The 218,279-nt window shown below is 35.4% G+C and overlaps 10 protein-coding genes and 1 long non-coding RNA gene across 17 annotated transcripts; 8 read left to right on the top strand and 3 right to left on the bottom strand.

Annotated features, from left to right (window-relative positions):
- The first annotated feature begins 3,120 nt into the window (after window positions 1–3,120).
- On the top strand, window positions 3,121–27,327 carry las1l (LAS1 like ribosome biogenesis factor). The gene is made up of 13 exons (XM_006632818.3): window positions 3,121–3,532; window positions 3,960–4,085; window positions 5,663–5,732; window positions 6,344–6,425; window positions 7,922–8,083; window positions 8,538–8,584; window positions 13,815–13,924; window positions 17,102–17,187; window positions 17,274–17,483; window positions 18,673–18,820; window positions 19,773–20,107; window positions 20,618–20,768; window positions 26,729–27,327. Exons 1-13 carry the CDS (start codon window positions 3,387–3,389, stop codon window positions 26,817–26,819), a joined length of 1,764 nt encoding a protein of 587 aa, XP_006632881.1. The 5' UTR covers window positions 3,121–3,386; the 3' UTR covers window positions 26,820–27,327.
- A 1,164-nt stretch (window positions 27,328–28,491) lies between these two features.
- On the bottom strand, window positions 28,492–61,626 carry zc3h12b (zinc finger CCCH-type containing 12B). Of its 2 annotated transcripts, none has more exons than XM_006632817.3 (6): window positions 61,256–61,626; window positions 41,443–42,203; window positions 39,939–40,078; window positions 35,839–36,073; window positions 35,354–35,460; window positions 28,492–34,992 (listed from the first exon to the last, which is right to left on the bottom strand). In XM_006632817.3, the coding sequence occupies exons 1-6, from the start codon at window positions 61,448–61,450 to the stop codon at window positions 33,587–33,589; spliced, it is 2,844 nt and encodes a 947-aa protein (XP_006632880.2). In that variant the 5' UTR covers window positions 61,451–61,626; the 3' UTR covers window positions 28,492–33,586. The 2 variants fall into 2 exon arrangements, with proteins under 2 accessions (XP_006632880.2, XP_069049577.1); XM_069193476.1 differs by having other exon boundaries at window positions 61,370–61,626.
- Window positions 61,627–64,247: 2,621 nt separating this feature from the next.
- Window positions 64,248–73,450, top strand: zc4h2 (zinc finger, C4H2 domain containing). 2 transcript variants are annotated; one of them, XM_006632760.3, is made up of 5 exons: window positions 64,248–64,387; window positions 67,925–68,096; window positions 68,837–69,009; window positions 69,665–69,827; window positions 71,431–73,450. In XM_006632760.3, the coding sequence occupies exons 1-5, from the start codon at window positions 64,335–64,337 to the stop codon at window positions 71,542–71,544; spliced, it is 675 nt and encodes a 224-aa protein (XP_006632823.1). In that variant the 5' UTR covers window positions 64,248–64,334; the 3' UTR covers window positions 71,545–73,450. The 2 variants fall into 2 exon arrangements, with proteins under 2 accessions (XP_006632823.1, XP_015206914.1); XM_015351428.2 differs by lacking the exon at window positions 64,248–64,387 and adding an exon at window positions 65,008–65,090.
- A 128-nt stretch (window positions 73,451–73,578) lies between these two features.
- On the bottom strand, window positions 73,579–84,691 carry LOC102686141 (T-complex protein 1 subunit alpha-like). The gene is made up of 12 exons (XM_006632759.3): window positions 84,501–84,691; window positions 83,639–83,724; window positions 83,022–83,150; window positions 82,393–82,490; window positions 80,084–80,194; window positions 78,765–78,946; window positions 77,354–77,480; window positions 76,911–77,086; window positions 76,391–76,514; window positions 75,700–75,892; window positions 75,307–75,470; window positions 73,579–75,086 (listed from the first exon to the last, which is right to left on the bottom strand). Exons 1-12 carry the CDS (start codon window positions 84,574–84,576, stop codon window positions 74,870–74,872), a joined length of 1,683 nt encoding a protein of 560 aa, XP_006632822.2. The 5' UTR covers window positions 84,577–84,691; the 3' UTR covers window positions 73,579–74,869.
- A 400-nt stretch (window positions 84,692–85,091) lies between these two features.
- Window positions 85,092–156,354, top strand: LOC107077853 (uncharacterized). 3 transcript variants are annotated; one of them, XR_011190259.1, is made up of 4 exons: window positions 85,092–85,451; window positions 138,424–138,603; window positions 151,283–151,634; window positions 154,783–156,354. It is a non-coding gene; the product is annotated as an uncharacterized lncRNA (long non-coding RNA). The 3 variants fall into 3 exon arrangements; XR_011190260.1 differs by lacking the exon at window positions 85,092–85,451 and adding an exon at window positions 92,318–92,588; XR_001478835.2 differs by lacking the exons at window positions 85,092–85,451; window positions 138,424–138,603 and adding an exon at window positions 138,660–138,792.
- A 1,590-nt stretch (window positions 156,355–157,944) lies between these two features.
- Window positions 157,945–165,608, bottom strand: LOC107077852 (uncharacterized protein C8orf48). Of its 2 annotated transcripts, none has more exons than XM_015351276.2 (6): window positions 165,500–165,608; window positions 164,070–164,369; window positions 162,721–162,861; window positions 160,977–161,200; window positions 159,312–159,464; window positions 157,945–158,473 (listed from the first exon to the last, which is right to left on the bottom strand). In XM_015351276.2, exons 2-6 carry the CDS (start codon window positions 164,341–164,343, stop codon window positions 158,351–158,353), a joined length of 915 nt encoding a protein of 304 aa, XP_015206762.2. In that variant the 5' UTR covers window positions 164,344–164,369; window positions 165,500–165,608; the 3' UTR covers window positions 157,945–158,350. The 2 variants fall into 2 exon arrangements, with proteins under 2 accessions (XP_015206762.2, XP_015206764.1); XM_015351278.2 differs by having other exon boundaries at window positions 164,070–164,120; window positions 165,500–165,595.
- Window positions 165,609–174,185: 8,577 nt separating this feature from the next.
- Window positions 174,186–176,429, top strand: shisa2a (shisa family member 2a). The gene is made up of 2 exons (XM_006632816.3): window positions 174,186–174,969; window positions 175,269–176,429. The coding sequence occupies exons 1-2, from the start codon at window positions 174,672–174,674 to the stop codon at window positions 175,799–175,801; spliced, it is 831 nt and encodes a 276-aa protein (XP_006632879.3). The 5' UTR covers window positions 174,186–174,671; the 3' UTR covers window positions 175,802–176,429.
- Window positions 176,430–179,929: 3,500 nt separating this feature from the next.
- Window positions 179,930–195,035, top strand: mtmr8 (myotubularin related protein 8). Its single transcript, XM_006632815.3, has 14 exons — window positions 179,930–180,107; window positions 182,744–182,866; window positions 183,415–183,577; window positions 184,921–185,078; window positions 185,732–185,857; window positions 186,045–186,179; window positions 186,294–186,426; window positions 186,631–186,740; window positions 187,504–187,629; window positions 188,181–188,230; window positions 188,904–189,104; window positions 190,451–190,579; window positions 191,126–191,252; window positions 191,469–195,035. Exons 1-14 carry the CDS (start codon window positions 180,084–180,086, stop codon window positions 191,766–191,768), a joined length of 1,905 nt encoding a protein of 634 aa, XP_006632878.1. The 5' UTR covers window positions 179,930–180,083; the 3' UTR covers window positions 191,769–195,035.
- Window positions 195,036–196,190: 1,155 nt separating this feature from the next.
- On the top strand, window positions 196,191–199,596 carry LOC102696711 (ankyrin repeat and SOCS box protein 12-like). 2 transcript variants are annotated; one of them, XM_006632814.3, is made up of 3 exons: window positions 196,191–196,398; window positions 196,732–197,578; window positions 198,056–199,596. In XM_006632814.3, exons 2-3 carry the CDS (start codon window positions 196,768–196,770, stop codon window positions 198,187–198,189), a joined length of 945 nt encoding a protein of 314 aa, XP_006632877.1. In that variant the 5' UTR covers window positions 196,191–196,398; window positions 196,732–196,767; the 3' UTR covers window positions 198,190–199,596. The 2 variants fall into 2 exon arrangements, with proteins under 2 accessions (XP_006632877.1, XP_015206955.1); XM_015351469.2 differs by lacking the exon at window positions 196,191–196,398 and adding an exon at window positions 196,436–196,514.
- A 344-nt stretch (window positions 199,597–199,940) lies between these two features.
- asb12a (ankyrin repeat and SOCS box-containing 12a) lies at window positions 199,941–203,406 on the top strand. The gene is made up of 3 exons (XM_015351283.2): window positions 199,941–200,443; window positions 200,897–201,662; window positions 202,397–203,406. Exons 1-3 carry the CDS (start codon window positions 200,426–200,428, stop codon window positions 202,528–202,530), a joined length of 918 nt encoding a protein of 305 aa, XP_015206769.1. The 5' UTR covers window positions 199,941–200,425; the 3' UTR covers window positions 202,531–203,406.
- A 3,336-nt stretch (window positions 203,407–206,742) lies between these two features.
- amer1 (APC membrane recruitment protein 1) lies at window positions 206,743–217,899 on the top strand. The gene is made up of 2 exons (XM_006632812.3): window positions 206,743–206,899; window positions 211,241–217,899. Exon 2 carries the CDS (start codon window positions 211,341–211,343, stop codon window positions 214,773–214,775), a length of 3,435 nt encoding a protein of 1,144 aa, XP_006632875.2. The 5' UTR covers window positions 206,743–206,899; window positions 211,241–211,340; the 3' UTR covers window positions 214,776–217,899.
- The last annotated feature ends 380 nt before the right edge of the window (window positions 217,900–218,279 follow it).

The following is a 218,279-nucleotide window of genomic DNA, read 5'->3' as shown; positions in this document are numbered from 1 at the left end:
ATGATTTAGTTTGTGCCTCTCCCTTTCAAACAATAATTAAACAATATACTTTTGCTCACCATTTTTAATAAAGTTTCTGTCCATTTTGTTCATTTGCCATGTGCTTATTTTAATCAGGGGAAGCAGATATTGGCCAGGAAGTTAAAAATCACCCTGTGACAGAGTCAGCCAGAGTAAACTCTTAAACATTTCCTGTTATTGAAATTTTAAAAGTACCATGACATTGGTTAGTTCTGAGTCTACAACTAAAAAAATCAGATTTACATCACAGAAAGGAACAATCCCTTTTGCTCCTTGATCTTTCAGTAGGCTTTCCATGAATTCCATGAAAGTTCAGCATAGGATTCGAGTAACTGTCCCTCCTGGAGCTTGGTTTGACTTTATTATTGGCATTTAAGAATGTAATTGTAAATCATTTGCTTAATCATACACTACAGATGTATTCCATTGTGTAATAAAATATTTTATATTTGTTTAATATTTTTTATAAATACCATGCTTATTGTGGAAATCTTTCAGTATTGAATGTTGGGACCTTTGTGAAATGTCTTCAAATAATTTATTGTTCAGGATATTTACTGTACATAAAAAAAATATTTATATATTAATCATCAGGAAATTTGTTGTTAAATAAAAGATGACACAGATTACATTAATTTCATTTTCCTTAGATTGGTGTTGTTGAGGACAATGGGATTTTTTCATAGATGCAGTCTACAATGTAGTTGCAGCACAACTGTTTATTGCTAAGAGGGTGTTGAAAAATCTAAAGCCATCAGAAATACAAAAATAAGGTTGTGATATTTAGCTGTGGTAGCAAGAATGCATTTATGTTAAACATGTCAGTGTGTGAATACCATACATGACATGCTCACACTTCCTAAATTGTTTTAGTGGTATAAACTATATTGCAGCTCTATATTAAAACTATATAGAAAATATACTGAAGACTGAAATAATAATAATAATTGCTTACACTTATATAGTGCTTTTCTGGACACTCCACTCAAAGCATTTTACAGGTAATGGGGACTCCCCTCCACGACCACCAATGTGCAGCATCCACCTGGAAGATGCGACGGCAGCCATAGTGCGCCAGAACACTCACCACACATCAGCTACAGTGGTGCTAGACATTTAATGTTGGATCATTTTGATCAATAAATGTATGAAAAAGTATATCCTTTTGTGTGTTATTTGTTTTATTGGGTTCTCTAGTTTTTACTTAGATGAAGATCTGATCAAATTTTAGGTAAAATGTATGCAGAAATTCAAAACATTCCAAGCACCACAGTATAGATGGGGATTATTAGGAGACCATGATTGGTAAGGGCTAATGGGAAATTTGGCCAGGACACCAGGGTTACACCCCTACTCTTTTCGAGAAATGCCCTGGGATTTTTAATGACCACAGAGAGTCAGGGCCCCAGTTTTAAGTCTCATCCAAAGGATCATCCAAAGGACAGCCCCTTTTTACAGTATAGTGCCCCTGTCACTAAACTGGGGCATTAGGTCCCACATAGGCCTCAGGGTAAGCATCCCCTGCTGGCCCCACTAACACCTCTTCCAGCAGCAAACTTAGGTTTTCCTAGGAGGTCTCCCAGCCAGGTACTCACACCTGCTGAGCTTCAGTGGGTTACCAGTTGTGGGTTGCAGGGTGATATGGGTGCTGGCTAAAATAATAAATAATAATAATTTATCTACTGTATGTACTGAACATGAGGTGGCATAGCGATGCAGTAGTTAGCATTGCTGCCTCACAGCACTAGACCCCTGGGTTCAATTCTGGATTTGGGATGATGTCTGCATGGAGTTTGTATGTTCACACCAAGTGCACTTGGGTTTCCTGTGGGTGCTCCGGTGTTTTTCCCACAGCCCAAAAACATACTGCACTGGTGGGTTAAGTGGCTTCTGCGAAAAGTGGCCCTGGAGTGAGTGTGTCTGTATGTGCTGTATCCTGCCTTGCACCCATTGTTATCGCAGGACTGCATTGGATGAAGGTCGGAAAATGGATGGATGGATGTACTGAACATTAGGACTGAATCACAGCAGGACTTCAGAGTTGTAGATGTAAAACGTTTTTCACCACTTTAGATTTATCCCTTTTTTTTAACAGTTATGAAATGCGTGACCATACGTTAGACTGTTCGTGTAATAATAGCACTGATTTACGTCACGTTTTTGGAGGCAACAACAAATATCAATAGATGATACTGGATTGGTTCAGCCCTCTTTCCGCTATATAGAACCCGCAGGAGAAGGGGAAATCGCATATTGGTTAAGGAATCAATTAACTGAAAATAATCTTTGCTTTTTAAAAAAGTTCTGCGAGTCATGACCGGACTTGGAAACCTAATGTTTAATTCATAACTGGTAAGGCGTTCAAGAGACCCCTTCCCACACACGTTATTATTATTATTTCTTTACCAGTTGCAGTTACATTTACAGTACGATGACGTATGAAATGTTTTTATTTAGGTATACAGTATTGGGTGTATGTAGAATACCATGCAATAGATACCAGCTTTCTTCATTGAATTACGCCGTCACAAAATATCTAAATTAAAGCATAATAGGTTTATTTTCCAATATGTATATAGAGAGACTCACATCTATGAATTCATGTCTTGATTATCAATAATACGGAAAGGAAGACCCCTAGTGGATGAATGTATATTTCCTGAGACAGTTACAAAAAACGAAAATACAGAAACATTGGAAATACGTTTGCAATTGCAAATGCTTGAATCTTGCAAATGCGTGACTTCCGTCACCCGCCCCCTGACCTCAGATGTGTTAAAATTACCTGATACCAATTCAATGTTAGAAAAAGTAACTGCTCTTAGGCGTTGCTGATTTGAATATTAGCATTCCTAAAACACGACAGTGCTTGATTGCCACACCTTAACATAAAACCTCTTTGTAATTTATAAAAGAATCCAACACTATTATAGTTGGATTATCTGGAAATACGCCGAAAAGACACCATTGAAAAAAAAATATTTGACATCTAAAAAAAATATACATTTTATTAAAGACACGTGAATTTTAATTGCGGATACAATAACTTCTTCAACCCCCTTCGTTTTTACACGTACATCGTAATGCGGAACCATTTTTCACGAACTAAATACTTCCAGGGACCTTTTTAAAACAGACCTCTCAAACTGACACAATGAGAATGCAACCAACCTTGAGTGTGCTGTATTAGCATATTCATTTTGTGGCCGTATACGTTTTTTTTTACACACATCGGAACTACAGCACAGTTTTGTGTCCTTACGTTACTGAAGTGGGCGTAGCTTTAAGTTAGGCTGTGGCGGGTTTCATGCTGTAGTTTTCACGTTTTTGGATTTGTTTTGCGATCGGTCACTTACAGTAAAAGGATGAAAAGAAAATCAACACAAAAATCAAGTCATGTAGTTGCTTGGCTTAACAAAGCAGAATGGGATCAGGTTCTCGAATATCTGTACTCCAAAGACTGTGCATTACAGAAATACGCTTTACAAAGACTCTCTGCTTGGAAAGCCAGGTAAGAAGACGAACTGAGATGTAGCATTTTGATCTTCGTTTCAAATAAGCATTAGTTTCCTGTGGCAGACTTGAATTGTTAAAAGAAACGTTGCTATAAATTTGATACACTTTTAAGGACGGTCTTTGTAATCTAACAATTTACAACGTCAGATAATACATTGTTATGTTATTGTTATTATAACGATTGCCTTTATGTGTTTAGGAATTTGTGATAATTATTCCTTTTCATTATTTGAATGAATATACATTTATAATGCATATTGTGAAAATCAGGATTAACATTCTATTCTTTAAAAGCTCAACCAAAATGTATAATAATAATAATAATAATAATAATCCACAGGATCAAAGTATTTCCAAGACTGCTGCATGTCTGTCTTTCTTATAGCATACATATACACGGTTCTGTGTGATTGGTGTTCTAGGTTTGTTAATAGCACACCTGTGGCTGTGGAGAGCACAGCAGAATTGGTCCGATGTCAAGTATTGGATGCCTCTGGAAAACTGGATACAGATGAACTAATCTTGCTGTATGGAATGGCTCTTGTAAGGTGAGAGTTTGCTCTGTTCAAAGTGGATTTAAGTGCATTAAGGTGGAGGATAGGAATCGCTTTACACAAAATGATTTTGGAGTAGTACACGACCTATCCAGCTTCTGTACTGTATGTTGCTGTAGTGTTCTCCAATCCAGGCCCTGCAGTCCGCCTATAAGTTTTTTGTTCCAGTTGGGCTTTTCTTTACTAGGGGTTATTGGTGCCTGTAACTGCTCTTCTTGCTGATTTCGATGTTTTATCCATACTCAGTCCTTTGTTTCTGAAATACCCTGAAGTGCATTATTTCCAACAAGTCCAGCACACAGAGCCTTATGCATTGCCATCTGAACTTGCCAATTAAAGTACTGGATCTCTTATGTTTTATTTAACAGCTCTTAATAAGTGATAAGAGGTGATGAAATGATTAGGCCAAGACCAGGAGTAAGAGGTGCTGCTGTAATCAATTGAAGTCCAGCAATCCAACAAACTAGAAGGGCTGAATCAGCCTTCCCTGTGTCTTAGCTTTCCTACTATATGTTCTTAATGACTAAAGAGTTTAGTTAATTAGTTTGCCTTCAAGAATTCATTTGAGAAACTTTCACTAAGTGTTAATGCTTAGATTAGGGTTGCCCAAATGTGGCCCATAAAGTCCCCTGTCCTGTAACTTTGATAGGTCTTTTTAAATCTTCATTCTGTCCAATTAAATTATTTCATCTAGATAATTAAGGGCTCAGGTGGAAATAACCTTCTGATCCTCCACGAATAGAGTTGTGCCTCCCTGTCTTGGAGACCCAGAAATTCTAAAACCACTGCCCTGTAGGTTTTTATTCCAGCACAGTCCTGAATGATCTAAATGAACTAATTATTGGGAGCAGTTCAATATTTTCCCAGCATTTCAGGTTCTTGTGATGTAAAGAGAGTAGTAAGACCAGAAATGTGGCACTTGAGGACTAAAATTAGGAACCCCTACTTACAGTACTACCTTGAAGATAGTAAATCCTTTGTGATAATATTTGGGCCAGTCTGCGAAAAACGCTATATGCAGTATGGTGTGTCTGTAACAGAGATTTTGGAGTGAAAAGTTATTTTGGTATTTGCCATCCGTGTTAATGTTGAGGAGCAGTACAAAGGTCAAAATGATGTTATTTTATATAGTTAAAAGTGTAGAATACCCAGTAAATCAAGGGAAGTGTTGCTAAAAGTGTGGCATTGATTTACTATGACTTCAGAAACTGCTCTCAATATTCTAAATAATGCCACCCAAAACAACGTTGCTATTATTTGCCATGTAATACTAACTTACACTTTACAGTTTAGAGGAACATAATCTCTTTAGTCTTCAAAAGAGGAGAGTATACTTAAGTTAAATGCAAATATTATGAAAAGAACTATTTCAAGTTCTTTTTTTTATAAAACCATATTTTAAGTAGTAGAAACAAGACCAATGAAAAAAAACATAATTGACTCAGTCAGTTATATCTCATGTTTGTCTTCAGTCATTGTTTTTGTGTAGTATTGTCATTATCACTAATTTGTGTAGCGTACTTGTCAATAGCCCAATTAGTCTGAAATCATGCAATTTTTTTGTGCTTCAGGTTTGTGAATTTAATCACAGAACGTAGGCAGAAGATAGTGTCCATTCCCCTGAGGCGACTGGCCAGTCAGGTTAGTAGGACTACTGGGCATAGTCTAAATGTCTGTTTCTTACACTTTGCTCAAAGTACTTGCAGACCTCCATTTGTCAGGCACTCAAAGGTCAGGTGAGAGAGAATACAACCTGTGTGAAAAGTGAGAGCTATGGTAAAAATATAATATAAAAATATAATTGGAGACTTTTTTATTGTTTTATTACATATGTTTGCAGTACTAGCACTGACCTTTTTTCACAAACCTATTAAAATAAAACAATTCCATGTGAAGGCTGTCTCCCTGGTACACTCTCCCAAGTAGAGTTGGATATGTAAAACTGACATGCCCAGGGAGCCCATTTATCATTTGGAAAATAAATTAACACAAACGAAAGTATCTCTGCGTTTAAAAACTAATAGCATGAAATAAACCTTTAAAATTATATCCTCTTAATGGACTGCATCAGGTCTGTGTACAAAAAAATCTGTAATAATATACAGAATGTATATATACATGCTATAATAAATGTCCCTGAAGTTTCCTGTTGTGTGCTCTAAAAATGATTAATAATTTCTGCTTGGATTACCAGTTAAGGAATTTAAAATGTGGTTTAACTAGATAAAATAAACTTGTTTTGTACATTTTAGATGAACATCCCAGAATGGGTAGTGAATCTTCGACATGAGATAACTCATGGCAAGCTCCCTACTTTGTACTGGTGCCGAAAAGGTGAGTGAACTAGTGCTTAAATATTTGTCCCTAGAAATAGTGCAATTCTGTGAAAGAGTTGCTTGTTTCTGTAGGATATTGCTGTTAAATCCAGACAATGCACAAGATGTTAAACCTTCATGAACCTACTGCCTTATTGGACCACAAATTAGAGCCATGAGATCATTATACAGCACATAAACCCTCTGCCCTCTGGATATAGGTTTAGAGTCCTAATTACTATCCGATGCTTCCTCCTTAAACCTCAAAATTAGTGTACAAATATCCACACTTATTTAAAGTTTAGGTTTTGTGTCTAGCAGTAAGACTATGTGATTCTGTTTGTGTTGTTGCTGACCCAGCTGTTTCTGGCGGACAAGCACAAGTAAGGCAGGAGAATTCAGTGAAGGCTGGTGCTCTCCTTTTTCTTGAGTTAACAGATAATTTGACAAATGTCTTTTTAAATTCTCCCCATTTACAGCTTTCAGCTTTACACACCTCTCCTTCAATTCCCCCTTCTTGTGGATGGGCTGGGTTTTCTTGTTCAAGTTTGTGAGAGTGAGTGTAGGATCCTCACTTTGAGCAAATTGAACTCTATGGCCTACACATTACTTGTTTGAAACTTGATTATGTCCCTTGCCAACTGTAGCCAGGATCCCCCACATAGGTGGTGTATAATTCACCAAGTTCAGCCTGGAAAGGGTAGAGATTAGTCTGGGAGGATGCTTTCAGTGCAACAGGAAAACCTACAAATTGTGAGGAATCTTCAGGTATTCATTGATATCACTGAGAGATTTACCATTCTTCCAGTTGGAGTTGACCCTGCTGTTGATTTTACAGTATGTCAAAGATTAACAACTCTACAGACAACATTGAGATTGTCTTATTCTTTCCTGAATGTAAGAGCCAGAGAGCTAAGTAATTTGCAATATTAATTTTAAAAGAAAGTGTAGATGCTTCAAAAGCAATAGATACTCTTGGAGAGTTTTATGTACAGTCATGTAAAATGAAAGTACACCCTCTTTTAATTAAATGGTTTTACTTATCAGGGTATGAATAACAATCGTCTGGTCCTTACCAAATTCTATAATTAGACAAATCTAGCCTCAGATAACAGACAACACATAACAGATTTCACTATGTCATTATTTATTCAACAAAAAGTAAGGCAAAATGCAGAACCCATGTGGGAAAAATTAAGTATACCCTTACTGCTTCCATAGGAATTAAGTTATTGCTGCTAAAGGTGGTTCGACAAGCTACTGAATCATGAGGTGTATTTAGTTTTCACACATGGCTTCTAAATGTTGGCTTATTTTGACATAGTGGAATCTGTTATGTGTTTTTTGTCACCTGAGGTTAGATTTACATAATTTTAGGACTCATTTACCATAATTTTTTATGTCCTGATATTTAAAACCATAGAATTGTAAGAGGGTGTACTCTCTTTTTCACTTGACTGTATGTGTAAGAAACACAGTAGTAGTAGTACACCTTGCTTCTACCTTGTTTTTCAGGTTGTAAGTTTGTTTTGGATTGGCTACATCAGGAGTACTGGTCTCGCCAGCTGGGAAGCACGCTAGCAGAGCCCTGGGATTCTGACTCAGTAGGGGAGGAAGAAGAAGATCTGGAAGTGGAAGATGACTTCACTGACAGACATAGAAAACGAGAAATTTACCGTAAGGAGAAACTTGAGTTTCTGATTATCTTTTGGTTGTGTAGCATGCAACAACAGTCTTGAAGATAGCTTGCTTATTAATTTATAAAAATATTTCTAGTTTAAGGAAAATCTCCTATGTCCTATCTTGATGATTCCCATTTCACATAAATGTAGTTAGCTGCAGATTTGAAACTGCTGGTTGGATGTCTTGAGCGGCCCTAAAAACACATTTATTCTGGATGATCTTTGACATGACATCAGCAGTGTTGATTCATATAATCCTAATAAGTGCAATAGTTTTGATTAGAACTTACTTAGATTTTATTGGAAGAATTCTTTAGATTTCTTGTTTCTATTTCTATAAATTTCTTGTCTAGCTATTTTAGTTATTCTTATAGTTTGAGACGATGATTTATTAAGACGTCACAGAGCATTGTTAAAGCCATAACAGTCCTTTCTATTTTTCCTCTTAGGGAAAGCAAGAGACTTGTTGTTATCCTACAAAAAAGAACAATTTCAGGTAATTTATTTTTTTTAAGTGTGTTCTTATTGTAAGTAGAACAGCATATTTTGTCTGCCATTGTCTTTCCAATACAGTACATACAGTAACCTGTTTTTTATCCCTTATAATTCTGCATATAGGGACTGAATGCATTACAAAGTAATTAACCAGCAGCCATATCACCCTGCAACTCACAACTGGCAGCCCACTGAAGCTAAGCAGGTGTGAGCCTGGTCAGTACCTGGATGGGAGACCTCCTGGGAAAACCTAAGGTTGCTGCCGAAAGAGGTGTTAGTGGGGCCAGCAGGGGGTGCTCACCCTGCGGTCTACGTGGGTTCTAATGCCCCAGTATAGCGACGGGGACACTATACTGTAAACAGGCGCCGTCCTTCGGATGAGATGTAAAACCGAGGTCCTGACTCTCTGTGGTCATTAAACATCCCAGGGCGTTTCTCGAAAAGAGTAGGGGTGTAACACCGGCGTCCTGGCCAAATTTCCCATTGGCCCTTACCAATCATGGCCTCCTAATAATCCCTATCTATGAATTGGCTACATTACTCTGCTCTCCCCACTAATAGCTTATGTGTGGCGCACTATGGGTGCCGTTGCATCATACAGGTGGATGCTGCACATTGGTGGTGGTGGAGGGGAGTCCCCATTACCTGTAAAGCGCTTTAAGTGGAGTGTCCAGAAAAGCGCTATATATGTATAAGCAATTATAATAATTATTATAATTGCTTACACGTATATAGCAGAAGACATTTTCCAAGAAAAAATGCTAGTGGTAATGAGACTCTGTTTTTAATATAGAATAAATTAATGCAGCAGAATTAATTGATGAAGTAAAAAAGAAAACCCATTTAACACTTATTAAACCCATTTTACACTCAATAATTCATTCATTGAGTAAAGGCATACAGTCTTATGCAGTTATTACACAGTAAATTTCATTTTTTTCCTGGTGAACATGCTTACCTGAATCCAACAGCAGATGGCACTAAAGCATTACATAAGAAAAGGGTCTTAGATTACAGGGGCAGTTCTTTACAAGTTTTTTAAAGAACAGGCATAGTGTATTACTATTAAATATTGTTGTATTGCATATTATTTTTTATTTGAAGTAGATGTTTGTGAAGGCTATCTTTGTAGAGAAAGCTGTTATCCTCCGTAATAGAAGCATGGCTGTTCATTTAAATTCAGCTTTATGATGTGAGCTTTCATTCATATAGTAAAGACTAATTAATCAACTACCTTTCAAATAGTACATTCCTTAACCTCAATCAAGTGCTCTCAGTGAAAAAAAAAGATCAAACTGAAATAAGTCCAACATACATCTTGTGTTCTCTTTGCCTTTGAACAGAATATAGTTTCCGTTGTATATACTGTAAATACCTGTGACTCTGTATTGAATTAAGTGGTTAGAAAATAGATTGTTAGCATTTTGCATTTGAAGTTACATTTTAAAAACTGAACATCAAATGGAATTGATCACTTTTAACCGCAACAAATTCACAAATTAATTATTAGGAAAATTATCATTTTTTTACAGCTGATTCACTAAGAATTCAATCCACATGATGATGTTGATTCATAATGCTTTATTATTCATTCATTATGCTGATGTTAGCATTTGTTAGCATTAACACAGCTAATCAACAGGAGGTCTACTGTGAATGTTAGTCAATGTAATTAGCATGTTGGTGCCACTGTCTTGTGGAATTCTGTCCCATACATCTTGTATGTACCTTGCTACTGGTCTGTCAGGCTTGGATGTGACACAGTTGTTCTATGATGCTCAGATATGGTGATTAGTTCATTCTCATCTCTCAAGAAGGCACTTGTTACACAAATAGCATGAGGGTGTTATCCTGCTAGCAATCTGTCATGGCAAGCCTGCAAAAAGGACAATATTTAAGGTTCCAGGACATTGCTCAATGTACTGTAGTGCCACACAGTCAGGTTGCAATCAATCAGTACTTGCAAGTCAGTGTTTCTGGTGGAGTGAACTAGGAGTTTAAAAATTTACAAGATGATGTGTCGTATCTGGCCACCTGTCATGAGTCATGGTGTTCCAGATTGTGGTCTGTCATTGATGGACTGTGTTTGACTGTAACATTTTACTAGGTTATAAATTGCTGACTGTGAACACCCCAGACGGCAAGTGAGAGTGCACTGACGTCCTTAGATCTCCAACATACTTGGGTGGCATGAAAGTGGTGTTCTCTTAAAAATGGAGCATCCAGTTCCATTCTGTCTTTTTCTTTCTTGATTTTCACCAGGCTTGATTAGCACAAGTGTTACAAAATAGGTGGAGGAAGGAAAATAGAGTGATTAAATAAAATGTTTTAATGTCTAAATTGAACCCAAGCAATATGTAAAAATGTCCAGTACATGAGTGCTTTATGTTCTCTAGCACAGAGTGTAAAATCAGAGTCAGACATGTCAAACAAATGTTTATTAATAATGAACAATAACAAAATTTAACAATGCACAACACTTACATATATATATGTTTCAGAAGCTTACATCTTACAGCCATAGAAAACCAGGATTCCAATTTAAAGAGCTATGTAGCACCTTCACAGGCCAACTAGAGAAAAACTCTGCATCCTAAATAAAAGAATATAACCCAAGACTAAATCTGTCTTCCTACTACATGGATGCCTGTTTCCCTGTTTTAAAAACACATCACCAAAACAGGAAAGAAAGTTTTTAATCAAAGGATTCCTCAAAAAAACGAAATCAGTTTTCTGAAATAAATAGGATAGCAAACTGTATTACAAGGTTTAAATTACTTCGCTCATACCTGGTCTACAATACTGATCAGAACAAGGTCTGCTTACATGGCTCAGACTTAGAAGAAGAGAAGTTGAAGTTGATGTTCTCTGTTTCCTTCCTTCTGGTTCCTTCTCCCTCTCTCTTCTTTGTCTTATGCTATGTTCGGTAGCTCTTGAGGGCAAACATTTGAATTAAAAACCCATTGTTTTTAGGTTTTCTGAACTGTGAATTGGCAGACACTATGTATTTTATGACCCCCTTAGCTGTAACCATAGGTTAAATCACCTTGTCACCTGTGAACTATCATTTCTTTCACATAATGCTTTGAAACAGAGCTAGAGTGTTTAATGGTCAGAAATTATTAATCATAATGTTACCAAAAACAGTAATATTTAAAATCCAAGTATGTTTTCTATACATACATTTCTTTTGATGCTCAGTGAAAATGTGTATATTCTATTTAAGGGTTAATGTTCTCTTAATGAGAAGTACCATTAGATGTTCTTACGTAGCAGTTTAATAGTACTTTACTTCTGAAGGTGCACACAATGACGTCCGGGCTGTAAACAGTAATACTTATTTTTAGCTTCTAGCTTGCATTAGATCCAAAGTTATTATTAGCAAGCCAGAAAAACATATTTTTTCCTTAACATCTTATTGTGCATGTTTCTAAAACGCTTGTTTTCAAAGTTCCTACAGCCTAAACCTTTTATAGGTTTCTAAATTAAACAAAATGAGTGTGGTCGCAATCACAGAAATGAGGTCCACCAAATCACATTTTTTCCAGTTTAATGTTTATTACAGCACTGAAACCACAGCAAGGGCAGCAAAATATATCATAGTAATACACGTTTTACTGCAGTGTTTTAAAAAACATTATGACAGTGTCGGACCACACACTTTAATAAGTAGGTCAAAGCCATAAATGGGTGACATTGTGTACTGTGAAAGCTCTTTGTAAGCAGTGCCTCATGTTACTAGGGCTGGAGGCCACTTCTCCTTAAACCAAGTGTTAACTTTACCTTAATTGGAAATATGGAAATCATCATTCTGTGGACTTCTTATGTGGTCAGTTGCTTGTTGCATTCAAGCCAAAAATGGGACCTTTTTCTTCTACCTTTGCATTCAGCTTACAGGGCTGATACAAGAGCAGGGGTAACTGCGTGCATGGCAGATGGTTCATTGTCTTGTCTTCCTGGTCATTCTCTGACACTAGTTTACTCTGCTTGCTGTCTACAAATGCCGTCACACTTTGGTGTCCTAAATTGATTCACGCAACAGGTGCTCACTTTGGAGCAGATGTACTTCAGTATAAGTGGCAGCCTTTATTATTGTAGAGTCTAATGAGTAATATAAGCAAGGCAATTTCATCAATCAATCCAAACATTAATCCATTCGTTTATACATAAAAACTAGTCGAGTATAAGGGTCTGATCTGTGGCCAGTGCAGACAAGCCAGTTGTAAATCAATGTGTTTGGCATCAATTTCGATGCTGGCTGCTGTATTTTTACTAACTGGAGCCTGCTGACGCATTGTGTAGGGAGTCCAGAAAATGGATCCTCAGCTAATTGCACATGCCAGTACTCTTAATACCACTAAGGACTTTATTTAGCAGTTTACAGCCAAATTAGAAGCTTCCTGTTACTAGTAAGACCAAGTCATTGACTTTCACATTACAGCGTAATTAGAGTGAAGATCAAAGGCGTTTTTAAAAGAATTTAATTGAAGGCATCTACTTTGTTGCAATATTCTCAAAGAAGTGTTTTCTTGGTCCGACGGATTATTTATAACTCAGGCTCGTCTGGTTATCGCAGCCAACCACATGACGCCACAGAGGTGTGTGGGAGGGGGAGTGGGAGAGATCCGAAATGTGTGAGAAATGTCTCTTTGAAGGCAGTAGACCATGTTTTAGCAGTGATGCTAGCCAGAACTAGGGATGAAATATTCAGCAGCAATCTAGTGTAGTAGTCTAGTTAAATTTGACCATTTCTTGAACGGGTAGATGAATCATTTTATTCTTACAGCACTTGTTTTGTAAGTGTTAGAACTGAATTAAACATATTTATTTGTGAAGTATGCTTGTTTTTGACATCATCTGTGTAGTTCCTGTGAAAACCTCCACAACATATTTTTTTCTCTTTTGGTATCTGTGCCTTTTCTGTTTATGGTTTTTCACCTCGGAGTGTTTGGATTTCAGTTATCTTGCTGTACAGCTAAAATCATGATGTTTTATGTCTTCTCATAATAGTGAATTGTCACCTAAATGATCTGTAAACACTAATTGGACTTTCTATAATGTACAATGAGTTTGCCTACTGGCAGTAAGTATATAGTTGAATGTGTAAGTTTTATTTGTAAAGCTGCTTACTGACTATTTTATGATGCCTGAATCCAATAATGACCAAATACCAAATGTTTCAGTGACAGGTTGGCATCTTGATGATGTCAGTCTTTTTTTTCTTCATCCAGGTTCTTGATGAACTTCATAAAGAGGACAAAGTAAAGAAACTATGGCCCAGTCCTTCTTCTGACTTGGAGTGGATAGTGATGCAAATCAAAGACTTTGAAACAGAGTCTAGGTTAGCCATTATTGCAATTTATTCAGACCAAAATGTATATTCTAGTTTTCGAATTAAGATGCCGTAATCTGTGTCCTGCCTTGCTGCATGTTTACCTTCCACCTATAAAGAGATAGATTGTAGTCATGACACTAATTTTGTAGTTGTAGTAAGTGTGCAAATGTGTTCATACAATACAGTGGAAAAACAAAGACCTAATATTTAAGGTAAGGTTGCAAATGACCAAGACATTTCCTTATTATGTCCTGTACTGCGGCATGGTGGCACAGTGTTTAGCATTTCTGCCTCATTGAGTTCACTTCTGGATCTGGGGTGCTTTCTATGTGAAGTTTGTGTGTTCTCCCTGTGTTTACCTGAGTTTTCCTCTGGGTGCTCTGTTTTCCTCTCACAGTCCAAAGACATACTGGCAGGTTTATTGGCTTTTGGCACAATTGGCTCTGGTGTGAGTGTGCTTGTGTTTGCCCTGCGGAGGACTGGTTTCCTGTCCACCCATTAGGCTCCAGTTCCCCTGTGACCCTGAATTGGAAGAAGCGATTGTAAAACTAAGAAGATGTGTGTTTTGTAGAAAACATGATGATAAACCTGGGTTGAAATGTTAAAATGCTGCCGCGTTTCTGACAGCAGGAAAACTTTCTTTGGCTCCGATGAGGAATTCCTTGCTGCTGTGAAAGATGTGAACACTCGCATCAACACGTTTTCCAGTTAAATATTCATTATCTAAGCACACAACAGCCCGCTAAGTGCAGTCTTGTACTGTTATTATTTGACTAAACATGTTGTAGATTCAAATTTAAATCCTGCCAAAAATGGCCAGATGGGCTGAATGGTTTTCTCTCATTTGCCGCCTTTCTTATGTTCTTCTCTCACAATCGATCTAAACTTGCCTGATTCCATCACAATCTTGCCTCTCAATTCTTGATTATGGTGGAAAGTGCCTAGACCTAGAATAGAGCTTTTTTTTGGTTGGCTAGTATGATTTCACAGAATCTTGCCCAGCTAGCAAGACAGGCGCTATAAAGAAGGACAAGGATACTGCAGAAAGCCTGACTTCGTTAACCCAAAGCTAAACAGTAGCTGTTTTTGCTATTAAGCAGGTCTGTCCTGCAGTAGCTTAAAGGTAAAAGCATTTGATTTTCTAATTAAAAATCAATATTTTAATCCTTAGTGTTTCTATCATCTTGCATTTTTTGGAAGTGAGAAGAGTTAGGACTACCTCTTTACAATTGTACTCTGCAAATGAAAATGCATCGGAGAAAGCAGGAGCTTTTTAATAATTATCTTGGAAGAACACAGTACATTTACAAATGAAAGGCCGTTTAGTCCATGGTGCTCATTTTGTCGCTCCCATTTTACTAATCTACGGATCTAGCCAAGCTGATTTTTTTAAGGAGCCCCCTGAATCTGCTTCAGTAACGTGTGGTCAGTTTGTTCCATGCTCCCACAGCCCCAGGTGTAAAAGCGTACCCCCTATTTTTCTTTCACTCTCTTTTAATGCACTCACTTCTAGTTTCCATTTGTGTCTTTGGATCCTTGTTTCACTACTAGTCCTAAATTATGTCATTATTATCAGAACAGAAGTATGAGTGTTCAAGGTGTGAAGAAATTGAAGAACAGTAGAGGTAATTGGTAATTGCAACCAGCGTACTGCAGTCTTGGAGGTTTCTTCTCCCTCATTTCATTTTCTTTGTGTCGATGGCGTTTAAGCTGGGCTCTTTCCACAGCATGTCCACCCACACTGCACAACCTTGTATTGATTATTAACTTACTTTGGGGAATCCCAGCATGGCAACCTCCCACACATACCATGCTTCACACACACACACACACAGATTTTTTACAAAAACTAAGACTGAGATGGAAAAATCAGAAGTAATATGCCTATATTTGTTTATGCTTACTGGTGCTGTAGGAATCTATGAGGTCCAAAATGTACAATTGGAAATATTATACATTTACTATATGAACAATAAAAGCTGCTTTGGAACAATTAAGGGTTTTTTGTTCCATCTCGTTTACCCTGCATTTTTAGTAGTGTCAGTGGTTTATGCGGTACAGTGTGGGAAAAGGTGTTTTTTTTTAGCCGTGGTTATCACAGGCTATATATGACTTGACATTTGAGTGAAGAAACCAAAGCCATAACATTTGCGCTAAATAGCCTAATTATTCTTTTTAAAGATCACAATGCAAATTACTGTTAAGTCTTTTGATCTACTCTTCCCTCAACCTGTACATTCTTTTATGTTTAACTTTATCATAAAATATACAATAATTCACTAAAATGGTACAATAAATCATTTTCGGGTTATTTTGCATAAATATGCAGCCATTCCTTGATTTTTTTTAATAACTTGTACCTAATTATTATTTGTAGGCTCATTTGAACAAATTGTGTAGAAAACTGAATAGAGCTGTGATTGGGGTTCCAGTAACGGAAAATGGCTTCAAACGAAAAAGGAATGCATTGCTATAGAATCCTATGTATGTCAAGAAAACACAGGGAGTGTCTTGTGTGTAGGTGTTCCTTTAGACCATGGTGTTTGGAAAGGTAGCCACCCACTCCCTCTATCTTTACTGCCGTTGAGACTGACAGATTGAAATGTTTGATATGCAACTCTGCCTGATGCCAGAATTAATGAGAAGCTCCACTGAAACTGCTATTGTAGGAGCTTTAGCTAAACTTTATGATTCTGGTGCATATATTTCATCCCTTGATCATGGAGGGCTAGAACTGGTCACGCTGCTTAATTAAAACTTGATACACCTTTTAATACATCTCTGTGCTGCAATTACCCCTGAATTAAATCGTTTTGGGTGATTTTTGCTGAATGTTCTAGACTGTGCAGCCTGCCTATTGTCTTAAAAGTTATTTCTCTCCCTCAACAGACTGTCAGTGAGTACAAGAACGTATTCTTTATGTTTCTTTTCAATCTTCCGGGCGATTTTCCCTTGTGAGGTTTTTAGGTCACCCATAGAATAGTGTCACCATAACAGCCAAATTAAAACATTTCAAGAGGTAGAATTCAGTGAGTATATGTTTAGGTGACATGTCGAATAGACCCTACAGTACTGCACTTTAAAGAACAAAAGAGTTTTGTCCAATGCCTACTGCATGTCAGAACGGAACGGGGTTATTTGAGAGTTATTGATTACCTGAAAAGCTCCTGTTTTTTTTTATAGAGAGGCTTTGCTGGATGTTCTGCTTGGTGATGGCTTTCTTGTCCCAACATTGGAACAGCTTGAGATTTTAGATATCGAACCTTCAGGTAACAAAAATGTGAGACTGACAATTGTTCAAAATGTGAGATGAATTAAGTTTCATCGCCTAAAATTGTGCTGAATTTCGCTCCAGACAGCTCTGATACTTCAATACCCTGCATCCCTCGTCTGTTTCTTCAATTCTGGCTGCCACTTCTACGGGTCCTTAACTCCCATATGTTCATCCAGACGATGACTGAGAAGCTGTTTTTGCAGCTGCAGCTCTGCAGCGAGACCTCTGAACACAGGACTTTCTACATCTCTGGTTGGATTTCTGAAATCCTGTCCTGCAATAACAGAGCAGGTATGCTACCTCTTTTCATCAGGTGCATTGAGTGATAGTCATTAAGTGTGTTCTTAAAAATACACATACATTTGTCACACATGGCATGCAAGAAAAAAATCTTCAGTTTCTTTGTTTCTGGGCTGGGCTAGATTTGGTGATTTGTAATTTATAAGTAATACATGTATTGACACCACTTGTAGTTGTTAGTCAGGTTTTAATGTAACACATTTTTAACATTTAGCATTACATGTTTGGGATGTTTTGTGCCTTAACTGATATGTAGCATTGGAGACTTAATTGTTTTCTTTGTAAGCATTTATCCATGAATAGTGTTCAAAATGTGTCTCGGATACTATAGACAATCTCTAATGACATGATCATTTTTCTTTTAAAATGCCAAGCTGAAGAGATTTTTTTAGTAGATAATTTCTATTCGACTTAAAGTTCCTTAGAAAACCAAGGACTAACTTCCTTTCTGAGTTTCATTTTCAGTTTATTACCATTTTCACCAAACATGAAAGGTGAAATGTTTCTGGTTTCTATAATAATGGGAAATATTTTATTTTCTGATATGTGAGTCCACTATCTTTAGTCACTTCGGAACAGGCTGATTTCACTTCAAATACTGTTGATATTGGTACAATTACATTTCTTTTTTCCATTGCATCTCTAAATGGAGATGGGTATGACATTAGTCATAACTGAATCATTAAAAAATCAGAAGAGATAATTAAATGTGACCGATCTGCTTGGAGAACTCAAGTATCAGTATTTGAAATTAACTTTATGTTCCAAAGTATTGTCCACCTGTAACTACTTATTTTTATTATTTTTTTTCAGTGTCCTTTTAATTGGGTAATACCTTTTTAATGCAAACCTGTAATCAGGCCTGTTAAGTTATTTTGTTAATTCTGCGTTTGTGTTAATTAGTAGCAGGCATATATTGCTGAATACATAGGGTGTATTTTTTTTTATTAAAACACGTTTTGTTTTGTGTCGTTGTATTAGATTAGTCATGAATGTGATGAATTGAAAAAGGTTGCTCTTAATTTACTCATGGTCTAGAATTGACTTCTGGTTTTCTAATGAGGTTCATTGAAAGGGGAGTATAATAATATGTCCTGTCATGAAAGGAGGCCAATTGTCTGACTTTTCAATAACTTTGATAATCAAACATGGTGTTTTTCCTAATCTTGCCCTTTTTTAGGGAAAACAGTCAAAGGTCTCACTCCAAGTCAAAGGAAAATGAGAAACAAATTTCAGATGTTTGTGAACCCAGTTCGCCTACAGTGGAAAAAGCTGCTGTCGTTGTGCCTTGATGCTCCTTGTGTGGCAACACCACACTTGCTGCAACAGTAAGTTTTGACCTTCCCTGACTGGGACTCTGCAGTGTGCAACAGAGACTGAGAGAGGGTGCTTCAGCCCTCAACCCCATCTCCCTTTGTCCCTTTAAGGTTCCTGTTCTCCATCTCACATTCTTAAAAAGTACTCAAAAGTATGATATAAAATAGTTCAAAGAGTGGACAGAAAAAGCAGGTGCAATTTATGTGAAAGGGCAGCAGCTAAATTGATAGTATGGAGAAGGATTCAGTCTGTGATATTTTATTTGACACTACTGCTACCTAACCATTGGTGTATCCCTCTACTCCTCATACACAGCAAATAGAAGGCGTTGGATAAAAGTTCCTTTGTTACATCCCCCAGGTATTCAAGTTCACTTGATTATTGTTGCTGAGGTGACTTGTTTTTCTCTTCCATAGACTTATTTCGTGGATGAGTAGATTGTTCCTTCAGCCTCACCCAGGGGCAGCTCCTCCCACTTCTATATTAATTTGGTCTGCAATTTCCTATTTCATCAACAGTGAAATGTCTGGAGTAGTTCAAATAACATGAAAAGCAATACAATACCTCTGTTGGTAATGAGGCAGAAACCCGCAGACCTTTGGCATTCCTCTGTGTCCTGACAAGTGTATGAGTCACAGGGTAGATTCGTGTATTGCGGATTTGGACAATGACTTACCGATTTTGTGTTTCTTTTTTTTAAGGTCTCTGTAAGACGGAATTGGTTAGAGAGCATTGTACTTTTTCGTCGCATTGAGAAGCCCCCCTTGAAAAAACATTTTCTAAAAATCCTTTGTGTACCTTATAGCTTGGAAGGGTCAATTATGATGAATTGTAGAGATCATCACCAAAAGAATGTTTGTATTTATACCACTGAGACACCAGCCTACACAGCTGGATAGTGCATGTCCACCAGAATCATCCCTAGCAATGGCAGCCTTTGAAGGTCGATCTTTGCTCTTGCAGAATCCTGACAGATATGGACAAGCCCTTACCTCACGACACCCAGCAGAAGCTGCTTCATCTCTGCTGCATCTACACACAGAGAAGTGGTTCCTGCCCTTCCCCAGACACAGAGCAACAAGAACAGCCTGTTTACACATTGGAGACTCTTCACAAGAGGGCCGTGAAAGAGTCTCCACATGTTGTCACCCACAATTCCAACACAATGTCCCAGGCCATCCCAAAAGACCCAGTGACAGTACCTGAGATTAAGGAGGACCTACAGGAGCACCTGAGTCTAGAGGTCATAGCTGAGAGAGCAATGGCACTGAAGGGGTCACCGTGGCAGATATGCACAGGTAATACCATATTATATATATACTGTATATTCTCTAAAATCAATCACAGCTCTGTTTAGCCTATTGTTGCTTTGATTACTACAGATTGTCTTAGGAATTAAACTTCCCAGGAAAGAGATACAAGCAGTTATCTTCTCAGACTTATTTAAAATATTCTGAATTGTATTACTTTTACACCCCAACACACCCTTACTGTCTCGAGCAAGGCTAGTTCCTTGGTGCATATTAATATTGGCATTTTTCAGTTTGTTGCGCCCTTTAAGCTGCATCCTATACGATGGTTACTCATACGTGGGGTTTTTAACCAAGTAAAAGGTGTCCCACCCTTATTTCTTAAGTTGTATCTGTGACAGGCCTCACAATGATAGTATTCTACACTGTTCTCTTCAGAAACATGAACTGAGAATTTTTTTTTTTATCAGACACCCCTTTCAACTACATTCATAGAAAACTAGAAACAATTTTCCTTCAAGCTGTCTCACCCATAAGTTTTGAATTGGTGTTTTTCAGACAACGTGAAATGGAAGAATTACCCACTTGGTAAAGTGCCAGGTCAGTCTGATGACCCAGGTTGCCTGATGGTGGACAGTTTCTCCACAATATCAGTGTTGGATCAGCTTCTTGATATTGACAAGACAGCCCCCCACAGCACATACACCAGGTAAGCTCCCCAAATTTAATATGTCGATACAAACTTAATTAATATTAATTACCATTAATACGATGAAGCTTATACAGTGGAAATATATCCAGTATCTTTAAAGCACCAGTTATATTGACTGAAATATTTTTTATTCTTTAAATTATTGGGGAGGAAATGCTTGTGAGGATTTATTTTGGGGAAAACAACTTCGTCTATTCCACAGAAATACTATTCCACATTTTAAGAATAAAAGCACAAAACTCCATGTGTTGGTCTCCTTACGTATGCTAGACTGAGAAGTGTTTTGTAACTGCACACCAAGAATAGGAGAACAGAGTTAGAGAGTCTCAAAACTAGTCCTTAAAAATCCTTATTAGGAAATATTGTATTGAATTCCTGGTCATGTTAGCAATTCATAATTTTTACTGGAAATGTCCAGTTGTTGTCTGATGTCATTTTCTTAAACCTTTAAAGATAGATAGATAATACTTTATTAATCCCGTAGGGAAATTGATGTGTTACAGCAGTCCAGCCCAAGACAAGCAAAAACAGACAACAGAATAGTTATAAAACAAAAGACAACAAAATAAATAAATAAAAAATAAATACATAGGCATAGAATAAGTAAATAAACTGGCATAGAATGTTATTCAAGCCATAAGCCAAGTCTAATTGTTCTTTTTTAGTAGAAGACAAATTTTTCCTGTGTTCATGAAAGACGGATTGTTGCGAATTTTCTTTTTCACCACATTGTTTTAAAAAGATCTCACTGGTTGTCTTTTGTTGATTAATCAACCGAAATATCTATATATTGATGTATATCTGCTTGTAGTTGAGTTTCTATGGTCTAATTTCAGTCTTGCTTTTCAGTCTGTTTGGATTCTGTCCTAAATACCATTGTAAATTTAATGCTGTTTACATTTTAAAGATGGTACTTGGTCACCAGCTCTATTTTTGTGGATGGTGAAATGTCACCATGACAGGCCTTCAGTCAGTGTACGATTAGGAAGCTGCAGCTGTGGGCTGTCCTATTTATATGGCCTGTCTAACTTCCCTTGAGAGACTGCTCTATTCTCTCGGCCCGCAGAGTGACTGCACTGGCCCTCTCGGAGGGAGAGGGAAGAAATATCACTCCCCTTAAAGCAGCAGTGTGTGTCAGCAGAGAGCTCTCCCGAACCCGCAGTGTGTAATAATAAAATAAGGGTGTGTGTGCAGTCTGTGTTTGCCAGAGAAATGTTGGGGCCTGGGTGCTGGTCTGGACTTTTGCAGAGGTGTAGGGAAAGCCACTGGAGAAGGCAGCAAAGGTGTTGGCTGCTCTCTGGGAATTAAGTCGGCAAAGGGCCAGGGATCTGTTCGAGTAAGTGAGGGAAGTATTATTGAGGTCACCAGCTATCAGCTGGAATGGCCATGAAGGTATGTGAAATGCAGATAAAAAGGAGTTTATGCTGTCTGCCAGAGCTTTAAAAGAGAGCCTGTTGAAAATCAACCTTATGAGCTGCTTCTGAGGGGGACGTGGTGGTTGCCATTGATGCAGCAGGGCTAGACACCATTCTTGCTGTAGGCCCATAAATGATAAACGCGTGCTTGGAGGCACCTGAGAAGCCGCGAGGTCTGGATGGCCAAAGGCTGTCAGCTGCTGATGTCAGGGAGGTGTGGCCTGTTTCTTTGTGAGAGTGAACAATGTAGAGTAAGATAGTTAATGGAGAACATCAAAGAGGAAGAATGTGTGAGCGCTAGGAGCCCAGAATGGAAAAGGGCAAATGGCGGACCACGGTAAGGAGACACGCTGGTAGGGTCCAGTGTATGTCACACTGTGGAGCCAGCAGGGAATAGTGTATTCCCTGGTGGTGTGTCGGACTACTGCAGATCTTTTTTCCTGTCTAGAAAGAACACCTGAGAATGAGTGAAAAAAGTTTGTGAAACTTGTCTGCAAGTGTTTTGTACTGAGATTGTAGTTGTAATACAAGAGAGCAGGGGTGCTGTAATCCCCCAGCCCTGTTGGAAGAAGGGTGGGAGGACTGATTATTAAGCTCCTGGCTCTCCTGGTGGATGTGTAGTTGGGGAAACTGAAGAGCAGGAAACTGTATTTCCCCTCCTTGATGGAATAAGGGTAGGAGGGCTGATTGGTTGCTTCCTGGCTCTGCCGGTGACCTGGAGTTGAAGAGAGAGCAGGAAGTGCAGCCAGGAGGTGTCCAACTCTGTGTAATAAGAGTGGTGTGGGCAGACTGTCTAGACCCTGGCTGTCTGGCTCTGAGTGATGTCTAGTATGTGTCCACTTCAGGAACAGAGAAGGACCCTGGTACTGTGTGTTACTGAGTGGAAAAATAAACAGTGAGTAAGCAAGTAAGAAAATCATGTACAGATGGGCCTACAACAAGTTCACTTGTTATAGCCACATTAAACTTTTTTGTTTTTTAACAAAATGTTTGAACCTTTAGATTCAGTAACTGGCGGTACCTCCTTCGGCAACAATAACTTCAGATAGACATTTCCTGTGACGGTTTATCAATGTCTCGCATTGGCTTTTTGGATCGTTTTGTTAAATGAGCCAAATATATTGTATGTCTTTGTGTTATGTATTTAATCAGGTTATGTTTATCTTTCATTAAGACTTTCATATATGTAGAATCAAGTTTTATGTCTAAAATATACAATATTGACCAACCTAGGAAGGTCACCACCCTTTTCTCTGTACTGTATATGTGGATTAAAGCTTTCCTGGTTATAACTCTGGAGAAAGCACTTCTTTGGTGTCTTGAGTTCACACTCTGTGACATTCAACAAACATGAGAAGCACCCTTAAAGGAAGCTGAACCATGACGTTCAAGAAGCAGCTGCTTCCTGTAGAAATCACCAAGAAAAATCTTGGCCACCGCGAGTAATGAAGACAACTTATCCAAGTGGGGAAAAAATATGACTGCACAGTTGCTTTTCCAAGGACTTGAGGGCTGTGTCATAATAAGGAACGAAATTTGGTGTGTAGACACAAATCACTCTGTAACAATAGTCCCTTTCATGTGGCTGCTATAGAACTGAAAATCATACAGTGAAACACTATGTGAAAGTCTCATCGATCTGCTCCAGAGTCTCCTTGTTTTGCTTATTTGATAAAAAGGTTTGGAAGAAAGAAATTCCTTAATGTCAGTGTATATCGCTAACCATCTATACACACACAATAAGAAAATTAGTAAATCTGCATAAAACAGAAAGAGATACCCCAAATAATAACTGCAGATTTCAGAACGAATCATTAAAAGTAGCTTGTGTTAGTTGATACCTTCTTGTTGTTTTTTTTATTTTTAACATCTTAACATCTAACAGTTGTACAGAAACACAGCTAACCTGTTGAGTAAATGTAGCCCACAAGCTGAGATTCCAGCATCATTTATATGTTATATGGCAGTGTTCCTTTAAAAAGACAGACTTCTAGTCAAAGTATGGAGAGCAGCATATACAGCACTCTACATGCAACGTCAGACCAAGCGGTGGGAGCATACTCAGTACAGCCCTTTTTATAGAACTCATTAAAACATCCCTGGGAAACTCTGTAGGGGTGGCATGATGACAGCTGAATTATTGTTTTAATACATTTCTAAATCACAGTCCCAGATCCACTGAGAATATTAGAAAGTGCTCTTGAGCTTGAGTTTTTGACTAAGTATTTAATGTGAGGACCGGTTAGTTAAAGAACAGATTTATAAAGATATTTGACTTCACATAATTAATTTCTTAACTAAATGTTTAGAAAAAACTTCCCGTTCCTGAGTCCTTTATAATTGGTCTCAAAATGACTCTAGGCATTAATATTCATACTGTATGTTTGTTTCCTTAGCATTCTTTAACACATTGTTACACACCTCCAGAAAGATTTTTCTTTGCCTTAATGTGTGCTATAATGCCTCTTTGGAATTCCGTTTGAATGAAACACTGGACGCTGCTCACAAGAGTTTTAAGAAGGCTCCCTGTGTGTCATGTCGTGTCATTTGCCTACCCGGCAGGCAACGAGCACAAGGCAGGGTACACCCTAGACATGGCGCCAGTCCATCGCAGGGCAAATGCAAGCCAATCAACATGGGGACAATTTGGAGGCCACGGTAAAGGCTGAGGGGGGAAATTTGGCCTGGACATGGGGAAAACTCCCTACTCTTATCGAGAAATGCCAGGGGATCTTTAATGACCACTGAGAGTCAGGACCTCAGTTTAACGTCTCATCCAAAAGACAGGGCTCCCCTTTTTAAAGAAATAACGCTCAGTGCTATATAACACTTTAACGTGTGGTACTCTGGAATTTATAAAGAGCTTTTCATTGGCAAACTAATTTGTGCATGTAAAAAATAAACGATAATCTGTTTTTACTAGTAGTGTTTTTCTAATAATCATTGGTTATTGTGTGGAAAAGTAACACAAGTAACAACCTTTCTGTCATTATATAATAAAGGACTAATTCTCATTACAGAAACCCAGATTGGGATTTTTTAATATAATGGTTTTGTATGGCTTTTCTTTCGCTTCCACTGCTCTGAAAATCGAATCCGGTTAGTGGGAGTTAACTCAATTCTCTTATGTGAGATCCTGGAAACAGAATGCATCTTATTAGCCAACCTACAGGGAGTTTGGGCTTCCCCTGTAGTGACAGAAACGTCATTTCTTCTCCATATGCTGCTGCTAATCTGATTGTGAATTTATTTAAAAGTTGGTTCTCAGATTTTCCCATTTTTCTCTCATATTCTTTTCATTGGTTTCTGTGAGAAGAATTTTCTGCTTCAAGCATATTATTACGTCTGTGTACTTGTTCACTTGCATCATTTGGATATTTTACTAGGACCTGTGAAAGAGGCATACCAAAGGAGTTTATTAGGTGTTGATTGCAACTTTTGTATAACCTAAGGTTTGTGACAATCTACCTCTGTGCTTGAAAAAGGAGTTACTTGGCTATTTTGTACCTTTCTTTATGTAGTAAACTCATGAATTGTAAGTAAAGGTGACAAAGACAAACCCATAGCATCAGAAAATAATTGTTCTAATTTTACAGATTAGAATAATTTAAATACAAATTTTGTTGTAATTAATTTATAATCTGTTTAAATACAGATTGCTTATTTGTCCATTAACATATAAACCCCCAAACCTGCAAAAACACTCAACAGCTCTTTATTGCAGGGAGTTAATACTTCTGTAATTGGTTGAAAAATATCAATGCTTTTTATTTAAAAACTAAACTAAAAAACACAAAGTTGTGTTCTAAATGTTTGTCATCAGAGTAGTTAAATGGATGATTGCAAGCCAAAATTTTAGAATCCGAGAATCATATCATTAACATATTACTCATGTGTGAAAAACTGCTGGAGGAGTCAAGATAAAGGACAGAACCTATTTAATATTTCATGATCATTTACAAGAAAAACTCAAAGCAAACAGACCTTCCTTGTTTAGTGACCAGTGTTTTAAATATTATTGGATGTTGCTAGGTAACCTGGTAGAACACAGCAGAGTGTGGGCGGAAAGTAACTTTATTAAATCAGGTTTAGCCTGGTTGTTACGTCTGTACGGAGTGGAGCTGCGTCACACTAGCAGTGCTGGTGGTAAATACCCTAGAGTGAAGAGTGTTTGTGGAGACAGTGCTGGGCTTTTATGTTATGAGAAGGTCATGAATCTCAAAGTAAGAGTAAAAATAAAATGGGGAGAGGGATTTGGCGGACATGCACGGATACCTATGTTTGTCTTGTTTAGTCTAGTGCCATCAGTAGTGCTGTAAAATGAGGAGAGGTATCAATAGTTTGTGTTGCCAAATACTGAGATAAAATCAGGTTTAAATGGATGTAGTGACATGACAATGATATTGCGTCCAAGTCTGTTGTAGTTGAACAGACCTTGCAGTAGTATGGGGAATTCATTGGCTTTGAAAGTGTCTGGCACAGCTCTCTCAGTAAAACACTTGCTATCTTGCTGCTTTTAACAACTTTTTTTTTTTTTTACAGTGAATCTGGACTAAACCATGCTGTTACCGATGGACCATTGTGGACACACAGTGATCTTAGCAAACTGAAAGCAGGCCTACAGTTGTTTTAGAAAAATATATTTTACATAATGAAATAATGCATAGAAAAAAGAGGACATATTTTCAGTCTTTATTTTAATGTGGTCAAGAAAGATTGGATTACAGGGAACACACAAGACCTATATGTGGTCATTCATAGAACTATTGATGGGATTTAAAGATCTTTAGTGTCATGAAATGTAAACATCTTAATCCAAAGTATTTTTTTTTTATTTGTTGGTGACTGTCCAGACAATGCAGCTTTAGCGTACTGGAACTGCTATGTTTGTTGTATGGTGCTCCGTAATCTCTTGCAGACATGCTTTTTGCAGACGTATTTTTACTTGTGTTAGCCAACCTTTCAACTGTGGAACCAGTTACCTTTAAAACAAAAAAATGAAATGCCTGAAAAATTCTTCTCTGATGTATTGTGTTCAGAAGAACATCTGTTAACAGTGAAATCTGTGGACCAAAGCCTGTACAATCCAACTGTTATGTCATCTTATGATTAAATGTAATAAATAGGGTTTTTTCTATCAAGAGTGTACTGTTTTTGTGTTTCAGTTAATGAAGGGTAACTTAAGTTTTGTTTCCCAACGGCTCAAAGTGTCAATTACTAGTTGAATGAAAGAAGGCTGCTGTACATGATCATGTTAGTATATAGTTCAGGTGGGTAGCTGCGTCAGCATGCGTAGGCTGCAAAGGAACAAGTAATAGGTTTATTCCATGCTGAAAAAAAAGAAGAAAGAGAACACAACGTTTCGGCCGTGGAGCCTTCTTCAGGTGTGCTCACACCTGAAGAAGGCTCCACGGCCGAAACGTTGTGTTCTCTTTCTTTTTTTTTTCAGCATGGAATAAACCTATTACTTGTTCCTTTGCTTGCATGTTAGTATATATATTTATAAGTGGCTATACATGCACAGTGTGTGTATTCAGAATTGGCTACACACATACATATAGTATATATACTGTATATACAGTAGGACTCATCTTGGGTGATTTCTGAACTAATAAAAGGACCTCCTGCAGACTGATTAAAAAAAGGTACCCTGCTGTGTAACTGTGGATTACAATGTACAGCTACTGTAGATCTTGATTTACAAGGCAGATGTGTTTCTAAAGAATGCAGTGTAAATGAAAGTTCCTCATAAGAATACATGAAAATAGGTTGGTGTGTTCTGGGTCCAATCCAAACCAGAGAGTAGAACCAAAGAAAACACACACATGTCACACGTGTATTCACACAAGATGTTTATATACTGTAGTTGTACTAAAAGTTATTTTCATGTGTTTTTTATGATGATAAATTCCATGTATAATGTAAAGACTGTTAGTAATCTTGTTAATAGGTGCATCTCAACTGAACAACTATCTTTGGCCCTTTATCTCTCACTAATAAGCCCTTTAAAATGCCTCACAAGTTAAATTACAAACATTTTTCTGTATATATGTTATATAAATTGAGGAAGGTTGTAACATTGTGTCGTGTGTGAAATTTAAATAGCATGAAATGTGTGTCATGCTACTTAATACACATGATATCACATCTCTGGGAAATGTTTTGCCAGTTTTGTCTGTCAATTATTTGTCCTTTTGCCTCTACATCTTTTCAGAGTGTTTTTAAATATTGAATCACTTGAAAACATCTTTATATGTGTATCAAAGGCACGTTTTTTTGTGGACGTTCAGATATAAATGCAAAAATTAACCTTGTGGATTTTTCCTTTATTATTCCAAACACAAGACGTTCCGGCAAGAAAAAATAAACGAAACCACATTACACTTTACACCATGTCTTGTACATTCGATAACAGCAATTCTGGGCTATAAGTAATGAAGTAACTTTACACTCTTAATAAATTTAGATTTTTCAGTCATTTTTAACACCAAAAGCTATCCCTTTACAACATAACAACTGAACAAAAGTGCATTTCAGATTGACACTAAAATAAAGAAAACATGCATGTTCATAAATGAATCCAAAATGCAAAAGTGCTAAAAGAGCTTTAGCTTTCAGTAAGTGAACAATTTTGAAACCTATGGAAATTCAACGATTTCTTGTCTTCTGATGTGAAAAATACCCATTGGTTTATTAAGTTTCACTATAGGTACACAAAGTAACTTACAAACAATAAGCAGCCTAGGAGCGGTTATCTCCTTTGAAACTTGAGATAACCAAGGATATTATTACACAAAAGGCAGTGCAGTGGGGGTTAACAAACTGGTGATGCACAATAACTTATGGGGCTATTTAAAGAGGAAGATCTCTGCTTGCAAAGCGTTGCCTTAAGATAGGTGAAAACATTATTATTACTTCAGGAAAAAGGATATCTTGTTATAATACAAGTTATATACTCTATGGTATGCAAAATTGACCCATTTCATTGCTTTATAGTAAACCTTTGATGTAAGGCTGCCCAAACTTGGTATCTGGTATCTGGGTTGTCGTAGTTTCAAAAGTTTTTGTTCTGAAGGAATTCTATTACTATTTCTTGAAACCTCACACAATGAGAAGAAGGTCAGGTACATGTTTTTGATTCTTTTCAGCTCCTAATTGGTATCAGGTTCTTTTAGGTGACTTAGCGCTCCAATGCAAGAAAATGTCAGAAAACAACAGCACCCCAAAGGCAAGGTTTGTGAAGCTCTAAATAGTGTTTAATCAAATTCAAATCCTCTTTTGATGTAGGCATATAATGAGGTATACATTTTAGGATTTTCAGATGAATAATATATAAGGCTACTAAAATCTCATCTATAGATGAAAATTTCAAGTCAAAAGAGACATTTAAATTATTAAAAATGGGGGGCTGTACTTGACCGGACTGAGTGTAAACCTAGAATGCTGCTGCACTTGCAAACTCAGTGACACTGTAGTAATGAATACTTGTTTTATTTTAAAATGAATCTGAAATTTAACAAACAAATGTAATAACTGATCTGATTATCAGGAATCTTATTTGCTTCCTATACAATACATCTAAAAAGAATGAACTGTATTGTAGGCCTTCCTGTCACTATGAACTGGTAACTGCAAAATTAAAGACTGAGGTTCCAATCAATGATGAATCAAAAAGGTGTAAACATTAAAAGCTACTGGATTATTATGTCCACTGTCATAGCATTGACTTTTGTAGATGTTTGAAATGGTTTCCTTAGCAGATATTATAGGGGAAATCTACTAACAGCTGGTAAATTCTATTTTTACAAACTTAAAAAGCTGCAATCAGGACACCTCATTAAAAGAGAGGTCTGTGAAATCAAGTTTCATTTTGAGCCTTTCATGGTGTTATACCATTTTATTTGGTTCTGATGAAGAAAATTAGGATTAATTCCATTACTCAGGCACTAATAATGAAAATGGAGCATATCTCTGCATGTAATAAACTGTGTACACAGCAGCAACAAGTGTTTTTTAATAGTGCAGTGTCTCCAAAAACAGCCAGAGATCAGACTGACACAAAAAAGCCTTCACATTTTTGTTTCTAGGTTTACTTCCCTTATATCATATTGTGTGTTGGAAAACTCAGCAAGAATTATCTAAAGTGGGATTTTGCACCTCAAAACATGCCTATGTCCGCATGTTATTGGCACAGTTTACATAATATTATTCCTCACATATTACAATTTCTGTACAAACATCACATTTGGCTTTATTTAAAGAAACAGACACACTTCGTCATTGAGACTTACATTTTGTTTGAGTCAACAGACTCAAAGAGTTTTGAAAGTTTTTTGTGTACTTTTTGTTAAACAATTTAAAAGCAACATGTTTCATTCAACAAAGAATAAAACAAACTACTGCAGCTCATTACAACACAAGGACTAAAAATAGTCAACTCACTCTGAGTACCCTTGACATTGCATAATAACAACAATACTTGAAGACATCAAACAACTTTTACAACACACAAGATGTTCACTCAGTTTAATAAATCTGAGCATGTACATTAGAATAGCATAAGAATCAAGAATGCAGTTGGTGTAGCTTTAACTTCATCACAAATCTCATTAATTACCTGAGAATTGCTATACTAGACGTACATCTTGAAACAAGAGTACACAGAATTCTACATAATAATATCTATTAAGAGGACAAGTTGATTAAGTAGATTGATCAGTAAGTTAAACAGTGCAGATTATATAAAATGTTGTATATACTGTACAATTTTCAGATATCTCTTTCAATCCATTTACAAGGTAAAGTGAAAAAATAGGATAGGTTTATGACATGCCCCTATAATATTTAAAGAACCCTGCTTAAGTTTGAGTACTGACAATTAAAAGAGATACCATTTCATTAAATTCTTCAAAACAGCTGCATTCACTCAAAAGTTTTTTTGCAAAGATATCGTCCTGTCATTTACAAAAATGACAGACAGGCCTTCAGAATACAGCAGAAAAATAGAGCATTGTTTACATGGCACTCCTTAAGCCTGTTGCTGAATTTGTAATGCTTAAGGCAAAGCTACGTGCCCGAGAAGATTTATAATCTACAAAAAACTTTATATAGTGTGTGCGTATATATATATATTTTCCTCAAAACTGAGTGTGGTAACCTTAGTTTAGGTGACTTATGTAATTGAAACTTTGCATGACTTAAAAAATTAAAATGCATTTCAGTGAAAGCATGTATCTATTACAACACTACAAAATGTGTGATTCACTGTGTATCAGCAATATTGTAAGGAAGGATGGTTTTGTTTTTTGATCATATACCTTGCCAGGGTTACCACACTGAAATTATGAGGACACAGTTATACCATCAATACACTTCAGTTTTAATAGCATGATAACTATACAGCTGATTTTTTTCCTTTCTAATATACAGAAAACATCATAATGCTAACACCTGTACACAAGAGATCTGTGCACTTTCATGTAACAGATTAAAAAGATTTTCTGTCTATAAACTACAGTGCCCAGTAAGAAATAGTACATACCCATGGGCTACTCCCAGTGACACACAGTGTCACAAACATTGTGGCATTTTTTATTAAAGCTATTCTATATAGATGATACTGTACATTTCATAAATATTTTTTTACAATCAAGAAAGAGATACAATTTGTATCAACAAACAAAGGTCATTTCTGGACATTTGAGGCATTGCTGTTTGCTGCATTGAAAACGATAGCAATAGCGTGGAATAAAAGGGACTAAGCAATAGTGAAAAATCTTTCATAGTTTCTTTAAAACAAGTTACACATATGATAAGCCATCAAAATGACAAAGAGGTTCACAAATCTTGAATTTCTAAACAGAGATACTGATGTTGCTGATATAGAAAATATAGAAAATATATTATAAACTGATGAACATTTGAAATATAGTTTCAGATATTTATTATTTTTCACATTATTAACTATATCTACTTAAAAATTAGTGTCTTTCTAAAATACACCAGTGTGGCATTATACCTCACGGAAGCACCTTCAAGAATCTGGGCTCAAATAAACCCTCAGTTCAAACACTTACCAAATAACCTCATTTTAATTTTTTTTGTGTAATGGAGTTTGAAAAAAGTCACTTGAAAGATCTTCTTGGTCAGGGAAACAAATTAAATAGCAGCATGCAAGCCATTAGCAAAATGCCAGAAACAACCCTGACTGCAGCCTCACGTTCTGAGTGTTTCACAGTAAGAAACATTTAGGCAGTGTCACACCTTCTCATGAAGAAACAAAGGCCATACATGGCCTTCTCGACTTTCATGAAAAAAAACTTGAAGTCAACAAGTCCTTGCTCGAACGTGTCCGAGCTATTAACATTCAAAAGTATTTAAATAAGCTAATGTAAGAAGGGTGATGGCTGCTTACAGGGCAGCGTTAAAAAAGGAAAGGAACGCCTTTGAAGGCATCTTACTGCCAAGCAACACCATCCCCCCCCCCAGAAAATTAATTACAAACTGTGATCTCGTAAGGATTTAAAATCATTCAAAGTGCCATTCTGTTAAGGCTCTTTGTCATCTACCTTAGTAGGTACATGAGACAGAGTCTCAAGGAAAGCAATGCACACCTTCACATGGATTTTCAAATATTAAAACAAACAGATTTTGAAAACAAAATACTATTAAGGTAACTGCATGTAACATGACCTGTAATATATGAAAAATGATTTGCACACTATCGCGGCACTCAACCTACAAACAACACTGTTAACAAAAAATGTGCTGTATCTTGATCTAACACAGTTAAGTATATTTTTGGCATTATCACAGCAGCTTTGAGATATTATTAACCATGGCTAGTTTTATTTTTTTGTAAATAAAGGTAAACCCAAATAACAAACACGCAAGATACAGTGTCAACTGAAATGCAAATACGACCTGTTTTCTTGCCTTTACGTTTGGCTTAGTCTTCTTAAGTTTGGCAAATTCCTACCATGAAAAGGTAGTGTCTTAAGGAAATGAGCTTCTCTATAAAATACAATATAAATTAAATAAGATAATTTTAAGCTACTGATAACACTAGATATTTTCAAAAGCAAAAACAGACCTCTTTAACAATGTTTAAATATAAATTAATAGTGGTCAGCAACGATCGCACTGAGGTCACTTAAATATAAGGCAATTAAAATTGAAATTCCATGCACTGAGGTATGCACTTCCTTAGGCTTCCACCTTTTCCTTTTGTTTCAGATCTCACAAAAATCATGTGCCAATCACAACATATTTACAGCAGTGCTAGAGCAGGTACAAATATATACACAATATGTTCTACCTTGTGCATCACAATATATTTTAACTGGCTTCAGTCCATAAAATATATAATATTATACTTATTTTCCCTTCAAAATGAAACTTTTAACGCCCTGACTTTAACTTGGCAACTATTACCGTTGCAAGCTGCTGTGGATCTGTCATGTGGGGATTCTTCTCCATTACGGAGTGAACAATATAGGCTGGGAAAATGTTGCAGAGGTTGCGGTAGGTTTGGTATTGGTGCTCTGGGATGATGTGACGTTCCTGAGGCTCCGGAGACATGCTTTCCCAAGGCGACCTCCAGATCTGCTCCATCTTTTCCGGCATGCTCCGTACCATGACTCGCTCGCAACAGGGCTGCATGAGATTGTTGCTTAAGGGGTAAGAGTGGTATCCATAGGATTCAGTTCCACAGGGAAGTGGGTCCCAGCTGGCATGCTGCTCCCTGCAAAGTGGAGGCCTCCTTTGTCTCATCGGATTACTTTCATAGAGTCTGGAGTCCGAAATGCTGTCCATTCTGGTCATGCCCAGTGCCCGACCTGGCTGTGAAGTGGATGAAGGGTGAACATTTTGAGGTATAGGGTAATCCCCAGGGCAGCTTGACCTGGCACCTACCACTGGATGCTGTACATGTGGCGCAAGATGGGACACAGATTGCTTACGAGGTGCCTGCTTTGGCTCATCAGGCCCGTAACTCTGCACTCTTGTTAACGCTTCATGGAATCCATGGGCAAATGCCTGCAGTCTGTTCTGAGAGGACGACAGGTGACTCTTCACATTTTCTTCAGGACCGCTGTCTAAGGAGCTCATGTACAAATCAGTGTAGGAGGAATAGGATTCATTGCACGGATCAGAGCAAGGGCTGGGATTTCTCTGGTACATCCCATGTTCATGCTCCATGCTATAGAAGTTGTCTGTGTTGTGCATGCTGTTCAAGCTCATGTTTGAAAAGTCGCTCAACATAGAATAATACCCGTGATCACCCACAGAATCGTATTTGCCATACTGTTCAGTGTAGTTGACAGAGGTGCCATGGCTGTTGGTCACCAAAATAGGTGGGTACTGCACGCTGGACATGTGCTCCAGTGAACTGTGGGAGAACTGGGAAGAGCCTGGAACAGGACTGCTGGCCGATCGGGTGTTCAAGGCACCAGCCGCATGGCTTTTCACAGGCTGCATGGTTGGGACACTGAGAGCAGACACAAGAGAAGGCACAGAGTTTGCCTCAGACTTGCGGGCAGCTGACAGTCGCTCTTCAGGCTCACAGGCCACAGAGCGGATGCTGGGGTCAGACTGACGTTTGGGAGTGATGCGTTTTGCCTCAGTGCTGCTCTCTCCTTTTGCTGCTGCAGGCCCTGTGCCACATTTGGCTAAGGCCCCTTCGCTCATTGTTTTTACAGCTGAAAGCTTAGCGAAAGCACGCAGTTCGTCTGCTACTGATCTCTGTGGCTGGTTTGCACGTTCAGGGTGATAGTATTTGCATTTGTGTCCATAGGTACATTTCTTTCCTGTAAAAGAAACAGGAAAAGCAGTGAATAAATACTGATGAGCACTAAAGACAAATTACAAAAGCAGTCAGGCAAGGTGTACTGTAAATAAAGGATTAAAATAAATTTGTATATACAGTTATAGACGCAAATTCCAGAATATACCAGATCCTAAAGCGTTAAGTGTAATAATTATTACGAGTTAAATAATATGTATTTGACAATGATATATTTTTTATCTGAGGCAGGATCCTGAATCAGAGAGAGCAGTTAGACAATGAATGGATGGATAGTTTTTATCTCTTTTTAATGTTTGTATATAAATGTATTTTACATTCTTAATTAATCTACATGTGTGTAAGTTGCAGGGCAGTAAACTCACCATAAGGACAAGGTTGCTTTTTATGCTCTGGAATAACAGGCCGTTTTCTGAGGAAATTCTCCAAACTTGGACCATGTCTCCCCAAGGGATCATCAGGGGGCATGAATCTAAAGAATACAAATTGAATACTTTGTTTTTATATGAAGAAAACTCCACAGCCAAAACATTGTGTTTCCTTTCTTTTCTTTTTAGCATGGAATAAACTTTTACCTGTTCTTTTGCAGCCTATGCAGGCTGACACAGCTACCTATTTGAACTTCTTTGTTTTTATATACAGCATAACGTACTTTGATTAGTCCAATTACCATTAGCTTATCTTTTTTAATGTACTTCACTAAAACATTTGAAGACAATTATTTCAAATATTTAACTCTTAATATGGATTTATAAAATGGTGTCAATGAAAATACCTTTTCTGATTTCACAGTTCATGAAATTCCTGTTGTATGTTTTAAATTATGTCAGACTTGTTTGTAATTACTCACTTATCATTTACAAATGAATACATCAGCAGCCGTTCCTCTATGAATTTCTTCCATTCAGGTTTCTCATTCTGTAGATCCCTGTAGTTGTCATTTGATACAATAATGCCGTCAGAGTCATATGCAAGCTTCACTATAAAGCGATCATCGTAGCACACTACCCTTCTTCCTTGGACTCTCCGAGACGGAGTGAAGACAAGAATTTTCTCTTTTTCAAGCTTTCTCAGGATCTCCTGATCTGTAACATATGACACTGAATTAGAAACAGGTAAAAAACAAATATCTGACCTTGTCATTCTGGTATAAATAAATTAATAAGATTTATAACAATGACTAGCACCTGACTGCTCCCAAAGTAGAATTGAACACTTCTGAAAAGCAAGTTTCAAGTGCACCAGAACATTTTTTTCCTTCTTCACTGTCTACATTTTGATTCAGTAGATTCCTCCCCATTACTAGACACAGTAATTAATGCATCTGATGTAAATGAACTCAAGAACTCTCAATCATAATCTCAAACCACAGCAAAACAAGTATTATTAGGAATTAGCTTTTGAGTGTTTAGTAGTAATCACATCATTAGATGTTTTGCATTCCAGTTGTTCAAAACTAACAGAAAATGTGTGGTAAACAGAAATGTTATGCACTGTTAAACATTGTAAAACATTGTTAAACATTTCCTGTTTATAGAAAAAAGCTTACTGATTGTGGAATGCATTCAAAAATATTTCAGAAGCAAAACTGGAAATTCATCTACAATTTGTAGATAAGAATGCTTTAAATTATCTGATTGTTTTTATATAAGAAAGGTTACAAACAAGAGGAGGCCATTTGAACTATCTAGGTCATTTGGTTGCCAGTAGCCAGCTGGTCTGAGGATCTTATCCAGCTATTTCTTTAAACAAGCCAGGGCAGTGACTTTAACAGCATCTGTGGGTAATTGTGCTACAGCCTTTGTCTACAGAAATGTCATCTTATCTATTGTAAATTATTTGTTATTGCTCCTAGCATTGTTTAAAATATGTGTTAACACCTAAGTCATGTTTATAAGTACTTTCATCAAGATCAGTGTTTCCCAGTCTAGATCAAAGTAATACTCTGCTTATACTACATTATACTTCAGCTGCCAGACATTTGCCCAGGTCTGAATTCTATCTAAATGTTTTTAAAATTTCGTTTGCAAATTCTGCAGTACTTAATAATCCTTTTGATATCACCTACAAATGTCACTTACGTCTCTAGAATCCAGAAAACTTAATTAGAAAGAGTTCTAGTACAGATCCCTCTGGTAACCTACTAATTACATTACCCATTATTGAGCATCTACCCCTTATATGTACTCTGATTTCTATCCATTAACCAGTTCTCAATACCAACATGTGTTACCTTGACTGCCTTCTGTCTGTATTTGAAAATTAATATCTTCTAACACTTTAAAGTCTGATTTTTATGTAAAAAAGGAGTGCTCATATATTATAGGAATGCTACCACTTATAGAAAACTAAAAAAATGTAATTTGTGTACAATATTGATAGGCAGAGGAGCTTAGAAAACCCAACAAGTCCCTGCACCTATGTACCCATGTTAAATATTTTGGTTTTATTAGGTTGTCAAAAAATTGTTTTATCCAATGAGTGAATACTGTATAGTGTTCCATTAGATACAAAATTATCAGTATTATACACATTCATAGATTAATGATTCACTCACAATGATTCAAGAGTACAATGAAGAAAAACATTTGATTTTTGTGTAGTGAAAGTTAAAAAAGCAGTTCTTTCTTTCTTTCTCGAAAAGTGTGCACTTTGAATGTGGTCAAGATTTCTATTTTGTGTACCACACAAGGCACACTGTGTAGTGAGTGTAAGTGTCTACCAATGTTGCACACTGGCTTGTGCAATTTTTGCCCATTTTTCTTGGCAGATTTGCTCAGGTTCTCTCAAGGTGCATGTGGATCGCTCATGTCTTTCCACAAATTCTCAATTGGATTCAAGTCAGGATATAGATTGGGGCACTCAAGGACAAGGATATTCAATTTTGTATTCTTAAGCCATTCCAGTGTAGCAATGACCTCATGCTTTGGATCACTATCTTAATACTAGGTAAGGTTTTTGCCCAGTTCTAGGTCAGAAACAGGTTTTCTTCTAAGATTTGCCACTACTTTTGCTCAATTTATGTTCCTGTCAGTTTTGATAAGCTTCCCAGTCCCAGCTCATGAGTAGCAAAATAATAACATAATATTGCCACCATCATGCCTTACCGTTACAGTCAGTGATGACAGTTATGTCATGCTGGGTCTATGGCTATGATATTTATTCCAAATGTTCCAGTTTTGTCTTGTCTGACTCTTTGCCACATATCTGGTATATAATTTCGTTGGTGTGTTCTAAACTCCATGAGTGAGTTTTTTTCAGCTCCATACAAGCCTCCCTTGTGGAGTGACAGGGATATAGTTGACCCATAGACATTTTCTCCCATTTCAGCCACTGAACTCTGAAACTCTTTCACAGTCATTGTAAGCTTCATGGTGGCACCTACTGTATGGTGACTGTGTCTGGATGCCTTCCACTTCTTAATGATTGACTTTATAAAGAATCTTTAAATTTACCCCTTTCCAGATTTGTACCTTTATACAACTTTATCCTTTATCTTTGCTTGAAATTCACGAACTGACTAAGGGATCTTACAGAGAAAGTTATGTGTATACTGAAATCATGTGAACCACTATTGTTGCACACAGACATAAACTACTCAACTACTGTAATTGTATAATATGTTTAGGTAATTATGTGTACCTATATTTAGGTTTGCCACAGGAAAAAGAATGAATACTCATACATTCATGACTTGTACATTATAATATGAATTATCTACTTCTTTCTTTTTTGTTTTGAATGTGTGGAGTAGGTTGTGTATTTAATAAATATTAACCACAACTATTAGCTACTCCAAAGTGACATGACTGAAAGCTTTAAAGCAACATAAGAAAACTATGCAAAAGTCTGAATACTTTTGTAAGGGATTGTGCATACAATCTGCCAATAATATCTTGGATCCTTCATTACAAGAAATAGAATACCATTAGACCCCACAGATATGTTTCGAGTTCAACACAACTAGAATACAACATCTTTAGCTATAGGTTAATATTATTTAGTCTAGACCTTCATCTTTCCTGTGGTATGTTTTTTATTTCTTCCTTCGTAAATACCTGAAGGAAATATTCATTTAATACATACAGTATGCAATTTTCCATTTATTGTATAAAATCACTTCATCTTCTATTTTTTCTTTTGCTGCTGTAATACTGAAAAAAGCCTGAACTACAATATTTCTTTCCATATTGCTTGATTTTTCAATATTCTTTTTATTTGTGATTTCAATTCATTACTGTTATATTCTTTTTTTTATTTGGATCCTGTTCTTTTTTGTTCATTTTATAGAACACTTTTATTTTCTCTTTATAGTTTCTAATTGATTTATAAAAGCTATATGACTGCTGCTTTCAAGTCTTTAATTTACTCACTTTTGAGATAATTCTATTCTGTGCTTTGAGTAGAAAATCTTTTAAATTATTCCATATGCATGCTAATCCATTCTTCTCAAGTTCTCATTCTTTCATACTCTGTATTCCTGACATTGTACACTTCTATTACTATTACTAAGTAAATTGGCAAATTGTAAACATGTTTTGCACTCTGTCAGTGCAGTTTCAAAGTATACTTCAAATAATATCACATTTTGATCGCACTCTCTCTTGAAAGTTCAATTGAAAAACAACATCAATACATAATCTCTTGTACAGTAGGTGCTGTGACAAACTGAGTAAGGTAAAAGTCATTAGCCATATGTACCATTTCAGTTTCTGCTGCTTAATGACATATTATTTTTACATAAAAAATGTAAATGTATGTAGGGAAAATTTCAATCTCAAAAGCATTTCGTCTTTTAAAAGCATGTTCCTAAATTTCATTAAACAATGTTTAATTATTTTATACCTGAATATTTTATTTTGTAAGTTACTCCTATCACTATATCTTTTGAATGTATTTTATAAGCCTAAATCATACAGATTCTGAGGAGATTCTCCTAGTCTTGCATACCTGTGATGGGGGCATCAGGCCTGGACTGCTCTTTCCTCCAAGCAGGTACAAATACTGTAATGTCTTTGTGTCCTTTCTCAAGAAACCAGTCCACAGCCAACTGGATTCCACGGCAGGAGAAAACCTCTTTGTTTCCATGACTACAAAAAAGAAACAAAAGACAAACGTAACTAAAAACTACCTTTTATAAAAACACAGATTCTTTAAAAACTCTGATTTGGGCTTCCTATATTTTATATTAGCGATCATAATATTAACATTACTAACACCTATACATAAAACAGAACACTTCCCGATTAAACAGTGGTTTGAAAAATGTTTACACAAAGTTATTTCATGACCTCAGCTTCAAAAGGAGGAAATTCACAAAACCCTTTGCTCTGAAAAGTAATGTATCCTTTTTTTCCAAACCAAATCTAAAATATGTGATAAAGAAATCAAATATTATCATTAAATTCCTGTCAATTATGTTTTATGAATATAGCTGATATCATAATTGTTATATATAATAAATCAAAGATAATTAAGATTGCAGTGTGTATATGTATATGTATATGACACAAATGTGAAAGTAAAACTGTATTTCAATATACTGTATAGTCTACCCCTACTTAAGCATGCTGTATTTACTCTAGACCTATATCCTAATTAAATATATTCAATTTCATAATGAAAAACTATTACAAATAACAGTCTATTAATTGTAACATGTTAAAGTGTATGTTTCCACTGCTCTGCATAGAAGCGGTGCTTTTCTTGATATGTTACACTGGCAACATACAATATGTTCCAGCAGGTGCCTGTGTCAGGGCCATTAATACATTTAATATTCTCACTCCAACTGTAGGCTTAGATCAAAAGTGGATAAGCCCTTTGAATAAGGTAAATGGAATGTTTCATTAAAATACATTGATAAGAGAATGCGAAGTCAAAATTAACACAGCATTTTTTAAAACCTATGGTTAAAACATATGCTTTTTTCTCAAATTAATGTATTACAATGTGTCATTACTGGAAAAAACTGATTGAATTTTTACAAAATCTGTAAAGCACAGACAGATTTTAAGCAACAAGTAATTTCCATTAAATTCTTGATAGTTTAAAGTAACTACACCTTATGTCACCTAAATGCCTTAAAGATGAATAGCTTAATAATGCTTTTTAAGGTTTAATAATTCCATGAATTATTGTCTCTATGGTAAATCTGAAACTAATGATAAAGGACTGTGATTTGACCTATAAGCATTTTGTGTTTACAGGGGTGGTCCAAAAGTATTATATATAACTCGTGACCTGGGATTGCAAATCAAACACACAAAATGCTACAAAATGTAAAAATACCAAATTTGGTTATGCACTTAAGGGGTTATAACTTAAGTTATAGTGATGATAAACTTTACTTAGAACACTTAGAGCATTCATGCACAATATAATTGTTATAACTTTTACCACTTACAATACAACACAATTGAGATCTTCTGGTAAACTGGCATTCGATACCTACCTCATAGCCACATTGGAGCCATCTATAACTATAGGTCTCAGGTTATCTAAATTGTCCATTACTTCATCTTCTAATGAAACTTCAGGACTTGAGATTTCCTTAGTACAAGGGCCCCGAGGTACCAATGTGCTTGTGGATCCACTAGCTTGTGCATCCAAGTCACCTTTATTGCCTAGTCTTACAAGTTCTGCCAAAATGTCATTAATAAGAGCATTTGCTCCTAGCTTGTTGAGTACAGTTTCTATTTGTTCACGTGAGTATCCCAGCTTCAATGCAAAATCCATTTTGGACTGGTATTCAGAGCTGAACTTGCAGCCAGCAACCTTGCTGTCTTCTGGTCGGACCTCTTGCAAGATGCTGCTCTGGGAAAAGCTGGGCCGGTCCAGGCAAGGGGAGCGGCAGAGTTGTCTGTGGGGCTTGGTGGAGATCAGTGATTCCCTCTTTTTGCTGCAGACCTGCTCCGCTTCACTCTCTGAGCTAGTGCCATCCTCAGACTCCCCACTGCCATCTGTTGCCTCTCTGAGGACATTGGCATCTTCTCTGGAGGACCTTTTCTCCATTTTCAGCTTCTCCACCATGGACCAGGCCGTCATTACGTTGTGCCCCCCACCCGAAATCTCTACAGTGTTCTCTTTCACCTCCACAACAGCCTGTGAGTCATATTCAATGATCGATTTCACTGACAGCAGCCGTTTGCGCAGTGCCAAAGTTAAAGGCTCCTTCCTTCTGTGTTTCGGTGAAATCAGAGACACTATATAATCCTGAAAGAAAACAGATCATTAGAAGCAGTCTTTCTAAATTTGATTTTGTTACCTGTCTTACAGTTAAATAATTTAAGATCACCATTATATTTCACTGACGTCCACGTTAAAATGAAGATTTTAGCTTATTAGGTCTAAGATTACTAGTTAGCTATTAAAATATCACATGAAAATCTCCCATAAGCAGGGAGTATTTATTTATCAATCTAATCTAATGTGGTGCTTTTCTACTCCTGCCATTCTATTGGTTTAATATTATTACTTCTCAAGCTAATCAGTCACTTAACTTTATGCCCTATGTTTAACTGATTCACCTTCCAACTCTACCCTTTATGTCCTAAATGGCTAGCAAACAATCAGACCTCAGATTCTCTTAAGACTATATTTCCTCCTCCCCATCACTCCTCCTGTATGCTCCTTCACACCCTTCTCTCCCTTCTTAGACGCTTTTAATGACCTCGCCACGGTCTCAACTCCCTCTATTTCTATTCATGCGTTCTCTGTTAGCTCTTTTCTCCCACACTGATTAACAGAAATTTTTGGAACTCTCTGTGGACTTAGCTACCTCAGGTCTGCTTCTCTTGCTTCATCTCTTGACTCTCTTTTCTCATGTTTTGCTCTGTTCAGTCCACTCATTCACAGCCCTGGGTTTCCTACTGTAAGCTGAATATCTTTTGTTTATATCAGGGATCCTCAATCCTTCTCCTGGAGAGATAATCTGTCCACTGGTTTTTATCCCAACTCAGTTCTTAATGACATGAATCAGCTTACTGTGGGCTTAATTGAAGAAATGTAACATCTTTTCTCAGCTTTTCAGGTGTTGGTGCTTTAAAGAGAATTTAAAAAGTGCAGACACACCAGCCCATCAGGACCTGTATTGGTTTATTTAACTTCTACAACACGTTTATTTTGGCATTTTAGAGATTTTGTTAGAGATTATAAATTGAATTTAAAAGAAAAATAATAATACAGCTTCCTTATCAACAGTGGGAAACATTCAGCAGAAGAATTACATCACTACAGAGTTTCCAAAAAGGAACTAGACCATTTACCTTGATCTTACTTCCCTTTTTAAAATAATTTCAAGAATAATAACATGTGAAAACAGTGTCTGGTCTCTTTATGTCATATGTACTCATAATTTCCATTTAGATTATAGTTTCAAGTGTCAACTGTTACTACCATAAGTATGATTATGATTAGTTTCACTATTTCTATTTGTAAAAAAAGTTTTCATTACAAAAACTCAAATATACACTGTGAACTGTTTTGTTTTCTATTTCTATTATTTTAATTAAGCTGATAAAACAGTTGAAATTATATGAATCTTTAAAATTAGACAGAATATTTTAGCATATCTACAGTATATGATGGAGCAATATTGTAGTTAATCCAAATAAAGCCCTCAAAACAGTTCCCTTTGATCAAATTCAGCAATATCACTGATTTCAAATACAAAGATTTTATCAAACATCTGTTACAGGTAATAATCTGTTTTAATTGCAATATTGTAATTGTTCTTAAAACATTTTCATAATAACAAAAGATAGTAGATAACACAAAATCTTTCCTCACCATACATTAGCTTTGCAGAACATTAAATGCAAATTAACAGTAGATCAAAACCCACACGTATATAACAGAAATTCAGTGCAGGCTTGTACTATGAATTGAAATATACTAATTTGAACAATTATAGGCTTGAAAAAGCTGAGTGTGACGATAGTACAGGTTAACCAAATGTGCTACTGTTACAAAATAAAAAATTATTATATTACATATTTTAGTTGAATATTTTATTCATATAAATACTGATCTGATTTCACGTAATGGTTAAACTGCATTGTGAGACAAACTAACACTCTGTTGCACAAGAAATAAAACAGGAGATTATTTTGTATTATCTGGCTAAACTTAATCTGTTTGGCGTAATCAATAAAACATCTTGCTGATAATACTGAATAAAATTAAAAGAAACTGATGTGAATAATTATTAAACCAGACATATTTACTTACTATAGGTTATACAACATTTTAAATCACACATAAAAGCACTTGTGTCACACTTTATATCTACTGTATGTTTTACTACATTTGTGAACACATATATAAACAGATACATAAAGCAGATTAGACAGATATTTACACAATGGCTGTAAATATATGTGACATAAGTTCACGTCATAAAGCTACCTAAAGGAAAGTACAATTCTGAATAAGCAGGTCCTCTTTTAAAAAACAAAACAAAACCTGGGTACTCACATTAGATCTTTCTTAAGGTTAATAACTCCAAATCCATATCTGTTTAACAATACGGTGTGCAACAGCTCACATAGTTCATGCACTCCTTTTATTCTCCAGTCACTCCCCCTGCAGGATCACTGTGACGCTGAGTCACAAGCTCTACGCACGGACAGCACCGCCTTGGCACTGCTTCAGCGGCACAGTTAAGAGAAAATAATCCGTTTCAGACTGTTTCAAAACACCAGTATATGAGCTTACTCAATTTCATCATATGGGAAGAGGGGAAAACACATGATTTCATGTCTTTCATAGAGTTATACAGTATAACCCTAAGGTTTCAAGGTTATGAGAAAACAAAGCACAAAAAGGACTGAAGAACTGAAAACAACCACATTTTTAACACAAATGAACAACTACAATTTTTAATGGTCCAGAGTGAATGGCAGTAAATGCTTGGCCTTTTCTTGATAACAGCTATTTTATCTTCTTTCCTTTTTTTGTCTACACAACTCTGCAGCTTACATTTTTCTAGGAGTCTAAAAATGTATTGTCACACAGTTTTGTCCAAAAATACAATACATAATGAAGAATGAGACCACAAAAACCCAGAACTCATTACTATTTATCAGAATTGATAATCTACAGATTTTATGCTGCTGAGCGCAGTTTTAAAACTGAGGATTTAGCAGTAGTTCTGGATGGAAACCCAAAGCCTTTGTTCACAAACTAGAAATGAACATGGTCAGCCACATGGAACACTGTACCGCTACACAAGCACATGCCACTTGTATTTATTTAGAGTCGTCTTTCCAGGCATACACATTTATTTTGTGAAGGTGGAGCTGTCAAACAGGAATGAAAATAACACAACAAGCAAGCCCCTAAATAATGTGGGTGTAAATGATACCCTAACACCTCAGCAAAAGTTTAAAACAACTGTAGCTTTTTATTGCATGCTTCCTCCTACAATAGAGTTTCTGTGATGCTCCCAAATGATCACAATGACACATCAGATCAGTGAACAAGATCATTTTGTGCATGAGTTTAAGAGAACAAATAAGTCTGAGACTATTTAATACCCAATCTTAGGCAGTTCCGTATTTTTCATATATCAGTATCTACAAATATTTCTGTAAAACGTTTTTCAAAGGAGTTAAACTTTTAACAGGACAAACCAATATTTGACGACTATTAGCTACAGAACATGTTCAGCAAATGCATATGCTACACGTAGAATCGGCTTAGTCAAATGAATAAAAAATTTAAATGTATAAAAAGTTCACCATGTATAACCTCTCAAAAGAATGGTTTCTGATGGAGTTTTTTAGTTTTTTAATTGTTTGGAAAAATCAATCAAACTCAAACTCCCCTTAGTTTTCAAGTTAATGCAGATTAACTACACCTATTAGTAGTCTTTTCTCATTCAATTACTTTTATACACTTCTATACAACACTGAGAGGTTTGCACACTATAAGACCAATTCATGTTCTAGTTATTCTACTGATGTCACAGAAACATAATTGCACGTAGTTATATGTTTCCGTAGGCCAATATGAGAGCTTATTATCCTGTCATTACTACAACAAAAAAAACATTGTATGAAATCACAGCTGTTGATAATTCTCACTTCGTGCTGGCATGACTATAGCCTTATTGATCCATGAATTTTACTATCTGGACAGCTGGACAGTTTGTTCCAGAAATGTTTCCAAAATACACTTAGTCTAGCTTTCTATCGGTTTCCCCAATTTCGTTATTGTCTAGATGTCTGTTAGTTTGACTTGGCAATGCAGAAAAATAAGATCATAAAAATGGTACAAAACAAAAGGCATTCACTTGGCCAATTAAGCTCATTTAGATCCTGTCCAGGAGTGCAGGGTCGACACGTTTGTATATTTCACTCAGAAGTTGTTCTAGAAACAGGTATGTTCCTGTTTATCCATTTCTCTGTTCAGATTGAGCACTGTTGCGGAATGATGATTCTATCATTGTATCAGAAATGGACCTAGCTGTCAGGTCCTACTGCAGCTAAAAAATCAGTGGAACTGTGCTGGGTGCCCTCTCCTGGTATCACTGGCCTATCTTATCATTATTATTATCATTTAAATCAAACTTTCAATTGCTAGATCCATGGTGCCAGTAGGAGAAAAGGGAGGTGTTGGAATCAAGGTTGCCACTAATGGAGTAACAGCCTTTTTATATTGGGGTTCCATTGCAACTAAACATTGGTTTAGTTGCAGTTTAGGGGCTCTTACGCAGAAATTTGTAATTGAGTACCACTAAAGGGGATGGGTGATGGATAGGTTAATCAGGGGTGGAGAACGGTTATTCTTATCTGTTATTTTGTTTTGTTTTTGGGACTATACAGATGTGTTCACAAAGAGGGTAAGCAAATTATTTCTGTATTAATTACAGATTTTAAGGCTGATATATTATTTCCAATGACAAAACATCACAAGTATATTAATGTATATCTATAAAGTGTCTGAACATCATAAAACTGCTAAAATAATAAAATATGCCCACATGAGGTCACTATTCTCAGAAATTCACAACAGAATGGAAAAAAGCAAAGTATGCAAGTACCACACTGTTTACAACAGTCCTAAAATTATCCAAAGCTAAAGCCGTTTTTTACTTCTTCGTTAATTATGATATATCAATATCAATAATTGCCCAATACATCTATTGTTGTAAGCAGAATTATCTTGGTATACAATGGTATACAAAATTGCCAAATTTAAAATTACTTCAAAGTACAACATTCAGCAACATTTTCAGCATACACAGCAGTATGTGAGAGTATCAAATCTAGCTGCCTTGCAGACGCATTTTGGGAATACATCAGTTATCCACTTACAGGAAGTGTAAGTATAAGTTTTAGTGCATGACAGGCTGGACCCTGAAAAGTTGTAACATTTTATTTCCATTCTGTGCAGCAAAACTTTAATTCACACATTCAAAACAGCCAATACCTATCTTCAGTATTTATTCAAGCCTTGGTGGCATGACCATTAGCACTGCTAGGTTCAGTTCCTCCAACCTCCTAAACATGCTGGCTCAGTTTGATTTATTCTAAATTGGCCCTTTCCTCTGCGGTCTTATGATGGACTGGTACCCCATTCTGCAGGATAGAAGTGGTCCCACCTTCCACCGCCTTGCGGACAGGGTTAAACTTGCTACGGTCCTTACCAAGACGGTTTGAACTGTGGGGAGAATTTGGAGCACCTGGAAGAAACCCACAAAAACAAGAGGAGACATACTAACTCCATGCAGATAGCACCTCAGGAATTGATCCCAGGGCCCAAGTATGTTAATATATTTGTGTTCAAATATATTAATATAATATATAAATATTCAAATATATTAGTTAATATATTTACATTAGCAAAAGTCTGAATAATTCTATTCATGAATAATGAAAAATGCTCCTTGGTACAAATTAATCTGTATATTATAAAAATAAAAGGTAAAAATATTTAACTTATGGAAGTTGACAGAAGAGACCAGTTGCCAATTCCCACAGTAAAGATTTCATACAGGAAATTACACAAATACAGACTGAAGAGTAGTGGATGATTGCAATATTTGTAATGCACTCTGGAGGAGTTGCATTAAGCGCCACGTTGAGGGAAAATAATACAGAACTAATAAAAGAAAATGATCACAAAATATATTAAAACCAGTTTAATACTTAATCCTAAAGGCACATAGGGAAACCTTATAACTCTTAGAACAACGTACCTGTATGTGTTTTTACTTAAACTTTCAAGCAGCAGTGATTTCACATTTACAATTGCATAACATCTAACCACAGTTAACAATACTTATAATCTCAGTTTGACCAACATGTGGGTGGTTGTGATTGGGTTAAGCACTTACTGGGAGGCTTTAACATTGCCAAAGGAAACATCCTTTATAAGTAAACTAAAAACCCAGATAAAATACCAGTAAAACCCCACAATGCATATATCATCTTTGCCATTGTGTCAGATTCTTGGTTAATACAGAATTAATGCAATAGGGTTTCACATAGCTATAGTATATAAAAGCAAACAGTTCTTCAGATCACACATACAGTGGCTTGTAAAACTATTCAGACCATCGCAAAGCTTTAACATTTAGTGGCTTTAAAGCTTGCAGCCATGACACTTTGAAGTAGCAATTAATATTTTTTATATACACAACCTACGCCACACTTTCAAAGCAAAAAACAAAAAAAAAACTTTAACACCATAGATAGGGTCAGAATATTTTTGCAAGGCCCTGTAATAAAAAGTTCCTTGAATTTACACTGTGCTTTTCATTCCATAGAATCAGCAGTAACAAAAAGATGAAATTGTAGAAAATAAAGGCCTGAAGCTGTACCCATCAAAAATGCTTATGCCTGCTAGATTGGTATTATCAATTAATATTTCAGAGAATATTTTCATTTTCATGCAGAGAAAAATATAACTGTCACTTTCATTTGTTCTATATTAGTACGGACTGCAAGAGACACTAAAAGGGGTGTTATTATTTTCATAGGTTTGTTATGACTTGTTATGATTGATTCGATAATAAAGTACACAACAAAATGAGGCATGTTTGTGTTTATTACAAGTTATGTGAAGAATCCTGCCTGGCTCTGTCTGACCTACTATTGTTTTCCCTAGGGGACATCATCAGGAACCATCTTGTACAATTTATGCTTTTTACATGTTTTCTAATGAAACCCCATGACTCCTTGGCTATAAATAATATGTTTACCTTGTTAATATGAAAAGTTGGATAACTAGTATTTTCTTCATGTTAAATTAAGCTAAAATGGAGGTTTTACTATTAGGAAAGAAGAACTCTGAACTTTCTGAAATAAATACAGTATAGACAGCTATAAGCTCACCCTTAATGTTTTAATACATACATTGGGTGTATTATTTGCCCAAAAACTCATGTTTTTATTCATATGAAAATATATGACTAGATCTAAGAAATATTTTTAATTAAAAGCCATTTCTTTCAACACAGGACAAAGAAAAACTGCTACACATTTGTTACACCAAGACTGGACAACTGTAATGGGCTAATGTCTAACACACCAAACTGCATTATATCTAGATTTCAACTTTTACTGTTCAAAATGTTACTGTGCGTCTCTTAACTAAATATAACAGGAGCATATATATCCAATTTTAGCATCTTAACATTAGCTCCCAGTTCGTTATTAGGCAGACTTTAAGGTACTCCATTGGAGCTACAAAGCACTAACAGGTCTAGTTCCATCATATTTATTTCCCAACATAACTATGAGGTTTATTTTCACAAACTAGGAGTTTTGGTTTCTTCTCTTACGTACCCAAATGGTCCTACACTACTTACATCTTATTTCATGATAAACTGTTACTATACATTACAACCACATTCCGCACGCGTCCTCACTAATTATCTCATTTTCCAATCATATCTCAGCTCTCTGCTATTTGAACCCTCTTGTCTTGCATTTCCACACTCGGAATTAGAGTCTCTGACTTGTTAGCTTGCTGCCAGCTCAGTTTACTCCTTCCGCACAATTCTCTCCTTTGGATTCTCTGGATTCTCGACCTCAGCCTTGAATATTGGATTTAGCCTTCTGCTCTGCCTCAATCAGATAGTAAGCTCTCGGATCTGAATTAAACGCTCCGCATAAGGTCTAGCTGTTTACTACACCGGCGACCTAACACTATATTTTTATCGGCTACATAATTTGTAATTCTGTAACTCTGTAACTCTTTCGCAAAAGGTGCTACAGCAAATTAAAGACAGGATGATAGATATATTGAACTGAATGACAATTGGAGGGAATCGTGTTGGGAGGCGATATAATTAAATTATTTACAAATTTAATTTTCTATTCTGCATTATAAAATGTCTACAATGTGTGCTTAACTGTCAGATTTTCAAAAGTCTGTTAAATTGTAATCGTCCTACTTGTTTTGCTATCATTGTTTATTTGTTTTAATCCTCACACTTTTTAATCCTGGGGGGGCACTATATGGAATACCTAGATTAGTGTTTCGCCTTTCACACTGTAGATTGCATTTCATCTTATAATTGTGTACTTAATTACAACAGTGCATTTAATAGGAAGATTCATGAAATCACAGAAGGCAGAACATTCCTGTTTTAATACATTCTAAAATCATGAATTTCTTATACTGTAGGTAATTCCCAATCAAACTCCCTCCACTTTGGAGACATGAATTCTATGTGATATTTGTAATGGGGATGGTCTTCATTTATTCCAAGACTTTCAATCACAATATCAGTTTTTGTATACGTTCTGTATTATACTCCAATTGCTTCCCCTAGAGGGTAAGACTGTCTTAGATTTCATCAACAAATAAAGACTGGCTTTTATTTACATTTTTCTGTAAGAGGCCTTATTCAAACCTTTAGACGTTCTTACACTAACGCATAGATGAAGAAATTTCTGCGGGAGGGACAGAATGCTGTAATCGTTTTTGAAAACAAAGAGCAAATGGTTCACAAAAGGAATATATAGTTATCAATGTGATTAAAACTATAAAAATAAAGAGTAGGGTTCTGTCTAAAAAAAGATATTCTTTAGTTCTACAAAAACACTTCTATGTTCTAATCTATGTTCATCTGCTGTGAAAAGCAACTGTACACACTGTGAGCTTTCTGCACTTCCTTGATGTGTTCGATGCATATACTAAAATAAGACAAGCACAAGATGCTGCAGACGTGTCAAGGTCTTATTCTGTACACACAGCTATGAATTCTCTTTGCAATTCTAAAATGAAAATGCTCCCTTCTGAAGCCATTTACAAAATACCTAAGAGATAATATTATATAATATTGCTGCAGTGACCTCCACATTCAGTTGTGGATGGTCTTGTAATATACATATATTTTTAATCTGAACATTTGAAACATAATTTAAATATGTTCACACTTCATACATAAACTGTTATGTAAGGACAGTTGTTATATTTTGATCGAAAAGCTCTCATTTAATTGCTCACACAGTACAAATGTTGAATTATCACTATTAATAATAGTAATGGAACAAGTCTGTTTTTCATCTGACAAGAAACTATTTTGCATTCTGACATGAAAGCGCAGTTATTCATCTTTTCATACATAGCCAGCATTTCAGATTCCCCTCTTCATAGTCAATGTCTTGTTCTGAATCCTACTTAGTGTGTCAATGAGTTCAATATTTCATGTCTAGTTTTTAGATTTATGGCTGTAGTTCTGGTACATTAAAAACACTAATACATAAGTATGAACCCCTCATGCTAATCAATATTTCAAATATAGTACATGGTGCTCCATTTCCCAAAAGCCCATTTTTTCAGTACCAAAGATTTAAGAAAATTGAGATAAAAAAATCATCATTGATTTTAGAGTCAGTTGACTGAAAGGCACCAACTTAAGCATGGAAATACGAACTTTGTTACATAAGCATTGCATTAGTACAATACAAAAGTAAGAGATATAAAAAGTAAAAGATGCTGTGATGTTTTAGAAACAGCAATTCACCCCCTTGTCTTGCAGAGAGAGATACTACACCGGCGCTTCAAGAGGCTCAGCCCATGACATATGTTACCTAGCAACTGGGCCTTGTCATCAGCAAACAGCTTTTTAGCAGAGTCACGACTAACTGGCAAAATAGAGCCTATCTTTCTCAAAGCAGAACTGAAATAATCATTATCAACATGGGGGCAAGGCAGATCTTGGTTTCATAGGCTGTAATGTAATAACAAGGACATGATTGCAAAAACAATATCAGACCATACAGCATAATACATGAACTCATGTCTATAATGTATATAATTAGCTACATATAAAGGGCATACTGTTAAAAGAACATGCCCTCTTTACCATAATTTGTTGATATGCCAAACCATAAGCATCTATGATCTACAGTACACACTTTCAGTCTTTATAAAGACAACTGTACTGTACATGTGAGATTATATATATTTTTTAAATAAATTATATTTTTATCCTTGTACATGGATTAACTGTTTGACATTATTGCAGCAATCCTCATGGTCCTGAAAACCCATTTTAATGCCTAAAGACATGGAAAAAGCTGTAATTAAAACAAACTGGATTAGTAACAATAGAAACCAGAAGACAAGACCCTGTGGCTCTGCATGTTGAAGAGGGAAGATCTTTGTTTTACTGCTTTGTGCTCTGATAACCAAATCGGTGAAATGATTTATTTTTCTTACAAAGTGGATTGCACTTTGTCATATGCTGTATTTGCTTTGGATTTTTTTTAATGACTGCACCATTCCTAATACCAACATCCTGCAAATCCCAGCACTGCAGAATTATGTTTTTAATCAAAAAGGCACAAATATCATTAATAGATGTGAAAGTGTATACCCAATTACTGAATCATGTATTCACTTTCTTTACACAATTCAGTCTGCACTATCTGAGAAAAATTGTCCTTACACTTTTTAACAAAGGTAATTAAAAGTACTGCCATCCAATTATTTGGTCAAGAATGACAATGAAATGGGAAAAACTGTAAACAAAAAAAGTCACAAGTAATAGGTTTATTCCATGCTGAAAAAAAAGAAGAGAGAAAAAACACAACGTTTCGGCCGTGGAGCCTTCTTAGGGTGTCAACACCTGACACCTGAAGAAGGCTCCACGGCCGAAACGTTGTTTTTTCTCTCTTTTTTTTCTCTCTTCTTTTTTTTCAGCATGGAATAAACCTATTACTTGTTCCTTTGCAGCCTACGCATGCTGACGCAGCTACCCACCTGTACAAAAAAAGTCTGACATTAAAATAGTTCAGACGATAATATAGCCTACATGAGTTTAAATACAAAATTACAATGAATTTTTAATTCATGTACCTGTATATTTTATTGATATCTGGTATCATTTGGACGCATTTAAAGGTGTTTTGATTCTTTCCTGCATCTGTCAATAAAACAAATAATGTATTAGCACATATGGGATAATAAAGGCCAATAAAGCCTCTGTTTTAATGGGAAAAGCCTTCCTAGCCAAACTGTCTGCAGGAGGAACTACAGCTGCACCCAGTATATGAAGAACGATTAAGGCATCCACCTTACCCTCACATTGATTCTCATTGATTTGTGAGTGATAAAGGAAATGCATTTTTCACTTCACTGGATTTGGGCACATTTCTTCTACAATTCCTTTAAAATAAATAAGGAATTGAGGCTTTAAAGAACTGATGAGAAAACCAAGAAGACTTTTCAAAGATTAAAGCTCTAATCTATTAAAAAAACATGTCTGTGTTTACCATTGTGTGACAGACCACAAGGCACCACAATAGATACCAAAAATGCAAGCATAGACAAATACTTTCAGGAAATATCAGAGGTATTTTTTATAATAAAATTGGAAAAATGCTGAATGTTCTACTCCCCAAGGGCTACTGAAAGTTTAAATTTATCTGTAGGCTACCTTAAACAGACAGGATTGGATATTTCAAGAGAAATCACAGTAATCAGTAAGGATAGTCACACATCACTACTGCTCCTAATGCAAATTAACACAGTCCTGGATGACCATTTTTTGACGTTCAGTCCTGCATTTTTGATACCTCTCGATTAATTTAGTTTGTTTAAAAGAATTAAATTAGTATGAGTACAGTATGTACAAGCACAGTATGTAAATACTGTAAAACACAAGGTATTCAAAAGTCAGAAGCAATATTTGAAGCACTCTTGCAAAAGAACCCTCAGATTTAGTTAAAGCTGTAATAGACTAAATGTCTTGAAACAAAAACCTTTTAAATATGTTATTTCTGTAAGAAGCAAGAAGACACTCGATCACCATTTCTTGCTGCCATCTTGTGGTTCACAAGACACTGAACTTAAACCTTTAAAAACATTATTTTACACCTGGGATAGTGCCATAATAAATACTTGCTGGAAAACGTACAATTGTGACATAAGTAAGTGTGCCTAAAAGAAGTAATCAAGTTTACAAGCAAGCATTCCGGTTGTACCAGTGCATGAGAAAGCAGTATGTGACATCAAGTAATCAAAAATGATTCTCAGATCTGCCTTATGCCAAATCTGAAACAAATAACTAATTTGTCTGTTAACGTGCTGTCACAGATGTTAGTGACACTTAGTGAGCACAAAATATATCCAGTAAAAAATAAAGATTCCTCAGATTTCCAGGGCAGAACACCCCCTACCCTGAATTGCTCCTAGTTTCACGAAACTCCAAATGCTGGTTTTAAATGTCAAACTGGAGGCGTAATTGGAGTTTAAGGTAAAAGGTCACTAGCAATCTCAGCCTAATAATCTGAAAAGGTTTACACCTCCGCAAAAGGTGTTTTAGGTAAACAGCAGGAAAGAAATGAACTTTTCCTGACACTCCAGTAGATTTATGAGTTTATGGAAAGCAGACCGAGGCCCAGCAGTCTTTCTGCCCAGCAACAAGAAACCAACCACTACTCTCAGAATTAATGTGAACCTTTCCTTTGATTATGATGATATATTAGAAAAGGTTCTAAAAGACACTTATCAGTGTGTCAAAGAAATAAAAAAATATAAGCTCTCATATCTTCAGGCCCTAGCTGACTGTTTTGGATACAATGTCAATTACTAATTCCATTTTAGGTCTGGAATATAACCTAAGTCATTCAAACAGTAGAAAATGTAATACAATATATATTATAAAATAAAGCATCACAGGCTACTTAAAGACAGACAAATACTTTAAAAAATAGTACCTTCATTCAAATTTTGGAATGCTTCTAATTACGTCTTAAATTAGAGACAAGGACTATTGCAACACGCATTCTGCACTGATAAGCTAATACTAAAGGATTAAAAAAGTGATTTATTTTCTGTCAGTTTACCACACAGAAATAGCAATTTAGTTACTTACTGTAATTGTGCATCTTCTACAAAAATATTTTCGGTAGAGTGAACTGTTTCAAACACAGGGCCCAATTCACAAAAGGTTTTTTTACCTAATAAAACTTATCATATCATTGGATAAGATGCTCCTTATTGCATAAAAATGTTTTTTGGAATACACCCCAATGAATACTGTCAGAAAGATCTTCTTCCCTTTAAATGTTTTCTCACAACATGAAGAACATGCATTCATTTGAAACAGAAAAGTTAACTTGTAATGAAGCAAAAATGAACCTGATACTATACTGTGACCTGTATTAAAGCTTATAATATCTTTGTCATGAAAGCTATAAGCCAGTTTCATTTTGACTCTGCTGTCACATTCTTGTGTGATATACTCCATTTCCTTCAGTTCAACACTAGAACCATCATTAAATATACAACACAAGAAAAAGTCCCATTTGCAAATGATCAAGACTGAGTAAGAAGCCGGTTTATGAACTGGTCATAAATACAGCTTCCATTATTTGATTTATAATGAATCAGATGAGACATACAGAATAATGGATTCTGTGCAAAGGGACTTGGTAGCCCTAAAGGCACTCCAGTACAAAAGGACAGGGTGTTGCAAGGCCCTTAAACCACCAAGAAAACGTGCCCTTGTGGTTTACATGAACTCACCCTATGGAAGCTGCCATTTACATGTGGTAAGAAGATAAAAGGCCACATAGCGATTACATTGGTATAGTAGCCTACCTTGCTGTCCGGATAGTATTTGTTCAGTATACAACTTCATAATTGTTAGGAACACCTGTAGATAGGCATACTGCCAACCCCCCAATCATTCGTGCAGCCTTCTGTAATACCTTTTGTTATACATTGATTTGCAAAAGTATTCAGACTCCTGCACAGTTTTTCGCTTTTTGGTACTTTAAAGCTTACAGCCATGATCCTTTAAAGTACCAATTAGTGCCTGTTACATACACAGTTCACTCCACGTTTTTAAAGGAAAAATGAAAAGAAAGAAGTAAACGGATAATAAAAAATTAAAATCCAAAAGTCATGATTGCATAAATATATTCAATATATAAATCATTAGCTGTGGTAAACCTAAAATGAGAAACACCAAATTAATTAAATTGGACACAGATTAATTTAGGCACACAGACAGTGTGCCTAAATTAAGTAGGTACACTGTGTGCAATAATAGGGTTCTCGTGATTTCAAAAATAACAAAAAACAATCAGGAAAAGGGTATAAAATGTTTTAAATACTTTAAATATCTCTTTAAGCATTGTGAAGTATATCGTTGTGATATCACTGAGCATGGTGAAGTCGAAGGCACCCAGACACAGCCTGGATCAGTCTGTCCCTGATCAAACTGAGCAGCCAGCCAAAGATGAAACTGATCAGACATAACTCAGAAGTTGAGTGGCTCAGGCAGTAGAAAAAGAACATTGATCAACAACATCCTGGTCAGTCCGCAAAGAGGAATTGTATGGAAGTGAAAAAGAAAAACATCTAAAATCCTGTATGGGGTTTTCCACAAAGCACTAAACTGATCTTGCAAACATACTGTATGCAAACTGTTTTGTGCTCAAACAAGACAAAATTAGATTTTTTGGTCTAAATACAAAGCACTACATCTGATCCAAACCCAACACAGTACATCTCTCAGTCAACACCATCCCTGTGGTCAAGCATGGTAGAGGCAGTATTATATCACAGTTCTTCCTCTTGTGACCAAGGAACTGGGAAGCTTGTCAAGACTGATAGGAACATAAGTGAATCAAAGTACTGGCAAATCTTGGAGGAAACCCTGCTTCTGACCTAAAACTGGGGCACAAATTCACCTTCCAGCGAGCCAATGGAGTGTCTTTAATATAGGACAGTGAATGTCCTAGAATGCCCAGTCAATGTCCTTACTGTTGAGAATCTGAGAAAACATTTGAAAACAGCTGTTCATATGTGACCCCAAATAACCTGAGAGGGCAAAATCTGCACCAGACCAGTGTGTAAAATTGGTAAACAATAAAATAAGACTAATCTATTACACAGCACTCACATAGGAAAAGGCACTGAATATTCCTTGTGGGCTTTGCTGAACATAAAAAAATGCATTTCACCACATTAACTCCCACACACAAAACAGTTTCATGTCCCTGATCGAGCACAAGAGCAATAGATCAAAAGTCACCGTGAACCGGCATTACGTCATATGTATGAATGAAACAAAGGTCAGTTTTTGTTTCGGTAACACTCTGGGTGGTTTTATTGAGGTTGATAAGGAGATCTCTAACTGAAGACGTACACATGGAGTACTGAGGTGTGTTTAACAGACTTGTGTAGTGTCGGATTCCAATATCAACGTCCTATGTATGGTGGAAAAATCAAACCATTAAAACATAAGACGTAAGAGTATGTGAGGATTGTTAGAGTATATTTACTAAACACTAGGATAATCCCTCGCATCGTTCTCTTGAACAAAAAATGTCTGATTCAAGGAACCATGTGAAATAAATTAAACACAGTAATGTGTATTAGACCTTTCCCTTTCTAAGAGAAAATGCTAAAATATAAATGGATGCAGTTACAGTATTCATTTGCAGTCAGCTGATTATTTTGTGGTATAAAATAATGGTTATTTTATGGTATACAACACTAAGACGTAAACCAACAGCTAAAGTCATATGTAAAGAACAACTATTGAGAGTAAATAAGAGAGAAACAGAATATATCTGGATGAATAAACAAGCAAAGCATAAAGACAGACTCTAAATATTGAAAATAAAATTTTCAATAGCATTTTGTTTCTCACGTCAACTTAGTACACGGATATTAAACAAAACAGTAAGCAAGTGAGTAACTGCTGCAAACTCTGTATTTTCCCTCTGCCTCAAGCTGGAATTTCCTAACATTATGAAAAGGCACAACAACTGAAACTCCAGTGGGCCTCCTCCTCTCCTCCTCCACTACAGAGGCCGCAACCCAGCAAGGCCACTAAGTTAAGAGCACATGCGCAGGCTTGTGGGACTGGTCTCATAGCAACAAGTGGAGCCATGCATCTCTGTGGGGCTGATTGCAAGTACAGGAGCCCATTACCTACTATCAATCTACCCTGAATCAAGTACTGCTGATCCCAGTCTCTGAGATGTTACACCCAAATTCATTTCATCATCATGTCCAGAAAAAGAGACTGTACAAGTGAAACACCTCTGCAAACACCTCTGCATACAGCAAGTCTTACACCTCTCACACTTTTAACGATAAGTAAACTACTTTAAAACAATAATAGAAAATGTACTGCATACAGATTAATTTGTCTCTAAGACTTGCAGCTATATAAACAAACGAAAGCATACGACCAAAACTACTCGGCCTTACTTTACCGAATAAACCCCTTAAATTACAACATCGCTGAAACAAAAACAAATTGTGCAAATTAAAATGTGGTAAGTGTATACTTTTTCTTTCCCATCTTCATGATTCAGCCTTCAATCTGCATTTTAATTTAAAGGAAACTAGATCATAACCCATTTTTTTATCTCCCGTTTCACTTGATCATTCTAAATCACCTACCTACCGGAATTCTTGTGAAAACAACAATTTGGACACATATTCACTCATACATGTTTATATGTAAGGTTTCCGACATGCAATATTTTACAGCAAATACATATAATAACAAATGTTTACTATTTTCACTAAGAAACTACTGTAATTAATTCATATTCGCCTTGCCACTTAGTGCATACTGAATCTATTTTTTTAATCATCTCATAATCATCTCATAGTAAAAGTGCAAAATAGTATGAATCCAAGTGCTTTAACTTATTAAAGTGAATATTTTATAAATGCAAATGGTCACTCAAAACTTTAATATATTGGTTTGCCACGATAATTATACTACATAGTTTAAATTGCAGTTTATAATAATGTGTTTGGCCTAATCCAGACATCTTAACCACTTCAGGTACGTGGGCTAAATCACTTTAAACATAATCATGGTTGTTCCTTCAGATTTGAAAAACAAGAAAGACATAAAAATATATTTAATGATTCCTGCTTATCTTTCTTTACTAACATTCAGGTCATTTTATTTCAAACTTGAGCAGGTAACAAGCTTTGTCTCACTTCAAAGATTGAGGCTGTGTTTATAGTGTAAATATTAATATATCATAGAATTAGATGAGTACAGTATGGTTCAATAAACTCAAAGGTCTATATAATAGCACACAATATTCAAAAGCAGAAAGAAAAAAGACTAAGTAAAACCAACAAAAAGACTACATTACACATTAAATGCTTTGGTAAAAAGATAGTGGACACTGGACTGTACTAAAATTGAAAGGATCACAATAAATATCTTCCACACAAAAAAACAGCAATGAACTCCAAATTCTTTCTCCAAAACACTTTGTGCTGCTTCACTGTTCTGTTCTTTAGCCCTTCAAGAGCTACAATGGAATTTTCTCCAAGAGAAGAATCTGAATACTTCCAGGAGAATTACTTATTTAAAGGTTATTTAAGATTCCCTTTCCTATGTGACTTAAATAGAAATTTTCTGTTTTACCAGTTTCACAGAAACCTGGTCCTAAACATGCCGAAGAGAGATTTTTTTGTATGTCAATTTCCTTTCTAAAAAATCAAGAAAATTCTTAAACCCTGTCATTCTGTTAAACAAAAATGTGGCAGCACACATGGGAAATGTGGAATTCACCAAATCATTCAGTACCATTAAAGCCCTCTTGGTTTTCAATATAATAAGTATAGGGGCTGCTGCAAAGCATCCTGTATTATTGTATGAGGGCCTGTACAGAGGCTTGACTACAGGCATTTAAATAGCAAAGTCAAAATCCACTAAATTACAAAAACTCAAAAAGAGTATTTGATCTGTGTTGTAGTTAACAGCATCTAAACATAATACCTAACCACATACCACATATTAAAAGTCATTAGAAAGTGTAAGCATATACTGTATACAGTAATCAACATTATCAAATGCAACTGTAATAAAAAATGTTCAGAACCATGTTCACTTTAAACACTTGAATAAAAATTCCTTAAGCGAGAATATGAACAAATACTTATCCATCGGCTGTAGTCTTCATTTTGGTTTGAAACTTTAACTAGATCTTTTTTAGAACTAAAGTGCGAATTCCACACCAAATTCTATGTGACCGAGTAGTGTGAACATGTATTTTTTTTTCTAAAATTCAGATCCACTGAGGCAAATCAAACCGGCCTGTGATACTAACCCCGCATATTCGTCTTGTAATAATAAACGCTTCATTAATCTTCTGTTGTCCTGTACACAACCCGCTTCCACAAAATGGAATAATCCTAATATTATTTACAGAGTAATCACAGAAGCTAGCACTGTAACCTTTTAAATGGGCAGTAGAAGTTCTAGATGTAACTAACCAGAATACGAAAAGGTCCCATCTCCTGTTACATCTCCTGTTATCTGCTCTTTAGCATAAGAGGCATCGCAGATAACTTTCCGCTGGAAATATTCATTTACGCACATATCCAGTTGCACAATGTAGTTTTAGGTCAGGATAACGTTAAAATAATTTGTTCCACGTATCAAGCGGCAGACCTTGAATGACAAATACATCGTTATTCTGTAGTTTATACTGTACACACTTAACCTTTTAAAACGATCCTGCTGTTGCGCGATTCTCAGATCTTCAGCTTTCGTTTTATTTAAAATACTTCAACGTAAAATATTAACATCTAATGAACACTTTCAATTACTATCGAATTCACCCAACAATAGTAATAATAATGCGGATGATGATGATGATGATGATGATGATGATCAACCGTCACATGTTGAAGCACGACATTTTAAAAAGCTTTATCATCATGGCCATTCATCAATACGAAAAAAAAAAAGTGTATTTCAATCCAGAAACAAAACTACAGAAACGCGATTAGCTAGTGCTTACTTTTGCCTTCGTGCAGTCACCTTCCTCGCCCTCCCCGATACTCAGCCTGATGCTGCAGCTGCTTTCGCCGGCGCTGCCGCAGTTTGACTCAGCGGTGCTGTGCCTGACACTCACCCGGAAAACTCGCTCGATGTACGGGATAGAGCGCTGCAGCAATGGGCCTGCACTCGCGGGCGCTGCCACCTCCAGAACCATTTATTATTAGAAATTAGCGACCCACGCAAACAAAGGCAGTTCCTGAGTTTAATGGGCGATTGCAGTCGCTGCAAGGGTCAAACACTTTAAAAGGTGAGGACATTTAAGCTTCTTTTTTTCCCGAGCAGCGTTTCGGCAAAATTTTCTCCTGCATCCTTTTCCTCCATCATCCTGCCTCCCACAGACTGTCTCTTAGCAACAAGTCTGCCGCCCCCTGTCGCCAGTACTGAAGACAACAAACCTCGCAATCCGACAAAAGACTCCAAACCATTTAATGCTGTTTCATAGGGCCTCTACCAGGTTCCTTCTGTTCTTTGACGAGGAAGTAGTAACCTTCTTGGTATGCCATTTGAAAATTATTTAGTACTAAAAATTAAATGAAATGAGTACTGATATGAAAATTCTAGCTATACAGCTATTATGAAGAACCTAACATAGTCAACTGTGTTGCAAGGGTTATCACCTTCAGTCTTTGCGCCTACCAGCTGTTGGATAAAGGCCTACTCAAGAGTCTTCAACAATGTCCTTGGCCTAGTTGCATTAACAGACTTCTTAATTTCATCTTGTGATCTTCAAACCTGTTGTCTCCATGTTCAGTCAGTTCTTTGCCTTTTTGGATTCTATTTCAGAGTTTATTTTGTCCAACAATCATGTATGCTTCTTGCAATATATCTTGCGTATTGTCATTTTAATTCCTCACTCCTGTAAGAATTGAAAATAAAGTGTAAATGTTTTGGTACAGGCAGCACATGATTTTCAAAAACTTTTCTTTTGACAGATTAAGGCGATTTCTGCTTTCTCCCAAAAGCCCTCCAGTTCATTTTGACTCTGTTCTTTATTTCTACACATGGTTTTAATTGAATAATTGATCCAGACATACATAGCAACTGGTGTCTTAAGGACCGATGGTGTTACTTTCGTTCACCTTAGGAGAAATTAATTTCTTACTTATCATTTAAAGTTTATTTCGGCACTAATGACAGGTTAATCATATTTGCTTCATTGCAAATATAATCATGTTGTCATCAAGTCACAGATGATTTAAGTAGGTTTTATTAATCCTCAGTCCCCTGATTACACAAAACGGTGTCTAGAAACTCCTCTGACTGTAAAATGTTTGGAGTTTGTTTTGTAAGAGATTATAATAAAACAATGGAATTTTATGAGTGCTTTTCAAGTACTGCATAACACACACAGTAAACTGCCGAAGCAAAAATAAAGTGAAAGAAAAAGGTACAGCAAACTGACAGTTTCAATGAGTCTTGAAACTAAGAGTAAGAATAAATTACATATTAATATGAATGGGCTTCAAACAAAGTTTGAAAATGTTGTCAGCTGCTTATTCTCTTAAGGGGATTTAAGAAAGTAATTCCACAGATGCATTGATGCCTATGAGAAGGGTCTATTGCCCATTGTGTGAATCCAGATCTTCAGCAGACTAAGAAGGCCTAAGATTAAGATCAGATCTAAGATTAAGAGTTGAACTACATTCATGCAGAAAATCCTCCAGACAATCTGGAACAAGGCCCTTCAGTGCCTTATGTATGAATAGTAAAATTCACTCTAAATTGTACAGGATGCCAGTACAATTTACAAAGTTTTATGCTGATGAGTACTTTAAGTTTGCGCAATGGCCACTGAATTTGGGACATGGTGAATACTTTTGAGCACCATTGAAATATCCAGTAAGTCAGGTAGTGCTGTACTGTATGATTGATTATATGTAGGCATGTATTAATATTTTAGCATCAGACATCCAGACAGCAGAGCAACATTAGCAAATATTTTGGCAAAGTTTTCCTTTTACAAAAAGAATGAAGCAAATTAGTGAATAGCTGGATTAATACCATAGTGATACATTAGTGCAACAGACCTGAAAATCCTAGATGTTTAAACAAGCCATCTGTTATCTACAACGTTTACATCCATGTATCCAAGTATGATACGTTAATAAAAACTGATTCTGTCCAAGAGATAAAACAAAAAGGATTTTAGTGAGATACAACGGGCAAAAGTATTTGCAAACGTAAAAAAGATTCGCATAAAGGCTATGAGTTGCTTGTTTTTTTTTAATTAAATAAAGGGATACCGGTATTCGGAGGGAGATGTATACATTTAGTACAAATATAAAATACAATTCTTTGCAAAACCAGAGAGTGTTTAGGTTTGCTTCTATGACGGCTTTATTACTGTATGCACCTATGATATCTCAGTTTGTCTGCGTGATTCAAAACCCATAATACTGTACGTCGAAGAAGAGAGGTACCAACGGTCCTCTCGGGAAAATCATGAACTGGGAGCCTTGTCATAATGCTTTTTGCGCCCTCTTATGGTTTGTACTGGGCTTTATTCTTCAGACGTGTTCATTTAATTGTTCGTTGAAATTATTTAAGTGTAATGTTGTTGAAAAAACGACCGAGGTATGGAGACGTCTTTTATAGAAATGAAACGGGTCACCAAATTGACTACGGACAACTTACTAATAACTGAAATATAAATGTTAACTGTTATAAAATACATTTTTGCAACCCATCTCGACACACAAATGCCACTGATCTGTGTTTTTAATTAAATTGTAAAAACCTTAAGGTGTCTCCTTGGGTTGTCATATAACTGCAATAAAAACAATTGGTTTCATTTCATTTTCATGTTCAAAGTTTGTATTAAAAATATTCTCTCTTCCATGCATTTCACAAGATGGGAAGTGTAGTTTTCACCTGATTCTTCAGGCGTTCTGTAATGCTTTTTTACACTTGACTACAGTTACCATGATTCCCCGCGACTTGCACATGCCCATAGATTCCAGCTAGAGCTACCTTGTATCTATTGTTTTGCTGGCATTTTGGATATTCGGTCTGGTTCATTGGAATCTACTGAGAGCACCATGGCGGATGAGCAAGAGATTATGTGCAAATTAGAAAACATCAAAGAAATCAGGTAATAGATACACCCGCTAAGTAATTTCCTTTAAATGAGCGATTTTCGATTGTTCTAATTCATTGTATTTTTTTTATTTAGACACAAAAGTAGAAAGAGATTTTTTTCAAGACTGCATCTTGACGATTACACTTTTGACACAATTCTGTGTGCCAATGCAAATGATAAAAAAACATATTTAAGGACGGAATAGATGGTGTTGCATGTTTAATTATTCGAATCGTAGTTGCAATTTCTTTTATGGTCCGTTAATTATCATTGTCAGTGTGAGGCTTGAGCAGAGCAATTAAAAATAGAAATAACATCCGCTTTCAATTCTTTTATTTTTTCCCTGTGTTTAAGGAGATAAAAGTTACCATCATTGTAGCGTAACAATTTTTGTTAGCTACAACGACTGATGATGATTTTTAGAGGTTTTGAACTTCCCTGAGAAACGAATGCATATAAATCACAAAAGGATCACGACTTGATATTAATTTAAAAAATAAAGAAACGTGTTGTTTCGGTATCAAAATGACAGGCGCTCCGTAGAACGTTCTGCATGCGAAATTGTGAAAAACAATAGGACAGTTAACAGTTGCCATTGGCGACTTCCTGATGCAGTTATCTGCTCGTGAAAGAAACAATGGAGAGCGCACTTCAAGTGAAAGTAGCCCTTTCGGATGCAATCACCCGATTAGCAAAGGAATTAGCGTTTTGGAGGGTGAGAGGGGGGAATGTAATCATCAGTTATTATTATGCTCTTAGGAAATCTATATTAGTACTATATTAGTCTTCGTTTTTTAATGGAAAACATAGTGATTTTAAAGGCTTACACACATTCTAGCCTCTCCGTTTTACTTTAAATCCGTAAAATATTATATTTTTGTAATGTTTTATTCTGTCTCTAATATTCGTTCACTAAGCTTGAGGATGAGATCCTAATTCCAAGACCTGTACGTTACTAGAAATTCTAACGATGCTGTGCAAAGGTTAATAGTGACTATTTCCTTAACGTGTACTTTGCTTCGCATAACTTCGTTTATAATTTGATACAAGTAAAAATATGTTCTTTGGTAAAGGTTATGATCTTGTGCGAGTCTTTAAACACACGGAAATGAGTGCCCTTTTATATATGTTTCTCTCTGAAAATATATATTTTATTTCAGAAAGTTACTTTTACGATGCAATGCGTGATAATGGCAAGTTCTACAGTATATATTTATGTTCAGTGCAATGAGGATTTCACTCACTCCTGAACTATGATCCTCTAAATACAGACCAAGGTTTACTCACTTTTTGCAGTGAATGATGCATTTGTTGCATGAGTAACAAAGCCATAAATATTTATACGTAGTGCTGTATACTTTGCGTTTGTTTGGTATGGCAATAGTTATATGACTATGCAGAAATGAATTCCATTCCCACTTACTGTACAGTATGTTGACCCTCCTTCTGACTGGTCTCTATCCCAGCAGAGCTTCCTGTTACCTTATTGAGCCCTCAATTGAACTAATTATTTGATTAATTGGAGAACATTTTTGGTGATGTTCTTTGTTCTCACCAAAGTAAGTTTTCAAGTTACTTTGAGTTTTTTTGCAGGCACATTCAAAGTCTTACAGCTCCAGAAGTGGAGACAATTCAAAATAACTAATTAGTATGTTTTTCTTAAATTTGGGTTCGGAACTCTACTGGAGGAAAAACCTGTGGGTATCAGGATTCATAAGCACAAGTGGACTAAGAAGCCCTACTCTAAGTGAAATTGTGCTATACTATATAGAGGGCATTTCTTGTTGCGAGATTCCTTTGAAAAACTCAGTTTAGAGATATTGATTGCAAAGTAGGGTAGTACTGTACCTTACAGCTCTTGAGTCCTGAGTCTGACATCAAGATGAAGTTCCTTATGTGTTAAAATTTCTATATTTGTTAATTGCTCTCTGTGTGTTCCAGACTAGGCTTTAGTCCATTGTGACCTGCCAGATTTGTCCCACCAAGCCCTTTTATTCGGCCTGTGTGGTAGTTGTGGTGAGAGCACTTGCACAATTCAGGCCTATATGCAAGAACTTCATGCACTTGGTGATGTTCAGTACCACACACACACAGTGCTCCCTGTGGTGCCCTATATCTGTCCAGTCATGGTGCCCCTTTTTGATTATGTCATTAATCAAGTTTAACAGGGGGGTGACTTTGCACAAAAATAGTGGGAAAAACATTATAAGACCTTTACAGATACTTCCTCCAAACCCTCCGTGTTTTGGACCAATCTCAGCAACTGAACCACCATAGGACTCATTGAAAGTGTATTCATAGGGTTTTTAAAGATTTGAAAATTATAATAAGGCCCTTGTAATTATGTTGTCAACAAAAGATAACGCTTACAAAAGTCACAAGTTTCAAGAGATGCGGAGAAATGTATGTTTCTTAATAGACGTGACTGGACATATATGCTCAAGTACAATGAGGATTGTACTACATGAGTTGTACAACAGATTGTTGTTGCAAAAGAGCGAAAGCAATAATAGAAAAAGTGAAGTGTTTTGGTTTTTCTATGATTCTGCATTTTTTGTGTTTATTTCCGTGTTAATTCCCAGTACCTTAAATGCAAATGCTCATGACTTGTTTGAAATAAGAATACTATTATATGTTTATGATAATGTGCCCCTAATACAGAATGAAGACAAAATATATAATGATATTAAATTGTTAAACATATACAGTCTCTCAGCTGCTCATCTTTTTAAGTCCTTTCTATCATTTCATATTTTACAGTCAGAGCGAAATGATTTCCTTCTTTTTTTTGCTTTAGTAACACCTGAAGCATTAGATACATGTTTTGTTAAAATTATGTTAACAATAAGGAGGATCTTCAATAATACAAATCAACACATAAGCAAGACCTCAAAGCAAGTGGAGTACAAAGGGAACGGATTTTGTATAAATACAAAAATTGTATAGTACATGCATGTATATAGCTGCCATTTATGTTTGCCACTTATTAAATAATATGTCCTTACATATTTTTTGATAAACAATTGTTGTATACAGTATTGTTTTGTACAGTAGTGTTGCATACAGTACAATTGTGTTGTGTACAGTAATAACAATTATCTATAATACTGTTATTATTCAAAATATGCTAAAACACATCACATACTTAGTGGGAAATAGGTTTTGTACAATTGGCATCTAGTGAAGACACAATGATTGCTAATTGATTTTTAGAGGCATGTATTTTTATTTATAAAATAAGCACCCCAAACACAAAATACTACAAAAATATAACAATAGTGTGTATTAATTTGATGATTTATGGTATGGCCCCCTTGAAATACATTCAAATCAAATCTGAACTGTCATAGCAATTGAGTTTGACACTCCTAGAGGATAGATAACAGAAATAAGCAGATAGTGGGGGGGTCACAAATTAAATGGAATGTTTTTGTTTTTTTATTTTTGCTATTTTTATTTTAGCCATTTACTCGAGAAAATAAATTGGTTTATGGCAAAATGTGTATTGTTAGAGAACATAGTGATCTATTACATGATCTGCTCTTCCAGGAATAAAACCATCCAGATGGAAAAGATTAAGTCCCGTCTGAAGACAGAGTTCGAAGCCCTGGAGTCAGAGGAGAAGCACCTGAAGGAATACAAGCAAGAGATGGACTTGTTACTGCAAGAGAAGATGGCTCATGTGGAGGAGCTACGACTAATCCATGCCGACATCAATGTGGTGTGTAATAAAGGCAGACAAGCAATGGTGTATGTGCCCAAAGGACATGTATTCTGCAGCCTAGAGGGGTGAACATCCATTATTGAAATCAGAGCTGCAGAGATCAGAGAACAGCAGAATCTGAATTAGGCCTTTTAGCAAGTGCTTATGGTGATATTATCTTTCTTTCTTGGGCTCGTTGCTTTTGTGATAGACAAAGGGCCAGGAGAGCACTTATACCTGCTCAAGTCTTCGTCATCCTAACTAATGATGACATCACTCAAGGAAGTATTAAAATAGGATCTAGCATTCCCTGAAATTGAGGGTGACCTTGAAAGCAAACCAAGTTTGTTCAATGTGTTCTTACAATATTAGCACAGTTAACAGGCTATAGATAATGGCCTGTTGACTTTGATACTTCAAAAGGACAATCAGTAGTGGGCTTTAGGAGCTTTCTGAATGTTTAAACAGAGTGTCTGGATTTTCTCATATCACAATAAAATTGAATGTATTTCATGTCAAGTTAAAAACATTTTCTGAAGCTATTTTGATGTTAGTCATTGGTGACTCAGTTTCAGTAATACTGGATTTACAGTGAAGCTTGAAGCTTGAATCGTCAACCAAATCAAAGGGATTGTGTGGTATGGAAAGCTTTCCCAAATGGGACACTTTTTTATCTTAATACTTTTAAGTCTTTAAAAATCTCAGTCATTAAACTTGCTTTTCATATTTTTTTTAAAATCCCCTCTGTTCTAATCTAGATGGAAAACACAATCAAGCAGTCTGAAAATGACTTGAACAAGCTGCTGGAATCAACGAGGCGTCTCCACGAAGAGTACAAGCCTTTGAAAGAGCACGTAGACGCACTGAGGATGACACTAGGTCTGCAAAGGCTGCCAGACCTGTGTGAGGAGGAAGAGAAGCTCTCACTTGAGTGAGTCTGACACAGCATTCATTAGTCTGGCCTGCCAGCTCTAGTTGCACAAACCAGCCATTAATCTTCATTTCAGCACACGCATAGAAACATTTGTCAAAGCTGACAACGGACAATCGATTTTTGTGGGCAGCAGCAAGGATAAGTAGACTCAAATAAGATGTCTGAATCACAACCGGAATTTCAGTCAAATTATTAATCATAAAAAAGCTAGTGGGTGTTTTCCCCTACACTCCTACCACTTGCATTTTTTTGGACAAATAAAATCATAAAGATATCTAATATTACTAAATTAGAACTGCATCAAATATGATGTTATCACACAAAGTTGTCAATGTTCTTTAGTGGTGAACAAGAGAAAAAAGAAGGGGTTTGAGAATAGACATATTTGTTGGACAATTATTTTAAATTACCTTAAGCTGCTATTCATTCCTTCTGGTGTAAATTTATGGTGCTCATGCAACCAGACAATACACATGCGTGTTCCACCAGGTTTATGGGTTTTTTGGCGGTAGTGTTCAGGTCCCCCACTGTTTAGACAATAAAAGCCGGCCAGATGCATGTTAAGTTAAAACAGAAATGATTCTCCTTGGTTTGCTTAAGATACAATCCACATGTTCACCAGCCATGTTTCCCGGTTTCTTGGTTGATGCAGCTACTTCGAGAAACAGAAAGCTGAGTGGCAGACAGAACCACAGGAGCCCCCGATTCCTGAGTCACTGGCCGCAGCTGCTGCCGCTGCCCAGCAACTGCAGGTTGCCCGGAAACAAGATGCTCGACAGACTGCCACCTTCCGACAGCAGCCACCACCAATGAAGGTCTTTCCTGTTCCTGCCTAATAATCTGTTCAGAAGAGGTCCTTACTGCTGAAATTCTAGATATATTAAATCATTGACTTTCCAAAAAGAATAACATTCAACTTAGTGCAGTTAGGGAATTTGGCACATTAACTGATATAAAAGTATTATACGCTTATCTTGAACAAACAAAAAACATTACATGTATAGTGTAGGCCTGTAGTGTTTTTAAGACAGTTATTACCACTTCATGCAAATAATAATTATGGCTTCTGATTAAGGTATAGTCAGCTTATTCCTGTAAGATTTCCATTTTGGGGCTGAAATGCTGAATTGTGTTTTTACAGTTAAATAGGCATTTCTTGGCAAGTGCTCAGGTTTAATTAGACATCTAGCTGGCAAGACTTGATTAATTCCAGTCTTTCACTGGGAGCTTTATGAGTTGAAGCTGAACTACAACATAGGTTGTTCATTGGGGGCTGTAGCTACTAGGTGGTTTTTCTATAGAAAGATTAACTTAATATGTTGTCTTGTTATGGTTTATAACAACCTTGATTCAATTACTTAAAACATTACAAAGATACGGTAAAAATAAAAAAAGTGAGAGGATTTATAGCCTACTGGCTTCATTAAGAAATTCTGATGATGAAATTTTATTGTTAGTTTTAAAGCAAAATAGCAAAAAACTGCTGCCTAACACCTAAGTGTTTTTGCAGAAAATGCATCAATCATCAATAAAATGAGAGAAATGTGGAAGTATTCTTTTGATGCTGTCTGCTATGCAAAGTAAGAAAATATGAACTGGATGTTAAAGTACTGTACCTCTCAGATTGATAATCGTCATTAATGTGAAAAATGTAAATCAATCTAATCGCTTGGACACAAGCAAAGTAATGAGATCTCCTGATAAATATTATACGAAATTGATAAAAATAATATTCCACACTGTCTTTTGTTCAGGAACGTTTTGAGATTGGATAGGCATCGGACCCCCAAATAGTTAGTACCAAAACATTGGTTATTGACTTTCACATCTGATCAGGGCTTTGGTATTATAAAGGGGGATCTCAGTAAAGTTACAGGTACAGAGACTGTATAATAAAATAAACCTTTAGATCATACTCTCAATTAGAAAGTAATCATAATGTTGAAGTTATTACAAAGCCAGAGAGAATCCAGAATAATCTACCATTAAGGTAACAAGCTGAAAATGCATTCTACAATGGAATCAAGTATATTATAACCATAGTTTTAGTAAAATCTTGGCTACATATTTTTGTATGTATTGTTTTTCATTGGTTCTTGTTTTATTAATGAAATTAAAAGTACACATGGTCAGATGTTTCATCTCCAGAACTTAATTAGCATCCCTTTTTCTCCTATTTTGTATGATTTTTTTTGTGTTTGTTGCATTTTGTGTTGTTTAAAAAAGAATATACATTTGCTAAAATGTACGAGATATTATCATAATTCATAAATAAAAAAGGATGATAGATGATCATCATGCTATAAATGCATGGTAAGGTACAGCTCAATATTATAACTGACCATTTCCACAAGCTTTTAAGCTAAGGGTTCAATAGCACTACAATCTAAAAATATTTGATTTCTAATTTTTTTTTAGGCGTGCCTGTCTTGCCATCAGCAAATTCACCGGAATGCCCCGATCTGTCCTCTGTGCAAAGCCAAGAGCCGCTCGCGCAATCCCAAGAAGCCCAAGAGGAAGCAAGATGAATGAAGAAAGTTACACAGTTTCATACATTTCCTAACCTCAGCATCCACGTGGTAACCTGATGAGAAACCTCCCGTTTGTTTGTTTTTCTTTTGTATTTTTATATATATTTAAAAGTGGTGTAAGCACAACATTTGTTTTCAAATCAATTTTAGTGAAAAAGCTTTTTATGGTGCTAACATTGTGCATTAATAAATACATTCTGTAGCTTACACAGAGTCTCTAAGTAAACATTAATTTGCCTTCAGTATTAGTGGGAAAAAATCCAGGCTCATGTAAAAACTGTTGGGCCTAATATATATATAGTATATAACATGTAACAGAAACTTAAAAATTACAGATTGCTTCTATAAATTACTAATGTAATTGGCTGTATGCCAAAACATTTTTTGTAAGGATACCTAAATGTTAATTAGTCTGGTATATAGCACATACAGTAAGCAGTGTAAGTGTTTTATTGAAGTTAATGTTTAGTGTCAAGGATGAAGGATTCAAAATGTATCCAATAGGGAAATTAAGCCGTGTGTAAAAGAGATAATGCCTTCTGTATGAAATACTAAATATATTTTCCTGACTTAGATGCTTGAATCACTGACATCTGTCACATGTCACTGTGATCCTGGCTTATAATGTATACAGTGCAAATTCCTCTGTGGATATCCTAGGCAACCAAGGTTGCCATGCTTTGAGTCAAGGACATTTCATTTAATGGTGGTTAACTTCATTTATAATACGTGACCATGAAGCAGTCCCATGAAATACAGTTAAAGTAAAACTTTCCTTCATTTCCCTGTTTCCTTTGTGTTGTATATGAACTTTTATCTCTGTTATTTTCCTTTGTTTCAGCTAGACACGTTCATCTCTTTAAAGGAAAGGGAAGCATTTTAAAAATCCAAAGAAAGAAAATTAATGTTTAGGGTGCTCATTTTGAAGTTTGTTTTTACAGCTATATATTCTAGAGCAGGTACAGATTGCATTCATTTTTTTGAAGATGTTCTAATATTTTAGTTTGACCCACAATCAGCATTTGCAAACAGTATTCTTTTTATAGAAATTTATGGAAATGTCTGACATTTGTCCCCCCCATTACATGGAATTAGGACGTAATAGAAAGATAAGTGTACACAGTAGTACAAGTAGACAAAATATGATATCAGCTGTTTTCATTAAACTAGTGACAGAATATAATGCCTTCATTATAAATATATTGAATTCAAACACTTGGTTATGTTACATCCTTTTTTATGTGATCAATATAGCCCAAATGAATTCCTTATTAGTGCTGAGGTTTTAAACTTCCAAATGTATTAGTTCATATGAATTTTGCTTGTATCTCTTTTATGAGGTTATTTAGATGTGCTTTGTGATTAGACAGGCTTAGTTATTTTGCCTTACTTCTATCTTTAATGAAAATAGATTGGTCTGCTACTGGTAATTTTACAGCTCTAAGAACTTTTCAATAAAAAATGTAACTTCTTTTTTATGAATACAGGCACATGACAACTGATTTTGAAAGTTACATTTAACAAGAACTTCACACACCAGGACATATCATTAATGAAGCATCACTCTAACAAGTGCCAATTACTTTGGGAGGTTAAGGATCCAACAACTAATCGCCATATTTAAATATACAAATACTTATTACAATACAAGTATTACAAAGACATTATTCTTCTAATTGTTGTACAAATCATAAACCGCATAAATATTAGCTTGGTATTCGCCAGGTTTCTAAGCTGTTCCTGCACCATGTTTTTATTTTATATAACTGTACATAATGTTTCAATTTATATTCAAAAACTCATTTTGTAGTGATTTTTTTCTTTTTTTAAAGAATGTTACTCTTGTGAATTGATTTAATATGGTTTTGGCCAAACTTCCTTCAATAAATCCTTTTGTGCCAACAACATTCTAACCGTCATGTTTTATGTAAGTCCTATTATGGGCTTCTGACTTTATATTAGTTAAGCTCAACATAACATTTGGTTGATTTAATAAAAAGTGAGTGGTGTGGTATAAAAGACTCAAACTAGGAAAAGGATTTCTTGCACTTTATTGTTGTTTTTCACGTTACAAGTTTGGTTTATTTGAAACAAACCCATCAGTTACACAATTATTTCCAAACACTGTACTTAAACTGATAGATTTGATGGCTTTGATCTGATTTTTCCCTACATCAATAGCAACTACATTATTGTCTTTGCATTTAATCAATAACTACACTTCAGGGTTGAAAGGGGGGAATCAGGTTTATTTTTTAAAGAAGGTGACCTAACAAATGCAATGCAGAAAAGAATCACAATCTATTAAAATATCTTTATCAAACGATAAGGCCTGAAAGAATTTGATTCAAATATTAACTTGGCCCGACTAGTTTGAGATCAACAATGCAAATTTGGGGGGCAGCGTCTTGCTTACAAATTAAAACAATTCCTTTACACAACAACTTTTGAGTGTCTAATTTAAGACAGTTTAGCCAGCTTATTAAAGCTGACCTTCTGGGGAGTCATAAAGGTGACTGGGCTACATTTAACAATTGATCTACTAGCGATCCAAATAGATGGGCTGAATAGATTTCTCTCTATTCTCTTTTCTTCTTCATAACATTGAGATTAACCTGACATTCCAATTTAGAATCACATTTAAAGACATTTATGTTTATGTCAATGAAAAGTACACAATGGAAAAATTAAGATCTACAATGTTTTCAGCTGCAGCTGCACAAAATTAATCTTGCAGCTGCCCATAGCCATCTAATTTAACACCAAAATTAGATTTTTAATATCTGGAACACATGAAAAATCAGGCCTAGAAACTATTAATAATAAAACAACTGAAAACAAACGTGCGCTATTGAAAATACATTTTATTGAATTCACAGTGTGACATACTGCAGTTTGTTGTATGTATAATTTAATTTAAGTCAGAATCTCTGTTTTAGTTTGGGGAACTTTTTCATACAACAAACATTAAGTAATTACATTTAATACAATCTTTTTACAAAGCCAACTTTTACACCCTATATTCATTTTAAGTAACACAATGAATCCTTTAAATATAAGTAAATTCACAACAGCTAGTTTTGTGCAGCAGTCATACATTATTTGAACAGGATAAATTATTGTGTTTGAGATAACACTTGAAGAAGGTGACTGCTCAAAAAAAATGCAAAGATCTGTTGATTCCCCACCACGTTAGCAAATAATAAGCTTTAAACACAAGTCTGTTATAATATCCTTAGCATTACGGTAAAGTAGTACACTTAAAAAATATAAAGAATGCCAATGTTCAGCAATTAATTCAGGTAGCCATATGCTTTGTGCTTTGATTAACCTTCCAGTTCCCCAGACTCTATGGCATCTTGGTATGACTTACTAGCTCCTTCCTTCTCATCTGGAACGATCTTGATGAGGTCATCTATACGTAGTATGGTGATAGAAGCTTCAGTAGCGAATTTGATGCTTTTGGTTTTCACCACTGTGGGCTCAAAGACACCTGCTTGCTTGTTGTCTCTTGGTTTGCCATTAACAAGGTCTAGACCAATCCTGCAAAAAAAATACAAGATTCATTTCTGGTTTGGAGCCACCCATTTCAATAATTAAGTATTTAAAAAAATAATATGATAGGAAAAAAGTTAGTGAAGATAATACAATATAAATCACAAACACAAGAGTATAATACATCAATGCTGGATCTGTCATTTGTAAAGAGTAGAACTTTTATGATGTCTGGTATTGAAAAAACAAATTGTCAAGAAACACCTACCATTTGAAATGCTTGCGATCAGGATTGATCTGGGCCTGGTTGTGGAAGGCTCTGAGCTTGGCCACTAGGTCAATGGAGTCCTGGGCTGCATTCACCGCCAGGACCTTTGGAATGATGAGCATTGAGTGGGCAAACTCTGCTATAGCCAGCTGCTCCCTGGAGCCCTTCACGATAAAAAAAAGATATCTGCATTCAATTATCCATTTAAAAATAAAACTATGTTCCTGTAAAAGCTGGACATGACTACATCACAGAATAGGCAATACTGTTTACAGAAATGTCAACGGAACTTGGTGTCATTTTGTGATCTTGCCACTATTTTAACTTATGGAATTCATAATCAGTGTGTATTCTGTGTTAACAGTAACCAATCTCTATAAAACAAATAAAGACCATAGTGGTTGCGAAGTTTTCCAGGTAGATGCTGAGTGCCGTTTCCACGGCACCCCCTCCTGCCACCAATGATTTGGACTCTAGGACTCTCTTCACCACACACAGGGCATCGTGAACGGAGCGCTCCATCTCGTCACACATGAAGTCATTGGCTCCCCTTAGAATCAAGGAGGCAGCTGTCCGAGCTTTTGTACTGGAATTAGAAATGCAATTAACTTTCATCACAGAGGAATAGGGAAATTTCTAAACCTAAGTGTCCTTAATTGCTACTGGGATCCTTCATAATAAGTCAATCACAAAATGGCTGCTTTTGTTCTCCATGCATTATGGACCTGAATGGCCAACCATCCTTCTCATTCTTCCCATGATACCCACCATTTCCCCATCACTGGTAAATACAGAAGTGTGATATCGATAGTTTTATACCTTTTAAGCAGATTTGTCATACTAATTTAGAATTTGTATTAAAGTTACAAAAATAATGTTGTTTTATGACTTATGACCTCATTTCATTTTTACATGACAATTTAGACCCCAGTTTTCCTGAAGTTTCTGGAAGGACTAAGGTAAGTAAATTATTTCAAACGTCATTTGAGTTTTAAACATCATGTTACTTTGGATCAACCCAGTCACCAGTACCTGGCATACACAACTGTACAAATATTTTAGTGTCTGTGTTATCTAGACTTACTTCTTGATGAGAATGAGCTCATCATCACAGATCCACTCTTGTATCACTTCTTCTGCCTGACCCAGCAGGGAGGAATCAAAGGTTTCCTCTCCTTCCAGGTTCACCAGAGTAGGGCACACAGAGGCTGGAGGCAACCACGGAAAATACAAGCTAAAAACTCAGTACTTATGCTGAACAACAGTCAGACTGTGAGTGATGAGGTCTGGGCAGATTACTTTAGCAGATACCTTTTATTTTTAAACGAGAATGCTCTACTGCTGAATTTAAATACTGAAGCAAAAATAATCTGATTGTTCCTAACTTGGCACCAAGGCTGCTGTCTTACTTACCGATAATTAGGCACATCTTCAAGGAGTACAAAGAGCTTTGTAACTGCGGCCCAAAACTCAAAAAGGCGAAATCAACAGGTAATTGAATTCATATGGAATGACCCTATTTCTACATAAAGAGAAAAGCACACTTTTCAAATCAATAAGTTAAGATGTGAAAAAGGTTAAGAGGGAGAAATTGTTTAAAGTACCGCCAGTGGCCTTTGCAATTCTCCTCAGGTCTTGCTTCAGAACTCTTCTTACTGCCATGGCACCCACTTCCACAAAGTACTTGAGACAGATGTCATCAATCCCCCCTGTGGTGAGGATCACGTTAGCCCCCGCCGCCAGGATTTTCTGAATTCGTTCTTTTGTGATATCAATTTCCCTGTGCGACAAGAAACAGGAGTTACCACACAGTCTACTTTCTGCACAGATGTATACTGATGTTCTTCTAGCATCAAGACTCACATTGTTCTGAATGTGCTGAAAACAAGGAGAAGTGTATTTTAAGTTCTCAGAATGTGCTGTGCACAACATCGTAGACATCGCAGATCAAAGAGATTTGAGAAAAGGTTTCCTGAATTTTCGTGCACCTAACCATACGTTTTTTTCTTGCACACAATAAGCAACATTTTACCAATCACTGCTGTACCTTTGGCGAATTTGCTGAAGCTTCTCTGGGTCAGAAATGACAACATGTACTCCCAGTTTCATCTTGGTTTTCTGCAGACTGAAGTCCAGACATGCGATCTTTGCACCAGTAATTTTCTTCGGCATTGCTTTGGGAAAAAAAAATGATTTTACGTTTTTTTTGGTGACAATCTGCTGTGGATGTCTTCCAGATTACTGTACTTCATCAAATTTTAGTGACTCTACTTGAGTTTAGGGAATAGTAAATCCACAATTAAACTAAGGACAGTTATTACATCTTACTTAATAAAGTTATTCATTTGCTTAGAAGATATCTATATCTGGGAGAGTTGGATAGGGAATAATGTACAACAAAAAAATATATTAAGTATAAAACAATCATGCAGAGTAAGGTTAAAATTAATTAATACAATGACAATAAGTCTAGCTCAAACTGAAAGAGCTCCACACAAACAAAATGAAATAAGTAGAATTTGGATGCATTTAACAACACACTGCTTAATTGCTGGCACAGTGTGCTACCCCCGGCAATATTTCAAGGATTTTGTCACTTCAGATTGGGTAATCATCAAGAATGTCTGAGATACTCATTCTTTAAGAGGGCTGACCTTTTACAGGCCATGTGTAGCCTCAAGCTTTTCAATTTGATACATAAGGATAGATAAGAAAAGTGAACAGAATATACAAACACAACATATTTTCCAATATTTTATAACACAGTAATGTTAAGATAAATTTTGAAACTGAATTTGTATTTTCAAAAATACTCCTGCATTTTGAAGCAATATTATTGCGAGAAAAAAAAACAATCAAGAGCCTGACATAAATTAGCTAATATCCATTTAATACATAAAAAATAAACCTTAAAACTAAAGTACTTCAAAAGTACACATCAAACACCACACTTTATGAGTATAAGATGTGGAACATATCCAGAGTTTTTTTCAGCCTTCTTTAAGAAAACTTGTATGACCTCCCAGGCAAACTAATTCCCAATATAATCATGAAACACTAGATTCCATCTGCTACCCACCTGGCCCTTTAAAGCATATAATACTTTATCTGACTCCTGTACCACATACATGAAATAGACAAGTTTAGAAATAATATGTTTCACAAATGTGATATTTAACTTGCAGAGTTGTACATTAATACATTCTTAAAACTGCTTAAGTAGGAAAAAAACACGTAGCACCAGATGATAAAAAGTTGGCCTCTTCGTATATATTTAAAGGGTTACTGATATCAAAAGCTAAATTTCACAGGCCTTTTATGGCCCTTTTAGTGAATTAAATAAAACAGACCAACATTTTAATAAGAACATTAAAAACACATATTAAGCACAAACAAATGCTCAAGGTAAAACAAAAAAGTCCTTAGGAAACATTTTTAAAAATATTAAATTATAATACCTTGTGAAGCCACAGTGCAGTTAATGGCATAGCCATTGACCAGCATGCTCTCCCTCTGGCTTTGACCGTGGGCTTTAAGCACATTAACTGAATTAATGGGGTAGTGATATTGGCCTTTACCATCGGCAAATTTCACAGCCATGACTGCATCCACTACCATATTGGCAAAGAAATCGGCATCAGTGAAAACTGTAGTCAAGGAAAACGCTGGAATAAACAGTGTGCTTTTCAAAATGGCAAAATCCATAAAGAATAACAAAACTTTTAAAAAGTATTTTTTGTTGTGGATATAACATTGGAAAATTCTACTAGTTTTGTCTGCATGAAATCTACATCACTGTGTCCAAGTAAATGAAAGAACAGCCATTATCACCCATTTCTGAATTAGGGTGGTAACGTGCAGTATTAGTTAAGGCTTAGAAGGCACGCCACTGCTGTACCCTAGACCAAGGTATCCAGCAAACCCAGTTGTTGTACAAAAATCACTTCAATTTTAATAACTGTTTATCCAATTCAGGGTCATGGTGGCAGGTAGTCTATCCAAGGAAACTCATCTTTCACAGGACCAGCTGTAGTAAGATACAGTAAGATGCAAAATAAACAGAATATATAAAAGGTAATATCTATAAGTTACATAAAACACAAAGACGTTAAAAATAAATTGAGGGAGCTTCTTTGAAGAAAACATACTTCTGATGTACTTCAAGCAGAATGTTATTTCAGAGTTGAAGTTACTGATCTAAAAATTGCGAGAACAATTTTTTCCAATGTACAGTACTTTTCAAATCAGTGCTTTACTGCTATAAAATATAAAGAGACTTGGCTTTACATTGTAGATTTTGGGGAAGAAATATCTTGTTGGCATACAATTCTGACTGATTAACAGATACATATTTCAGTAGGACATGGATGGGGAAGTCTGGAATAAGCTTCCAAGCTTTACTGTAAAAAATGATACCCTGGCTTCATTCAAGAAATGGGTAGGTGAAATTATTGGATAGATCAGCAACAAGCAAACAAACAAACTAGACAGGCTGAATTGGTCCTGCTTGATTGCAATGTTTCCTACATTAATTTGTCTACATTTTCTCTTCAGTGTCTGGAAGTGGGCTATAGGTATTTCACTGAGCAATATGTAGTAAATTACACATGTGTTAAATCATTAAGCAAAAAACTGTGCCAGGGGAATGATTTTATCTTGTGAAACAACAAATTAATAATTGAATTTGACCTTATGTATTGAGATCGCAACTAAACCAAAAGAACTGTGCTTCACCGTTTTGTGTAACAAGTTTATGTATTACAGTTTCAAAGGATATTTTCCAATAATTTTTGAAGAAATTGATGACTTGGCTGCATTCACCAGACATTCTCGTCCCAGCTCATCTGTATTGATCGTCAGGTTTTCGTTGATAAATCTGACAGCTTCTCTAAAAAAGAAAAAAAGATCAGCGACTAATAGAACCCACAAGGATTAATGCTTTGATTCAGACCAGATATGTACCGTTGAGATTGTCCAAAGACACTGTTATAAAACAGCTAAACAATGAATTACTCATCGCAGGTCAGACAGAAAGCAAATCACCTTAATTGTATGTTATTATCACTGTGTACAGTCTTAAAGTCGCATTTAATGATTTGGCTAGGATACCAACTAGCTGGCTTTAGTGATTTATCTGTAATCCTCTCATCATCTCAGTGACTATATCTGCCTTATCAATAGGATCCACTTGTGCCCCAGCACAATAATGAAAAAGTATCTCATCTTACTTATCAAATGCTACAGAGTTCATAAACGAAAGAAAACCAACTACATTTCAGTCGGTTTTATTTTAAAATACAAAACACCTTGCAGATCTGTTGAATTTTGTTTTGTCCATAGCTCTGAAAGAAAATGACATAACAAAACACTTTCTTTTGGCCCATGCTGTAATTACATCACTTTCAAATTAAGCAAGAGTCCGTCAACTTTATTTCACACTATGCAACATTTAGGGCCACAACAATCCGAGTTGAACTCAAGTAGCAGGCACCTGTAATGCACTGGGTTCAGTCCGTTTCTTAATCAAACTTTTTTCTACCTTATTGTTCTGCACTGAGACAATAATGTGAAGTTGAAAAGTTTTTTTTTCAGTCAGTCAAGAAGTACTCTAGGAATAATGAGGTGCTGATCATGGTTGGGATGTTTTCAATTTACTCTCCTAGGACCGATAAAGAAATCTTATATTCTGACCAACATGCCTGGTGCTTTTCAGACAATGCTCTATTTTATACTGCAGTGCCACTTGATGAATGAATGTTCAATTGTGGTGATGATTCATAACACTACCTTAACTCTGACAGCCCCAGACATCTTACAGAATTCTAATTAGAAAGTCTTAATGCTTCAGACACAGTCCTGTTCATTCTGTTGATCAGGAGACCACAGAATCCTACTACATATAAATAACTGCAAGAGCTTTACACATCAATGATTTCTCTCTGTGAATACAAAATAAAGGGGTGAGACCAATCTGTCTTACCACCTGGGGCCTGAATAAAAACCAAAAGCTTTCGAGCTTCGCATCAAAAAACAATGAGAAAACAATTCCAAGGAGAGCAGAAGAAAAATGTCAATTGTATCTCATTCAATCTATGATGTAATACTGTTCTGGAATGTAATAATGTAATATTTTGTATTGGTTTCAGAGCTGTTGGTCTATCAAACTAGGGACCCTAGTAGGATAAGAATGCAGGCAGTTGTATGAAATGTTCAATAGTGATAGCTGTAACCACTTAAATATGAACATATACATGTTATCTATACTACACACTATGTGACACAACATCAGGAAAAGTTAAGAAAAGTGTCCGAGTGTCCAACAACAACAACAACGAAAATAATACTCCAGCCCTACTGAGTTAGGAACAAAAAAAGGAAAATAAAATCTGACATTCAGCTACTAAAAACCAAATACCAAATTTGATGAGAGTAAATAAATGCATTAAACCTTGAAAAATAAATGCACAGTACCTTCAGTTTTGTATTAAAAGATCAGCTTCTGTGCTGCATTCATCATAAGTCAACTTACATTAATGCTACCTGTTTCAAGACGTGCCTGACTCTTGCTATGAGCAAAATAACATAGTAAATGATACAAACAAAAAGAGGCCATAAACCCAACTTGTTCACTTTGTTTCTGTTAAGTAATTAATCCAAACGGTTTGTCCAAACCCTTCTTGACTGATTATAGCTGGGTAGTTTCTTCCAGATTTCCACAGCCTTTTATATAAATAAGTGTCAGTTATGCCAACTGCATGTCAATTTGTTGCACACCAAATTTGCACCTTCTTTAAAAAAGGAAGAAAAATTGTATGAAAGTAAGAAACTAAATTCTTTTTCAATACTTTATTATTTTTTGTATTGGGAAAAACAGGTATAAAAGGTTGCATGTTATTAAATATTTTATAAACTTGGTCCAATTTGTTTTGTACACAGTATTTTTGTATGATCATTTTAAACGCAATGCAGTTATTGGTTTTGAAAGAATTAAAAATAGACAAACATATGCCTAACCAGGTCCATAAATAAGCTAACCAATATTTTGTCAAGGCCTTTTTAGCATTTTGTTTAAATCTAGATTCTTACTTGCAAGCCAAGCGATAACCGCTGATGACACTGGTAGGGTGGATTTTCTGAGAAACTAGCTCTTCTGCGTTCTTCAGTAGCTCAGCTGCCAGTATTACCTGAAAAAAACAAAGTATAAGCTCTAAAAATACACTAATTTAGAATGATTTCTCTTAATGTTAGATAACTGCAGTGGAACCCAGTACAAAAATCTATATTGCAAGCATGAGTCACCATTTAAGCTAATAACACCTCCCATAGAGATCAATTTATTTATATATAGCAAAAGGTATATCTATTAATATGACGGTGGTAACGTTTACTAAACGTTTTCAGACAACAGGTCTTACCATAACAGTAACATATCGAATCTGATATAGGAGAAAAGGGCCAAACGTCTGAAACCAACCCTTTGCTGCCTGCTACACTTCACATAAGAAGCAAATGTTTGGTTAAGTGTCCACAAGATTTACTGGATGGCTGCTTAGGATTGTTAGGCAGTTGGTCAGCACCAGGAATACTTACAGATGCAGGAATCTCTGCTGGACAGCCATGTGTTAAAACAACTAGGAACTACAAACCAAATAGGTACAAGGTAAAAAAAAATTAACAAAATTACAAATCAGCGTATAAGATGAAAGACCACCTACAACTGAAGTTGTTCCATCCCCAACCTCCTTGTCTTGTAATTGGGCCAGTTCGCACAGAACCTTGGCAGCAGGATGTTCAACTTCAATCATCTTCAGGATTGTGGCCCCGTCATTTGTAATCGTTATATCCTTGAATTGGAACCAAAAATTTCACATTTCACAAAGTATAAATGCCCAATTCAAAAGCCTTGTTTAACATTAAAAAGCGTTACGAACAAAATTTCCATCTTATATATAATAATATATAGGTAAACAAAAGTGAAAAGAAAGTTTTAAAACAGGTAGCAAATATTATTATGTCAACACAAATGTTAATAAATCAAGTGATAAAATAGGCAAAAGCTAGTCCTGGAAAATTTAGTCACTTTGTGTTTTTTTGTTTTGTTTGCTGTGATCAAGGTTGGAAAAAAGAGTCGATAGTACAAGCTTTTAAATGTTCAGGGACTATAGCTAATAATTTGTTGGAGAATTCGTGTTGATTTCCTGAAAATTCCAATAGGCAAATTAACCGTTATTTATGTTAAAACATAAATAAAATAAAATTAGCTAACATTCTTGAAAATTACTTTAGTGACATTATGAATAGGCATGTGTAAAAGACTTTAATCCAGACTTACTCCAATGTCATCAACTAACATCTTGTCAAGACCAACTGGTCCCAAGGAACTCTTCACAATGTTGGCTATAGATGCTGCAGCCATAACTATGTTAAGAGAAAATACTTGTTAAAAAACTCGAATTATGCAACGTTTTATCCACTAAAAGGTTAAGCACGTTTCTTACAAAAAAGTAAAACATTCTCTGGTTGTATATGCAACAGATATCATAGCGCATGACTGTATAATATCAAAATATTGAACTCGGAGGAAAAATAAAGGGCAATAATTCAATGTTTGCGCAGATTCTACTAAGACTTCTGTATGACGCCACACAGACACCCCAGCAAACAGCTGTTCGTAAACATAACCAAGGGCGGCCTCTTTAGCTGCGGCTATAAACAATAACGTGACAGATCAACAGATGCCAATATTAAATTATTTCAACCGTATTATTTTTTGTTATACACTTCAGCCAGAAACCAGCCGACATAATTTCTACTCTCAGAGGGTACCAAAAAAGTTGCTGCGAAGAACCTTTTCTGGTCACATGACACTACAACCCATATACTGCGGATTTTCATGCTCCAGTTTCTGATCAATTAATAACTCAAAATTTATTTTGTGATATGTACAAAAGGCAATTTATATGCAATGATAATCTTCTGTTCTATTTTCACTCTTCACCTGCACATTTTAAATACCACAGACGTACGCACCTCAATTTGAGTAGTATCCTAAAATATGTATAAAATACATCACTAGATGCACCACGGAGCATATAACTCTAAATGTCACTTGAGAATTTCCAAAACCACGCAAAGGACATGGAACAGTATTTGCAATAACATGCATTCAGTATTTCGCATTAAAGTATATCTACCATTTTGTGTCCGCACCCATGCTCCAGTAGATCTCTGGCCTCTGACACTAAGCAGCCCTGAATCGAATTGTGACATTTTGGGAAAGAAATATTTTAAAACAATCCCATATAGCTCTCCCTACGCATATACTACTGAACTTCAGATGGACAACCAGCCAACAAATTACCGCATTTCCCTGCCCCCCAACAAATAAGAGTCGTGATTGACAGCGGTTCTGACCAATTATAGTTCAAAGGCAATCTTGGAAATTTACGCCATTGCGGCTCTTCTAACAAAGGCGGTCGCCTCAGTTATGAATACAGCTGGTGAGCCAAAATGGAAAACAATATGTTACAGTTTCCTCTGAATGATGCGCACGAAAATATTAACAGGTGACGTATAAGGTTTAAAGGCTAGTTTATTTTGAACATATATTTGGAGAGTATTCTACCATTCAAATCATAATGCATTGTATTTGTACGGTGTTTTTCCTCCACAGTAAAATTAATTTATATTTTAAATTCATACCCTTTTTGGCAGTCCTTTTTTGAAAATGCCTTGCAAACGTCGTGGTAAATTTTTATAACCTGAATAGTGTTTATTTTTACTATGATGTCTACGATCATGTGTTGCTTCCTAGTTATCGAAGTTCTGGAACTATGCAAAAGCGGCACTACCGAATATTCATATCATGGTGGTGCTGTTGTACAAACCACAGACACCCCGTCGGTTCTCTAAGGATGGGAATAATGTATACCAAGTAAAACGTAACACGGTTTCCCAATTAAGCGTCTTGAAGCCTTACTGCAAATTCAGATCACTTGTACAGTAGTTTGAAATAAACATACATCTTGGGTAATTAACCTTTGGTTTAAATAAAGGTGTTTTTCGGAACGTTGAATTTTGAAAACGGTCATGCCTCAAGAGAAGATTAAAACGACGTTTCTATGCCTCATGAGCACTGCGCGATTGTGAGTGAATACGTTTAATTTATTCTAATATCTAAAACTGTTTTTTGCAGTTTACTTTGGATAATATTAATCTCTACAATACTTTAGTGATTAGGTCTGTTTTATAAACCACACTATAGACTGAACACTAAGGGGCGCTTCACTCCACTACTTCTCAAAAAATCAGAATTAAAAGCAAAAACAACATACTGCCGAGATTTAACTCTTAATATTAAGAGTACAAAAGCAGCACGAAAAAGATGTATGATTCTGTCAGATGTTTACATTTTAATTATTGCTACAATATTATAGTGGTGAGATGGTTAGCATTGATCAGTTCTCTGAATCCAACACCATGACGTAATTTATATTTTGACAAAGCATCGAGGAATCCATGCTTTTTTGTTTAATTTGGAAAAGGTATTATTTGAGGAAGAAATTAATGTGTAATAAATGTGACAAAAATGTTTATGTAAAATCATATATCGAATGATATCTTATTTTAAATAAAATTGTGATTGTGCTGTAACCAGTTTCTAAACCTTTTAATATTTTGAACCCAACCATAAATTACCAGGAAAACTAATTATCTACTGCGGGGTGCCAATATACTGAAGTGTTTTGGTATTACCTCAGTGGGCCAAAGATAAATAACGTTTGCTGTAATGGAGATCAAGCTTGGCTCAATGCGGAGAACAGAGCCTGTAATATAACACTGAATGTAATTGAAGTGTTGAGCGTTGCTACTGCTGAAACTATGTGAACACATTTTAAATTGGTATCTGTGTGGAGAAGAGGTGGAGGTAATAAATAAATCCTAAAAATTGCCTGCTGTCTATTAGGTTTTTGGAGTTGTACAGAAGTCACTGGAAGGAAGATCCTCTAACTATCTGAGTGAACTGATTCTGATCTCAGCCTCTTAATGGCCTGCAGCTAGCAAGTGTATTGGGTTGTTTGGTACTATACAGAGTAGCTCCCTGTTATTTTCTCATATCTTCTATTACATTTCATTTAGGGATTTTTTAAAAGATTTATTTTTTCATTTGGAGGGGGTTTTGATTAGTTTGAAAATTCTGTCTATACCTCAAAGACTGATGCAGGCTTGTTTAAAGTTTTCATGTTTTCAGAGAAATGTTCTGAATGGGAGAAAAAAGACTGCTGCTAATAAAGATGAAGTCAAGCACACAAATATGACATGTAAAGTAATAATACTTAACATTAGTAATTTATGTTTCTTTGCTAACGGTCATGTGCAAGGTAACGTACTGCTTCCATTCTTTATAATAATATCACATAACATCTCTGATCTGAGACATGGATCACTATATAATATATAAATTAAATTTGTTTTATTTAATTGACTGCAGAATGAATCCACCACATTACTGCTAGAGGGTTTAAGGTAAGTAAGCATTTGCAGCATTGCAATGAATATCATTAAATGTCACCATTTTTTACAAGGTGCCTTTTGTTGTGTCAGTCTGTCAGTTTTTACTTCTCTGTAATTCAAGCTTTGAAAAGGAGAGAAGGAAGAATTTGACTTTATACAAATCTGTTAATCAAATCTTGACAGTCATTTCAAATCATCCAAAGGTATTACAAGGTTTTACCTTATAATATCTTGTATTAAATAATAAATTAAGTAATAAAAAGGTTTTACCAAAGGTAGAAAAATACATTTACCATACTCCTGTGGCTATAGTTTGTGTATTTTGTCTTCTAAATGCAAGAGACATTTAAATATAACTGACAGGAATATTGGATCCCAGGCATAAAATTATCAATTTCCCTGAGAAATGCACTTCAGCTCTGTAACCACAGATTGCATCATTTTTTATCATACTTTTCCCTGTCACTTAAACAGATTTTCTACCACCGTATCAAGTCTGTAGACTAAAACAAAGACAACTGCCTTAATTCAACTGAGGTTTTTTAGCAAAGCTATGTACATGAGCAATATCGGTCTACCATTTAAGGTAGGGTGTTTTCCAGTATTCTTAGAAGTTAAAGTTTCACTTTATCAAAAAAGAAATGTGATATTATGTTTCAAGCATCTGAAACACATTATCTTTATTACCCAAAAAAACCTTTGTGAGCTGCTATTAAAATCAATACAGTCTTGCAGCGAATAATAGGTTAATCCATCCACCCATTTTCTAACCACTTTATCCAATACAGGGTCACAGGGGAGCTGAAGCCTATCCTGGCAAGTAATGGGCATGAGACAGAATACACTCTGTACAGAATGCCAAGCTATCACATAGACACAAACAGGCACACATTCACACCAGGGCTAGTTTTTCCAGAAGTCAATTAACCTACCAATACTGTATGTCTTTGAACTGTGGGAGCAGCCAAATGGAAAACCAAGCCAACAGAAGGAGAACGTCCAAACCCCATGCAGATGCAACTCAAGGCATTCAACCCAGGGCCCCAGTGCTTCAAGGGAGCAGTGCTAACCTGTGGGCCACCATGACATCCTTAATAGGTTTTTTAATAATGTAATTATTTCATTAATGTTTCCTTTGAATTAAACTTGTATAATGCTTTCATAACATCTTCTTATAGGCTACATAAGATACTAGAACCATATTCATAATGCTTTATGACTTTTGTTTAGAAAAACATAATGGATACACAAGTGTTCAAACATTGGTCAAACTGTATGTTGTAGTATGTTTTAGGTATAGAGCTGTTGGTAGGGATAGGATTAGGGTTAGGACTTGAGTGATGGTTGGAGTTAGGTTTGCAGGTAGGTTAGGATTAGGTCGTTATTAAAATGCATGTGTCAGTTGTGTCTTTTGGAAGAATGGTTACAAAGAATTCTGAATGTTATTGTAATGTCTCATGTAGCTTCATAAGAAGGTATTTTGAAGGTTGCATAAAATCATATTCACCAAATGAACTCTTTACCATATTTTTTTTTAATTGACAATTTAATGAGCATTTTTAATTAGGCCTGAAAATGCGTGATACAACTGTAAAACAACTTTTAAGGTCTCCTTCTTGCTGTGTGTTTTGTTATACCATGTAATTATTATATTTCTCTGATGCTGTTTAAAAATAAAATGTGTATCATGATATTGATAGGAGTAGCGTAGTTTTTGGTAATGATATCTGAAAAGCTGCGTGCAAAAAGCAACCACACTGTGCCATGATAATGTGATGGCAAAGCAAACCATAGCTAACTCCCAGCACAGCAATTAGCAGTTTCATTTGAAAAGGCTGTAACTGATTAAATTACACACAGCATGCTTTTTATAATTTTCTCATACACTATACATATTCATACAGACAAACTGCATTAGGAGCCCCTAGGGCATGGGTTTACTTTCAGTCATGTTTTGCTTTGGATAAAAGAATTAACCAGATAAATTAATGACAATAACCATTAAAAAGTAGCAAATTAATGAAATCTGTAAGCTTATATCCCTTGGCTTTGAGTTTGGGGGATCTTAAGAGTTATGTAATTAAACCAAAAGATAAGGCTTGTCTCTCCTCACATTTTCCCTCAAGGTAATTTAAATGGTACACAGATATTGCTCCTGTAATGCTTATTTATTTGCTGAAAGCATTCAGAAATGTTTCGTTTTTGCTTCCAGTTCAAAACTGTGCTGTAAACAGACCTTTTTTGTGCTGTTAGGAACCATAAAATTGACTTACTTTGTTCTCAAATGGCTTTGAAAAAAAGGATGCAGATTAGAATAAATGTTCATTCAAAATCTATTGTAAAGTAGTTCGGTTTTAAAATAAATAACTATATAATTAGAAATATAGATACATTTTGAATATGTTTTGACAGAGCAAATGGCATCATTATTTTAGAATTGATGACGTAATATTTATAAATGTTACAGCAGAAGTCTGTTACTGTCATTTCAGAAATAAAGTGTCAATACTTTGATAAAGTTAGCATTTAATTTTTGTTAAAGTCAGTTTAACTTCCAGTCATTTATCAGACATACATTTAAAAAGCAGTGCTATCATTCCTGCTTGGTAAAACAGAGTATCAGATAATTCAAGGTTATGATCCTTTCTGTGATCTGAAGTCATATCACCATTTTCAGCCTAATTTTTATATCTGCATTTCAGCAGTGATTCATTAACTTTTGGTCATCTCAATTCTTGTCGAAATGCTAACACAAACTCTTGAATGAATTGGGGAATATCGCTTGGGTTATTCCACTGTTGTAGTAGATATATGAAGTCTGAAAACAGTGGCACATTTTTATTATAATGTATGCTTTGTCATGTACTGTTCTGAGGCAACACATAAAAGGAGACTTGATCAACTTGTTTTTTCAGCGATCTATATCAATGGTTCAGCTTTGCGAGTGGTGTTACAAGCCAATCCAGTGTCTTATCCTCCCAAGATGACATTTGAAATTTTCATATCTCAAGATAATTTCTCTTGTTTATCTATTTCTTTATATTTCTCCTCCATAATTGACAATGCAAAACTGGCCAAATGGTTTGGTAACATTGCCATAAATACACAAATACAACATGGAGTACATTTATGTATGTTAAACTAAAAATCTCAGTGCATGGTCAGTTGGGGGAGGGAAAGAAGGTAGATTATTGTAAGTTACTCTGCAAGGCATTTTTATCCGGTTTCTACAATATCCTAGCAGTATGAATTGGCCCAGAGCTCTGTTGTTGCATTGATTTTGATATTGTCTTCCAGTATTTTTTATTTCTTTCCTAAGCTGCAGAATTATGCAGTTCTAGCAGCTCTCTGTAATGCCAGAAGAATGCAATTCCAATTGGCCACTTGGTTTCAAAATTAAAGAAAGAAATGGAAGTCATCTGTTTTCACAAAGGAGTGGAGCCCAAAGATTCAATAACCACTCCACACTTATTCTCCAATGAGTTCCATATAGCCTCTTCCTCCTGATAATATCTGAATGTGGCTTTTTTTCAATTTATTTTCTTTTGGGATCTCCTTTCATTCTCAAAATTAATTAATATGGTGATTGAAGGTGGGCAGCATAGTGGTATAGTGGTTAGCTTTGGCTTTTTGCAGTGCTGGAGCCCTGGGTTTTATTGTGGACCTGGGATGCTATCTGCATGGAGTTTGTATGTTCTTCCTGTGTTTGCGTGGGTTTCCTTTGGGTACTCTGGTTTACTCCCATAGTCCAAACACACAGTGGTAGGTTAATTAGCTTCTGGGAAAATTGGCCCTGATGTGAGTGTGTTCCTTTATATTTTATGGAAGATATATTCAGTACTTACTGAACGCAGCTACTTGTTTATCATGGTATACATGACATTTGTACACAATTCAGACTGCCAAAAAGCAAATTAGTTTTAAAAAATGAATAAGAAAAGGATGCTCATAAGACTTTACAACACTGATAATTTTAACAGTGTGGCTTGTTTGTTTGTTAGCTTCTTGAGAGATTGGACTGTTAAGATACATCGGAAAAGCATACATTTTATTTAAGTTGTGTCAAAGTCAGTTCTGATTAACATCAGAACATAACAGATATTCAGCTTGTTTTGCTTGTTTGGTTGTTGGTGCTGCTCTGAATTGCTCTGTCACAACACTGTGTTATTTACAGTGTGCTCTTTTTTCCCCTTAACATCTTGTTTTAACTGGGTAGGTATTGACATTTTTTCATAGTCATTTTAATGAGAAAAAATTCCTAACTCAAAATTGCAGACTTGAGCAAGTATTCTATCATCTATAAGTTTCAGTCACTGTCATTTCTCTAGTGTCAGCAGAGTTGACAAAAAATGCTATACTTTTGGCAGTAGAAAGGCTTTCGGCAAGGCATTTGCTATTGTGTCAAGATGCCATTATTAAACAAGATGTATTTTCCTTAAGTAAAGAAAGGGAATAAGCCAATAATTTATCTTTTAAACATTATGAAATTACTTGAGAAAGTTTTCTGGAGTCTGAGTTATTATAAACTCATGATATAATGTGGCTGTGACAGAAAAGTAAAAAAAAGAAATTTAAGAAAGAATGCTACAATGTCGGCAGATTTTTAAGGTAATCTATGTAGAATTTACTGCATCACCTAGTGATCCAGGTACAGTAGGAAGAACCAAAAATTTTTTAAACTCCTGAAGTTTTGTTAACTGATTCTGTAATAGGCACAACAAATTAGAGTATGCCAAATATACATTTTTCTATTATTCTTTATTCTTTAAAGAATTCTTTATTTCTCAGAATTTGTTTTCACTTGTTTTTTTTTACTTTACTTTTCTCAAGGCATTAACTCTTTAATGTTTTTTTTTTAGTCAAGCTTACAGATTATTTTTGTCTAAAAATAGAGGAGTTTTAAACTTCTTATGGCAGTAATTCAGATTAGATTTATTTAACCATAGAAGATAGGCTGATACATTTTAATAAGTAAATGGAAAAATGTTTTTCTTCATTTTTTTACAGAAAATGACCTTCTGCAATAATGTTAATGCTTTATTAAGGTTATTACCAAGTTGTATTTCTATTTAGCACAGTAAAGATGTACAGTATATGATGATTCTTTCCTCTCACTAAATCAGACACTGAAGTTGCCAAGTGTCAAAGAGGCCTTCCTATCATATCCCAGCTAGATTATTATGTGATGTCTGGATATTCAGAGGTCAGATCATGGCACCTTAAAAAAATTAAGGTGAAATGAAATGAAACCTAAAGAACTACAGTGCCTTTAGAAATGTTTAAGCTGAGTGCAGAGGGTTCTTTCTTCCTAACAGATGCAGAGAATGTTTCAAATTGGCTTTGGTGCTGTAACCTTTGAAACTGTTTGTTTGGTGTCTATTGATTTAAGATGACAGTTAGTTTCATTGCTCTCAGCAGAACTTATAATACAGAAGCAGGAGTTGCAGCAATGTATATTTGTGCTGGAGTTTTCATGTACTGCTTTCTTAGTTTTATGAAGTATCAACTTGTATCAAATCTACAGCAGCGATTATTCTCTCTAAATTAAAAAAATATGAATGGGATAATCAATGTGTAAGGACTAATAAATACATAACATAACAATATTTTAAAACACTAACCAAATGTACAATGATAATATTGTATATATTTCAGGTGGGTAGCTGCGTCAGCATGCGTAGGCTGCAAAGGAACAAGTAATAGGTTTATTCCATGCTGAAAAAAAGAAGAAAGAGAACACAACGTATCGGCCGTGGAGCCTTCTTCAGGTGTGGATATATTGTATATGTTGTATATTATTGTATTTGTAGAATATTATAGTATGACAGTACATTTAAATTAATGTCTTCAATAAAATATAGATAAAATAGAAAAAGGTATTCTAGAGGTTTTCATCAATACTGTATTACAAAAATTACTTTACTGTATCATGCTTGTTTTGGTTCCTGCACTATATTTGTGTTGTTAAGGCAATTACATTTCATACAATAACTGGGATTTCTGGTGATTTGAACAAATATGCAGTATTCAAAATACTCAATACTAAAGTATGAGTATTTTAAGTACTGCTGTGCAAAAGTATGCCATTTTGCATTGTCCTGCTCTTGTGTTATTATTTATTTATACAGAATTATAGTATATATAATAGTCTAGTTAGTCATTTTGGTTTAATAATTAATCTGAATAGATGTGTATGTTTTTTACAAAAGTAGTCTTTTAGCTTTAGGGGTGTAGGGAAAAAAGAATTATGTTAATGACAAGAAACACCTGACAAGGAGTCAATTAGACTGGATTGGAAAATGTGATGGACTGATTCTGCAGCTTCATATGGGCTACTCTTGTTTAGTTCTCCTTGAGCTGTAATCAAATGTATGCAGTCTCTGAGCCATGTGAATTAAAGACTGCCAAAGACATGCTTTCTTTCTTCAGATCCAAACTGAATGTAATAATGACAGTCTAAGTAGTTTTAATAGTCAGAATCACTAGGAGGCTTTGTGACATAAATTATTGATGCTTGTATATGCAAAGTACATTTCTTTTTAGATTTGCCTTGCAAGGAAAGTACAGACTTGATATAAAATCATTGGTCATGTTAAAAATCTCAATTTAGTGCTTACAGTTGCATAAGAATAAAGAATAATAAGTACTATTTTGGACACTTGTAAGCCACTAGTTAGTTTGTTTGGGCTATTCCTCAGTTCACATCTGATCAGATCTGGACATCCATTGAAGTAATTAGAAGTGGTATATCACATTAGTTTATTATTTTAATTAAATATACATGGTCATAATAAGTATAGACGCTTTGGTTTGGCTCCCACACAATTTGAAATAATATGAGGAGCTATGTAGACAATTACAAGCATTTATATCTATATACTTCTCAAAACTCTGAGAATATATAGAATGTATATTCTATATATTCTCAGAGTTTTGAGAAGTATATAGATATAAATTTATATATAATAAAGAATATAAATATGCCACATTTGTGTGTGTACTTTTTAATTATGGTAACTGCTCATCCAACCATTTAAAGTGTAAAAAAACAGTTATTTTCAGAAACATTTTGATGGGGCTGGATAAATAAAATGAAACACCCCCACTACCAGTTTAACTGAAATGCAATCCTTTCATTTGTTTAATATAGAGACAATAAATACAAAAAGCTGCAAGAGTGTTGTACAACTTAGAAATCACAATTTCATTTTTTTTCCATGCTGCACTTTACTCATTGTAAAATAAAATACTCATAGAGTACACAAGCTCCATGCAAACCTAATATTTTTGTTTTTTATGAATTCTTTTAGTATGAAATGAAGTCCAAAGAGAAGCAATTAAAATAGATGATGTATTGTTTCCAACATTAATTAAAATAAATATGTTAACTTTATTGAACTAAGTTACTCATTGATTAATCACTTTTCATACCCATTCTAGAGTACACGTCTGGCCTTGATTCGTTATTAATTATGAAGAAGAAACTCAAAAATAAAACAGAAAAAAAAAGATCCACAGCAAAGGAACTTTTAATCTCCAAAGCTTTAATCCGTATTCACTTTACAGGCTGGCATTGACAGATGTTCATTGAGAGTACTGAGGTCTTCATCTCTACTCTAATATACTGTATAAGCAAAAAGAAATATAAAACAGGGTCCTTTATGGTCTTAACTTCTGTTAGATTTTCATTACTGCTGACAGAAGTATTTTGGCTTATGGTTGAACCCAGGTTTAAATTATGATGATCTTATTGAACGTACAACACAGGAGGTAACTTGTAACTGGTGCCCTATATAGATTTTGAAAAACAAGCTTAGTCCCACTGTACATGACATACCTCTAAAACAGGTTTCCTGAACTGCATACAGATAACAAACATTTCATTTGTTTCAGAGGAACAGGTCACTCCACCGATTGCAGTACATTCCAGATGATAAAGATACAACTATTACTGTAATTTTTTTTAGCAACTTTACATTGTCTTTAAGCTGTTTACTGCCCTGGGCTAAAGGGATTTGTCTTTAACTTTGTACTGATAATGTAGGAAGGACATCTTTTAAAAATAAGCTAGAGGAAATGTTAACAACTCACTAAACTAAGAACTTTTCTTGTCGGAGCACACAGGGAGTTTGAATAAAAAGAGCAACTGGTCTGCAGTAACCTGTTAAATGATGACTTTGGCTGAATTGTTATTAAATATTCTATTTTAAACAAATAGAGGTATAGGCACTACTGTACTGGAGGCCTTTCGTAATTTTTACACTTTCTTATTGGCAACTGCAAAATGACATTAAATGACAATGTGATTCCTGTGATAATATCGAAAACCAGATGCAACACTTCCAGAATTTGGTTATGGCTATTATTATTTTCTCAGTTTGTACTGGTGAAGAGGGATAGGAAGGTACTCTGTTTTTAGAGACAACACACATTTACATAGTGGAATTTATTTGTTTCAATCCATCAAATTTCTTAAATCTGTACTGGGCTGGGTATGTCTGCTGGTTTTAACCTTCCCCGTTGGCAAATTGGCACTGGTGAGTGCTGATTCAATCTGGAAGAAACTTCTATTTGACGGATTTGTCTTTGGAATGATTAATTTGTTCAATGGGACAGCACTGCTGAGTCCTGACCTTCAGCTCCTTCTAAAGCCCAATGCTGCATACAAGAACGAATCACAGAAGACTGGAGGCTGGGGGTGGTGGCAGAAAGCTGCTTATTTAGTCAATGTGAATGTATGCTCCACTGGAACTAAAAAGAACAACTTCCTTCATCCTGATGTTGGTCACATGTCACATACTGGACAGTTGTTTAGATACTGGACATTTCACACTGATAATTAGAGACAGGGACACCATCAAGGTTTGGTATTTATTACCATGAAACTCCCAAATTATGAGGGCTACAAAAGGTTTCGAATGAACTATTCCAGAGAGGAAACGACACATCAAATTTGCAAGGAGACAGTTTCAGAAAATATTGAAACAGGGTAAGAGAAATTACCTTAAGGTCCTATACATTTGTCTGATATTTCCAAATATCTATTTGTCAAAACTAATTTGCATAATAGCATATTCTCATATAATGTGTGGTATTTTCCAAGATGAAATATTACTGGAACAAAATCTTTTGAATATTCAATGTTTTGTAAAATAGATAAAGAGAATATTTTCCATGGCACTATGTTTTCTGTGAGATTTGCTAACAGTAACATTTACACTGTTTTTACTTATATGCTTACAGTATGTAAGAGGCAGACAGATGTTATTCACATAGGAAGTTTTATAAAAACAACTGTGGATTTCACTGAGTGGTTACTACAGTAATGCCACAGAAAAACACCCAGTCTGTGGCTGTATGCAGAAAAGCCTTTTCATCCAAAAGAAAAAAAACAACAGATGTATAAAGTAAATGATCTATATAAGATAAGATCACTTTATTGTCCACATACAATTTCTTGTATTAGAAATTTGTCTTTTCGTATACCCCAACTTTCTCACCATGAGACACACAGAGGGAGAGAAGCTTGGGGTCAGAGTGCAGGTTCAGCCATTCACACGGCACCCATGGAGTGGTTGGGGTTAAGGTCTTTGCTCAGGGATTCAAAGGCGTGGATCCTTAGCCATAGAGGCACCACACCGCCCCAAGGATATATCAAGGATCGTCTGTGACGCTGGTTATTCCTATGAAAAAATGTGAAATTATCGCCAACAGTTCAAAACTTTCAGTATAAAACAGGTCTGATAACTTCATGAAGTTCAGTGATGAACTCCTGTATCACATATATTTTTAATATAATGTGATGCATGGCTTTAATTCTTGGCATGGATGTGTTACAGCAGCTTTATAGCTTCTCAGTGCTATAATGGCTCTTAACAAAAATTGCACTTGTGTAGTTACCTTTACACAGTATGTTTATCTAAAATAGATAATGTTGTCCTGCCATGGACTGGCATCCTTCCCAGGGTGTGACCTGCTTTGCACCCAATGCTTCTTGTGATAGGCTCTGTCACCCTCGCAACCCTGTATTGGATAAAATGGTTAGGAAATGGATGGATGGATGGTGAGATACTGAGGATAACTCAATTCCTTTGAAACAAACTCTGTAGTATTAGTATAAACTCTCTCAAATACCCTTAGAATTCCTTACTAATATGTGTAAGATTCTGTTTTCTCCATTTATATGAACAATATTATAAAAATTATAATTAATAATTGCTTACACTTATATAGCGCTTTTCTGGACACTCCACTCAAAGCACTTTACAGGTAGTGGGGACTCCCCTCCACCACCACCAATGTGCAGCATCCACCTGGATGATGCAACAGCAGCCATAGTGCACCAGAATGCTCACCACACATCAGCTATTAGTGGGGAGGAGAGCAGAGTAATGTAGCCAATTCATAGAGGGGGATTATTAGGAGGCCATGATTAGTAAGGGCCAATGGGAAATTTGGCCAGGACGCCGGGTTTACACACTTACTCTTTTCGAGAAACGCCCTGGGATTTTTAATGACCACAGAGAGTCAGGACCTCAGTTTTACGTCTCATCCGAAGGACGGCACCTGTTTACAGTATAGTGTCACCGTCACTATACTGGGGTATTAGGACCCACATAGACCGCACGGTGACCACCCCCTGCTGGCCCCACTAACACCTCATCCAGCAGCAACCTTAGTTTTTCCCAGGAGGTCATCCCATCCAGGTACTGACCAGGCTCACACCTGCTTAGCTTCAGTGGGTTGCCAGTTGTGAGTTGCAGGGTGATATGGCATATTGTACAAATAATAGGCAGCTCTTATATTCAACATTATTCAACATTATCTAACACTCAGCGGAACCAGCATTATCATGAGTGATATTTTGCTGTTTGATTTTTACTGCACTTGAATAAAACTAAATGTATGCTATTGTATAAAAATAACTCCTATTGTTTCCTTAGTAACAATCTTACTTTAAGATAAATTCTGAGTCATGTGAAGTCAAGGTTTATAAAGTCTAGGTATTTTGTTGGATGGTGTTTTAGCTTTCAAGGAGTACAAATTATTCCTTAATTTATAAATTGTTAATGAATCAATAATTTGTTAATTTCAATTTAGCATACCATTTTTCAATATATTTTAAAACAATGTTATAAAATACATAATTAATAAAGTCAAGTCTAGACCTGGTCTTTCTATGTCACATCAAATCTTTTAGCTTTACAAAATGGAAATAAGAGCTTCAAATACTGACTGTGAATCCCAGCTTGCACTGAACTGAACTGAGTGCCTCTGGTTGAGGCGGGTTACAGCTGGCAGGGATTCTGTTCTTTTGCAATTCTGTGCAGATTAACATTATGTCAAACGAGCAGCCTCTGTGGTGACTAGAAAAATCCAACAATTAAATTAAAGCCTAAAACTTATTATAATCTATACACACTATGAACTACATACATTAAAATGGCACATATAATTGTATTCTACCTTGTAGACTAAATACAAGGAATGAAAGAAAATTTTGCAAATGTCAAATTGGATATAACTTGAACTGTTCAAACAATGCCAGCTGGACTGCAGATGATTTCAAAGCTGTAAGGGCACAGCTGTGTGTCCTTGTGCTGGGCAAAGCTCATCAGTCTCTCACTGACAAATATCCATCCTCACAAAGCACTGTCCCTCTGTGTTGCCTCCTTGTTATTGATGGCCAACAGAGGGGAGAGGTGTTTACAAGGAGACAGCCAGGAGGAAACATAATGCTACTTAGCAGATTAAAATACATAACTCAGGGCAGGCTGGCAGTTTTAGGTCTTCTACATCATCATCTTCCCTTCATTAGCATGGGAAGCATCAGGGCTGGTTGCCTCAGCACCCAGCAATCTGTTAGTCTGTAATTGTGCTGCTTTCAGAAATAATGGACCGACTTTTTTTGCTTTTTTGTAAAAAGGAGACTGTGCTAATAAACCGGCTCAAAGAAAGCCAAATCACACATAAAACATCATTTAAAACAGTGAAATTAGATCACTCCAGGGCCAAAATTGAAACAGCTATACTCCACAGTAATGCATTCTGTCACAAATGAGATGATGGTGTTATCACATACAATAAGAAAACCCAGATTCAAGGTCATATGATTATTTTGAGACCTTGAGGTTTAATATCCCTTTTATAAAGTGTACACAAGATGCTGTATTTATGTTTACCTGTATATATGGGTGAATCTATCATTTTCTTCAGTTTTTTTCAGTTTATTTTTTTCTGATGACCAGAGAAACATCATTCAGCGCAACAACAAGTAGTCCAACATAATTATACAAATTGCAATTACACGAAAAGCATTCCAAGCCCCACATTTTACAAGTAGTACAAACAATTCTTGTGATAGCTGTGGAACAGCTGTGAAAACATTTTGCACAGCCAAAAAAAGAATACACTCATGCATTTTAAATGGCACTTCTCTTATGTTTTTTTTTCTTTTTTTCTTCCCACAACACCAAAGAAATGTAGCCATTTTATGCCACATTTGGAAACAAATGTATCTGACCCGGTGCAAGAACAAATTTATCTCACAGTCACTGGGGCAGCAGATGATACAGAAATAATTTTCAGAAGGGCTGCAGTGGAAGCATATTTCAGCATGAGTACTGGGACATTCATTTGAACTCTCAATAACCCTCAAGCTTGACAGATCCTCAGTGTGTTGCCAGTTTTGATTACAGTTCAAGGCATTTAGTGTGTGGAAGTCTGTACCAGCTAGGGATACACAGTAATTACACTTTTATAAATGCAATAAAATATTACACTGCAGTGAAAATAATTCTGAAGCTAACTAGCGAGTTACCTTTTGTTGACTGCAATCAATGCCAAATAAAAAACAATGCTCAGAGACTGCGCCATCAGTACACTGGGATAGCACACTGAGGTTTGATCTCCAGCATTGTTTTTCTTATTACCAATTTTGTTTCCTGGTTTTGTAAGGGAGGTAGCCATCTGTGTTTTTGATTTTCCCTGCTAGTGGTAGATTCATCATGGAGAGGAGATTGAATAAGGAGGGGTGTAAGGTGGGATGACTTCTCTTTCCCTGGGGAATTTTTTGGGATGGAATTCACTGTTCGTGTGGTTGTTGGGATTGGATAGATGGTGATATCCTCTTAAGGAGCAAGGATAAGGATTTAATTTCTGTCTCTGTTATATGTATCTCCTATTTGGCTTACGGCCTGCTGTATATACTTTAGTCATTTTGCACATGACTTATTTCTCTTTGATAAGAGGTTTTGTCTCTGAACCAATGGCTCATGTTTCTCTTTTGTTCTGGAATATAGAAAGACTAAATTCTTTAGTTTACCAGGTACAAATGCAAACTGTAAAACATTTTCTACACAGGAGAAAAATGCAGGAACCTTAATACAGCAGTTTAATCTGAAACAAAAACATATTTGTTGATTTGTGTTATAGTATTAGTTTGAGATTGCCTCTCTGAAGAAAACAAAGAATGTTTTAATTGCATTAAGGAGACCTTCTACATTTCTATATTTGGCTTATGGATAATAGTATATTGCAGTTCAAGAATTCCCTTTCTTTCAGATTTTGCCCTTACATCATTAAAGTTAGACTTTTTGGTCTCCAAATCCCTAGAGGAATTCAGTGAGTATTGTGTGATTCTGGGTGCAATTATGAAGGCTGTCATAAATCATATACTTAACAGATCAAAATCAAAAGAAATGAATGTACTGTTTTTTAGCATCTACAGCATTAAGAAACTGAAAAGCAAATATGACTTCATATGGATATGAAATACATATGGCTTGTGTTCAATCCCCTGACAAAAATACTTTCTTATGAGAAGATATGTTATATATTACAATATTACAATATATTGACTGTTTTTACTTCTTAAACTTTTTTGTGTTACATAATGTTGAGATGCTGTGCTATCTGACCACTGCAGGTTGTGGGGGATTCTATGAAATAAGATTCTTTAGGATGGAATAATGGGGTTCGTTAATGGTTTGCTACACAATAGCAGATATATCATTTTAGTAAAAGTACAAAATGGGAGACCATATTATCTTTTCTAGAGCTCAAGAATTCACCTGTTCTGATGCTACTGCATTGGAAAAGCTCTGCCAGGTTCTTCATGGAATCCTGAAGGTGGACAGATTTATTGTACTTGGAGATTTTAATGTCTGAGTTGAAAGAGATACCAGTCCCTGGAATGGAACCATCAGCAAGGAAGACTTTTGAAATTTTAACTGCAACAGCACTTAACTTATCTCCTCACCAAAGAGCATGGGCACAAAATATTCTGGTAAAAATCCACAACCCAAACACTGGCGCCTGACCGACTCAATTTCAGGAGTTCAAGACATATGTTCAATCATGTCTATCAAACTGGCTCCCCAAACATTGCCTACAGAAAAATGAAAATGAAAAATGGAAATCCGTGGAAAATCAACATTAAAGCACTTCAGGATTTAACCATAAGACAGTGTTTTCAATAATACTTTAGGAAAAAGCTCTCAGTCCTTGTCCAAGAACAGAAGAGAACTGTTCATATAATTTGGGAAGACCTGAAGATAATTAACAGCAATGCCTGCAAAGAGACACTTGGCTTTTACTGATCACTTGCATGTGGCTTTCAGTACACCCATCAATAATAAAGGCAGAAATTTAAAGGAAATTTAAAGGAAATAAAGCAAAACCCAAGACAGGGAAAACAGTTGGTTGACAGACAAGGCAAAGGAAATTCAACATCTTTCACATATAAACCATATCTGTGTTTTCTTTACAGCCATAAAGGTTATTTATGGATTGAGTCCTCAAGGGCCAGCCCCTCTTACACTTAATGAAGGGACCTGAAGAACTACAGTCTTTTACCTTCATAACTGGTTGCAAATATCAGGCTTGATGTTAGGAGGCAGAGTGCAGAAGTATTTTCTCAAAACCTAATACAGTTCGACAGAAGAAATAAGGCCTTTGAAAATCATAAATGAAAATGTTAATCATTTCAGAAGAAAGGGTCAGACTCTATATGGGGGTTCTTCAACAAATGAAGGCTTGAAGATTTTTTTTCGGATCATCACTTCCTTTCTAACATTATATCAACAACAATTGTTATCGCATGTCTTTTTACAGGTCTCTCCTTTATTTGTCTGCATTATTTGTCTTTTTTCAGGCATTGTTTTACCTCTCAGAGTTGCACTTTTCTTTATTGCTAATCAATATCAATGGATAAATGAAAAGGAACCTGGATTTTTTGTGTTTGTGGGATTTAATTTTAAAGTGGATTCCAACATAGATTCTACAAACAATTTATTTTCAATTAAGAAATAATTTTAACAACAAATCCATTTTCTTGAACCATCTTTGATTTCCCAAATGAATGTTTCAACAACCTGGATCTCTTTAAGAGAGTTTTAAAGTAGGAGGATTTATGGACATCCATAAGGCCTAATTGAAAGTTCTAGCTATCACAAAGTTTCAACCAGGATGGTACCAAAACAATCTGGTTAATGGTCTACAAATGTGACAAAACAGGGGGTACTATAGACAAATTAATGATGTCCAACAAATGATATACTGTATGGTGACTTTCATGTTTTATTTATGAATTGCCTTACTTTTCTGAAACACCTGAGATTATGGAACACATTGTTTTTTCTTCCATCATAAAAGAGATGACCTGATTTGAACACACGTCAAGCAGAAACTCATTAGTACTATCTCTAGTATGACAGAGCATTTTATAATTAGATCCTAAACAGATGGCGACAACCTAGTTCCTGCAGTGTACCAAGAAACACACAAACTCAAAAGACAAGTTGACTGCCACTGCCTGTTTTAATTGTGTCAAAACGCAGCTGTGAATTAATGTCTACATTTTGCTGTAGCAATTAAACTAAAAAGCCATGGCTTATATTGCTGCAATTAAGCATCTACAGTACTTCATCTCGCTTGTGTCTTTTTCAAATGTATTTGCAGAATGCTTTCAAATACAGAATGGAGGAACATTTGCTTGGACATTTTCTATTTATTCCTCTCCTTTATTCATTTTCTTACAAAGCTTTTGTGATCCCTGATTTGACATCTCATTGCAAATTCACATACAGTGTCTTGCAAAATTATTTCAAAACCTTGCACGCTTTTCACATTTTGTTTCTTTAAAGCTTACAGTAATGACACTTTGAAATAGCAATTAGTATTTGTTGTATGCAGATTCTACTCTACTCAAAGTAAAAATCAAAAGAAAAAAGTAAACAGATAATTAACAAGAAAGAAAAATGGAAGCGTTAAAGTCGCATACATACTCATCTCTTTCCTGTGACAAACCTAAAATAATTTAGGCGCACAAACTTCCCTTGATGAATCACACGATTAGTTAAATGGCCTTTGTCTGTGTGCAATACTAGTAGTTCACATGAAGAATAAATATACCTACTGTATCTGTGGATGGTCCCTCAGTCAGGTAGTGAATGTCAAGCACAGATTCAGCCATGAAGACCAAGGATCTATTAAAATAATTCAGCGATAAATTTGAATAAAGATCAGAAGATGAGTATGAAAAAATCAAAGACCTTTAATATCTCTTTGAGCATGTTACAGTTGATCATTGAGAAGTGGACCGCAACCGGATTCAGCCTAGATCAGGCTGTCCGTTCAAACTGAGCAGCTGGGCAAGAAAGAAACTGGTTGTTGATGCCACAGTGAGACAAATGATGTCCATGGATCATGATCATTCCACAAAGAGGGCTGGTATGGAACTGATTACACCTCAAACCCTTCATGGGTTTCCTAACAAAGCACTAAAGTGATATTACAGGCATGTAACAAAACATTTTGGGCTCACACAAAATAAAATTTGAACTTTTTGGTCTAAATCCAAAGTTTTATATCTGATGCAAACCCAACATAGTGCATACCTCAGTCAACATCATACTTACTGTAAAGCATGGTGATGGCAGTATTATGTTATATTTCTGCTTCTTATCAGCAGGGACTAGGAGGTTAGTTAAGAGTGATGGAGCAAAGTACTGGAAAAAACTTAGAGCAAAACCTACTTCTGATATAAAAAAGTTACTAACATTTACCTTTTAGCAGGGCATTGGTCCAAACGTCAAAGACAAAACTACAGAGAAGTGGCTTAAGAATGAGAAAGTGAATGTCCTTGAGTGTCCCAATCAAAGCTATAACTTTAATTCTAATCATAATTTGTGAAATGACTTGAAACCTTTTGCCAGTATGTGACTGCCAAGCACCTTAAGAGACCTTGAACAACTCAGCAAAAAAATGTACAAATGCTGCACCAAGCGATATTGGGGTAATGTTGGTAAAGACTTACCCAAAAAAGACAGCAGTAATTGTTGCCAAAAGTGCTTCCACCAAATATTGAGTTACAAACATATGAAGAGCTGGACGACATTACATCTTCTAAACACGTTATCAGGACTTTCAGCTTCTCATGAAAAATTGGAAATGCAATTACAAGAGTATTGAGTAAAAACAACATGAATAGGTCTAGAAAGTATTTTGTTTTATCCACTTACTCAGTAAAAACATTAATAATATAGTCAAGCCCTTTAGACTATAGTTTCTCCTTTAGAAAGCAGAACAACATAATGGAAATTAAAAGAGCAATGCCATGAATCACTACTTGACTTGTTATTTTGTAATTGAATAATCTGTCCATAGACCTTCTAGGTCTTGTCTAAAAGTAATGTCCATAATAATAGAAAAGAATAAGCTATTTTAAAATACATTATATCGTAATAATCCAGCATAATGCCCTCAAATGGCCTTCTTAATGCCAATGCCTCTGACAGAAAATTCCTAAGATTAGTCATGATTAAGCTAGTATTTCGTTATATAGACATTTAGTCAGGTAGTCTGCAAGATGCAGGCAAGATCTAGATGTAAAAACCTATACCTATACTTTTGGGGTTGTTTTTTTTAATTAAGATAGAGTGAGAATGACAGACTAATTAATTTGATATATGAGTCATGTACAAAGACTGACATGCCTCCTGTGACCCGAGAAACGGCTGAAAAGTTCTACCCTCGATAGTGTTCTACTGTTGCGATGAAGACTTTCTTTAGACCGTATCTTACAGAATCAGTTGGGAATTAGGCTTTTTAAATACACAATTACTGTAGACTTGTTGGTCTTACAGTGATTTATGATTTTTCCAAAAGATAAAAGAGAAAAGATAAAAAACCAAAAAAACATATTAAAAGAATATTCTAATGAAAAAAGCTATGCTATTTTATGATGCTCCTCAAGAGTCATTAATGTGAGAGATAGTACTGCTGAGAAAACAGAAATGTTGTAATTTCCCTTGTGGTCTGAAGAACTATTGTTGGAGTGTCTTGGTAGAATCGGCAGATATAGTCTCATCAATAAACCCTTTCCTAATATCTAGGGGCAGCTGAGACAGACAGAATAACTATATTTCCTTGGTCTGCTTTAGTGTTACAGACTTTACCTTTCAAAGTTTTTCAAAACCTTCCAGAGTTTTTCAAAGTTTTCTCTACATTTCTGTGTTGAAATCTTGAGTAGAGCGACCTGTGGGAAAAAGCATTATCCTTTCTTTATCTTTAATACTTAATAATATTTAGTCTTTGAGAACAAATAAAGTTTTGAAGCAAAGGCACTAACACTCTAACTGCGGATGGTCATGCCTTAAAAAATGTGCACAAAACATTACTGTGCCCCTCACTCCACCTTAACACATAAAATATAACATTTCTTACATTTAATGAAGGCTTCATTAATAGTAAGAAGGTGTTTTGGAGAATGTGTTCCTTTGTGTTGCACACCTGCTACTGAAGTTATTTACAGCATCTTCAGTGTGCAGTCAAACAATTTTGGTGAATATGGGACAACAAAATATATTTCATTTTTCCATTATGTCATGGGGTGACAAAAGTGGGAAATAGGGCAGCAACTTGGGGCTATGTTCCATCTGCATATCATGGAAAGTGCCTTGTAGTTTTTTTTAGGTTTTCATGAGCTGTAGGGCATATAGTACAGTAGTTGATAACCATCCCCAATGGAATAACGCACTGTTTGACTAGATACACATCAATTGCTGGAAAGGCTAAGACTGGATACTAGACAGTGCTGTCATTAAATAAAAAATCAACTGAATCATAATTCATTAAGACTCTGATATGCTGACCACAGATCGTTGGAACAAAACTGATTTGTTGTTTGGCGCTGTTAGAGTTCAATCCTATGGAAATCTCCCAGCAAAGTAAAAATGCACTCATACCCACTCAAACAATAATACTGTAGCATTCCGACCAGAGCTGGACTGGGGAACTGGAACTACTTCCCTGACATTTCTCTCCATCCCACGCAAGCTCACCTTGTTTCACCTCTTTGCCTCTACAGAAGTTAGACATTTTGAGTTATGCCTCATGGGGTGGTAGCAAACGCTGTGCTCCACCTCACAGTCCTAACAGATGATTAGCACACTTCTGTTAAGGTTTAAAGGCAATAAAACTATGAACAAAAAACAGGGGAAAAAAAATGCACATCAAAAAGTTACTGATGTGTTGTCAAGAAAAAAATTGGCAAAAGTTGCAAAATCTACAGGGCGCATACTCTCTCTACTGCAAAATAATTTATTTATTAACACTTGTCAACATTTTGGCTTATACAAGCCTTCATCAGGACATGTCTTTTAATAAATGTCGGTGAGCATTGTAACCTGCCTCTGGCTGCTTCCTGTTCCACACCACCAACACAAGGGAAAAAGGCAGACTGCTAAAATATGCTGAAATATATTGAGGGTGCTTATGTGCACACAGCACCCATGGATCTGGTGTCTATGTCTTAAGGTCGCTGAGATCTCCTAAATTAATTCATAAGCATCCAGGAGGGTTTCAGAAGGATAAGACAGGACAGTTTTTCATCAGACATTTAGTGAAAATAATATATGATTGGTTTAAGTGATGCCTTTTTTTAAAGAAAATTACCAGGCAGGAAGAATTTTCGATTGGATACTACCATTCAAGGTTACAGATGCAGTTTTATTCCTGTGACCTAATTCTGTAAATATACCTGCCACTGTCTCTCTCGGGAGAAATGTACTTCTACCTAGTTATGTCTCCTCCATACTATTAGAGATTTATCTGTGTAATACCAGGTTGAAATAAATTCTCTTTTGTGCTGTGTGTTCCCCGATCAATGTATCTCTTTCATAGTACTTGAAAATGAAGGAATGGATCCTCTCATAATTTTTAGATAAGACAATAAAGTAAAAAGTCCTCTGCTCTCTTTATTGATTTAGGCCCTAATTGTTACTTACCCATGTGATACAGTTTTGCATTGGAGGCAAAGTAAATATTCTTCTTGTATGCAATAATTCTCTCATCTTCCAGACAGAACAACAACATTAGCAATGGAAGAGTCATACTAGTAAAATCCATCCATCCAATTTCCAACTGCTTTATCCAATTCAGGGTCGTGGGGGAGCCAGAGCTTATCCTGGCAAACCAGTCCATCACGGGGAACACAGAGACACTCACACCAAAGCCAGTGTCCCAGAAGCCAATTAACCTACCAGTATGTTTATGAACTGTGGAAAAGAAACAAGTACACAGAAAGAACCCACATGAACACAGGGAGAACATACGGTACAAATCGCATGCACAAAGCACCTAAGGTCCAGCCCTGAACCCATTGCTAACCACCTGCCACCATGCCGCCTCCTATCAGTACAAACTCTTATTATATTCTCATAGCACAATAATACACTAGCCTGGGAACTATCTAGAACATATTGCTGACTGATCATTTTGGACCAGCCAAATCCCTTATGAAGAAAAACAAGGCTCTATTTTAAACTTTGGGTGATCATATGTCAGCAGTATAAGGCTTAAGTATATATTTTTGTAGTACCTAAAAAAAACATACTGGCTAAGTTTTGTTTTTTCTTTGAATAATCTAAAGATTCAATTAATTGTACAGTGATGTTAAAAATGTAAAATATCACGAAAATTTATTTTACACTCTGAACTCTTGAAGAAGCATTTTTTAAAGACTGATGGAAATTGATTATTCAGCCTGCTCCGAAGGTATTCAAAATGCTTGTTGTCAGCATGGTATAGCCTCACTGTGTATTCAAATATATAGCATATGGAACTATGCCAAACTTTTTGTTCCTGGTTGGAACAATGAGAACTTGACAACTAAACTGTTTTTCAGCACATATTGCATCTAAAAGCATCTTATTAAATCTGTAAGTAAGGAGATACAGATTTACAACAGTATGTGATTCTCATGTTTTCTCATGTCAACAGGATGTGATTCTATGTTTTTCCTCATTATGTTTTACTTTATATTAAAGTACACACATACTTTATATATACAGTATCTAATATATAGTATATTAACATAATAACATTGTCCATTAAATTATTTTGTAGTAAATTGTGATCAAAACAAATGTGATTTCAAAGTATATAAATCACAGGCTCTGACTCCAATCCCTGATTAATCCAACAGAATTAAAATCGGAAAAACTAAATAACTACAACTAACATTGAATGAGGTGACAGTTTACATTCTACATTAAATTCTACTAACGTAGTCCTGAGAGACCTAAAATTCCAAAACCCCAAAACACTTCCATTACTGTGCTAGTGAGGGGATTTACATTTATCATTTAGAAACCAGAACACAGCGCAAAAAGGACTATAAAGGACTATAAACTTTGTCCAAGAAAATCGTTTTTGTCATTCTTTAACAGACAAAAATCCTTAAAATAGTTTTACTTAAATGTTACTAGATTTGTAACCCATTTAAAACAGCTGTGTTAGTCTCAATTAAGTATAAATCTAATTTCCTATACTGCAGTATACAGCATGTATACACAGTACTGTAGCACCATCCAGGAATTTCACGGATTCAGGAGAATCTTTTCCCATGGATGTTAAGTGGTTTACCACAATTTAGCTATACTTGAGTATACTAGATCAGTTCTGGCTTTAGGACTAGTGAAGAATAAAGTGCATTTAAAGCAAAGTCTATGATTGATGAAAGATGCTAATAATCTTGTGAATCATCAACAATGTGATTGTTCATCCTTGTACATCCAGCACTAAATTTAGCCCCTTTTCTTCACTGTTGTCTTAAACATAATCCCAAATGAAACCTAATATCATGGAAAAACCTGTTTAATTAAACTCTTTTAGTTTTCTCTGCCACTTTTAGCCTTTTTGTAAAAAAAGCCTAATTTAAAATGTTTACCTCCTTATAATCAAACCCTCAGCCTTCTAGTCCTTAACATAATCTAATTTATTTAATATGCTGTCATCTTAGAGCTGACTCTAAGTACTGTAGCTTAATAAGTTACTCCAATATAAAAATATGTATATGTGCCTCTCTAACTTAAGGTTAGAGTTCCTAAGAAACTTAAATATATCACAATTCCTCTGAAGTGCTCTGAACATCATTCAGATATCGTTGACAAATGATTTAGGAAACAATCTGAAAATGCTTTAAATGTAGTTATCAGAAGTCTCTTGCCAGGGCATCACTCCACCCATAAAACAATGTAAGCAATACTGTATACACTGTTTGCTGGTCACCATATATACATCTTTCAGGCGCCCATTAATTGTTATAAGTCTATTCTCACATTTTTAATAAATATTTGTTAGCTTGGCAGATACAACATGTCCTTTGAGATTCAGAAACAAAATTCTATATAATATCCACCAAAAATGGATGGTGCTAATGTTCAGCCAGTGCATTACCAATGGCACATCGTTTAGAGATACTACAACTACAGAGAGCAATCAAAATCATTATAACTATGCAATAATAAACGATATGCAAAAGAAAGTGTTGTACTAGGCCTAAATATAGCGTAAGCAAAGAGATATTTTTTTCTTTGACTTAAAAAAATGTGGCAATCACTGTGCATGGACTGATAATGCCCTGCGTAAGCTGTTGTAGCAGTTTTTCATTAAGCTGTACATGGGAACACAGGGGAACATGAACCACACCAATCTGTCTTCCCATAGACAGACTTAATCACTGAAACCACAGAGATCAGCATTGAATCAAGCTAGGAGCCCCACTGTGTGTGAGAGAGATTTTATTTAAATGGTGGAAATGCTCCATTAAGTAAGGGAAATGCACATCAGTCTCCGTTTCAAGAAAATAAACACAGCTTTCATTTCCTTGAAATTCATCTTACTCCACACAGAATCACATATTGAAAAACATAGTGTCCAGGATGGATACTTTTGTAGATGATGTTAAATAAATCATGTATCTTTTTTTCAATTTGGAAAACAGAATCTGTAGCTCCCTGTTCCAAATTCTGGAGAACTCCTATGAGAAAACAAACTCATACTAAAGCATCTGATAAGGTTTAACAGTGCTTTCTAAAAAACTGGTCATGCTGAATATCCACATATTTCACAATGCATATTTTCCAGATTTATTTTTTTTAATATCTGTCTGATTATCTGAATTTAAAATGTTACCATTCTTTGGGGAACAAAAGAAATATGTGATTAGAACTGACTTTGACTTCCATCTGTTACAATAGCAGTTCTAAATCCATTGTCATAGAGGCTATTAACATCCTTTTTCGATGGTTTAATTTCATATGTCAAACAAAACAATAGGAGTACTTAATTTGATTTTAATAAATCACAAGAGGATTTGTTACAAGTTGCATAAACAGGAGGCAACTTTTGGCACTGCCTGTCTGCTTTTTTCTTCATTGTATTCCACTGAGTGTTTTCAATGGTGTCTTCAAAAAAAGATGTACAGTATAACTTTGCACAACACCTCAGAGTATTCATTCCACTGGTAAAGTTATAACTCATTATCTTTGTCATATCTATGTCCTTGAAGTCTCACAACAGGATTCAGCATCCTTCTCACTAGAACAGAATGCTGACCTGTTTTTGAGTTAGAAAATATAGGAACAGAGTATTTTGTTTAACTTATTAATACATTACCTACAGTTGTTACTTCACTTCACTTGCTTATCTCTTCTGTCATTAACTATATATGTCCACCATCCAGGATAGGAATGATAAAATACAGCTAGTTTTTGTTAATATATATAGCAGATACTTATAAATAGAGTTCATAACAAAAGTTCAAGAGTGATGACAACAGCCAAGTTTAATCAGTCTCAGCTGTCATCCAGTAATTAATTATCATTCCTGACATCATTTCCTTATCTAGTACATTATAAATATTATACATACTTGCATACTGTAAAATCTCTTGCATCCCACCTCCACCCCATCTCCACCTTTGCAGCTGTGGGTTAAGCCAAATTTTATTGTGACTAAAACACTTCATTAAACTTTCAATAATTCTTGGGTGTTGTCATTCCTAGTGAAATTTTCAATGGCAGGTAATGATTTCAAGGTCTGTGATGGCTGTTGCCATTACTTTGTGGCGCTTCTTGTGAATTAAGTTTTCTTTCATGAAGCATTACATCTTGCGTCAAGCTTAAAACACCTAGTATTGTGTTAATAATTATGACCTTCATGTTTTTGCACTGGCAATATCATCCTCTGTATTGGAGATGATGACTAAAAGTATTCTTCAATGCCAGATGTTCCATGCAAGGAAAAACTGGTCTGTTGCTTCCTCGATGTGCTACCCCCACATAACACCTTCTGATTTTCTTAATCTCAGAAACGAGTACCCAGCATGTTACGGCAATGAACGCGAGTTCATTTTTGTAACATAGATCATCTGCTAATGAATGCACTAATAAGAGGACAATTTCTGAAGATTTGGTGTACTTCAGACAAAACAAAAGAGGATAGATGTGAGTATACAGAGGCACAGCTCCACAGTCTTATCACTGTCCGCAGCCATTATTAGGCTTTGCTCATCCCTGTGAAGAATACGACACAATAAAACACATTACTGCCAGAGTCTGAAAAATAGTGATGTATCCTTACAGTGGGTTGCAGCTTTACCATTTCAGAATATTGATAAAAAGGCTATTTCTAACACAATGAGCCTTACAGCACCCACGTCCAATGTGTCAGAGCTTATGCTGGAGCTCATTATTCTTCTGTGCTGGAGCACTGCCATCCATCTGCAACAGTTCACTGGAGCTGGTTCCCTGGAGGTGGACTGTATGTTTTTAAACCTTTCTACCCGAATTCAGCTTCACTTTCATTATAATTCTAGTAGCAACCAGCCACAGCAATAGTTTAAAATGGGTGGGGAGAGAAGGGAGAAAGTAGGGAGTTGATGCCCTGAACAAAATTATCTATCCACACCACAAGCAGGGTGTTGGTAGTGACAGTTTTTGAGGAGGTGTAGGAACATTTAATTAACTTGTAAATCTTGGAGGAGCTGCTATTTTATTTTTTATTAAAAAATTGTTAATGCATTGGGATCATGTGTTTTATTGTTTACAACTGGGAGTAGCATACTGTCATGAAATTTACTATTGCTGCCTCATAGCTTCAGGTTCCTAAATTTGCTTTTGACCTCAGATGCCTGTTTTTGTGGATTACATTGCATGTCCTTCTTTTGTGCCTAGGTTTTCATCAGGTGCCTTGATTTCTTCCCACATCCCTAAGGCATGCAGATTAGGTTGGAGTGGGGGATCTGAATTGTTCTTCCCAGGGTTTTTCTCCATAAGGAAGTGATCTAGGCTCCACGTTGGCCTTGAGTACCGCCTATTTTACCAGATGACCTTTAGGTTTTATTGAAGCTTCCTTCACTTAATTTGCATTTGGTTTATTTGTAGCAGATCAAGGTGCAGTTTAGCATGCTCCATCAGAATCTCATAAGCCAAAATAAATCAACGAATACGTTTTCTATTCTGAAGTGGCAACTTACTACGCAACAAAACTGAAATACATCACTTCCAATGGGAGTAATGGAAACCAGCTATATGGTTAAATGCAGGTTGTTTAAGCTGGAATCAGGTGGACATAGTAATTCATACTGGCACAGTGATTATTACTGATACAGCATATCTGTAGGCTTTGTTGTTGGGAGTGGGCAATATGTACGCAACATTTGTGGTAACATCTTTGTGGGATCCTCTAAGATTTTTCACTCTCTCCTAGGTCTCTTTGCAGATTTCTTGCAGGAGGAGGAGGGAGTACTCTTAAACATGCAATTATTTACTACTTTAGTGAAAGGCACAGATATATTTTTTATAGAACCAGTAACACCACAGAGTGGGTTTGCAAACAGAACTTGAGCTAAACTAGACATAGCGTGGCATGTCAGGCACTTGCAGACACGCCCTATTTTAACAACATTTTAATAAACATCAGTCAAGGGCTTCTTCATCACAAATTCAAGATGATTAGTTGAAGAAATGGGATGTTATTGATTTAATTAAAGATTTTTGTAGACTTTTGGTGTTGTGAACTAGCCTTCAATTTTGAAAAGAGATTTTCTTTTATTTGAAACCATTATAAATAATATGGCTGTATTAAAAAAAAAAAGTCCAGTTATGGTCAGCTGAACCATGTGTCTTCATTGCATTTGAATTATATTTTATAATGTGATGGCTCTTTTCTGAATTTTATAAAATGGCTTCAGAAATTCACATAGCACATCTCTGCAATTTCTGGCACACTGAGCCATTCTTCTCCCAGTGGAACATAAATATAATCCAAAACAGATTTCCTACACAGTGTTGAGGTGTTCTGCCATTTCTAAAATAAGAAGATATCATACATTATTAATCAACTGTTAAATTGAGTAACAACAAAGCAGTAGAGAGAAATGCATTACAGCAGAGACAAAGATTTACCTGCTAGATGTTGGTGTCACAATCGTATAAAGAGACTGTAATGGAAAGTGATGGTCAGAATAGATATGCTAACAAAGTGTTGTTGAAGTGACCCTATTTTTAAAGTTATTGAAATTACATTATTTCACAGTGAATAAGTATTAAAAGGACATTAACATAAAATATGTATTACAATTTATGTTTAATCCTGAGAATATTGGAAAGTTTTTTTTTTACAGAGACTGTAATCCTATTAATATACACAGTAATCAAGATAATTAACATTATACAATTAAACAATCATCCTGCTACTTAATTGGAATTAACTGGCATTTCTTGTTTTTCTATACTCACCTGTTTTGGAATAACCAACTGTTCTATTTTTCAGCTCTGCAGCAAATCTTATTGTAGTCATTGAGACAAGTGGTACAGTATGTACAGCTCTGGAGCCATTATTCATGTAAATACATAACCATGGTGTCCAAACTTATCATGGAATTGTTATTTTCTTCCAACACAGAATTTCTCATGTGCTTTAGGATCTCATAAAGAAAGATGATAATCTTGTGTTAATTCTGTATTTTTGGTATTGGTGAGTATATAATGCAGGTTATCACCACTTTGAAAATGAAAAACAATAACAAAAAAACAAGAAGTATTTAAGAGTCCTTTGATGGGCATTCACATCGGGGGCATCTAGGCTCTTATTGTTATCCCTTCCTGAGAAAGAATGCATTACTATCTCTAGATCAATTTCTTTTCATTTGATGCTTTGCAGCCAGGAGGAAAGGCACATTTAAAGTAAAACCCATTTTACAGGCTGAGTCTGATGTAAAACTTTAGCAGTGCAATTTAGCAGATGCAACATGCAACCCTATAGTCTGCAGGTAAAAATGTAATATCAGTTTCAGAAATGAGGCACTTGTCTAGTTTCATAATGTATGAAAATTTGCTAGAGGTTGATTGAATAAGATTATTATTGATTTATTTGATATTTTTATCCAACACAACTCACATCTGTATAGACAAGTAGCTTACTGAAGCAGTCTGAGTAAAGTACTGCTCTAAAGATAGGGCAACAAACTACATCCATCCACCCAAGACTGGGGCGTGCAATGCTCCACTTACTTGTCCAGAACACTAATCATTACTCTACATTTTGTTTCAATGATTAGAAATAAAATGTAATGTGCTTGCTTCAGCCTTTACTATTGCCTTTAGTCTGTACTCTTGGAATACAGAACAATCTTCCAGCATGTGATATAAAATAAATTACTTTTTTGTTCTGTAAAGAGGAAGTACAACGTAGTTTGTTTCACACATAAATGGGACCTTATATATTAGAATTATCTTATGTATCTGTACTCTTACAACAGGGCATGTTGCAATAAATAAAAAAATAAATAATTTGATGCATAATTTGCACAATAGTAAATTCACAAGAAGTTAATTGAATAGTGTAAAATGATATATCTAAATATATCTAAAGGTATATATTATTAAGAAAAAGCCAGGGGATGAAGATGTTAAAAATATTTAAAAAGACAATAAAGTGAGAAAAAAAAAGATAATAGGGTTTTATCTGAGTTGGCGACTGCTCATAAATTTTACAAATAAGTACAGTCAAAGCTGTTATTATGTTCTGAAAATACTGAGAAGCATTAGATGACCCAGCAGGGGCACAGTGACCTCACATTATTTTATAAGTACTTCATCTTGTATTCTTTAACTTCTTTGCATGAAACCTCACTATATCATTTAACTTTAACTTTGTAAAAGGTGAGGTAGCAATTGAGATAGCCATTCCAGTTTCAGTAAAAATGTGTGGCATTCATGACTGTTGAAATAATGCCTATTGACCTGGAAGCACTTCCTTAGGTAAGACAAGTAAAATCCACCCTGATGTTGCTAGGCAATTAAACAGCAGGAGTTGTTAGAATTGTGACTTTCAAATGTTTTTCAAAAAGTGTTTCACCTCTAAAAGGAATGTACCACTTTATTATGAAATGACCTCTATATAATTCATTAACCCTAGCATAGATGACACCATTACTTCAAGAAAGCTTTATCTAATGGAGATTGCACAGGAGTTGGCCATGAATGAAATACTAAAAAGCACTAATACAGACCATTAAGAAATGTTATCAGGCCCTGTTTCAAAATGAACTTCAGAAACCAGCAAAAATGTTTTAATTAAAAGAGGTCACACTAACTGAAAACATAGCCTGGTAGTTTTCTTTTTTTTTTTGGTGTATTGCATGATAAAGATCTTAGTTACAGATCTTATGTCTGTAACAAAGGAAGCATGGATGTTTTTATGCATATTAAGTGACTTTTCGGTTTTATGAAATCTCTTCCAAGCCTTTTCTTTTATAGAAATTTAGAAACGTAGGCCTATATTAATTCTAAACTTCATCACACTCACCAGTAAAGAATTTTCAACATGTCACTTGATGTAAGTTTTCTATTTTAAGGATATTTGTCAGGCTATTTGTGGTAATGTAAAACCCCAATCAGGTATTCATTCTGCAGTTAGTGATTGACAGGCGGATTAAATATTTGATTCAGGTTCTTAGTCTGAAGAATTTAAATGTCTGACACATTCAGCTAAATAATATAGAGCCATTATATGATTGATAAAGTGTCAAAGTCTTTATCCAAACTTAATTTATTTTCCCTTGTCAATTTAACACAAAAATATGTCTGCTGTGATTCATGAGAAATCAAAAACCTTTTGGGTTCTTCTGTTTCTTTCTAGTCTTAGAGGTTTAGTGTAGCATATACTAAATATAAACAGACTGCTCTCATAAAACTGAGTACTGTAGAGAAGATGTTTAATAAATTATTCAGCTTTGTAATTCAGTGCCCTTTAATGACTCTTCAGTGTGATATACATGACCAATTACTCTCATAGAGGTTGAATGAAAAGTGCCCTACTGCACACTTTATTACCATCTTCAAAAACACGAGTAATATCACATTGCTGCTTTTCAAAAAATGCAATAATAGCCAGATAGATGCCTGTGCAATAGTTATAAAAGAGCAAAAGATATGTTTTATGTTCATACAGTAAATGTCAACATGAGAGCCTTAATCATAATTCTATACAAACCTATTCACTTTTTGGCACTTGAATACTTGTTTGGCAAATTATGAGATTGTAATAATCTGTTTTATGTTTCATTTGTTTTGCTAATACAAACTCATATGTAACTGTCATTTTATATTTTGAAAATCATGTGCAGTTATGCCCCTGGAAATCAAACGATTTTTTTCAAAAGGTGTCTTCCACTGGCTGAAATTGCAAAGTAATCTTTAAGAAATAGACCCAATATATTAATTTCAGATGGAACTTTGATATGTAACCTTGGGATTTTTACAACTAGAGTAAACAAACCAAATATCACATCTATACCAGGTGAAGAAAGTATTCAAATGTGCAGCACTTATATCTAAATTTTTTATAACTTACAGTAAATCAACTTTTATAACTGTGAAACCTTCTTATATATGGGTAAACCACATATCATCTGATTGAGTCACCCCTTGTCCTTTAGAATTGTGATATGTTTCATTTCACAGCTCCAATATAAACCAAGGTGAGCCCTACTCTTGCAATTTCTTGGATGTGAAGCAGAGAGAGTGTGTGCAAGAGAGAGAGAGGCATTTAACATCAGCCTAACATGTGAAGCATTTCCCTGCCTGGTGCAAAAATATTGACAGTTTAATAGCACTGGTTAGAAAAAAAAGATGGCTGGAAATAGCATAGTCTGAGATAAAAGCTGGTAGAGTTGGAGTAGAAATTGCATGCTTCAAGAAATCATTGTTTCATGCCCACTTTAATACATTCGTTTTACAAACTGTGATCCGAAAAAAATAATTGGCCAGGAAGGCATTATTTTTCAGGTTAACTAAAATCATTACTTCATACCAATTTCCTAGACTTAGTCCAATGGTTTTAAACAAGTAATGCACATTCAATTGCTGTGTCTGTTTAAAAATATGATATATACCTAATGCATTCTTGCTATTTTACAAAGTTCATTTACACCAAAGGAAATGGCAGGAGGGATGCAATAGTAATATCTATAGCCTTTATCTGACTTTGATGACTCTTTTGTTATTGCCCAGCCTACACTCTCAACAGAGTATATGCTCTAAAAACGTATCCACTGTAAGACTAAATCCATGTTTAAAAGGAATGGCAAGATTCTACAAAACTGTCATTAAATTAGTTAAATTATAAGTTGTTTAACATGGCTTTGGTACAGTTGAGCTACAAGTGAAGATAAGTGATTAATCCTCTCCAGGTCTTAGGGTAATGAAGCAACTAATTTATTACTAAATTAATATGGATTCTTGGGGCTCAGAATCTTATGTTTGATTTCTTAAAATAGTGACATGGATATAAGCCCAGGAATTTTACTGCTTATTAATATCCAATGTAAGCCAAGTATTTTGATCATTGACAAGTTAATTTTCCATAGCTTTTCACTTCATTAAATAAATCTGGGGGCTCCATATCAAGGTTCCTGGTTTAGATTTCAGCATCTGGTATGTATCTGTGTGGCGCTTGTATGCTCCCTCATTGTTAGTGTGGGTTTGCCACATTTTTCAAAAACATGTTGGTTAAGTTTGATTGGCTGTTCTAAATAGTTCCTTTTTCCATGGCCCTGGAGTCTGTTTAAGGGGGAAACACTTAGGTGCTCTTAGTTCTGCCTTGAGCCTATACTTCTGGTATACGTTGCAATCTGCTGCATGTTATTGATAATGGGTGGATTATATGAATATTTTCTGATGAAAAGAAAATGATAACATAAAAAACACATTTAAGATTTTTACATATAGTGTGTTTTCTTTTTAAATTGAACGGTCAGAGGCGTGCAAGTTTGGAAACAAAAATTATGTGGGTTCATGCCCTTTGACTTTTGTTTGCTCTTAGCAAAAGCACAAAAGCTGGAGTTGCCTTTGAAACTCCAGGTACCTGCATGAGATCTGTCAGTGACAGAATGTAGTCCAGCCTTTCATATGATGTTCAGCTTCTCCTTCCGTGACTTGATATTTATTGATATTCAGAACAAACATTCTTTAAAAATTAAAATGATGAAAAAAAAGTGATTTAAATGACTGCTTTCTTGCACTATGAGGCAAACATTTTCACTACTGAACTGTTTCTCTGTTTTGATTAACAGTACAGTCTCCATGGTAATAAGTACATAAAGCTTTATCAAGTAAAAAATGCACATGGAACAGATATGTTCTTTAAGTGTGAAGCATCTTATAAAGGATTTTGTCTTTCTTTATCTGCTCTCCCTTTCCCATTGCTATTATAAGAGAAACAGAAACTTTGTGAGACTAATGTGTAGGCTAAAGAGGAAACCTACAGAACAATTAATTAGTTGTCCACATGAGATGAATGTGTGATATCCCAGAAGCCTACACTCCCAGTGTGAGGAGGATGTCTTAAGGTAAAATAAGATATTACTATGATCTGCAGACTGAGGACCAGCACTAATAGAAAGAAAATTATGTAATAATATTGAAATCTGTCTTTTGTGTTATTTGTTAGGATTTAGATACTCAATAAAAAATTACCAAGTACTTGAAAAAAATCATTTAAATGCGGGAACTCTCCATCAAAATTTGTCAGCCGTTATCAGAAATACCCTGCTTTACAAGCATTTACTTCAGCTTTATGACTCATCCAGTCTTATAACTAAAGCCCTCATTACAATCAATAATGTAACATGAGCTATGTTATCTTCATAATAAATTACACAAATAAAGCAACTTAAGTTCTTTGTGTGTAAAGTCCACCACGCATGATACTTATCATTCCTTAATGTTTTTATGCCTTCTTGCAGAGAGATTTTCTTCCAGTCTTGATCCCCATTCCTTTCATCAACTATGAGGCTGTGAACCTGCAGTATACTGTAGGCTGTGCAGTCTTGGGATGGCATTAGTAGCAGATTGATATGTTTTGATGTGTTAATGTATTTAACCCAGGAATTCTCATATGACATTTTAGCCTACCACCTTATGAAGGGTATATTTAATATTTAATATTTAAGTTATCTACTCTGTATGTTTCTTTTCAGTTATATTGTACAGTATGTCCAGAACAAGAGAAATACATTGAGAAACACCTAAGAGAATACCTAAGCTGAAATTGTTAGTTATTGCAAGTTATATCTCTTACCTAGATATTTTCTTCTTTTATTTCTACTGTAGTATGAAGGTTTCTAGTGTTGTTACTTTACCATACCTCATTAGATGGAAATTGTAATCCATCCATTTTCCAATGACTTTAACCAATACAGGGTTGCAGTGGAGCTGAGACCTATCCCAGCAAGCAACAGGTGCAAGTGAGGATAAACTCTGGCCGTAATGCATACACAGACACATACAGTACATGCACATTCTCACACCAGGGCCAATGTTCTCAAAAGACAATTAACGTACCAGTATGTCTTTGGACTGTGGGAGAAATCCAGAGCACCTGGTGGAAATCCATGAAAACACAAGGAGAACATACAAGAGGCAGAACACAGGGCCCTAGGGCTATGAGGCAGCAATGCTAACCACTGCCCAGAAAGACTATAGTCTCAAAAGTTGTTTCACAAACAGCAAAGTATTAAGAAAACAGTTTTAAAAAAACTTACATTTCACATGATAAATAGCCCATGTTATTTAAGAGCTAATGTAGTGAATCACAAATAAGCTTAATTCTTCTTCATTTTCATTGTTGTCCTGACTTGGTGAGAGAAACTAAATCATACTCCAGGTTAATTATACTTACCATTCCAGTTTCTCACTTTCATGTTACAATGTACTTGTTCCTTTTCTAAATAATAGACTTTTTTATCACTTTTATTTGTGATATTTTAAATTTGACTTCAAAATATTCACTTCTATATACAGAACAGGACATTTAATCTTTTAAATTACAGTTTATCCCTCCTATGATGTATTGCATTTAGTTTCATCATCCAAGCCCTTGTCATAAAATGATTTTGCCAGGAACAAAATTTTCATAAGGAGTTGCTGTACTTTCTTTTCATCTCAATTTCTAACATCTTTCAAATGACTTACCAAAGTGAGGTTTTAAGTGACTTTGAAGCACACTTCATTATCACTGTTTTGCATGTCATGACAGTAGCACCATCTGTGCAATGACTGACGTTTTTACAAAGCAAAGCAATTGTCTCAAGTTTTTCAGTACATCTGCAGGAATCACTTACAGGCTATTGCCAAACTCTTAAGTGACTAGAAACTGCACTATAATGTAAACGTTTTGCATCAGTATATCAATGTGGAATGTATTGGTTTATCCACTGATCGTGAATGTTACTTTAAAAAAAATGAGAAAATCGTGGAATTATGCCAGTAGCTTGTGAATTATTTTGGCATTTTCTGAAATGTGGACTTTCTCCTGATCTGAAGGTCAAAGTGTACAAATCCATTTTTTTAATGGTACTTTTGTCCTGATTTACAGTGGCCTCTTCAGTTAGTCATTTGCCTGAATCTCACAAAACCTTTTCAGGTGATCTTTATTTTAAACTGATCTGTACCATGATAAAATAAGGTTTATTTATTGCTGCTGTTCTATACGCTAAACATACTGTATTACTCCTTACGTAGACCACAAAGGACAAGAAAACAATTATATAACTTTTCTAAAGTAATAAATCTGTTTATATTCCTGAGTTTTTTATAGGTTATGTTTTCAATAAATTAAACTAATTTAAAAAATGTTTTAACTGTGCTAAGCATCTCAGTGAAACCATAAAACAATTGCCACTTGTGTCCTCAATAGTTTCTGAAAAGTGAGATCGTATTAAAATTACTCTTGGCCAAGAAATTACTATATCAAGAGTACAGGCTTTATACATTTTAATATCTTATTGGGAAATATTTTGGTGAGCTATTAACTCTCCTTAAAATAATCTCTAAAAAAATATTCTTAATAAATCTTAATTTATCTTAATAAATTGACAGTGTTCCAAAATTCATGTTTTCCTAAGTTTCTACGATGACAAAGATCCATGACATGGAAAAGCAATATTTTGTTCCTCCGGAAAAAAACACCCACTGCAGCCTCAGTGTTTAAAGAATTGTTACACAACAGAAAGCAGTCCGTCATCAATATCATTGACACCATTGTCACTCAGTAATAGGAGCACTATTTTTTTCACTGACACTAAATTTAAAAACAATGATAGAAGTCTATTTGTACTCATTTTAAACATGGTTTATGACTTCCTTTAGGTCAAAATATGGCATACATATTCATTATCAGTAATTGGCTCTGCACCACCTTACCCCTAACCTCCAAAGCTGCTTCTTCACCATTATTAAGTTAATTTCTTAAAGCACGATGGATCACATTGAACTGTAATTTGCTGTATGGAGTAGAAATCAGCACCTCCACCATAAAGTGTGAATCTAGACAGGTTCACAAATACGTTGCAATTATGCTGCCCTTGCACTCATTATACTGTGAAATAAACAAGCCCTCATAGCTGGTAGTATACATTGCATTTTACATACCAGGAACACAGCCTGGTCATTAAGGCGTATTAGTAGGTGTTCATGGGTTTCTCATTAATTAGTTTTCAGTTGTAAGCAATATCACTTGAAAAGCAATGAGACCTGAAAAAGGGGTGACTCATCTACAGTATGTGTGAAATCTGAATGTTTACCAAAATCAATAATCACTTCCCAACAACACATTTTCTGACAGTGGCATTAACAACTTTTTCATTTTAATCTAAAAATATAATACATTGATATACTTTTATCTGCATAGTAATACATCTGTTTATTACATACAAGTCCTATCCTTGCAAGTTTACACATTCTATATGACAGGGAAAGATGACTGTCTTCTTACTGTATAATCAATTTGAACATTCAAGTATGCAAAGCACATCTCTAGGGGGCAAAACATTAAAGAAGGTTTCGACTAAATGGACTTAATTTTATATCTTTCTTTGATGTGCCATTATTAATGATGTGTAGCGTAAAGGATGTAAACGTGGGGGAAGTTATATGAGGAATCACTGCCCAGCAGGATAATGTCACATAAAAGCATTAATTAGAATTAGTTTTGATGGCTTGATACATTGCTGGCTGTCATTTCCGGATTAAGGAGCCTCAGTCCCAACAGCTATCTCTTCAGTAATGGAACAAATTATTCCTTTATATACTGTACCATATCCTTGAAGGTTTGAATTTAATATGAACTCTACTTGACTCAGACCAGTAGAATGTTCTAAAGAAAACTTTTTGTGCCTTCAGGAAATAACCTATTGTGCAAGGAGAAATTTATTTGCACGGACAGCTATTGGATGGCACGATGGCACAGTGGTTCGCTTTTCTGTCTCGCTGTGCTGGGGCTCTGGGTACAATTCCAGACCCGGGGTGCAAGCTGAGTCAAGTTTGTAAGTTCTCCCTGTGTTCACATGGGTTTTCTTAGGGCGCGCCAGTTTCCCAAAGTTTAAAGACCTACTTGTAGGTTAATTGGCATCTGGAAAAACTGGCCCTGGTGTGAGCGTGTGTGCATGTCTGTGTTTGTGTCAGTGTATCTGCCCTACGATCGACTGTGCATACAAACACACCCCTATATCAGAGAATATACTCTGCTGTATCAAAACAGAACACCTCTAATAGCAGATCAGTCCACCACCACCATTCACCCAACAACAGCTGAGGTAGCTATGTATCACATGTGTTTGACTTCCTGAGGTTATTCGCATTGACCACTCTGTTGCTGCTGATACTGCAACAGTCACAAAAAAGGTATGCACTCCAGTTTAATTTAGTGGTCTTTTCCATAGCACACTGAGAGAAAGCCCGGGTCTAATACTGTTTTACAGTCCTCAAGAATCACAACTAATACCATACCACAGCCTGGCTAAACTTTTTCACTGAGACCTATCATAAAATCTTGAAGGGATGAACTTAATTTGTGTTTTATGTATATGGAATAGAAAATGATTGAAGTGTTAGTTCAAACAATGAATCACAAGCTTCTGTTAAACAGTGTAAGTCAGCAGGTTTTGAACTGCAGCATCATTTTCTTATTTGGAAACAAGATTCTGGCCTAAAAACATCATGTCTTGTAGGATCCATTAAATAAGTCATCAAAAAAGTATGGGTCAAATATGTTCTAGCCAGCCTGTCCTACAGGTGTTTGATCCTAAGATCGGAGAAAAAGTCAATGATGCTGAACTGAACACAGGCTGGACCAGAAAGTATTTTTTGTCCTTGCCATGTCATGTTGTCCTTGCCACATGGGAATAAAAATTAGTGTGTTAAATATTAAAGAATTGTGTTGGCATTGATTTTACTGTTGCTGTAACAACAGGAGCATATATCCTAAAAGTATGCCAGCAGAATGTTGAGCAATTGTGAAACTACTACTGAAAATAATGCCTCCTTAAGATCGTATTAACAGCTACCCTTTTGTAATTGCGACACTACATCCAAACCAGTGTCATTTTCCTTATGCTGACTTCCTTCAACATTTTATGTTTTTTCTATAATACAGTAGTTGTGCTCTTACATCACTAAATAAATATCAGAACTAGGACTGATTTTAAACAACTTTCTTTGCAGATATCCAGGTAGCTATTGGCTGTATCCATACACAAATTATAGTTGTGTCACCCAGGGATTTTGAACCATGAATTGATCATTGTAGAGGACATCAAGTGATATATTGGAAACTGTAAGTCTGTGCTGACTGTAATAGAGTTTGTGTCTTTTTTCATGATGTCTACTTGTGTCAGTAGTCATTAGTGTTGATGCGATTGATGTGTCAAATCAATTTCCCCTAATCCAGCAATCCTGTCTTGGACCCATTACACACTGGCAACCATATTGTGAGTATTTGTTGTCAGATACCAGTGAGGTTGGATTAATAGATGGTGGACTAGATCTATCTCCTGCTATTTTCATTTTGGGATATTGTTGCATTCCCAGAACCATTTTCTCACAGTTTGAGTGAGCCGTGCCATTTGTGTAGCATGTTTAGACCCATGAACATTTGTGTCTTTCATGACTGCAAACATCAGTTGTGCATGGTCAAATTCACAAGTACCTATTTTGTACCACGGGCAGCAGCAATAACATTTTGCTGTTTTGCCACCACAAAACACCATAATCTGAAAATTTATCATTTGGTTTGGTGGCATAGCTAATAATGCTAATTGAAAATCCATGGTGTATTCCTCAAGTTGTTCTATACAATAATATGCAGAAAAATGAAAAACTTATCAGAGGAAGATGACATCTTGATGAATGTGCTCTGTGCTTAAACCTTTTTTTAACTGAGATTTCTGCTATCGGCACACAGCCATTATATCATGCATTTTACTTTGTCTGACGGTTTTATGACTGCAATTTAATTGGCCTTTAGAATAATTTGTAGCAAGCAGGCTGGCATTTTTCCAAATGTTATTGATAATGTTTTATGAGAGATGTCTGTTGAATATGCATACAAACACACCCCTATATCAGAGAATATACTCTGCTGTATCAAAACAGAACACCTCTAATAGCAGATCAGTCCACCACCACCATTCACCCAACAACAGCTGAGGTAGCTATGTATCACATGTGTTTGACTTCCTGAGATTATTCGCATTGACCACTCTGTTGCTGCTGATACTGCAACAGTCACAAAAAAGGTATGCACTCCAGTTTAATTTAGTGGTCTTTTCCATAGCACACTGAGAGAAAGCCCGGGTCTAATACTGTTTTACAGTCCTCAAGAATCACAACTAATACCATACCACAGCCTGGGCCATTTTGTATATATATACTTTAAGTATGTTCAAAATTTTACTAATCATTGCATTTTGGTGCTAGGGAAAGTAATGAATACTGAGCATCGATCTTTGTTAATTTACCAGGTACTAGCATTTCAATGTACTCATGTTTTCTCTACAGATACAGTTAAATAATTTTTACTCCTACTTAAGGAATGAGTAGATAATTCAGTTGCTATGGTGTTAGGCATTAGATTGTTTCACAGCAACATAAAATAAAGCTCACAGTGCTGAACTGTTGAATGATGTTTTTGTTATGAAATTTTCTTTTGTTTAGTTTGCTCCAGGTGCTCCAGTTTCCTCCCATAGTCCAAAAACAAACTGGAAGGTTAATTAGCTTCTGGGAAAGCTGGTCTTGGTGTGAATGTGTGCCTGCCCTGTAATAGACTGGTGTCCTGTCCAGGGTGTATCCTGCCTTGCTCATTTTGTTTGATAGGAAAGGTTCTGGCTCACCTGCTAACTTGAATGGGGTGAAGCTGTAAAAAATGGATGGATGTTCTCTTGTTGTTATGTGGACACATAAACACACAAATAACTAAATTGTACCTCTGAAAATAGATGGAGCAAAAAGATATTCAAACAATTAACCTATCAGCATGATTCTATTTCATAATTATTTACATTGAGTGTGTGTTGGTTTTGTGGCCAAACTACTGTGTATTTTCAAATCTTCGAGTATACATATGCAGTAAAGACACCACACATTGTGTGGTTCATTAGCGAAGATCAAATGATTTATGATAACATAAATTTCATCTCTTTTTTGCTTTAATCAAGAAATTAAATATTTCCTAACTGACTAAAAATACCAGTCCCTGTACATATAAATCTTAAATGGACTTTAATGGTCCAGATTGAATTCTGTGCTCTGAATCTGTATAAAAAACAAATATCAGACCGGCAACAAGATAAAGAAATTACATTAACTTTTTGAGGATCATGATCCTGGGATTTATTATTCAGCTATTTTTAAAGGTTGCTTGTCTTATATTGGCGATTTTGAAACTGGAGCAATTAAAGCTACAACAGCTTGTTCCTTTTTTGCTTTTGTTTTTAGAAAAGTCAAACCATACCTATTTTAGAAATAGTCCAGCCTAGTCTAGTATAGCCTATCCCTGAAGCCAGAGGGTAATGTAGGGTAGTGGTTATGGCTATAAACTAACTGAAAAAATGTGGTTTTAAGTAATCTCCAGAAATTAGGATAAGGTTTTTTTCAGATAAGCCTCTAGGTTTGAGTATGGACTTTGCTTTACTGTATATAATAGTTGTTTGATCTGCTTATATTGAGGAAGGAAAATATAAAAATAATTGCATACTCAAACACTAACTGCTTTGACTCATGCTATTGAGTGTTATTTTTATAATATTAACAATCCAAATATGATAAATCTAGAAAAGTACTGATAGAATGTAAATTAGTCAGAGTTTCAAAAAAAGCTAGAAGATTCTCAATTGCATAAGTATTCAACTGCTGCATTATGGTTACTATGGTAACCATAAAACAGTAATGACGCAAAAGTATAGTTTCAAAGTAGTAGGGTGATCTCTGTAATTAAAGTAGTTTAACTTGACTTCAGAATATATGTAGCTGTTTCTGTAAGTTCCCTCAGATCCCTGACTCAGACCCAAATCATCAATGGTAGTCAAATGGAAATATCTAAAAGATAGATGACTCTATGTAGAAAGACATCAGCTCCCACCACCATCACAACCTCTGTTGTATCTCAGGTTAGGTCTTGGACATTGACAGCAGTGAAAAGCTGGGGTGTGGAATTTCCCAGGGCTTTTAATAAATGTCCTTATAACAGTTGTAGTTCTCTCAAAGTCACTATTAGTCTCAAGGTGGCATCCCTAACCAGATTTCTCCTTGCCCAGCTCCACAGTTTTGATCTAGGCAGTGTTTATGTACCTTGTACTTCTTAATGAAGGACTTCACCTGGCTCCGGAGATATTAAGGGTCTTCATGTTTTCATACCCTTCTGCTGATTTGTGCCTTTATACAACTTTATCCTTGAGTTGTTTTGAAAGCTCCTTGGTTTTCTAGGTTGAATCACAAGATAGAGGCCACTCATCTAAATGTGTGTCTAACTTAATTTAGGTTTGCCACAGCAAGGATATTGAATACTTATGCAATGTACTTTTGCATTTTTCTTTTTTTTGATTTACTTCTTTCTTTTTTGCTTTCAGTATGCGGAGTAGGTTGTGTAAATAATTAATATTAATTGCAACTCCATAGTGTAACAACTGCTAGCTTAAAGTGACAAATATGGTAATTGCGCAAGGATCTGAAGACTTTTGCAAGACAAGATATATAGATGTCACATGCTGGTAGCAAAAGCATAAACTATAGATACAAAACAAAAAGCAATGAACTTAAATACGTAACCTATGAAGAAGGATATAGCTTATAAGTAACCTATAAAAAGTAACCTATAAAAAAGACTTGTCTGCTTATGGTGGAAGCAATAAGAAAAGAATGCTTATGCAGATAAAAACATAGAATTTAAATCAAAGGGATGTTGTGTTAAAATGTTATGATGCACTTGTAAAGTCTCATTTAGGATATTATGTATAATTTTGATCGCCACATTATAGAAAATATATTTCTGCTCTGGAATCAATCCAGAGCAAAGCAAATAGATACATTACGGGGCTTAAAGAAATGTCATATGTTGACAGGCTGGTGGAACCTTTTTACTCTTGAACAGAGAAGACTATGAATGGGCCTGATGCAAGCCTTCAAAATCCTCAAAGGCATTGATAAAGACCAACAGATTTCTTCAGAATGAACAATTAAACTAGAACTAGAAGACACAATTGGAAACTACATGGATTGGCATTTAAAACTGAGATCAGGAAGCACTTTTCTACCCAAATGGTTATGGGAGTAAGGAACAAGCTACCTACCCATATTGTTGAAGCGGATACCCTCATTTCTTTCAACAAACAGGATCAATTGAATAGGAAACTTAACCTTCCTTATGTTCCAAGTTGGCCTGTCACAGTGTGTCACTCCCAGCACACTGTGAGCAGCATTTAATTCCTAGTCTCACTCTCACAAAACAACCATTTCTCTTGAAGGGAATGATTTTTTGCTGAATTGTGCTGGTCCCTGGACATAGAAAAACATTTTGTTGTATGTATTTTAGCACCGCATTTCAGAAAACCAAAGTGCTTTGGATGACAACGCTTTAAGATCAGTAAATACATTTATTGTATAAAACATACCAAATGTGCCCTTAGACCAAAAATAAAATTAAAACAAGGCAGTGGAGAAAAATAACTGTTTGTTAAGAATTATCAAAGGCCTCACTGTGCCAGTGACACCCTTTAGAACTCGGTGTTGAACAGAAAAGATGGAGACCATCTGTGGTAACACACAGCAGCTGTACCCTCCTGCTGGCTTTCATTTAACAAAAAAAGAACCTGCCATTAGATTGATACAGCTAATCAGTTTCAAGACGTTAAAGGCTCATATGGGAGAAATGAAATTAATAATGGTATATACCTCATTGTACTGTGATTCCTTCTGTTTGATGTATATGGTTTATCCTTGGTAAAATGTGATGAAGTTTGAATAATGGCAGCATGTTCCTGAAGTTGCAACATATGGCACAATCAATATTATGACTAAATTAAGAACATCACTTGTCAAATCATTGGGAACATTAATGACATTTTCCCCATACAAATTAACTGATATATTTTTCCATACTTTTCCATACTTTTTCCATAAAAGTTTTCTTTCATTAGATTATATTTTTCATTTCATTTATTTAGTTTGCCCAGTGCATATAGAAATGTTGGCTATTAAGAAGGTGTCGAAAACTGTACAGCTTTTACCAAAATATCTCTGTAATATCCCATTGTACATTCTAATTATGATACGGGTCAACATATATAGTACTATACAATACTAAGATATAATAAGACAAAACTGTTAATCTATGTTTCTGATTACTTGGATTCAGAATAATGTTTAAGTTTATACAGGGTATAAACATAATCTACAGTAACATCCTTCTCTTTGGAAATGCAGTGGAAGTCTCTGAAACTATATATTGGCCTCTTGAGGTTTCCTGTATATAAAAGGGGGTAATACACAGACAATGTTCAGTGGTAGCATGCATCATTATGGTTAAGCTTAAGCAGACTGCAGGCAAATGGGCATTGACCTCCACAGGTTAGGGATGGCTAGAGAAAAATCCCCAAAATCTGGATTTAACCCTTAACACTGTAAGACTATTAAGGGTGGCCACCCTGCAAGGAAGGGAATGTAGGTGTTCTCTTCTTAGTCTTGTCACCATGGGCTGTAAAACAAATGATTTGGGAGGCAGTTGTAAATCTAAAGGCACCAGATGGAGATCTCCTCCATATACTGGAATCCATCCAACAATTTTCTAACTGCTTCATCCAAATCAGGGGCACAGGAGAGCCAGTGGCAATCTTGGCAATCAACAGGTGCAACATCCTGGATTTGACGCCAGTCCATCACAGGGCACACACAGACACCCACTCACATGAGGGCCACTTTTTCCAGAAGCCAATTAAGCTACCAGCATGTCTTAGGGCAGTGGGAGAAAACCAAAGCACCTGGAATAAGGGGAGGACAAAGAAGTTCTATGCATATAGCACACAACTGAACCAAAGTACCCAGCACTCTGAGGCAGGAATAGTGACCACTGCACCACCATGCTGCCCACAAACTGGTGCCTTCAAGAGAGAAGATGTGAAAAATCATTCAAAGTCATTCAAAGTAGACTGCATCAATGTGGCATTCATTTGAAGGTTGCAAGGAAGAAGCCTCTTCTGAGGGTGAACCACAAAAACCATCACACTTCATTTTTAATCAAACATAATTTGACTCATGGCAACAGGAACAATGTCACATGGAAAGATAAAATAAGAATTGTACTTTATGGATATTCTCTTTATTGTTTTGTTTGGGGGGGGAAAGCTGAAGCTCATGTTGAGAAAATATTCATGTCCACAGTGAAATATTGTGGGTGATAGATTATGTTTTTAGGTATTTAGCCTCTGTGAATCCTGGAGACTTGTCCGGGTAGTGAAAATCATGAACTCCACATGTCCTGTCTCTTCCTACCACTCTATTCAAGCTTGGCTGAAAATACACAGAAGTGCCTGAATTTCTGAAGAATCATCTGGTCCGTATAATCCCGACCAGAGGAGGATTTACAAAATACTACCCACAGGCATAGAAATACATAAGACATTAATGTTCGCTCTACAAAACTATTAAAATTATTGCAGAACATTCTTCAAAGTTTTAAGCAAGAAACGTTATTTTTTATGTAAATCCTTAGGTTATTTGGTGTTTATTGTTCATATTTCGTCATGAATAAATGAGGACCGCACTGTATTGTTTTCTTTACAGTCAAAAAAGTTGAATTTGTCATCATCAATATGAATGATAAGTACAATATTTATTTTAGGGAAATTCCATGTGTGCTTTTGTTGATATTAGAACAAGCACTTTATGTTCAACCAGATGATGTAAAGTGACCATATATATTAGGATAATTACCTTTAAATACATTTCAGATTGTAAAGGTCAGTATCTGGTTATACTGTACATCTTTCTGAAGCAAACATCACTTGGTGTCTATCTTTTCTCACCAAACTTTTTGTGTTATCATTTCAGATGTTTTGCTACAGCCACACAAAGTATGTTTTTGTTCTAATATGATCAAATGTATATATGGAATTACCCAAAAACCAAATGTATTACATTTTACTTATTGTTAATATTAATTTTAGATTTGCAAATTCAAATTGCTTGACTTTGCCTGTTGCATGTTTTGACTTTGCTGTTTAAATACTTATGGAGGGTACTGTATGAATATAAAATAATACACCTCATGTTATGGCCTTGAAAGACCTAAGGGTTTGATTCTCCAGTTACTAAGTATCAGAACAACTCTGCAACATGAAAACAGGAAAGGAAAAAGAAAAAAATCATCATTAAAATCCAACCAATTCTGCACCTATTTATAATTAAATCCACTGGGAGCTTTTTGTTTGTTTTTTTCTATACACCTCAAAGTCCATGATGAGAATCGTGCAGCGGAGAATGTAGTTTTATTGGTGACAGTGGGAAGAAATCTATGCTTCTATGCTGAAATAGAACAGTGTGTCTACAGATCAAACTATGTTAAAATTTAATTCAGAAATGAATTCCATACTGCTATGAGTTTTCTACATAGGTTGACATAAGTTAACTCAAAAAGCTGAAAAAAAGACCAACTGTATATTGTCTGAAAGGCAGATTTGTTTTGTTTTTGTTTTTAACATCTCTGTCAATTTTATCACACAGTAGGAGTTTTAGTTTTTAAGGCCAGCTCTATTCATTCACTCACACTTTATACAATATACCTTTATTTCCCTTTTCATTTACATCAAAAACTTCTAAAAACTGGATGCACATGACAGCAAGGCTGAATTTCGGTGACATTTTTTATGCATTTTACTTAACTACATTCACCACAATAGACATCCATTAATAATTCATAACCTACACTAATTAAAAAATATAAATGGCTATGTGAAGTTCAGACTCAAATACAGTACACCAAGATGTCTTTACTGTCCATTTTATCACTGTATTAAATGCTATGCAGGCAGACAAGAAACAAACTTTTAGAATAAAAGTTGAGTAGCAATTTCCTTAAGTCTCACAGAGCTAACTGGTACTGCCTTTTATTTGTTAGAATGACATTCACAAATAGCCTTTTTAAGGAAAACAAGCAACAGAAAGTTTAAAACCATTCAAGAATAAATCAAAGTGCCAAACAAATAAAGGTCAAGCTTTTCAACAGGAAATTTAAATTGTGTAACAAAAAAAGGAATTAACATTTGCAGTTAATGAGTTGCAGTGATAGCTTTTGTTCCTAATTAGATGTAAGATTGAAAAGGCTTTATATAGCTTTTAATAAATTATGAATTTACTGAAAAAGCTTTAGTATAATTAAATTTCCCTATGTGCTAGATCCAGAATATGGAAGGAAAAAATAATCTGATGCTTTTAAGTATTGATTGGTACAGCATGATTTTGAAACATTTAAGTCAAGGGAGATACTAAGCTCATGTTGAAGGGTAGGAATCCATAAGAGAGGGTTCTTAATTTTTTTAGTTCTGGAAAGTTGCTGTTGTTTTGGGATTAATATGAGCGGGGTCCTCTCAGGAATCAGAGTTCAGTGTCATTCTGTTACTATTCAAACATTGTGTCAGGTAAAGTCTGAAAATAACATAGCAGGCAAATTCCTGGCTGTTCCCATACTTACCACATTTTGCCTGGTTTCTGACCTGAAGGAGGACATAGCTGTCTAGATCCTGGAAAAGAATGTTAATGTTCCATTTGCCACCTGTGTAGCAAGGCTCACTGCCACTGAGCATTTTACAGAACTGATATTACAGAAACTTAGCGTAGAATTCACCAAGAGCAGAAGAACTGGTCTTTTAGCATATTGGAATTTGCCACTGTCTGGGGAGTGGTGGTGTGCATGCTCTGTATCCTTGATCAACTGTGACCAAACCATGGCAGGAGCAGAGCTGCATCCATACCACCTGCAATATATTTCCTAGTTCAGTGGTAGAAAATAAATTAGACCTGTAATATTTATTCTAAAGGAACAGTGGTATAGTGGTTAACATTACTGCTGTGCAGCACAGAGACCCTGGCTTCAATTCCTGATCTGGAGTGTAATCACGTGGATTTTTGGCTTCTGGGGAAAAAAATGATCCTGGCGTGAGTGTGTGTGTGCTGTGTCTGTCTGCCCTGCAATTGTCTGGTTTTCTGTCCAGGATATTTCCTATCTTGTATTTGTAGCTTGTTGGGATAGGTTCCAGGTTTACAGGGAGTAGTTTAATGTGCCACCTCCACAGGTTGTCTTTTGTTCTATTTCAAATAATACTGCATTTTTTTCACAAATTAGCTGCTCTATCCTAAGAAAAGGTTAGGATACCTCTAGTGGTGTGTGATGTGATTTTCATTTTTTTTCTACCACTTTTTTCTGGTATAACATATCAAAAACATGCTTGACTGTCCCAGTGCTTATGTTGCCAAAGGTGTTTTGCTCTGCTAATGTACAAATGTCAAGATAGACATCCAGTTGTTATCCTTAGAGGGTGACTGAGAGACAGACCCTAATTCAGCAATCACAGTTCACAAGGTAGGACTACCTTGGACAGAACTTCAGTCCATCATAGGGTACACACACTAACTTACAAAGGGATATTTAGAGACACTGATTAACACGGACAGGAAATCCTTGGACTCTGAAAGTTGGAATACTGGAATACAAAAAGAAAACCCACATGAGCAAATCAGAAAAATATATACTCCTTGCAGATGGATTCAGATTGAACAACAGCTATATCACCACCTATATGAAAGTATATCACTACCCACTAGCAGTGCTTCATGGTAGAGAGTACAAATAAACTGAGCTGATACGATCTTTTGAAAAGACTGCCTAAAGTCGATTCAAATATAAAAATGGTTCAAGTACATTAAAAGATTAATCCAGAGGAAATTCAAATCTTTATTCTTAAAGAAACAGTATGCATATTTTAAACATAACCACTGTGAAAGGAAATTATATTCCTTTAAGTCAGGTACACTTGCTTTCATCTTTTTCTTGCAGTGACTGATCTCAGAAAGAGTATAGAGTACATTTATGTAGTCCTAGAGAAATAAAAGTGCTCTGGTTCTTTAGGATATACCTGCTTCTCTAATTTATACCATGTGTTAAGTGTCCTCCATATTTATTAAAACCCTTGTTAAATGTTACTTTAAAATGATTCTACAGAAAAAAAAAGATTGTAGAATATTCTCTCAGAACAAACACAACTCAGAATAAAAGCATAATGGATATGGAATCTATAATGTGTAGGTACAATGAATCTGTGGTTTTCTGAAGAAGGATGAGGAAGTGTTGGAATGATCAATGAGGTTTATCCATCAGATATACAGGTCCAATCCAGTGTTATCTTATTAGCTTGTATTTCCTGGAACTTGGAGCTAGAATTGTTTATAATTCTAAGAAAGGTTGTTCTATTTTTTCCAGAAGGAACACGATAACTGCTGACTTTACAGTTAGGCACAGCTAGGTTAAAGTATTCATTTAATAACTCTTACACTGATATAATTAATTTAGTTTTGTTTTTGCAGCATAAGCTCTTGTAATAGCTCTTAGATAAAAAGATACCAAAAGTTGCTCCTGTTTTAACGAGAAGCAAGTGTAGTTTTGGACCTTGGTTGTTTAGTGGCACAATGCAATTTACTATCAATTTGGATAGAAAACACGCAATACTCTGCTGAATGCCTTTTCAGATATCAAACAGCATCTTGTATGTAAGCTTATACCATATGTATTGATATCTGTTGAATTCCATCCAAATGAAAAAGGATAAAAAACAAAGATGCAAATGCTTCCAGGATTAATACTGAATTTTATTTTAGTTCAAAATTGTGTTTTTGGTCTCCACATTTCATGTCAAAATATGTAACTCATAAGGCCAGACTGTATTTGAAGGTTGCTGCATAATGGCTGGATTCATAATCCCTTCATAAGTGCTACACAAGATGTTATAATCACATGAGATAATTGACATAATCATTATGATATTTGTTTTAGCATCACACTGTACCAAGTGCTATAACTTATGCTAAATTAGGGTGGCACTGTTTCTGTGGACTTTGTGAACTGAAGATGAAACATTCTACATATTATATATAAGCCCATACTTCATGCATTACACTATTTAATGGAGGATGTTTTGTTAATTGTATTATATATTTTATCTGCCAGAAAAGCAATTTATCCATCTGGGACAGTATAATAAGTAAGCTATGTGCTGAATTTCACTACTTCTGAGTCCAGTGATTCAAATCACATTCATGGGCCATTTATTGACATTTGATTAATCCATCAAGAGTTCAATTAGTAACTGTGAAAATGTAAACTTCAGTGCACTTAATTGCCATGTAACAATTCTTATGATTCGTGCAGTAAACATACAAAAACAAGAATAAATTGAGACCTTGCTATTCGTACTCATTTTTAACTTAGTATGTTATCAGTTTGTTTGTTTTGTAAGATGTATTTATTTTAATTGCACAGCACACAAATGGCAAAAAGGATGAAAGGAGAAAATTCTAGGTCATATTTTAAATGTACTAACCGCATAAAACTATGTTTATGCATTCAACAACAGGTGCTGGCTACTAATGAGTAACCATCTGACAGCTGCTTGCCTCTGCTTTCAAATCACTGATCCACTTGCAAACTTTAAGATTTTTATAAGATGCACAATCTCTTTAATCTTGTTCTGTGTGTACATTCATAAAGAACTGCATTCAAGCAATATTCCTTTATCCCTGAAAAAACATCAAATAAGCTTAAAAGGAAAAAAGAACTGCACCACACAGGGTTTTGTTTGCATATTGATACATAGTGAGATCGACTGTCTAGTCATCAAATCTGTCTAGTTAAAATCTGATAGGAATCAAGCCTGACTCAGTATATAGAACAGCTAGACAATTCAGCAAGTAGTCAATTTAAGCACTGAATGTTCTATTAAATATTTTAATTTCACATAAGTATGTGAATTCCTGATCTGACAGGAAAGGGTGTTATTCTTATTTATATGTCCAAGCAAGACTTTTCAAAACTCAAAACTCTTTTCTTTGTAAATTCTTTTCCTTACTATTGCAACGTAGCATTTTCATAAGATAACCACATTTATATGTCAGTTGTGACTGGGGAGGTACAAAAGCAGATTTTAAATGTCAGTTTTCTTACAAAGCCATGCAAAATACCAAGGGTATTAGTACCATGGGCACTCTTTCTATCAAACATGTACAATGCCCTTTACTATAATGTATGTGGCATCACATTTCTGAGTGCATTTAATTCAAGATTATTAAACCCAGAAGAAGTCTAACACAAATATAATTGTACAACACCTGTAGAATACAAAGAACCTAGGTATTCTGGGTATAATTAATAATTGACTGGTTATCCTATTCTTCACATTTTTCTGCTATTTGGTATATGAAAACCAAGTTAAAAGGGTGTTACAGCAATAACTTTGTAACTTGTAATTAGTATAACTAGAAAATGTACCACTAAAACCTAGAACTCCAGATTACACACACAAATATTTTTAAGGAGACTGGATCTCAATACCTTTTCCACAATTGGTGGTTATTTAAGGAAGATCATAGAATGGAACTTTGAACATCATCCCTACTTTATTCCCTACTGGAATGTCAGTTTAAGATGTACACAGGCAGCAGGAACATGACACAGGAAGAATAACAATTTGGAAACTGATTTAATGATTAATTTATTTACTTTGCACATCTGACAGTCAGCCTTCTTTGTTCATGTTGTTTTAAAATAGTGTATATATATATTTTGTTGTTGCTGTCAAAGTCTTACAACCCACACACAGTTACACACAAACTTGAGAGGTGCCCAAATCCCAGTTATCATTAGCTAATAGCTTGTCCCATAGCTTCCAAGAAAACCAGCTTTACTTAAGCATTATATTGGTTTGTTAACTTTGCAATAGAAAATATCCACCACACTCCAGACCCCTGGGCTTCAATCTCAGAGCAGGGATTATGTGACAGGTGCCTCAGGGGAGAGCTGTCTCAGTACAGGCATGGAGATGATGACATGCCACAAATGCCAAAGTCCCAGCTGAGGCAGGGGTCCAACTGAGAGGTGGCATTTAATACCCAACAGCAGTGGAGGAGTAGGAGCAGTGCTGTGTCACTGGTTCTGTGTTTCAGTGGCTCTTAATTATTCCCAGTGGGGTGGGTAATGAGTCAGTCCAATAAAGCTGCATTTCTCCTACTAATGCCAACATGGTGAGCAATGGAGCATAGCACTTGTATAATCTGTCGCTGTAATTAATCAGAGCCTGCGTCCTCCATCGCTGATGGTGAAGAGTGTGTGTCAGGACGCTTGACGATGCTTCACCTGTGAACTTGAATATGTTGGTGTTCTCGTATGCCAAGCTATGTGCTGAGCTTGCTACAGAAAAAACGAAGAGATATATTTAACAGGCCTTTTGAGTAAAAAGACAAATCTGCCCACAGACGGGGGAGGTGGAATTGTCTGAAATAAATTTGAAGCAAGATGCCACACGCACCTCCGATCAGCGGGTGTCTAATAAGGCTAAAAAACTTGTACAGGCTAGGCGTATAGTGGCCACAGCATTTTAGATTTGTTTTGATTAACTCTAAAATTTCTGTACACCTCTGTAAAGTTAAAATAGAACTAAACTTTTTTATGCAGTTCTTTTCCATTAAGATACCACATTCTAAATTACAGGCAAGGGAAAAAAAACATTTTCCTGAGAGAACATCTAAATTAATTCCTCAGTGCTTTGGGATTTTAGTTTGTCAGTTGTTATTGTTAGGTTTTAAAAAGAGCTCAATGTCATTTTCTGGAGGTGGTCTTTTCTGGCTCAAGAAAGTAACTAGTGTAAATATCCCCAGTCTGGGAAAACTGTTAGCTATTTTATTGACTGCAAATGCCATTTTTATGCATTTTCCAGTTTTGACACTTTTTTTCTGCTTAGTTTTCCATTACTGTTACTATTTACTATCAACAAAACAATGTTTCTAAACCTATCTTTTAGTATCATTATCACAAAAACATATATGCAGTATATAACATATTTAAGTTATATATAACTGTAGTATGGCATATTACTTCCAAAAGCTTAAAAACAGACTACAGCCAATTCTGCTACTGTATTTGTGTTTATTAAAGTAACACAACACTAAAACGTGCAGGAACATCAGCCTGCCCAAGTGCAAAATAAAACTTCACTGACTGAAAATAGATAAGTTTTCAGCTATTTTATTTACAGTTAAGTTAAGGGTGTTTTATAGGAAATTCACATTTGCATTCTCTCAGTTATTCATTGCTTCCTGTCCTGTGTGTTGGTGTATCATGACTAGAATATTATTTTATGATTCCTACTCTTCCCTCACATAGGACCTTTCTGTAACGAACAGTTCTTTCCGGACCCTATGCGGACGACGCAGTCCGACGGAGTCATGCAGGAAAACGGGGCTGAAGACAAGGGGGCGTGTCCAAGGTGCGCTGGTGCACGGGGAGGTGTGGCCGAGGCGAACAATCCGAGAGTAGTCCTTAGGGAAAATCGAAAACGCAAGGGTAAGTCCAAAACCAGGAGATCCATCAGAGCAAGAATTAAAAAACCACGAAGGCCGGGTCGGAACCAGCAGACGGGAACGGGAACCGAGATTTAAACCTTAACGCGACCAGGCGCTTCCAGGTCCCGGACTCGCACGATATGAAAATCAGATGCAAAGCCCGGATGAGCATCAGCGCCTGGCTTTTAAGGTGGGCTAGGAATAGGGAACAGGTGCAGAGAATAAAGTCTTGAGTGATAAGGCTGGAGCACCCTTAAGGAGGGGGAACTAATATCGTGACACTTTCTGGTGTCAATCTTGAGAGAATAAATCTTCATCACAAATTAAGATTAACCAAAAGAGTCTAAAGCCATAAATATAGTGGTATGACATTCCCCAAATGTTTATTGTAACTGTAATATGTTATTAACCACATTACAAATCTGAAAAACATTAGGGATTCACACTCAACGTGTGTTAGGAAATTTCTGTCAAATATTAATGTAAAACAACAACTGTAAAACATGACAGTTCATGCTTAATATATAAATATTGAATAGCAATATGTTAGAACAATCAGTTACTGCCAATGCTGGCTAAATGTTTTCAAATCAATAATACTCCAAATGGAACCCAAAGAATTATGCACCTGTGTATAATTATTTTTAAAAGCTAACCTAACATGAAATGTGGCTATGTTTCTGTCATTTTGTGTATGATTAATGCTCTTAATGTAGGGTAATTGCCTTCATTTTACGTAAACCAGCCTACCACCTCAGAGGAAAAGTACTGATTAAAACTGGATTGGGACCTTCAAAAACCAATTTCGTTTACGTAAACTTAACCAATTTACTCCAAGTAACCTATGTATCTTATAACCTAGTTTTTTGTACAAAGTTTAGAAAATCACCACAAACAAGCCAACATTCATGTGAAAAATGACCTTTTAAATATAAAGCAGATTATTAAAAGAATCTTTATGAAAATTTTGCCATGGTGCATAACACCATGAATGCATTTGAAGACTTACTGCTGTAACATACTGCTGTGCATAAGCCTAAAATCATGGAAGGAATGCAAAACATTTTGTCAGGCTTCATATACATTTGCCACTCGGATTACACAAAGGCTTACAGGTAGATGACTGATTTCATTACTTTAGTATTAGTTTAATAAGTTATACAGGTTCATAGGTTCCTTTTAATAAACAATGGCTCACAATGTTCTACTTATCCTTCTCAAATAAAACAATGAAAGCTGCTTTTCAATTAGCTTCAGAGAAGCTTGAAAAGTAAAAGAACTATCAACAGAGTCATGGAGAGAAAACTCATTAATTAAGTCATTTAGCATTGATGCCAGGCCTCATAGTTATTTTAGGTAAAGCATTTAAAAGATCTAGGTGACAATGGGATAAGCACTAGCTTTTCCTCTTGTCTTTTACACTATATTTTCTATTAAAGCAATGCAAAACACACCTTAGAACTTTTGCTGGAAGTATAAATGCAGTCAGAGGAAAGAAATCTCTGGAAACAACAGTGTTACTATGTTGTGCCAAAGTCCCGATTCTAAAGATCATACAAAAAACTATAGAACTGCTCCTTTGAACCTGAAATACATTCTAGATGTGCAAAATCATAAAATGAAAAACTGGAAAAGATCAATTCTGAGCTAGCCTATGCTGCTTTTTTTATATTGGTCGAGACTTGAGCAGGTCTTGTGGGATTGAGCATGTGAAGCTGGAATTCATTTGGTTACCATAGCAGGATCTTTGACCGACTATGTGAGCATCTTCAGGAATGAGCTATGTCAGTTCACACTTTTCCAATTGTTCCATACACAGTAAAGTGGAAATATGGCCTTCAGTTTGACTCAGAATTCTTAAAAAAAAGGTAATTTAGACTCACTGGTCAAAATATTAGGAAATCCTCCAACATATATTAATTGGCCACTGTTATGAGCTATAGGACACAGCATGCACTTCACAAAACGTAATAACATAATAATTCAAATGTTTCCTTCAGATATGACCACCTTATGTTATGGTATGATGAAATTGTACTGCAGTAACTAGGTCAATATATAATGTATATATAAGGGGCAGACAAATAAAATAGATGTTTAGAGTAATAATAAATGTCATGTGATGCAGAGGAAAAATGTTATTGGCAATACCTGTTACCAAGTGCCTGTTTCCTTCCTTCCATTCTCAACAGTAAAACACAGGAATGGAAACAAATAAGGTGTTTGTTCTGGAAGTGGTTATTTATTTTTACTGTGAGCTTGAGCCTGAGGACAATGAAAGCCCTCAAATTAACTATCCCTTTAAAGATTCTTTATTTACAGTCTAGGTGACTCAAATACTTGTAATACTTGGACCCGTAACACCTACAGTACATGAATTTATTTATTTAACAGACAACCTTGTCCAAGATGTGAAGTTATATGTCCTGTTCAGAACACACAAAGGCTTTCGTGACATGTAACATACCATCAATCTTGACCCTTTCCCTTTAATCTTGATCACAGTAATTGCATACATTTCTGCCTGAATTCTGGACTGTTGTTGGAAGAGATAAGTGCAGTCAGATTCTCACATTTGCTCCCACAGGGGAGCAGATACATTTTGACAGCAAGGTATGTGCAGTAATCACTGCATATTTGAAAATTGATTCTAATTTGGGAACAGAAATCTCTGACTGAAAAGTAAGAGTTAATAGTGCCATAATTTCAAAAAAGGCACTATTTGGAAGGTGTGGCACGTGCTCAGATTTGTAAGAATAATGTGTTCTCTGGTTTGGACAGTTACACAAAAATATATTTCTTCCCTTGCTAGAGAAGCATTTATGTAAATATCCAGACAAACGCCTTATCTTGCAAGGACAGGGGGGTGAAATAAGAAATCTTATTCCCATGATAACATAATGTGAATACTCAGTTGAATAAAAATGGTTCAGATAGTATGATTGCTAAGTACCTGAGGAGAGGAAAAGAGAAGTTAACCTTATCTAACATTGGTGATGTTTGCCTTTCCTCAGAGCGAATTTAATGTGATGCTATCGTTCATTGTTCTATAGTGCTCCAATGATTGATTTGAAAATCACTTACAGGAAGTGGTTGCAAGATTTATACTGTCTCTGGATTAAAATTAAGCTACTTCAGCCAGCCCCTTCTAGAGGCTGCTTAACTTGACTTTCCTTGCCTTCAAGGATGATTTGAGATGGAATACAATTTTTTTTTTTAACAAAGCTGCTTCTTGCCATGAAAAGCATCCTGTCAAAATCAATTCTTCCCATCTTAATTGGAGATGGGTAGCAGACAAAAAGCATTTTTCTATTTGGACACAGGGCTCCCAACAAAATATATAATGTGGTTTTCTTTCATTTTTAATTTAAATGGTTGAGACTTAGGAAATGGTATATGCTGAATATAAAAAAACGCACTCTACATGGCATCATTTTAGAAAAATATATTTTATATGTTTAGAAAATTTGGATATTGATTCAATATTTTGGTATTATTTATTATTAATTTTCATGCATTACAGACTGTGAAACATTTTAGTGACTTGCGTAAGCAGTAAATCGCCTAATCAGATAAGAGAATTGATTGGGCACAGGAAATAAAGGGATTTAACCCGTTGAATGTCAGCCTGGTAAAAATCAAAAGACAAGAAGAAACCAGTGTGCCCTGCTTATCACGAGAAAACTGGTCAAGAGTGTTTAGTTGCAACAAAACTCCACTTGCAGTGAATGAGAGCAACCTGAATTCCTGAATGGCACTATATTAATCCTACAAAACAGTCTTCTGCTATCTAGTGCAAAGAAGTGTAATTAGTAGAGCTTCCAATGGTGATCACACATGCTACTAGCCTGTGGCTTTCACAGTTGATCACAGTTTCCCTGTTGATCAATCCTTATGAAGACAAATAATCAGAATAATGAATTTACCTCTGTCACATCTATTCAATAATACAGTATATCAGTGCACCTATTACAATAAAAGGTTTTGTCATTTTCCTAAGGCCTTTGTGAATTACTGTTGAGACCTCATACAACACAAACACACACTAAACAATTTCAGAGAGAACAGAATGTTAACAACACACCTTAAGAAATGGACAATTACCACTATTATTACCGCCTTGTTAAATAGGGTTCACACTATTTAATCTGTTTCTATTAACTTGTTTAAAACTGACAGAAATCTACTGTCAGTAGTGGGTCCTCCTTGAAATGGTTATGTGTCATTTTGTGTCACCTGTACAAAATATTGGGTTTCTTTCTTTTTGAAACGTGCCTATAATTATTAGAATGTGTGGTAGATCTCTTTCATCCTTTGTGATACTTTCATCTCTGAACAGCAGACTTTTCTTCAGTCAGACGATAACTTAAGTGTCAAGCATTTTATAAATCATAATTGTAATTCAGGCATCTGAATCTTTCTAAAGCAGGTTTTTATTAAATATTTTAAAACCTACACAGTGGTGAATCAATGGATGTGCCTGTAATGTAGATGACAAGAGAACCCTTAACAGATTTGAAGTATCATACAGCTAATGGGATATGGCACTTTTGCAGCTTTCCACAGCTCTCAAAAAAATATATATATATATCTAAATAAATCTAAAATCATAAGCTGAAAATGACTTGCCTCAAATGCTTACCTCTCACATTTAGTGGCCTGTGAAAATGTGCTGAGATCTCTTGTGGCATATTTCCATTGATCTTTACCTTGCTCTAGAACCTAACTTTTGAAGTACCCACAAGAAATGCTTTATTTTGAAACCGACTTGATTTTACATAACAAGTGCTCTGTCATTGAGTATCCAACACATTCATTTATGATATTACATCTTTAAGACACACATTGAAATTCAACTAAAAAAAATGTTTAAGAGGATTTCTTTTAACACAAAGAATTATGAACATTTAAGAACTACAAGTTACCACTAACTTGCAGTTCTTAAATGTTACCACTAATCTATGAATATGATGGATTATTGCAGAGATGTTAGAATACAAGGAGAATTTTCAAGCCTAAACTACAATACAGTTTGAATAAATTCATATGGCATATCTTCTGTCTGTCTGTCAACATGTAAATACTAGACTTCCAGTAATCCAGTTTCTATTTCAGAGCATATTTGAGTAAAAGCAAAAATGATTTTAAAAACAAAATGTATAAAAAACCTGTATGATGGTCATCACTTCAATCTTAACATTAGTAATGTGTAAAACAAACTTATATGTTTTGCAAGGCATTGCTCCATAAAATCAAGACTATAAGCATATCATAGCAGCAACCATATACTGTAACTCTGCAGCTCACAACTGGCAACCCACTGAAGCTAAGCAAGTGTGAGCCTGGTCAGTACCTGGATGAGAGACCTCCTGGAAGAAACTAAGGTTGCTGCTGGAAGAGGTGTTAGTGGGGCCAGCAGGGGGTGCTCACCCTGTGGTCTGTGTGGGTCCCAATGCCCCAGTATAGTGACAGGGACACTATACTGTAAACAGGTGCTGTCCTTCGTAAGAGATGTAAAACTGAGGTCCTGACTCTCTGGTCATTAAAAATTGCAGGGTGTTTCTTGAAAATAGTAGTGGTGTAACCATGGTGTCCTGGCCAAATTTTCCATTGGCCTTTACCAATCATGGCCTCCTAATTATCCTCATCTATTATTATAGGTCAGACTGGAGCTGGTTCTTGCGTGGTACTAGATAAAATGTAAAAACAGAAAAAAAACACACACCCAAGGCCAATGAAGTGCTGACGCTAATGGAAGCTGATTAAAACAATTTTAAAAAGTGGGACACACTCACTTAACACCATTATACTTTATCATGTTGTTCTTCGGCACAAAATTGGCCATCATCAAGACATACAGACTTGTCTCAACTGAAGTCTAATATCACCTAAAAAAGGGGATGTCAGGTAAAGGTAAACAAAAGACAACTTCAGTTACATATTTTTGACAATGCTAATGGTAACGAGCCCTTCAGTTTGTATTCTAACTATACTTTTTATATCTCCTCTTAACAGTGTTACAGATTCTGTCACTTTCACAGAAAACTCTGTGAAGAACATTATGGGGCAGCAACGCATCAGGGGATTTAACAGCTGTTGATGGATTTGGTTTTCTATTTGAAGCATCAAAAAGTCAAATGTACCATCAGTGTGAATATGAATCCATTCCAGGGGATTTATGGGATTATCATCCTAATTAAAGCACAAATCAAAGCCAGATATTAAAATCTGTTTTTCAATTTCCACACCTTTCAATAGGACTTCTTTTCCCATTTATGTAAAAGGAAATTACAATACTAATCATGCTGTGCAATTTTGGGATGATAAGAATATAACTCACAGTAGCTTTCAAACTAAATGTAAATCTTATTGTGAGAACTTCAACGTCATAATGACTGGAGTTTCCTACTGTTTGTTTATACTTTCCATTAATGGATAAAAACAAGACAGTATGTATGTACACTACAGAAAACTGTGTACATTTGTATGGAGAACACATTTCATTCACGGAAACCTGATATAAATAGACACCCACATTTGAAGAAATGCCTGTTTATTTTGAAAGCAGACTTTGTGCATGCCAAAAAATGTCTGTCTTGAAGAGTGATGGATTAAATCCATCACTCTTCAATGAAATGGATGAAATGAAATGAAATGATGGATGCCTTTTTTTAAAGGCCAACCATAGTGACCAGTGACTTTATAATAATAATTGCTTACACTTATATAGCGTTTTTCTGGACACTCCACTCAAAGCGCTTTACAGGTAATGGGGACTCCCCTCCACCACCACCAATGTGCAGCATCCACCTGGAAGATGCAAAGGCAGCCCACCACACATCAGCTATTAGTGGGGAGGAGAGCAGAGTAATGAAGCCAATTCATAGATAGGGATTATTAGGAGGCCATGATTGGTAAGGGCCAATGGGAAATTTTGCCAGAACACCAGGGTTACACCCCTACTCTTTTCGAGAAACGCCCTGGGATTTTTAATGACCACAGAGAGTCAGGACCTCGGTTTTACATCTCAGCTGAAGGACGGCGCCTGTTTACAGTAAAGTGTCCTCGTCACTATATTAGGGCATTAGGACCACATGGACTGCAAGGTGGGCGCCCCCTGCTGGCCCCACTAACACCTCTTCCAGCAGCAACCTTAGTTTTTCCCAGGAGGTCATCCCATCCAGGTACTGACCAGGCTCATACCTGCTTAGCTTCAGTGGGCTGCCAGTTGTGAGTTGCAGGGTGATATGGCTGCTGGTTTATGTTTATGTTTATGTAATGGAAGTGACATTCAAATTACATGCCACATTCATAATGTAGAAAGGAACATGTTTTACTAACTTGCAGGTTTCCTTCAAATTCAATTAGTGAAAGTTTTCTTAAGAAAAATATTTTAAATAATCTCTCTTGGATAGCACTACAAATCTGAGTTTTCTAACTCACCAATAGCTCACTTTTTTATTACTGCTGTTGTAGCTGCAGAAAATGTTCCACATTTAAACTGATTCAATCAAATCCCCCCACACACCATTTTTCAGTGCTTTTATGAGCTATGCTTCATATTTCCTGTGGAAGAAAAAATGTATGTTGAGAGGCACTCCACAATGAAATCTGAGATTCCCGGCTGTGTTATTGCAGTTTATGTAATATTTTGGTGTTGTAATCACATATATAAAAGTACATTTTATACATGATATATTGAATATACTGTATAAAATGCCTTACAAAAGTATTCAGATTCTATCTATGGTGTCCCATGTTGAGAAATTACAAAAGGATAAATACCATTTTTTCAACTTAATATTTTATTCAAAACCTGAAAGCTCATACTGAAGACTTCTAAGGGTAAGATAAATTATAGTATATGTCAGCAAAACCTAAAAAGGAAAAAAACTGTAACAAAATATGTTGACTGCATAAGTATTCCGACCTCTGAACACAATATATGTTCGATCGCAGCAGTGAAAACCACAAGTCTTTTTAGGTCAGTCTTTCCCAAATTGCACTCCAAGTTGGTGTACTTTTCACCCATTCTTTTTGGCAGATTTGTTTAAATTCTCTCAAACTGTTTTTGAATTGCTTATGGTTAGCAGTTTTCAAGTCTTTCCACAGATTTTTAATAGGATTCAAGTTATGACTTTGACTGGACCACTCAAGAACACTTTTTTTATTTTTTAGCTTCTCCATTGTATCTTTGGCCTTCTGCTTTGGATCATTGTCTAGGTAAATGATGTTTGCCTCAGTATTAGGTCTTTAGCAGACAGAAACAGGTTTTGCTCTAATATTTGCCTGTAATTTGCTCCATCCATTTTCCTTCAATCCTAATAAGCTTTCCAGTCCCTGCTGAGAAGCAACCCAACAGCATGGTGCTGCGACCACCATGGAGGATTCTGACAGGGAGATGTGTTGGGTCTTTGCCAAAAACAACAAAAACTTCCAATTTGGTCTCACCTGCGCACAACCACTTAGCCATTTGCAGAATCATTCAGGTGCTTTGTTATAAACTGTGAGATTACTTTTGTTTAGTAATGGCTTTCTTCTTGCCACCCTGACACCAAGGCTAGTTTTGTGTTCTGGATATTGTTGACCAATGCACATTTTCTCCCATCCTTTGAGCTCTGTAGGCCTCTCAAAGTTGTCATTTGCCTCACCGAGGCATCGTTCATCAGTCTCTTCCTTGCCCAGTTGCTCAGTTTGGAGTGAGGGCCTGATCTAGGCAATGTCTGGGTGGTGCAAAGCACTTTCCACCATCTCTGAATATCCTTCTGAACACAGCCTACTCATTCTTAATGGCTGAGGGATGTTTAGAGACTTTGATATTTTTATACCCTTGTCCTCATCTGTGCTTTACAAAGATTATTTCCATGAATTGCTTTTAAATCTTCTTAGTCTCCATGGCTGATTTATTTTTGGCACAATTAAAGTAAGAGTGAAAACACTATAGGAATGTTGCAGGTAAGCAGGGCCCATTGTGTCACCGTCTCCATACTCCATCAGTGCTACCCATGATTCCCTGTGAGCTGGCTAGCCATGTGTAATGACCCAGTCAGGACCACCTGAGGGGTCGTTTGCATACAGCAACAGCTCACACAAATGGGCATTATGACACACAGATTAATTCACTCGATCATCCAATCATTTGAGATAATTCAATGCATGAAAACACCTTTATAAATGTAATTACATGACTATATGGGATTACAACATTACAGTTCTTCAGCAACATGAATGACATGATGATTTTGAACAAAAATGGTAAATTCTGATGAAGCATGGTTTTATTTCTCATTAAATTCTGGAAAAGCACATGTACACAGAAGAAATCATGAAAGGGTAATTGAGATCTGTATCAGGGAGCAGCATTGCTTTGGCAGTGGTGGTTTAACAATGCTGGAGGCATTAAAACTAAATTTAGGAGTCTGTTTGCTGATGTTTATAGTAAGCTCACTGCACAAAGTAAAACATTATGCTTTGAGACATATTCTCTCTTAGCTTCAGCAACGCTTTTGTCATAATCCATTAGTCTTTAAATATGATCATTGTCAGCCTGATGAGGCAGATGTAACGCAAGGCTTTCTGCTCCAATCTGGGATCAATAATATGAACTGATATATTGCATATTAATTACCATACATTTATTTATTCCAAATTTTGATACAGTCTATACCGTCAGTTTGTTAGAACAATCTGGGTTAAGTACTTTTTACAAGGGCATTTGCAGGATGAGCTTTAATATTCATGTGTCAACATCAACCAAAGTCACACAAGTGATCTGGGTGTTTAACAGATTAAATGGATATTTATACCAGAGGATTTGTGTAACATCTCTGTCAGACTGTGCCTTACCAATGACATTAATTGAAACCCATGTGCAATGTGCTACAGTAGGTATTGATCACTTAAATATGGATACCTAATGTAAAGGCACATGTGACCCACACCACACAATTTCAAGCTTCCTTCTCAGGAGATTGATTTACCAATAGTGAAATGATGTTAATGCCATATTTTGCAGACCAATTCCCTCTTTAAAGTTAATCTTTAGTCTCAGCACATCATTTCTGAAGTTTTTCATAATAATACAAATATTCATTAAATAGCTATCCCTTTTGGTCGAAGATGTTTGTCTTTTCTGAACCTGAAGGTGACTGATAAGGCCAACACTGAATGCACACACACTCTTGCAGATTGAGGAGGTGTCTTCTCTGAAAGATATCACAAATCACACTCTTAGACATTTTTCATTGTCCTAGTCTTTTCACTCAACATTTTTCCTTATTTATGCAGAAACACAGTTTTATGGCTTTGACCTTAATAACATGCAACGCATGATTGTGTTTAGACAATAACACTGCAATGTACTGTAAATAATGCAATAATAATAAGAACAATAATGCAATGAACATATAAATGTACACATGTGTATACATAATAAACATCTTCTAATGGGTTCACAAGCTCAGGTGTAAACAGTTACGTTTAATAATTTAAACTAGTTGCAGGCATCATTCTACCCGATTCAAATCTGACAGATTCAGGTTTTTATTAGATGCCATTTATTAGATTCATTTTCAGTACATCCTTATCTATCGTGTGCCCTTGGTATCATTCACTCTTTTTTAAATTTCAGTGAACTTTCCAGAGGAGGAGTAACTGATTTGCATTATCCTTTGTTATGAATTGAATTCCCAGAGTGTCTCATCACATTGTTTTTCTTGTCTATAGGGGAAGAGCTAATATTTGCTATAACCATTTCTGTGTACCAAGAAGTAGGATTCTGTTACATTTATTGTAATTTATGCTTTAATGATAGGAGATGGGCAATAAATACAACTAGAGAGTAAGAGATTTTTTTTGGTTATTTTATATGATTAATAGAACAAATCTTTACTGCTAACTGAGATAAAATAATGCTTACACAAAAGAATGAGCACAAATTGACATTTTAGCCAGTAGAAGATTAATGTTGTGTGGTCAATCAAGTGTTGTGTGATCAATCATAATTCAAACCTAATTCAGACCTTTTTGGATGAAATAAAGTAGGCATCAAAACGTACCTTTAAACATTTAAGTAAAATATGTTTTGATGAGCCTTTATGTTTTATTCAATTTTAAATTGCAAGTGTACAAGAGCAAATTTTGTTAGGTTAGGCAACAGGAATCACTGGAAAGTCAAGCACTGTATTCTACAGTTTTTGCTGGAGTTGTTTATGGATGTTTATGGGCGTAATGCATGTAATTATAAGAAATGCTTCTACTCTTTCTAAATCTTTCCTGCTTTCTATCATTAAATGAAAAACAGTCCATATACTATATTTATGACCAAAAAGAGACCAGTTTCAATCAACCAGTTTCCCTGTCACAGTCTCTGCAGCATGCAATCCAGATTTCCCTCATGCTTGCTCACTTGGAAATTAAGATTCAGTATTATCAGAACATCACGCCTGCCTACGATCATATCCTGCAGCTGACCAATGGAGCAAAACATCTTTATTTTCTAATTATGAACCTCTTTCATATTCTCGCAGTATACTAATGAAATCAGGAAAGGCTCATGCATATTAAAAATTCTGACTATAGCTATAACAAATTGTGTTTTCAAAATTATTTAAAGGGGGTTCACTAAAATAATATACAGGTATGTTTACATCCCATTGAAAAAATTACAAAATAGCACCACGAGCAATTTGTTGCATTTCTTAGACTAAATAGGTAGTACTTCCGAGTTTTTCTTACAATACTCTGACAATTGAACTGCTATGATATGAAACAAGAGATCTCATTTCTTAGCAGTAAAACATCAAAATAGGATTACAAAAGAAAAAAATGGCCTGCCTCAAGTGTAACACTGAGTGTTGAAAACTGTGGCTAAAGATCTAATTAAAGGCATTCGTTATCAGTTGAATTTGTTTCCAAGGAAACGGCACTTCCAAGTGGCTGAGACAAAGTGCCTTGGCAAAAAGCACAGAACCATTTAGCATATGGTGACTCCTGCCAGTTGTCCTGGCATGACATTCACATGCCTATCAATATGAACCGATACATAAACAGAAAAAAATATGAAGCGAACAAACTGAAGTATATAGTGTAGCTCAGCACTTAAATGTATCTTTTGACCTCTTGGTAATGAGACTTTCTTTGTTATGCATTGTATATATACCAAGAAAAAAAATCAAGTAAGTGATCTGAACACAGAAACAGTCAAGTCTTCAATTTTTAAGAAATGCTCTCTCAGAATCCTATTATTAGTATGTTAGCTTTTGAGATCTAGTAACGACTGTAAAACAGCTCTATTGTGCTTTAATTATAGGATTATATCTTTACAATTATATCTCTACATGCACTACTGTTACTAGATTAATAATGCCCATCTGAAAATTATAAGGTACAGTTTCCAAGACACTAAATCCATGTGGATCACCATCTGGGCAGTTGGTGTGGGACCTTCTGTCAAAGCTTGTGCTAGTGAAACAGTATTTTCTTCAGGATCCTATTGTGTACTGTATCTCCGATAGACATTAGTCAGTCTCATACTAAACATAGACGGTTAAAATCTGAAAACCTCCAAGCATTCTACAACTCGATGTGTGTTGTAGCCTCATTTTGTTTTAAAGCGTCTGATGAAACTTTTTTTACTTTTACTATTAAAGTGACCTGATTTGCTGTTCTCTGTCCTGCAGAACAAGATTTGGATAAGATCCAAGTGACACTAAATAAAGCTGAAAGAACTGGAAAAAAGAATCTTGGACCCACTAAATAACAGAGAGAAGAGGAACAGTGAAGGAGAGAGAGAAAGAGGAGGGAGTTAAAGAGGGGGGGGGGGTGAGAGGGCTGGCTTCAGTAGCACTGACTGCAGTACAGACAACAAGCCTATTCAGCAATATCCCCATCTAATATAGATCTGCCTCGCACACAGCTTCCATTCAAAGGACCAGTTTTCACCTGGCTTTACAATCACAGCCCCAATTTGCAATCTAATGGACTTATTAAGTAGAATTCCAGTTCCATGAGGCTACAGTGGCAACAGTTCAGGTAAGTCTTCATTGTGATATATTTCTTTGCTTTAAGGAAGGCAGATAAAACAGCCTTACTACTCTGAGGACCCATCAGTCTCTGATTATTTTATTCCAGTTAGGTACTAGATTTGCAAAGGCGTGAAACAACTGACCTGAATGTGTTAGGCAATTAAAAATGTTGGCATTGAATGTCTGTTTACAGATGATTAAATATGCTCCTGAAATGACTTGTAGTCAACTCCAAAGCAGACATAATGCATCTGTTATTGGTGATGTTAACTCGTGCAGCAGGAAACTCGAGTATATTAATACCCCGATCATAAATCAAGAGCTATATTTATCTTTGATCAACCTCACTGTTGGCTTACTTTCTTTGTAACAGATGTACACTTAAGATAAAACCTGATGTATGAACATAGAGTATTTTGTTTTCAACTACAAACTCCTGTAATAAAATTCACGCAGATTACTCCATAATAGCTTGTAATTTAATCTATGGTATGCATCCAAATGAATTTAAAATAATATTTTTTTTGTTCCTAACTCCAAAATAATGTTTACACATATGATCGGTTGTTCCATTGAGTTGTTTATGGTGAAGATTTTTATGTTTAGTAGAACATACAGTTAACCTCTATTCAGTTGTAAGTTTCTTCTTATTAGCTTTTAAACGTAATACTCTTCTTATTTGTTCAATCAAAAGCAGTGAATTTAGATTCTATCACCTTGATATTTATAGCAAACACCTTGAAAATTGCAACATCTCCCAGCCCTTTTTCTATTAGGTAATTTGGAAACTTTTCTGTATGATGTTCAACAATGCCCTCATCTGAGCATTACTGGCAGTGCGATGGATTTTAAATGACAATGAAGTGGAAAAGTCACTCACAGCAATAAAAAAAAGTTTATATACAGTATGCACATACATGTATTGCATTGTTAAAGCAAAGACACCTTTGCTTGAATAAAATTACATTGCAAGGTATTTTTGGGAACATTATTTTGGTGTTTAAACAAATGCATGTTTATGACTAAAACAAAGGAAATTTGGGATTTTAAATCTGAAGTTTTATACTTGTGCAGTCACAGAAGCAAATGATCCAAAACAGATCTGTGACAAAATTAATCTAATAATTAAGATACTTTAAATGACACCAGTAAGTAAATAATACTTAATTTGTTATATCAATATCCAAACATTCCAAATAACAGTCACTGGACTAATATTAAGAAAATGTAATAATAGTCCTAGCCTTGAACAGCATTGCTTTCATAATAATAACAAATATCAAATGGTCTTTTATAAAGGCAAAATATTTTTGGAAATATGGTAATGAATATTTCTCCTTGAAATTAGGAATTTTACCTAAAATACACAAATATTTATATCTCTTAAGTAATGTGTCTTGAATATTTGTATTTCTTAGACTATATGGGCTTTTCATTTTCAATGTGTGGTTAATGGACGTTTCATTGTATGATTTGTACTGATATAAAACAATAAGTGTCATAGAATATATTTATGTTCATATATGTTTCCAGCAGAGATATACAAGCATTTAAATACAATCATCTCACACAATTTAATGTTTAAAGTCATAAAGTGTATTTAAATTGCTCATCAGACAAAACAACACCATTAGCAAACTCCATACATTCGCAAAACCTGAGGCAGAAACTAAACTCTTTAAAACAATATGAAAAAACACCACTAATATAAACAATGCTAAATGCATGCTGCTTCAAGGGGATAGTGTGAATGTGTCAAAAAAGAGTAATTATACTCATATTTATAATTTTATACATTTTCTATTACAATTTACTCTGCAGAGCTGTGCAATTACTAACACCACAGTAATGCAGCCAGCAACCCCATTTGGAAAGCAATATTTCATTCCCTCCCAGGTGCAGGGTATTACACACTTCAAAGTCCTATAATGCTGAAGAATTACGGTGACTCATTGTTCATGGTGAGTCAGTTAGGATAATGAAAATTTCATTTATTAAACTACAAAAAATCAAGAAGGTACAAAAAATCTATTTGCAAGACTTCTCAAGGGAGCCTGATTCTGAACAGGAATACTGTGGGCTCATAGATGTCCAGCCACAAGCATGGTGATGAACAAGCTGCAAATATATTCTTGTTACAAGAAGACACAGTTCAATACTGTTTGACTTCTGCCTTGAAGATGCAGTCTGTCATTTTCACAAGATTTGTTATCACGTGCAATGACTGATAGTAATTTGATTAGGATAACTCTCCCGGTTCAGAATCTGCAGGACTAATCACACTGAATCTGATAAGAACATTACATAAATCAGTTTAATTACCCTTCTGGGAAACCAGGAAAAGATACAATCACATCTTTATAGCCCAAAGACAAATTAGGACAACATTCTGATTAACCCACAGACAGGCAGACAAAGTAGTTGTTCTAGAACACAATTCCTACTCTTCATACTTTCCACAGGCTAGTCATCTAGAAATATTAAGAACGTTAAGGAGGTATATTTAATATTTTGAAAAAGATCCCATGAATTACTTCTCATTTTATTATGATTTAAATCAAGACATCTGGTTTTTGCTGGTTGATAAAGAATAACAATATTTTTCTGTCTGTGCACAATCCACATAGCCATGAGATATTTTTGATTTTATGATAGTTATTTTGAGCACTAATTTATCATGTTATACTGTATTTACTTTTTATATGCTACAGACCGCAGGAAGCAGTATATATTTCTTTGGACTCTGAAAGAGGACACCCCATTAAAAAGTGCATTTGGGTTCATGATTTTTATTTTCTAACAGAAAACAGGAAAAAAGGTCTTTCTGTCTGAGAAGGCACAGCCTTGAAAGCAGAAATGTAGGATCACTACTAGCTCAAAATACAAAATGTTGCTAGAACTCAATGCAAACATTAGAGGGCAGATTTCACTACAGTTAGACGAGATTTCTTGATTTAGCACAAGAGCATGAATATCATTAAGTTTTTATTAAATCACCCACCCATGTCTAGAGCTGCAAAGCAATGTGATAATGAAATCAATTGCTTCCTGAACTTTCAATCCTCTACAGTTTACCTCCACTGAGAGCTAATTTGACACTTGAAAGGCAATGGAAATAAAACTTTAATTTAACTCAAAGCTCTTTTTCATTCTAGGTAATTCAGCTGGCATTAATCTTAAGAAGTCATCTGAGACACCTCTTAATTTCCAAAGGAAATAGATACGCTTCTGAACAAACAAAGCCAGAAAGAAATCCCAAAGGCAAATAGAATCCTGCCTGCTCAGCAAAAAAGAAACAACAATAGAAAAAAAAACAATAAGAAAATTGGAAAATACATTGAGCTTCATTCTAATATAAGACCTGTGGCTCCGGGCTCCCTTTATTACTCTGGATTCAATAATAAAACACTGGGCTGCTGCCAAACAGCTCTAGCTAAAATCTCATTCCAAGTTCATTCTGAAAGCAGCAGTGCAGGATCTATTTTCGAAAATCGGACTGGACACATCGTCTTCTGCACAACACGACGGCTGAATTTAAAGATGTGTTGAAAAACTGATCTGGGAACACTAAGCACTCAACTGATAAAGTTCAGCCAGTGGATTCACTGCTGCATTCTCTTGAAAGGCGCATGGGTAGAGTAGGGGGTGCCCTGATAACCCACATAAAGTTCTTTTGAAGATATTTGAGAGAAGCAACAAAGGCCTCACATGAACTGCGCTACTTAAAATGTCCACCTCTGATTGTCCTTGAAATCAGAGACATCAATGTTGTGTGCGATTCTACATATCTGCGCCACAGCCAAGCCATCTCGATGAGGCCCAAAATCTTGGGAAGCTCCTTATCCATTCCACTGGCATCAGACAATGGACATGCCACTGTCTTCACAGCTAATTACACAGAGGACATGCCTGTGCCTAGGAATTGGGATGACTCATCTTCTTCCGTTATTGCACTGATGGTTGTGCTGACTCTTGCTTGTACTGTGATAATGACATCTCTGGTGACTTTCTATTGTCACAAGTTACAGCTGAAAGGCAGGAAGCTAAAGAAGGCTCAGGAAGAATATGAAAAGGATCATGGGAAAAACAACAAACAGCAAAGCACTGGAACAACAACAGTGCTTCAGAACCCTTAAGAAATCCAGTGGGCTTTAAAAAAAGCAATATATTTTCAACTGCTTTATTTAAACACTGATACAAGGGATTCCAGTTCAGCTAAAGTGTTTGGCATCATTTTCAAGAGCAGGAACATTTCTTCAGAAGAAATTCTATTTTCCAGGATCTTATGAGTAATATATTTTTAAATGTTTTAAGCACTGGTGAGACACGTTTTTTTGGGGTGGGTTGCTTTGTTATTAGGTCTTTTTGTTTGAGTTTTGAATGCTGGCTGTTGCTCTGCCTAACATAAGACTTCAATGACGTACAAATTAAGAAAGAAAACAAATGATAACCCTTTTTGATGGTAGCTTTTGTCTTAAATGTCTGCAATTTGTAGAAGAAAAACCTGCAAATAAAGGTTTAGCATCATTATGCTTGATTATAAAATGGCAGTATATAGTTTTTAGGAAGGTATTGTGAAAAATGCATACAGTACTTATATTTACCCTTCAGTTATAACAATATTATTATTAAACTTGATTATATGAATTTATATGTAAAATATGTATGTTAAGTACTATTAGAATTTTCAAACCATGTATCAATACAATAAAGGTATAATCTCTTTATAGCAGTCCAACCTTTCTTTCATTCTCTACAATTTACATTAGCAATGGCATTCTACATCCTTCCACTTATACATTAAGCTTCATCACCTAATTGAGTTCAGACTCCAGTACGACAGCTGAAAAAATTACACTTTTGCAATGCCAAGCTCATGAAAACGATGTATGCAACTTTAAATAGCACCATCCATTGCATAACTTAATGTTTCTTCATGATAATTCTCAATCATAACAAAAATAGCTTTGCTCATTTTACCTTCAGACCTGAATCACCGAATGGGTATTGTTTTATGAGAGAGTGTAGTGCTCAAAATATTTAAGCACTGACATTACCATAGAAGATACTTAATGTCTGAAAACCAAGACAAATATGGATACTGACTCAAAGTGACATATATGCATATATCTGGATCAAGGCTCCAGGAAAACAAGCACTCTAAATAACAGAAACCTAAAAATCCTTTCTTCGAGTGGAGTGTTTTTAGTTTCCGAGGCCTTTTTGGCAGCACCACAAGGTGAAGTATACTACACAAAACACCTATACAGTTAAAAAGCCTTTGGGTCCATGGACTGTGAAAGTAAATATCAAAGGTCACCCACATCACTGTTGTTGACCAGAGGCAGGCAGTGTGCTTGTACCATATGATTTCTCATGGACAAAGGCAATGTTAATACTCTTTGCTGTTTACTGTCACTGTCCAAAAGATCATATTTCCTATGGCCCCTCTCACACCAGTATGAAATGTCACTGTTAGATGATGCACAATTTGATCAAACAGGGCAACTATATTTATAGGCCCCAACATACATTTACAGATTATCATTTATAACAATAAAGATTAACTATCTTTAAAGCTTGGGAGGTTTGAATTTAGCACTAGTAATTCTAAAGTTTCACCTCTTTCTGATCCCAAGGTAATAAGTTGGTACCACAGATCAATGAAACTTGATTCTGCCATGAACAACTGAATGTATATGAATTTGTATCACACTAATTTAATATACTATACCTTTTTAATGCCTGAAGATTTGTCAAAGCTACCTTAAATGTTTCCAAGCATTTTAGAAGCAAAAAAAGGATAAAATCAACTTTTCAACAATGATTGGAATAAAGAGGTTTCCCTTTTAGCTTTAAATTAGGTATTTATAAAAATTATGGAACAAGAGGAGGCTAGGAACAAATCTTATTGCTTATTTTGTAAATATACTAATTTGAAGTGTTAAAGTGACTAAAGCATGTAGAGATTTTTTTAGAACTGCTTCATTAAAGCAAACACAGCGAGCCTGACAACAAACGCTAGGTTAAGATGTTCATTGAAAAAAAACAAATAATTTTTTTTTATCAAATTAATTCTGTTTTTTGCTGTTCAGTTTTCCATTAGATCAGTCAATAAAAAACAACAAAGTATGATGCATCGTGTCTGACTAAAATTGCCTAACCTTGTTTCTTTCAGGATGTCAGTATATGAATTTGGTGTTTTTCTGCCAATGTTCTTGTGCTCTATATTTACCAAAAATATGAAAATAATGAATTTACATTCTTTGAAAATTTAATTCCCTTGAAAACTATTTGGGAAAGAATGAATTACATCATTTTACTGTTAGTAATACTTTATTTTACTACTACCAATCTTACAGTATATTTTTCACAATATCGTATTTTGAAATAATGTTCCTTTAACTACTGCAATAAGAAGAGTCTTTTATACCGTCCAAAAACATTCTTTTGATTTTTTTACATGGTATCACACCTTTTTATGCATTAAATGTAAATTATTATAAAACTTTCCTGTAAGAGTCATACTATGCTAAAGCGATCAATTTATTTGAGAAAACTTTTTTTTTCAATCTACATGTGCCTTGAGAAGAAATCATTTCATCCAGTAAATGTTGACCGATATAAAGAGAAATATGGAGTGCATTTGTAAAATTTCTTCCCAGCAGTGTTTATTATTTTCATTTAATATACAGTGAATTTAATGGTATTTGAAAAGCTGATTCATACAAAGTTTTTCAGGGTATTAGTTTGTTCCTTTTCAATTAGTGCTCGCCAAATCTTGCTGGGATCATCAGAAAGTTTTGGAAGGTCTTTCAGTACTTCTCCTACAAGGCAAACAGAGCCCTATTGGGAAAGAAATAAACAAAAATTATTTGATGTTACTACACACTACATTATTATCTCCTCTCACATGTTCTATATCCTTTTAGAAAACATCTATGATCTCAGAATTACCACTTTTTGGTTATGAAAATTGTATAGCAACAATACTAACTGTTAAGGTTCATCATTTTATGAAAGAATTATAACTAATATATTTTCGGTCTATCTAACAAGACAATGGAATCGTACAAGATACTACCACAAGTGCAAGAACCTTACAATAATAGCTATAGCAATTTGATCATGTACTTTATTTTCACAGCAAGTGCCTTAAAGACAAAAATAATCAGGATAGTGCATGTAATGCAGATAATTAAATAATTGATGTCAGTGGGAATAATGTGCATGATACAGAGGAAGAGCAATGACTCAGATTAAATGTAATAATAAAGCAATGTAATTGTTTCCAGATTGCTCTACAACTCTTGCAACCTCATTAAACCCATATAAATCAGCCCACAAATAGTAATAAAAATCTATTCTGCGTGAATTCGTCAAACACTGATATTTAAGTAGTGTTAAATACCAATAGAGAGCAGGAACTGCTGCAGTTAAATTAAATGAAATTACCCAGAAACAAAACTACTTTAACAAAGTAATACAACACGCATTGCACAGGTAATTGAACTCTCTTAAGACTTGTTCATGTAAAATACACTGAGAAAAACAAAAGTCAGGTACTCTATAGCACACTGGATGCCTGATAATACGTATTGCATACTTCCTTAATAAACTCTCCAAACTACACTCTCTGTAAATTACACTCTCTCCAAATTAAGATGTGCACAAGAACACGTACTTTGGTATATATGGTTCCTTCTATTTTCTCTTTGAGAAGCAGTGATTCAAGCTGATTTTTCTTTATTCTGATGAAAGTGTCTCTCGCAAGATCAGCTCTTTTATTCTGACAGGCGTGACATCTTGAAGGCTGATGCATCTTTGCTTCTATACCCTGTGTTCAAGTCACACATTGCAGGCAGAAGTGTTGAAAATTGAAAAAATTAATAACATTAATTAAAAAACAAAAATGAGACAATATGCTATTTAATAAAAATATATAATGATCTTGTTGAGTTCAGTTTTAGCTACGGATAATAAAGGAAAGTCAATTTGTGTCTTTTATATCATTATTCCTTGATGAGAAATATCATTATACTAAATCCAATTAAAACATAAATAATTCATTAATAATTAGACAGATTGATACTGTTGTTGCTTACTTGAATTGGGACTAAAGTAGGTCAACATTAAATATGTCTGATAATTATTAAAAACAATATAAAAAATACAAATTGAAGTCAAGAACATTCCATGTAATCATTATGCAGTAGCTTTATAATTATATTTTCAAAATGGTTAATAATGTTATTGTTCTTTGGACGTTTTGAGCTTTAGTCTGTAATTTACATATTTCTTTCATCTATAATGTTTTCACATTTACATTAAATATCATCTTCTTAAAACATTACAGAGCATTGTTATAGCAGTTCACTTGGGTCACTGCATTTTTTTCCAATGCTCCCTGAGTAAAACAGTAATTAGTGGAAAATTCTGAATCATTGTATTTAATTAATACATTGAAATCTCTTGTGAACTCTTCCACATACTTTCAGAATTAATTGCTTTGGATTCAGAATAATTGTACTCCTCTTAGTGGCCTTTATTTCAGGTTTTGCACCCCTGAAAATCTTGGACCACTTCTAGCTTTGTTCACAAGTGCAGATGCACGGTCCTTTGGAAGCAGTCAAATGAAGGTCAACCCTAATGAGCTGCTAGCAGAACTCTTACTGTAGATTCTACAGTACATCAGAATCCTTTTAGGCAGGGCATGTTGATCTTGATCTGTTTTTTAAGCTCTGTGACCACATGCCACTTAAGATTAGAAAACAAACAATATGTCCTCTTTACTCAATGGATTGAGCTTTCATAACCTTCACACTAACTGAATTTATTTTTAAAAAGAGCTTGGATCACTGATTTTTAAGACTTTCCTTTCCAGCAGCAATTCCTATATTGCACAAGAGGAATGAGGACATGTGGATTGACACATCAATCAAAGTCATTCATCTGTTGACATTCTATGATCTCCACAGTGTCTTAAAGGAGCCCAAATGCAAATGTCACTTTTTTACTGCACGTTGAGAGGATTCTGGTTGACTAACGCCAACTGTACCATGGTAGCATGGTGCCTACTGGTCAGCCAATTACATCCCACTGATCATCAGGGCCATTGAGCTCCACCTGTGTTCTGAACAAGTGCCTTTGCTGCTTGATCTACTCTGGAGATCTGAAAACGTTAACTAAAAACGTAAAATTCAAGCACAAACACATTACATAGACCGAGTTTGTCAAAAGATCTGTCTTAGCTTTGACTTTGGTTCCTTGACAGACAGTTAAAAAGATCGTTGTGGAGCAAAAGGCTTCACAAACACTGCAAACAAAAGCACAAAGAATGACAAGTTACCTTTTTCATTGCCGCTGTGAAACTTTTTAGTCTAAGCCTCTCAAAGACCTGCTGGGGGATTACACAAACTAAGTGTTCCCCTGACAGCCCTGCTGCCTTCTGCATACTTCTTTCCACGCTGCATCCGGACTCGTTTGGTTTCTGCTGTTGCTGAACATTTCTGATCCTTGTTCTGCAATACAACTTCAAAGCATCCCTCTCGTCTGGGCCCAGTTTTCGTACATCTGTCACAATTAATAATTATACAGCTCTATCATATTACTGTGCAAAGGACCCTAGTACACATCAATGGTACACATCAGAACAGAGGAGCAGAATGTGACCCTAAAATAAAATGCTAGATACAGTATTTTCTGAAACGGATCTAAAGCAACAATGTATCTCTAATGACACTACTGTAATGACATGTAAAAGTACAAATATTATACACTTCATTGGTGACTTGACTTCAAATGCAGTTGCTGGAATATGGAAGGTACTCATTACCATGATACACATGAGTGCAGACAAGGGATTATGCAATATTTGGTTTGCAATACCATCCAAAACTGCAACAACTCTGCCTAAAAACACCATGATTTGAGTGGGCTATGCTAAGATGAGACTAAAGGCAAAATCACCTTTCGAAAAAAATAAACAAAAAGAAAAAAGAAAAACAATATATAATAAAACCCAATGTCCTGACAGCCAATATCACTTTGAAATATTGTCTGTTATAGATTTTCACTTACAATGTCTACACTCTTGACCCAATGTGTCTTCCAAATATAAAAACATAATTAAAAAAATGAATTATTTATAGGGATTCTAAATACTCCACTTTAATATTTTTTGCTCATGTTTCTTTTTCAAAACAGAAAGAGACACTTTCATCTGATTTCCTTCATTTCAATTAACATTTTTTGTTCCATGAGATTTGCTTTCTTAAGTTAAAATACATAAAAAAGTTTTATACGGTTTTTAATTTGATCCAAATTGGGGATAATGTGTCCCATTAGGCAAAGACATTAAAGCCTTGCCTAAGTAATTATTCCTAGTAATTGCTTTCTTCATTCTAATAATCCCTGGTGACATCACTTTAAAAAGAAAAAAATAAAGCATTTATCATTCTGCACAGCAAATCCATAAAAGGAGAGATGAGGAAATTAGTCCTCAACAGGTGAAAAAATGGCATATCTACAGTATTTCTAGATTTTTCAAACTGAGCAATAAAGTATGCTAAACATCTCATATCTCCAGACAACCCTGCAGCAACATTTACTTCTGTTGACTTTGTTGATTTAAATATCAGGCCAGAACTATTTTTGTGTACATTAGAAAGTATTCTTGACTTATTCAAACAAGAAACATATGCTTACTTGTGTTCTTATATATAGCACAATATTATTTATACCCTATAATACTGAGAGGGTTAAAAAGAAAAACATTTATAGTACTTTAAAATGGTCATGTATAAGTTATATTTATTAATGTAAGTTAGACGTAATATTGCTAATTCCCTTGGATACAATACATTCTTTAATCATGTAATGTTGTACCATTTTCTCTTTTCTTATGAAAGTTAGCTTTAACAAGCTACAAACATGCATCCAAACCTACCATTATGTTAGAAATAAGTAGATAGTTTTCAAAACATGTTATAACTGTGAAAAGGCTCTCGCCCACTTTGATGTCTTATCTGAAAGTATCTAGTTGACACTTTGTTCTGTCTCCTGCAGCCTGACAGACAACACTTTTGACGTACCCTTTTGGGGAAGGATGTTTGATCGTTGTTTCTGGGATGGGCTCGACGGGGAGGCTTTATTCCTCAAAACCTGAATTCGTTTTCTACTGAACTCTTCTTCAGCTGTGATCTTGTTTTCGTTGTACTGCTCAAACTTTTCATCTAACAGCAAGAAAAGGACAGAGTCTCTATCCAGCTGATTCACTGTTGCATGATTTGATCAATTAAAATGCAGCCAACAGTGACTTATGAAGTTTCGATTTACTTTTGCAATTTTAATAACCAGAGCACTGATTTCTCATTTGGATGGCATTGATTAAGGCAATGAACTTTCATATAAGAACTTCAGTGAAAAAACTGAGATATTGAAGGATTTATGAGTACAATCCTTTCTAAAATTCTTCTTAAACGGTTTAATCTTCGTTTCGATTAATAGCCCTTCAACAAAACAGTGTCCCATTTAATTAGTTAAAAATCGTCTTTATACAACACTTTTCATTTAAAGCACCATATACTGTAATGTGAATAACAGGGGACACGATAAATGAAAGACCGCATACATTCAATATAAAAAACAGATTAAGCACATTAAACCAAAAAATAATTTAAAGGTAGAGCAGGCCTTACAGTACCAACCAGATTTATACATACCACCAATGAAACAGAAACAAAACCATTATAGTACAAGTTAAAGACTTAATAATTCCTATTACTTAAAATGTTCTAAAATCATCGTACAGTAATCATAATAGCATTGCATACAGCCCATAAATTATTAAATTCCAGAAAACATGATGGTCACGTTTATCATCACCTCTTAAGTGTTTCATCATCTAATCAACCTTCAGAACTCTATAGAGATTTCCAATGATATTTTTGCTTCCCTTCAGTATTTAAGGAGGTAAACATGGAAGACATTACAGTAAGTACTGTGGTAAAATGGTCAAGGTCAGAGAGTTCTCTGAAGACTGCAGGTAAATGATTTCTGACCTCCGCAAGTTGAAGGATAGCTATAAAATGCTGAATCTATCACTTTCCATTGTAGTACCCACTATTAAGAAATTTAAGGCTGCAAGGAAGAGAGGATGTAAGTGTATCATGAGGATGCACTTATCTCACGTGGAATCAAACAAATGCTACAGGAAGCCATTATAAATTCATATCATAAATCGTAATCGTATATGAAAGTACAAATCTTCTGCTGTTCTAGTTGTGATGGAATTTGTTCTTGCTGACCTCCTTTAATAGACCAAAACCGTAATCCTGGAGAGCTGTGTTATAAACAAATTGATTTTTACATCCGCATAGATTAAAATCTCAGGTGCTGTGGACTTCTCAAAAGCAGGAGAGTTAGAATGTTAAAGATTTACCTTCATATCCTCTTTCAGATGATGCCAGTCTTTCTCTCTGCGAGTCGAATCCTTCAACAGAGCAAAATGAATTGAATGACTCACTCCTGTAACTCTTTGTCCTTTCAAATTCAGTAGAACAGGACTCATATGTGTCTCCTGCAAATCTCAAAGCTCTGCTACTGCTGCTGCTGCTTTCGGAACTTGGCCACGTTTCAAATGAATCCTCTTCGTAATTCCCAGACAACTGTTGTCTTCCATTCTCCTCTGTCCCACTTGTCATAAGAAATTCCATTTAGCAATGCAGGGCAATTTGGCCATCTAGGAAAAATTCAAGTGAAACGTACACAAACACAAGTATTTCTAATCCTGATGTTGGAAGCAGAAGGCAATTGTGATTACAAAAGACAGCATTTACAACTATTTGATTTTTAAACTATTAAAATCATCAGTGTTTAAAAAATCAGTATCATCATGTGTAAGACAACTCTCAAAAACCAAGAAGGTTTTGTTAAAACCAACAGATGTTTGTAGGTACTCCAGATGTTTATATTTGCATTAAATTTAAAAGCAATAAAGAAACAACAATTTAAAATAATTTACTTAAAATAAGTGGTCTTAACACTAGATCAAGAACAGCATTATTAAACAGGCAGAACCTGTTAAATTAGATCTAAGTTTATATATTATCTATAACTGGTACATTTATACAGAAACCTTTGCGTTACTTTTGTAAGGGCACTACAATGGTACCATTCAAGAAGGAATGTCCCATTACCTCATATGGCCTTAAAATTTTCGAAAAGATTAGACTGTATGTTTTTTTTTCAATCGTCGTATTTACAACATGCACTGTTAAGTTTATAAACAGTCTACTTGAGATTTAGGGGCTACATAAAATCAGACCATCCATAGTCTACGTAGGCTTATACAAAAGACTAGAATTACCTTAAGTTAATTCACTCGAAACATCCGTAATTAAAATGGCTCGATAAGTCAGCAAAGTATTTAAATAGTCTTATCAAACTATATTTAATAACATAAATAAAGAAAAGACATTTAGAACTACAAGTAGGAGTTTTGGGATATTTAAATTTTAAAGGTTTGTCTACCAATTGGCGGTATAAACAACACGACATAGGGATAAATAATCCCATTAAACCTTTTGAATGTACAGTACTGTAGTCGATTGTCATCAAATGCTTCTCATTCATTCATCTTCGTCCTGGTGAGGGGTCTAAATATTAGAATTAAGTCTTGAAATATTTGGGGGAATATGCACTAATCGGGAATCATGACTAGTCTGAAACGAAACCACATGCCACTATGTAACCACTAATTCTAGCTCCTTCTGTACGCGAGTCTTGAAAGAAATCTCCAGAGTTATAAAACTATGTCAATTATAATGTTTTTGAGAACTGTTTTGATAGAAGATGATGATTAAAACTTACCAATGGTGGCCATATTAAAGACGCGTTGCCATTAGAAACGAAAAAGGGTCGACGTCTGTGCGACCAATAAATAAGTTTCTACTGCATCCTGACGCTACGGAACTAAGTTCCTATACGCTTAGACTGTAGTGAATAATTTCACCACCAGGTGGCAGCACATACTTTACCGCGAGGTCTTACTTTGGGGTTTCACCTCGATTAAGCGACTTTGATTAATAACTATGATTTGTTTAGAATGGGCTACATTTTATATAAAACATTTTGTGCTTAAGAAAGAGAGTAGAATTTATTTATGCATTATTGAGCAGTATACTTCTTTTTTGATTGGACCATTCCAACATTGAATAGCTCTCTCGGGTAAGTCTTAATAAAATATCGAAGAATAATAATAATAATAATAATAATAATAATAATAATAATAATAATAGTTTATTTTAAAAAATGCTGTCATTAACGTTATCTATTTTGACATTCTTGTTCGGTAATCTTAATTTAGCAACACTGTCTTTCCACTCTAGTGCTGTGAATATCCATCAGAATGTACAACACAATACCTGCTTTTAGCAATTTATAATGAATTCAAAAACGTAAACGTTTCTATAGCAACCTTTCAGGATCTGGTATTGTTTGTCTTTTCAGATAAGCTCTACTCCATAGTATTCACCTGAACCACACATACTGTCCGAGTAAATCACAGTGATGCATATTGTTTTACAAAATGTGGAATTGGACTTCAGACAAAGTGAAACACTTCTGACATTTTATTTCAAGACTTTTAGTTATTCTCCAAGGAATAATATATTTATTTAGGCTTATTTAATAGCCAAGCCCTACAGAGGTAAGATGGTTGGCTGATATCTGAGTTTCTCAGGTTTCTGCCCTTTGGACACTCCAATTCAGCCTGTAACATGAATCCACGACCTACAGAACCAAAGTACATGTTCAGTTTTGTGAAACTGAATCAATATGAGTCACGTGAGGCCTGGAAAGGTCAAACCATGAGAAAGAAAAAATCTAAATTGAATTATTTTTTTTTCCTTCCCAAAAAAAGTTAAAATCATTTTACTGTCAGCTCAGTACAATCTCTAGAGTAAATGTTTTCAAACATGTAATAATTTTGGTTTAAAGATTAACACCCTTGTATATGTATATAGGTCATTATAGAATATTTGCTGGGAACGCACCACAACCTCTTTGTTAGGGAACATGGGGCACCTTCCTCTGTCTTCTTTTGATCTTGATCTCCTGAGATTTAGGAATGAAAAGAGCCTTCAATTTAAATGTTATTTTTTCCTGCCTGGCTGATGCAAAGCTGGTAACATGAGATATTGTTGGTCACAAAGGAAGAGCTTTGTGCCTCAGAATGAGATATATTTCACATTTACCAAGACAGTTGTTTTATTTTTTTTCCTTGTCTGAAAAAAAGGGTCACTTCACAAGCCTGCTTCAGACAAAAGCTTGCATGCATAACCACCCCAGATACTTAGAACCCTCCTTGTACAAAAGTCATCTTTTGAGCAGGATTTTTTTAATGTGCAAAGAGTCTGGGGGAACTTAATAATTTATTTGAAATTGAAGATAGCTTTGGGATAGACCCACAGTTTTTAGGCTGGAATAATACTTTCAAATCAAAGTTCATAATAATCAAATGGTGGGAGTCATAAGAAAGCGAGGGTGCTCTGTAAAGTTATTTGGCTTGTGATTTCATTAGTCCTGGGAAATGAACTATTTTACCCAGTTTTACCTTTTCTAAATGTTTTTCTTACAGTATTGTATTTTGAAAGTAATTATGAACATACCTCAGGTAAATTTGTGTGTCTTTTGTTCCTTAAAACATTTTCCCTCTTTCACATTTACTTCAACTGCCATTACAAAATTCTGTGACATTTTCTTTGTCCAACTGCAAGCATTTCTTAATCTTTCACGAGGTGGAACTACATCCTGAGGAGGCAGAAAGAGGGTTTAAACCCAGCAACAGACACCGTATATTAAATATATTGCAGACTTCCCTAATGACAATCAAAACAAAAAATATTTAAGCTTATTGGCCTGGTCCTTCAAGAGAGGAAACTGTTAATTTCATATAACTGAACATTGTATCTTGCATTAGGAGATTTTTGCAAGATTTAGGTACAGGAGGTAAACCACATGTCATTTGTTGGTCATGTCATTTGCCAAACCACTTTATAGCGACAGTGTCACAGGAAGCCGGAGCCTACCTGGCAGGCAACGAGCACAAGGTAGGGTACACCCTAGACAGGGTAAGTGTAAGCTAATCATACATGGGGACAATTTGGAAGCCATGCCAGGCCGTGGGGGTTAATTTGGCCCGGACATTGGGATAATTCCCTACTTTTATTGGGAAATACCTGGGAGAGTCAGGACCTCAGTCTAACGTCTCAACCGAAAGATGGTGACGACTATAGTACAGTGTCCCCGCTACTATACCAGAGCATTAGGACCCACACAGACCCCCACTGCTCTCACTAACACCACTTCCAGCAGCAACCATAGCTTCCCAGGAGGTCTCCCATCCAGGTACTGACTGGGCTCCATCCTGCTTAGCTTCAGTGGGTAGCCAGTTGAGAGCTGCAGGGTGATATGGCTGCTGGCTAACCACAAACATATTCTTTAAAAAATGTAACTACTTTTTTTACATTCTAAAGAAGGCCTGATTACAGAATAAAATGAAAACAGCTGGATGGATAACAGAATATTGCCTGTTTGAATGGAAAACAGAAAAATGGACAAACAAATTCTCTGTGAGACCGGTTATCCCTACTGTAATGAAGCAGTTAGAAACAGTTCATTATCTTCATCATCTTAATGGAGAAGATTTAAAAAAAATGTCCAGACCACAAAACTATTGTCAATTTTTTTTACTCATCCATCTAAGCTCAATAGTGATAATTAATTAATAGTGATAATAAATTATATTTTCTTAAGAAATGAAATTCAAAGACATCAAAATGCGCTGCTCTCACTCAATGAATGTGTAAAATAAACATACTGCAATCAATCGAGACTGACTACCTGTAAATTCTCTGCAGTCCAGTTTTCATAGCTCACAAGTTCTTGAAGAACAATTCGTACCTACTCTCTGGTCATTTCTTAGCAGTTATTACCAATTAGGTAATCAATTCAGTGAGAAGTTGTTGTCAAACAACTCTAAAAGGAAGGCGGATAGAGACAACACTTTAATAATAATTAAGATATAAAAAAACAGTATTGTTTTGAAGCTTGATTATTTTTATTTGAAAGACAGAGCCCCTAGAACAATTTGCTGGTCTTCTTGCACATGTTGTGCAGTAGTGTTCTGAAGAAGACCTGTCAGGACTTGTTCTTGACAGCCAAATACTTACACAGCACGTGAAAAAGAACATTTCACAAAGCCAAAGTTACAACACTATCCAGTGTACTGTAAATATAACTACATTTGTAGCTATAGTTTATCTACTATACTTGATATCTTCAAATAATAATTAGAGATTCTTGCTGTTGTTTTGTGTCATGGTGAATAATAAAAATTAAACAATAACATTTATTACAATCATGTTTCAAAGTGCCAGAATACTCAAGAGTTTTTTTAACTATTAGAACATATTAAAATGAGGAAGATTACAAACAAGAAAACATCTAGAACCATCTAGGTTGATTCACTGCGTGTAGCTAACTAAGCTGAGTACCTAATTAATTAACTAATGTTACATTTCAACCTTTACTTATGTTGAAGGAGAAAGACATCAAGAGGGACACACTGATGAGCTTAATTTTTTTTTAAGCAAGAGACTGACTTTGATCCCCCTTGGAAATAAAAAAAAATACAACATATTGTATTTACGTTATTAGTTTAATGTTTAAATTAACAAGCCGTAGAAACTTTCTTCCTATAAAACTCTGGGTACTCCCCAGGAATTTCTTTAAATCAGAAATTACATTTTAAGATTTTTATTTTTTTTCTTCAGTATTGTTGTGTAAGAACATTTCATCCCAACAGCCTTTTCTTTGTCCTTCCTCTTGATTACAGTAAGATTGTTTTTTAAGTCAATACAAATTACCTCACATATAAATGAGCCATGGAAATATTCATTTGTGCAGTAATGTATCCAGAGAGTGGTGTGTTATGTTTTCTTGGAGTGCCATATGTGCCACACAGTTATAGGATCTACTAAACACTCTAACTCCACTGGTCCTAATCCTAGACTCCTTGTCTATATTTTAGAAAAGCATTTAAAATGATTTATAACAGCCTCAAAATGCTGGATTTCTGCAACAGCTTCCCATCTTGTCAACACCGTCGTTAGAGGACAGCTCTTTGGAAAACAAAGATGAATTTGCTCTTAATCTCTCTCTTTCTTTGTTGCAGGTGTTATAGGGGGTAGGGGCTGGAAAGTGGTCTAGCCTGATTTTCTTAATTGCTTGGGAGGTTCCCCACGGATAGGCCGATTATCATAAGAAAGGAACTGTGGCTTCTTAGTTTACAATCTGATAACAGAGAAAATCTAATTGATAGAGTCTGAATAGTCTGAAACAAAAACAAAAGTTTTTTTAGAATAGTTAATGGCAGCGTTCAAAGTTATAACCTTTTAATTTTGTAGTAATTATCTACTTGGGCAAATGTGCATTATGATGCCAAGAGCAGAATATGGGTATTCTTCTGGTAACTGCAAAACTGTAACATGTTTGCTATACTTGAAGTAGTGTGTTTATTACAGTGTGGACAACAACTGAAAATGAGTAAAAAGGCACAGATTGTAATATCTGATTTATTCATTTTTCCCCTGAAAAAAAGTCTACAAAGTCAACATGGTTATTATTATAGTTTAAGTGGGTAGCTGCATCAGCATGCGTAGGCTGCAAAGGAACAAGTAATAGGTTTATTCCATGCTGAAAAAAAGAAGAGAGAAAACACAACTTTTCAGCCGTGGAGCCTTCTTCAGGTTATAACTCTGAACGCTGCTATTTACTATTCTAAAAAAACGTTTGTTTTTGTTTCAGACTATTCAGACTCTATCAATTAGATTTTCTCTGTTATCAGATTATTATTATTAATTATGTTATTTTCATCAGTACATAAATTATTTTCTAGATTTAAAGGGTACTATAAACTGTCTAAATGATAATTCCTTAACTGACATAAAATAAAAATAGTTGAAACTTTGTGTAATTAGCAGAGATTAGTAAAAGGTATACTTGTGTAAATAGTTCCTTTCTCTAAACTACCAAAAGATTAGCATTCAGCAAACAATGACAGTCAACTCTAAACAATGGGAGGTATAATGGTAATTTTACTCTGCTAACTAGCTCTGATTATTGCATTTAGAGGCACTGGTTATAAGCCTACAAGCACATACCTTTAAATTCTGTTAATCTGCTAATTGCTTTAATACATTTCTATGTTAATGAACCTACTTTAGGAGACAAATTCTGTGTTGGCAGAATAGATGCAGAATTCTAAGTACATCAAATTACAGGCTTAGGTGTGTCCTTCTTGTAACCTAATTGGGCCAATTAGTTTTTAGTTAAATTCTAGGTTGTATATAGGGTATCCAAGACATAGAAGGAAGTGTAGCACTATATACTGTATCAAAAAGAGTAATGAGGCCAAGGAACAAATGCTACAGGAATTTTTCAGGAAACCCTGAATCTATAAAGGTCAGACTTGTCAAAAAACATTCCAAACCACCAAATGCTGATGTGGACTAAAATTCAATACTGTAAAATGAGCTTAAGAATTTATGTGCAAAAGAAGATAGGTTTTATGGAAAACTTTATCTTTTGCAACATAGTCTGGGACGTACCTATAGGAATATCAGTAACAGAAATTACCATGACACCCAAATAAGGCTCTTTACAGCATGGAATAAACCTTTACTTGTTCCTTTGTAACCTATGCATGCTGACATAGCTACCTATTTGAATGGTTAATGATTGTTGTCTTACCTAGTCTGTTGGAGCATCTACAAATAGGAAAAGGTATTTTCAGTACTAAAGGGGCAAAAGGAGCCTTAGGAATTAAATAAAATGTATCTGATTTGACAATTGTAAATTTCTAGATAATGAAATGGAAATGGCAGATGTGATAAACAAGTATTTCAGTCAGGTACTCACTTAGGAAAAAGTAGACATTGTGTCTCAATGCAACAGAAGGAAATTCTTTATTAAATAGTGTTACCCTAGAAGAAGCAGTAGTACTTTACCAGAAGAAGGACTCAAGGTAAACAATTCTTTGGGTCCGATGTTATGTTATCAATTGTAGTCAAACGAGCGATGTTATTTAGTAGACATTGATGCAACTCTGGCTCTGTGGCTAAGGATCTGCACCTGTGGCTGGAAGGTTGCCTGTTTGTATCCTGCGGCCAGCAGAGGAATCCTACTACGTTGGGCCCCTGAGCAAGACCCTTAACACCAACTGCTCCAGGGGCGCTGTACTGTATAAATGGCTGACCCTGTGCTCTGACCCCAAGCTTCTCTTCCTGTCTGTGTGTCTCATGGAGAGCAAGTTGGGGTCTGCGAAAAGACAAATTCCTAATACAATAAATTGTATATGGCAAATAGAGTGATCTTATCTCTTCCAACAGTCACTGAAGTCAGGAATAGTACCCATGGACTGAAGAATAGCTAAGATAGTGACCATCGATGAAAAAGGGTGATTAAACTGATGCAATTAATTTTAGACAAATAAAGCACCAACATTACAGCAGATATGAGATGTAAGAAACTGCTTCCCCAATTTAATTAAGGGGAATTTTAGATATAAAGTTAAGCACTTTAGACATACCCAGAGCAGAATACAGCCAGTGCAGTGGGCATAAGAAAAACAATTCAAAAGGTCCTTCAATGATCATGTAGTCTTTATCCTGTTTAAAACATTAACATTTAAGTAAATACCTCCTACAGTAGTGTCGCCAAATGAGGACGATGAATTGACAATTATGACCAGAGGAAAGACTAGAAACTTTTGGTCCACCTACACCACTCAGTTTATTGCAAACCCTACTTAAAATGATCCATAGAATAACTTATTTAATTATCACAATGTTCAAAAAGAACATTGAAGATAGAAGAAGTTACATGGAAGTACTAAGATGATTTACCTAAAATAGCAGACAACCAAATGAATTTATGGTAGATAAATCAGATGGGCGGTTGTGAGGTACAATGTGAGTTTTATTCTCAAATGCATTAGTTTGGTTATAGTATGCAATTGATATTGACAAATGTTACAGGCTTGCTAAATATCTTCTATTTCCTTTTGAAAATTGGTCTACAGAAATATATAGTTTTAACAGATGTGCCAGTGCCATTTCACTTTTCCACATTGAAAATGACACCATAAAATAAACAAGACAGGCCCCAGATTTGCTCATCTCCCCTGCTGAGTCCAAGCCATTCTGAACCGTTTTGTTTGTACAGTTGGTTAACCTGACATTTTGGGTTAGGCAGCTGGAGACTGAAAAGGAAATAAAGCACCTGTTTGCATCTCAGAGGGGCTGTCTTGTCTAGAAGCACAGCTCGAGCCTGCAGTCCCACTAGACACTCAGAGGCAGACAGTGAAACCTACCATATCAAATTACTTTTTTTTCTTAATCCCTCAAACACTGTCCATCTTCATTCTTCTTTAGATTGGCACCTTAAAACATAATGGAAGCTCTAGATTAGATTTCTACAAGAATGACCAAAATGAAAATAAAACCAGTTTGGGATTTCAGACTCATCTAATGAAATACATATTGACTTGAAGAAAAATGCATTTACTTATGGCTGTGACAAAAACAAACTAGCCAAATCATTCAAGATGTACAATATTTTTTGCAGTTCTTGTTAAATTTGTTTAAAAAAACGAGTATAACTCTGAACTAGGTTATTTAGATGTAGCTTTTCTATTGACTCGAGGATTAAAAACTATGTTTGCAGTACTACAACCTTTGAATATAAGGAAGGGAATAGATAAAAAAGTGATTTGCTAGCACGCAGTTCAGCTTTAAGAGACAGGAGAGCAAGCACTACGCTTATTCATTTGTTAATTAGGAAAACATAATACAACTGATATTTGTGCCCTACAGTTAAAGCAAATTTACGGTTCTACACCATTTACAGCGTCACACGTTTTAACCTTTTAAACCCTTATCAGACAGAAGCTTGTTAAATTAATCAACCTATCAATCACTCAGATGCGAAGTGACAAAACAGGGAGACAAAATAGTTACTCTGTGCACGTTAAATGATTGCATCATAAAACCTAATTATTTTCTTATTTGGTTATCTGTAAATGTGTAACCAAAAGCAAGACCTCTCTTGAAAGAGAAAAGGAAACATTCTTCAAATCTAAGCATAGTTATTATCTTAACCTTTAGTCGTGGTAACATTTATTAAAACCTATCATTGACCATTATAATTATGAACCAGATATTGCAATGGTTAAGTTTGTCTTATTGATTTATATTAAATTTTTGGGCTCAAAAGTAGTTAAAAATGTAATTTACTATAAGACCAAAATCCCGGAAGAAATCTGTTTCAAAAGTTAGGAAATCTGATGAAAAATAAATTCAGCATCTAATGTGTAAATTAATATATATATATATTAATACGCTCTTGAGCAATCGCACCTTTAAAGAGATTACAACCATCTTTAAAAATGCAGCTTTATCAGTTGCATTACTGATAATTTACGATTTTATAAGGAACGTTTGTCATTTTAGACTGCTTACAATAGTAAATTACATCCTTTCTATGTATATACCTTCCAGTAAATTTATGTTACTTTACAGCAAAAAGACTACTGGTTACGTGGAGACACGCACAAGTTTGGTCACTGTGCTTCATTCAGGAGATTATCTGAGCAAAGAATGCCTAACGATTGTATTTAATTGGGCTGAAAAGCATTCGTGCTCCTGGGCTCCTCCCACCATTGAGAGGAGAATGCTACGGTGGGCTGGAGCGGTGATAAAACCTGTTGCAGGAGACCCCAGTGGTGTTATATCTCTGTAAGTCTATGGTGTCCTGGGTAGTCGACTCTTTTCCCGCTTATTTGAATCTTGTTTTAGCCATTTACTTTATCATTGCTTAAATGCTTCTTTTTTGTTTTTAGCTTTAACTGTATTCTTGCATTTTGAACCAAGTCAAATTTAAAAGTTCTGAAGGCGTTTTTTTGTTCTGTATAAACGCAGAAATGTCAGCCTCGCACCTAGTATGTGCCTTAGTGTTCCTGACTATAGGACTGGAGCCATACGGAGTAGAAGCTACCGGAGAGTATTGTCACGGGTGGGTGGACGTCTACAACGTTTGGCACAAAGGTTTCCAGTGTCCAGAACGGTTCGACGGCGAGGAAGCCAGGTTTTGTTGTGGAACGTGCATCTTGCGTTACTGTTGCACTGCAGTGGAAGCAAGACTGGATCAGGGCGCATGTGAGAACGACAACTTCTTCGAGTTTGAATCGGATGATCCTGCCAGTAAAAACCCACCGCAGTGTAAGTTCATTTACTTGGTGATTATTGGTTGTCGGTTTACATGTATCTCTGACATTATGTTTAAACTATTTTGATAGAATTTAGAAGAACTTTTTCTTTTGTCTCTGAAGACACCTTATACGGTTCTGGGCAGTCAATTTAAAGCAATGCTTTGTGGTTGCTGTAAAGGTATTGAATTACATTGACTTAGCCAAGATAAAGAATGTCTAGAACATTGCAAACACTGCTATTACTGACAGTATGGTTCTGTCTGTACAAACATAAATATTGTATTGACTTTTGCCCATCTTGTTTTCCAGTGCCAACATACCTCCCCTTCCTCATTGTTGCAAGTGTTTTTGTCTCCTTTGTCATCATTGGCTCTTTCATCGCTATCTGTTGCTGCCAGTGCCTTAGGCCCAAGGCTGAAGACCGTCAGAATGGCCCATTGCCAATCCAGAGCCGTTTGCTTGAGTCTGGGCCTTCTTCTGATACCAGGACCCCTTCTCGCTACTCCAATGCCAGCTCAAGCTCTACTAGTAGGTGTTCCACAGGAGGACGTGCTCCGAATATCTGCACTGTGGGCACAGAGGCTACCATGAACATGTATATGTCCACAGCAAATGGATTCCCAGGAATAGGCTCTCAGTCTCAGCAGTATATGCCTCCTACACAGACCTCTAGTCAGTTTCTCCAACCCCCGTACCTAAGTTATGGGATGCCACCGGAACATCCCATGCTGATGAACCCATCTTACATGGAAAATCGAACTGTATATGGCCATCAGCAGGCACATTCATTCCAGCAGGCCCCAATGCACACTGAACAGTTATACTCCGGCGTTCCAATATGACTTGTTCTCTAATCATGGTTATAGAATTGCATTGCTAAGCAGGGATGTTTTAAAGAAGGTTTAAATGGCACATTGACCAGTGCCAGTATAGGAGTATTCACATTTTAGTGAAACTACTGGTTAATAAGTAAGGGGACTCTTTGGAAAAACTAAGATGTCTAAGATTTAGTTTATAAATATTTTGTGTATACATGGAATCCTGCCTTCCTAATGTTTACCATATATTAAAAGGTGTTCACTGAGGTTATCACTGTTAATGCAATCAAATTACATTACAGTTGCCTTCAGTTAGGGGTCTTTGTTGTTTTTATGTATTTCAAGAAAGTTATACCTCATAAAATATCTAATTTCCAAAATGATTATTTAGAAATGTGTTGCATGAAGCTGCTTTTGATATATTCAAGAATCTCTTGATTCTACCCTGCATGATGTATCTTAAAAAAAAAAAAGTAGCATGTGGTAAAGATTTTCTCAGTACAGATCACTTAATGTTGTTTTATATAAAAACAAACATCACAGGGGGCTTTTGTAATTATTACTTCTGGAAAAGGAGCGTTTTCTAACTTTAGAAACATTTTTGTAAAATGCAAGTTTTTCACTGTTTTCAGTGCTCATACTAAATAAAAAATGAAAAAGTCACAAAAAGTGAGATTTTCTTTTCTTCTACCTCAAAATAATTCTTGAGACTTAACCTATACTGAAAGATGCAAATTGCATGAGTGTTTAGATGAACAAATATTGTCTTGCAGGATGTTGCAAAACGACAAGACCCAAAGAAAAAGTTCCAGATTTTTATATACTGTTTGTTGATTTTTAAATTTGCTTTCTTGAATGTCATAGCACTATGCAATAACAATGCATGCTGTTTTGCATTTTTTCTTTAAACTTCAACTTTAAAAAAAGACCCTGTTTATTGTTTGGGCTAAATTGGCTACACTCTTTCGTCTATGGAATTTTAAGTATGGCAATTGGGTGTTGTGAATGTGCTTTGTTTTAGTAAAAAACAAGAGATTTGGACATTTGAAATGCAATTGTGATGCAACGAAGATGTTGACCCTACTGCGGGGGTTGTCTCTGTCAGAGGTAACAGTGGGAGGGGAAGTAGGGAGGAACCCAGGCTTCTATCTCCTCACACCCAGAGTGGCCTGGAATAAACCAAATAAAGAGGATTGTGCTAATCTCTGAGAAATGGCTCTGGGGAAGTGTGAAAGAACCCCCAGCTGTGTGGATGTTAAGGCAATGAAGTAAGGAGAAAATGAATTCCAGGTGAATATGCAGTGACCATTTTCAACATAAGTGATATCCAGAATTTCTTAGTGCCCTTGCACAAGGTACCAAGTATTTACACATTACTTTTAATAAATTCAGAAAACATTATTTTTAATACCAACTAGGTAAACATCACATACACTGGTCCTTATTCTTGAAAAGCATATATAAATAACATTGTATCAAAAAAATAAAAATAATTGTACAATTGAATTGTTATTTTAAAAAAAAGATTGTTTTGTTACCTTATGTTCATGCAATGGATACTAATGGGTCATTTGCATGGGCAGCATAGAGTCCTCCTAGACTATAGATTAAAGTCTTCTTTGGATTTTGAACGAAGAAACTTGCTTTCAATTATTTGAATTTAATACTCCTTTTATAACTTATTTCGAACTTGCAAAACCTATAGCCAAATTATTGGACTGTGTTGTCTATATATTGTGCTGTATATAAATCTTAGTTGGTGAACCATTGTTGTATAGTGGCATTATATTTTGTATTGTATATGCTTATTTCTGCAATATGTGATACAGTAATCTGTTTAGATAAAAAAATAAAACAATTATATATCCTTATTCTAGATTTTACCAGTGCTAAAATTGAAGCAATTTAGGTTGATTAAAGGTTAAAATCTTAGTGTGTAGTGAGAAGAAACTTCTTCATGGTGTTGTAACTTTCTATCCATATTTTTCTTTGCAGTAAATTATTCTTGCCTTTTAGAATAAAATCTGAGCAGTAATATCAGAACATATTAATTTTATCATTGCAATAAAGGTTTGCACACTTCTGCACGACAAGGACTCAGGAACTTTTATAATCATAATAATATAATTTCAATTTCCTTTTAAAATGTTTATTTCATAATAATGCATTGATTTGATTTTACTAATTTTAATTGCCGTGTAAGTTGGGCTTTTTAATTGCCTTTACCCAGACTGATAAAACTATTGCAGATTTTAAACCAAAGTACTTGTTGTTGATGAAGATTTTAACACTTTTAATAATGTCTGAGATGTTCGTGTGTGGGCTACAAAACTTAAATTGATTTTTCGTACGATTAACCCCTTCCAATGTCACACCTTTAGATTTAGATTATAGTATTTAAATTCAGTTGTCAAATGCCTGGTTCATGTTTTAAACAAGTTAAACAATTTACTGATTTTGGTATCTACGTACTTTAACATTCACACATATGCTTTACACTAATTACATGGTTTATGTTTTTCTTGACTGTCTAGACAATGGATTTTCATCAGTGCCATTTCACAAAAAGAATTCACTTCTTGTCATACCCCGCAATTAAATAGAAGATGAGAAATCACTGGATGTAAAAATAATTATGGTTATTTGCCATTTTTCCACTTAGAATATATCTAGAAAATTATAACAGACCTTCAGAAAATTAAATCCATAATTAAGATATGCTGTAATTAATAGTTATCTAAATTAAATTTAGCTGGTTTGAGCAACCCTCGGAATCTTTCATTTGCAAAGTATATGGTGTGGAAAAAAGTAAACAAATTATCAGAAATGTTTAGGATAAATCATAAAGGATTAAGATACATAGTTTTCACACAGTTCCCAAAATGGAAATGTTACCCCATAAATTCCCTGAAGAGTACATCAAATGGTATCATTTATTGACCTTGTATATTCCTAATTCTGGATTTTATTACCCATTCATTTCAACCAATAAAATAGGGAGTTAATGTAATCTTAGTTTTTGCTGTTTTTTTCCTTCTATTTCATTTACTAATATAGGACTAATTCCTGACAGCATATATTGCATTTTGATCAGGGTCTAAAGTGGGGTCAAAGACAAGTTTTAGGATTGAACTCCTACTGTTCTTGAACTAGGTATCACTTAATATAGCACGGGTCTGGTGCATGACAATACCAATTCAATAATAATAATTGCTTACACTTATACAGCACTTTTCTGGACACTCCACTCAAAGCGCTTTACAGGTAATGGGGACTGCCCTCCACCAATGTGCAGCATCCACCTGGATGATGCAACAGCAGCCATAGTGCACCAGAACGTTCACCACACATCAGCTATCAGTGGGAAGGAGAGCAGAGTAATGTAGCCAGTTCATAGAGGGGGATTATTAGGAGGCCATGATTGGTAAGGGTTGCAGAGTTGCAGGGTGATATGGCTGCTGGCTATTGCATGCTGGCAATAGACATGACAAGACGATTTAGGTTAACAGGACTAGAAATACGAATTAACATACTTAAAAAAGCTGTATTATAGACTATAAAAGAAAATCGCAACTAAAAGATCATTGTACAATTAAAAAAATACAGTAAATCTATATTTTTATGTGTCCTTTCTGTTTTAAAAAAGCAAAGCAACTCTTAGACCAACGCAATCATAAGAAAACTAAAACCGAAATTCTATCTGAAAAATAAATCATTATATTATTTTCTTGATATATACGAAGATAACATTCCACATGGATTGATAAGCAATATTTGCATATATTTCATTTTCCTGCTTAGTTTCATGTCACTGCTAGCCAATTGCATTGAATTGGTTAGAGAGAGACATCTAGTGAACACAGCTGCAACTGCGCCTAACTGGTCATTCAGACGCACAAGAAACACCGTAATCCTCCTGAGTATTGTTCTTTTTTTGTGGTAGTTTTCTTCTTTAAACGTAATTTAACTGACTAAATAAAGTGGGATATCAACAATAAATGAAGCAGGAAAAAAACAAAAACCTTTACTGTTTAGACCGGTATTTCACGTGGTACAGTATGTTTTTTCCGAGCTTTAAACTTTCTCCCACAATCCTCAAATCTCTATGTGTAGCAGTAAACTCTCGCGTTACTGAGGACTCTGATCAGCTGACTGGGGTTGTACACACGTAATATAGCGAAGTGATGAAGAATGAGTTCCTGGGGAAATATCTATTGAGAAATTAAATTCCACACAGCAAAAAGAATAAATAAGAGCCCTCAGCCCTCCCCGGTTTAGCGATCTGGGAAAATATCACTGCGTTATCATGGAACACATTACGACACCAAAGGTAAAGGGTTTTCTGTGCATGAGTGTTTCTGACAAGTGGAAATGTTACAGTATAGTACGTATGTAGATTTCCATTAAGACTTTAAACGTACCCTAAGGCTAACAATCAAAGCTTCTAACCCCACGGCTAACAATATCCGCTCATAGGTATGAAACTATAGGCGATTTGCACTATTTTAATAATTAGCGTTTTATGAACATTACAAGATGCACTTCGTCAGACTTAAGTTTCTTTTTTGCCCTTTCTGCATACTCATTCAGTTGGGGAATGCTCGTATTTAACGCCAGCCACATTCGGTCGCTGAGTTGGTTTTTCAGGTGCTCAGATCTAATATCAGACTAAATACGTGTTTGCCAAAATTTGTAAAGATACATACGATAAATTATGGTATGCATTAAATTAAGGGAAAACGTGTTTTTATCACCTCAAATTCTGATTAAGAATCGGACGGGTTTTGTTAACAGAATTGCACACTGGACCAAAATTGGCGTCTAAGTAAATAAATGGTATATCGAGCAAAAAGTGACGTCAAGATATCTTCCTTTTATGAAAAGCATACAGAAATGTAATGGAATTTATCTCTGAAAATAACTCCCAAGTTACATTTTAAACTTGAATAGAGGAATGAGATATTTTGGGTTTGCAATCTTCACAGGGGGACATTTCTCTTAAGTTTTCGTTTGTTTCTGTATTGTTTTATAGTGTTGCATGCTGCTGTGATGTGCAATATCTAATTTCTGACATGCTTCACTTATTGCAGCCATAGTACAGCTGTCATTAAAAGGTTTTGATGAAACTTGTATAGGAAATTCACAGTTTCTCCCCCAGAAGCTAACCTCTTAATGTTATTTACTTTCTTCATGATATTTACTGCTTTATCTGGTGTGACACTAACCATTGTCAGGACTGTATTACAAACATGCAAAATCAAGCCTGGGGTTATATTTTTTTTAACATAAGTGAAAAGGGTAGCAAACGTCATTTAAATATTAGGTAAATCATTTACAAATAAAATATTTGAGAAACCTGTCCATGTAAATTGAAGAAAAAATACCGGTAATAGATAAAAATATTTTTTGTTTTCTGTGTCTTGAATCTGATTTAAGATACTTCTTTAAAGTAAAAATAAAGTAGAATTCATTGTAAAAAATACTAAATTCCATTAAATGTGCCACTTCCAAAGTGCTTGAGGTAATATAGACAACACTCTGTATTATATATTAAAAGACTACAGTACCTTTTAAAGGAGAGGCCATTGACAGAAAAAGGCTGGGCCCCCAAAATGCAGAATTAAATCTCTGCTATGAAAGGTGAGATCATAGCAGTAATCGTTGCATTGTTTAGGTGTGTATTGTTTAATTGATGTTCCTCCTCATGTTTGGCAAACTGCTGATATTGTCCAGTGTTCCATTTTTTTAGCTTTATCCAATTCAGAGTAGCAGGTGAGTCGGAGCCTATCCCAGCGGGCAGTGGGCTCAAAGTAGGATACACCCTAGATGGGATCATGCCAGTCTATCACAGGGCAAAGAGAAACGCACACACTCACAGCAGGGCCAATTTTCCCATATGCCAGTTAGCCCATGAGTATCTCTTTGGACCATGGGAAGAAACTGGAGCTCCCAGAGAAAACCAATGCAAACCTGAGGAGAACATACAAGCTCCACACAGACAGCACCCCAGCTCTGCAATTGAACCCAGGGCCTCAAAGCTGCGAGGCAGCAATGCTAACTGCTGTGCCGCTGTGTTGCTGCTTGTCATATCATTTACTACAGTATTTCTCGTTCGGACAGTGCATGGAAAATTAAAAAAAGTTGCACTGTATCAAACCAAGAGTGTGAGAGAGTACATTAATGGCTGCTCCTTTTGTACAGGAAACTTACTTCCTGACTGTAGTTTTTTTTTTTCAGCTAAACTCCTCAACAGGAAACAGCTTAACTGTAATGATGTGTAGCACTTCAGCTACAGAGGATATGAAGATCCACAAATTATTGCAGTCAGCAGATGTGCAGGAATTCGGGCTCAGGATTTCCTGATCACCTCACTATTCAGTGTAACTCAGACACATTCAAACCATTTTGGTATCCATTGTTAATAATTACCAAACGCGAGACTCAGTTGATGAGAGCAAATGTGGCTGGGAGTACAAAACCTGCCTGTGTGGTATTTAAAGACTAAGAGAAGTGGGGGGAGTGGGGTTTTGTTAAATGTGACTTCTGATTTCTGCAAGATTAAGTTATTTGCAAGCATGTTTTTTCACAAATCTATTACATGTACATCTTTTAAAGAGGACATTTATCTGACTTTGGATGTATTTTTGCTTGAATAACTGTCATCCACACCATATTTTCCTGGTTTTAAAATCCAGAACAGTTATTTCAAGGGAAATTCAGTTCTAAACTCGGGACTGTAAAATCACCGTGCTTTGCAATCCCCAGTCATGATGGCTTTCTGGAACATTAAAAAAATAAAACTCTGTGATCTCAACATGACAAGAACGAATAAGCTCTATGTAGTGATCTGTGAAAACCAAAACTTCATCCTAAACCTCCAGAATGAAAGATATTATGTTGCTATTATTATTTAAAATATGGTTGTCTATGTGATCAAGTTGGATGTGCTTTCCTCTGATGTTACAGGTGGAATATGTAAAGCTACTAGACAGATACACAAATAAGAAACCAGCCACTGGGACACTGTACCTGACTGCAACCCACCTCATCTATGTAGAGACCTCTTCAGATGTCCGTAAAGAAACATGGGTAGGTTTTTTGTTCTCATCTTGACGTTTTACATTAGCAGCTGCAGGGGTTCTGTCATGTTGTTCCCTTTATACATGAGCTTTTCCTGTAAATGAACTACTCATCTGATAAGAGACTTGACCTTTTATAAATTCTATAAAAAGTAACTGTTTTTGGTGAACAGCAGTTCTCTGGTTGTCTGCTGTTACAGGAAGTCAAATCCCCAAAACAATTATTTCTGGTCTGGTACCTGAGTTTATTTCATTTAAACTCTTTTCAAAAAGGTTAGATGATAAAATAGAATTTGTTACAATGGTATGTGAAAGAATAATAATAGCAATATTATTAATGTTTACAATTACTCCAGAGATCTCTAACGAACTCCATTATGCACCAGCAACCCCTGTCATAATGCCATGTGCAAGCTACTTGGAAAGGAATATATAGGAATATATTTATAATAGATAAATTATGTCTAGAAAGTTGGCACTTGAACATGCTAGAAATACTATGAATACTACAAGAATTTGATCCTAAGCATTTTGCAATCTCTGTTTTTGTCAAAACAGATATTACATCACCATATAGCCACCGTGGAGAAGCTTCCCCTAACTACAACAGGATGCCCACTTCTCATTCACTGTAAAAATTTCTGTGTTCTGCACTTTGTCTTTCCCCGGGAACGAGACTGCCAGGAGGTGTCAATGTCTCTAATACGACTGTCACAACCAGGTATTGTGATATTCACCTGAGCTTTCCTACGAAAGTGTTGGTTTGCTGTTAAGATTATACAATGGAGGTTATTTATAAACATAGTATGTCCATAATAGTCCAATTGAAATACTGTGATGGCACTTTTTACCTCATATGACTGTGTTGCACCTGCAAGTTAAAATAGATGGAAAATTACCAGCACCTGTTACAGTAACCAATAAATGTCAGTATGCAAATCAGTGTTCAAGTCTGGCTGCTGATCCGAGTGAAGAGTGCACATTGTTATTGCTTATAGAGTTTAAATTAATACAATGGAAAACAGAACAATTTTTTTTTACTCTAAGAAAGTAAATTGTGGAAAAGACAGATACATTATCTTGATTATAGTAACTTATCAATATAATAAACTATTCTGTGCTTGTCTTCGATATTTAGAATACTCATAATGTATCACAGACCGTAAGACATCTGTAGCTTTTTAAACTGTGAAATGGAATATAATATCTTTTCAAAGCTGTATATTATTTCCTTTAGAATACCATATTATTACGTCTCTAATATAATAACTCTTATAAAGGCTAGTGGACCAGTATTAAGCAATGGATTTTTACATGCTAAATTCTCCTTAGTTATAATTTATTTGGCCCCTGATGTGGTTGTATAACAGTAAGAAAATATTAGTTTGCGAGTGTTGTGTCAGCAATAGAATGCTAAATAAATGAGGTTTTAAGGTACGATTATTAAGCTATACTTGACTATAAATCCTCTTTAAACCACTGTAGCATTTTAAACTGTGAAACTGAACTGTGAGAAGTCTGTTGGACACTTTAAAAAAAATTGTTTTTATACTAATGCTTTCTATACAAGTTGGTAGTTAATTATGATATATTTTCAAAGCTGTACATAATTTTCTTTAGAGTAGAATATATTACTTGTCCATATAAGTATCCTTATGGCAACTATGGAAACAGAATTCAGTAATGAACCTGTGTACACTTAGTTCTCCTAATTTTAATATCTCTGTATTACAGCAAGGAAATATTAGTTTGCAAATGTTTTGTCAGAGATAAAATGCTAAATGGAAGAAGTGTAAGGGTAGGAATTTAAATATGTTTGAACCTCTTTAAAAGAGCCTTTGCAGTCCTCTGTGGGAAAGGGGTCAAATGAATCCCAGGTTCTAAATTTGTGTTGGAACTATTTTTTAGAGTTATTTTTACTGTTCTGGACATGGTGAAACAGAGTAGAGTAACAGTCTAGTTTACCCTGCAGGTATGGAACTATATCCATCACAGTGTCAGAATGGGGGGGGGGGGATTGTGTTCTGGGGATGTCCCTTGTTAAACTTTTGATTTTTTTTACAGCAAAGCCAGAAGAGCTCTATGCTTTCTTGTATAACCCAAAGCAGAATGAAAAGGACAGAGAAATTGGCTGGGCCACTGTTGACTTAAAAGCAGAGTTCAAGAGAATGGGAGTACCCAATGAATATTGGGAGATAACTGACCTCAACAAGAACTATGGGGTAATGGAGGATTTATATAATGTGTCATGTAGGGTCTTTAAATCTAATATTCTTAGAGATAATAGACATAAAGTTATTTAATCTTTTTAACCTTTGAGTTGTTTAAAATCTATTATTTCTGATCTGTTTTGCATGTAAAAAGTACGTTTTTACAGTTCCTGTTTTTATGCTTTTCATTTTACGTTCCTGTTAATGACAGTTGTATCAATTTGCAGTTGCTCAGAAAGGAAGTTTTCCTGTCACCATGAAAGTGCCATATCCATTTCTCTGCTGTATACTGCAGAGAACTGTGCATTATACTGTACACAGCACTGATGTCTGTATTAAATATAAATAAGGCAAAAAAGAGGATTGCAGAAATTATTACTTGCGTTATTATTTTTGGTAACTTTTTTATAGTTTCAAGCAATAATTTATAACAGAGATGGGGCACAAGTAGTGATTTACGAAGTATTTTTAAAAGAGACAATTTAAAACAATTTTACTTATTTTTCACATTCTTTTTTTATTTCTTTTACATTAGGATTGACACAATCTTAAAAGGGGGGGATTATGAAGCAAGCAAATTTTCTTTAATTGTGTTATACAAAAAAATTAAGACAGCAGTGTTTTCATGTCTTAATACTTTGTATCTTAATTACATTGTTTTGCAGATTTGCAGTACCTATCCAACGGAATTGGCTGTTCCTAAAACAGCAGGCAAGCTTACAGTTGTGGGGAGTTCAAAGTTCAGGAGCAGAGGAAGGTTTCCTGTGCTCTCCTACATTTACGACAACAGTGTACGGTTGTTGTTTGTGTGTCTGTTAGTATAAGTTGGAATGTTGTACAGAGCTGTTTTTCTTTGGTGTAAGCACAAACATTTTTGCTAAATTACATTAAATATTGTGTAAAGACGGAAATGGGCTACTAATATTACAGTAATTATTTTCTACCCAGCACTTAAGATTTTTTCCCTTTCCCATGCAGGCTGCTATCTGCAGGTGTAGCCAGCCTCTATCAGGGTTCAGTGCCCGCTGTGTAGAAGATGAGCAGATGCTACAGGCCATCAGCAAGGCTAATCCCAAATGCTCCTTCATGTATGTTGTGGACACAAGGCCAAAGGTACTTATCAGGACGAAAACTGTAAAATGGGAAACAATGTATGCTGTTGCACGGGCATTATGTGTATGACTGAGTGTTGATCCAACTAATTGCTGTGATTTCTTTCCTCAATAGTTAAATGCAATGGCTAATAGAGCAGCTGGAAAGGGATATGAAAATGAGGATAATTACTCCAACATTCGATTCCAGTTTGTTGGCATTGAGAACATACATGTAATGAGGAACAGTCTTCAGAAGCTTCTAGAAGGTACGATTTTCAGCTTCTTGCCTGTAAACAGTGAGTCATAATGACAGACCATTTACCAATTTCTTTCAATTGGTTTTTGTTGTGTCTCTACAATTTATGTCTCCACACACAAAAGAAAACAATTGTAAATGCAGTATCTTATGGTTCAAATTACCTTTAAAGGCCAATCAATGCTCTGCACTAAATGCTAAATTTCCTTTACAGTATGTGAAATGAAAACTCCAACAATGAGTGACTACTTGACAGGCCTGGAAAATTCTGGATGGCTACGTCATATTAAAGCTGTAATGGATGCTGGAGTTTTCTTGGCAAAGGTATTGTCCAGACATAAAGGCTTCTGCACTGTTGGACTATCCAATTAAGACTTCGAATTGCAGATGGGTTTAATAGAATTAGGTACAGTAGTTGTTTTTTATGTTAGAATTACAAGGTTGAAGGAGTCTTTATCTACAGATCTGCTTGGCCACAGTCAGGTAGAGCTTAGCCTTGAACCTAAAAATATAAAGCTGAGTAAGCACCAAGTCCGCAGTGTTCATGAAATAGAACTGGCTTAAGGAGTTTTAGTTGAATATCTATTATATTTTAAATATGTTTGGGGAAAGAAAAATTACTTTTAAAGTTCTGTAAATGCATTTTCTAAAACATAACACATTTGTACACTATGACAATGATGTAATTTACAGTACTAAAGAGTACTGCCACAAATATCCAGCTTGATTCTTTTTTTTACATTTATGAAGAGAAACTTAAACATTGTAGTTTTAAAGAAACTAGTCCTAAAATAGTCCTAAAAATCATGGACCATAATGTTGGGAATTTAGTTATTTTGTATCAAAAACACAATGTTTTTATTTTTCTTGACAAGAAGAATTTTGAAGTTTGTGTAGACATTTCAGTTCCCAAAGGTCTGTCTTAAAAACCTATAAAACTCTTTTGCCCCAATTTTAAGATATTGGAGATAAATGTGACAGTTTTAAAAATATACTATATGTAATTGTTCCTTCTATACTGTTATTAGTAAGTGTAGTTTGTTAGGATGTGAAAGTATTAACAAGTTTCTGCTTCTGTCTTTGCCAGGCCATGACAGAGGAAAAGGCGAGCGTGCTGGTGCACTGCTCTGATGGGTGGGACCGTACAGCCCAGGTGTGCTCCCTGGCTGGCATTTTACTGGATCCCTACTACAGGACCATTAAGGGCCTAATGGTAAGAGCTGTCCCTGATGTTCTTCCAACAGTAACTACAGATTTTTTTTTACATTTTAAAAATCTAGTTTGCTTAATTATTCTTACAGTGATGGTGGATGTGGTGAATTGTAGTTGCAGGGTGTTAGTAAGATTTTGTTCTACACAATCTTGTGTGATGCACAGTAATCCTGATGAAATACATGCAGTGTTTTTCTTTGAGGCCAACCATGCCAGTGTATACGTTCGCTCATGTTTGACAACAAAAAAAAAAAAAGGAATTGTATTAGTTCTGCCTTGCATTTTGGATTCCTCATTTATGAGTTGCAGTGCAGCATAAATTTATTTAATCAGACAAAAGCATGTATTGAGTACTCACTTTCTTTTCACTGGGTATATTATTTAATTTTACTGTTTTATACCTGTTTATTTCATCTTGTAATGTGTATAGCGGTATGCAGATCAAATGAGAAAAACTGTTACAGAGAAACTATAACAACAATATGTTGTAGTTACTTTTCCTGAATATGGATTTTTTTAACTCTTCAGAGACTTTTGTTTTTGTACTTTTAGGTTTTAATAGAAAAGGAATGGATATCTATGGGCCATAAATTTTCACAGAGGTATTTACTTTTGCAGTACCTACGTAATGAGATGGGATATTCTAACAATATTGTAACCTGACAAAAAGTAACCTGAAACGTGTTTTTTAAGTGTGTGGATGGGTTTAGAAACAATATTGATACTTACAACTAAAATTTATTTTAAATAATTTATTTTAAAATAAGCAAGTGCCTATAATGTTTTAGCTCAGTAAAAAGGGAAGAATATGACTAGAGGATCTTGCAATTACTCTTTCCTGTTTGTAATACTGCTTCCTCTGCATAGTTTTTAGAAGAATTATTCAAAGGCTTGTCACTGAGATCTTATGAACAAACAGCACATCTCTCAGAAAAAAACACATATAATAACCCAGAAGCACATTGTCTTACAATTAGAACCAAGGAAAATGAACATTGTCCTTGTTCACCATTTTTGTCATTCACTTTTTTTGTGTTGCGGTTTTAGCAAAGCATTTTCAGGTGAAGCTGAATGACATCTCTCCTGCATTGAGCGTGCAGTACGCTGTAGTAGAGTAGCAGGGCAAAATGAGAATAAGACATTTTCTAATGTCCAGATGTCAACATGTTATAAAGCTGTACTATGCACAACAGTTTTACATGTTGCATCCTTTTCTTGTATCAGGAGTAAAACGGGAAAATGGAGCAGTAAAATGCTATGTATTTTGAATTGCAGGTGTGCACATTTAGAAGGTGATCCCAAAGAAGTGTCTCCAGTCTTTACTCAATTTATAGAGTGCCTCTGGCAACTGATGGAGCAGTTCCCCTGTGCTTTTGAGTTCAACGAGAGATACCTGATTGAAATCCATGATCACGTGTACTCCTGCCAGTTCGGGAACTTCATTGGCAACTGCCAGAAAGAAAGAGAAGATCTGAAGTGAGTATTTTTTTTAAGGCCTGTACTGAGTTTAGGATTTAGAGTTAATGTTTCATAATGGTATTTAACAGGTCATTTTAAAGTAAGTTAAAATGTAAACTTCATTTCAGGCTTCTCTTATAGATTGGAATTTGACCTTATTCGCGACAGGCCTTCAGAAGAATGTCAGTCGGTGCCAAAGTTTTCAGTGCAGAGAATGTCTGCTTGTAATGTCATTGGCCCACTAGCTTATTTAGTAGTCATTAATTGATCCAACAGTCTCATCCAGCCATTTCTTCAAAGAAGCCAGGAAATCGTCTTGGAGAACATGGCTGAGTAGGCTTATTCCATACTAGCCCATTGAGAAAAGAAGTGGCTCCTGTTCTAAGTTTTAAATGCACTTCCACATAGTTTCCACTTTTGCCTTCTGGTTTGTGTTTCATTGCTTACTTTTAACAATGATGACATGGTGGGGTGTTTTAGTCAATGCCTTTAAGAGTTTTGAATACTTGTATCTTGTCCCCTTGTAGTCTTCTCTTTTCCAAGACTAAAATCCTCCAAACGCCAGTGCTAATTTGGCATCAGATGTCACTGGTTTACCAATTATACCTGCATTTAGATCATTTTTTAAATATAAATTAAAAGGTGCTGGTCCTAATACAGATCCCTGTAGTACTTCATAAAGCTCACGGAGTGTATGTTTTGTGGGGGAAGGTTACACAATTCAGAATACATTTACATTAAAATCTTGGATTTGTTATCAGTGCCAAATCCAACATAATCGTTATATATTATTGCTTCTTCTTTTCTTTTACTGCTTCGTGTTCTTTGCTACAAATTTGTAAGTCTCTTTGCCAGGTCATCAATGTAAATACATTTGTTCTCACCTGACTTATCTGGTTAAATAAAGTATTATTGTTGTCTAAATACAAGTTGACTCTTTGACTGGGAATGCCATCTCAAGTTTATTTTTTTAAAAAGAAGGTGATCTATTAATGCAGTTCATAATCATAATCATAATCTTTTAGAAGTTTGATAGAAAGAAAGAGTTTGGCAGCTGCTGTTCAGTAAAAAAATTTTAATAATCAATTTAAAAATGCCTTGAAAACATACGAGTAATTTTTGTGACCTAATAATTACATCATTTCATTTTTCAGAATTCTAACTCCAGAGTTTGGAACTTGTTAAACTAGACCACATCTAAATTAATGATTTCCACAACCAGTAAATCTGGCACTTGTTTGGTTATCAGTAGTGGTTTTGGACTGTGTGAAAATATGCAGCTCTTCATGTATTTGAAAATCAAAACAGTTTGTGTGAAATCAATTAAATTATTTTTAGTGTGCTAACATCCTGTTAATGCACAGGCTTCAGGAAAGAACCTATTCTGTGTGGCCCTTTCTTTTGGAGAAAACGGAACAATACCTTAACCCAATTTATAAAGGCCCTTCAGCATTTGGTGTGCTCAGACCAAACACACTGCCTTTCAACTTCAAGTAAGTTCAGATTTTTAATTTTTGCTTGTGAATGCTAGTTGCAAGTGCTTGACATAAACATCAATGACAAAAACAACATTATTACGACTGCTATCATCATCGTTATAATTTATTGGGTAAGACTGTGAAATATTAACACTCTAGAACCAATAATGAGTAGTGATCCAGGGTACCTTATGGAGGCCAAGTTCTGTGCTCTTGTTTTCTTACTATTTTCCTTTTCTGGAAATCATCAAAATGCTGTTTGTAACTTTTTTACAGATTTTTTTGTGGAGGTTATAAAATTCTACTTTTAGAAACTACAGTAGTTGTCTTTTAAACAGTAATAGTAATTATCAAATTTTGCCTGACCTAAAATCTTAAAAGAAGATTTTATTAAGTTATAAAGTCAGTTTTAATAAGTTTACTGCCTCTGGTTTCACCAGGAAATATGAAGATAATGCTTTAGACTCTGCTAATCAAATATCTTTTGTTAGTTGTCTTTAATATAGAAAACAAAGCAGTCTCAGAGGGAACTAATGTCAGGGTGATTTTATGTTTATTCAGGTTTTGGTGTGCCATGTATAACCGGTTTGATAAGGGGATGCATCCGAAGCAGTCAGTTTTGGATTACTTACTTTCACTCACTCACCAAAAAACAGATGGTGAAAAGAGCCTAAATGAGCTTGAAAATGTAAGTATAATTGGCAATGCTGTTTGTGGTTATACTTATTTAACTATAATGTGTCTGTGGAGGACAGTATTTAGTACAATTGTTTTAGCACTTACCACAAGCATTCTTCACTCCTGCACAGTATATGTTGCATACATGTGAAGAAATACATTTTAACAAATGGAATAAAAAGAATGATCAAATTGTGGTGATTCATGTTTCTCTGCTCTGTTGCAGAAGCTAGCATCTGTTCCTGGAGTCATGCCAGATGAAGCCAGTGTTTGTTCTAACAGTGTCTCAGTTGGTCAGCCTTTCTCCCCAGCCAATCTCAGTGTCTCCAAGAACTGTGCAGGGGTACAGAGAGCTTCACTGACCAATGGTACGGCTGAGGAACAGGAGGCAGTTTCTTCTGAAGACGACCCAGCTCCTGAACCTCACCCGTTAGTCACCAACAGTGAAACTGAACTTCCTGAAAACTCAGCTGATAAGCCGACAGAATATTCCTGTAGAATTTCAAATGATGCCGTAGAGGAATAGTTTTAGTAGAGTGCTTTGGAAAAATGATAAACCCTGTTTTTGAGCAGGCCCAGGTTAAGAATTGAATTGCTTCCTGAGAGGGAAAATTTTATTCAATTTGAGCTGACTGACTTCAGAGGATCCCATCAAAACAAGTGATGTTGGTTGCTGCAGTTAACTAGTTTCAACTTTCAAACATTTAAAAATATTTACATTTTGTATAGTTTGGGAAATAATAAATGACGATAACCTGTCGTATAACATTTTCATGAATCAACTATGTATGAGCCAGCATTCCCTTTCAGGTGATTCTGGAATATTCCGGACATTGTTTATTTCTCTTCTGAAGGTATCAAAGGTTATTGGTTGACTTACATTAATGTTCTGGAATGAATTACCATTTTTCAGATACATTTGTCAGCCAACAATTTCCTCTAGCTGAGAAATATTGCAGTTGCTGTATGGAGAGATTTGAAATCGTTATAATAACAGTTTATCAGAGGAACAGCAGGAGATAGCACTGAAGCAATGGGCTCCTGTAAGAAAAAATAAGTTGTATTAAAGATATTTTTGTTTCAGTGTAGAATAATATAGTTTCCATCATAGTTGTATTGTAATGATAACCATTGGAAAGACAATTCTGGTAGCACAGATAATATCTTTTTAAATAAAGGGAATACATTCCAAATATTAGGACCAAAAATGAATGGATGTTTATGATTGTATGAAATCTCAAAATCATAATGCCAGTACTCATACATACAGGAGTAAAAAGCTTGAGTGGACTATTTTAACATTTTTCTGCATGTCTTTATTAAACAAGCAGTCTTGTTTAATGATTCCATGAATGGGTTTGTTTTCACTTTTAATTTTTCTCATTATAAGCAAGTGGCTTGATTACTGCAACAGAATTAGCAGTGCTATGCAAAATCTTTAGTCTCTTTGCTGATGCATTTGGAGTTGGAATGTCTGCCTTTAAGGGCATTTTAGTTTCCGTGGGAGACATTGTTCTTGCAATTTCATCTTTGCAGAGCAAAAGTAGCATTCCATGACCGCAAAATATTATGCAATATCACCTTTACATATGTCTATAAATTAGGTATGCTTGTATTCTAGTTTGCACACATATTGTTTGGGTACTACCAGAGTGTTACGGTCGTTCATTTTTGTCTCTGGTTTAACTAGTGAAGACTAATCTTAACATAACACTGTGTTTCTTTTATTGAGTTATGTGTAGTCATTCAGAGTAAAAATAAAGTGGGATCTTCCTCCTTAGTGTGAGAGCATTCCAAATGGATGGATATACTGCTACATCCTCAGATGTACTGTCTCGGACATCAAAGGCATAAGGAATGAACTTATCCTCAACACGGGTGTTTATTGGTACATACTGTTAGGTGCCAGTAGGTGTTGCAGAAATGTTGATCAAGCAGGACTGATTCTGGCACTTCCTGAATGATTATGTATTTTGACATTTATTTTTTATTATTAATCTACTCCATTTGAAGTTCTTAAACATAATTGAAATATTCTAATCACTGTACAAAACCTAGTTGTAAAATAGTTGTTCATTTTTGTGTTTTTTTTTACTATTTGCACTTTCATGAATTAAAATTTCTTTATAAATAACAGTAAATTAGTCTGCTACTCTAAATTATTTTAAAAATGAGCCTATAAGACTAAGGTCAAAGCCTTTTCTTGTTATTGTTGATTTGCTTTTTAACACATCATTCAATTTGTCCCTTTATTTTACATGGTTTTTAGTCATTTCACATGTATTGGATATTTTTAAATGGAAGCCAATAAAGTTTAGAATTTATAGGGATCTTTACTGTCTCGATGTAGGCTATAAAAGCAGGAGACATTTGTGAATTCTTAAATATTGTAGACCAGTAATCTGGCTTCATGTTTGTTTTTTTTTTCAGCTATTCTTTTGTATCATTGCAGGGCTCTGCCTTTAACCTTTACCCTAATATTACTTTTTAAAAATCATACTTTTAGTATAGTTTTTCTTTTCATCATGTGTCATTATTGATTTTTAAAAATCCAGTTCTCAGAGTCCTAGAGGAATACTAGCTTTCAGAACTTTAAGACTCATCTTCATCGGGAAAACAAAATGCAAAACACAGTATTACATTTCAGAGAGTGACAGATATGTAAAAAAGCCTCACTTTGCCTAGGCAATGATATATATTGAGTTGAAAATATGACATTTCAACATTTCTGTTGCTGACAAGTTTTGTAAATCAATTTATTTTTCTGTATACACGTATTTTTGCTTACCACCATATGTCTTAAATTTGAGTGCCCTGACTATACGATTTTAATGTGTGTTTAATACCTATTGATTCTAATGTTAGACATTATAATGACATTATAACCTGCAGTTTTTTTTTTCAAGCAGCATTGATTCTTTGTTAACATTTCTAAAGCACATTTCTGGGTTTAGTTGTGTCCGTGAAGGTGGTATTTTGAATTGGTTACAGTTTTTTTGTCTTCCATATTTAAAGCAATTCCTAATTTTTACTTTGTGTTGAAAAATAAGGGCTTGACAAAGTGATTGTTTTAGGTCATCTTATTTTTTATCTGACAGTATTAGATTGAGCTTGGAAGGACTCCATGGAGTTCTTCCAATAAAAGGAGGTGTTTGAGATTAAAAAAGATCAAACAGTCTGATAGCATTTAGAAACCTGGAGGAGCTCTGTGAAACCATGTAAATGATATTATTTTGGGTAAAGAGGATGAAAGAAAACAACTATTACAAATTCATGTTAACAACAGGCAAACTTAGTGTTTCTCCATATTAACCTTGTGTGTTTGTACTGCTATGAATGTTGTCTATATAGACAGAATAGGTATGGATAGTGTCAAAAATGATCTTTTTAACTGTTTTGGTATACTGCACTCTCTGAGAACATTGCATCCCATTCTGATACTACTGTTGTGATGGATTCTGTTGCCATTTTGTGAAAGAATTCTAGTTTTAAAACTGCTATGTGATGTTCTATAGACAGTATAACACATACTGGTGTCTTTCTTTGAGCTCCTATCAAAGGGAACAATTGCCCACTCACTATGTAAATTTAAACTTCATAGTATTTTTTTCATTTTTTTTTTACGTTTCACAGTTGTAATGTTAAGGATTACATTTCCTATATATGCACTGTCGCCACACTTTTGTACTGTATTTGATAAATAGTCTGTTTGATTTAAAAAAAACATCTGTTTTGTTTTAATTATTTAAAGAGGTGTATTTGTAAAGCAGTGCCATTTTTTCAAAGTATAAATGTAATAAATATGTAATATACATATTTTTTGTGTCTGTGAACTTTCTTGTTCAAATCTTTTCATGTTTAGTTGTGATTATTCTTAAAATGTCCCCTCCCTCTATCTGACCGTCCAGACATATTGAATGTACTGTATGTCCATGAAATTGTTATTTTTTATTTCCTTTTCAGGGGCATCCCGTTGACTTTAATTTTTCTATTTCATATTTCACTGAAATAAAACACCACATGGGATGAAAATGGGTGCAAAACAAACATCTGTGTCACTTTCAGGTTTTAAAGAAGGAATAATTAAGTTTTCAAAGGAGTCTTCTACATAATGGAGATATTCCTTGCACTGATTGTCAGGTGCTACTGACTTTTTGAACCCATCTTCTTTAATTTAGCCTCACATTGATAGTGTTACATGAACCACACTCAATTGAAGATAAGTGCAAATACAACAGTAGCTTTATCTCTGGACCACCCTGGGCCTTTCGATGAAAAGCTGCAGTAAAACTGCTTTGTAGCTCAAGATTTCCTACCATGAAAAACTTGGCAGTGTCTGAAACAGCTGACTGTAATCCATAACTCAGAGAGCTTGACAGCTGAAGGCTTTCAGAAGATGGCAACACCATGGAAAGTGTTTAGAACTAGTGTATGTTAACTCTTTTCTGTCCTTAAATTATGTATATTAGCAATTACACTATATGACCTGTCAGAATTAACTTTATCTTTCTTAATTTGGAAGATATACAGAATATTTTTTACATATTGCTTTTTTTGGAGATCAGTTTTTCTGTTCCATACAAATAGTAAAAGACCCTTTAAAAATAGAATATTGAATAAAACATTCTCTCAGATGTTTAGTAAATTTGGCATTTTAGTAAACCTTAGTATTTATAAGCTAGAATATTAGTATAGTCATCCACAAAATATATATCAGACCTATTTTCAACAAGTAAAAATGTATGCATGTACTATCTATTTTCTTTTGAAACCAGTTTTTATAAACGAATGTGGTATCTGTCTGTGTGTTGTCATCTGAACCAAGCCAACAGTAGTGCATGCCTATCACCTATCTAAATTTACTCTCCAAGCTACAGCTCTCCAAGAATGGAAGTTTAGGGGGATCAATCTGAAGGCTAAAATTAGCCCCCCCTGATGACCAATCTATTCTGTGTTCCTAAGGTATTTCAGTCAGTGAAACACTTTGCTTCAGGGTGTTTGTTACTACCATAACAGAAAAAGAAACTTTAGTCCTTAGTTTTTAATCAAACTAGTTGCCAAATCCATAGGTGATGGATAGGATTTCGTCATCAACAACATCATCAGAGTTTCTTTTGTTAAGTCATCGGTAATGGTGGCAGCTAATTTTCAACACGGTAAGCTGTTTGTATATATATATATTAAGGCACCAGCATGAGCCTTCTCTTTTGTATGGATATGTTGTCTTGAATACTCCCACGCTTGTGGCACTGCACAATTCTGTTGATCTGTGGTATAGTTAAATTACTTATTATTCAAAATGTACAATGAAATATGTAGTTGTTTGGTAGTTTATTATATCACAGGATTTAGGTACTATATCATATGATATTCATGTATTTTTTGTAATTTAATAAAAAAAATATTTTAATTATTCATGTTTGATTAGTACAATGTTTGTTTAATTATTGTAGCTCATGTTTAATTATTTTTTTCTCCCATATTTTCAGGCATTGTCTTAAAGAATGGAGCCACTGGTGTGAATAATGGTACTTGTGACAGCAGTAAACATGAGTTTAGTAGACATTTCCAAGATTTTTTCCATGCTTCAGCCCAGGGAAGAGGAGGACAACGGTGAAAGACAAGAACTCAACCAGGCGGTGTCTAACGATGATGACAAACTCCTCACTGAGCTTCTCTCCCAGGAAAGATACAGGACGTTCATCAACAGCAGGAGTGGTTGGGGTATTCCTGGCACCCCACTCCGCATGGCCGCATCTCGAGGTCACCTGAGGTGTTTAGAGGTCCTGTTGGCTCACGGTGCTGAGGTGGACAGCTTGGACGTCAAGGCCCAGACTCCTCTCTTCACTGCTGTCAGCGGCAAGCATCTGGACTGTGTCCAGGCCCTTCTGAAGGCTGGGGCTAACCCTAATGGCAGCTTGTACAACAACTGCTCCCCAGTGCTGACTGCAGCCAGAGAAGGAGATGTGGACATTTTGAGGGAACTTCTACAGTATGGTGCTGAGGTCAATGTTAGATCAAAAGTTCCTGAGTGGGCCTCAAATGCAGCATCCTGTGGTGGCCCACTTTACCTTTCTGCAGTTTATGGACATCTGGACTGTTTTAAATTTCTTCTGCTACATGGTGCAGATCCGAACTATAATTGTACTGAGGAAAAGCTCCTTGCTAGAATCAAACAGCCCAAGACAGTGCTGGAGATGTGCCTCAGATATGGCTGTGGAGTTGAGTATATCCAACTCTTGATAGACTTTGGAGCAAATGTTTACCTGCCAAATCTCATTATAGAAAAAACAACAAAGCAAAATGAAGCGATAGTGCTATTAATAAAAGAAAGAGGTGAGTATATTTTCTCTCCTATTAATGCATATTAATATAACATGTTAATATGAAGCCATACTAATAAAACCATTAATACAATAGTATATAGCCAATATTAAATATTAATATTAAAATGTATTAACACAAATTCCATAGCCTCTTGCTGCTAGGAAATGGAACTCATGATCCAGTTTCCTCAGTAATAGAACAACTTCAAATGATAACCACATGTTCAGCAAAAATAATGTTATTTTACAATTCTACATTTGAATAGAAACTCTTTGTCAACAATGGAGCATTTTGCTCTAATATTGCAGATGCCCTCAAAAAATACAATGGAACACATAGTATCAATCACTAATATTAATATATGAATCAGACTACATCAATGTTAGTTTAATTTGAATATGTTGAAATTATGAATATGTATGTTTTAACTTACTTGCTTTCATGCTATAATATAGGCGTAGTTAACGGTTCTCTGTTGTTTTACAGTTTGCCCCAAAACTCTGATGTCTCAGTCAAGACTAGCAATTCGAAGGTACCTCTTTAAAGTCAACAGAATGCATTCCATGTACTGCCTGGACATCCCACCACTCCTGAGGAACTATTTGAAACATGGGACCTAACTACAGCTGAAACTCAGCAATACTTAATTGCTGCGCCATGGATACACTAGTTCAAAGCCACATGTAATATGTGTGTTAAGAAAACTCTTCTTCCCTGAAAGATTGTTCTGAAATTCAATTCAAATCATTTTAATTGTGATGCAATTGTTTAAACAGTGACCTCAATCCATCCAATTTCTTTATCCAATTCAGAACCAAGGCGGATCCAGGTTTTTAGCCAGCAAGCAACAGGCACACACAGACATGTGTACACTCGGACCAAGGCTAATTTTCCCAGAAACTAATTAACCTAACAGTATGTCTTTTGGACTGTGGGAGGAAACCACAGCACTCATAGGAAATCCACTCAAACACAGGGAGAAAATACAAAATCCATGCAGACAGCAGCCCAAGTCCAGAACTGAACCCAGTGCCCTAGCACTGCAAGGCAGTCATGCTAACCACTGCACCATCCAGAGTGAACTTTTGCTTGTTTATTGTCACTTAGACATAAGATAGACAATTGTGGTTAAAACAGGAATATGCTGTGTGTCCATATGGATTCAAAACATTTTTTAAAGATCTTCACAGTCATCCAAGGTGTCTTTAAATAGTATGGTACTGATTTTTTAAATTCTAACTACAGTCAGGAAGTTGAGCTTTAAAATAACAAGAAATACGAAAATACCACACACAAAAACCGAGCTTAACATTGTTCTCCAGTCTGTATTTTCTTTAATTATATGTTAGACAGAGAATGAATTCAATATATAGAATATCAAATCGTATTCAAATTGAGATCATACCTGTCCTAAATGCTTACCAGCTTTATGTATTTTCTTAAACTGCCTTGACATTCTCTATTCATTCATCCAAAATAATTTCTGTTCATCAAGATTGAACACATAGATTGATTTAACTCTTTAAAAGATGCAATTTCGCTAAAGCAAAAGACTTTATCTCCATATAATTTTAGTTTAGTTTACACAGGAGAGTGAATACACAGGAAAATCAGTTTATTGTCTGTTAACACTTCAGAGACCTGTTAAATATTTTGGTTACCTAGGAGTGGTGACATTTTATATGTTACGTGAATTAATTTTGAATGACATTCATTGTAATGACGGAATCGCTACGTTATTGTAATATAAATGTTTTACTTATTTAGTTACTAGTTAAAGTTAGTTGTTGCCAGTATTTTTATTTTATATGAAAACATTTTGGTCCAAATATAGTTGGTTTGCTCTAGTATCATAGTTAAGATTACATTTCATTTTTGAAACCCGCAGTCTTCGTGCCCACATTATTTAATTCACCGGCAGAAGGAACTGTTAGTTGTGTCTTATTAGTCCATTACTATTCGTCTCTTTTTTAAAAGTATTCACGTTTGAAGTTATCATCTGCAAAATAAATACTTTCTGCATCTGATGAACATTGTTGTTTTTATTAACATGACCGGGTTATTACTTTACTCAAATCAGCATTAGAACAAAATATAGTTTTTCCCAATTGTCTTGTTTTTACTAGGATTTAAGCTTCCCATGTGAAACTCTGGTTCCTTCCATAAAAACAGTTCTAATGGTATTCATTTTGTTTGGTATTTAGCCATCTATGTAGTATTGTATTGAGCTTGTAAAATGAAGAAATTTTAAAAATCACATTTTACAAAGAGGAGTGAGACATCGGATTCTTAGAGTGTTAACCTATGTTGCACTGACGTTAAATATTTGAAAAAGTTATAGGCTATTTAAATCTGCTAAAAATTACGCGACGCTTTTCTTTTTTCTGTAAAGTATGGAATCAAAAGGAACTGCAAGTTGGTGCATTGCCGAACCTTCTCCTATTGGCCAAGACTGTATGTCCTTATTGGGTTGTTGTAGTGTCAATAATGATTCGTATAACGCTAGTAGCGAATCAAATGTCAACTAAAGCAGGGGAAAAGCCAGAGTGAACGGAAGGAAAAACCGGATGTGGTTGTTGTACAGTTGTTATTTAATTTTATCTATTAGCTAGCATCACGCTACTATATTAACTATATAGTAGAATTATCTCGTCATATTAAGAAACAAGACGAGTGATGTCGATTATTATATCCCCTAGCACACTATTGTGCTGATAAAAACGTAGTAACATTTTCTGTTTTTATTGTATGTTGTGAGAACTGTTGTCCTGTTGTTTACATCAAGGGCTTCGACTCTTTTTGACCGTGATCGTTGACGCATTCGATGTATGCTTTGAGTTGATGGAAATATAATAAATGACAACAATCAGAGAGGTAACTTCTCTTATGTACTTTCGTCTTCTTTTAATGTTAAGTTGATGCATTGTTTTCTCCGTTGATAATGTTGCAAATCTCACTTCTGGATATCTGGTTACTACGGCTCTATGCAGATGTGTTTGTGGAAACATCTTTATTTATCCCTTAGAGATGACCCTCGTTAGTTTTGAAGATCTTATTAAGGAGCTCTCGTTTATCTTATGTCCTGCTATTTTGTTATTATTGGTTGTTGTAGTGTTGGGTTAGAATTAGGTTGTGTTGTGAACATCATGAGAACATATGTCCATATTTGCAAGTTATGCTCTGCTTGTCATAATCATCTTATCCCCTCAACCTCCATCCCCACACTAAAATACTTCTAATAAACATCTGCATTAAGCTGTGCCAGTTGAGACTATAATTTAAGAATACACTCTGGACAATGCCTACCTCTAGCTCTGTTTTTCCAAGCTCCTTTTGCTGCTTCATCCCAAAGAAGAGCTCGAAGACAACGGTGAAAGAAGTGAGCTCCACCAGGCAGTGTCTAACGATGACGACAAACACCTCGCAAAGCTTCTCTCCCAGGAAAGATACAGGAAGTTCATCAACAGCAGGAATGGTTGGGGTATTCCTGGCACCCCACTCCGCATGGCCGCATCTCGAGGTCACCTGAGGTGTTTAGAGGTCCTGTTGGCTCACGGTGCTGAGGTGGACAGCTTGGACGTCAAGGCCCAGACTCCTCTCTTCACTGCTGTCAGCGGCAAGCATCTGGACTGTGTCCAGGCCCTTCTGAAGGCTGGGGCTAACCCTAATGGCAGCTTATACAACAACTGTTTTCCAGTGCTGACTGCAGCCAGAGATGGAGATGTGGACATCTTAAGGGAACTTGTGCATTATGGTGCTGAGGTCAATGCAAAATCTAAATTTCTGTTCTGGGCTCCAGACAGTGCTGTTTCCAGTGGCCCTCTCTATATTTCTGCAATTTATGGCCACCTGGAGTGTTTCAGAATTCTTCTCCTTTATGGTGCAGATCCAAATTACAACTGCGTTGATGAAAAGCTGTTTAAAAGGATCAGACAGCCCAAGACAGTGCTGGAGCTGTGCCTTAGACGTGGATGTGGGGTTGAGTTCGTCCAAATGTTGATAGATTTTGGGGCAAATGTTTACCTTCCCACACTCATTATAGAAAAATCTACAAAGCAAAATGAAGCTGTAGAATTATTGCTGTATGAAAGAGGTGAGAATAAACTATTATAATCATAACTGTTATTACATATTGCTTGCACACAGGAGTATACAGGATGCCTGTTTGTCAGGTTTGATTTAAGTCACTTGATATCTTTAAAAAGGTTTGCAAAAGAGATTATAAACCCCAAAATAGGGTTATGGTAAGAAACTCACTTTTTCAGTAAGCAACTCCTTCTTTCTGATAATATACCTTATAATTATTCTAAATTCTGAACAGTTCTCCTATAGACACATACTACGATCAAATTCAATTATGTTTAATATACATACATACAGAATTGCAAATAAATGGAGATTAAATTATGAGTAGCTCACTTCATCTAATATAGTAAACATGTTTACTTTGTGTTTTGTAACTTTTCAATAATGCCATTTGTACCATCCTTAGAATGTTCAGTTTCCAGTGTTTGAATGTAATTACTAATTTTATTTAAAATGTTGAATAAGTTTTATTTACAACTTAATTTTACCCACAAAATCAGATTTTAAAAAAAGATGTGTTAAAATCACAGACACTGATTTGTACTGGATGAGTTAGATTATAATAAATACTCCCAACTCATATGTATTTGAGTTTAATATCACCGTTAATCATATTAGTTTATCTTTGAATGTAGTTAAAATTTCACATTATCTCTTGATGCTGCCAAAAAAGTTTCTAATAGAAAATTGTGTGCGTTTAACTTTGCAGGTGACAGTATTTGTTTTGTTTTGTTTTTTTAGGTTGTCCAAGAACTCTTATGTCTCAATGCAGGCTTGCTATCCGAAGGCATCTGAAAATTATCAACAGAACACATTGTATGGATCACCTAGACATACCAACAAGCCTGAAGAAGTACTTGAAGCATGGGATCTGAATGAGACATCCAGCTCTGTATCTTTATTGATGTACTGTAGGCAGCTGTGCCTTTTAAATATGAACGGTGCCATGTTATTCATGTGTAACCACGGCATAAAAATGAGTTGGATTTATTTTTTTTGCAGGAGTAAAATACTTTACTTTTAAAATAGCTCTCCCTAGGAATAACAACACCCAAGAACTAGGTGTAATTAAAATGTTTATTGGGTGTTTTGTTACAGTAATTTAGCTTAACCTCCTGGTCATAGGAAGAGGAGGCTGGGACACTCAAGCAGTGTCCAAGGGCCAGTGACCAAGGGCCAGCTGCAGAGGTGGAGATAGGGTGGAGGGTTACAAAATGCATATGTGAGGGAGAGAAGAGCGTTATGCATAGTATTTATGATGTTTAGGTTAGGAAAAATCAGGATTGATTTCTAATCACTGACAGCTGGGGCAGATTGAATTGGCTGTTGTCAATTTCGTTATTAATTCCATTCGATTAATTTGACTATCTTTTAGTCCTGAAGTGTTTTGTGCTTTACAGCATCAAGCAAAAATGTTCATCCAATTCTAATTAGCTAAGGATCTTTTAAGCTTTCTTTCATAGGAATTTTTGTACTATTTATATAAATTGTATTGTGTACTGTGTAGTGAAAACAAAAGAATGTGGTAAAGTGTCATACTTTTAAATATTGTCATTAATTTTTATCTGAGACTTTTCTTAAATGTTTTTTTTACCTTTCTAGAAATAATATGTAATTGCTTATTAATGTAGAATATCTTGTAAATGTTTCCTTGTAAACGATTAATTGCAAGCAATGTCCCTTTGTTTCTACTTTGTAAGAGTGTCTGTGACATCACAATAAAAGCTTAGTTCTGCAGCATTTCACATTAATTTGTCAAAATGGATTGAATTTGCTCCTGTTCATTGTGGTTGCAAACACAATTCATTCTTAATCTACAGCTCTGCCTTTTGAAGGATTTGAATGAATTAAACTACTAAGTAATGTTTCTGCTTTGCAAAGGAAATCACAATTTTATTAGTAGCCACTAGGTGTCCTACTTGGAAAGTGGTCTTGAGGAACTTAAGACCAAGATTGTGCAATGTAAAGACACACAATGGTAGTTTCGAGTGGGCAGGACATAATGTTAATATACATTATTAGTCTTTTATTTTTCATAACATGATGTCTAAAATATTTAGGTATGACTTTCATGTATCTTCTCTGTGGAATTTAAAATGAACCAGAGTTATACAATAGCACAACAAGATTTTCAGTAGATTATTTCTTTAACAGCAAACTGGATGGTCATCCTGTTCCATCTATCTGGAAAACAAATTAAGAATTAAAAACATGTAATTAATGTTGTATTACTTGTATTACAGCACCCTGTGTGTTGATTTTGATTGGTAAGTACACTACTGATACTATTTAGATTATTATAGCTTTAAAATGTGGAGCTTAACAAAAAGAAAATAATGGTATGGATACAGTAGGTATTTATTTGCAATTGATTCTATAAAGAAGGTTGGTTTTCTTAATGTGTTAGGTCAGAATCACCATGGAAGTCATGCAGCAGAAAAAAAAACCATCACCTGTCATTAGCACGGCACACGGTAGTATAAACTATTTTTTTTTTTCAATACAACACCAGACTATGTGCAGGGTCTGTTGAAAAAGAAGGCTTCAACTTTCTTAGCCACTGGAAACACTCTTAAAGTAATTTTGAATTTGCAGAACTTCAAAAACATTGGAAGTATAACTGAATGTGGGATCTTCCAAATAAAATAAGTTTGGAAGAAACACAGAGAGCAGAACCACATGAAATAAAAATACAAGCAATAGAGATACTGCACTTACAGCAAATTATGATGTAAACATAATCACAGCAATATGGTTAACAAAGAGAGAGTAATGATAGCAACATCAATGGATACATAAAATTAGAGAGGAAAGATTGAGGTGTTCAAAAAGAACAGCCAGGCAGAGGACCTTAAACCCTATAAATCATGGGTCTCAGAATCTATATTGGTCAAACAGATATTATAATTTAAAGCAGGAGAAAGTAGCTATTGTGGGAGATATAACTACTCTGATGGATCAGGGAACACCAACAGACTGCAGTACATATGTGACCTCAAACAGGGGCAATGTGATTGGAAAGAAGTACTGATATAGTTGAATCACCAAAGAAAGACTTGCTTGGTGTATCAAATATGCAGGCTTAAACAAGATGCAAGTTAAATCACAGCTGAGCCTCTGACCACAACTTGTCACTTGTTCCGAACATGTGAGATTTGTAAGTTAGACCTGGCCTACCGCTATATTTGACCATATGGGGAAGCAAACAAAATGGTTGGGTATGTAGTTCAAAAACATACAATTTAAATCATGAGATGTCATGCTAAAATTATACAAGTGTGACATCATTTAGTGTATTGTGTTCAGCTTGTGCCACAACAATACAAAAGAATATTGTGTTTTCTCTCTTCTCTTTTCAGCATGGAATAAACCTATTTCTTGTTCTGTAATATATACAGTATATACTGCTGTTCTGCAATTAGTCCACAGAAGAGCAACAAGGTACATTCATGAAGTCAAATGAAAATAATATTCTGACAGGTTAAAATAGCTAAATGACTCTAATCTCAAATACAGAAGAATATGAAGGGAGTTGTTTCAAGTATTCAAATATTCAAAGACATTCACAAGGTCAACCCAATGAACTCTGTATCAACACAATCAACCAGAGAAGACATAACTGGAAACTACAGGGAGGTGTATTTAAAACCGAGAACAGGAGGCACTTCTTTACACCAAAGGGTGTGGTTGTATGGAACAAGTTAGCCAGCCATTTTGTTGAAGCCAATAGTCTGGCTTCTTTCAAGAAATGGCTAGATGAGATCCTTTAAAAACAAGCTTTATGCTAAAAAAATTATATGTACCATTTAACAAACTGTCAACATTATGACACGAGCATTCACTAGGATGAATGTGCTTTGTGCATAAACCTAGTGAATAAAAACCAAACATGCTAGATGAGCCGTATTGTCTTCCTCTAGTTTGCAAACTCTTGTGTTTACTTAATTTCTATGTTTTAAATTTTGTTGATTTTAATTGACCACTGTAAGTTTCTAATCTCTGTACACTACAGTATATATCAGTGGTTTGCATTCCACCTTGGTTGATAATCAGTGATCCTAACAGATGGTTTTAATTGACCTGTTTGTTTGGACTCTTGTTACCCTTTATGTACTGTTCTTATGTATTTCAGCATTCAGAATTTACTCCCTTATTTCTGTCTGGAGTCTGGAGAGCTCTCAAATAGGTTTCAATCTAGAATGAACAACCATAGGTAGTGAGGACAATGTCTTATAATTCAGCTTTCTTTTTCTTCTGCAGCAGTCCAATAGTTTACATTTCAGCTTACACATGAATGAGTTCTGAAATTCAGAAATTACAGGGTTGATACCACTTACAATTCTACTTAAATGCTGAATTTCAAAGAGCTGCATGCACTTAAAAATATTCATAAAGGAATAATTACGCTAAAATAATTAGCGTAATCTTAAGAACTCAGGTAGAACCCAAAAAATATGTTTTTTGGTTTCCTCAAAAAACTGCTTCAGGGGTGCTCTAGGGACAAATTTAGGAATTATATTAGGCGACCTATTGTAAACATACTTTACAATGGAATATTTATAAAAATCAATACAAAAATTTAGTCAAGTCTAGCACGTTATATTAACTGGATTCTAACACAAATAAAAAAATACGTCTTATTTACTGATTGCACATAAACTCTGTAAGGTGGTCTTCAATCAAATCGTTTAATTACAAAATGGATTAAGTGTAAAAAACGAGCGTTCTTCATTTGCATTCATGGTATTGGCGGACCTTTCCCACAGAAATTGAATTTCATGAAAGGCATTAAAGATCTCTAACAGTACCACCTTTTCCTCACGAAATCTTCACCTTTTTCCCCACATCATCATATAGGAAACAATAGAACCAGTACAGCAACATGTAGCGATACACACAAGCTCCATCTGTCGCCTTGCTAACAGTTGATCGTGCCTGGTAGAGGTTCCTTTCTCCGATAAACAGAATGAACGCTCCCATCCCGCCTCTTCGTAGGATTGGCCAAAACCCCCTCTTTGGGGTCTCTAATAGGCATGTTGCTCCCTTCAATCTGACTTTCTTAAAACGGTACCGCCTTAAATTTGTATTTGTAGTTTGTAGTCGCTCAGCACCAAGCAGCTCCAACTGGAGTCGAGGTGGTGGGAAGGAAGGAACGAACAGGGATCAAACAAAAAAGTGAACCGGATTTAGAACCTTCAGTTATTCCAGAACATGTTGGGAATATTATCAGAATGTATCTACCAGGTGAGACATATTCTTCCCTATCTTTCATTCCCCAGCGTGAATACGTCAGGGTAAAAATGGTATTTAAACGAATGGTAACTGAGTTCCCTTTGCAACGGTTACCTTTGCGATTGAAAAAATAAAGGGTACCTTGTTGTCAGGATCAAAATGGGGTTGCAATCCTAACGATTTTGTATTGGAGTTGGAGGTCAAGTTGTTTCGCAGCATGCACAAATTTGTTACTGGATTTACGTTGTATTTCTACTATTCTATCAACAGTGTGTTTGTGTTCGGTGGGACGCATTGCAAAACAACGTGGAGGTTAAACTCTGATTTCCCGGTCATCGATGTCATTTTACCTTCTATCTAGTTGTTAAAGGTGGATAAATACTAATTCGTTTCTATTTGGACTGGGATATTCATCATGTTAATGTTGACATGTTTGCTCTTTTCTTTCCAAATCCGAACAGTACAACTGAAGCACATAGGAAGAGTAGGCCTTTCTGCAGCTGTGTTGAGTTCAGCTTTGTTGTGGTCGGCTGTGCAGCTGCCGTGTGCTAAAAAAACCCACAGTATTCATCTAACATAAATGGAAAAAATGGCTTAAAAAACTACTGAACATTAATAACGCATTTTATGTCCCTTGAGTTCTAAAACATACAATGGAGTTAAAATGGAGTTTCAGTTAAATTATGCAATGTGAACAAAATGCCGTTCCAAGAGACAAACGCAAAGAGGTACTGGCGAAAAACTTTAAATATGTCCTTTTTCAATTATCTTCCTTGTATGGTATTTCTACATTAAGGTTTAAGTATAATCTAGGTTTGAATGTAAATAACTTTTAAGGTATTAAAAATAGGCAATAAATGATTCTATTTTTAAAATTTGCTAATCTCTTTAAAATATTTAATACTTTTTGTTAATCTACTATTATACAATTTAGGGAAAACGGAGTTCATATGTACATGTTTGAATTGATAATATACAAAAATTAAATCTATTTTGTTTTCTCAGAAGACTATAAATAGTTCATTAGTTGTTCAATTTTGGGGCTTTGTTTTGATGAGGTCTCTTACCAAAAAAAGTTTTCACTGTTAAAGATAAGCCTCACGAGGTTTTTGACTGAGAGTAAAATTTGAATTGAAACTGTTCTTCAGATATCTGTGCTGTTACTAAAGTCTGTGTTCTTATTAAGGCATTAGTGATGGTTGTATTCACAGAGCATTGAAAACAACCTTGTCTTAGGAGAAGACAGCACAGAAGTGTAAACTAACTTTCAAAGGGTAGGACAATGCTACATGTAACTGGAGTTGATTATATTTTCTGAGTTTATGAAATGAGGTTTAACTTAGCCTTTTCTTAGCTTTTTTTATACCTTTGTCTGAAAGTCAGTTTGTGAAATGACCAAGCATTTTGGTTTGATTTGAAAATAAATCCTTTTATTGTCTTTTTACAATGGACCTTTTGAAACGTACAAGTATGTGTAGTTACTACAAGGGTGGATATTCAAGTTGGATACAGAATTCCTTACTTGAAGCAATTTGGACCTTCAGTTTTTAGACATCAATGACACAGACTCCTCAACAGGAATGGGCTCGAGTATTGACCTGCAACATTGCATGCAGTATCCAAAATTAAATCTTAAAGACCAATCCCATTTGTCGTCGTGCAGGTATATGTTCTGAATCCTCCATGTTAGTTCTGAAAGAACAGCAGAAAAAAATAAACTTAAAAATTCTGTAAAATGCGAATGCCTAAAAGCAGTCCTTGGCTGGAAATGCTGTTTTCATTTTAATTTGAGAAAGCTACTTTCTTGCAAAATCGTGCTTATTATATGGCATTTTAAATAGCTGTAAAATATTTTCTTTTGGAACTCAGACACCTTTTGTTTGTGTCAAAGGAGTAGTTTTGCTCAGTCTTGATCATGATCTTTAATAATGTTTGACTTTGGTTTCAGTCATTTAGCTTCAACAATGTTAACCTAGATTTCTAGGCATTTAGGAAAGAAAATAACATAGTTTTACATTCTTGAAGTTTTATGTTTTTAGTTACCATGTTAAAATTCTCAAACTGGAGTTCTTATTGAATTTTGGTCCTAAGATACAGAATTGTTTAACATCACTTAATTTTTAAAGGAGTAATAAGGCCAATTATTTCTGGATTTTTTTATGTTGAAACATTGATAAATTTGTTTTCTAACATTTTAGCTCCTAAGATGAAAAAAAAAACCCTAAGCTTGTGCACAGTTAATCTTGTAGTCTATTATTATTTGTTTAGAATTTGAATGGTGGTTATTAAATTCATCTTGGTGTTCTCCTAAATCTGATGTCAGTGATGCAGTGCTGAACTTTCTTCATTCACAAAACGTGATTTTAGGAAGAATCATTTAAAAACAAAAAGATATAGTTCAAGTCCAAGCAAATATTTTCTTTTTTCTATGAGGTCTGTAAAATTATTTTAAAAACATATTGTTTTTCCCACTTTTGCAATGCTGTGCAGATGCCCTGCAGTTCTCTGTGTACTTTAATGGTTTTGTGCTTCGGGCAATTTTGACCTCTCCAGCTGGACACCTGCAGGATAGTGTTGATGTCTCTGATGACATGTTCTTATATAAATTATTTGATTCTGCGTTTGTAGTCTTGAATGTTCTTTAGTAGCATCCCTCTGTAGGATTCAGGTCCATGAGATACTGTATGAATTGTAATAAATCACAGTGGATATGAAGATGTCATTAGTGTTCTTTTTGTGCAATTTCAATATTAAACCCAAGAAAAAATGTACTTTTGTACTTAGAGGTTTAAGACGCTTCTAGTCCACAAAGTAGGAGTTTTGTTAAAATCCTACTTCAGATTTCTGAAGCTGTTTGCAGTAATTTTGTTTTAAAAGATGTATTCGAACACAGTTTTGCTGTGTTGTCTTTACATGCTTTAGATCGTAGCTAAATGTAAATTAATAAGCACCTTTAGAAACACTTTATTTCAGTTTAAATAATATTGGTGGTTTTCTAGTGGAATTAACACAGACGGGGAGGCAGAAAAACAGATAATGGCTGTGCATTGTAAAATCATTTTTCTTTTTTGCAGAAAATAGTTGTGAATTTTAAAGTAATAAAAACAACGATATGATAGCTAATTTAATTTCCAAATATGGCTTTTCTGTGTCTTCATTTTAAAGGTTTTTAGATGAATTGTTAATTTAACTTATGTTAATGTTTTTAGAAGTATACTGAGGCATTTAATCAATAAACATTTTATAGTAGTTTAACTAGTCTATCAGTTTAAGTGCAGAGATGAGATTGATGTCCTATTTACTGTAGATATCAATGGCGAACTTTCATCCTCATTAATATAATAGTGTTACAGCTATTGAGTAAATAATGGTGAAAGCAGCATAAACTCTTCTAATGACAGATTTCTCTGTTTAGGGTGTAATTCACACTTATTTACCAAGACTCTTTAGTTCCTAATGTTATAACCACATCTCCATGTGAAAGTCTAGTCGCTACTTCAGCCACTGAGCAAGAAGTCCAGAAACTCGAGCTTTTTTCTGTCTTTTGTGTTCATGCTTTTTCTTGAACAAAATGAAAATTTTACTAAAGACTCTTCTTTTGGATAATGAAGGCTGTAGTCAATTAAAAATAATACCGTGTCATCAATAAACTTAAAAGTGTCCTCTAAAAGATCATTTCAGAGCTAATCATTTTGGCAGTGATGTACTGAGCAAAATCCACCATGTAAAATCCACGACTAAGATATTAATTTTTCACTCTAAGGCCAGTTTCTTGATTTTTCGTTGACTTTTAATGAAATGGACAGCTGACATCACAATCGCTATTATATTTCTGTTAAAACTCAGAATGCTAAATGAGGTTTTGTTGGGGTACAATGATTTGAGCAGGATTATAGTACACAAATAAGCAAATAAATTAAACACCATTTTATTTGCTTATTTGGCCCATCAATTGTCTGACCTTTTTTACCTTAATATGCATTGATGGTATAAAGTCTGTGAGATTATGAATAAGTTTTGCTACATTTTCCATTCTTGATGAGCTAGCAGTTTTGGACTTTTGTCCTTGACCGACAGCCAAGTTGTAGGATTTCAGTTATTTCATTTAATTAAAGAACTCATGAGGGGAGGAAAAAGTCTGAAAAATGTAATTCAGACTGCTTTATTAAGTGGAAATTTTCCTCAGATAAAGTGTATGTCAGAAACTTTATGTTGTAGAAGTCTCATAAAAAATCTTTGATTTTTAATATCTTGAAAAGCATAATAATTTGAGATGTACTGACAACTGAAAGTTTCATGATGTGTGTGTGTGTGTATATATATATACTAAATTGTTATTACTTTGTTTTACAGAGAAAAAATGGCACCACACATTCTTTCTAAAGGAGGCTTTCGCACCACCATTTTCACCCACATTTATAGTTGAACGCATCCTCCTGTAAACGTGGTTGCCATGGAGCCTAGTACAGGAAGTGAACAGACAGCTGGAACAAAGCCTTTGTCTGGTGGCTGTGAGGAAACGGCCAGCGGGAGTTCTGCCCTGGAGCTTGAGGCAGACAAACCATCCGAGCCTGTTGAAGGTGGTGCTCCTGAGCAACAGCCTCCCGGAAAGCTTAAGAAAACTGCTTTCAAGCTGTTTGGGGGAAGGAAGAGTATTTGCACCTTGCCTAGTTTCTTTGGAGGAAGAAACAAAGGTCATGGAAAAGTGTCATCTAAAAAGGGAATGAGCAAGAGCAAAACTCACGATTGTATCACAGAAGTGAGCTGGGAGGATGGTAAAAGAGCAGGTGATGTTCCAGCAGGAGACTTTGAATACCACTGCCAGAAAAGTTTGACTGTCAGGATGCTCACAAGCTCCCAAAGTGCTCATTTAGTAAATGATCCCTGTAAGAGGCCAGAATTTCCCAACGTGGACACTTCACTCTCGCCAAACTCAGAGTTCTGTGATGGCAAGCTAAGTACAGACAAGTCTTCATCCTTCCCCCGTCCCAAGAGAGGATTAAAGGGGCTGTTTAGCAGCATTAGGAGGCACAAAAAGAATAAAGCTGTTGATTCTGAAAAAAGTAATACCACTGAGGTGTCTGGAGAGAATCTTAAAGACTCACTGGCTGCTCGTCAGTCAAGTACCAGCAAACTTGAGACCGAGTGTCAAGACTGTTCGGCAGGAACTAATCTGCCTGTTATGCAGAATAGTAGAGAGACTTTAATTGGTATGCCTGAATGTGCTGAAGATTACATTGTTTTGGAAAATAGTGTAGCCAAAGGTGATACAGACCATACAGAACCTTTCAATGAAGATCAAATTGTAAAAAATGTTGAGCATGCACAAGCTGAGATAGCCGAGATCCTTAATGTAGGTGGAACAACACAGTGCACAGACTCCAAGGTCACCTGTTCCCCTGATGTGAATCCTGACTGTATAGATAACGATCCACCCTCTGTTAATTCCTCTGATCAAATTAGCTTAATATTTGGGGATGTTGCCTCTTTGAAGAGCTTTGATTCACTGACAGGGTGTGGAGACATCATTGCTGACCAAGACGATGACAGTGTAGCTGAAAGCACAATTTCAGGTGAAAGAAATCGTAATGCTGGGAAGAGGAGCTCTTGTTATGTCACATACCAGGGAGGAGGGGAAGAAATGGCAACTCCTGATGAAGTTGATGAGAATTACCTGCATGACGTGTGGGATAATGAAGCTGCTGCAGATGTTTGCTATACTCCCAGCCAACAGCCAAATTTAATGGAGCATGACACCAACCTTCAAATGATTCCTGAGGCCCCTGCTATTCCCTGTCCACATCTGGATGGTTCTGCTAATCCTTCTTTCCTCCGAGCTGTTGTAGAAACCACCCATTCATCAGGTGACATCTTGACTCCACAAAGTGACCAGCAGGAATCGGTCCCCAACAGTGATGAGGGATACTATGATTCTACCACTCCAGGGCCAGATGATGATGGAGGAGATAGCCTGAGCCAAATCAGAAAGGATAGACTTCCAAGGGATAGTTACAGTGGGGATGCCCTTTATGAACTCTATGAGCCTGATGATAGCCTCATGAGCCCCCCTCTTGAGGATGAACTCTCCTTTGAGACTCAGCCACCCACACCAGAAGCCTTGGAGTTTTTAGGTTTAACTTTGCAGAGCACAGGTTCAAAATTATACCAGGGTTTTCCCATTAAAGCTGGCCTCATGGAAACTGAAGAAGCCAGGCTAGCAAAGATACAACAGGAAATCATTTGCCATGAACTGCAAGGCATGAAAAAGTCCTGCATTAAAGATCAAGTTGCGTTGTCTAAGAGCAGATTTTACACTGACAAAAGCATCATTGAATGTATCCCTAAACTGAACAAAAAACATCAAGCTAGCCTTAAAGGGGAGCAGGTAGTTCCACAGATGCAAATTAGAACAGCAAAAGGTATCCTTCCAGAATCCAGCAACATTATAGAAATTAGCAGAAGTAATCAGATGTGTCCCTACAATGGAGATCTTCATAATCAAAAAGTGATTGGCAGGCCTCCACTAGATGTAAACCCAACAGCTGGAATTATTGGCACACAGTTGTTGACAAACTCACACCAATTGAAAGATCAAGATCCATACTCGGAGCATGGAAATAGACGATGCATTCAGTCTGAAAATAAAGAAAGCATTTGTTCTTCCAGTAGCAGTAAGAGTGAACCTGAGTATGACCAAGCTGTTTGTTTTTCTCAAGCATTAGTTGACTTCACAAAACACTCTTCTTTCTTCAGCAACCTCACTGAAGGTCTTGGCGGTGCTGATTCAGGCTCCTCCTTTGCACAGAATGTGCAGGTACTTCCTGCAATGGTCACATTTGATGTGGTGGATATGGAAAATGAAGGGGAATGTGATCGTCAGATGGACATGGTTACCGATGAAGATATCTCATCCCCCTTTGAGGCCTATGATGAAAGCTACTTGCAGAAGGATGCTTTTGCTGAATGTGATGACCGAATGTTTGAATTCTATGAACAGAGTTCCTTTCTCAGTAATAGCTGGGGGGTTGCCAGTCTCCCTCGGCATCTTAGCTTAAGTAGAGTGAGTCCTCCAATGCCGTCTCCTTTATCATTGAACAGGAGGAGCAGGTCGCTAGACACCGACAGCTTGGAATTTGACCTGGGTGATGTATATCCAGTACAATCCAGGGACAGTACTCAGTTTATTCCAGTTTCCAGATCTGAATGGGACTCCAGGAAAGCGTCATCTCTTTACTGGTCCTCAGAAAAGAAAAGGAATGGTCAATCATCCAGCTCAGAATTAAGACAAAATGCTAGCGCTATAAGGTCAAGGCAGCAAGAGCCTGCATGCAGCATCAAAATGCCTGTGGCAGAAGAAAAAAGAATAGGGCACGCCCAGAGTTTTAGTTCAATTGAAATGGAACAACTCAAGCCAGCAAACGGCCAAAAGGATATTCAGTTAAGAGGTTGTTCTCAAAACCCAAAAAATAATCTTTGGATTTCAAAGAGGATGTCGCAAGAGAAGGGGGCTTGTAATCCTATACTTTTGAGCCCACGGCAGATGGCAAGACCATCTCACCTCTCTTTGCAATCTGGTGACTGCCCCTCTCATCTTAAATCAAATTCGACTGGGACCTTCTGTAAGAATAATGCTCATGTTACACCATTAGATGACAGACGTGAGGCTTACTTCTCCTGTAAGCCTCGCCTGATGCAGTTCCCTGAAGTTTCCCATCAGCCTACCAAAATCAAGCCTGTTGGGATCACCCAGGGAGTGCCCCATTTTTGCTCGGCCACCAATGAAACCTTAAAACCAGCACACTCTGAAGAACAGCAAGAATTTACCAGCAAAGGCAGAAATGAACTTGAAATGGTAGTACCTGTTGGATGTAATAATAACACTACATAAAATCCTCACTATTTTACAAGACTTCTGGATTTTTAAAAATATTTTGTGTGGACTATCTTCACCAATGTCAAATGTCACCAAAGACACTTCACAGTATGTTTACTTTGCTGATCAGCTAGTACAGTATCTCTAATTTTTAGTACAGTAAAAATGTGGCAGATATTTTGGAGGTAGTCTTTTATATACAACTGCTACCAGAAAGTCTTCAGATTTTTTCAAGTTTACTGTATTTTGACTTTTAACTCATAAAATTAATCTTTTGGATTGTATTTTTCTTGCAGACAAGCAGTGCTGCTTTGAATTGGTTGTGGAAATTCAAACCTTATAATAATGTTGTCATGGTCATGTTATCGTATATGTTTTTGTACTTCATATAGTGGTTCATCTAGTCAGTATTTTCATAGGTTATTAATTTTATTTCAGAGACCTAAAAGCATTTAGTTAATGTATCTTATTAATTGGTAAATTAATATTTATTAGGAAAATCAAGCTAACGTTCCTTGGAAAGAAAGTGCTTTCTTTGGATTGCATTTTACTTCCAAGCTGAAACAAATTGCCTCATTTTAGAAGGCATGTTTATGTAGAAGTGTTAATACTATAGATATTTTATTCTTTAAGTAGAGTATCTGTATACTTCAGTTCACAGTCAATGATACAGCACTGGTGTGTAATATGAGGACTGTTTTCATGAATTTGAATCTTTTTTTCATTCAGTAGCAGCTGTATGTAGTTCTAAGATGAAAAAGTATACATTGTTTTTTATACCTTCCTGAGGTCTGATTACCAAACTGCAGCTGTTTCTTAAAGGTTTTTTTTTTCTTCTTTTGAAGTTGTTACATGGGGAGCTTTTTCTGCAGGCTTATTTTATATGCTAAATATTTTTAAAAGTTTACATTTTTAATTTGGTGCTGTTTACAATTTAAAAAGTACGTTTGTTGTTGCCGGTATTGTGTACCGTATATATTTAATACAACCTCTGTCTTTCATGCGAGGGGAAAATGTTGTTTGCCCTAGTCTTGCTGTGTGTGCAATAGAGATGCTATATATTTCCTAGGAAGTTTTACAGTAGCATTTTCTGCTTTCAGATATAAGCATCCTGCAGTAAGCTATTTTGTGGGTTTTATCTCAAATTGTCTGCTTGAAACAAGAAATCAAAGAGGTTAATGTTCTCTTAACTTCTTGGTCGAATTCATGTAGTTCCATGAGTGGCCATCTTAAGTTTTTGACTGAAACACCAGTACATTTGTGGACAATAACGGCTCCTTTTTCTGAAAATCAAAACTGTTGAAGTGTTCACAGCAGTGGCATCAAGAAATTAAAACCCACAACACATGAAGTTTTATTTTCCTCTTGGAACACTATAGTGACTGGCAAATCATTCCAAAAGTAAAGTTTTGTGATGTTTCATTTTCTTTTAAGAGTTGAATGTCTTTAGCCTAGTCATTGTGTAGACTTTTGTAGTCTTTTAAAATGGCTAATGTCAGTCTTTTTTAACATTAAAATTCAGTTTTGGTTAACTCCCATGAAGCAATGAATGTTGATGTCATCATTTAGTTCCAACAAGTCTTCACCATCACTTTCAAAATTGAAAAAATCCAGTAACAACAAATTAAATCGGTCATAAAAACTTTGATTTTTGTTGTTACTGGTGAGAAGTTTCAAATTCAACTTAAAGAATAACTTTGAGCTATTAAATCTTTGGTCAAGTCATTATAGATTATTTTTATTTCAAAAGATCTAAGGATGTAAATGCCTTCTCAGTTGAATGATTTGTCCCATTACTGACATTATCAGCTATAGAATGTTTTAGAACTAATGCAGTTACTGCAGAACAGATTGTATACTTTTTTTAGTCTGCCTTGAAATCAGTGTGGTCCAGTGTGGTATACCATTTAATTGGAATAATGTTAACATCAGTGAGCTTTGCGGTTTGTTTTGACTACCATTTGAAATATCTGACTATTATATTGTATCTGGCCACATTCAAGTGCCTTTTCCATTTTAATGCAATTGGAATTTTTTTTATGGAATATCCTTTAAGTAGATGTAGAAATGCTTGCTATAAAATAGTTAATTAGCAAAGTGTCGCTATTCCAAATTGTTCACTAAGGTGAGTTTTGTTGTGCTGTAACTGGATCACTGTCTCTTTATTGCTATAGGTATGTTTTTTTTTCTGCTGTGGATCTTAATATAATGTTTTGAATGTTACACGGTGGTTTTTGTTTAAGACAGGCTAGTGAAAAAAGACCCTTCTAATAGGTATGAAACTGAAATCTACTCCATCATGGGTTCTGTCATTCATGCAAAATATATCCCAGTATGGAATTTCAAATGTTTAAAAGTGGTTTACATACTAGTATCTTGGATTATCATGTTATTCTAGACCATTAGTTCTTTAACATCACCATATATTGCTAGGATGAAGTTAAAATCTCCTTGAAAGAATGCTTTTTTGGATATTCTTTATAGTTATCAATAAAATAGTTCATTTAAGCCAAACCTTTAATAAAGAAGCCATTATAAGCTATAAAAACTTTGAGTGGTTCCTCCTCCACATGGTTTTCTTCCTTTTTAACCTGTAAAACCAACAGTCGTACATTAATCCCTTTCAGCCCTGACATCTAGTCGTTGCTGTTTTACTTCATTTCCTTGTCAGCATGCTGTTAGGAAAAGATTTCCTGCTGAATTCACCAATCTGAATTTACAAGCTTCTTTTTTAGAAAGTGTGTTTAAGATTGTTAGTTTGACTTGCCTTATTTGCTGTTCATGTTTAACATTTTAATTGTTCTTATAAAAACATGTATATCAGAAAATTAAAAAAATCTTCACCACTTTCAGTTAGTGGAGCTAAAGTGCCATTAAAAAGTTTCTGTACTGATAAAGAGTTTTTATACTTTTACATTTAGATTTGAGCCCTGCTTTTGTACCTTTTAGTTTCCTGGTGTAATGTTCAAAGAGACTGTATTTAATTAAAAAAGGCACTGAAATCCATTTTTACCCCTGACTTTTAATTTCTTAGCGGATGTCTAGTGTCAGATGCATTGTACCCTGAACTTGTAAATGTTGTGTCAGACAGGCATTGTAAGCAGCAAGCTATTAAAATAAACTTGAACACTGCACAATACTTGAATGTGGTACTTATTTGCATGAATTTAATGAGGTGTCCAAAGGTGTCTGTGATACATTTATCAATATGAAGATGCTGAAATAAATCAGGAATCTAATTTTTGTCTGAGTTTGTTTTGCAATGCAGTTTTTAAAATGTTTTAGATTTCATACAGTGATTTTGTTAAATACAATTTTAACAAAAGTAGGATATACACCTAATATGGGCATAATTCAGTAATGCATTAAAGTGTATTTATGTCTTTGTGTTAGATGTACTTTTTTACATTGGTGCACAGGTAGAGTACAAAAAAGAAAAAAGATTGGAAGACCAATGTAAAATCACTCAAAAGGATAATGTCAGAATGGTCTGTTTGTGGTACGAGATAGACTAGCATC

The sequence above is a fragment of the Lepisosteus oculatus genome, chromosome 8 (assembly GCF_040954835.1).
Source record: "Lepisosteus oculatus isolate fLepOcu1 chromosome 8, fLepOcu1.hap2, whole genome shotgun sequence".
Lineage (NCBI taxonomy): Eukaryota > Metazoa > Chordata > Actinopteri > Semionotiformes > Lepisosteidae > Lepisosteus > Lepisosteus oculatus.
This window is presented reverse-complemented; position numbering and strand designations above follow the sequence as displayed.

Coding starts and splice junctions, on each gene's coding strand:
- las1l (XM_006632818.3), top strand. CDS start 3,387: ATGAAAAGAAAATCAACACAAAAATCAAGTCATGTAGTTGCTTGGCTT. Junction 3,533..3,959: donor CTCTCTGCTTGGAAAGCCAG/GTAAGAAGACGA, acceptor TTGGTGTTCTAG/GTTTGTTAATAGCACACCTG. Junction 8,585..13,814: donor ACAAAAAAGAACAATTTCAG/GTAATTTATTTT, acceptor TTCTTCATCCAG/GTTCTTGATGAACTTCATAA.
- zc3h12b (XM_006632817.3), bottom strand. CDS start 61,450: ATGGTTCTGGAGGTGGCAGCGCCCGCGAGTGCAGGCCCATTGCTGCAG. Junction 36,074..39,938: donor GCCTGATGCCCCCATCACAG/GTATGCAAGACT, acceptor CATATGTTACAG/ATCAGGAGATCCTGAGAAAG. Junction 35,461..35,838: donor TATTCATTTGTAAATGATAA/GTGAGTAATTAC, acceptor TGTATTCTTTAG/ATTCATGCCCCCTGATGATC.
- zc4h2 (XM_006632760.3), top strand. CDS start 64,335: ATGGCGGATGAGCAAGAGATTATGTGCAAATTAGAAAACATCAAAGAA. Junction 64,388..67,924: donor GAAAACATCAAAGAAATCAG/GTAATAGATACA, acceptor CTGCTCTTCCAG/GAATAAAACCATCCAGATGG. Junction 68,097..68,836: donor TCCATGCCGACATCAATGTG/GTGTGTAATAAA, acceptor GTTCTAATCTAG/ATGGAAAACACAATCAAGCA.
- LOC102686141 (XM_006632759.3), bottom strand. CDS start 84,576: ATGTCACAATTCGATTCAGGGCTGCTTAGTGTCAGAGGCCAGAGATCT. Junction 82,491..83,021: donor GGGATGGAACAACTTCAGTT/GTAGGTGGTCTT, acceptor TGTTTTTTTCAG/GTAATACTGGCAGCTGAGCT. Junction 78,947..80,083: donor TCTTCAAAAATTATTGGAAA/ATATCCTTTGAA, acceptor TACAGTTTTCAC/TGATGCCGATTTCTTTGCCA.
- LOC107077852 (XM_015351276.2), bottom strand. CDS start 164,343: ATGGAATTTCTTATGACAAGTGGGACAGAGGAGAATGGAAGACAACAG. Junction 161,201..162,720: donor AAACATCCTTCCCCAAAAGG/GTACGTCAAAAG, acceptor TAATTGTGACAG/ATGTACGAAAACTGGGCCCA. Junction 158,474..159,311: donor AAGGAACCATATATACCAAA/GTACGTGTTCTT, acceptor CTTTCCCAATAG/GGCTCTGTTTGCCTTGTAGG.
- shisa2a (XM_006632816.3), top strand. CDS start 174,672: ATGTCAGCCTCGCACCTAGTATGTGCCTTAGTGTTCCTGACTATAGGA. Junction 174,970..175,268: donor CAGTAAAAACCCACCGCAGT/GTAAGTTCATTT, acceptor CTTGTTTTCCAG/TGCCAACATACCTCCCCTTC.
- mtmr8 (XM_006632815.3), top strand. CDS start 180,084: ATGGAACACATTACGACACCAAAG. Junction 183,578..184,920: donor AATACGACTGTCACAACCAG/GTATTGTGATAT, acceptor TTTTTTTTACAG/CAAAGCCAGAAGAGCTCTAT. Junction 185,858..186,044: donor CCTACATTTACGACAACAGT/GTACGGTTGTTG, acceptor TTTCCCATGCAG/GCTGCTATCTGCAGGTGTAG.
- LOC102696711 (XM_006632814.3), top strand. CDS start 196,768: ATGGTACTTGTGACAGCAGTAAACATGAGTTTAGTAGACATTTCCAAG. Junction 197,579..198,055: donor GCTATTAATAAAAGAAAGAG/GTGAGTATATTT, acceptor GTTGTTTTACAG/TTTGCCCCAAAACTCTGATG.
- asb12a (XM_015351283.2), top strand. Junction 201,663..202,396: donor ATTATTGCTGTATGAAAGAG/GTGAGAATAAAC, acceptor TTGTTTTTTTAG/GTTGTCCAAGAACTCTTATG.
- amer1 (XM_006632812.3), top strand. CDS start 211,341: ATGGAGCCTAGTACAGGAAGTGAACAGACAGCTGGAACAAAGCCTTTG.